The sequence below is a fragment of the Lagenorhynchus albirostris genome, chromosome 10 (assembly GCF_949774975.1).
Source record: "Lagenorhynchus albirostris chromosome 10, mLagAlb1.1, whole genome shotgun sequence".
Taxonomy (NCBI): domain Eukaryota; kingdom Metazoa; phylum Chordata; class Mammalia; order Artiodactyla; family Delphinidae; genus Lagenorhynchus; species Lagenorhynchus albirostris.
Window position 1 is genome coordinate 102,723,450 of NC_083104.1, and position 286,972 is coordinate 103,010,421.

The window sequence follows — 286,972 nt, forward strand, 5'->3', positions numbered from 1 at the left end:
CACGATGACACGCCACATTGCGTGGGACCTGGGAAGTACCCAGGTGGGCCAGCAAGCAGAGGAGGAGAGGGCAGAGGTGGTGGGGCCTTTACCGGGGCCTTTATTTGGGCTCTTGCAGGGAGGAACAGGCAGGACACGGCAGGTGCACTAGGTAAGCTTGGGGCTGGACTGCATAGTTTGGGTCATTTTGGCGGGCTCGGGCTGCGCGGGTGGGCTCTAGCTGCCTGGTGCTGGGGTGGGTTAGGGCCGGTGGGACTTTGATGAAGGGGGGAATTGAGAGTGAGGGCACTGAGCTGCTTGGTTTGTGTGTCAAGGTGCGCTTGCAGCGGAGTCGTTCCCCATCTCTGGGAACCCGCCGGCCCTGGGCCCGCAGTCTCTCCAGGATCAAGGCCCCAGATGCCAAGCATCAAGGACAATGTAGTCAGCGCAATCCGCCTTCCTCCCAAGGGTGCCCTTCTCTCCTGACCTCTAAGCCCACGGGCTGGTTCTGCGCTTCTGAACTCTGTGTAACTCACACCGCCGCGTGCGCGTTTTCCTTTCACGGTGCGCTTGGAGATGCAGCCAAGTTGCTGTGCGTTGCCGTGGTTTGTTCATTTCTGCTGTTGTACGCTGTTCTGCTGTATGATTTCTCCATTCTTCTGCTTGGACCTGACTCAAATCCCGCTGTGATGAACATGCTCGCGCATGTCTCTGGGCGCCCGCCCTCACGAGCATTCATTCTGTTGGGTTTGTCCCAGGCGACAAAATCGCTGATCTAGCCAAGGTACCACACCTGCGAGCTGAGCAGATACGCCCAACATTGCCCACACGGGCCGTGCCATCCTGCATGTCCGAGAATCTCTGTGTGACCTCGGTCAGGGGCCGTTTACACTCTGAAGCCGCAAGAGCGCACAGAGTGGTTACTCTGCCTCGACCTTGCACAGCACGCGGATTGATGGATGATTGGTGTATAAAGTCCCTTCTGTCCGAACCTTATACAGTACATGTATTGACTTAGGAAGCGGTTTCATTTCATATTTGACTCAGGTTACTAACTCCAGGTGAGTACAAATACAAAATGTCAGGAGCAAAAAGAAAATTCAGAACCCGTGTTTCCTTGGTTTACGTGTCTGGGATTTTAATTTTATAGCGCAGCCTCTTTCTCTCGGCTTCCTCACACAGACCTCTTGCTAGAAGCTGATGAGGGGTCTCTAGCTCTTTGAGACATGGTGGAGACGTTAGCCGTTTTATCAAACCACTCAACTTAACTATGACTGGCTTTCAATAAATGTTGGTTTCTTTATTCCAATCAGCTGTGAAGCACTCTACAATCTTAGTTATTAAGATATAGTTTAAAAAAACTATAGAGAGTATTTTTATCTCTCATTACTGGGTCTTCTCTGGCCCTTATAAACAAATTCTCAGAGTCAAAAAGATCTACAAACCCATTTACACTGTATTATCCATACTAATTGAAAAATAGGATTTTTCCCTTGTCCCCTTTTCATGTTGAGATTTGCAAAAAAGCACGGGAGAAGTTTCAAGAATGCAGAATTATTACATACCCTCAAGTACTATGAATTTTGATGACATTCCATATGTAGGCATTTAAAGGGGGGAAGAAAAGACCTCACAGAAACAGCTACTGCTTTTCTTCTTCATCGATAGTCATTCTACTTTAACATTACGTATAGGGGAAAAAGTGGTCAGTTTACATTTTAGTATAATGGGTGAGAGATACTTTATTCGCACGGATGGGCGATCTCATGGTGTGCCTCGGTATGTGCGTTGACCCAGCCTGCTGGGCTCATCACTTGCCAGGGGAGTCTTGGGGCTGGACTCATGGCTTCCTGAGGGACAGAGACATCAAGGATGCTGTTTGGAACTGATTCTGTTTTATCACACCCTAGAGGCCCCTCCTCACACACACACCCTCAGCCCCCAGTAAGCCGGAGTTTGGAGTGTTTGGATAAGATTCCAAAGAGGCTGGTTTGCCCTCTAAGAGCCGGCACCTTGTCATCTCAGTCATTCACACCTTAGTAGGAAATAGCCCATCAGGTCCTTTCCGGAGAGCTGAGTTTGCCTGGAGCTCAGAGAGGTGCTGGGCCCCCAGGAGCGCGCTGCCTGGAGCCGCGCTGGCCCGCCCTGTGCCCCGCCCAGCCGCAGCCCCAAATCCTAGGCGGTGCATCATCCTGGGGCGGGGCCGCCCCGCCCACCCGCGCCGCCCCGCCCCGCCTTCCGGGGACACTCCCTTCTGCCTATAAGGGCCGCGCTCTGCGCTCTGCCCAGACCACGCACCTCGCCCAGACAGCCCAGCAGCGGGTAAGGCCGGCCAGCGATCTGGGCCGGGCGGGAGAGGCTCCGATCCGCGAGCACCCCTCGGGGTCCTGCGTCCGGTGGTCACCCCGCGCCGCCGTGCGCCCCGCGGGATCTCCGCGTCCGGTAGTCACCCCGCCCCGCCGTGCGCCCCGCGGGGTCCCCGCGTCCGGTGGTTACCGACACCTGCCGTGCGCCCCATCCGGGGTCCCCGGCTCCGCGTTCCGGGAGACCAAACCGGGCGGCCTGCGGCAGACAGAGGTCGCTCCCTGGGGCCTGAAGGCAGAAGGCACAGCCGAAGCCGGAGTCCAGAATGTTTCTCTCTCTGTGACGGTTTCCAGGCAGCCCAGGCGGAGCGGCTTCTCCTTTCTGCGGCTGGAGGCAGGGAAGGGAGGCCAGTGCGATCCTAGAGATTATTTATCAGCAGCAACAGTAATAATTCAACTTAGCACTTACACGCTGGGCAGCCAGCACGACTGTTCCTCTTGCTCGATTGTATGTGGGCTGAGAGTCGAGGTCAGGTGGGGAGAGTGCTTGGCTGAGCTGAGCGCAAGGCCAGGTGCTTCACCTGCAGCCCCTCCGTGCCCGCGGGAGTGACAGAGGATACTTGTCACCTTCTCCTTGTCGGGCTGCCCTACCTGACCCCGGGGCCTGTGTTGGCTTCCCACTCTCAGATCCTTCACCAGCTGTGAGACTGGGGACCTCTCTAAACACCAGCAAGTGAATCTCAAAAACGAGGATACTTCTGTCTCTTTTGCGGGAATTTGCTTTAATGAGTAGCAGGTAGCTATGATTTTCTAATAGAAACATTCTTTTTCAGGTAAAAGTGGGCAGTGGATTCATGGCTCAAATGAATCAGAGACTTGAACGGAGGGTGGGAAGTGTGCGCTCCCACGTGTGGTAGGGAAGGGCCCAGATGCACCTGTCTGCACGGCCAGGGCCCTTTAGGACACGGAGTCCTGATCCCGTGTCACTGCTGAAGCCTTGGCCAGTCGCCCCAAGCTCCCACAGTTGTGCACATAGAGTGTTCTTGCCCTCCGCGAGAGAGAGACAGAGAGAGACAGAGAGGGAGAGAGAAAGTACAAGTTCGTTGCAGGGTATTTCAGGGTGGCTGGCGTGAGTTGAGGAGGAGATGGGGAAGTGGCGTTGTCGATTGGCTGGTGTGGCAGGGGGCAGCTCAGGGCTCTGCTCTGTGTTGCAGCCTCACCATGGAGCAGTTGAGCGCGGCAAACACCCGCTTCGCCTTGGACCTGTTCCGCGCCCTGAACAAGAGCGATCCTGCCGGCAACATCTTCATCTCCCCCTTCAGCATTTCATCAGCGCTGGCCATGGTCTTTCTGGGGACCAGAGGCAATACCGCAGCACAGATGTCCAAGGTGAGCAGAAACTAGCTCTCCCAGCTGGTGCCTACCGCACAGACCGTACCAGAAAGTTGTGCCTTTGAGCTCTTGCAGCGCGTTTGTAGAAAACTGTATTTCGGTGTTCAGCATTGTGTGTTATATTATACATTATACTTCATGAAGTCAGACTTTCAGAAAAAGCCCCAGGAAAAATCCACTGGGATGCAGGCTGTCATTCATGACCCAGTCTTTACTGAGCACCTGCGATGTGCCAGGCTCTGCTTTTTGTGGGACTGAGGACGGAGCAGGAAGAAAGCCGACAACCCCCTGCCGTGCGCTGCTTCCGTTCCTTTCCCACAAGGAGTCAGCATGGCTTTCCTGTAAGCCACGCCCTCCCCCGCCCAGGACTGTCCAGTTTCCGCTTTGCCTGTGATGCTCAGCGACTCCCGTAATGTCAGCTGTGTCTTGATACTTTTGAGCATAATGACACCTAGTCGAGAAGTCAAGGGGACACGAGAGCCTGTGAGTCCGTGTTCCTACCCCGGGGCCTGGCACCAGGTGTGCCCTGGTGGGCTGTGACCCCCGTTCCCGTGTGAGCAGTAGGGCCCTGCCGGGAGAGGGGGCGGGGATGCTGAGGGTCCTGCCTGTCCTTGGTGGGTGTGGAGGGCACCTGTGTGCGGGGCGTGCTTTATGCTGAGTGGGGAACTCTGGCTTTCCTTGAAAAGAGGGGTGAAAGTGAAGGACTTTCTAACACACGGGTCACAGATTGCGCTGCACTTAGAGCCAGGGAAGGTGCAGCCCGATTCACGTTTATGGGCCTATTCCAGCTGCAAAGCTTCTATTTCTGTACTTTAGGAAAAACCAACCTTTTTCATCACTGCAGATACAAAAGCGTTTGAAAGTTTTTAAATATCCACTTTAAAAAGAACCCCGGTTCTAGTCATTGTTAGTCGTCCCCTGCAAGGTAAACTGAGCTTGTGTTTTCAGGCTCTCCAGCAACTTTATAAGCTCAGAAAAGAACAGTCTTAATATTTTACCCCCGTTTCCAGTAAAGAGATCCCTCACAGCACCCCCACGCACATTCCACGTCTCAGTGAGTAAGTGGCCTTTGTACACGGTGGCGGTTCTTCCTTGTGCCTTAAAAGCAAGGAACCAGCCCAGGCCTCATAAAACCAGAAGGGGACTCTAGATGTAACTGATGTATGGGAATTAAACTTTGCCCCATGTTAAGTTTAAGGAAATTATTTTTAAGTAAGTGAGTTACTGATGCCAGTACTGCAAGTAAAAGAAATAAAAACCTCTCAATCTGTACCATCTCTGTGTTCTTACATAGCTGATGATTCTTACCTTTACTGTTTATTTCTGAGAACTTTCAGTAAAATTATATTTGTATAGCATATACATATGAACTTAACCACTTCTGATTTTTGGGGAAAAAAGCGACTTGTGTAAATATTTAGCTTGTTAACCACTCCTATTTGTGGAACTCTAATTATACCAAAAAAGGGATGGGAAAACAGTTTCCAATGTCCTTATTATGTTTCACCAAGTGATACATTTTGGATTTTCTATTACTTGTTCTCCAATGAAAAATGGAAAATGAAGATGGCTGGGGATCATCAATAATTAGTAATATTAATTTGATTTGATGGAAGCAAATGCCAAAGAACCAGCTTATAATTTCAAAAGAAATGGTTATAGAAATAATGTGTTCTTTCTTTTAGGCTCTCTATTTCAAAGAGGTTGAGGAGATTCATTCGGGATTTCGGACTTTGAATGCTGATATCAACAAACATGGAGCTCCCTACATTCTGAAACTTGCTAACAGGTTATATGGAGAGAAAAGCTATGATTTCCTCCCTGTAAGTACTTTGCTCTTCATGTTCCAAAACTCACTAGACAATGCAGACTCTTTTCCAGCACAATCAAGTCACAGAAGTCAGCTTTAAGTTTTATAAACATTCAGCAAAATCATCCAGAATGAAAACACGACAGACAGTTTTCCCGGAAATGGATGTGATTTCATTTTCTAGTCTCCACAGTGAAAAGATTGACCCTGGCTGTTTTGCTAAAGCAAGAGTGAATTCCATGATTCACTTTCAAGTACAATCAGTATTTGCTTGTTTATGAAAATGTTAGTCAAGGGGTAGAAAAGAATTGGTAAATTTTGTTTTATTTTATTTGGGCTGTGCCGCGTGGCATGTGGGATCTTAGTTCCCTGACCAGGGATTGAACCCCTGCCCCCTGCAGTGGAAGCACAGAGTCTTAACCACTGGAGCGCCAGGGAAGTTCCCAGGAGTTGGTAAATTTTATACAACACTGAAACTACTGAACTGTACACTTAAAAGTGCTGGAATGCTGTGTGTTTTTGACTATAGTAAAAAAAAGTAGAAGGGTTAGAATTTTTTTTGTTACAATGAAATATGCCTTTTGGGACAATTTCTGTTGCTTTTCAGGAATTTAAAAAACCATTTCTGTATGGAGTAGGAGTTACTCACATTTCCTATTTTTCTCCTTAAACAGGAGTTCTTAGCTTCAACTCAGAAAATGTACGGTGCTGAACTGGCCAGTGTGGATTTTCTGCAGGCCGCCGAAGACGCAAGGAAGACCATAAACGAGTGGGTCAAAGGGCAGACGGAAGGTGAGCGAGGGCAGCCCTGGTCGTACACACTGATGCTTCCTTTCCTCCCCCCGCATGCCCCTTGCAGGTGACTCCCTCTCCCCTTCCCTAGCCCCTCAGCCTGACCCTGGGGTCCACCTTGCACTGCCCAGGGCCAGACAGCTTGCCTTCTTTCCTTTCCTTTCTTCCTTCCTTCCTTCCTTCCCTTCCCTTCCCTTCCCTTCCCTTCCCTCCCCTCCCCTCCCCTCCCCTTCCCTTCCCTTCCTTCCTTTCCTTCTTTCTTTCCTTCCTTCCTGTCTTCCTTCCTTCCTTCCTTCTCTTCTTTCTTTCTTTCCTTCCTTCCTTCCTTCCTTTTTAAATAAATTTATTTATTTTATATATTTATTTCTGGCTGCGTTGGGTCTTCGTTGCTGCACGCAGGCTTTCTCTAGTTGAGGTGAGCGGGGGCTACTCTTCGTTGCGGTGCGTGGGCTTCTCATTGCGGTGGCTTCTCTTGTTGCAGAGAGTTAAACATGATTTAACTGAAGATGTTAAATGTTTTCTACCCATAAGTTCCCCAAACTACATTTTAAAATGAAAACTAACATTGAACGAGACTAAAAGAGATAAAAATCTTGTGAATCAATATTTACAAGCCGCTGTGGCCATAAATACTTTTCGCCAACATGTTGTCTAAGAAACCAGGGTCGGGATGTGGGGCTGGTTTTTCTCAGGCTCTCTTTCTGGTTTGTGTTACTGTCGTAGTCACGGAACGGTTGAGGCACCCACAGGACACCTGTGTTCCTTCCACAGGGACTGTCACGGCCATGCCACATCATGAGTGGGGCCTGTGTTTCAGGGGAGGAACTGTCCTACCTTTTGGATATTTGTTAAAAGCTTTCCTGTGAGAGTCAGGCATCTAACTTGGAAGATTTGAAGAAGGGAGCTATTTATTAGTGACAAAACATTTTGGTTAAGAAATTGTTCTTTTCCTGAAAAAGAATGGCCGGTCACAAAATGAGGCCACTACTTATCCCACGTTCCAGAAAGGAAGAGTTTTCCTGGCTTTAGCCTTTAAACAATTGACTTGTTTAGGAGCATCGGCCCTTTGGGGGCAGATTGTGTCCCCCTGATCTGCCCCTCGAGCTGGTTTATTTAAAGTAAAAGCACCCCAGGGGGCTTGGCTGACTTAGTACCATGTTAAAGGAAATTAAATAGAAGGAAGAATTTGAGTGGCATTTCATTGCTAATCAAAGGTCAGTTCAAATGTGGAATTCTGATAGGTGGATTTTTAAAAAGCTAACTTTGTCTTTTTTAGGGAAAATTCCAGAGCTGTTGGCCTCAGGTGGGGTTGATAGCACGACTAAGCTGGTGCTGGTGAATGCCATCTATTTCAAAGGAAACTGGCAGGAGAAATTCATGATGGAGGCCACAAAAGATGCAGCTTTCAGACTGAATAAGGTGAGGGCAGGTGACCTTCTAGATGACTGTGCGCTCTAAAGCCACGCTGAGAACAATGTTAGTGACCTGTGTTTTAATTGTTCAGAAAGACACAAAACTAGTGAAAATGATGTATCAGAAGAAGAGGTTTCCACTTGGCCACATCAAGGACCTTAAGTGCCGGGTGCTGGAACTGCCCTACGAGGGAAAGGACCTCAGCATGGTCATCCTGCTGCCGGATGACATCCTGGACGAGTCCACGGGGCTGAGGAAGGTGCGCCTCCCACCCCGAGTGATGCGCGGACCCTGTGTGTGTGTGTGTGTGTGTGTCGGGCGTAGGGGCTTGTTCTTTGTTTGCTGAGGTGACCCGGTGTTCCTTCCCAGTTTCCCGTCGCTCCTTTGTAAAGTAGCGCATCCACGTGTTGCAGTGCGAAGCTCCACATTTATTTATTTATGTTTATAGAGACTTTTATTATTGAGGTATAATGACATGTACATTATGTTGGTTTCAGGAGTACAACATAATGACTCTATAACTGCATATGATGTGAAAGGGTTACCATAATAAGTCTAGTTAGCATCCATCACCACACAGTTATAATTTTTTTTCTTGTGATGAGAACTTTATTTCCTGTGCATATAATTTTATTTTATTTATTTTTTTATTGTACGTTTTTTAATATCTTTATTGCAGTATAATTGCTTCACATTGTTGTGTTAGTTGCTGCTGTATAACAAAGTGAATCAGCTATACGTATACATATATCCCCGTATCTCCTCCCTCTTGCGTCTCCCTTCCACCCTCCGTATCCCACCCCTCTACGTGGTCACAAAGCACCGAGCTGATCTCCCTGTGCTATGCAGCTGCTTCCCACTTGCTATCTAGTTTACGTTTGGTAGCATATATGCCACGCTACCAAATGCCAGTCTCTCACTTCATCCCAGCTTACCCTTCCCCCTCCCCGAGTCCTAATGTCCCTTCTCTAGTAGGTCTGCGTCTTTATTCCTGGCCTGCCCCTAGGTTCATCAGTACTGCTTTTTTAGATTCCATACATATGCCTTAGCATACGGTATTTGTGTTTCTGTCTCTGACTTACTTCACTCTGTATGACAGACTCTAGGTCCATGCACCTCATTACAGATAACTCAGTTTCGTTCCTTTTTATGGAAGGCCCACATTTAAATGTTCAGCTACTATCGGTGCACAACGTGGCGGGAATATCTAAGGTACAGACCGAGTGGAACGCTAGCCAGGGGCAGCTCGTGGAGACTCCCTTAGATGAGCTTTGGAGGACCGTGCCATAAATGGGGACTGTTTCATTAAAACAGTTTTTTAAAATTAAAAACCCTCGACCATTATAGTTTCGCCATGTGCTGTAAAATCTGGTCGTTCTCACCCCAGTTCACGTAGGTTGTGCATTAAATGTCCAACTGCTACATGACAGGAAAAGATCCATGTGGCCTGTTAGTCTGAGAGATAAGCCCGCTGCCTAACCTGAACTTTGTCTGCGGTTTCTCTTATTGTAATTTAAAGGCAATGGTGTGTCTTGCCAGGGCCAGGAAGAGGCAAAACTGTGAAGAGTGAGGTTTTGCTTCAGTGTCTCTGGCCTGTTGTGTGCTTTTCCCCTCCCCCACCCCTTACCAAACTTGCTGTTGGATGGCGTTTAATATTAGCCATTTGCAGCTCTAGAGCATAAGTTAAAACCACTGTGTTCCTTCTTTCAATTGTATTTGCATACTTGTCCGTTCCTGATTATCAAAAAGAAAGTCTGGAATGACCAGCACCAGTAGAAAAGTGGAAAGTGCGTCTGTTCCAGTGCAGTAGCAGTGATAATAGTAATGAGCGTAGCTGACCTTACACAGCACTTGTACAGGGTGACTCATTCAGCACTTACCGCGCTCCAAGTATGTGCTACTGTTATCCCATTTTAGATGAGGAACTAGGGCCATTTCTGTGTTTACCAATGGGCTACATCTATCAGAGATAACTTCAGCTGTGTGAGGTTCCCAGATGAACACAGTGATCACTGGGGTTCAGAATAAACAGAATGAAATAATGGAAGAAAGCTTTAAAATACCCTCTTGCATCACGCGACCAATTAGGGCAATTTTAGCCAGGACGGCCCGTGACCCATGGGTGGATGGGCCCTTGGTGGCTGGGAACGCAGCTCTGTTCATTATCACCAATAGCCAGAAAGAAATGAAATGCTCCAAATGGAATCTGTGTTGGTACAAAACATGAAGGAAGCTAGGGAGCCCGTTCATTCAAACAATGCTTCATTAACTTCCTTCTATAACATGATTTCAGCTCTTGTTTTTGCCCATTCCGAATCCAGATTGAGCAACAGCTGACTTTGGAAAAGCTGCGTGAGTGGACCAGACCCGAGAATCTGGATCTCCTTGAGGTCAATGTCCAGCTGCCCAGGTTTAAGCTGGAGGAGAGCTACGAGCTCAGCACTCTGCTGGCCTCCCTGGGTATGCAGGATCTCTTCAGTGGCAAGGCTGACCTGTCCGGCATATCAGGAGCCAGAGGCCTCTCTGTATCGAAGGTGGTCCACAAGTCCTTCGTGGAGGTGAACGAGGAGGGCACAGAGGCGGCGGCTGCCACCGCGGTCACCATCGCCCTCACCGCAGAGTGGAGACAGGAGTATTTCACCGCAGACCACCCGTTCATTTTCTTCATTCGGCACAATCCCTCCGCTAGCATCCTGTTCCTCGGCAGACTTTCCTCCCCGTAGAGACTAGAAATACAAAGTCAGGCGTGGAGCATTTTACCTGCCCTTTCAATGGTGACCATTTTCATAGACCTTTACCAGTATAACTACTATCCAAAAATGAATCTTTAATCTCCTTTGTAAGCTCAGTCCTGTTGGCTGGTTACACCCATTAACTTGGCATGGGTATCTGTTCTTCTTTGTTTTTTTTTTTGCGGTACTCGGGCCTCTCACTGTTGTGGCCTCTCCTGTTGCGGAGCACAGGCTCCGGACGCGCAGGCTCAGCGGCCATGGCTCACGGGCCCAGCCGCTCCCCGGCATGTGGAATCCTCCCGGACCGGGGCACAAACCTGTGTCCCCTGTATCGGCAGGTGGACTCTCAACAACTGCGCCACCAGGGAAGCCCAATCCCTCCTTTTTTAAAGCTTAATTTAACGAACACTTTGAATGTTGACTTTGGCCCAGATGCTGGGGATGTAAAAATGAAAATAAATAAATAAATAAAAGAAACTTGCCCCAGTATGATCTGACATTACGAGTGGGAATGACTCCTTCTTCTAACACTCCTTCCGTAGGGGCTGTGAGAAGCCTCCTTACTCTGTGTCCTGTGGGGATCAAGGTAGGACCCACCTCCCACGGGTCCTTTAGGGAGGATTAACTACCTCTGTGCATCTCTAGCCCTGAGGGCAATGCCTGGGACAGGATAGGGCCCGGTGAGGTCTCCGGAGTCTAAGCCCAGACACCCTGCCTTCCACGAGGGTCCTCACTGCCACCCCAGTCCCACACGAGTGCCTTTTCCTCCCAATCCCACTGTATTCCTCTACACCTGCCGTGGCACAGTTCTCATCATTCTGTCCCGAAAAGCTTTCTTCCTAAAGCCAGGTGCAGGGACTCTCTCACCGTCCCCAACCTGCCCGTTTATTTTATAGACATTTCTCTATTTCATGAACTATTTAATTTGGTTCTTCTGTTCATCCCTAACTTCTTTTTAAAAGGATTACAATTTGCCTCTTGCAGAGACAACGGCCCAAACTCCAACTTGTTAATACTTTCAAACACCCTGTGAAAATGCAGGGATCAGGGTTTCATGGCAGCGGCCAACTTATGTTAATTTGGCTTCCAGGCATAGCAACTATAACACAGTTTGAGAAGGTGGCCCTCAGCTCATGGTGTGTTCCTCTGTGTATTATCCCAGCATGGGTGGTTTAATATTACTTAGACCTATTCTCTTTCTTTTTTTAAAAAAAGACAAAATGTAGAGGTATTGCCTGCCAAGTCAGTTGATTTATTGACAAAACGGGTCCTCAGTAATGCTATATACTTCAAAGGAACGCAGTTCAAGCAGTTTGATAAAAAGTATATTGGGGAACAGCTTTTTAAGTTAGCAAGACAAGGCTATGCCTACCTGTGCAGGAACTGTCTTGAGACATTGGGATCCTGTTACGGGCTGAATGGTGTCCCTTCCAATCCTGTGGGGATCAAGGTAGGTGCGCTGGTATCTAACTGCGATGGCTTCTCTTGTTACGGAGCACGTGCTGTAGGCGCGTGGGCTCAGAAGTTGTGGCCCATGGGGTTAGTTGCTCCGCGGCATGTGGGATCTCCCCAGACCAGGGCTCGAACCTGTGTCTCCTGCGTTGGCAGGCGGATTATTAACCTCTGCACCACCAGGGAAGCACCCTCATTTCTCTTTTAACTATAGTAAATACAGCACCTGGTATACAAAAATTACTTTTTAAGTTTAAATGTTTCCATGCTTATGGACTATCATAAATTTTGTTTATGTTTAGAGACTGAATCTCTAAAATAAAAGAGCTTGTTATCTAGAGTGCACTCCAACATGGAGATAATGTGCTCCTAATAATCCCATTGAACATACTTACAAAACACCACTGTGAGACCTCAACCCCACCAAGCTTCAAGTTGATCAAAAGTATAATAATTCACTTATTTAATTTCTTAAACTGAATCGCAAAACAAGCGAATTCAAAATTACTTTTGAAGAGAGGAAAAAAAAAATCAAGATTTTTGTGGATGTTCCGGGTGTCCAATAATCAGCAATTTGAAGGTGGGGACAAGTCTGAGAGGAGCTCACGTCCACTTTCAGGCTGTATGAGCAGGATGAATAATTCGGTCATGAGGAAACCCCTTAGAGGACCGACAGTCCCCTTATGCTTGTAGGGCGAGCCAGCCAGGAGGACTAGGAGGGAAGCAGTGTTGGTGGCATCCACATATTCCCCTGAGGGGAGGGGGTGAAGAGGTGGTGCCTCTAGGACTTCAGGTTGGAAGAAAGGGGTGCACGCTGTGTGTTCCCAGGGTGACGCTCTCCTTGTGGCCCTAGACTGGTCCGCTGACGAGGGACGGGGTGGGTGTGCTCACTCTCACGTGTGTCTTATTTAGAATCAGATTCACCTTCAACGACTCTGTCCTTATAGCTCCTTCTATCGTTAATTCACCTTGTTTTGAGCATGTGATTTTTGCTTTTTCCAGTTCCTTTTCTAGAAGTCTATTTTGCTCTGGGGAGCACAGCCGGGCGTGCTCAGCTTTTCACATGGTGACCTGGTGTTTCAGACGACCCGGACTCAACGCTGACAGTTCTTCAAGACGAGTCTAGGTCTTCATACTCTTAATAGAACGCTAAATTCATTAGTTTGTACCATCACTGAATGCAACAAGTGCGTGGCAAGCTTGTCTCCCCTCTAACCTGTTTTATCCGACTGCCAACTTCTGAACAAAACAAGAGGACTGTAAAATTCCAGCTACTACTGCACAGCACTCCCAACCCTGGGGGACACTCAGGGGACAGGGTCTGTCCTCATGTCTTCAGGCCACCCTGCCAGGGCTGGCCCAGCCCCTTAAGGACCAGCCTTCGCCCCGATTCCTGCACGCTGTTGTCATGGCTGCATCTGCCACACAGCATTCCGGCCGGGGACCAGCCTCATGTATGTCACAGGAGGTCGTGGAGAGGACGTGACCACTGGTTGACCATCGAGCTGGATCCGGGCAATGGGAGGCTCCTCGCTCCCTCCTGTCCTTGGGATGTACGTCTGCCCACAGTTCCTGCACTAGGAACCTCTTCAAGGACTTCTCAACTTGACTTTGCAACTATAATTACAACAACTTACCAGGCATTTTGAGCTATGTTAATCTGGCAGATGACTTGACATTACTTCTTTTGCTTTATTGTGAAATACAATGCACAGGTCATAAGGTTAATTGAACAGTTAATTATAAAGCATGCACCGTGTGGCCCAAGTCAGGAAAGCAAGTCTGCCGTGTACAGGAAGCTGCCTCTGCTCCATGTGACTCCCCCTGGTCACAGCCCCTTCCTCTTGTCTCCCCACAGGTAACAACTCTTCTAACTTTGCGAAAATTTCCTTGCTTTTCTCTGTGGTTTTACCCTTCTGCTATAATCCTAAGCAGTACAGTTTGCTTCAGGCTGATTTTGAGATTTCTATAAATGAACTAATGTTGAAACGTCGTCTTCTGAATCCGGCTTCTCTTGCTCAACTTATGTTTTGTAGCTTCATCCATGCTGTGAATGCAGCAACAATGTGTCCATTTCTGTTACTATATAGTATTCCATTGGATGGATATATCGTGATTTATGTCCCCATTCTGCTGTCGCTGATTTTGGGGGCTCACCGAGAAAGGTACCTCCAGCATTCCTATAGATGTCAGGATGTAAAATGTGAATGCACTTCTCTAGGAGAAGGTTGCTGGGTCAACATTCTTAAACAACTGAACTTGAATAATGATCACCAAACTATTTTACAAAGTACTTTTCCCAGTTTATAATCCCCCCAGGGGTGAGAGAAGCCCAGTGGGTCTGCGTTCTTGGCAACACTTTGAATTGCAGAATTTTCAAAGTTTTTGGCAATGTGAGTGGGAGAGATCTCATTATGTTTTAAGCTTGTAAGTTTGTATTTAACACCTTTGTATGCATGTATAAGCCATTTCGATTTCCTCTTTTAAAGTGTTTATTCAAATTGTTTGCTTGGGGTTTTTTAATGTGTTTTTAATGTGCTTTGTAAAAGTTATACACAAACACGATAACCGACTGTCCATTGTATGCCTTTCAATTCTCTTTTGGTTGTGTGCCTTGTCTTTTTAACTGTCTTAATGTTGTCTTGGTAATAAAGAGAAATTATTATTTTTAAAGTAGTAGATTTATTAATCACTCCCTTTATAGTAAATGCTTTCTTTTTCTTCTTTAAAAACTTCTTCCCTACCCCAAACTCATGGAAAATTCTCCTACAGTTTCTTCTAAAATTTATTTCATTTTATTTTTCATATTGCTGTCATAGATCTTAAATACCCTTGGCATTGATTTTTTGGTATAGTGTGAGGTAAGGAATATTTTCCTTCCTTTCTTTCTTTCCCTCTTTCTTCCTTCCTTTCTTTTTCTTTCTTTCTTTCTTTCTTTTTTTCTGTCTTTCTTTCTTTCTTTCTTTCTCTCTTTCTTTCTTTCCTCCCTCCATCCCTCCTTCCCTCCCTCCCTCCCTCCTTCCTTCTCTCTCTCTCCTCATCTTTCTTTCTTTAATTTTTTTTCATATATTCAATTGCTGCTACCTTTTTAAAGTATTCTATCATCTCCCCACTGATGCCTTGTCACCTGTCATACATCAAATGTCAGTACCTGCAAAGATCTGTTTCAGCCTGCCTAGCTTCACACACACGCAAGTGCATACACACACACAAACGCACACCCTTTCTTTGGGATAGTTATTGGGATTGGGATTGATTTAAAAAATCAGTCAGAGAAAAAGGACTATCATTACAATATTGAGTTCCACTCAATGAATGTGATATATTCATTCCGTTAGATTTTTAAACATTTCTGTTAATAATGTTAAATTTTTTTTTGTATAGAGGTTTTGCATATATTTTATTAGCTATATTTCCAGGTACTTGATTTTTTTGATGCTATTTTAAGTGGTACTTTTCTTTTAATTTCATTTTCTGTTTGTTGCTAGAAATACTGGTATATAGTCATTATCTTGCTAAACATGAGTAGTGAATCTAAGTACAGAGTTGGATAAAGTGATTAGTGCACTCACACCAATGGTCATATAGAAAACACCGCCCGTAATGGATTTAGGATGTATCTGAACACAAGGGGTATTTACACAAATTGACCATATACTGGGTCATTAAGCAAGTGTCAAAACACTTCTCACCATTGAAGTGATATAGAGATCATGTTCCCTAACCACAATACAATTACCCTTGAGGTCAGTAACAGAAGGACGATTAGTTCTCAAACATCTGTTGGTGCCGGTCTGGCGTTTTCTCCTTGCCATGGATCCTACGAACCTACCTGTGGATCTTTGAAAAATTTATTCGGCACCACCTTTGCCATTGGGCGCCTTGAACCAAGGACTGACGTGTCCCCACATGAGAGAGTAGACAGGACGCTTCTTACCTGGACTGGGGGGTTTGAGTGTGGCTGGGTGTCGGTGAACAGGAAGGGCAGGGGCTCACTAGGTCCTCTGAGTCCCTCGGGCACACCCAGCACAGTTAGGGGAGTGGAGATGCTGGGTGGCAGAGGGCCCCGACCAGCTTCAAGCTGACTAATCCTGGTCGGAGGGTAGGGGTGGGAGGGGAAAGACAGGAAATGATTACCAATGCTCAGTGTGTTTTCTTGCTACTTTGTACTGATTTCTGTTAAAGTATAACATACATGCAGCAAAGCACACAAGTTATGTGTACAAGTCAGTGCATTATCCCCAAATCCATACCCCTGAGTGACCACCCGTCAAGACATGGCAGGTAGGCAGCCTCCCAGAAGCCCTCCTCTGCCCAAGCCACTCCCACTCACAACGCTTGTGTTAAGAATGAACTGGGGATTTGCTCTAATCCGGCCTCCCAAGGCAGCTGACGTGGACGTGAGTGTCATGAAGGAGGTTTATAGGCACAGATTTGCAGGGAGAGGACGCACACGATGACACGCCACATTGCGTGGGACCTGGGAAGCACCCAGGTGGGCCAGCAAGCAGAGGAGGAGAGGGCAGAGGTGGTGGGGCCTTTACCGGGGCCTTTATTTGGGCTCTTGCAGGGAGGAACAGGCAGGACACGGCAGGTGCACTAGGTGAGCTTGGGGCTGGACTGCATAGTTTGGGTCATTTTGGCGGGTTAGGGATGCGCGGGTGGCCTCTAGCTGCCTGGTGCTGGGGTGGGTTAGGGCCGGTGGGACTTTGATGAAGGGGAGAATTGAGAGTGAGGGCAGTGAGCTGCTTGGCTTGTGTGTCAAGGTGTGCTTGCTGGGGAGTCGTTCCCCATCTCTGGAAACCCACCGGCCCTGGGCCTGCAGTCTCTCCAGGATCAAGGCCCCAGATGCCAAGCATCAAGGACAATGTAGTCAGCGCAATCCGCCTTCCTCCCAAGGGTGCCCTTCTCTCCTGACCTCTAAGCCCACGGGCTGGTTCTGCGCTTCTGAACTCTGTGTAACTCACACCGCCGCGTGCGCGTTTTCCTTTCACGGTGCGCTTGGAGATGCAGCCAAGTTGCTGTGCGTTGCCGTGGTTTGTTCATTTCTGCTGTTGTACACTGTTCTGCTGTATGAGTTGTCCATTCTTCTGCTTGGACCTGACTCAAATCCCGCTGTGATGAACATGCTCGCGCATGTCTCTGGGCGCCCGCCCTCACGAGCATTCATTCTGTTGGGTTTGTCCCAGGGGACGAAATCGCTGATCTAGGCAGGGTACCAACACCTTCGAGCTGAGCAGATACGCCCAACATTGCCCACACGGGCCGTGCCATCCTGCATGTCCGAGAATCTCTGTGTGACCTCGGTCAGGGGCCTTTACACTCTTAAGCCGCAAGAGCGCACAGAGTGGTTACTCTGCCTCGACCTTGCACAGCACGCGGATTGATGGATGATTGGTGTATAAAGTCCCTTCTGTCCGAACCTTATACAGTACATGTATTGACTTAGGAAGCGGTTTCATTTCATATTTGACTCAGGTTACTAACTCCAGGTGAGTACAAATACAAAATGTCAGGAGCAAAAAGAAAATTCAGAACCCGTGTTTCCTTGGTTTACGTGTCTGGGATTTTAATTTTATAGCGCAGCCTCTTTCTCTCGGCTTCCTCACACAGACCTCTTGCTAGAAGCTGATGAGGGGTCTCTAGCTCTCTGAAACAGGGTGGAGACGTTAGCCGTTTTATCAAACCACTCAACTTAACTATGACTGGCTTTCAATAAATGTTGGTTTCTTTATTCCAATCAGCTGTGAAGCACTCTACAATCTTAGTTATTAAGATATAGTTTAAAAAAACTATAGAGAGTATTTTTATCTCTCATTACTGGGTCTTCTCTGGCCCTTATAAACAAATTCTCAGAGTCAAAAAGATCTACAAACCCATTTACATTGTATTAGCCATACTAATTGAAAAATAGGAGTTTTCCTTTGTCCCCTTCTCATGTTGAGATTTGCAAAAAAGCACGGGAGAAGTTTCAAGAATGCAGAATTATTACATACCCTCAAGTACTATCAATTTTGATGACATTCCATATGTAGGCATTTAAAGGGGGGAAGAAAAGACCTCACAGAAACAGCTACTGCTTTTCTTCTTCATCGATAGTCATTCTACTTTAACATTACGTATAGGGGAAAAAGTGGTCAGTTTACATTTTAGTATAATGGGTGAGAGATACTTTATTCGCACGGATGGGCGATCTCATGGTGTGCCTCGGTATGTGAGTTGACCCAGCCTGCTGGGCTCATCACTTGCCAGGGGAGTCTTGGGGCTGGACTCATGGCTTCCTGAGGGACAGAGACATCAAGGATGCTGTTTGGAACTGATTCTGTTTTATCTCATCCTAGAGGCCCCTCCCCCTACACACACCCTCAGCCCCCAGTAAGCCGGAGTTTGGAGTGTTTGGATAAGATTCCAAAGAGGCCGCTTTGCCCTCTAAGAGCCGGCACCTTGTCATCTCAGTCATTCACACCTTAGTAGGAAATAGCCCATCAGGTCCTTTCCGGAGAGCTGAGTTTGCCTGGAGCTCAGAGAGGTGCTGGGCCCCCAGGAGCGCGCTGCCTGGAGCCGCGCTGGCCCGCCCTGTGCCCCGCCCAGCCGCAGCCCCAAATCCTAGGCGGTGCATCATCCTGGGGCGGGGCCGCCCCGCCCACCCGCGCCGCCCCGCCCCGCCTTCCGGGGACACTCCCTTCTGCCTATAAGGGCCGCGCTCTGCGCTCTGCCCAGACCACGCACCTCGCCCAGACAGCCCAGCAGCGGGTAAGGCCGGCCAGCGATCTGGGCCGGGCGGGAGAGGCTCCGATCCGCGAGCACCCCTCGGGGTCCCGCGTCCGGTGGTCACCCCGCGCCGCCGTGCGCCCCTCGGGATCTCCGCGTCCGGTTGTGACCCCTCCCCGCCGTGCGCCCCGCGGGATCTCCGCGTCCGGTGGTCACCCCGCGCCGCCGTGCGCCCCTCGGGGTCCCGCGTCCTTGGTCTCCCCGCCCCGCCGTGCGCCCTGCGTGGTCCCCGCGTCCGGTAGTCACCCCGCGCCGCCGTGCGCCCCGCGGGGTCCCGCGTCCGGTGGTCTCCCCGCCCCGCCGTGCGCCTCGCGGGGTCCCTGAGTCCGGTGGTTACCGCCACCTGCCCTGCGCCCCACCCGGGGTCCCCGGCGCTGCGTCCCGGGAGACCAAACCGGGCGGCCTTGGCAGACGGAGGTCGTTCCCTGGGGCCTGAAGGCGGAAGCGGAAGCGGAAGCCGGAGTCCAGAATGTTTCTCTCTCTGTGAGGGTTTCCAGGCAGCCCCGGCAGAGAGGCTTCTCCTTTCTGCGGCTGGAGGCAGGGAAGGGAGGCCAGTGCGATCCTAGAGATTATTTATCAGCAGCAACAGTAATAATTCAACTTAGCACTTACACGCTGGGCAGCCAGCACGACTGTTCCTCTTGCTCGATTGTATGTGGGCTGAGAGTCGAGGTCAGGTGGGGAGAGTGCTTGGCTGAGCTGAGCGCAAGGCCAGGTGCTTCACCTGCAGCCCCTCCGTGCCCGCGGGAGTGACAGAGGATACTTGTCACCTTCTCCTTGTCGGGCTGCCCTACCTGACCCCGGGGCCTGTGTTGGCTTCCCACTCTCAGATCCTTCACCAGCTGTGAGACTGCGGACCTCTCTAAACACCAGCAAGTGAACCTCAAAAACGAGGATACTTCTGTCTCTTTTGCGGGAATTTGCTTTAATGAGTAGCAGGTAGCTATGACTGTCTAATAGAAACATTCTTTTTCAGGTAAAAGTGGGCAGTGGATTCATGGCTCAAATGAATCAGAGACTTGAACGGAGGGTGGGAAGTGTGCGCTCCCACGTGTGGTAGGGAAGGGCCCAGATGCACCTGTCTGCACGGCCAGGGCCCTTTAGGACACGGAGTCCTGATCCCGTGTCACTGCTGAAGCCTTGGCCAGTCGCCCCAAGCTCCCACAGTTGTGCACATGGAGTGTTCTTGCCCTCCGCGAGAGAGAGACAGAGAGAGACAGAGAGGGAGAAAGTACAAGTTCGTTGCAGGGTATTTCAAGGTGGCTGGCGTGAGTTGAGGAGGAGATGGGGAAGTGGCGTTGTCGATTGGCTGGTGTGGCAGGGGGCAGCTCAGGGCTCTGCTCTGTGTTGCAGCCTCACCATGGAGCAGTTGAGCGCGGCAAACACCCGCTTCGCCTTGGACCTGTTCCGCGCCCTGAACAAGAGCGATCCTGCCGGCAACATCTTCATCTCCCCCTTCAGCATTTCATCAGCGCTGGCCATGGTCTTTCTGGGGACCAGAGGCAATACCGCAGCACAGATGTCCAAGGTGAGCAGAAACTAGCTCTCCCAGCTGGTGCCTACCGCGCAGACCGTACCAGAAAGTTGTGCCTTTGAGCTCTTGCAGCGCGTTTGTAGAAAACTGTATTTCGGTGTTCAGCATTGTGCTATATTATACATTATACTTCATGAAGTCAGACTTTCAGAAAAAGCCCCAGGAAAAATCCACTGGGATGCAGGCTGTCATTCATGACCCAGTCTTTACTGAGCACCTGCGATGTGCCAGGCTCTGCTTTTTGTGGGACTGAGGACGGAGCAGGAAGAAAGCCGACAACCCCCTGCCGTGCGCTGCTTCCGTTCCTTTCCAGCAAGGAGTCAGCATGGCTTTCCTGTAAGCCACGCCCTCCCCCGCCCAGGACTGTGCAGTTCTGCTTTGCCTGTGATGCTCGGCGACTCCCGTAATGTCGGCTGTGTCTTGATACTTTTGAGCATAATGACACCTAGTCGAGAAGTCAAGGGGACACGAGAGCCTGTGAGTCCGTGTTCCTACCCCTGGGCCTGGCACCAGGTGTGCCCTGGTGGGCTGTGACCCCCGTTTCCGTGTGAGCAGTAGGGCCCTGCAGGGAGAGGGGGCGGGGATGCTGAGGGTCCTGCCTGTCCTTGGTGGGTGTGGAGGGCACCTGTGTGCGGGGCTCGCTTTATGCTGAGTGGGAAACTCTGGCTTTCCTTGAAAAGAGGGGTGAAAGTGAAGGTCTTTCTAACACACGGATCACAGATTGCGCTGCACTTAGAGCCAGGGAAGGTGCAGCCCGGATTCACGTTTATGGGCCTATTCCAGCTGCAAAGCTTCTATTTCTGTACTTTAGGAAAAACCAACCTTTTTCATCACTGCAGATACAAAAGCGTTTGAAAGTTTTTTAGAATCCACTTTAAAAAGAACCCCGGTACTAGTCATTGTTAGTCGTCCCCTGCAAGGTAATCTGAGCTTGTGTTATGAGGCTTTCCAGGTACTTTATAAGCTCAGTAAAGAACACTCTTAAGTTTTTACCCCCATTTCCAGTAAAGAGATCCGTCACAGCACCCCCACGCACATTTCACATCTCAGTGAGTAAGTGGCCTTTGTACACGGTGGCGGTTCTTCCTTGTGCCTTAAAAGCAAGGAACCAGCCCAGGCCTCATAAAACCATAAAGGGACTCTAGATGTAACTGATGTATGGGAATTAAACTTTGCCCCATGTTAAGTTTAAGGAAATTGTTTTTAAGTAAGTGAGTTACTGATGCCAGTACTGCAAGTAAAAGAAATAAAAACCTCTCAATCTGTACCATCTCTGTGTTCTTACATAGCTGATGCTTCTTATCTTTACTGTTTATTTCTGAGAACTTTCAGTAAAATTATATTTGTATAGAATATACATATGAACTTACCACTTCTGATTTTGGGGAAAAAAGCAGACTTGTGTAAATATTTACCTTGTTAACCACTCCTATTTGTGGAACTCTAATTATACCAAAAAAGTGATAGGAAAACAGTTTCCAATGTCCTTATTATGTTTCACCAAGCGATACATTTTGGATTTTCTATTACTTGTTCTCCAATGAAAAATGGAAAATGAAGATGGCTGGGGATCATCAATAATTAGTAATATTAATTTGATTTGATGGAAGCAATTGCCAAGGAACCAGCTTATAATTTCAAAAGAAATGGTTATAGAAATAATGTATTCTTTCTTTTAGGCTCTCTATTTCAAAGAGGTTGAGATTCATTCGGGATTTCAGAGTTTGAATGCTGATATCAACAAACATGGAGCTCCCTACATTCTGAAACTTGCTAATAGGTTATATGGAGAGAAAAGCTATGATTTCCTCCCTGTAAGTACTTTGCTCTTCATGTTCCAAAACTCACTAGACAATGCAGACTCTTTTCCAGCACAATCAAGTCACAGAAGTCAGCTTTAAGTTTTATAAACATTCAGCAAAATCATCCAGAATGAAAACATGACAGACAGTTTTCCCGGAAATGGATGTGATTTCATTTTCTAGTCTCCACAGTGAAAAGATTGACCCTGGCTGTTTTGCTAAAGCAAGAGTGAATTCCATGATTCACTTTCAAGTACAATCAGTATTTGCTTGTTTATGAAAATGTTAGTCAAGGGGTAGAAAAGAATTGGTAAATTTTGTTTTATTTTATTTGGGCTGTGCCGCGTGGCATGTGGGATCTTAGTTCCCTGACCAGGGGTTGAACCCCTGCCCCCTGCAGTGGAAGCACAGAGTCTTAACCATGGGAGCGCCAGGGAAGTTCCCAGGAGTTGGTAAATTTTATACAACACTGAAACTACTCAACTTTACACTTAAAAGTGCTTAAGGTCGTCAATGGAATGCTGTGTGTTTTTCACTATACTAAAAAATGTAGAAGGGTTAGAATTTTTTTTGTTACAATGAAATATGCCTTTTGGGACAATTTCTGTTGCTTTTAAGGATTTTACAAAACCATTTCTGTATGGAGTAGGAGTTACTCACATTTCCTTTTTTTTTTCCTTAAACAGGAGTTCTTAGCTTCAACTCAGAAAATGTACGGTGCTGAACTGGCCAGTGTGGATTTTCTGCAGGCCGCCGAAGACGCAAGGAAGACCATAAACGAGTGGGTCAAAGGGCAGACGGAAGGTGAGTGAGGGCAGCCCTGATCGTACACACTGATGCTTCCTTTCGTCCACCCGCCTGGACCTTGCAGGTGACTCCCTCTCCCCTTCCCTAGCCCCTCAGCCTGACCCTGGAGTCCACCTTGCACTGCCCAACTGCCCAGGGCCAGACAGGGCCAGGCCTTCCTTTCTTCTTTCTTCCTTCTTTCCTTCCTTCCTTCCTTTCTTTTTTCTTTCTTTCCTTCCTTCCTTCCGTTTTAAATAAATTTATTTTATATATTTATTTTTGGCTGCGTTGGGTCTTCGTTGCTGCACACAGGCTTTCTCTACTTCAGGTGAGTGGGGGCTACTCTTCGTTGAGGTGCGTGGGCTTCTCATTGCGGTGGCTTCTCTTGTTGCAGAGCACGGGCTCTAGGCGGGCGAGCTCAGTAGTTGTGGCGCACGGGCTTAGTTGCTCCGTGGCATGTGTGATCTTTCCGGACCAGGGCTCGAACCCTTAGTCCCCTGCAGTGGCAGGCGGATTCTTAACCACTGCACCACGGGGGGGATGTCCCCAGAGAGCTTTCAAATGTAGGAATTCCTCAAAGTGGAAATGTAAACATGATTTAACTGAAGATGCTAAATGTTTTCTACCCATAAGTTCCCCAAACTACATTTTAAAATGAAAACTAACATTGAACGAAGACTAAAAGAGATGAAAATCTTGTGAATCAATATTTACAAGCTGCTGTGGCCATAAATACTTTTCGCCAGCATCTTGTCTAAGAAACCAGGGTCGGGAGGTGGGGCTGCGTCTCCTCAGGCTCTCTTTCTGGTTTGTGTTACTGTCGTAGTCACGGAACAGTTGAGGCACCCACAGGACACCTGTGTTCCTTCCATCAGGGACTGTCACGGCCATGCCACATCATGAGTGGGGCCTGTGTTTCAGGGGAGGAACTGTCCTACCTTTTGAATATTTGTTAAAAGCTTTCCTGTGAGAGTTAGGCATCTAACTTGGAAGATTTGAAGAAGGGAGCTATTTATTAGTGACAAAACATTTTGGTTAAGAAATTTTTCTTTTCCTGAAAAAGAATGGCCAGTCACAAAATGAGGCCACTACTTATCCCACGTTCCAGAAAAGAAGAGTTTTCCTGGTTTTAGCCTTTGGTTAAAGCCTTTTAGCCTTTACCCTAAAAGCCTGAAGGTTTTTAGCCTTCAAAACAATTGACTTGTTTTGAAGCATCGGCCCTTTGGGGGCAGATTGTGTCCCCCTGATCTGCCCCTCGAGCTGGTTTATTTAAAGTAGAAGCACCCCGGGGGCTTGGCTGACTTAGTACCATGTTAAAGGAAATTAAATAGAAGGAAGAATTTGAGTGGCATTTCATTGCTAATCAAAGGTCAGTTCAAATGTGGAATTCTGATAGGTGGATTTTTAAAAAGCTAACTTTGTCTTTTTAGGGAAAATTCCAGAGCTGTTGGCCTCAGGTGGGGTTGATAGCACGACTAAGCTGGTGCTGGTGAATGCCATCTATTTCAAAGGAAACTGGCAGGAGAAATTCATGTTGGAGGCCACAAAAGATGCAGCTTTCAGACTGAATAAGGTGAGGGCAGGTGACCTTCTAGATGACTGTGCGCTCTAAAGCCACGCTGAGAACAATGTTAGTGACCTGTGTTTTAATTATTCAGAAAGACACAAAACTAGTGAAAATGATGTATCAGAAGAAGAGGTTTCTGCTTGGCTACATCGAGGACCTTAAGTGCCGGGTGCTGGAACTGCCCTACGAGGGAGAGGACCTCAGCATGGTCATCCTGCTGCCGGATGACATCCTGGACGAGTCCACGGGGCTGAGGAAGGTGCGCCTCCCACCCCGAGTGATGCGCGGACCCTGTGTGTGTGTGTGTGTGTGGTGTCGGGCGTAGGGGCTTGTTCTTTGTTTGCTGAGGTGACCCGGTGTTCCTTCCCAGTTTCCCGTCGCTCCTTTGTAAAGTAGCGCATCCACGTGTTGCAGTGCGCGGCTCCACATTTATTTATTTATGTTTATAGAGACTTTTATTATTGAGGTATAATGACATGTACATTATGTTGGTGTCAGGAGTACAACATAATTACTCTATAACTGCATATGATGTGAAAGGGTTACCATAATAAGTCTAGTTAACATCCATCACCACACAGTTATAATTTTTTTTCTTGTGATGAGAACTTTTTTTTTCCTGTGCATATAATTTTATTTTATTTATTTTTTTATTGTACGTGTTTTAATATCATTATTGCAGTATAATTGCTTCATGTTGTGTTAGTTGCTGCTGTATAACAAAGTGAATCAGCTATACGTATACATATATCCCCGTATCTCCTCCCTCTTGCGTCTCCCTTCCACCCTCCGTATCCCACCCCTCTACGTGGTCACAAAGCACCGAGCTGATCTCCCTGTGCTATGCAGCTGCTTCCCGCTAGCTATCTAGTTTACGTTTGGTAGCGTATACGCCACGCTACCAAATGCCAGTCTCTCACTTCATCCCAGCTTACCCTTCCCCCTCCCCGAGTCCTCATGTCCCTTCTCTAGTAGGTCTGCGTCTTTATTCCTGGCCTGCCCCTAGGTTCATCAGTACTGCTTTTTTAGAATCCATACATATGCCTTAGCATACGGTATTTGTGTTTCTCTCTCTGACTTATTTCACTCTGTATGACAGACTCTAGGTCCATGCACCTCATTACAGATAACTCAGTTTCGTTCCTTTTTATGGAAGGCCCACATTTAAATGTTCAGCTACTATCGGTGCACAACGTGGCGGGAACATCTAAGGTACAGACCGAGTGGAACGCTGGCCAGTGGCAGCTCGTGGAGACTCCCTTAGATGAGCTTTGGAGGATCGTGCCATAAATGGGGACTGTTTCATTAAAACAGTTTTTTAAAATTAAAAACCCTCGACCATTATAGTTTCGCCATGTGCTGTAAAATCTGGTCATGCTCACCCCAGTTCACGTAGGTTGTGCATTAAATGTCCAACTGCTACATGACAGGAAAAGATCCACGTGGCCCGTTAGTCTGAGAGATAAGCCCGCTGCCTAACCTGAACTTTGTCTGCGGTTTCTCTTATTGTAATTTAAAGGCAATCGTATCTCTTGCCAGGGCCAGGAAGAGGCAAAACTGTGAAGAGTGAGGTTTTGCTTCAGTGTCTCTGGCCTGTTGTGTGGTTTTCCCCTCCCCCATCCCTGACCAAACTTGCTGTTGGATGGCGTTTAATATTAGCCATTTGCAGCTCTAGAGCATAAGTTAAAACCACTGTGTTCCTTCTTTCAATTGTATTTCCGTACTTGTCCGTTCCTGATTATCAAAAAGAAAGTCTGGAATGACCAGCACCAGTAGAAAAGTGGAATGTGCGTCTGTTCCAGTGCAGTAGCAGTGATAATAGTAATGACAGTAGCTGACCTTACACAGCACTTGTGTAGGGTGACTCATTCAGCACTTACAGCGCTCCAAGTATGTGCTACTGTTATCCCATTTTAGATGAGGAACTAGGGCCATTTCTGTGTTTACCAATGGGCTACATCTATCAGAGATAACTTCAGCTGTGTGAGGTTCCCAGATAAACACAGTGATCACTGGGGTTCAGAATAAACAGAATGAAATAATGAAAGAAAGCTTTAAAATACCCTCTTGCATCACGCGACCAATTAGGGCAATTTTAGCCAGGACGGCCCGTGACCCATGTGGCAGGGGCCTGGTGAGTCCTGGGTGGATGGGCCCTTGGTGGCTGGGAACGCAGCTCTGTTCATTATCACCAATAGTCAGAAAGAAATGAAATGCTCCAAATGGAATCTGTGTTGGTACAAAACATGAAGGAAGCTAGGGAGCCCGTTCATTCAAACAATGCTTCATTAACTTCCTTCTATAAAATGATTTCAGCTCTTGTTTTTGCCCATTCCGAATCCAGATTGAGCAACAGCTGACTTTGGAAAAGCTGCGTGAGTGGACCAGACCCGAGAATCTGGATCTCCTTGAGGTCAATGTCCAGCTGCCCAGGTTTAAGCTGGAGGAGAGCTACGAGCTCAGCACTCTGCTGGCCTCCCTGGGTATGCAGGATCTCTTCAGTGGCAAGGCTGACCTGTCCGGCATATCAGGAGCCGGAGGCCTCTCTGTATCGAAGGTGGTCCACAAGTCCTTCGTTGAGGTGAACGAGGAGGGCACTGAGGCGGCGGCCGCCACCTCGGTCGCCGTCAGCTACTGCATGCTGTTGACAGAGGAGTATTTCACCGCCGACCACCCGTTCATTTTCTTCATTCGGCACAATCCCTCCACTAACATCCTGTTCCTCGGCAGACTTTCCTCCCCATAGAGACTAGAAATACAAGGTCAGGCTTGGAGCATTTTACCTGCCCTTTCAATGGTGACCATTTTCATAGATCTTTACCAGTATAACTACTATCCAAAAATGAATCTTTAATCTCCTTTGTAAGCTCAGTCCTGTTGGCTGGTTACACCCATTAACTTGGCATGGGTATCTGTTCTTCTTTGTTTTTTTTTCTGCGGTACGCGGGCCTCTCGCTGTTGCGGCCTCTCCTGTTGCGGAGCATAGGCTCCGGACGCGCAGGCTCAGCCGCCATGGCTCACGGGCCCAGCCGCTCCGCGGCATGTGGGATCTTCCCGGACCGGGGCACGAACCCACGTCCCCTGCATCGGCAGGCGGACCCCCAACTACTGCGCCACCAGGGAAGCCCTCTTCTTTTTTTATGCTAAAAATATCCAGTGATTTCTTTTGAATGCATCAAGTTAAAAAAGGAAAGAAAAAATCAGATGTGTAGATTCTTGACAACGTAGAAATCTATGAAGTTGCTATACTTTCCTGAGAGCCGGGGGGGAACACGGTCACTCTGTCATCTGTTTTATAGATAGACCTTTGGAAGCCGTAATATAGAGATACCCTGATTGTTGAAGGGAGGCTTAAAAACAGATATTCAATTGAAATACCGCAGAGCGCAGCAATTAAGGGTCCGCGTTATGAAGACAGACTTGCCTTGGCAATGTCTCTGAGCCTGTGTTCTGCAGGATTTGTATCCCATTACAGCCCTCCAGGTTTCAAACTATCAAAGAGCCACCTGGTGATAACCTAACCCCTCCTGTTTTTCTGTTCTCCCTTTTCCTTCCTGATATGAGTTGGTGTGGGATCACAAGGAATCAAGCAGTAGGTGTCTCACCATGAAAGATGCCAAGAAATGACAAAAAGAAAAATGTCGTCGGAGATACTATTAAGCAAAGAGGTGGCGCAGAGATCTCATCGTTAACCGGCTTCTGCCGTGTTTTCTGATAAAGGCTCTTGACGTCCATAGTATGGTACAGGTTTTTATGGTAATGGTACGGCTTTATGCAACGCTGTGGTGGGAGATGGGGTGAGGATGCACTCTGATTAATATAACCCTTTGTTAATGCACTCCTTGGAAGGGGGCGTGAAATGCTGCACCTCTGTGCTCCCATAAAGCTGGTGGGCTGGTTAATAAAGTTTCCTAAGATGCTGCAAACCAGACTGACCTCAGTCGTCTTCTTGTTTCTCCCTGATCTCAGACAAGCCAAGACTGCAAAAGGGGGTTCTTGGCCTGACCAGCGATCACGTCTGTCCTGATAGGGAGTGACTCCACAGCACAAAACAAAATTTCAGCAAATCTCATGTTGGCAAGCATTTCTTCCTTCTTTTTTCCTTAAGATACTTACTAGCACCTGCCATGTCCCAGGTCGTTTTAGCTACAGGGACAACAAGAAAAGCGACAGTCACTGCCTTCTGCTACGCTTTTTTTGTTGTTGTTTGTTTTGTTTGCAGCACGCGGGCCTCTCACCGTTGTGGCCTCTCCCATTGCGGAGCACAGGCTCCGGACGCACAGGCTCAGCGGCCATGGCTCACGGGCCCAGCCGCTCCGCGGCACGTGGGACCTTCCCGGACCGGGGCACGAACCCGTGTCCCCTGCATCGGCAGGCGGACTCTCAACCACTGCGCCACCAGGGAAGCCCTCCTCATCCTAAAATCTACTCAGTGATTTAGACTAAATCGTGTTAATCGAGTTACATGGGCTCCAAGCCCATCTGCTCAATCCTCCTTCTTGTATTTGAGGGAACAGGTCCATGGACTACCAGTCAGTTGTTGAAATCAGAAAAACTAGTAAATTCAAGAGCAGAGACTAAATCCAATTCTTTCTTTCTTTCTTTTTTTTGGCCTCCCTGCATGCGGCACATGGAATCTTGGCTCTCCACCCAGGGATTGAACCTGGGCCCTCAGCCGTGAGAGTGCGGAGGCCAAACCACTGGGCCACCAGGGAAGTCCCCCAGTTCATATTTTACGTGGAAAACGTCTGCTTCTCATAATGGTGAAGTAGGTAACTCAAACCTCTTAAGACCAACTGAAAAAGCAACCAAACAAAATTAGCATCAGCCCATAGGAGGAAGGTTGACATGATCATGACAAATTACTGGGCCAAGATCCAGGAGAAACGGGTGCAGTTGGAAATCACTTTTGCCCCATGTGCATTTCCCAATCCAAAAGAGATAAATGAGGTGTGAAGCAGGGATTCTGGCAATGTTCTAGGCTAGGCAGGCTGAGTTTGGATCTGTCAGGAGCAGGGGCCCCGTTATACTTCCTGTGCTTTCGTTTGACACCCTACAGGTATGAGTGAACCATCTCGGAATGCAGCCCTGCTATAAGTTGTCGGACAGCCTGGAAAATTCCAGCCCCTAGAATTGGATTACATTCATCCTGGTTTGCTAAAACCCAGAGGCATATGGCAGAAGCAAACAAAAATCATCTCTGGGGAAAGATTACCCATAAACCTCAAATTATTTTTTATAATCAGCTTTTCTTATACAACACCCAGCATACAATCAAAGATAACTGAATGGGTGAAGAGCCATGACAATGTATATTAAAACCAGCAAAAAAAGATAAAAAGCAAAAAAACAGTCCCCCCCCCCCAAAAAAAATCCAGATAATAGAAACAGAAGTACTGGGGGCTCCAAATATTAGAATCATCACACACAAATTATAAAACAACACGGTTTTCTATGATCAAGATGACAAAAGACAAGGTTAAACATTTCAGCAGAAAACTGGAAACCTAAAAGAGACACTGCCATCTTTGAATAAAAATGAAATAGAAATTCCAGGGCTCAAATAGACAGTAATGGATGAAGAACTAAATAGATAAGATTTATTAGCAAATTAGATATAGCAAAAGAGAGAAACTGAATTGTCATGGTCAGGAGAAATCATAATTTCTTCCGGAAAGAAAATATAAATAAAATCCAGAAAGACGAAAGGATGGAAAAATACAAAAGGGAAGATAAAAAACTCCAATGAGTCAGTAAGAAGACACCCCACAGGAAAAGAGAAAAAAAGAGACAGCGTGGGGCAGAATAATGGTCAAAGAGCTAACAATCAACATGAGGGTTCCAAACTGATACGACATCAATTCACAGATTCTCCAAGTCCTGCTCGAGCCCCAAGCAGGATACTACAGAGAAACACATCTCTAGATGCATCCAGTGAAAACAGCAGAAATCCAAAGACTAAGAGATGATCAGAAAACATAAAACAACCAAAGGAAAAGGACAAAGTACCATCACAGGAGCAGTGGTTAGAAAGATAACGCATGTATCAACAGAAATGATGAAAGCCAGAAGATCACAGAATGATTCTTTTAATATGTTGGGGAAAATAACACCAGAAAACCCTGCCAACCTAGAATTATTCCACACCCAGTAAAAATATCCCTCAAGATTTTTTCAGACAAACAAAAACTGAGAGTTCACCACCAGCAGACTCAAAAACAATTCTAGAGTATATTCTTTATGGAGAAGGAATGTCAGAGTTATAGGAAAGAATAAAGAGGAAGGAAAAAACTGTAAATATGGTAAATTTAAACAAATATTGACAATATTAAACAACAGTAATAATGTCTATAGACCTTCAAATATATACAGAATTAAAATATAGCATAGCAGTTGGGGAAGAAAATGGATGTAAAAGTCCAAATGTCCTTGCAGAGTCTGGGAAGAGAATAAAAGTATAAGTACAATTACATTAGATTTTGTTAAGTCAAGGATGCATGTTGTGCTGTCTAAGGTCACCACTAGAAGAACAGCAAACGGGTTTATAATTTCCCAAATAAACCAGAGAGGAAAAAAGGAATAACAACAAATACACAATCAATCCAGAAGGAGGAAAGAAAACAGAGAAAGAGATACACAGAACAGGCATGACAAAGAGCAAGATGGTATATTAAACTCCAAATAATTAAAAATGGAAGTTGACTAAATGTTCTAGTTAAAAGACACAGATGGTTAGGCAGGGTTGAAAACATACTAGATGGTGTCTGCAGGACATATATCTATAACATAAAAATAGGATTTGAAAGGAAAAGAATGGAACAGAATATCATGCAAATGCTAACCATAAAAGTAGAGGTAGCTAAAAATACTGGGCAAAGTAGTTTCTCTTATTCCAGAGATAAAGACAGACATTTCATAATGGTAAAAAGATTCAGCTCACTAGGGGAACATAACAATTCTAAATTTGCATGCACCCAACACCACGCCCTCAAAGTGAAACTAGCAAAAATAGAAAGAAATAAATGAGAAATCGGTCTGCAATTTGAGAAGAATGTATGTTGCCACCATTTATACAATAATTTAATGAAGATTCTCGCTGATACAGTAACTCGAGAAAAATAAATAAAATATATAATGATTTGAAAGGAAGAAAATAGTATTTTAGATCTTTTTTTAAACTTATTTATTTACTTATTTATTTTTTGGCCCATGCCTCGTGGTTTATGGGATTCTAGTTCCCCAAACAGGGATCGAACCTGCGCCCTTGGCAGTGAAAGTGCAGGGTCCTAACCACTGGACGGCTAGGGAATTCCCTATTTTAGATTATTATTTTCATAAAAAGTCTAAATTATTAGAATTTAAAAGTGAGTTAAGTACGATGTCGCTGGTTACAAGTGCAATTTAAAGTTGATTTGTATTTCTATGTAACATCAACAGTTAAAAAAAAATTTTTTTAACAGCATTTACAAAAACGTCAAAAAATATTCAAGTGACTGGTAATAAAACCAACAAAAGATGTTCAGGACCTCTACAGTACAGAAAGCTATCAACAGTATTGAGAGAAAATAAAGATTTAAATAAATGGAGAGCTATACCATGGTCATGATTCATTATTTCAAAAGTGTTGACTGATCTACAAAATCAATGCAAGCCCAATAAAAAACCCCAGCTTTTGTTTTGTTTCGCTTTTGGTGAAACATGACAGTTCCTTCTAATATTTATACAGCAATGTAAAGGGCCAAGAATAACAAAGGCAATCTTGAAGAAGAACCAGAAAGGCAGACATACTTAATCGAATCAAGACTTACCTAAAGCTGCATAAATAACATAGGGCGGGTTTTGGTGCAAAGATGGTCAGAAATAGAACAGATCAGAGAGCCCAGAAACAGCTTCACTCAGCATGAGCCCTGCTTTATGATGTGTGCCTCTTGTCCCAGCTCAAAACAGCGTGTGTCCGACTCTATTGGAACTATTAGCAATGCCCTTTTTACTCTCAAAACCGTGGCACAAATCCAGCACCCTGTCCCCCTCCAGGGTCACTGCCAAGAGCCGAGATCTCGGCACAAAACTGTACATCGGTTGGGGATAAGACATACACTGGAGGATGAATCGGTCATTTAAAAAACCACTTGGGACTAAGGAAGGATCTGTTGTACTTCGACCTTGGAGAGGTCGATGGCTCGTAGACATGTACAGGTTACAAAGTATAAAAGCATTTCTTGCAGGGTTCTAATCACATGTACAGAATTGCGACACCAGATCCTTCCTACCTGAATAAATAGTCAGTAGCTGGTGTGACGGGAGCCCAGCCTACAGGGTGTGGACAGAGCGTGTGGAGTGAATGAATCTGTCAAATCACTCTGCCAAAAAGGATAACTTGTAGTGTGAAATCCCACAAGTGTCATGGAACACAGGTGATTTTCTAGCACACAGGAGACAGCATTTAAAAAACCGGCCTGCATAGCAAGAGGAAGTTACTGAAAGAGTTTTTTCCGGAACTTCTGACGACAACCCTTCCTTTATTTTGTAAATCTGTTATAATAAATTCTGGTAGTAAGAACTTTTGCTTCAGCAGATACCTAAGAGTTTCCCGTCAATTAGAAATGTAAATGTTTTATTATTGCACAATATTTTAAAAAGTCAGTTTTCAAAGAATAAATGCATCGCAAATTTTAGCCTTCTGTGAAAATCTGATAATTAGCTGAACTATTTAGGAAACTGGATAAAAATTTTCCCATTTTTAAGTAAACCCAAATGTTTTCTATAAAGGCAAAACAGTAGATACTTAAAATTTTCGACTGCTTTCATATGACCTAAATATATTAAAAGGTAAGGACTTACGTGCCTTTTAAACTTATTAATTTCTTACTATATTTTATGTCCTACACTACTTGCTGTTGTTGCCTGCTGAACTAATTTTCAAAAATTGATGATTTTTTCATCATTGTGGGTTTTTTAAATTAACATACGTTAACTCCAGAAATACTGTTAATCTGGAAGAAGATTCACAGTCTTCCCCTGAACAACAGCATGAGGCACCTCTTCTGATTGTTCAAATGAATTCTCTTTGCTCTGATTTCAAAGTCATTCACTGGTTTAATTTGCGTTCTCTTAGCGTATGCTACGCGCTAAGCTCCGAACCAGGCACTAAGGATGCCACAATGAACCACCCAAACAAGATCCCCGCTCTAGGGTAGCTTATGTCCAGTTCATAACGCTGGTAAACTGACCCCAGTGCTAGCTGCAGTACCGATCTTTTAATGTCACTATAGATTACTTTTGTTTGTTCTAGAATTTTATATAAATGGAATCATAAAATATGTGCTTTCTTGTGTCTGACTCTTTTCACTTAGCATGTTTTTGGGGTTCATCCACTTGGTCCTATGATTCCACAGGACCCACAGGGAAAGCACACCCAACCGTTCGTCAGGTGGAACATGAGAATCCAGTGTGTGCCTCTCCTTGTCCTGGTTGCTGAAGACAGAGGATAAACAAGGCGGCGTGATTCTCTTGGAGGTGGCCATCCACTTAGGAAGACAATTACCACAAGGAAATCGGCGCCACAAAGCATGAGAGCCGAGGACAGAGGCAGAGGCACAGTGTCGTCAGAGGGGGAGGTGATCAGCGACGCCCCGGGGGTGGGGTCAGGTGATCCTGGAACGGGGTGACTGTCCACGCAGTACCATCCATTCTCTTCATTGCTTTTGGATAATGATTGTTTTGTTTAATCATTGCAACCATCTATTTTCCTAACTAGGGATCACCTTTATTTGACTTTAGAAAGCTTATTAAGCTTTTGAAAAATGTCTGTATTTTGATAAATGCCATTTGCTAGGAATTAACCAGCGTAAGTAGGACAGCTCAAAAATGTTTCAGGAGATGAGTTCACCCATGTATTCAGCGCCCAGAACAAGAAGGAGAATTCTCCCAGCCCTCTGGGTGTCACAGCCCTGCCAAGGTACCCTCTCCTCTACTTCCTAAAGACCTAGAGGAGTTCTGTCTGTATACTCTGAGTTTCCTTACTTTTACATTTTGTGGATATACGGACATTGTGTGTGGAGCCTGTGATGAATCTGTTTTGAATGACAACTTGCCTTGTGGAGAAAGCACCACCCTGGAGGGATGAGGCTCTGCAGGCTTTGTGTGCACATGTGATGATAACATATGCCCCCAATAAACAACAAGGTCCTAGCACAGGGAGCTATTCAATATCCTGCGATAAACCATACTGGAGAGGAATATGGAAAAGAATATATGTATGTATAACGGAGCCACTTTGCTGTACAGCAGAAATTAACACATTGTAAACCAACTAGACTTCAATAAAAATTTAAAAATCTATTCATCAAATGAAGTATTTGGCTTTTCTATCCCTAGCTGGCTCTTCTCTGTTAGGTGTTAAGAAAAAGCCTCTCATCTTGAGCAAGGCTGTGACCAGTTACACAGGAAACCGCTGTCTTTCTGAGCGGTTCCACCACAGTTTTGTTATGACAACGAATAAAACTCTTGGTAAGGCCTCTTTGCATGCTGCTTTTTAGAAGAAATAAAAGTAAATCAAAATCAGCATGGACATGGAAAATCCCAGTGAGGGAAAGCCGAACGATGGCTTAATTTATATTGCTAAGAACCACCAACCCAGCGATCAAGGTTTCACGTGGGAAAACCTCAAAGAAGAGGGACGGGGCCTGTCCTCCTCCACCACGTCCCCACGCACCCCCCTGCCCACTGGTACAGTCCTGCCGAGTTCCAGCCTGTGACCTGGGGAGATTCCGCTTTGACGTGATTCCCGCAAGGGCCAAACTGTAAGAGCAAGGTAGTGTCTCACTTTAGAGTCACGGTGCTCATGGGACGGGAACTTCTCCAAACTTGCTATGAGCTTGCTTAATCCCCTAGACGATCTGATGAGTTGGGTATAACCGGTATCCTCATTTTACAGACGACAAGACCGAGAGACAGAGACATCAGGCAAGTCAAGGGTCGCAGAGAGCCAGGGTTCAGGCTGGAGTCTGGCCTGCAGAGCTCTTAGCCCCTGTACTGCACTCGGGATAACGCAGGGCTGGGATGTGCCGACCACGACTCACTGCTTGTCTTGAAGGTCACTGGTCAGGCGGAGGTATTAGTGCTCCTGTGTAGCGACGTTTGAATGTACTGGGCCGGCGGCCGGGGACCAGGAAGGAGCACGGCAGAGTCCTTGCTGTCAAGGAGTCCTTTTACGGAGGAAAACAGGAGCACGAGGTCAGCTGCAGAGGACTCAGAGCACAGAGACCGGGTTCTACTTCGAAGGGCAGACCCAGAGGCAGACCCAGAGAGCAAGAGGAGGTGGGCAATGGTACATCCATCATAGGAGTCACATCCCTCACCTGGAAAAGTGACAAAGGAGGCCCCGTTCCATAAATTTCCCCCAAACCCTAACATCCTGCCGTCTTCATGCCTGGTCACCATCCTGCTCAGGAATGGGTCCCACCGGCCACATGCTGGTGATCAAGTCAGCAAGACTGTGCCAGGCTTGCAAGGCAAGATGCTGGGGACAACTGGGTGCTTCCTGTGACTGCAGTTCACTGTGCTGAGTAAAAATATAATGTGCAGACAGGGCTACGACCGTAAGAAAAACAAAAGCCACAACACGTTCCAGGTAGCAGGGACACTACCCTCCTCAGATGTGCAGACCCCTGGGGCCTGTGTTTACAGCATGGTCCATATTCATGGAATGGAACGAGGGAGCCGTATGCCTTCGTTCTCTGGGACAGTATCTGCTGTCACCCACTCCTGACATCGACGCTTTCTAGCTCAGAGCTTTACGGGCTGTTATCCAAGATTGCTTGTGGGTTATTATTGAAGATGGCTCTGTCGCTCTGACAACCAAGCATGTTGCCTGGCAACCGTTTTCTTGTTGATTTCATATCTCCTCTTATCATGGTTTCTATATCTTCAGCAAATCTATCCCTATTCTGCTCCCTCCTACTCAGAATAAAGTCTCTTTACATTCCTGAATTACCAGGCACAGAAACAATGACAGATTCACCAGGCTTAATCCTAAGAGGCTGAGTGAGCTTCACTGCTATGACTGCGTCTCAACTTTGAGTTTGAAGCATTGCGGGAAAAGTCCCTGCTGACTTTTAAAATGTGACCTGTGAGGCTGGTGGTGGAGCGCACAGCTGTTCTGGGGGAGACGAAGGTGAAGTTCGTGTTGGGGCTCAGGGTCACGCGCTGTAAGGAATTTGGTCAGAGCTGGATTTTCCTGGGGAATAGGAGGAATGTGGTGCTTTGAGTTTTCAACACAAAGCAACAAGGCATGTTTCCTTTTTCTAGTGGTGAAAACGTTGGCAGATTCTTAAGCAGTTGTCATTCAAACTTGGAGGGCGCTGAGCATGTACTGTACCTGAAAGAGGGCCGGTCTGAGCCAGGGAGACATGTGACCATCTGCAGCTGCTCCTGGAGGGTTCCACGTCCTCTGCCCCCACAGATCCTCTCACTAATGCCTGAGATTCTATGGCTGTTACATCCTGTTGCCTTAAAGAATCAGGCGTGCTTTAAAATAAAAATGCTTGCTACAGGAGTAACTGTCTTCAGGCACCACTGATGTCCTAGTGAAGATCAGTCATCACATTTTGTAGGGCTGAGGGTCTGAGAACAAGCTTGATGGGAGAGAGACCACGAGAACACTGGGCTCTGGGGAAAATGACAAAATAATGGGCCCTAGTGGGTCTCTGTCTGCAAGGACTATGAAAGTCTGGGGGCAACATCGTCCTCCTCCGTCGTTTTTTGAGATCTCAATCAAATGCAGCCAGGGTCGTCAGCTGCTCCTCTCCTGCATCTGTCCTCAGTGATGTAAACACACCTCCTCATACACCTGCCTCTCTGTGTCTGTGTATGTTCTCCATCAGGGGTCTTGACCGAGGCAGTCTTGCCCCCAGCCCCAGGGGCATGTGGCAACATCTGGAGACATCTTCTCGGGGGAGCTGCCGGGGCATCTAGCGGGGAGGTGGGAACGGCCTCCAGTGCACAGGACGGCCCCTCGCAGAGAATGATCTGACCCCAAATGTCAACAGTGCCGCACGCGGTTGAGAAACCCTTCTCCACGTGGAAGCAGAGCTGTGCCCTTCCTCGTTCCAGAATGCTGGTTTCTACACCCGTACCTGTGGAAATACCACTCAACCTTCAAGCCCCCTGTCGATACGCCTCTCCCTCACGAGCCTTCTCCTGATACACTGACGTTCTCACCCGCACGCTTAACCTCTGCTGCTTCCTTTAACACTTACCAGATACTTCTCTGAATCATCACTTGTGACCCCGGCTTAAAGCTGCTAGTAGACTGTAAGCTCCTTGAAGGCAAAGACCCATTTCTTTCTTATTTCTGTTCCTTCTTCAGATCCTAATAATACAACTAAAATACAAAACAGACCATGAACGGTACTATAGTACCGAAGATGCTGTATGAGCCCTGCTGGAGTGTGAAGGAGAGAAAGATGGATTCTGATGGTAGGAGACGGCACTGAACCAAGCCTGCCTATTACTAGCAGATTCACTCTCTGACGTAAAGCGCCAACTCTTTCCCAGTTACATGTAGAAGTATTTTAATTACGAGTACATTTGGCCTCTGCCGTTAACTTAGCTTGGAAGTTCTCTCACTGATTTTGATATTCCCAGAACTTACACGTTCAATCTCTTAATGAATAAATGAGTGAATACAACTAGGTAACCAGGTCCAGTGATCACAAGGGGTGTAAGTCGAGACGTGATGCCGCGAGGTCTCTGAAGGGCAGGCTGGTCCCCACTCCTTCCTTCTCCACTCTGGACCTTTCTCCAGCGAACCCGGAACACCTGTAGAAACTCGGACGGAACTAGCTGGTATTGTAGGAATCTGATTCAGTGAATCACACACTTACTGGGCGGAGGCCGGTCTCAGGCTAAACCCTCCATGATCATAACCTACTGTTATTTATTTTAATGCGTTTTTTTGTTTGTTTCAAGCAGCGGTATTATCAGGATGACTGAATTAGGAAATGGTGTTTGTTAGGCGTATTGATGGAGACAGTTATGATAGAACAAACGATCCATCAGAATAACTGACTTTGCTCTGTTCTTTCCCCTCCACAGCTGAGCCTCTGTCACGCAGGCAGAGTGACAGCTGGTGATGCACGATTACTGCAGGAAGTGGATTAAATAACTCAGAAGGGCTTCCCTGGTGGCGCAGTGGTTAAGAATCCTCCTGCCAATGCAGGGGACACGGGTTCGAGCCCTGGTCCGGGAAGATCCCACATGCCACGGAGCAACTAAGCCCGTGCACCACAACTACTGAGCCCGCGAGCCACAACTACTGAAGCCCGCGTGCCTAGAGCCCGTGCTCCGCAACGAGAGGCCACCGCAGTGAGAAGCGCGCGCACTGCAACGAAGAGTAGCCCCTGCTCACTGCAACTAGAGAAAGCGCGCGCACAGCAACAAAGACCCAACGCAGTCAAAAATAAATAAATAAACTTATTTAAAACAAACAAACAAACAAAAACCTCAGAAATTCCTTTCCTGTCCTACGATGCCTGTGAGACAGCACTGATTATCTACAAGTGATCTGATCTTAGGGCTGAAACAGACTGTCGCGCGGCTCTGCGTGTTTATGTGTTTTAACCACACAAGGAAGAGGATCTCCAGCACTAAGTCGTAAGAAGGGACGTCTGGCACAGCTGGCTTCCCAGGTGGAAGGAAAAATCACACCTGGACGGGTCCCAGCAAACAACACTGGCCACTTCTGAAAACAGCCAGGATCAGAAAGAAAAATCTGTACTTTCAGTAGAAAGGGGTATTACACGGGGGTCTTTCGAGAGCTCTAACGAAACACCTTCTATGTGCCAGGCGTTTCAGAGTTGCTGTTCCCACTCCTCTCTGCCTTCTAAGTGGGACCCCTCAGCTCAGCTTCACCGGTGAAGAGGCCAAGGTGCAGAGTGTACACTTAGGCACCTGAGTCCACCCCCAAGCTCCCCTCACTGGCCCTCTGCACCTCTGGGTGAGCGGTGGGGTGTCGGGGCTCGGGGCAGGGCTGGGTGGACAGGCCCTGGGGGAACAGGGACCGATGCCACAGGGGTGCGTCAGCCAGCCCCGGCTGCTGTTGACACATCTCAAAAAATGACAGAGAAAGAGGTTCCCAGCAGATGTTATAGTTCTTGGAGACAAAGACCCTCTTTTCGGCCCCCATTTCAAAATAAACCTGGAGCCTTTTCAATAGGAAACTGGAAACCCAAGTTACCAGTGAAGGACGGGTGTGAGGTCTCGAGAGCCGCCGTGCCCCCTGCCCTCTGCCCCCCGCACCCTGAAGGCCTGCGTCAGGCCCGAGCCTCCATCCTGCCCACATCCCAGCCGCTCGGCTTCCGGCCCTCCTTAGCCCTACTGGCCATCGTCACAACTCTTGCTGCAGGTTGTTGAAACCCAGCTTCACCTGGTTAAGAGGAAAGAAGAGGGGTGTCTACTGGCAGCTTGAAGAGATGGCCAGGGTGTGTCCGGGGACGCAGCTGGACCGGAGGCACCTGCACTGCGGCCCGGAGCGCCCGGCTGCTGCCCTCGGGGTCAGCCACTTCCTCCCCCTGCTTTCCACGACCAGAGGGGCGCCCAGGCCCGCTCTCTCTGGCCCCAGGAGGAGCTGGGCCTGGAGGAGAGGCGCCCACCAGGCCACTGGATGGAGTCTCGCTCCCAGCAACCCTGCCATCACACGCTTGGAGTTGAGGCAGCAGGACGTTCCCACAGGGAGGGGTGGGCGGGTCGAGCACACAGGATTCTAGGTGTCCACCCAGTGTCACGACACCAGAGTGTCCCCGAATAACTTAGAACGTCATTTCTCCATATGCAGTGGGTGCAGAAATCCCGAGAGACCTTGTTACAACCCAGATTCCTGGGCCCAGCCCTTAGAGATGCTGCTTCACTGGGCTGGATTCTCTGCTTCCTGCACTTCTCACGGGCCCCGGGGAGGCTGTGCCGGCCGGGAGGCTCACCCGAGTGGCCCTGACGTAGAAGGCAGAGCTGGGTCTGCAGAATCCCAGATGACGCGCCATCCGCCCAGGGTGAGACGCCGCCTCCGGGCAGGCCTGGCTTGGGAGAAGGGCTGCAGGGAGCTCTGAGCCTCTGTGCCGGACGGTCTCTCCCCGGTTCTGCCTTCGTACGGCTGTGACGGTTACCTGGCAGAGGGGCTGGAGGAGGTTCCGGGTAGCAACCGGCCTCTGGCCTTCCGCGGTTTCAACACGCTCGCAGCGTCTTATCCCAGGAGCGGTGGGGTGTGGGCAGACGGGCGAGGAGAGACTGGCTGTGGCTGCTAAGAGGGCAGATGAAACAACAGCAGAACTCCGTCCAGCCTGTGCCCTCAGGGCTGTCCTCCCTCGAGAAAGAAGCAGCCGGCTCTGCAGGGAGAAAGAGGCTAAGAACCGGAGGACGGCTTACCAGCTGGGGTTCCGTCCATTCCTGCGTGAATGTCCAGCGAGCGAATGAAAAACATCTGTCTTCCAATCGTCAGGCCTCTGAAAACTTGCCGATGATCCCTGACCCTTTCCTATATAAATGGCAAGAAGGGTCCCTCACTTTTAGACAGCACCTATGTCACCTCACCTGATTTTCATAAGAAACTTCCAAAGTAAAAGAGAGCCCAGCGGCCTCTCTTATCCTCACTTTATTTACTTATTTATTTTCGGTACGCGGGCCTCTCACTGCCGTGGCCTCTCCCGTTGCGGAGCACAGGCTCCGGACGCGCAGGCTCAGCGGCCATGGCTCACGGGCCCAGCCGCTCCGCGGCATGTGGGATCCTCCCGGACCGGGGCACGAACCCGCGTGCCCTGCATCGGCAGGCGGACTCCCAACCACTGCGCCACCAGGGAAGCCCCTGTCCTCACTTTAAAGCTGGGAAAATTGAGGCCCAAGGGAGTGAAGTGACCTGCCACCGGCTGGACAATGGCTTTGTCTCAAATCTAGTTTTCCCATCGTGGACGGAGGCTAGAATTGAACGGCTCACCAGCAAAATGTGGAGTTTCCTTTAGGTGGTTTTGTGATGTGAACACAAACCACGCATTCTCAAACTGCGCGTGTTTTTAGAGGTTGTTGTAACCCATCCCCCTTCGAGGAATGAGGAGCCTGAGGCTGGGAGAGACTAAATGATACCCTGAGATTCCAGAAGCCGTCCAGCTCTGTCTCACGATTACGACCTTGAGCATGTTCATTATATCCTTTTTATTTCACTTCATTAGAACATGGAGAGGTAAGGAAGCACTGGCTTTGCAATCAGTTTATTGCTTCAATAAAGATACTGCAAAAGGGACCTGGGTGGTCCTGCTTTTAGTGCAGAAGTAGAAAATTCGTACCATATCCTACACGGTCACTCCCAGCCGTTCCCCAGCTTAGCGAGGCGGCCGGGAGAACGCCCCCGACACGGTGATCCACTCCCCGAACCAGGGAGAGTTCGCACCTGCCCGGCTGAGACAGAACCACATCTCCTAAATGTGTCCGGTACACAAGCGCTTGCTGAAGACCTCCGAGGAGCCAGGCGTCGTGAGGTTACCACCGTCACTCCTACGGCTGCCCGCAGGAGGCTTAGCATCCGAAGCCGAAAGGCCAGAACCTCTGCAGCACCAGCTGCCAGGCGTGATGTCAGCACGGGGGGAGCAGAGTCTGTTCTAACTGGATGGTTCAGTGAAGCCTTCACACTTTTGCTGGCTTGAGGCAAGACTTCAAAAAATAGATAATGGAAGAAAGGTAGGATTCCAACTCAAATACTTTCTGCTCCAGGAAACGGCTGAACAGTTAGAAGGTGGCCGGTTATGTAACTTCCCTCAGTAACGAATTACCAGCCGGGACTCTGCCGTTGCTGAAGCAGAGGCTGCCCGGACCCGGGCGCCCCAGGCGTAACCCCTGGGGAGCAACCAGGCATCTTCCTCCACGCACTTGGACTCAGGCTTTCGATGCCCATGGGCAAGTGTGCGGTTTTCCAAGCCATCGGCCCGAGAAGAGACTTCTTGTTTTCACAATACTGGTTTCCACGGTGTGACATGGAGGAAGTGTGGCAGCGAGGAAGTGGCAGGGCGGGCGGGGGGCCTGAGGGCCGCAGGCTCCTATTCCTCCGTGAGAAGCCAAGTGAACAAACCCGCGCTCTACAGTGGGAGTGAAAAGTTAATCAAAGTCGGCAAGCAGCACAGAAATCGAGTTGCTTGAAAATCTCCGTCTTCCCGAGGGCCCAGCTGGCCACCGTGGCGCCTCCGTGAGCAGCAGAAAGGTGCCGTTTCCTCTGGCGTCAGCCGACCCTCCCCTGCCTGGGGGGGCCTCGCCAGCACAACACACGCGAGTCCATTTCAAGGTGGATGATTTAAACCAGCCCCGCTGGGGAAAGCCAGCAGCCGTGGTTTGAAGGGTCCGACAGAAGGGAGGTGGGCAGGCCCAGGTGACACGGGGACTTGTCCTCCCGAGTCACCGAAGTGGTTGGAACCAGAAAGGAAAGATAAATGAGTGTCCAGGTAGGAGGCAGGCGGGGGGCAAAGGCAACAGTGCAGTTGTACCCACATCTAGGGGAGCCCACTGGCTACTGGAAACTTCCTCCTGGGCACTGATGGCGGTGGCGCGGGGGCTCTCTAGGTGTGGTCTGCACGCACCGGCAGCACCGGCCTCACGGGGAACCTACTAGAAACACATTCTCAGCCCCACAGCAGACAGACTGAACCAGCATTCTGGGCTCTGATGCACACAGGAGTCCGAGAACCAGGGGCAAGGCGGCTGAGCACTCAGGCTGCCTGGGTTTCAACCCGCTCTGTGGCCCCGGGACGGTCACTCAGCCTCTCTGAGTCCCAAGTCCTCTTCTAGATACAACACAGACGAGGCTCAGGTGGTCATTTGGGAAACTGAGATGATAAATGTAAAACCCTTCCAACAGTGCCTGACGTACAGCAGGCAGCACACACATCAGGTGTCCCTGGAAGACTGCAACCCTCCCCATCCCCGGGCTGGCCTCCTGGGCTCAGCCCGGCCCCTCAGGGAAGGAGATGAAAGGAGCTGCAGGCCGGGCGCTGGCCTCGTACCCTGCGCGGTCCAGAGGGAGAGCAGTCAACATCCAGCATGGGGAGCAGCGCTCCCTGAGCTCTGAGCACGAGGGCACGGGCTGTGCGAGCACATCCGGGTGGGTGTGCAACTGGGGTGGGGCCTGACGTGGCCTGAGGGGTCACAGGCCTCCCGAAGGAAGTGACGTTTGAGGTGAGATCAGGAGAACGAGAAACGCTCATAACTCACCCTTCTTGAGCAGATGGTTCTCAGCAGGTCATTCCCGCTGCGATTAGGTAGTATTTTGATCCCCATCCTACAGATGAGGAGAGTGAAAACAAAGATGACGACCCTGACCGAGGTCACCCAGGGGAGAAGTGGCACAGACAGGACTCGCACCCCCGTAGACAGGTCTGAGCCCTGGCTCTTCACCACCTGGGGGCAGGGGCTGAGGGCAGGGAGGGAGGGAGCGAGGTGGGAATGCTGCTGCACGGGTGGCGGGACCCGATGGGTGAGACCAGGTGGGCGGATGCGGTCTTGGGGACTAAAGCATGGACTCCGTCTTTATACTGAGAGTGTGGGGAGTTTAGGTGGGCGGGGGGTGGGGCGGGGAGGGGTTGCTGGTATGTGATCAGACCCCTCCCTGGGTGGGCTTGAGGGCAGGGGGAGGGTCCAGGTAAGGGACGAGGGTGGTGCAGTCCAGGCGCTGGAGAAAGCAGTCCGAGGTCCAGACCACATCTTCCTGGTTCTTAGGAGCCCGACGTCACAGCCCGTGCTCTGCGTCACACAGAACAAGTGGCCCCTCGGGGTTCTGTGTGCAGCCACTGAGAGTCACCCACTGAGGCCAATTCCAGGACGTGACAAACCACATGGCGAGGCGAGAAAAGGCAAGCAGGCTAGGAGACGGGTGATGGTGCTTCCAATTCTCTCACACACGTGGGAGAGGATACCCCAGAGACGTATACTAAAAAGCTAGCAGTGGTTACTGTTGAGAACAAAAATTAAAGTTGACTTTTATTATGTTTTTTCCATGTGCTTTCTTCTGGTTTTGGCTGCATCTCCTCTCGTACATTTTTGGCCACGGTCACATTGCCAAATGTGACGGTACAGATAAACAGTAAGCTTTTTAAAAACCTGGTGATTGGCCCGTGAGGTCAGCTACAAACGCTGAACCAGTCAGCTGAGCGTGGTCACAGGCACCAGGCGGCTGCTGTGCTGAGACCGGCCGTCGCGGTGGAGCCCGCCTCCTGGTGGACACACACGTCGGGCGAGGGCAGGCCCCCCCCCCCCCCCCGCGTCAGACACCGACATAAATGTCTCAGTGACAGTTTATTCACTCATTTTGTCAGTCGACAAAAACACACTGACCACCTTTTATAAATACACACTGACCACCTCACCCGTGTTTATATTCCCAAGCATGGTGGGAATATAAAACCGCATTTAAATACTGTTTATACTAATGATGTTTATAATAAAATCATGTTTAGGAATACAGCTTACGCCTGCTTCTGTTCGAGGCTTTTGTCTCCACCTTGGTCCTATTCCTCGGAAACTAGTACGTTTACCTCCATGCTGTTACTGAGAAGGGCAGATTTTTCTTGGTACATTTCCTGATTACAATTATAGTCCAGAAGCGACTGATTTTCATAAATGGTTTACATCTGACAATTTTCCCGGTCCTGTTATTAGTTTTCTCAAGGTACACAATCAGGCGGAACTTTGTTTCGTCTAAGATGTAGTCGCTACACGTCTGGGCTCAGAGATCTGTCCCTTCTAGGTGTGCCCGCCCCGCCGTCCCTCCAGACCCACGCTCCACCCTTTCCGTCCTGTTTTACCAGGGAGCATCTGGCAGGTTCTGCAACGGGGGCACCAGCGAGTCAGGCGGTAGGGGGCGGGGTCAGGCACTCACCTCCTTCTCCCACCCTCCCCCCACTCCTGCCAGGACGTGCAGCGGAGGCTGAGTCCCCCCTGACCCCACCCCGTCTACGTACGGCCTGCCCACTCTGGTCAGAGGCCAGACCTTGAGTCCTGACGGTTGTGAGCTGCAAACCTTAATTATCCTGATTAGTCACGGCGATGGACTGACCCCATGTCTCACTTCAAGTCCTCCCAAGCCCCCGCCCGCCGTGCAGTAAAGGGGTCGTACGCCGGAGACACAGCAGCACAGTGCCGAGCCCGCGGACAGGACGGCACCTGGCAACGCACTGGGCAGGTCCCAGCGGGGACAAGAACCCACCTCGCTTACGCGGCAGGCGTCTGCAGGGCTCCAACGGCAGTGGTCATCCTCTCCCACTCCAGGAGGATCTCCGAACTGGACCCCAGTAGAGCTGGGGGCCTGGGTCCCACGTCACACGCAGAGACCAAGGGGACACACACACACACACACTGCTCGCTGGGAGACTCCTGCCCACGTGGCACCTAGAACGCAGAGAGCAGACTTTTCCTCACTTGGCGAGAGAACAGAAGAGGTTCTCTGGGGCTCTAACCAGCCCAAGAGGAATAGCCCTGAAGACCCTGGCTTCCAGGGTTTCCAACAAATGGCTCCTTGAGGATCAAAGCCACACCCCGTGCCCCGTCCCCGACCCATGCTCCGAGCTTTCAATCTGCTCTCGAGCTGAACGCGAGCACACCTAATCCAGGGCTGCTGGACATCTGAGGAAAAAGTGCTGCGAAAGAGGCCAAAACGAACAGAAAAAACCGTGGAAGCAAAGAGAACGTGCAGGGAGAAAATTAAAAACAAACTTGATATCCTCACAGAGATAAGTAACCACCAAACACACGCAGGCTACAACAAAAAAAAGACATTACCAAAAAAGTGAGCTCTCGGAAATTTATAGCACGATGATGGCAAAGAGGAAAAATAAAGTTGAGGAACTCAGGGAGAAGAGCAAAAAGACAAACGATGGGAAACGAGGAAAGAAACATATACAACGTCCAAAGAGCAAAGCTCCAGCGGCTATTCCAGAAAAGACGGACCAGAGAGGGTGGAGGTGAGAAGAATCCACAGGTGAGAGCGGGCCTCTGCGTCCCCCCCCATGAGCTGGGGGACCCAGGGCAAGTTAGTCTCCTTACCCCGAAAATGTGAATAAGGGTACTTAGTTTACCGGGTTATTACGAGGATTCAAATGAGCAGTCCCTGCAAAGCGCTAAGAACCAAGCTGGTGCCTATCATGACCGCAGTAAACGAAAGCCACCGCCAGCTCCTCTTTCACACATACAAGCCACACACGACCTGTCACCAGATTTTATTGGCTCGTCCTTCAAGCGCCCTCATCACCAGACCAGCCGCACCATCTCCGCCACCACCGCTTGCGCACCAGCACTGCCCAGGCTTCACAGACGCCGCCTGGCCCTTGGCCGCCCCTCCTCCCTTCCGTCCTCTCTCCGGACCACAGCACAGGTGACCCTCACGACACCTAAGTCCCACCACATCACTCCTTTGCTAGAAACCCTGAGTAGAAGCCAAGTCTCCCACGACCAAGAAGCCCCCACACCGTCATCTCCCGGCGACGCCACTATCTCTGCTCACGTGCTGGACTGGCCTCACCGGACACCGAGCCGGCCAGGCACCTTCCCGCTCAGGGCCTGTGGACTCGCCCCTCCGTCAGCCTGGCAGGCCCTCCTCCGGGCCACACTCCCCCTCTCGTTCTCGCGGAGGTCTGCTTGGCCACCCGAACATCTGGACCACACCCACTCCTGTCTTCGTCCATCCTGGGGCAGCACTTCTTCCTTAGCACTTATCCCGCTGCCATACTGAAATGCTCTTTTCCACGCTGTTTCACGAGCACAGGATTGTCGTCTGTTGTTGTTGTTTGTTCACTTATGTTCCCAACGAGAGCCCAGTGTGAGGCAGGCACTCAGTGTTCACTGAATGAAAAGAAAAGAAACTTTCCCAGGACTCAAAAGACCTGAGCTTCCAGACTGAAAGGCTCCACCTAACGCCCAGGAAAATCATCGCAAACTTTCCGACCCCGGGAACAGAGAGAGACTCGCTCGGCCTGCAGAGGTCAAACTTCTCGACAGCAACGTGGGCAAGAGGGAGGCAACTGGCAAACGCTGCCCACCGAGAACTTGTTCCCAAACCACCAGGCGAGTCTGAAGGTAGAGTAAGAGCACTTCCAGACTCTCAAGGTCTAAAATCATCTTGCCTTCCAGGCATCCACGCTCCTTAAAGCGACTGCAGGATCTGCACCACCGGAGCAGAAGGGAGAGCACAGGATCCCGAGGTCAGATGTGACACACGGATGGAGCAAAGGTGCCCAGGAGGGGTCACAGCGCGGGGGAGACCACCGACAGACGAGTAGATGGTAGTGTCCTTGGGAAAATGGGTGTCAAAGGAGTTGGAGAAGAATCAGTGAAACGGAGCAGGGCCCTACGGTCCTTCCCCCCACGTCCTCAGCCTGCCTTTTGTCTGGAAAAACTTTAGGCAAAGAATAAGCTTAATCAGAGAAGCGAGAAAACGCAGAAACAAAGAAAAGCAGCCAAACAGGACAAGACAATAGTTGAGTCGTTAAGCGCAGTCAAGGCCCTGTAGTTCCTCCTCAGGGGCCACAGATGATATTCTGAGCCACATCCCGTGAGCCATCTTGCAGATACTGAAACCCCACCAGGTGGAAGAAGTGAACTGCATGATGACCAGACTGTAGCCGCGACACAAGCTGCCACAATTCTGAGAACTGGCCTCAAGGAAATGGGAACCAACCGACCTTGGAACTGAAGACTAACTGCACTTCATCAAGATGACGCCGGTCAGAGCACCGCGTGGCCAATATCAAGACGCCTGTCAGAGCTGCCTGTGCTGTTTCTGCGTGTAGCCCCCTCCCTCCACCTATAGAAGCCCTTGCCCCCTGACTGTCAGGGGGGAGTCGGCCTTTGGACACGAGTTCACCCTCCCCCAACCCTGGCTGCCGGCATCGAAAATAAAGCAAACTTTCCTTTCCACCAACCTGGCCTCTTTATTGGCTTCTGCACAGTGGGCTGCTGGACCCCCCTTTTGGTTACATCAGCAGTGGATACAGAGGAAACGAAGCTCTGTATGTGTGTGTGTGTGTGTGTGCGCGATGTGTGTGTGTTGTGTGTGTGTGTGATGTTTGTGTGATGTGTTTGTGTGTTGTGTGTGTGTGTTTGTGTGTGCAATGTGTGTGTGTGATGTGTTTGTGTGTTGTGTGTGTGTGTTTGTGTGTTGTGTGTGTGATGTGTGTGTGTGTGTGTGTGCGCACGTGCGGGGGCATATTCAGCTTTAGCAAACACTGAGGCAAAACCGGATATATCATTTAGAAACACGGGGCTTCAAGCGTCTGGAGAAGTGGGGAGGCCCGGGCCGGGAGGCTGCTGATCCTTTCAGAAGCCATTTACAATCCTTCAAAATGGTTAGAAGTTAATTTTCGAAAGATACACGGACTTCCAAACTTTCCAACGTCACCTATGAAAATGTTTCTTTCATGGCGTTTACCTACCAAACTGTGATGGTGACAGATGCTGGTACCTTGGATCCCAGGTGGAAAAACAGGCAAAAACTGAAGTACTTTGAAATAGTTTTATTGGCTCATAAGACCTTTGCATATAAAAAAAATACCCAAAACACTATGCAGTATTAAATCACAATTACATTTCTTTGCCAATTGAAACTACCCAGAATATACATTTTTTAAAAGAAAAAAACCCTACAGAACTGAATTCTGAAATGACATTATGACTTAAATACTATGACAAAATAGATAATCCCTCCTAACGTTAATTAATTGCACAAAGCTGCCAGACCGTTTCATGAGCATAATGTCGCACAGGGTGCAAACGAACACAATTTCGACGCCACACGTTCGGCTGAAGGAAGCTTCCCCCCTCCAGGAACGCTTACACCTCTGGCATGAAAGGTCGGCCTGTTGTAACGCCCGCCAGGCCACCCACCGGCGATCCAGGGCCTCCCCTCCCTGGCCCAGCCTCCGAGTCAGCACCGCCGCTGCTTAAAGAAATCCACGCCCCTCAGTTCTTCGGGCAGGTAGTCCTGGTCTGCGGGCTCGCTGTACACGGGGGTGTACTTGTAGCCCTGGCCGTAGCCTAGATCCTTCATGAGCCTGGTGGGCGCGTTGCGCAGGTGCAGGGGGACGGGGGGCAGGGGCCCCTGGTGGCTCCGCAGGCAGGCCTTGACGCTGTTGTAGGCGCTGTACACCTCGATCGACTTCGGGGCTCGGGCCAAATAGACGACGCACTGGGCCAGGAGCACCTGGGCGAGAGGGCACCACTGTCACAGAGGCGCCGCCCCGGGTTGGTTCTGAGAAGACCCCGCCCCATCCCCGCCCCAGGCTTTGACTCCCCCGCTTTGCCCACAGTCTGGATCACCCAGGACAGAAAGAAGACATTCCTGCTTGAGGCGAGAGGCTGAACCAGGCCACTGGTTTTCTTTTTTTTTTTTTTTAAACTGAAGGAACATTTTATTACATGAAATTTTTCTTGAAACCCTAATATATAGAGCTAAGCAGAAGCGGCCCTGTTTGTGGGTGAACCTGCGGAGATTTCCTGTTTAGCCCCTCTGACACTTCTGTCCCCAGGAAACCCCGGGCACCTCCTCGGCACTCAGGACTCCCCCAGTTTGAACACATGACCCTGCTGACACCCGAGGTCCCCTCTCTAGAGTCTTAAGCTTCTAAGATGCGAGTGAGAAAGCCAAGCAGCTTCTTCAGTGTCCCAGGCACCCACGGTGAGGGACCACGAAGGGACACAGCGTGAGAGCAAGGGACCGATCTGCAAAGAACGGAGCGGGTTCCCTTACCTCGCACTCGGGCATGCCTATAAAGTGACAGCCTTGGTAGGCGGCGACTGCTTGTGTTAATGCAGACGGGTCGGCCAGACCTGCCACACACACAGAGACAAAGGCACGTGTAAGTCGTAACGCACACCCCCATCCTGACCCATCACTGCCTGCAGACTTTGACCAAAAGAATCCACTCAGCAAAATCTGATCTCACTAGCATACTGGAGACATTTACTGAGTGGGTACTGTGCAGCGTCAAGAATTGTCTCCTCATGGATAAAAACTCTACTGCTAGTAGGAAAAACAGGAGACTACGTACAACCCACATAAGGAGCCGAGGCCGTGAAGACAGCCACAAGGACGGACACATTAAAAGCAGAACATTTACTAAACCAAAGCAAGGTAGAGCTTTCTGGTCGTTTTCTTTCAATAGTGTCCAGAATCTTCCATCTCCTTCTCAGGAGCTGTCTGATGGAACCAGACACCTGACTGCAAAGCAAATTTAAAATGTTTCTTTTATTTCAACACAGGCACCTCAGAGAGACTGTGGGTTTGGTTCCAGACCACTGCAATAAAGTGAATACCGCAATAAAGCAAGTCGCATGAAATTTTTGGTTTCCCAGTGCACATAAAGGTTACGTTCACACGCTACCGTCACCAACGGCATTATGTCTAAAAATACTTTATTGCTAAAAAAATGCTAACCATCATCTGAAGCTTCAGTGAGCCAATCTTTCTGCAGTAGCGGCATCAAAGATGACTTGTCACACATCTCCATAACAAAAATATAACGGAGGTGAAGAAGTGTGAAATACCACAAGAATTACCGAAGTGTGACAAAGACGCCACGGGAGCAGCTGCTGTGGGAAAAAGGGTGCTGCCAGACCCACCTGACGCAGGGATGCCACAAACCTTCACTTCGTAAAAAACGCACTATCTGTGACACGCAGCGAAGTGCAGATGAAACGAGGGGGCCTGTCCTCCTGCGTGGTCCATACCGCAGAGGAAGCAGAAAACGGTGACTCTGGGAGACAAACACCCTGAGCACACCCCCCGCCCCCCGGGAATAAGCGGCTGTGCTCACACTGACTCTCCCCCTCCCCACCTGCCCCACACGGAGCCAAGGGATTCCCAGGCCGAAAGGCAGCAGCACCGCTGGGCCCGGGCCCCCCGTCACTCACCCACGTCCTCGCTGGCAAACCTCACGAGCCGCCGGGCCACGTACAGCGGGTCCTCGCCCCCCTCCAGCATGCGCCCCAGCCAGTAGAGGGAGGCGCTCGGGTCCGAGCCCCGCATGGACTTGTGCAGCGCAGAAATGCAGTTGTAATGCTCCTCTCCTGGACACCAGAGAGCACCGCTCAGCCGTGGCGGGACGTGGGGTCCGCGCCCACACACCATCCGAGCCACGCGCTCTCACTCGGCTGACTTCAAGGAAGCCTGAACTAGCGCGGGGCCCAGGAAGGCCTGAGGAGAGCGAGGTGGGACTGCCGCGCTCAAGCTGCCCGGTGACCGGTGTGGGACGCTGAGCCTGGATGTGGGCGCGAGGCCCGGCAGTGCGGGCCCGGCCCACCGCAGACACGGAGCACGCAGGACAGCTCTCCTCCGCCCGCCTCGCCGACTGTGAGCGAGGAGGCGGCCCCGATTCTCCCCCGCTGCAGAGGTCCTCGGGTCTCACACTTCTACTAGGTCCACGATGAAGGTAACACGGTCGAGGCCACGGGCTCTGGAGCCAGGCGGCCTGGGTTTAAATGCCAAGCGCACCGGCCACGTGACCGTGGGCAAGTCTGACCCCGTCTGTGTCTTGGTCCCTCACCTGCAGAATGGGTGCAACACCAGCTAGCTCACGGGGCTGTATTCATAACGGCCGCCAGGCACAGGGCAAGCGCTGTAGGCACGTGTGTGAGTTGGACGTTCTACGCTAGCTTCTATTTCTGCTTTTACCATACACCACTTTATAGCCTAGAATTCCACACTATCTGTGTAGAACCTCAATCTCAACGCAGGGCAGAGAACCTGTTCTCATTTGGAAATCTCTTCACTCTGACACAGAAATATCGGAGCTAGCTACCAAATCCCATATATGCTAGATGACATGAAAAGAAATAATTAAAATCCTGGGGGTGGCGGTCTTTGTCTCAGCAGAGTTACAAAAAAGGCCAAGAGTACCAGTGAGCAGGTTCCAGGGCGAGGCCGCTATCATCCGTATTTATGGAACAAAGCCTGTGAGAGGATGACTCTCTAGGTTCTGAAGTGTATGTGTGTCTGCCGACCCACTGTGGGTGGGGATGTGACAGCAGGGGCGGCACGGAGGGGAACGCTTCTAGAATGTGCAGGTTCTCAAGGCCTGGCCCAGGCGGGCAGCGAGAGCTGTGGAGAACGGGGGTCCCCGTTGTGCGTGGCTCCCCGTGATGGAACATGACCCCGAGAAACAGGAACCCCCGGCTGGGATGTGTCTGACAGCGCGCGTGCGTGTGTGCGTGCACGTGCGTAGGTATGTGCTGCAGGGGTGAGGCTGGTGACCGTGGGGTGGGCTGGCGTGCAGGCAGCGCCGACACGGGGGAAGGTCCTGTCCTCAGGATCTGTCAGACTTGGATTTGAGGATGAGTTTTAGCACTTGCTTTGTGAACTCAGGCTTTGCCATCTGTAAACTGGGGTAACATTAATAGTTACCTAACTGCCTAAGGTTTTGAAAACTAAAAGACAAACTTCCACGTTAGCTACCGTTACATTAGATGGCAGCTCTCTGGTTTTTACCTGACAGTCTGATGACACATGAGAGCAGTTCCACGGGGTCCCGTCAGAATGAAGTATCACCTTAGTACAACCACAAAGGAGAAAGACCAGAGCCTCCAGAAACAACGGGAGTCCAGCACGTGGGTGCATTTCTACCTCTGGAAATTTTACATTTCATTCACATCGCCAATCCTTGCACCTGGCCAAAGCGAAGCAATGCTCTACACCCAGAATGGCTTACTGTCCAGATTTTCTGAGCATTCATACCACTTCGGGGCACAAAGTGCTGGGGGCTGAGATGCCTGGGCTGCATCGGGACGGAGACGGGAGCGGCCATGACAGGCCTCCAGCATGTCCCGAGTGCCCCCAGTCGGCCGAGGCGCTTCCCAGAGGCCACATGGCCCACTTGGTGGCCTCATCAGGAGGCCATGCCCGGAACCACTCATTGCCAAGCTTCCCCCATGTCCCGCCCCGGACAGCTGAAGGAGCTTCCATCACCAAGAAGCATCTGGAAGCACTGCAGACACGGCACGCAGTGACAGCTCGAGCCATCAGCTTCCTCTCAAAGGTGTAGAAGGCTACTCCGGTTCCTGCCGTGTGACTGCCGAGAATCACACAGACCCAGGTCTACCCTACAGCCTCATCTGCAGGAGACTCTCTTCAGCACCCGCGTCTTTTATAAAAAGGCACAAACGGGCTGTGCTTACGACATTTAATATTGCCAGGTCAGGAATTTAAAAAGAGCCGGGATCATATTTGGTACCTGTAAATACGGTTCTATGAAAACAGATAAATACACACGTCAACTTTAATTTTTTAAAAAGCTATTATGAAATGAAAGCACCAAGTTCTATGTAAACTTAATTTTGTGTGAAGACTCTAAGAATTAAAGATTCTAACTCATTTAGCTAACTCTAACTGAACTGAGCTCCTGAAATTAGAGGCGCACCCAACTTCCCGCAGTTTCATCCCCGCTCTCAGGGCCGCCCTGCTGTGCACCCGAGGAACTGGGAAGCAGGTTTGCGACACGGGGCTCTGGGCGGGAGGTGCCTCTATGACCAACACGGAGCTGCCCGGGGGCCGCACAGCTCGGGCGGTCACTCACCTGCTCGGTCGTACAGGATGTGAGAGCGCTGGAGGCCTTCCTTCACGTCGCTCTCGGTGACCAGCACGCGGCTGGGAGGGTAGCTCTGCCCGCTCTTCTTCCCGAACGCCTTCCTGGCGCTCAGCCTGGCCAGCACCGCCAGCTGCAGCCCGTTCAGTCCGGCCCGCGCGTCCCCGTCACTCAGGCGGGCCAGTGTGTCCACTGCCTTGTCCTCTATGAACACGGAGGGCCTGCAACACCACCGAGAGCGCGTCACACGTGGGGGACACGCTCACCCCACAGCACTCTGTGACCTTTTGTCCCTGCAAGGCCACTAACGAGGCACCCGAGGTTCAAGCCTCTGCCCTGGATCCCAAACCACTGTGTTAAAGCGGGTCCACGGTGTCACGCGGGTTGGCATCAAGACTGAGAACTGCCTCGCCCTGGAGTCGCGAGGTGATTTCACTGGACGCTCTGCCCTCTGCATCCGTGGGTTCCGCATCCACGGATTCAACAGCTTTGGATGGAAAACGTCAGGGGGAGATTCCAGATGGTTCCAAAAGGCACAGCTTGAATCTGCTGCATACCAACAACTATTTACAACAGTCTACGTGTCACTTACATTGCGTTAGGTATCACAAGTCCTCTAGAGATGATCTGAAGTATATGGATGTGCTCAGGCCCTATGCAAACACTACGCCATCTTGCGGAAGGGACCTGAGCATCCGCCACCCTCGGATTTTGGTATCTGCTGGGGCAGGGGCCCTGGAACCGTTCCCCCGCAGATACTGAGTGACAACTACATAGGCCTACACGTGTTCCTTATTTTACAAACGACCCACCAGGTCCCCAGCCCCTCTGGGCACAGCAGGACCCAGAAGCAGGGCTCTGGGATTTAGGCCTGGGGCATATGCTGCCACGGGGGTACTAAGCACACACGGACCTTCGTAAAGGAGGTCTAACCACGACTCCTTTTCGACTCTAACTGAACTACTTTTCCTATTCCCAGTCTAGTCACACAAGATGTGTGACACATCTAGTTACCTAGAGGGGTCTTACTCTTCCCGGCTAGGCGTCAGCTGCGCGTGCGCAAAGCAAAAAGTAACCGTTCAAAGTGACGGCTCACCCGTGTCGCCGGCAACCTTCATCAGCTGCTCCTAGGCAGCCGCTGGGCTGGGCCAAGGCGGGGAGTGGGAGGTGGCCACAAGAGGGGCCCAGCTTGTCTACGAGGTCCATGCAGAGTTCCTGACCACACACCCACCCCCCCTCGCTCTGGTGAACAGCCTGAACGACCCCGGTCTGCACCTCACTCCCTGACGACCCCGAGCCCCTGCCCCCTCACCAAAGCCAAGCCTTCTGGGGAACGCCTCCCACCCCAGGGGTTAGCTGCGCTGTGAGTGACTCTCCCAGGACCCCTCACAGCTGCCTGGGCCCCAGAGCCGTGCGAACCGCCTGCAGGGCCCCCTCTTCCCTTCCTCATCTGACACTCACCACACACACCAAGGCCACCTCACTGGCTCTTTATAAAGCTGACGGCCCGCTCCTGAAGCAGATTTTTTTTTTTTTTTTTTGCAGTACGCGGGCCTCTCACTGCCGTGTCCTCTCCCGTTGCGGAGCACAGGCTCCGGACGCGCAGGCTCAGCGGCCATGGCTCACGGGCCCAGCCGCTCCACGGCATGTGGGATCTTCCCGGACCGGGGCACGAACCCACATCCCCTGCATCGGCAGGCAGACTCTCAACCACTGCGCCACCAGGGAAGCCCTGAAGCAGATTTTTGATGATTTGGAAAAAACTAGACAACCCACACTAAAGAGAATGTGTTGCACAGGCCCACACCAGAGGGGGTGTGGCAGCCCAGGTATGCCTGAGAGGGAGGGCAGTCGGGGCTCGGTGACGGCACATCATCTGTGTGTGTGTATACATGTGTGCATGTGTGTATACATGTGTGCGTGTATATATGTGTGTACCTGTATACACGTATGTGTACGTGTGTGTATATGCATCTGTGTGTGTTTGGGGGGGGCAGGGAGACCCAAACGGCCTGAACATCTCATTTCAGAACTAATAAAAGCAACGCATTCCATCTCCTTGGAAGGCTTCCTAGCAACAAAGAGCCCGCAGGGCCATCTGCAGGAGGAAAGGGATCGAGCCGCAGCCCTGAGCGAGTGTCACCTGGAGTCGGGCCATTTGGTGGTGACATGCCGTCTCTCCACCCCCGCCACCGCCGGGCCGCGAGGACGGAAATCATGTTTCATTCTTTATGAATGTGCACTCCACATCTGCACAACGAATGGACTAACTTCAATCTTCCCACAATCTCAGAGTGAAACATGTATTTTTAAACATGGTGACACATGGAAAGTACAAAAAAACCAAAGCCATAAAAACCCCTTATCCGTACCACCTAGAGAATGACAGCTACCAGGTCATTTGCTGGATCTGCTCTATGGGCCGTCCACCCACGTCTCTGTCAACCTCGCTGGACCTGGGTGGTGTGACCTGCAGCTCCGGACACACCGGGTGGCAGAGAGAGCCTTCTGAACACCTTGTGAATTTCTATCCTATAAATATCCAGTCTCGTTTTTAAAACAAAATTGGGGCCATACCATATAGCGCTTACAATCTTACTAAAAAAATTATTACTTTGAAATACAAGCAAGCTACTCAGAACTCTGAATATTACTTGTTTACCAAATGGGATTATAAAAAATGTAAACACCAGCAACAAAGGGGTAAAGTCCCCTGTTGCTCTGCCACCTTCAGGTCAGGGCTCTGGTGCACGCACCTCCCGCCTGTGTGACTGTCCACCGGATGCACCGAGAGGCATGAAGTGCTTTGGAGCAGAGAACAGGCAGACGGGTGGCCTCACACCCCGGCCCTCCCGCTGCTCCCGCGTTTCCACACCTCCGCACGGGCCTCGCTAACTATGAGAGAAGCCGACTAGCAGACTGTGAGCTAGCCTTTAAAAACAGGGACAAGTTTTACGTGGGTGGAAAAGGAAATCCTTCCTTCGCTGTTTAGACTCTTAACCAAAGTCCACACTGTTCCACTGTCACCCTGTCCATCAGGTCTGGAGTCAGGGGACGGGAGGGCACCCCCCCCCCGGCCGCCAGTGCGCCACAGCCCCTCTTCCACGTGAGCCACACCCCGATTTCAGCCCCGCCCAAAATGAGTCTTTGTAAACACAAATGAATCTGTCAGCACCTGGGCTCCACTAACCAAGGTGCCACTTGGGACAGTCACGCGCCGAGTCTCTGATGGGAACCGGCTGCCAAGAAAGCCGCACAGGACGGCCAGAGGTCCCTACCGCCGCCAGTCCACCCCGACCCCCGCTGACTCCAGCCAGCTTCTGAAGAGGAATAAATGCGCCAGAACACCTTGAGATCTCAGGAGAGGGAACGGAGGAGGGTCACGCGAGAACAGAGGCAGGGACGCGCGCACCGCCTTTGGCAAAACCCCTCAACAAACAGCCACCACCGCACAGATCACGGGGACCGTGCTCCGGCTCGAGAGTTTAAGGCTATTGTAAAACGGAAGCGTACACTTCTACAATGTTTTTCATTTGGAAGTAACTTTCCAAAGTCATAAAAGAATTAAAGGAGGCACAATCTACCTTGGGTAGATTGCCTGAAATTGCACAGCATCCCACAGAGAAATAAGCAGTAGACCATAAACTATATCGTTATAATGTGATTCAAAAAACGGTGCCATAATAAGGGAAAAAATGGTTTAAGTGCACTGGGAAAGATCACATTCCAAAGTAATGAGACCCAGAGAGGAAAGAAGTGACAGCCTCGTCCTCTAGCTGGAGAGCAGCATGGGGTCTGAGCCGGAACCTGGGCGCGAGCGGCAAGGCCAGCGCCATCCTTCCCCCTTTCCTTCCAAGGCCTGCATCTTTGTGCACCTTGTTTTCCTGCGACCTGGAGGATTCTACAGCTGGATGTCTAAGCTGCAGGAGGAGTGAAGTAAGTGAAAAGACGCCTGTTATTTCATGCAGAAGCACATACGTGGCTCAGTTACCCGCTCCCTGAATGACAAAACAATGCTCTGTGACTCTCTAAGGAAAAGGAACACTCCACGGTCAGGGTGACAAGAGCGACGTGTGTCACGTTACAGAGAACTTTCCTAAAATCCAGGTGTGTGGATCTCAGCACAGATTTACTGACTCCACAGCCTCCAGGGCCTGACCCCGGGCACATGCCTTTTCAAACTATATCCCTGGTAAGCGTGATGTGCAGATCTGGTCAAAAGACACAACTGCTAAATTACACATGGAAGCCTTTGGTTCCTAATCCTTTACAAATTAATACAGTCTGCCTGGACACGAAGAAGCACAGAGAAAGGTTAGAATGTTAATACTCACCAGTAGCACTTTCACTCAGTACCAAGGAGGTACTAAGTAACTCCTTGAACTTCAGGTTCCTTCTTCCAACTGGGTTAGAAGCACGCTTTCAAAATCCAGCTCCATCATTCAAGCTGTGTAATCTGGGGCACATGACTCGGCCTTTTTGCGTCTCAGCCTCCTGAGCCAATGACCTATGATGTCTCCCAACTTAACTTCTTGTCAGAACTGCTAACGAGTAGACCCCTGATCGTCTGCACCCTGCCTGCTGCTCTGGTCCTTGTTTCACTTAAACTACGGCATGGCCGTGATGGGGAGGGGATAACCTGACAGTCATCCCGTGAATAAAATAAATAAATGACCCTAGATACACACAAACATGGCACAGAAAGTTGCAGACACATAACGACAGCCAGTACATGCACAAAAAACACACACACAAAAGTCAGGATTGTTTCCCTCTCAATTTCCCTTTATCACTCGGTTCCGCGAGTCTGCAGTGGACGTGCTGCTTGGAGGAAAGCTGGACTGGACGCACAGAGCGGGCAGCAGCCCTGCAGACCCCGGCACACGCCCCGCACGCAGAGGCCCCTCCTGGAGCTCCCACCGTGGGTGGCGGTCCCGCCTCGGCTCTACCCTAAAGCCACGCAACCTGGGTGCTGATGGGGTCCTCGGCCACGTCCAGGGCTCTCACGAGGCACCACATAGCTCCTCCGGCATCCAAGACAGGAGCGAGCGGCGGAGGCCGGACACACGGGGAGGGGCAGCTGAAACCCACGCCCCGAGCCTGAAATTCGGTCTTGTGCTTTAATCGTCACAGAGGAGCAGCCCCAGAGCAGTGGAGGTGAGGGTGCAGGCGCCAGCCCCAGGCAGATGGGCCTCGCCCCCCAGCGCTATGGCTGCTGACGCGGGACCCCGGGGCGGCTGAGGAATGCGCCCTAATACAAAGAAGGTAAAACCTCTGCCCCAGGTAACCCAGCCAGTCATCCACGATACACACCCCGTGCGTCGCACAGCTCTCACAGTACAGAAGGAGATCACCAGGAGAAAAGGGACAGCCTTTAAGGCATCATTTTCAGCTAAAATTTCTTTACTTTCACGGAACTGAGTTTGACTTCTAGAGTGCTCAAACGTCATCCTAAAAAGACTTAAGGAGTTTTATGGTAATATTTATACTAATTCTTAGTGTCTTTAAAAAAAAAAACTGCAAGAACAGGAAATTGGGATCTGAGCATAAACTTCAAAAGATTCATAAGGTAAGTCTATCCTGTGAAGAAAATAATCAATAAGGCTTCTCATGGTCGGTCTTCCAAGCCTTAAAAAAGAAGTGTGCTAGGAAAAGACCCAAATCTGTCAGCACAAAAGCAAACACCCAAGAACTAAAGCAAGGGGCTAAACAGTTAAAGCTGGAAGAACTACAGATGAGCCCGCAATGGGCTCTAATGCGCATGTGAAAAGCCAGGAGCCCTTTGCAGAGACAAAGCCACACCTGTCTGCCTGTCTGTAACCCAGCACTTCCCTCCTCCATTCCCGTCTCTCCTAGGAGGACATTTCTCCACCCCGCCCCTCCAGCCCCAGCCGGGGATTCTCCGGGAGGTGTCACCCCAGGGCCCTGCCGAGCCGGAGTCACTTACTCAGAGCCGCTGTTGCTGCCGTGGCCCAGAGGGTCGGCAGGGCGGCTGGAGTCCAGGACGTGGATCCCCAGGGAGTTGATCGCCCGCATCAAGACAGTCACCACAGCCTCCACCGGAAGCTTCTCGAGAACGATAACCCGGCAGCGGCTCAGAAGAGCAGCGTTGACCTGGAAGGAGGGGTTCTCCGTGGTCGCCCCAATCAGCGTGATGGTTCCACACTCCACGTGAGGAAGGAACGTGTCCTGATCGTGGAGGAAAACAAAAGAAATTGACCCCCGTCGACACCCTGCAGGATCCTGGGTAAGTCGGCTGTTCCTTCCTTTTCCTAATTCTGCGCTCAGGATTAGGTTAGGAACTTAGACTCACCGTGAGTCCTGACGTTTAAACACTTACGAAAATTGGAAGCTTGACCCAAAGTGGTGTTTCTGATATGTATAGCTCAGAAGTATACCAACAATTTCATTTATCAGATAGAGGAAGCATTTTCTGGTCACCAAAAAAAAAAACGCTAAGAAAAAGTGAAGGGACACAGGCAAAGGAGAAGGGCTGAGGGTCTAGGCTTCTGCGGACGGAGAATTACCATCACCCCCAGCCCCGAGCATTTATGCAGTGACCTCACGGGCTTTACACTCAAGTTAGCATTCACAAGGACCATAAGAAAGTAAAAAGAAGTGAACATACCTGCTGGGACTTATTGAACCGATGAATCTCGTCAATAAAAAGGATGGTTTTCCTCTTGAAAAAGCGCTTCTCGTTCTGAGCTTGTTTGATGACGTCGCGCACGTCGGTTGTCTTGGCGCTGGTCGCCGACAACGTTACGAACCTCACGCTGTGTTTCTTGCTGTTGTTAGCTATGATGTGGGCCAGCGTGGTCTGCGACAGAGGGCAGAGCGTGGAAGCTGGTGAGATGGAGGGACGCGCACCTAGGCTGCCGCGGCAGCGTTCACCCGCGGCCTGAACGCTGAGGCGCGCTCGGCAGCAGATACGCTCGGAAACAGCGCAGCGCGCTTCCAAGTGGAAAAGAATGTTACAAAGAAAACAGGAAAGCAGCTGAAAGTTCGCCGATCCTGATCTCCTCTCCTTGGTGTCTAACCCCATCTGATGCCTTCCTGGGGACGCTAAGATCTCTGGAACCCCCGGAAGGAGCAGTCACCTTGAGGCGGCAGAGCCTGGCGACAGCCGTGACCTCTCCCAGCCAAGGACACAGCACCACGGACGGCTGAGGCGCAGACCCACGGGGCTGGCGGGGCCACATCCAAAAGCTCCGCAGGGCCGCTCAGAAGAGGAGAGCCAGCCCTTGAACTGAGAGCCCAGTGATGACCCCCGGCGCTCAGGGCGACCCCCGCCCCGTGGGACTGTCCACTGAGGACAGAGACGGAACAGCAGCACCGCGACGCACCGCGACCCTGTCAGCGCTTCCCGGGAAGCGACGCCCGGCGCCTGGCATTTAGTGGGTGCTTGATAAACACACACACGCTGTTATTAACTTTATTATTACTGTCAGCAGTGAAGTATAGCAGTTAAGGACGGAGGTAAAGAAAAACGGAAGACCGTGTCACGAGGGGCAAATGTGCTCCTGAACGAGTGGGAAGGGGGTGTTCTGTTTTCTGAAGTCGCACAGCACCATCATGCACTGCGGCTGCTCCTCTGCAAGCCCGGCCACAGGCCACATCTGCCTCGCTGTGACCGGCGACCAACCACTACTCTGAACGGTTCGGCCCACTGGCTCTCCTGCCAGGCATGCGCTCTGAGCGCCCCTCCGCAGGGGCGTTTTTCTTGCCATCTGCCTCTACGCCCGCCACCTGATTAGCTGTTCTGACCGTCTTAAGAGCTCTAGGGAATCACTAAGAATGCTACCGCGTGCTGCCATGCTTCCTGGGTCAACTCCGATTGTTCCTGGCTTCAGAAGCTCCAGTGCAAACAAGAAGGCACACCACGAGCAGGACGCACTCTAGGAACTGGAATAAACGGAGATGCGATTAAGCTGTGGGAGACGAAGCTGGAAAGAACAACTGGAGGAAATCCGTAAAAGCCCTTGTGCGCTGAGGGCTCTGGGCCCGCTCACAGCTCTGAGCCCCTTCGTGCCTCGTCCTGGGCTTTGCTTTTCGCTCCCTCGTGCTCCTCTCCTCCCTTTCCCTGAAGACAGGAAAATATGTATTTCAGCACCTCCTCGCTTTCTCTTTTTTCCGTCTAGCTCCTGTCTCTTTAGGGCTCCTTCCCAGTCTCCCCAGCGCTTTTCCAGTGACGTGTTCTCTAGACCCCAACATCCTAAGTGCCCTCCTCTGGGCTTGTGCCCGCCCCTAAGAAAACACTGGCCACCAAGATGCACCGATGTTGCTTCTTTAAAGGATAAGCCATCCTAAGGACAGTTATGGAAACGGCGGATGAAGGCGGCTCGCAGGGGCAAGGAGTTCTCCTGTCAGTCCTGTTAAGCGAGCACAGTCTCAAGTTTTAACGAACACCCGTCTGCTGAAAAAACCAACGGCTACAAGGAGCCGGAAGCAGCACAACAGAAATTCTACAATTCCCGGCTGCTGGCTGCACACCTGACTCCACCCGCCCCCGGAACAGGATGGACCACGGCTCTGGGCGGCCCGCCACGGGAGTCCCCCGATTCCCGCGCACCCCCCGCATTCAGACACCTTCACTCTGTTAACGCCCGGAGAACGCGCCTGCGGCCCGGGGGCGCTGCGGGGCGGGCGGACGCGCTCACCTTGCCGCAGCCCGGTGGCCCCCACAGGATGAGCGAGGGCACCTCGTTGGCCTCGAGCAGCGAGCGCAGCAGCGTCTCGGGCCCCACGGCGCGGCCCTGCCCCACGAAGTCCTGCAGCGCGTCGGGCCGCATCGTGTCGGCCAGCGGCTTCCCCTGCAGCAGCTGCCGCACTTCCTCGGCCGCGGGGACCCGGGCGTGCGGGCGGCCCCCCGGGGCCTCGAAGGTGGCGGCGGCGTCCGCGTCCCAGCGGCCCGCGTCGTCCTCGCCATCTGCGTCGCCCGCCGCCTCCTCCTCCTCCGGCGCCTCCGCCTCGTCCCAGCTCCGCGGGGACGCGCTGCCCGCCGCCGCCGCCGGCCGCTGCCCCGCGCCCTTCCCGCCGGGGCTGCCGGGCCGCGCCACCGGGAAGTCGGGGATGAGCCGCGCGCCGCTGGGCGTGGGCGGCGCGTCGTAGCTCTCTCGGCTCTCGGTCTCGCCGCCGTCGTCCGGCTCCTCGGCCTCGCCCTCGCTGCTCTCGGCCGCCGTCGGCGTGGCCGGCTGCTTGAGCGCGGAGCTCTCGGACGGCCGGCGCCGCTTGGCGCGGGGCGGCGCGGGCTCCGCGTGGCCCGCCGGGTGCAGCAGCAGGCAGCGGTCTAGGTGCGAGTTGATGTGCGCGGCGGGCATGGTCTGCTGGCACACGGGGCACTGCACCCGGTGCAGCTGCGCCAGGAACGGGTCGTCCTCGGGCCCGCTCACCTCCATGGCGGCCGCCGCGCTAGGCCCCGCGCCGCGCGACCCTCGCTCGGGGAGGCGGCAGGACGCGAGCGGGCCGGCGGAGGGCGCCGCTCATGCCTCACGTCCGGGCTGCCCGCGTCGGCCCGCCCTCGGCCGGCAGCCCCGGCGCCTCGCGCGGCGCGCCGGGAAGCAGAGTCCGCGGCCCCTCGCCCGGCAGCCGCTGGCCACGGCCCGCGCGGCCTGACGGGAAACGTAGTCCGCGGCCGCTCGCAACGGTTCGCGCGGCCTGTCGGGAAATGTAGTCCACGGAGGTTCACTTGGCCGCCGGGGGCAACGGCTCGCGCGGCCTTTCGGGAAGTGTAGTCCGTGGACGTTCTCCCGGCTGCAGTGCGTTCCCTTCCGGCCGGCCTCGCGAGAGGCCAGCGGGTTGCGCGTGCGCAGGCCTATCCTCCGTGGACGGGGCGCCGGCGGAGCCGTGGAAACGCGCCGCGGCTGCGCGAGGGGAGTGGCTTTCCGCACGTGGCGGAGGTCAGGGGGCGAAGGGCAGGGGGCGGAGAAATGGGAGAGACGCGGGACGCGCCGGCGGGGAGCAGGGGTGTACGGAGCAAAGGGAACACGAAGGTCCTCCGGGTGGGCGTGTTCGCCTGGGCGGCGGCGGCTGCGGCCGCCAGAGACAAGGAAAGGGAACCATCCGCCCCAGATTGTTGGCCTTTTACCCGGAACGCGCGCTCGCACACGTGGTGTCTCACGGCCGTTTTGTAGTTAAATGTTAGAAATGGCCGGGCATCTCGAGGCGGCGTCAGGCTCCGCCGCGCGCGCCGCCCCCGGGCCGAGCGACGTCGGGTTGAGTCCCGCGAGGGGTCTGGCCTGGGGCGACGGGATGACCGTCTCTGACACGCGTTCCTGCTTTTCTCTAAACTTCTCCTTCAGAAATGTGACACAAACCTGCATTTTTGGTATTTAAAAGAAGAAAATAGAAGGGGAATGAAAACAGAAGTGAGACAGTTTTAGAAAAGAAGGGACTTTCCTAAAAGTTGACAAAACTGGGATGTTTATTTAATCTGCACAAGAACATCTCCTTGGAACTTACCCAAACGCAGACCCCTAAGGGTTAAATGAGCCTCTTCACATGAGATGATTTTACAAAAAGGAATGCCTCACAAAGAACTAGAATTAGGTAAAAGATAGTATGAAAGGAAAGGGCAAAGGAAGTGTTTTTTTTTCAGTTGATACTGGTTGTGAAGCATGTGTCCCAACCTGCTGGCAAGTGTTGAGAGGACTGAAATCTGACTTTCTGATAGTTTTTCCAACTACGTATGTTAGGCTCAAAAGTAGTATTAGTAGGGGCTTCCCTGGTGGCGCAGTGGTTGAGAGTCCGCCTGCCGATGCAGGGCACGCGGGTTCGTGCCCCGGTCCGGGAGGATCCCACATGCCGCGGAGCGGCTGGGCGCGTGAGCCATGGCCGCTGAGCCTGCGCATCCGGAGCCTGTGCTCCGCAACGGGAGAGGCCACAGCAGTGAGAGGCCCGAGTACTGCAAAAAAAAAAAAAAAAAAGCATTAGTAGAAAAGGTAAGTAAGAATGAGTTGTGGAGTCTTTTATTGTTTGGCCATCATACAATTTGAAATGTAGGATCATGAGCTTTTATATAGCCTTTTACTTATCGCCCAGAGCATCCAGCCCCCGAACTTCACAAAAGCAAGTACTTTGCGAAGAGGTTTGCGGGCGGGGAAAGAAATCTTCTCTCCTTGTCTTAGGGTTATTAGCTCGGGCCCTGTGAATGTAACCGACAAAAGACAGATTAAAAAGAAAAACAGACTTAACATTTGCAGCGCCCCTACACACGGAGTAACTGGTGATGGGCGGGCTTACGTAGCAATTTATCAAAAGAACAAAACATTTGTAGAGAAGCCACAAGACAAAGGAAAAGGACCTTGAGTTTCTAGGGCGGCCAATTGTGGGAAGGCAAATATATGGGAAACTGATGGGAGACAAGAACTAGTTAGTAAAGTTGGTTATGCAGATTCCTCCAGTGCCACCTCTGGGCTGATGAGGGTCTAGAGTTTTCTCCTGTGATTGACTTCTGCCCTTTCTGGTAGATTGGGGGCGGGGGGGACACCTTTGCAAACTTATGTCCTGCTCTTAGGAAGTAGGGAGAGAGCAGCGAGCTTTTCTTGTATCAGCTTCATTGCCTTTAGCTCAATATAACCCTTATGCCACACTGGCACTGTTTGGTGCAGCGTATTCTGCTGCCCACGGTTTGGTGCAGCGTATTCTGCTGCCCACGGTTTGGTGCAGCGTATTCTGCTGCCCACGGTTTGGTGCAGCGTATTCTGCTGCCCACGGTTTGGTGCAGCGTATTCTGCTGCCCACGGTTTGGTGCAGCGTATTCTGCTGCCCATCAGGTCCTAGGGCTGTCCTCAAAATGAGTTGTGAAGGAAAGTGTTACTAAGTATGGAAATATACACCAAGTATAGAAATAGATGGACATGTGGTCTCCTCTAACACAAGCAAAATATTTTAAAATAATGACAACAAACTGGGCAACAACTCTGAAGCTTCCTGAGTCTTTTAATAAATGTAAAGCTTAAAACTTATTTTTTTTTTTTAGAAATGATATATGCTTATTATGGAAAATCTGCTCAGAGATTCTCATTGTTAATATTTCAGCACCCTATTCCAGTCTTTTAAAATGTATTTCAAAAAGAAAAATATATCTCAAGACTACACTGGGTATTTACATATAAATGTAAACCTAATATATATTTTCAAAAGTTTTTCCTGTAATGGGAAAATATTCATTGCATAATATGGAGTAAAAGTTAGAAGATACAAAGCTATATAGTATAATCACATTTTTATACAAGTGTTCTGCTCGTATATATAATATATAAAAGAAAAAATAAGAAAAAGGAAACATATGAAGAAAAGACAAAACTCTCCATACACGTATATGTACTTTACTCCCATGGTGTCATACATGAATAAAATCGCACCATTTGGATAGACTGTGAGGTGAAAGTGCACTGGACTTGCCCTAGAATCTGGGCTTGAGTTGGACATGGTGTGACCTTGGGCGAGCTCCTTCCCCTCCCAGACTCAGCTTCCAAATCTAAGAGGGGAACAGTAACGCCTCCCTCTCAATCTGTTGTGAGAATTAAGTGATCTTATGAATGTAAAGGTGTTTAGTACCGTGCCCAGCACAGAGTAAGCCCTCTATTACTCTGTTTTCCTGAACCCCAGCTCATCCTGCCTGAAGTTCAAAGTTTTCTCCACTAGATGGTGATGGTAGAAAAATAAAATGAGTAAACCATACCAGCCTCTAACCAGATTTAAACTTTCTTTTTAAATCAGCATAAATACAAATAAGTGTAAACTCTGTTATAAGGTTGCAGGAAATGAGTTCAATGTAAAGAAGTAAGCCCTCGGCTTAAGTGTCCTCCGCTAATCCCTCACTGCTTTCTTGTCTTCAGCCGGACTTGGCGCTCTCTTTGAGCCGTGTAACCATGTCTGTTCTCTGCCCCAGAATTGCAATGGGGATGACAGATGCCGCGTGTGGCTCAACTCTCAGATCAGCCATCTATTCAGTGGCCGCCGGGAGAGTCTCAGCCTCGTGCAGGCCCGCGTGCTGCCGTGTAATACGCCTCCTAGTGTTATCGAACCTCAGGCGTCATCTTGGCCCTCGTAATCATACCCAAGGTATGTTGGACATTTTGAGTTCAGTTAATCCCACCATGATGCACATCCCTGCCATCTTTAGTCACCATCCTAAAAGTCAGCCCCACGGCCGTCTGTTCCCCTTCCTGCTTTGGGAGTCCTCTTGCCTAGCCTAACCTCATATGCCTTTCTTTTCCTGACTTTGCCTTGTGTCCCCTGCAGTCTATGCCACGTTTCTATTAACTTTAGTAAATTGAATACGTTTTCTTGCTACTGTAATAAGACTGCCGGATTGTTCTATTTTATTACTGGTCTTACTGGTATAAAAGAAGTGCTTTGACTTTTATAATTTATTTCATATTTGGCTTTTTTGGGGGAAACTCTTTTATTAGTTTTAAGTGATTTTCAATTGATACTCTTTGTACAAAAAGAATACATCTGAACTTTGTCATCAGTTCTTGGCACTGAGCTTCAAAAATCCTTGGAATTTCCTGAGTGACTGGAGAGCCAATGAGGCGACTCCTGGTGGGTCCCCGGAGAGCTTCAGGATGGGAACTGCTCACCAGAAACACCAAGCACACAATTAGAGGTTGGAACTTCAGGCCAGCCATCACTGGGGAGGGGAGGGATGTTGGAGATGGCCTTCAGGCACATGGCCGGTGATTTAATCAGTCATGCCTGCGTAGTAGAACCCCAGTAAAACCTCCGGACACCAACGCTGGTGGAGCTTCCTGGTTGGTGAATATGGCAGTGGGGGTGGGACGAGCCCTGTCGCCATGCAGAGGGCATGGAAGCTGCGTCCGGGATCCTCCAGACCTCGTGTTATGTGCATCCTTTGTTAAAAAACTGAAATGTTTTTCAGTGAGTTCTGTGATTTCTTCCAGGGAATTATCAGACCTGAGGCGGGGGGGTTGTGGGACCCCCATCTTTGTAGCCGGTTGGTAGGAGTGCTGGTCCCTGAGCCTTGAGGCTGGAGTCTGAAATGGGTCATTACTGTGAGGACTCTGCCCTGATCCGTGGGCTCTGATGCTAACTCTGGTAGGTGGGCGTCAGAGCGGAATCAAATTGCAGGACACCCAGCTGGCGTTGGAGAGTTGGAATCAGAACAGTGCTTTTCCTCTTTCCAACACATTTATCTATTATTTTGTTTTCTTTCTGAATTTCATTGGCCAGTACTAGTTATTATTACACTGTTGGAGAAAGCAGGTCTCTTTACCTTATAAAGTGAACAGTGAAGTGACAGAGCCAAAGTTCTACTTCAATCCCTGACTTTAAAAAACTTCTAGTAAAATAGAGAAAGGTACCTCCTTAACGTGATGGTTTTTGTTTTGTTTTTCCTCAAACTGGCAGCCACCATCATATTTAATGATGAAAACACTAAAGATATTCGTCGTTTCTTCCCACACTTCTCACCCTGGAGAGCTTTCCAGTCCTTTGCTGCGTCTGCGTTACTACTTACTCCTCAGTTTAGAGAAGTCCTGTTAATTGTCCCTGACCCTCCAGGCTGGTTTGGTCCCTTTGCTCATTTGACACCTTGTCTGTCCCTTATGACAGCTGCCTCATAGTATTATAACTGCCCATTGCATGTCTGTTTCCACTCCTGCCCAGCTTCCATTATAGGACAGTGCAGGCCCCATGCCTGACACGTAGGGAGTGCTGGGCTGGGCTTGAACGGGACCCGTGACTGGCAGGTGTCAAGTGCAGGCTTCACCCTTTCCCCTGAGGTTCACAGCAGGAGCATTCTGTTTCTTCCAGAAAGACCACCTGAATGGGGCTTTTAGTTACGGAAAGATGAGATGAAGACTTTCTGCCGACATGGAGATATTTAGAGAACCCTTCCATAAAGAGAAAGGGCACTTTTTGGGAGGCGAGACTAAGATGGTCTCCTAGGAACAGTGGAGAATTGCCACTGGGAGGAAAGACTGGGTTGCTCTGGGGAGAGATGGATTTTTCATAGAAGGAAGAAGAGAAAGTGGAGGGTGAGCCGTGACATCCGTTTCCTTCTTGTCCATCAAACTGAATTTGAAACCCTACGGGGAGAGGGCTGAAGACCAGAAGATGAGCTGATGTTCTGGGCAGGAATCTAGATCTGGAGGACCCAGCAGCGCTGCGTTGGAGGGGAGGCGACATCCCCTAGTTCTGCCCTCCCCTGCTCAGACCCTGGTGCTCGCACCGAGGCCTCATCATCAGTGCCGGCGCCCAGGCTTCTTCCAGGAGGGTCTTGACCATGGTCTTCGCCTGGCAGGGCAGGGGGACCCTGCAGACACACGTGAGGACTGCAGCCCACAGAACAGCTTGCAGCACATTTCAGCAACTCTTCGAGGAATTTCCAGAAATGAGTCGGGGATACACTGGGAGCTGCTAAGCGACTGGGTAGTAGAATGAGGCAAGGGTAAAGAGGATCTCAGAGATGTTGTTGAAGAAGCGTATTAGAAGTTAACGTGGAGTTCAACAGGTGATCCCGTCCGAACTGAATAAGTGAGAGAGAAAAAGCGAACCTTGGTTTCTACCTTACACCACAGGCAAAAACTAATTCAAGATGGCTCATAGGCCTTGATGTAAAAGCTAAAAGTATGAAGCTTCTACAGGGAAATGTGGAAGAATATCTTCATGGCTTTGGGGTACGTGAAGGTTTCTTAGTGAGGGCGTAAACAGCACTGATCATTAAAAATATACATATGAATATATATATATAAATTGAACTTAATTAAAATTTTTAAAACATCTGCTCTTCAGGAGACATCTGTGAGGATGGAATATTACTCAGCCATAAAAAGAAATGAAACTGAGTTATTTGTAGTGAGGTGGATGGACCTAGAGTCTGTCATACAGAGTGAAGTAAGTCAGAAAGAGAAAGACAAATACCGTATGCTAACACATATATATGGAATCTAAAAAAAAAAATGTCATGAAGAACCTAGGGGTAAGACAGGAATAAAGACACAGACCTACTAGAGAATGGACTTGAGGATATGGGGAGGGGGAAGGGTAAGCTGTGACAAAGCGAGAGAGTGGCATGGACATATATGCGCTACCAAACGTAAAATAGATAGCTAGTGGGAAGCAGCCGCATAGCACAGGGAGATCAGCTCGGTGCTTTGTGACCACCTAGAGGGGTCGGATAGGGAGGGGTGGGAGGGAGGGAGACGCAAGAGGGAAGAGATAATGGGAACATATGTATATGTATAACTGATTCACTTTGTTATAAAGCAGAAACTAACACACCATTGTAAAGCAATTATACTCCAATAAAGATGTTTAAAAAAAAAAAAGACATCTGTGGGAAAATGAAAACACAAGCCATAGTCTGAGAGAAAATATTTGTAATACATATATCCGCACAGGACTCATTTCCGGAGTATATAAAGAATTATTGCAACTCAATAAGAAGAAAAAATACCTCCATTTTTAATCTTTTTTTTAACATCTTTATTGGAGTATAATTGCTTTACAATGGTGTGTTTGTTTCTGCTTTATAACAAAGTGAATCAGCTATACGTATACATATATCCGCATATCCCCTCCCTCTTGTGTCTCCCACCCTCCCTATCCCACCCCTGTAGGTGGTCACAAAGCACCGAGCTGATCTCTCTGTGCTGTGCGGCTGCTTCCCACTAGCTATCTATTTTAAATTTGGTAGTATATATTAGTCCATGCCACTCTCTCACTTCGTCCCAGCTTACCCTTCCCCCTCCCAACACCTCCATTTTTAAATGGGCAAAAGGTATAAAAGAATACTTCACAAAAGAAGATATATGGAAAGAAAAACACATGAAACAGGCACAGTGAAATGCACATTAAAACCACGGTGAGATGCCACTACACTCCCTCTGGAATGACTGAAAATAAAAAGACTGACAACATTACATGTTGGCAAAGACAAGGCACAGTTGGAACTCAAAGCATTGCTTGTGAGAACATAAAATGGGAAAATCATTTTGGAAAATCATTTGGCAGTTTTCTTAAAAAGGGAAACACACCCTTGCCATGTCATCCAGTAATTCTGTTCCCAGAGAATTTACCCGGGAGAGATGAAAACATGTTCAAAGTGTGTCCACAAAACGGGTTGTATGCAAATGGTTAGCGCAGGCTTATTCATAATAATCCCAGACTGCAAACACTGCAAACGCCCATCAACAGCGAATGGAAAAACAAAGTTTGGCTTACTCATATAGTGGAATTCTACTTGGTAAAAAAATTAAACTGCCGACACACAGAGCAATGATAAATCTTAGAAACATTGTGCTGAATAAAGGAAGTCAGACACAAAACAGTGTATGTGTTGTATGATTCCAGTTATGCGAAATTCTAGACCAGGCAAAGCTAATCTGTAGTGTAGAAATTATATCAGTGGGTGAAGGGATGGGGATTATTGGTGGCCAGGGCATGAGGGAGTTTTTGGCTAGTGATAGAAATGTGGTATAAATTGAGGAGATGGTTACACCATTATATGCATTTATCAAAACTCATCAAACTGTACCTTTAAAATGGGTGCAGTTTATTTATGTAAATTATATCTCAATAAGATTGATTTTAAAAACCACAGCAAGATCCTATTTCCTGCCCATAAGAATGACCAAAATTCACGTGACTGTCAATACCAAATGTTAACAAGGGTGCAGAGCAGCTGGAACGCTCACGCATTGCCGGCGCATTGCTGGTGCAAGCCTAAAATGGGCTCTTTGAAAAACTTGTTGATTTCTTATAAAATTAAATATTCACCTGCCCTATGACCCATCAATTGTACTCTTAGGTATTTACCCCAAAGATATGAGACCATATGTATAAAAAGTCTTGTAGAAGAATGTTTATAGAAGCTTTATTTGTAATAGCAAAACAAACAAACAAAAAAACCTGGAAACAATGTAAATCTGCAGGTGATAGATAAACAGATTGTGGTCTGTGAAATGCTACATTAAATTAGAAGAGGATGAACTGGAGATACATGCAAAACCACACATGATTCTCATAAATATTATGTTGAGTGAATGAAACCAGACACAAAGAGCACAGATGGTGAGTCCATTGGAAGGAAGTTCAAGAACAGGCACGTCTAAGGAAACTGGAGTGTTAGAAATCGGTGTTGCTGAGACAAGGGCATTGACTGAAAGGGGGCATAACGGAAATGTTCTGCATCCTGGCTGCGATGTTGGTTAATTAGGGACACACATTTCTCAACACCATCGAACTGTAGATCCGAGCTCTGTGCATTTCACTGTTAGCAAATTTCACCTCAATTAAAAAAAAATTAATTCAAGGGGTTTCCATTTCCAATAATGGCAGCTAGGAACTTCAGATCAACACAAGTAACTGATGAAAACACGTAAAAATGCTGAAGCAAATGGTTTAGAAATCTTAAAAGTATCAGAGACCTGATAAAAATAGGAACTACCTGGCAAAAATCCAAAGGAATCCAAATCCAAACAGGCCAGAGGGACCTGAGCGCAAGAGTTCCTTTTGCCCCGAGGGCTTTTGCTAATTCTGCGCACCGTGGGCCTGGCCTTGGGTGGCCTCTGCAGGCGAGGTGACAGTCATGAGCCCAGGGTCTACCTGAGCCAGGGGTCTGACCTCAAGCGGAGGGGCCTAATAGATGTCCCTTCGTGAAGCTGGTACCCGGGGGGCGGCGCCTCCTGGCAAGGCTACCCAGAAGTAAACCTACCCCAACAACTACTTCCCTGAGCTACCACACTCATTTTTTTTCTGACATTGTTAAATATTCTTCTGCACACGACTTAATGGAAGCATAACGTTCTTTCTTATGGGAGAACCACAGCTATTCAATCAACTTGGACTTAGGCTTTATTTCAACGTTTTAAATGTAGTAAATAATGTCATCGTGTATTACTTCAAAGATAATATTTTACAATTCTATTTCTTAGGGGCAAAAGTCTTAGAAATGCAAATGGGGTCAAAGAGAATGCCAACTTGCCCTCCCTAAAGATGAGGGCATTTACATTCCAACCAGAAATGTAGGAGCGTGCCACCCTGTGCCCTCCCAGGCTTCATTTATGCTGAAAGTGTTTCCCATATACGAGCTGGGACTTACAATGCCCTTTTACCATTTTACCAGCTGCCATGGTCCTTTTGTAGCACGAAACATCAATACTTTTGAATATGTAGCATAAAACCTAAAAACCTATTATGAACCATTACATAATAGCCAAATTTATCTTCTACCTAAAGATACAACTTTTACCTTTAATAAGAAATAACCCAAACCTGAGAGTATGTGGAGTTTTCACCCACCTCCCCTTCAGCCACTATTACCCTCTCTGCTGTAGCATTTCCCCATGGAAAATTTCTCTACTGAACCTTACCCTCTTGGGAAAAGCAGGCCAACATTTGGTCAGAAGAGCATGTCTTGGGCTTTGCACTTCTGTAATTTCATGCCTTGTTCCTGTCATAAGCTTCTTCTAGCTCCTAAAATTCACTTCCAATTTAGAAGGTAGAAAAGCATTCTCAAGAAGGGAAACATAAATATACCCTTCCTCAAATTCCAACTGGAAAAAAAAATGATGATTCATGCTGTAGAATGGAATGTTTTAAATTTGGGCATGAATGCTCTCACTTTTCCCAATTGTTTAGAACAATCTCAACAGAAGCATGAAGTTTACCTTACAGCAGGCATTTTATTTTGTTCTTACATTTTTAGGCTTAATGAATTAATGGGAGGGAGGTACATTTGTGTAATGGGGGAAGGATCAGAGAGAATCCTATGGTGCTGGGTTGGAATTAGGAAACTATAAGAATGAACTCAGGATTTAAAAAAATTATATTTCCAGCTCTGTCCACTGCAAGGACTAGAAGCAATGACACCCCAGCAGCAAAGAGCACTCCCATTGCCCTGGTCTTGGTTTCTAAATACCATTCTTCCCTAAGAGGAGCCAGGGCTTCTCTGAGAAATGGCAGATTCTAGAAACAGGGCAGGAAAATTACATGGTGAGCTTTGAACATCTCATTATGCCAGAAAGCAAGGAAGTGCGCCCCCAAACAATAGTGATATGTCAGAAGTACAGAGGCTCCCACTGACCAAATCTGGGACAGTTTGAGCATCCACATGACTGACACGGGGAATGTGTGTCACGTTTAGAAATGATACTAAACAGGGACGGGGATCCGGATGGGCTGGAGCGCTCTTCTTAATAGAATATAATACCAGTTACTAAATGTAGAAAATCATACAATTAGAGAATTACCACTGAACAATCACTGTGGTAATAACTGATTCATGCAAGAATGGATACTAAAGTCATGGAGTGATAGACTGTTGTGGAACAGGATACCCATAAAAATCTCATAGGTTCCTTATTAATTACAAAAGAAATAAGGGTAACTTTACTGTGGGGAAATCTGGCAGACACCATCTGAATCAGGATACCAAATTATATGAATCGTGACACAAGCTACATCACGTACCACCTACTGAGACATTCCCAGAAAGACGCACCATCACTGATGTGGTTTTCATGATTAGAGGTTTACCTGGTTCCAAATATGAAGAAACAATCAGGCAATTCAAATTGAGGGATATTTTATGAAGAAATTGGTCTGAAGTCTTCAAAAATATCAGTGTCATGAAAGGTTAAAAAAAAAAAAGACTGGGTTATTGCTCCTTGAATAGATAAAAAGAGACTAAAAAGACATCTCAACGAAATGTGCTTGTGTGATTTTTGGTTGGCTCCTGTCTTTGTTCTCAAGGAGACATATGCCAATGTATTTAGGGATAAAGTTTCACAAGGTCTGTAACTTACTCTCAGAAAAGAGAGAGACAGCAAATATTGAAAACATAAACATTTGGTGAGTCCACGTGCAGGGTGTATCGATATTCATTGTACTGTTCATGCAAATTCTCTGCAGGTTTTAAGTTCTAAAAAAATAATTCAGAGAAAAGGAAACATATCTAACAAAAATTATATAGAAGTCGTATGAGCTTTGGAAACGTATTTATGAATTTATGAATAGGATTGCACCGTGTACTTTGTTCCTATTGAATATCACACATGGTTTCTAAGCAGTATATTAACTCAGTGACATGTATTTACATTTTACAAGAAAGTAAAAAAGGCTATAATTAGATGAACAAATTGTGCAACCATTATAGAAGTAATGAACAGAAAACACTGTTTAGTACTTCTGAGGAGACTCATTTTTAAATGGCCCCAGCTATATTTTTATCTAATTGTTTTCAATCCTCCTATTTTATTTTCATTTTTTATTACACAAAATTTAGCTACTTACTCACTGTCACTTGGACATTCTACGGGTCTAATATCAGCTAGGTTGTAAGCAAGTCTGAATGTTCCGTAACGTCACTGTCCTGCCTTGGAGTTTCCTATCTCCAAATAGAAAGTAAGAGGTAGAAATTAGTTTTAAATTTCTGTTCATTTTCTACTAATTACAAAATCATACACTATGTGGTATTCCTACCCAGAGAAGAGAAGAGTGAGAGTCTTAACTCTTTCCCACTCACCGTTTCCTCTTCCTTTTCTCTGGCCCCAGGTGACCCGGCAAGCGTCGGGTATGATTTATGACTGCTTGGATCCAGCCTGGGTCATCTGGAACAGCCGGCCATAAACTGTTCACTGGTGCTTTTCTTTCTTCTTTTAACAAGTTTACCTTTCATTATTCATATTACTGGGTTTTCTGCTTTCTTAATTACTTTATTGAAATGTAATTTACGTATCATAAAATTCACCCATCGTAAGTGTACAATTCAACTACGTGTTTGGAAACTTAATGAGTTGTTCAAAATGTTTTTGAACCTTTCCATCACCCCAATATGATTCTGTTTACAGTTAATGCCTGTTCCTGCTCTCAGCCTCAGGCAACCTAAATCTACTTCCTGTGTCTATAGATGTGCCTTTTCTGGACATTCCATGCAAATGGAACTTTACAGTATACGGTCTTTGTTTCTGGCTTTTTTCTCTTAGCACAATGTTTTTGTTTATCCAGCTTGTAGCAGGGATTAGTGCTTCATTCCTTTTTATCGTTGAGTAGTATTGCATTTGAGTGGATGTATCAATTACCTTTCTCCATTCACTGAATCCATTGCTGGACATTTGGGTGGTTTCCAGTTTGGGGCTGTTGTGAATAATGCAGCTGTGAACATTTGCATGGGAGGCTTTGTGTGTTCAAATGTTTTCATTTCTCTTGGGAAGATACCTGGGAGAAGAATTGTTAGGTCATATGGGGAATAACTTTTTAAGGAACTATTTCCCAAGGCAGCTGCACCATTTTACACTCCCTCCGACCTTTGTGCTGAGAGTTCCCGTGACTCCACACCCTTACCAGCATTTCCCTTCTGCTGCCTTTTTATTATAGCTCTTCTGGCGGGTGTGAAATGTTATTTAATTGTGATTTTAACTTTCATGTCTCTAATGACAGATTTCGGAGCATTTTTTATGTGCATATTAACTTCTTTTATTTATCTTCCTTGGTAAGCTAGTCTTCAAATCTCTTGTCCATTGTAAAATTGGGTTGTCATCATATTGTTGATTTGTAAGAGTTTGCTTCAGGATATGAGTCGTTTATCAAATATCAAAATCGTTTATCAAAATGATTTCACAGTATTTTCTCCAAGTCTGTAGCTTGTCTTTCCATTTTCCTATGGTGTCTTTTGAAGAGCAGATTTTGAATTTTGGTGAAGTGCAGTGTATCAGTTTTTGCTCTCACCAATCATACTCAGTGGTGCTCTTTGAAAGGAAGAAAATTCAGTAGCTATGTGGATAACAGGGATGCCTTTCACCTGCATTTTGGTGTTTGTGAAGATTGCTCACTTGTGTGTGTAGACGTTTAAGAACCCTTGTTCTGAGACATTCCGAATGCTGTGCACACGCAGAAACCATTAGCATTGTCCAGGCTGCTTTGGACGCCGACCAGCACACACAGGCACTGGCAATGCCTGCCTCGCCCGCTCCTATGACAGCACGGTCTCTTGCTGGTCAATGTCCCTTGAAAAGCATCACAATTTCTATGGCTCTGTGGAATGCTGTTTTCCTGAGGTTAGTTTTGTTTTTTTTTTTTTGTTTTTTTTTTGCGGTACACGGGCCTCTCACTGATGTGGCCTCTCCGGTTGCGGAGCACAGGCTCCGGACGCGCAGGCTCAGCGGCCATGGCTCACGGGCCCAGCCGCTCCGCGGTACGTGCGATCCTCCCGGACCGGGGCACGAACCCATATCCCCTGCATCGGCAGGCAGACTCTCAACCACTGCGCCACTGGGGAAGCCCCTGAGGTGAGTATTTTTAAAAAAGGTTTGCAATTCCAGAATATGAGGGCAATCCAGGAAGAGTACCGCTGGGGCTGCTTCTAGCCTCACTGTGAATTTTTCCACGCCTTAGAGCGGGGGTCCCCGTTAGGAACGGGGCCGCACAGCAGGAGGTGAGTGGCGGGCGAGCGAGCGAAGCTTCATCTGCCACTCCCCATGGCTCCCCATCGCTCGCGTTTCTGCCTGAACCCTCCCCCACTATCCGGGTCCCTGGAAAAATTGTCTTCCACGAAACCCATCCCTGGTGCCAAAAAAGGTTGGGGACCGCTGCCTTAGAGCATCTTGAAAGATGTTCCAGTGATTTTATGGGTATGGACAGAGGGTGCTGAGGCTAGGTGGGTAGACCACAGTGGGTATGCATGCACTACCTGTTCTTCTTGGTGGTCAGTATTGTACCAGGCTGCTTGTCCTCTGTGCCGCCAGAAGCTAGAAATAGTGTGACACAGCAGAACTGCACTTCTGTCGTTTAATATTAGAAGACAAGTAGCACGGGTTCTTTTAATTGACTTTTCCTTTAGGACAAATAGACATAATTAAAAACCTTCTCTCTAGTAATCAATTGACAGATGCTTATTGAATACATATTGTGCTTGAAACTTATCTGCGTGTGATGACTTCCAACCTGGACCTCTCCCCTGAAGCCTAGATTTCTATATCACAACCTGTTCAACTCGGACGTCTAATAGACCTGTCAAACACTGAGGGCCTGACTTTTCCCCCCAGAGTTACTCCTCCCATGACCTTCTCCATCCCAGTCAATGTCAACTCTCCTTCACGTGCTCAGGAAAAGAGATGGAAAGTCATCCTTGCCTACCATCTTTCCTTCACTCCCTGTATCCAATCCATCATAAATCCTAGAGTTTCTAAATGGAATATGAAATCCTGGATGAGATTCCAACAGAGAAAAGGGACATTAGGGAAGAACTCATTAAGTCTGAATAAAGTGTGGAGTTGAGTTCATAATAATGTATCAGCATTGATTCATTCATTGTGACAAGTGTACTATACCCATGTAAGAGGTTAAAAATCCGGGAAATTGGGTGCAGAGCATAGGGGGACTCTCTGCTATCCTTTCACTTTTTACCTTTTCTGTAGACCTTAAACTACTCTAATATAAAAAAAATTATTAAGGAAATATGCAAAGGAGCAGTTTCTGCTGACTTCTAGCTGATTAGAGCCTGCGGCTGGTTTGCTGGAGCCGAGGGGACAGAAAGTCTGCTTCCACTGATTGGATGGTCTGGGTAGAGGGTACTGTCAAATTAGCCAAAGGCCATACACATGGTTTTCTTTGGGTGTGGGGATTGGTCACCTAATCAGTACTTTTTCACAGTTTAATTACTCCGAGGAAAATTGATAACCTCAAATAAGTTCAGTCTTTTCATAACAATTGTGTCACATAATTTATCTTTCACAAATACATAATATTGTTTAGGTGTTCTTCCTGAAGAGCAAAGTTCTCTAATCCTAGAAAAATACCTAACGTTTGGCTTTTTAAAGATCTTGCTATAATTCTTTATATGCTACTCAAAATGAAAACGTATTTTTATTTTATATGGAATACATTGATCTGAATTAAAAATAAGGACTTTTTTTTGGAAAAGCAAGAGGGCACTAGAGACTGGTGTTGGGTTAGGGAGTGGAGGGGTTGGCAAAGGCTCTGAAGAGGTGAAAGCTAAAGAATTGCAGGATCGCTTGTATTATTAGTTTGATTTTCTGGGGAATCAAGGCTTTATGCAACTTCAGGAAATCCAGGCATCCGCTGCTGTTGGGATCAGGCAGGTGGTTTGCCGGCACTGGATTCTCTTTCCTTGGCCCGTGATGGAAGGCAGGGGAAGGCAGAGTGCCGCTTGTAGGGAGAGTTTATTATTGTTCTTGTGACTCCCCTTCATGCCTGTGCCTTTGAACTTTCCCTGCAGCTGTAAACAGCTGGAGATGTTGCAAATAATTTTAAGGACTTGCAGAGTGCTTTGGCCATCAGAAGCTCTCTCCCACTGTAGTTGGTTGTGTTCAAAGTGTAAGGTGGGCAAAAAAGGTGGCTGTGCGGTTCCCTCACCTAAACCCTCTGGCTGGAAGCATGCCCCAAATGCCGAGTCTGAAACGGGCAGGAGAGCGGGGCGTCTGATGGCAAAGACAAATGCAGCGTTGTAGTCCTGAGTGTGTTGCCACCCTGACGGGACAAGAAGGTGAAGGTGATATTTCATCCACTGTTACGGTCTGTCCTCTCCTTACCTGACCTCTGAAATGGAGCCGTCAGCTTTGAAAAGCCTGGTGTCTAAAATTAATATTCTTCCCCATCTGACTAAGAAGGCAACAGCTGAGCAACATGAGATCAAGGACCATCTGAGTTTAAACAGGGGCTCAAAGTGGCATTTGAGAGAGAGGATACTTCCTCTCAGAGTGGACACTTGTCTTTTCAGAAGACTTACTCTGACAGTGAGTCAAGACTTTTACTAGGGAATTGCACAGTTGTTTTGAACTCTGCAAACTCCCTTTTATCTGCTGGAACTTATACTCTGCACTTGGAATGGTCTGGACCCCAGCATGTCCTCCTATAAATGGTAATTACTCTTATTTTCTGTCTTTCTACATCACCTTAAACGACAAGTTGTACCAAACTCCGGGTAGAGCTTAACGTTTAATATTTTCTCTGCAAAATTTTTATATCTTGGACCCAAGCTTTTGTTTTAATATGTTAATTTTATGTGGCTTCCTGAGCCAACTTGAATACCATCTACAATTACATATTAGATTTTAGTTGTAGTTTGTCTTAGACGTAGTCATGAAATCCTTATTTTAATAATAACTGTTTTCAGGGCAACTTGTAAGAACACTGATGACGGTCTATGGTGTATTTTACAGAGCTCTGGCTGACCCTGCTTACATTTGAGTGTGTTTAAATGTAAGGTCTTTGTGTGGTTCAGTAGAAGTTTGTAGAGCATTGAATTTTAAATAATTTGTAACTCAAGGTATTATTTTTACTAGCTTAGTTGAGAAAATGAAAGACGACGTTTTGTGGAGCTAATTACAGATGATTTCAAATTGAGAAAAAGCTGGAAGAAGCAATTTCCAGAAAATCTCCAGCAGGGGGCCTCAGGAGGGAACTGGCCACAAGTTCTCATCGGTCTCCCCTGATGATCAGGAGATGCACAGGCACATACATCGCGTGGGTCTTCAGTATCAGAGCAGTAGAACATGTATCACCTACATTCGTAAGGGAGGTATTTCAAGGAAAGCACAAGAGTGTGAAGTCTTTGGTACTTAGCTGCTAATGAGGATGCAAAGAAAGGTATCTGGGAATCTTAATCTGTGTGAGAGGATTATTAGGAAACAAAGTTCTTTTTAAAATAAGCACCAAACATTTTAAGATGTAGGCAGAGAGGGGCTCTGGAAATGGCTCATTTGGTGGAGAGCACTCCTCCGAGGGCACAGAATTCCCGGGGGGAGCACCAGAGAGCCCCTTCCTTACACAGCAAGCCCTTCCCACCAGGGCCAGGAGGAGCAAAACCAGCAAATCCAGTTAAACCCAGAGAAACTTTGTATCCCATACTTGTACCAGCCACTTAACATAAACTTAACATAAACAGTTATTTTAGGTAATGAGGGAAAATTGTAGTTGCCCAGTGAAACTTAAGGTGGCGTCTTACTGTTTGCTTTTGTAGAAAAAAGTGGGGAAAGAAACCTTTTTCCTTTCAGAGTTCCAGCATTTGAAACTCAGTATTGATATTTGCATTTCTCTTCCTAATTTTGGGTCCCTTCTGTTTAAATAGAAGCGACTTCTAAATTCCCAGTGGTCATTTTCCCACAGAGTCAAATGTGTGAGTCGGTGATGAGAACTCTGTTTCTCCTCCTTGCAGTCAAGGGGAAGGCAGACTCAGAAGTCACGACTGCGTCCTGATTTACAAATCGGAGGCGGAGGGGCACGAACACCACACACCAGACAGGAACTTAGTCGGACTCACCACCAAGATGCTGAAAGTGAAGCGGCTGGAAGAAATCAGCACGTGTTACCACAGTGACCAGCTGGAGAAAATGGCCTTTTTTCAGTGCATGGAAGAGGTGGAGAAAGTGAAGTGTATTCTGGAAGAAAGTTCTAGTGAACAGGATTCGAGATCTGGGAAGAGTGAGGTAACTGTGCTAATTTAGTCTCCTGAAAAGTGTCAGTTCTACTTTATCTTTTCTCACATAAAGCAATACCTGTCGCCATTTATACGACCGTTTTCTGACTCTGTTTGGTCACTTGTGTAGAGTTAAGGAAACTTCATGAACAGGCAAATTTCCATTTGTTTCATGGAGGTTTGCATATCGGCGGGTGTCGGAAGTCAAACTTCCATTTGCTTCATGGCGGTTTGCGTATCGGCGGGTGTCGGAAGTCATTCGGAGGCCTTTGAACGTGCACCTCTCCCTTGCAGGCAGCTCCTCAGCCCGGTGGCTGGTCTACAGGTTACGATGGTGAACGTATGGAAACACACATTTCTTAGGAAGGATGGTTTAAAAGGATGGGTTTGGGCATGAAATCCAGAGAAGCACTGCGAGGGCCACAATTGCCCTGCAGAAGTTTCTAATTTCTTCAGGACCCTGAGGTCCTCGCTGTTGACAGTGGCGGTCAGAGTCAGGGACAAGCCCTTGCCGACGGCACACCTCGTGCAGAGCCCCATTCTGGCCACTTGCTCTTTGGGGCAGTTACTAAACCAGCCCAGGGGCTGCCTGTCTGAATAGTGGGGCCGTAGCTGTTGGAACATTGAATGTATGCAAAGCACGCAGCACAGGCTCTGTCACCAGGGTAGGCGCTCAGTAGGTGTCGGCCAGCAGCACCCCGTCCCCTGTCTGAGCTCGCTGGGTCTCCCTCACCATCCACGGAGCACCCTTCCTGCCCGCCTGGCGTGGGCCTCGCTCTAGCACCTGCAGTTGTTTGGAACTTGTTTGTCACCCTTCTCTGGATGCCCTCCTCAACCTCAGGACTTCACCTCACTCCACCTTGCATTCTTGGCTGCTTTCCTGGTCACGGCACCGAATAGGCCCCAAGAATGTTTGCGGAACAAACAGGTCTATTTACGTGAGTCCTGCATTCTGGTTGAGGGCTGGGGGTCATCATTTTCAATAATCAGAGCAAGTGATTCTTAGGTCGGTTTGGGATACGTCCCTCTTTGTCTGGCTACTGTTGTGAAAACCCCTGTCCAGGTAGGAAGGGCATTTCTAACGATGCAGTAGACAATGAACTAAAGCTGTTAGATGTAAGGGGCGGAGGACTCTTTTCATCGTGAATGTGTAAAATGTACTGGATAGAAGAAACGAGTCAGGTGGAAACGTGGGTGTTTTGAGACTCCACGTTCCTGATGAGCTAACATCTTGTTCAGCAAACACCAAGAAGAAACTTCCACGGGCAAAATTTAAGTCAGATATGAGGGCTTCCTCATTAGAGCTGCTTACAATACAAATGAATACAAATGAATGAAATCTTCTGTTCACTGATTTCTGTAGAACAGAGGAGACACAATATTCTTACAGGATGACTGTGAAATAACCAACTACTGGCAATAGTTTCTACGAATTTGATTATGTTTCCAGGACTGTTTTTCTTCAGGTTCCGTGATATAATTTTTGTAAGTAGAGGCCGTATCTTTAAAGAGCGAAATGGTGCTTAGCAGAAACATGAACATTTTTAGGAAGAATTGTTTTTGTGATGAACCGCTCCAGAATATTAGAAATCAAATGACTGGGAGGTTAAATATTTTAGGATATTTTTGAGGGAAGCACTGAGAATGTTGTTCCTCGGAGACCCTAGAAGAACGTCCTTTGTGATTGGTCTGATGTCCCCTGTGTCACCTGGGCCCTGGTGTGGACCCTGCGGTCACTGCTGTGTGGAAGGTGGGGAGGAATGACCGTGTGTCCCATTCAGTTTCTTCTTGGTAAATGGCTCAAGGCCCAGAGATGTCGGCAATCTCCCCGGCTCTCTGTCTCGCCTTGTGGAGGACGGATGGGCACATGGTCGGGAGGTGCGGAGCTCTTCTCTCTGTGTCTGCCAAGGCCCAGGCCCCGGCCCCAGAGGCCCTCGCTCGCCCAGTGGGTGGATGCACGGGCGGCCAGCAGGCCTCGCAGGGGTGGGCAAGGAGGGCCTTCCAGCGGCTCGGATGTCCTCCGGAATGCAGACGGAGCTGGACTGACTCGGCTCAGTCTCCTGCTGGGCCACGGGAGATCTTCCCAACACCACACCCTCCTCCCAGGAACCATAAAAATGCTCGCATCATTTTCCCACCTGGCCCCCTTTCTCTTTACCCCTCCTCTCCTTGAGAAGCTTAGCTCAGCTAACCGTAGTTGAGACCCTCCCTGCAGTGCACTGACAAGAATTTACACTGAATTTCAGACACTCGAGTGACACGCAAACTGTTCTGAAGGCTTGAGGCTCAATTTCTTTCTAGAAGAGTCTTTTCTCTCCTAAGAGGAAAGAATTATCTATGCATCCAACAACTTATGTTTGTTAACATAGTTTGGTGAAGCCCAGATTCTTCTTTTCCTGCTCTTAACCAGGTTTTTCTATTTCACTCATTTTTCTTCCTCTGGGTTTATTTTGAACTCCCTTCTTTTCCTCTGCTTTATTTTTTGTTGAATTGATTAAATTCCACATACTCCACTTTTCTACTATGTTTTGTTCCTTTTGTTTTCCAACTTTCCTTTTGATTCTGTTTTCAGTTGACTTTTCTCATTCTTTTATATTCCAAAGGCTGTTCAAAATCACCTAATAGTGTAGAATTTTAAAGGCTTTTAGCAGATACACTATAATAAACTAGATCTAAAGCCACATAATATGGTGTTGAAATAAAGTAAAACTTAAATAACTAATGTGGCACATATGAGTGATGAGTTTAATAGCTACTGTGTATGTACCATTAGCTTGTAAATGATAACGGCTCTCATAACTATAATTAGTATTACTTTTACACAGTCAAATCCAGGTTTTCCTCTTTTGTTCATTCTCTATTAGCTATATAAATAAGCCCTGTGCTGCATTTCCCTCAGATCTAATTTGCTGTTTTGATACACACACACACACACACACACACACACACACACACACACACACACACACACACACACACACACACACACACACACACACACACACACACACACACACACACACACACACACACACACACACACATTCTCTTTGCTTAATGGAAGGCCAAGGAGCTTCCGTTCTCTGACAACCCGAGGCCAAATCCCGCGGTTCCGTCCGCCTTCCTCGGCCGCCCCCATTTGCTGTATGCATCCCTGCTTTTTGTGCCCGGGGTTATCTGTGCTCATCTCCTGTCCTCTGGTTTCCCCCTCTCTCCTGAGACCCCTAGCCCCCTACCCTCCACCCCCAGGCACGGTCCCGAGGGGAGGGTAGAAGTGAGGACAGTCCCAAGGGGGCGGGATCACAGCCCCTGGAATGTTTAACCGCTCCAAATGCTCCAAAGACCAAACAGAACAAGATAGCCCTCAACAGGATGTGAACAGACTAGAGTGGGTTGGGGCAAAGTGTGACGGCAGTTGGCACATTTGATCGCAGGTGGCCTTTCCTGCCTAACCGCTATGAAATTGGACCCTCAGCGGCAGCCACGGTGACTATAACTTAGGTCTCAGAATAGCGTAGCTGCGGGTGGAGGGGTTGTGATGTTTAGGGCTGCGTGTCCCCACCCCGTCTCTGTGCTCCTCACCGGACCGCGAGGGCAGGAGAAAGCTCCCTGGCGGCGGCCCAGTTTCCGTGGTGCTAATTGTCCTTGAACTGGAGACGAGCACATTCTCGGGGGTGTCACTTGTCGCCAGCCCGTCTCCCTCTGCCGCTGCACCTGTTTCAGATCTGTCACACGGGCCATCCTATTTTCTCCTTTTAAAGAGGCAGATTGCCCGCTGATGGCGTAACTGGAAGAGTCTCCCTTGGGGCCCTGCAGAGCCCTGCGGCTGGGCAACGTCTCCTGCTCAGAGCAGAGTTTTGCTTGGGAACGTGCTCGCGCTGGGTCGGGGAGGGAAGGCGGGGATGGACTTCTCACTTAGAAGAAAAGACGTCTGGATCGTAGGCAGCGTGTGCCTTCTCTCGTCTCCCATCCTCTGGCGTGTGCTCCGGTCCGTGATGACACGGGGAGGTCGCAGACAGGCGCCTGCCCTTGAGGACACGCAGGTAGTAACGTCGTCACTTTTAACTGTGGCGGATCTGTGTTACTGTCCTATTTGAGTGTTTCCAGCCAGGGAGTGGGCTTGCCCTGCAGAGGGGAGGCATGTCCCGTCTCAGTCCTCGCCCAGGACGGCCTCCTTGGGGGTTGGGATGAGGAGAGGCAGGCGGCACACTTCATATATCAACCTCTCCACCAACTTTCGGGGAATCTGGAGACAGCCACCCCTGACGTGCACTATTTTTGTCTGTGAGAGCTAAGAATAATGTCAGCATCTCTTCTTCTCTTACCTGTTATGTGACTTAGGAAAACAAAATAGCACAAAAGCAAAGCATCGTTTCCCCTTACAAAGAAGCCTATGCAAAAGCAGTGTCTGAAGAGTGATCACCTCTTCTGACAAAGCTACCGACCACGGCCTTCCGTGATTTTCCTTTGAACCGTTGCCCCATGATGCCTTTCCTGTGATGCCGTAGCTGTCCTAGGAATGGAATTCTGTCAGGAAAACAGTGGAATTCTGTAAGGATTCAGATTCTGAGGATTTTAGCTCTTCCCAATAGAGGATATTCATATCTGGGAAATCAGTTCTTTCCACATATTTAACCCTTTTATCAATTAGCATAGATGAATTATTTTTAAGACGATATAAGGCAGTTTAGCAAATACTACAGGGAGCGTGTTGGATCCTTGTTCCCACAGGAAGTGGACTGACAACAGCGTCCCCCATCTTTCTCATCACCATCTCCCCCATTCCAGGGACCCCTCCCATGAAACCTTAATACCACAGATGCACTGTATTCATGTTCGTGTATTATAGGTGTATCTGTGCTTTGCACATAAGAAGAGTAAGATTTTTTTCACCCCTCCTAAAGAATTAATTTTTACCTCCTTGGATATTCCCTGTATTGAAAATGCCTTAATTTATGGTTAAAGAATTTCTGCAGGGGAGTTGGGTGATATATCCCTATACCCGTATATAAACGCCTGATTTATATCTTATTCAACAAGAAACCACCATGGGGACTTCCCTGGCGGTCCAGTGGTTAAGCCTCCGCTCTTCCAACGCAGGGGGCCCAGGTTCGATCCCTGGTCAGGGAACTAGGATCCCATGTGCCACGTGGCACGGCCAAAGCCAAAACAAAACCAAACAAAAGCAAACAAGAAACTACGAGCTCTTCGTCCTGGTGGTGTGCAGAGGACCCAGAACTCAAGGAGTCAGGCTTTCGTGGTGGCCCTGCGCCTGTCCGAGCACCTGACACGATATCTGTTGCTGTTGCCCAAGCGTCAATCATTTTTGGCTGTTGAACACACCTCCAATGGGAAACACTGTGCGCTTTCATCACGCACGTGGAAAAGAATGGGTTACTCCCCCGGCTATGAGACGTGGCCTCCAAGTGTTTCCCAGAGGAGAGGCTGACAGATAGCTGGGCTAATTAGGAGTGCTTTGGGTGTGTTTTTTTTTTAAAGTTTTTTTTTTAATTAATTAATTTATTTATTTTTGGCTGGGTTGGGTCTTTGTTGCTGCGCGTGGACTTTCTCTAGTTGCAGCGAGTGGGGGATACTCTTTGTTGTGGTGCGCGGGCTTTTCACTGTGGTGGCTTCTCTTGCTGTGGAGCATGGGCTCTAGGCACACAGGCTTCAGTAGTTGTGGCACGTGGGCTCAGTAGTTGTGGCTTATGGGCTTAGTTGCTCTGTGGCATGTGGGATCTTCCCGGACCAGGGCTCAAACCCGTGTCCCCTGCATGGGCAGGAGCATTCTTAACCACTGCGCCACCAGGGAAGTCCCTGGAATCATGTTTTTGATGTGCTTATTCTAGATTTTCAAATACACAATAACATACACATATATAAATTTTAAAAAGGGTTTGTTAGTTCACAACCGAAAATCACCCCAAACCCCTAGTAAGGAGGTGATGCCACGTCAGCCGCTGGACGCTGGCCTCGGGGCGCTATGTCCAGGTCTTTGTCCTGGGCCACTGGACACTTTGGGCTTTATTTCTCACTTTCTGCCCCAAACATAGAGATGATAACAAAGATGGGGGGGGTGATAAGCAGACAGCAGTGGAGAGAAGAGAGGTCCAAAGTCTCCGCTCTGGACACAGACACATAGAAAACCCCTAACAGGTCAAATTCAGCCAGTGCCCCTCGCGTGCTGGCCCCGGTTCTCCCTGCCATCGCTCCCGAGGTCCCAGCGGAAAGCGGCGCCGAGTCAGGAGCTCAAGTGCAGATGCTGGGATTGTCCTGGGAATCAACTTCGGGCAGTGGGGGTGGGAGCGGGGGCGGGGCCCGGGGGTGTGGAACAAGGGAGCCCCGAAGGCTGCATAGCCCCCTGCCACTCCAAGGACCGTCCGCAGGGTGACAAACCCCCAGCATTTTCAGTTGCGTGCGGGTGAACCGCACCCGTCATTTACAACTTTTGATCAGGGAAAGACGTCTGATTGGCTAGTCCACTGACTGTGTGCAGACGACAGGCTGCCAGCCCAGACCTGCGGCGAGAGCGTGGCTCCTGGCTCCGTGCACCCGGGATTCCAAGGAGCGCAGGCCACTGTGGCGTTTCCATGATGGATGGGATGTTAAAGGAGGTCAGGGGCCTGGGAAGCATAGCTCCCGAGAGACCTTGGAGGCCAGCTGACCCAGGTCCTTCTCTGAGGGAACTCAAAGCCCAGGAGAGGTAAAGGGGGCCTGTCCCAGGGTCGCTGCATCGAGACTGTCCTTTCCCCACATCCAGCCACGTCCAGGTCAGAGGCCGCCTTCTTCCCAGGGGCCTGGGCCACCCTAGGCGAGGTCGCTGTCAAGTTCCTGCTGGCCGTTCCCACGCGGACCCGGCACGGCAGCCACGGGGCAGCCCCTGGATCAGCGGGCAGAGGTCCTGCAGGCCCCTCGCAGGGTGGCTGCCCGTCAGCCGGGCCCTGGCCTCTGGCCTTGGTGCCACCCCTTCCTGACTTCCCTGCTCTCCGGCTGCTGCCCTGGGAACAACACCCCAGGCCTCAAGCTGGGAGCTTGGCTCTGTGTGACAAGGAGCCCGTTAGAAGCTCAGGTCGTGATGGGGTAGACTGATGCCCGGTCCGTGGTCAGGAGTCAGGAAATTCTGAAAAGAGGCAGAGACCAGGCTGGAAGTGAGGGGTGTGTGAGCCCAACCTCTGGTTTGTCTAGTGGACCTTTAGCTTGCAGGGTTTGCATTCCAAATGTGAGCAGTGAACACGGATGTCACCTTTCCTTTCCTTATGTTTGTTACACCGTTTAGGGCTTATCCAGACTAACTTAGGATAAGAGTAAGTGTAGAAATGAGTTATAAAGATAAGATTTTAATTCTTTTTTTTTTTTCTGTGTCCCAAAGAAAGTTCTCTACCTTCTGTACAACGTAGACGCTTTATGATGGTGCATCCCCTTCCAGCCATACGATTCTAAGTTGAGTTGTGCTGTGTTTGGGGTATGGCAGGGCACAGGCGGAGCCCTGGGATGTTGACCGTGGAGATCTGACAGGCAGACTGTAACCCCTGCCAGGTGCTGCTCTACCCTGGGCCTGTCCCAGGCAACCTGTCAGTTCTGGGGCCCACGTCCAGCTTGGGTGTCTTTGAGTCCAATGTATATATGGTTTGCAGGATGTTTCCCCAACCTGAAAGGCGTTTGAGCTCCCTCGGATGCCAGGGGACAGGAGGGGGGGTAGCAGGAAGTGAAGAGTTTACGCGGAGCTTCCCAGTCTCCCAGAATCTGCCGAAGAACCTGGCCCTCCCCTGAATCTCTCAGCCTCTACAGTTCTCTGCAGAGAGCTTTAGAAAGCACCACGGGTGTGGTCTCAGAAGACACTTAGCACGCTGTCCAGCCTGAGCCCTAAGGAGGGTCCCAGCAGCCCCGGGGGTTTTCACAAATGGTCCAGAGAAGGAGAGGCTGGGCCAGCCAAGGGGAACACGTGATGAATCTACGCTGTCCAGCTCTGTCTCTCCCTGGGACCAGCAGTTCTCAGAGTGAGGTCCCTGAACCCACCAGGGGACCCTAAGACTCTTCTAGAGGTCTGCACGGTCAAAACTATTTTCTGTTCTATTCTAATATTTTTGCTTTTTGCACTGCCTTGACATCTGCACTAGTGACAAAAAGGCAGTGGTGGGTAAAGCTGTTGGCACCTCCACACAAAATCAGGCCATGGCACCAGAGTGTACTAGTAACCACAGCACTTTTCACTGCCAGACACTCAAAGCTTTAGTTTTCGTTTTTTAAAGAGCCAGGTTTCCTTAAGAATGTACTTGGTGAAGCAGGAATATAAACGCATTTAATCAGTCTGTAGCGGAGTCTAAGAATTCATGTAAATCTTTGTGCCTAGGTTCTGTATTAATTTACTCAGGGAAGAACCACTGAGCTCCCACTGAATGAAGGATTTCCAGTAATCGTTGCCGAATGCAACCCCGTTTGGAGGGCAGACGCTTGAGCCCCAAGGACCAGGGCAGTTTCCCTTACTGATGGTCACTGATGGTCTCAAAAAGAGGCAGAATCTGATGAAACGAGACCATTTATTTAAAGGGTACACATGGTCTGCAGCTCAACACGCCTACACAGAGATGTTTATGTCAGGGTCTTCCTTTAGACTCCTTGGCGATCTCTACTTATTTCGAAATTTAGAAATGGATAACGACAAGCGTAAGGTCTCATTTCTTCCTAACCTTCCGGAATGAGCATGTTTAATTGATGGGATAATATAGGTAAGTTTCTATATTCTTAAGGCTGTGTTTGCACTTTACCTGCTTAGGATTTATGCTTTAAACTAGGGTCTGTGTATTTACCTATTTTATTTAACAAACATGTAAATGGCCCTCGCTGTGCGCCAGACCCTGTTTCAGGCACTTTACGGATATGAACTCATGTAAACCTTGTGGGCACTGCTTCGATCAGCTCTAAGGATGGTAGGATCACTAGCACTTACGTTGTGTTTGTCATGTTCCCGGCACTGCGCTGAGCACTTTTCATCCCAGTTAATCCTCACAGTGATCCATGAATTTGGTATAATTATCATCTCTGTTTTGCAGATGAGTAAACTGAAGTCAGGAACTTGCCCAAAGTTATGCAACTATATACCACGATCCCTCTTTTTGAATGGATTAGTTAGCCCAGCACACGAAACAGAGAGCTAGGTTTATTTGTAGACCATTTAACTGGAATTTATTTTTCAGAAATTAAACATTAAGTATTTGAAAACCACCTCTGATGAATTTTCTAAGGACAGTTTGTATTATCTTCACATTATCTGAAATACATTTCACCTTTGGTGATTGTTTTGTTTGGTTCTATTCCTTAATGCAGGGGTCCCCCACCCCTGGGCCTTGGCCTGGTGCCAGTCAGTGGCCTGTTAGGAGCCAGGCCGCACAGGAGGAGGTGGGGGGAGGGGCGGGCGAGCGAAGCTCCATCTGTATTTACAGCCGCTCCCCATCCTCGCTTTACCACCTGAGCTCCATCTCCTGTCAGCATTATGGTGAGTTGTATAATTATTTCATTATATATTACAATGCAACAGCAATAGAAGTAAAGTGCACAGTAAATGTAATGCGCTTGAATCATCCCGAAACCATCCCCCCTCCCCCACCCACATCTGTGGAAAAATTATCTTCCACGAAACTGGTCCCTGGTGCCAAAGAGGTTGGCCACTGCCTTAATGCAAACGCAGCCAGACTGGGTAGATAGACAAAAACGGGCTAGTTTCTTTTTCTCAGCCAATTGAGGCTCTTCTCTGGAACCAATGTAACAGTGACCTCCAGTGGGAAGAAGTTACAAAAGTTACTGCAGCCCTGCCATGAGGCCAGAGCAGCTCTGGGTAATCCAGTTGGTTTTTAAAAATTGTTTAAGTAATTAATGATTTAACTGAAGTATAGTTTGGTTTACAATATTAACTTCAGATGTACAACATAGTGATTCAATGTTTTTATAGGTTATACTCCATTTAAAGTTATTACAAAATAGTGGCTATATTTCTCTGTGCTGCACAATATATCCTTGTTGCTTATCTGTTTTATACATAGTAGTTTGTTAATTCCATACCCCTTATTTGCCCCCCCCCCTTCTCCCTCCCCTTTCATAACCACTAGTTTGTTTTCTATGTCTGAGAGTCTGTTTCTGTTTTGCATATCCATTCATTTGTATTATTTTTTTAGATCCCACATATAAGTGATATCATACGGCATTTGTCATTCTCTGACTTATTTCACTAAACATAATACTCTCTAGGTCCATCCATGTTGTTTCAAATGGCATTATTTCATTCTTTTTTAAGGCTGAGTGATACTCCATTGCATATATATACTACATCCTCTTTACCCATTCATCTCTTGAGGGACGCTTGGCTTGCTTCCATATCTTGGCTATTGTAAAAATAATGCAATTATGAACATTGGGGTGCATGTATCTTTTCAAATTAGTGTTTTTGTTTTCTTTGGCTATATACCCAGGAGTGGGATTACAGGATCATATCGTAGCTATATTTTTAGCTTTTTGAGGAATCTCCATACTGTTTCCCACAGTGGCTGCACCAGTTTACATTCTCACCCTTCCAATTGTTGAAACCAATGTCTTGAGGCTGCCATCAGCCTGTTCTCAGCCTGTGATTCCTGGACAGAGGAGAAGCCAGGAAACAAAACATTGGAACTAATGATTTTCTCAAACATATAACAAGGCTGAAAAATTATACACTAAATGCTGTTTGTCAGCATGCCATAAGATACTTAATTTGTTTGTTGTACAATACACGACAGTTTCTATACTCTCTGTACTTTATTAATCATAGTTAAGTCCTGACTATTGAATGGAATTGAGTTTCCACTGAAGATAGTGGATGACAGATCAGGAAGGTGGATAATCCGGGCTCTCTTGTTTAGCTTTTACAGTAGAATTGATACGTGGTATCTTTGCAGGTGCTCGTACTTAATAGTGAGGCGCTGCAAGGTGAGCCGTTTTTGCTGTGCACATGGTTTAGTGTAAGACCACAAGCTTGGATTTCATTTCTGCCTTGTGCTGCCTTTGTGACACCGCGCATATTATTCAGCCTTCCTCACCTACTTCCTCTTCTGGGGTTAACAATACCGACCCCACAGGGTTGTTGTGTAAAGTAGTTAACACAGTGCTTGGCATAGAGAGAGGGCACCACAGACAAAGCAGTAAATGTTTATCGTTAGCAGCAGCTGAGCCTTTGCACAGCACTGGCGTCTCTTCTGCGGCCTGTGACCTCTTTCCTGCTGAGAGCCCCCCCGCACTCCAGGTCCCGAGGGACTTTTCCCCTCTACTGTCTTTCCACCCAGAATTTCCTTTCAGGTTTCCTGGTGACTCTGGGTTGGAAACCTCAGTGATCTTGACCTCACTGTCTTGTACTATTGACCCTTCCTTCCATTGTCACATCCTGTCAAACACCAAATTCTGGACGTGACTTCTTGAAAGGTTTCTTACATCTGGGATGATGGCAGAATGGGTTGGTATTTCTCTCACTGTCATCCAAGGATGTGTACAGATAAGAAGTGTGATCTTCGGAGATCCCAAGGCAGAGAACAGCACTCCATCCAGGCTGCATGAATCCCCTCTCAAGAGGCCCAACTAGTCACAGGACTAGTTGGGAACGTGACTTGGAAAATCACCAAATGCTTAATGGTGGGGTTGTGTTGTTTGAAAAACACAGAAAGATTTAGCAACATGGGCTTAATAGAATGTGAGAGAAAGCAGGACTATTTATTTTACTGAACATGTTTTCCGACATGACATGGGAGCGGGGCAGTGCACAGGTAGTTCAAGCCTGACATAGCTAGAGTTTACAAAGATTTATAAACCCTCAGATTAGAACAATTATGATCACCGGTGTGATAAAAGGGCAGGAGGGATTCCATTGGTGTCCTGTCAGGAACCTTTGTCTCTTGATATTTCAAATGGTGATTGACCAGACCCCACTGAGCCAGCTGTTGCACACCCTGCGGGAAGCTGTGCTCTCCGCCTCCCCACGCTCTGTCCCTTGGCCAAGCTCAGTGGGCCACGCAGAGTTTATTACAGAGCTGTGTATTCTGATGAAATTATCTGGGGATTAGAGGGAAGAGTGGACAGCCACCTGTCATGATGTCTGAAGCGTCAGCTTGTCCACCAGCAGATGATGACTTAAACTGAAGCCCATCAGCCCATTTCCAGTTATTCTATTTTAATATTATGCGTTTGCACGATCAACATCATCTTACGTGGGATTATTAATATTATTCCCAACACATAATACTGGAAATTCTCAATGCACGTTAGCACATTAAAGGCTCTGAGAGGTCCCGCTGATAACAACAACAAAGCCATTTTTAACCAGGCACGTGGGAAGCATTCAATAACCGTTAACTCATATCTGAAATGTTATTAGTATTATTTATCCTAAGAGCTTTCAAAGTTTATTTGACCACTGAAGTCTCTGTTTCCTGACTCATAACCATATCGCAGGGTGCCACCAGGTGCACCTGTGGGAAGGCTGGTTTAGAGAAAACCGATTAATGACTTGGGTATCAGAGACCCAGATTCAAATTCCCTTTGGAGCCCTTACCAGCTGTGTGACCTGAGTCTCCATCCGTGGTTCCCCAAAGTGGTGTAATGATGCCAACCTCGCAGGAGAAGTTGGAGGATGAGATGAGCTAATCCACCTGTTAGCAAGTGGCTTGGTGCCTGGCACAGAGATGTGACCCAAATGTAACTTCTGTTCCCACTTTTTTACCTTTCACCACACCTTTCCTCATTCTCTCTCCTCTCCTGTGCCTTTTGGGATCCTTCTGTCCTTCAAGGTCAGATTCAAATCCCAGCACAGTTGATTCTAATCCGACCTCCCCAGTTTGCACTGACTACATCATCCTTTAAGTACACCGTTTAAGTACCCTGTGCCGTTTGTGTGGGTAGCTTTGATGCCCTTTCTGGTAGTTACTCAGGTTTGGCCTCTGCTCCTAAAAAGCTGGGGCTCCTTCCCCGTGGGGATCGTCCCCTGTATTTCTTTGTATCCTTCACAGCACCTGTATTACGCGTGTCCATTTTCATTTGTGTTCTAGTTATTACCAGCGCAGTTTAGGGACAGTTTCGTATTTTAAGCCTTTGAAGTGAGGATAATTATTAGTATACTTATTTCAACTATTCAAACAAAGTAATGAGTAGGGCGAAGCTCCAAATAGCAGAATATTTGGAATAATATTGGTGCTGGAATTTTCCCCACGAGTTCCAAGAGGATGCGCTTGAATGAAACTTGAATCATTTCTAGACTGGCAGAGTCGACTTTGAGAGGTCGGTGTGATCTGATACACCCGGGCTTTCTTCATTCACCCACGGATCAGAGTGTCCGTAGGAGCAGGACACCTGTAGCTCTGGCTGCCTTCTGCCTCTTTCTCTCAAGTCAAAGTTTGTCTGTCAGCTTTGTTCTCTGAAGTGGCTCTCATCAAACAATTATGGCCAAGAGGCCTTGTGTGGATCCTGAGTTCCATTTTGAGATTATCCAAGAAAGAGTAAGTTAATCTGAACAGTTTTTGTTTGTTTCTTTTATGTATCCTAATCTTTGACAGTTGCTGCTTTACATGTTATGAAGATGGTCATTCACCACAAACTGGACTTCTTTTTACTCAAAGAGTGGTCCATGGCTCGCCAGCATCACCTGGGAGCTGGTTAGAGATGCAGACTATCAGGTCCCACCCAGACCTGCTGGGTAGGAATCTGCATTTGAACAAGGTTCCTGCTCATGTGCGCATTAAAGCGTAAGAAACAGTAGAATGTTTGTTATCTTCTGCAATTGAAAAATGAAGGGTTAATTAAAGTTTAGTGTAAAAACATGCTGAAAGAAAAACATTTACTACCACAGTTGTGAATAATGCTTACGTATTATATATATACATATACACACAAACATATCCAGAATGCCTGTGTATATATGTGTGTGCATGCGTGTGTATATAGTGCATATATTCTTCCAGGAGTCTGTCAGGCTGTTTCTTGGGAACCAGGCAAAATCCTTTCTTGAACATTTTAAGAGCATATTTTCTTTGATAAAATAAATATGTCTAATAATAGTTCTTTCCATTAGATTTCCCAGCAGACAAAATACAAAACTTGTACTGTGGCCAGTTAGATAAGCTGGGGTGAGGGACGTGTGAGGTGCTGAGCATGGCCTGTCTCCCTGTGAAGGTCACTGGGCCTCTCAGATGGGTCTGGACCCCGAGCTCCTCGCCCGTTGGAAAGGTGGGGGCCCGTGATGAGCCACCGTCATGGAAAGTCCTTGGTCTGCCCTTGTCTGCGAAGCAGCAGGTGGTCTAATTGAAAGTGTGCTGAGTAAAGGGGTAATCCGTGAGATTCATCTTGTGACTGAGTCCCTTTTGCGGGCTTTCTAGTGTGTAGACGTGAATGCGTGTGTGCGGAGCGGCTGGATCCATTGCATGTACTTAGGACGGCACTGCTTCCGAAGCTCCCGGCGTCAGGAGGGAAGATCGCTGTGTCTGGGGCTCGTGGGTCCATCTGGGCTGGGCTCCTCACACAGGGCAAGGGGTCTTGACTTTGAGCGAGCTGTGTGACTCTCTGATGTTTGTTTATCCAGGACAGCGTCTCTCAACCTCTCCTGCGGGTGAGCAGCAGTTGGATGCTTGGCAAACTCCGATCCCAGGTCCCTAAAGCCACTGCAGCAGAATCCCCATGAGGGAATCTGTGCTTCTAACGGCCATCCCGGGGATCCTTGGCAGAAGTGTGGTTGGCTGGGCCCCTTCTAGGGACCCCATCTGACTCCTGTCCAGCTCACTCTCCTCTCTCGGAACTTGTTATAACTGGCAACTAAAAAGATGATAATGTGTCTTTGCTGGGGGTTGGTTAGGCCATAAAAAATATATTAAACTTGAAATATTTGATTTCTTTGTGCAATGAGTACTCATCACCCACCTCTTATAACTAAGTTAGTCTTGTGACCACTCGAGTTTCCTCATCTGTGGAATAAGGCTGATCACAACACACGTGTCAGATGGCTCTTGGTTCTGAGGATTGCATGAATGTTGGCTGATATCACCAAGTTTCTTGCCCCTCCAGTGCTCGTTTGGTCTCCGGGGATTATGAATTCACGGGAAACTGTGGCAACGCTAGTTTAGGTATTCATTTCCGTTCCCACCATAACTCTTTTATCTTTGAGTCAGTTGTATCAATAAATGTTTTGTGGGATTAGCTGGGGTAGCAAAAGAGGTTTCACGAGGGTAAAACCAACAGATTAAAAATCATCTTAACAGAGGAAGATGTTACACAAGGTTTGAAGAAGAAATGACAGTCCTGTTGCCATGTGTCCAAGCAGGAAGGGCCCGTTTCTGTGAAGAATTGCAATAAAGTGGACCTTCCTTGAATCGACTTGAGAACCTGAATGAAATCCAACCCAAGAGTTCTTACTAAACGTGTCCACAAATAGATGGAGAGAGCACATGGGGACAGAGGGTCAAGGGAGGGTGTGAGTGAAGGAATGTTTGGGAGGAACATGTTTGGGAGAGAAGGCCAAGCTTTCTGCAGCCCGAGGTCACTTTGAGAAGAAATGAAGCACCAGTGCTGTCCCTTTGGCCATTCTTGCAAAACCCGCTCGATTTCCAGTTTTCGGGCCTTAGCTAGCAGCAGACTCTGCTCCCCTCCCAGAATGCTGGCCCACACCTGCCCTAGGTGCTGGTGGCCTCGGGGTTCCCTCAGCACGGCTGGTACAGAACAGCAGTCCCAGGGTGCTTGGAGCTGGCAGCAAACTCTGTCAAGGCCAGGGCCCGGCTCAGATGGTTGCTCAGAATGTGGGACCCAGCTGGGAACTTCTGTGACCAGAAATGCAAGGACTTGTACCGTTCTGCTCAGGCGAAGTGGAAGAATTTATTAAATGCCTCCCAAGTGCCCAGATACCCCCTAGGATCTACACAGGAGGACAAAGAAATGCCCAGCATGCTTAGCTGTCAGACCTACAGCGATTCCCACGGCTTGCTGAGCGGGTGGCACAGGGAGTTAGTGACGTTGCTCTCCTGAGGGCTGCTGGGCAGATACACCCAGACTGTTTAGGAAACGCTTAGCACTGTGCCCGGTACACAGCAAGTGCTCAGTAAATGGCGATGACACTACTGTTCCTGTCACTCTAGAAGCTCACCATCTAGTTGAGGGTGAAGTGTTGGATTGTATGAATCAGGAAGAAAACAAGATGGGCAGTTCAAGCGTGGCTCTTGGGGACAGTAGTTCTCCAAGAATGGAAATTCGGGCTGACTTCCTGGGACAGTCCTGCAGATGGGCCCGTTTAGGGCTTTCTCTGCTGTCACTTAGGTGAGCAGAGTGGGTCACCCCAGGCTGTCCGGTGGGTGCCTGCTGACCCCTCACTGCTGTAGGAGGGTTATGTCATGGCCAGCTACCTCGACAGTCACCCTGTCTTTGCTGACACTTTTCTTGGCCAGTCCCCTTAAAAGGCTAACCTCAGAGCCGCATTTCCAGGTCCTTTTGGAATGAAAGATAAAATAGGTACACAGAACTGAACTCACAGAGTCTGGCATTTATCCATCTCACTAATATTCCCTGAGCACCCAGTGGGTGTGTGGAGGGGGGGGCGGTGAGGCCCGACACCGTGGTGAGAAGCATGGGGCTCCCCTCTCCCCCGCAGTCTTACAGAGAAGCCAGGCGATGGAAGGGGTGCAGAGGGCTGAGAGCAGGGCAGATGCAGGGGGTTTCCCTAATCTGTGGGGAGTAGGGAAGGCCTCTTAAGCTCACACCTGAAGCGTGGGCAGGAACAGAGCCAGGGCAGCATACAGGAGGAGCCCAAAAAAGGCTCAGAGTGAAGGAGGGAGGAAGGCGGTGGGAGATGGAATAGACGCCCTTGCAGACTGACTGGCCCGAGCCGAGGCGGGGGTACCTCTGGGCTGGCTGCAGAGCCCATACCAAGGGGGCCCGTTTCCACCCCTTGGTCAGGCCCACTTCCTGCTAATAGCCCTGCCATTATTTTATCACCCCCGAAAGCTAATTCTGGTAGTTCTAGGCCTCGTTCCTAGGACTTCTTAGAAATGAGGTTATGCTTGTTGCCATTTCCCTTCCTTCTGAAGTTACTGTTGCTATATTTTTAGCATGTTTTAGGGGAGTAAAAAGAATTACTTACCTCTAGTTTTCCATATAACCACTTCTGATGACTACCCCTTAAACACTCTTTTTCCAGGCGCTCCAGACCGAATTAGCTTTTCTGTGAGAAAAGGTCTTTTGTGGTTTATAAATTTTAATGCAGGCCGCTAACTGCCAGGATATTTCTGGACCACGACCAGGGGTTTAACCAGCCTCCCTTAACGATGAAACGAGTCAGGCCTGCGCGGCACCTGGACACAGTGGCTCTTTCATCATCCACGTTCAAAGTCATGACACCTCCTGGCTTAACCTCAGGATGTCAAGAATTTTCTTTTAAAACCTGTTTCCTGGAAATAGGTCTTTGCTGTGCCAATGGATAATTTTTCACTTCATATTTTTTTAAGGTGCATAAATTCTATTTTTTTCCCCTTGCAAAAAAACCCAAAACAAAACAGGGTATGTGGGGGGCACGGTAAGAGCCTCCTTTGTATGAAATAGTACAGGCCATCCCTGTCCTGGATTTTTAAATATTTCATTAGCAGCTGGGGACTCTTACACTGCCCCATTCATTCCCTGTTCCTCCTCAGACACTGGACTGATTATTTTGATGAAAAGTGCTGAGTAAGAGAATGTGGCCTGAGAATTAGCCTCTCAAGTAGATGCCAGAGCCTTCAACCACGGAGGGACCTGCTTCTGTGGCTGTTTGGAGTTCTCTAGTCGATGGGCAGTCAGGGAAAGCTGGGTGTTTGAGACTTGACCCCTTCCTCTGTGTTCTCAGCCTTTCTCCGCCCACCCTCCCAGGAGGATCTCCAGTCCAGATCCTCCTGGACTAGAGGGTCACGCCAGGCTGGCAAAGTTCTTTGGTACAAAGTTTTCCAAACTGCTCCCCCCAGGGCAGTAGATTTGTGGGGACATCCTTCTATGTGCCCGGTGGCCTGACATCCTGGTCAGCCGACGACGCTTACGGGAGAAGAAGTCCCTTTCGTGGGCTCAGCCCCGAGGCGGAGAGCTCAGCCACAGCTGGCTCTCGGCCCACCTTCCGCCCCCAACCCCGGCAGCTCTGCTCAGCGCGCGAACCGCACACCGCGGGTGTCTCGCTGGCACGACGAGCTTTGTTCTTAGCCTGCTGTCCACGCGTTCCTGTTGAACTGCTGAGAGTTTATTCCTAAGACTCCAAATAAAATAACGCATTGGCGGAAGACTGTGGTGGGTTTCCTGGGAAGGCGTGCTCGAGAGGGGAGGAGAGGAAGCATCTGAAGGTTGCCGACCTCGTCCCCACCTGGACGAGGTAAAGCTGCTTGGCCCGGAGTTCCTGCTGGGAGCAGTTGCTCCAGTGACCCTTCTGGGTTATGTCAATGAAAAATCACAGAGCCCACTGCCCCGGGGTAGGCTTTAATAGGCTCCTTTGTAGTTTGTCAAAAACTGCTTTCCCAGGGGTCTTGGTGCATAAACACTGAAAAATGCCCTGGAGGAGGGAACAAAATGAGGCCTTCAGCGTCTCCCCAGGAGGTTCAGAGTCACTAAAACACATCAGATGAACTGAGCCCACAGTCCAGAAAGTGTCCCAAGAGGCCTGACGAGGGCGTCTGGCCCAGGGCTGCAGGCGGGGGCTCGGGCAGGGCTGCCAAATAAAGTTCAGGACCTCAGTGAAATTTGAATTTCAGAGAAATAATGCATCATTTTTAGCGTAAGTATGTCCATGTAATATTTGGGACATACTTATACTCAGAAGTCACTGGTTGCTTCTCTGAAATTCACATTTCACGGGGCCTCCTGTCTTTTCAGTTGCATTGTAACAGGGCACAGCCTGTGAGCAGGCTGCCCACAAGGTACTTTGCACTGTGGCCGTGAGCTGACCCTGGAATCTGGGAGCCAGGTGTGGGCACAGCTGGTGGGCTGGAAACGGAGGGAGTGGAGGCGCCCGTGCCCACTGCTGGGACACCGGTGTCCTTCCAGTTCTGGGGGCTGTCACAGCCCAGCAGAAGGCAGGGGCAGGGGCGGAGCTCAGGCACCGGAGGCCTGTGGGCACCATGGGTGGTCTCTCGCCTGGGTTGGCGGGGGCAGAGAGTGGCTGACTGGGAGGCGGGGGCCTGACAGATTGATTTGAAGGTCAGGAAGAAGGAGATGTGACTGTCCTGGGTTTCCACGTTGGTGAAGAGAAGCCGGCGGGGTACAGAGGACGTTTGGTCACCGTGATAACCAGAATGGAAGAGAAATGCATTGGAGTGCCCCCCGCTTGGTTCTGGAGTCCCAGCCTAACCTGGTGAGAAAGTCACAGGTAGAAGAAGGGGCCCAGCAGGCTGGGTAAGACGAGAGGTGGCAGGAGGTGAGGATGGAAAGGCAGGCGGGCTCAAGGCCCCAAGGGCCTGATAAAGGGCTTAAATTCCTCAAGGCTGCAATTGCCAAACTTTCTTATGTTTAAGCCCTTTCTTCAAACAATACAGGATGAGTTAAATTAAAGAGATAGAAGTGGCCCCTCCAGAGTGCTGGGGTGCAAACATCCCTTCTGCAGAGAGCAGTAAGGTTTCACTGACTCCCCACGCCCTACGTACGAAGACCGCCTTCCCACGGCCTAGGACCGCTGCCTGGTGTCCGATGCCCCTTGTGGGGACCTTGTTGTTCAAACTGCGGTACCTGGTTACCTTTAGAAACAGAGATCTGGGCTCTGCTACTTACTACCCAAGTGACGTCGGAGTCACCGCAGAACCTTTCTGAGCCTCAGTTTACCTGTGTAGAAGGGAGGGGGGACGTGAGCGCTTAGCGGACTAAACAAGGGCAGCCAGGCCGTGGTGAGTCCTCAGAAAGTGGTTGCTATTAATGATAATAACGATGAGATGTGACCCAATCACTCCAGACCTATGAAGTCAAATATCTAATATGCCTGCTTCAGTGATTCTTAGGATTCTAAAACTTTGGAAACACAGATTTTGTTTTCGGAGAAAGAATGCCTGACCTCTGGGGGTTTCCCGCCCACCGATGCGGGGGGTTGTGCTCTGAGGCTCTGGGGGAGAAGGGGGAGCTCTCCAGCAGCCCCGCCCCCAGACCTTGGGCAGCCCCTTTCCTGGCATGTCCCCCTTCTTAGTTTCCATTTTTACCCCAAAAGCCTTGTAGGGCTTTCCAGTGTCTTGCTTCTTCCTTGGGGCCAGAATCGTAGGGCAACAGAATCCAAACGCCTGTGTTTGAGCTTGTGTTGGATCCATTTCGTTTTAAAGGGCAGCAGCCTTTGACTTTGATTTAGTTAATGGAGCCAGTTCTTCAAGATTCGTGAAGGTTGACCAGAAAGAGCAAATTCTCCAAGCTCTTGGGCTGCCACCCATCTGCCTACATCTATGTTCTCTGAAGCCCCACGGGGACTCTACAAGGACGCCATTTCAGAGGACAATAGCCTGTGACATGTTTACAATTCAGAGTATCATGAAAGTGGTCTCTCCTGCCACAAGGTAAAAATCCAGTTTTAAGATGTGTACATAGAAGTCTGTTTTAGCCTGAATTACCATTTGGTTAATTACATAGTAATTACATGGTAAGGCCTGAGTCTCCTCTGAGCCTCTCCTGCACTTCACTGTGTCTCCTGTAGTCACCTGACAGCCCTGGGCACGGCTTTTGTCTCCTCTGAGTTGGTGTGAACGGCCACAGGGAGAGCACATCAGGATGGAATTTACTTAAGCGGACGCCTGACACTGAGACCTGGTTTCCCACAAACCACTTAAACCATTTCCTGGCAAATGGCTATGGCTTTGTGTGCCCGGACCCCCTTCCTCTTTCTCACCTACTACATCTGCTCTGCTTTTTATTACATCTGTCTGTAACCTGAAACATTTTACTTTTTTTTTGCAATTCTGCAGCTACAGTGTCTCAGTACCAGTTGTGGACTTTCACAAGCAGTGTACATTTCCTAAGTACATTGGAGATGCTGATTTCTTCCTAGCCTTTTCAGAAATGTCCCAGTGCCCTTAACTCCAGGTTAGTGTGTGCAGCTGACAGTGAGAGAAGCCCTACTTGCTCCTGGGTGGACCCTTGAGGCCGGTGTCTTGAAGATAAGACCCAGGAGTTCTAACCTTGGTGGACAAGAAGGACCTTCAAATGCTGAGATCGTGCCCTCCCAGGACAGGCTGGTGCAGTCGTGGGCGCGAAGCTGGAACCACGTGTCAGGATGTTATAAAAGGAGCTTGGATGAGACACGCTTAATGCCACTCCCAACTGTAGGAGGCTTCTATTTTGTTTTAATACTGAATCCTGACGTATGTTGAGTTCTGATGTATATCCCTCAGTACACATGAGGTTAGCAACTGACCACAGAGGTCTAAAGGATGAGTTTCTGTAGTGTGATTTTTTTTTTACTTGCTACCCCCCCACCCCCCCAAAAAGCTATCTTCTTTCCTCCACGATTTCTCAGAAGGCTCTCACTGACCCTTTGCATTTTGGTTCCTCAGCCAGGGTCTCTAAATGCCGTTCTGCTTGAGGTAGGTGTTTGTTTCTCCTCAGCTGGATCAAAGTTGAAGCACTTTTTTCAGAGCCCCTTTGGACGTGAACCCTCTGGGATTCCTGTTGTTTTTCCTTAATATACCCCTGCCCAGAGCAAGCCCCTGCTGGACCTTGAGGAGCAGGGACACCAGGATCCATGGCTTTGGTGGTGATGACTAGGAAGTCGCCACCTTGCCCCTTGTGAGCCTAGCCCATTGGCACAGGTGCTGGGTGAGGAGTAGAAATGCTGTTCTTGGCTGTAGGGCACTGAAGGGGGGCAAGGCCGTCTTCAAAGTGATCCACCAGAGAGCCAGGGTGACGGGTATGGAAACAGACAAAATCACTTTGTGGAGAAGAGCCCAGAAATAGCAAAGCTCCGACGAGTGCTAACAGCCTCATGAAGGGCAGCTGTCTAGCCAGGGATGGCTGGAGCCAGAGGCACCCACAGCCCGACCACTTCCATCTGAGCTCTTATTGAAGATGCGAAAAGCCAAAACCCTAACTTTATGAGGTGCTTTGGCTGGGCCACGACGAAGAGGAAATATGGAAAATTGATTCTAAATGAAAGAGCAAACACAGCCCCTGGGGTGCCAGTGAGGGCAGGAGAGCCTCAGGAGCGCCCAGGCCAAGGGCGGTCCCCCAGCATTTCTGAGCACCTCTGTGCCTCCCAGTGTTTGAGTGTTGGATTGCTTGAGCAAATCTCTTCCAACTTCAAGCTTTACAGTAGGCTCTTTCCAATGCTCTGCAGGGATGGGCCCTACCTGATCAGTCTGATAATTATCAGAGCTCACGTAACTTTTCTGTTTTTAATTAAAGAAGTGAAAATATGAGAGGTTGATGTATCATTGAAAAAAAGGTGAATTATTCAGTATAAAAACAAATTATTAAGGTGATATAATAGGATTTCAATTGTCATGCTAAAAATTGGGACAGCCCACTCATAAGTAAACATTTTTTATATAAAACACATAAAATATTTTTACATAAAAATCTTTAGATTTTTCATATAAATTTTTTGTATTCATTATACATTCACATACTCTAAAGATCCGTAAAGTTCCTCACAGCTTTTCATGAGACATAATATTTCTACTACTGCTGTGCCCATGTCCCCCCCTCACCAGAGGTAAATATTTTCATTTGTTTTAGCTAATTCTTTCAATATCTCCATATATCTAAATAATATGGTATGTTCTTTTTCCTTTTTCATATTTAAGCTTTTCAAATCAAATGGTATTGAGAGAAAGGTAAGGATTGTGTCTCTTTCATCTCTACCTTCACCCCCCCACACACACACCTTTTATGTTTTGCTCCTTTTCCCCATTCTCCCAACATAGTTGTATTATAATTTTTGGTTAAATAAAAATTCAGTGTTTCAATTATTGTGATTTTGAAAATTCTATTCATGACTGAGAACAATGTAGAGCATTATTATGAATTTTCATTTTTTGCTCAGCCCTTCTTTTCCCTGGAGTTATTGGTCGCCTTGATTTTTAAAATTTGCTTAGCTTTTAAAAGTACGTATCATGAATTCAAAACGAAACCATCTTTTTTTTTTTTTTTTTTTTGCGGTACACAGGCCTCTCTCTGTTGTGGCCTCTCCCGTTGCAGAGCACAGGCTCCGGACGCGCAGGCTCAGCGGCCATGGCTCACGGGCCCAGCCGCTCCGCGGCATGTGGGATCTTCCCAGACCGGGGCACGAACCCGTGTCCCCTGCATCGGCAGGCGGACTCTCAACCACTGTGCCACCAGGGAAGCTCCAAGCCATCTATTAATTGTCCAAATCTTTTCTACATACCTTTAGATACATTAGGTATCCTATCAAATTTATCTTCTTGAAGAAATTCCTCCCAGAGACTTCTGACCAATCTGAATTTTATTCTACTCTACAGTGATTGCCCTCTAAGCCTGAAGCAGAGCTGATGTCCTAGCATTTCTACTGGAGAAACCCTGTCTCCTATCCTCTGTTGGATAGGGCATCCCCTGTTGTGTATCCTTTGCTTCTCTTTCTTGTTTTACTCCTTTGTTTAGATGGAATACACCTTCCAGTAGTTTCCTAAGGTGATGTTTTTGAGATCTTACACATCTGAAAATGTCTTGAGTTTACACATGCACTTGGATAATAGTTTATCTGGCTGGGTTCAAAATAGTTTCTTTTCAGAATTTGGTAGGCATTGTACCGTCGTTTTCTAGCTTCCATGTTGCTGTTGAGAAGTCCAAATGAGTTCAGAATCCTGACCCTTTGTAAGTGACAGATATTCTTCTCTCTGGCAGCTTGTGACACCCTCTATTTGTCCCTGATATTGTAAAATTTCACAGTGACAGGCCTTGTATGGGTGTTTTGTCCACTGTGCAGGATGTTTACTGGCTCTCTCACATCCTTCCATCTGGCAAACTGTCTTGGTCAATTTCATGTCCTCTTGTTTTTGTTCTGGAACTCCTAGTATTTGAGTGTTAGATCTCCTCGCCTGGTCTGGAAATTTCTTATCCTTTCACTTCAAGTTTCCTCCTCTGCTCTGCTTTAAGGGAGATTCCTTTATTGTGGAAGCTCCTTTAAGTTCTCTTGTCAACTATCAGAGCAATTCCAGGAACTCTTTCCTATTCTCTGAGTGTTTCTTTTATGCGAATCCTGTTCTTGTAACCGAGACTTAATATGTTTTATGAGGATACTGATGAGTTTTTAAAAGAGTTTTCTTTTCTCTGCATCACCTCTGCTTCCTCCAACTTGCTTTGCTTCATTAGTTTTAGCCTCTGTTTTTCTTATTAGGGCAGAAGTCCCAAAATTTGTCTGCATATTATGATCACATAGGAAATCTTTAAAAATGCCAACATCCAGACCACATGGCAGACCAATTAAATCGTAATCTCAGGGACTAAGATGAAGGGATTCGTAGTTTTTGAAGTTTCCAGTGTTTTGCGGGACAATTCAAGCTGCTTTTCAATGTTCCTCCTCTGTTGTCTTAAGATCCAGCTTTCCTGGCTGTGCCCAGTTGATGACCACTTATCCATCTGCCTCCAGTTTCCAAAATTCTATTACTGCCATGTCTTCTCTTGTTATTTTTTGACCTTGTGCGTGTGTGTGTGTGTGTGTGTGTGTGTGTGTGTTTGCCGTTTCACAGATCCCTTTACTGCTATTTTAATAGGGTCTGAAGAAGGAGCAGAGCATAGAGTAAGATAGGGAGGGAAGGACACTTTGAGGAGGTCAGTTTTAAACCGGAAGGGGCCTTCTATTTCAGTTCTAGTGTATATTGACATATGTACAAATATATCAGCAGAAATTTTTTTTTTTTTTTGCAGTACGCGGGCCTCTCACTGTTGTGGCCTCTCCCGTTGCGGAGCACAGGCTCCGGACACGCAGGCTCAGCGGCCATGGCTCACGGGCCCAGCCGCTCCGCGGCACGTGGGATCCTCCCGGACCGGGGCACGAACCCGTGTCCCCTGCATCGGCAGGCGGACTCTCAACCACTGCGCCACCAGGGAAGCCCCATCAGCAGAAATTTTAACTTCACTTCATTTATTCAGAAGGGGCTACGAGCTCAAAATCAACCCAAGTTTTCTTTAAATATGAGAGCACTGGCGCCACAGTCAGCTATATAGTTAAAACCTCACGTAGTCAAACTTCACTAATTTATAATTCGTGATAATGGACTTGGATGAAATTTGCCTTTCTCCATTTTTTTTAATTAAAAAAATTAGTGTAAATGACACTGCAGATTGGTAAACTGGTTAAGAGAAAAAATATTCAAGGATATTATTAGAACTTATGCAGAAAGACAGAAAGTTCCTCTGATTACAAATGCTGCTACTGATGTGAATCTGATTTGCTATGCCCTGAACTGCACTTTATTAGCTATTAATCTGTATTACTGAATTAACAGAACTGAAATAAAATCCTTGCTTCTCTTTAAGCAAATTTCATAAATTTTTCTTTTTACAGGCTTTTCGTCTACCTGAACTTGGAATTGTGGAGGGTTTACTCTGATGAAAAGAACAGAAAGACAAACTGTGAACTGTAACATGTCATTTACAATTAAAAAACCACTAAACACAGGCAAGGAATTCAAGGGCTATAAAATGCCATGCATTTTCACAGTCAATTAATACCAAATTATTTGGCGCGTTCAATTCTGTAGCTAGATGGGAAGTTACTATATTTAATTGCTTTCAAACTCACAAATTCACCTGTGAGACTGGCCCTCTTTTCGTGCTCTCAGGGGGAAATGGTGCCTCAGCCTTCCAGTCCCCGGAAGTGCCATTGGTTTGTCTCTTTTTATGATGACCCATTGCTCTGTCCTCCCTCCCACCCTCCCTCCCTCTTTCCTTCTTTCCTTCCATCCTTCCTTCCTTCCTTCCTCACTGATAAACATCCAGTGTGCTGGTCTTTATGCCTGAAGCTGACTGGAGTGCTTTCTCCCATGTGTGGGTGGATGTGACTCAAGGATGTAAGCCCAGATTTAGCTGCACATCCTGCCCTTTGAAGAGCGTGTGTGTGTGTAGAGCACCGGCTTTCCCTTAGAAGCCCTGGGACTCTGCTTGCGCCTTGCTGGCCTGTCTACAACAGCAGTCCTAAGTGATGTCAGTGGAGTACAAGAGAATGCAGAGAACTGGCCTTCAAAAGTCACTTTAAGGCTCCAATGAGACTAGCGACATTCAGCCTTATGAATGTAAAATCTGAAAGTTCACAGCCTCCCTAGTAATAGCAGCTCTACCTCTGTTACTTTCTCTTGAGAAAATACATGACTAAAAGCTATCTTTATTCACTGATTCTTTCAAATAGGTTTGACTTTTACTAACCACGCCAGTGTAAACAAACATTTGAACAATGGTAAGAGTTAGTACGTGCCCATGTTTAGTCAGTGTATCACTTAGGAATTGTATGTGACTTCTAGAAACAGAATTCTAACTCTGGTGAATTAAATACCTGAAGGTTTAGACCCTGACAGGCAAGAGGTCCAGGGGTGTTGGTTTAAAGCCAAGGTCTCTGAAATCCTCTGGCCTTTTCTTCATGGTCCCAAGGAGGTTGCTGGAGCTCCTGCCACACACAACATCTGATTTTGCTGCAGCTTGAGGAATGAAGGGCAAAAAGTTTTCCTTTGAAAGCCTTTTGCTCTTTCATGCTTACGTCTCAGTGGTCACCCCCTCTGCAATGGAGGCTGAAGAATGTAGTTTTTCAGCCGAGCACATTATCCAGGGGTGTCTTAGAAGGGAAGATGGGAGAAGGACATTGGATAGGCTGCTGGCAACCTATGACATGGTCAGTCCAGACACGAGGCTGAGAGTGTGTCTGGAACCATGGGCAGCGAGGGGGTTCTCAGTGTGTGGGCTGGAGACCACAGGTCAGACGTCCCTAACACTCTATTCTACGGGGCTGGCATCTCGGTGTGCTGGGTTTAAGCATTTCTCAGAGGAGGCAACTCGTAGCAGTCAAAGGAGCACCGATGTGGAGGCAGAAGAGGTGGACACAGTCCTGAGCTATGGGTCAGGAACTTGGACAAATGGCTTCACCTCTCAGAAGTGCAGCTTTCCCTGTACAAGGAGGAAATAGTAACAGCTGCTTCTGGGAGGGGGATGGAGACGAGGTCTGTGAAAGCTTCTCGGCGTGGAGTCTCCCACACAGAGATGCTTACTCAATGTGGCTTTAAACTGAGGAGCCCAGGGTCACAGGCCAACCTTGGACTTGGGGACAAGCAGGCAGGTGTGAGGTGCTGGACCTTCACTTGGAGTCCCATGTGGTGGATGCTGGGGTGAACGGCCACAAGGTCATCTCCAGTGCCAAACGGCATCTTGTAAACTGCTCGACCCCAGAGGCAGGTGCAAATTGGATTTCGAAAAGTGCAAGTTCCCTCCCCGCTGCCCGTCCGCTCTGGAGGTCTGCGTGCGTGTCTGCTTTGTATTTCAGGATTTTCATTTTTTATACTGGCTCATTTACAGATGTTTGATCAGGTGTGAACGTCTACCAAGAAGACTATAAAAAAGCAATTTAACAAGTGAGTCTGAAATGCCATACCAAGGGTGGGACTTTACACAAATTACGTACTGGACTTTAAAAATGAACAAAGTTTCTCTTTCTTTTTTATTTCCTTGAGAAGCTCCTGGAAGGAAAGTTCAGGAGTTCACTTTGCCTGTTTGGGGCAGCTGTCCAGACGCCCACATCGCCCTGCGTTTCCTCAGACTGTTCTCTTTCCCTGAGATGGCCTTTCCCTCCTATTCACCTGGCAAAAACCTATTTATCTTTTCAGGCCCGGCTCAAGCAGCAACTCTACTTCAAATCCTTGATAACCCAGGACCCAGGCAGGAGGAATCCCTCTTTCCCCTGTGCTGGTGTACTTCCTGTCTGTATCTTCACTGTAATAGCATCGGGCGTTTGTTGAGAGCTTACTGTGTGCCAGGCACTGGTCTAAGTGCTTTATATATGTTCACTTAATGCTCATGAAAACCCTGTAGGGTAAGAACTGTTATTATCCTCATTTTACAGAAGAAAATTGAGGCATGGAAAGATTAAGCGGCTTGCCCAAGATCATACAGCTAGGAAACGGCCAAGTCAGGATGGGAATCCAGTTTCTTAAGCAACTATAACACATACATGATAGTTATTTTAATAATGTACTTATCAGTTTTTCTCACTAGATTATAAGAATTTTCTGTCAGGGGCTCTGTCTTATTCCTCTGAGCATACCCAGTATTCTATCCTGAATGAATGAATGAATATGTATACACACACCATGGGGTAACAAATTTGAACTGTACAGGAAACTCTAAAATGATGAGAAATTACTGTATGCCCCCAATTCAAGTTTCTTCTCACAGTGAGCACTGTTAATCATTTCCTGTGATTTCTTTTAGAAATACCAGCATATATGTATGTGATTTAAAGAATTTCCCCAAACAGGATCACTCTTAAACATTCTGCTCATTGCTTAGTACATACAGGGCTATTTTCAACTTATCAAAAATGAAAAGTGATTCTGATATTTTGATTAACCGTGATACCCTGAAAATTCCGTCGATTTTGTGTCCGTAAAAATTGTTGATCATTTAAAAGTATTGATCATAGCCCCAAATCCAGTTTTTAAAATGTTCTAACCACATAGTAGCAACCTCAACTACTTTGGGGAACAGAGGAAGAAATGAGATAATTATGTCTCCTAGCCAGTGTGCTCTCAGCAGTGCTCACTCAGAATCCTTTCATTTCTGTTATTCGTCTACATTTACAAAGAAGCATTCACTGGAGTGTTTTTCTAAAGGAGCAGAGGAGGGGTGCTGATGGGGGGGCATGGGGGGCTTCGAGCAGAGCACAAAGGCTCTAAAGCCCATGGCGGCCTCGGTCTTGGGAGCCTGGGAGGTGGGTATAACAACCCGTGGACCCCGGGCTAGCACAGAAGAGGGTCCATACATCCTGGACTTCCCAAGGGACTTCAGTGCGCTGAGTTCTTCTACTGTGTGGACATTTCATCTCCTCCTCTGGCAGGGAAAATGCCTTTATTTTCCATATGGTACAAAGATGTACCTCTCTCCGAAGCAGAGCTGAACCTGAGCAGAACATGTTTGTTTGTGATTTCGATCCTACAGGCTGGACACTGGATGCAGGCCTAGTTCACTCTTAGTAGTCAGCAGAAAGCCTTGATTCAGATGCCCTTGAGGGTGTTGCTCTTTCCCCTTGGTCACTACGAGCTCCTGTGCTCAGACCTTGGACGCTGCAGGAAAACCGTCACCCAGTGCTTTTCTCAGCCCACGATTGTCTGGATCAGCCTACTTTCTCCTAAGAAAGTTCTCAAACAGTGAAACATATGAAATTAGCTTCTATTACTTTTTTAAAAATCGCAGTAAAATATACATAACATAAAACATAAAAATATACATAACATAAAAAAAAAAAGGCTCCAGGTCGCAGCCTGTATCAGAATTTCCTTCCTTTCTAAGGCTGAACAATACTTCATTGTATGGATGGACCACATCAACAGTCCCTGCGGCTGCTTCCACATCTTGGCCATTGTGCATAACGCTGCTGTGAACATGGGTGTGCAAATATCTCTTTGGATCCTTGCTTTTAACTCTTTTGGGTGTGTACCCAGAAGAGGGATTGCTGGGTCATGTGGCAGCTCCACGTTAAATTTTTGGAGAAACTGCCACACTGTCTTCCCCAGTGGCTGCGCCATTTTACGTTTCCGCCAGCAGAGCACAGGTTCCAATTTCTCCACATCCGCAGCAACACTTACTTTTGTTTCTTTGATGGGCTCCGTGGTGTGATGGGTGTGGGTTGGTATCTCGCTGTGGTTTTGGCGTATGTTACTTTTCACTCAAGAAAAAGCATTCTTCATTCCGGGTTTGGTGGGAGTGTTTTGAGGAGGAACCATAAAAGCAAAGTTCTCCACCGAATGGTAGCTCAGGGCACATTCATCAACCTACGCCTGGGCCCAAAGACGGGATCCGACCTTTAGAAGGAGCTGGCTGGGAAGCCCTGCATCGCCCGGCCGTGCTGAGCCCCAGAGACGTCCCCAGGGATTCCTGACCATTAAATCGTGCCCTGACTCTGGGGTGGGAACGGCCCTCTAATGTAACACTGCTGACAGCTTTGTGCTGGCCCTTATGTAAATGGCGGAGTGCTCTTCCAAGTGTCAGGGTCAGGCACGGACACTCCTCCTATTTCAGCGTTGGAGGTGGACTTGACCGAGGCAGCGGAGGAATCCGAGCAGACACCGTTTGTGCAGACAGCTGAACAGGTTGTTCCAGGAGACCACGCCAACTTAGTGTCTTTGTTGCTTTTCTTTTTCCAAAAACACGTCCACATTTGTCACCGTACCTTAGCCTCTCAGTAATCTTTGGAACTAGCAGAGATAAGCCCATTTGACAGCGAGAACCATAGTCTCTGAGACGTGAAGTACCTTCTGCAGGGGACGCAGCTGGTTAACAGAAGCGCCACTAGAACCCAGCATCCTGGCTGTGGACCAGTGATGCATTTCACAGAGATGATCCCCGCTGAGAGTTAAGATTTCGTGCATCTGAATAGCCTGCTTTCTTCACGACTTTTTACGGCTCGAAGCAAAGTATTGCGTGGAGCAGCGGCAGAGGCGCAGCTTTGCGTCTGGCCCTTTCTCCATAGATCCTGGTGGTAAAGCCCAGCTCCGTGAAGATGGGCGCACCGCCCCCGCCCCCGGGCCTCCCTAACCTCAGCGGGTACCACCCAGGGCTCCTCACAAGACTTCGAGACTCAGTCTGGTTAACTGTGCTTAGCTTCAGGTTAGAAACCACTGCTGATGACTCTCATGATCGTTAAAATCAGCTTCTCAAAACACGAATGTCATAGGCTAAAGAACTTCCCGGGCCTCTTGCTGTTGCCCTGCTTAGCTCAGGTGAGAGATCATGTGAAGTTCTGTGCCACTGGCGGTGGTCTCTGAGTGACTGGTGTTTTCCTTCTGGAGTTTAAGTGGCCTGAAGTAGACACACAGGTCTGGGCAGCCCTCACCAGGCTATTTGCAAATGTGCAAGCCCACGCATAAACGGTCCGTCTTCTGGAATTTACTAGCTGGAGACCTGAGTGGCCAAGAGCACAGGGGCTTGTGGACACGGCATGTGGATGTCACTGATAGACAAAGGCAACCAGCTGACTCTTATGGCTTCTCTCCACGGAGGTCATTCCTCAGCTCAGGTGGCCTGTGCCGAGTATGAGCCCAGAGCGTGATGAAGCTGTCGCTACGGGGACGGCAGAATCAGTGCCTGAGGGTTTTAGGTTACGGTGAGTATTAGTGGGAACACGGTGACGGTTTCCTTAAATAAACCAGTGAACAGCAGGCCCTTTTCTGCTTGAAAACAAAAGATGAGAAGAAGCTATCTCACGTGCCAACTCTGATATGTATTCTATTGTATATTTACCGGAAAATGTATAACTTTGATTTATTATTTATGTCTTTACAGAAGCACCTTTTGTCAAGGACACCATGACTGGAGGAAAGAGCTTTTGTTATCATGAAAAACAATGATCAGTCTTATGTTGCTCTTTGGAACGAAATCCTCAGAGCCTACTTTAAAATTATAGACCTTAAAAGTTGCCTATTTCTTTTAAACCAAAGATACCCAACGTTAGCATTACTTAAAAATAGTTTTTAACTAGTGGATAATGTTACGTATGAGATGCCCTTCCAAAGCATCTTTGCACTTTACAGCTTCTCAGATGATACCACCCTGTTAAAGCCTGTTCATGAACCATGGGACTGACACCCCACAGAAAAGCTCATGCAGGATAGCCAGAAATCTCCTTCCCGTGTCATACTCAAACAAAGTTTGAAAATAAAAAGTCTTTCCCTCATTTCATTCCATCTCTACTGAGCCACAGGTAAGAGAATTTGATGAGAAAATTTGGAAGTAACTGGTGGCCAAGAGCATGTAGGATATGGACCATCTCGGGGTAAAGATAGGGGCCTCTATCACCAAAAATTTTGTAACTTGCATTCATCAAGGAAATGTCGTGCTAAATTCATCTTATTCCTTTTTCTCCTGGGTTACTAAACTGGCTGATGTGAGAGTGCCATGATTTAGATTAATTTCTGCAATTAAGTTTCTTACCATGTCTTGTGGGAAATTCAGAGGCATGTAAACTGGATAACAGAAGAGCCGGGTGAAGTTGTGGTTAATTAGAGAACCATCCTCAATACATGTTAACTGTGCATTGATATGAACCTGGAGCCATGGTCCTCAGTTGCTTTCTGTTGTGGCACACGTGGAGGACGGCTGTGCCCCTCCTGGACTTGTGTCCATGGTTGTGTGCGGGGTACGTACAGTCCAGCAGACTGGCCACAGGTCCACCCTGTCCCTCCCACTCAAGAAAACACACCTGGAAACTGGTTAGTGCAAGAGACATTATTCTGAGAATAAACTTACCACTCTGATCTGGAAAATGAAAGGCTGGCAGATTTCAGTACCTGGGACGTTATTAGTAGCAAAGTATTTGTGCTACTATGAGCTATTGTAAGACAGTCTGTGCTATGACTTGGCCCCTTGTCCCTTGCGTCATCCTGTTGAACATTTTAAACTCCATCTTTAAAGGACACTGAGAGGTGTGCTTCGAATCTCCTAAGGAACCCCATGGCTTGGGGGCTTCCACCTCCACAGCTGAGAGCAGCCTGCAGGAGTGAGGCATCCTTCGAACCTGGAGGTGGCTTTCGGTGCCAGAAAACCTATAGACGGCAGAAGCTTTAAATCAGTATTTCAAAGTGGTTATTTTTTATTTATTTTTTTTTTTTGCGGTATGCGGGCCTCTCACTGCCGTGGCCTCTCCCGTTGCGGAGCACAGGCTCCGGACGCGCAGGCTCAGCGGCCATGGCTCACGGGCCCAGCCGCTCCGCGGCATGTGGGATCTTCCCGGACCGGGGCACGAACCCGTGTCCCCTGCATCGGCAGGCGGACTCCCAACCACTGCGCCACCAGGGAAGCCCCAAAGTGGTTAATTTTTAAGAATGAAGTTTTGATGCTCCATCTAAAAGGTTCCAAAAAGGTTTTATTTCTGTAAGTCTTGCTCCAAATAGACTTCTCTCATAAACAGAGATGTCAACATGATCAGGTAGTTACTAATTGGGTAAATATTTTAAAGAAATTATTTCTTATTTTAATAAGAAATAATGTATTATTTTATTTCACCTCTGGACGGCTAGTCCCTGGAGGACAGCAATACTGTCTTGCTTACTTCCCTGCTGTTGACCCTGGCTGTCTCCTGCACACACCACTGAAGTCTGGTGAATTAAACCCTAGTTCATAAACCTCACAGGGGAGTCTCGTCTGTGACAGAACTCACTTTCCACTTAAGACAAATTTTGCAAATTAGAGGGCAACCAACCCCAGGGCAACTGTCCCCAAGCCTTGACTGTATCTTACTCAACATGAGTTGCCCCAGAAAATATACAGGGCGCCACTTAAAATGGAATTTCAGGTAAACAATGAATGATTTTTTTAGTATGGGACATACTTATATTAAACAATTATTTGTTGTTCATCTGAATTTGAAGTTAACTGGGCATCCTATGTTTTAATTTGCTAGGTCTGACAAGTCTAAGCCTTTAGAAAATGTGAAGTGAGGGTCCCACTCCAGAGACTTGGATGCAGTTGGCCTGGAATGGGACACCAGGGCTAGTATTTTTCAGAGGCTCTCCAGGTGATTCTATGGTGCAGCTGGGGTTGCAAGTCACTGCCCTGTAATGTGCATTTCGACCTTGAACCTGTTCTCAGGGCCTTCAGTTGTAAGCGTCCGCCTCCTTTCCAAGGTATCCTGGCCCTTAGCTTCCCACAGGCTGACCTCAGGGATCAGTGGACCCACAGGCTTGGGGTGAAGCAGGAAATGCTAGGCAGCCTTGACCTCTCTGCCCTTCCTTAGACAGAGGAGCTTTATTCTAGGAAATTCTCCCTATTAGAATTCTTGGGAAATGAAGTGTCTCTGCCCAGCCACTGGGCTCCTTTCTGTACATCAGGCCATTGCGTGAAGCTGCTCCTGACCTCTACATGGTTCTCAGATGTGTAGCTCCCCCCGTGGGCACCCTGAGTTCTCATGTGAGCCTCCTATGCCTGAGTCCCCAGACTAGAGCACCCCATCTCCCAAGGAGACCCCAGATATTAGGACCAGGCTTTGCTGGTCCCCATTTCAAGTTTCGTTGTGTGTGTCAGAGCCGAGTCTAGATCTTGACCTTGTTGGGCTCCCCCCTAGAGACTGTTGCTGCACCCTGGGACCCAAGCTTAGCATCAGGGCCCTATTCACCATGAGCAGACCTTTCAGGATTTGTTTTCCCATTTGGAATTCCCATTTGGTTTTCTGTGCTCACTTGTTGGAGTCCTGGTACTAGTCGCATGCCTGAACGGTGGAGCTTGCCATGGCCTTGGGTCTAAGGTTGGTGAGCCTCCTCCGAGGGCTGTACCCGGTGGGAGGATGGGGGACTTTAGTGCAAGGCGCAGGCCTGGCCCTGGCTTCTTTTCAGCCGGACCCTGTGGCTCCCTGGCAGATCTACACTTAAGACCGTCACAGCACTGTTGACAGAGCCTGGAATCACTGAAGGCAAGCCAATGCAGGTGTAAGATGTTGGGTTTTATTTTAGATTTGTACCGTTTGAAAGCCTTATAGCATGGCAAAATGTTGAGATCTAGCAATCATTGGGATTATGGAATTAAAGACAGAATTCTGAGATCATTTGTACAGAGTTTAGCTGAAAGTGTCGGTGAGTTCTCCAAGGAGAATAAAACAGGGCTCAGTGCTCATAGATGTCAAATACACCAGTGGACGGAGAAGCCTGGTAGATGAAGGCCAAAGCAGGAAGAAATGCCAAACACCTCTCAGTTCCTGGTCACGTGTGAGTCACGAGGACCACTAAAGGGATGAGGTGAAAACATATCGTCTAAGAGAAAGGGCATCATCTGAACCCTGAGAGGCACATGGCTTACACAGGGAGGGTTTAGATTTTAACTTTTAGATATTTTTACAAGTGCCCTACCAGAGGTGCTCATTTAGAAAGAAACCAGATAATGTTTTCAAGGATGTGAGCTGTGTAGGGAAAATACCGCAGTCAGAAGGCAAACCCAGTCTTAATAAAGACTTCTGCACTGAGGGAGCCGGGTGGGGAGGAGACCAGAACTTTTCACTGGAGTTGGAGTACAAAGTAAGAAGCCAAAATATTAAGTGGAAGGAACATATAGTCCTGAATATAAACAAGACACAGCCTGTGAGAAGCTGAGAGCTGGTATAATCCCTGAGCATCTTAGTACCTAATTAACTCCTGGGCTACCTGAGGCTAATGAAACTGATGGCTTAGGTCACAGCACATCTGAGAGTGGACAACTCCTTCTGTGCTGTCACTGGAGGGAAAGGGAAGGTGAGACGTGATTTATTTTCCTTTTTTCACAGCCAAAAGTCATGGTGACAAAGGCTACGTTGTATGGCAAATCAGTGACGTTAAACTTTGATTAAGAAAAGATCAACTCTTTGGTAACCTCTGAAAAAGTGGTTTGAAAAACTATTGAAAGAGAAGGTAACAAAATGTGATGCTTGAAGGCAAATTTAAAAAACAGAGTTTTCATCAAAGAATATCACTCGTAAGAACACATTTCTATTATCTCCAAGCACAAGTATGTTTATAGATTCAGTCAACTTTCCCAAGTTTTGTTTTTAGTTTGGAGCTGGTGTTCTTTGATTAGTACTTGAATTTAGTAAGGAAACTTATTTTAACATTATTAATTATTAAAATAAAACATTGTTTAGAGGAAGTATATTTACATATAGGGTTAGGATAATTCTATCAAAATTCTTATTTTTACATTTTAATAAAGATATTAGATCATCTAGGGGGAAAAGGTTATGTACACTTTGAAGATGTGAATTTGGTTAAATCAGTGTTGATGGGACCAAGATTTAATAAAAATATAGATGATTATGAAATGCATATAAATGGTATGCTATTTCATTAAAAATTATATATCCGTATTATAAAATAAACTAGTCTTAGTTATTTAATCACTTGAAAAAACCCCTAGATTTTAGGATTTTGAGTTGAGGAAGTTTTTGCAGCTGGAGTCCTCGTTTTATAGAATGTGGATTTTTATAGGAGTTGTAATCCTCATCTGGTTAATTTTCTTTAAAATTAAAAAGAAAAAACCCCTGCATTTGACTTTGACATTAATTGTCATAACTTTTAGTAGAGAAAAAATTTTGAGGTGATACTAAGACTAGAAGTCATAAAAAGTACTTAATATTTTTTATAACATCTACCTGGAAACTGAACTTATTTATTTTTAAATAATGCTACTTCTTTATTGAATAGGAAAATTTGGTGCCAATACGAGTAATTTTGTGGGAGTGAATAGAAAATGAACAGCAAAGTAATAGCATGTAAAGGAATTTTCATGTTCAGATTTGACCGATGTTGCTGTAGTAAGTTATGTATTTGTGTAAATGTACTCCACCAATAATGAGGTCAGTTTGGAAAATATATTGCTTATAACTGAATTAAATCAAAATGAAAAATTTTACAGTGATTGTTAAATGCCAAATTGAACTGGTCTCGTTAAATGTGAAATTCAAGTATATTTAGACTATTGCCTAAATTTTAATACATAAAAATAATGAGATGTGACCAGAATAGATGGAAAAAGTTACTTCTATTTTTTTTTCTTTTCTCTTAGCAGCTTCTCATTTCACAGTTTAGATGTATTTTCTGGAATTTGATGAGATAGCCTAGCCTGTGGGCATGAAGCATGCCGTGCCTCTCAGTGAACAGAGGAAAAGAACAAACGGGTATCGGCCCCTGTGGTTTTATATGAGCATTTTGCTCATGACTTTTACCTAAGGGGGTTACCTTTGTGTGTCAGTCAGTTTCACAAAGAAGAAAGAGTTCATTAAGCACGTTGAGGGGGGCACAGCTGAATGGAGGGAATGTAGATGGAGTACGGTTTTATACGAGGTTCCTAACTGAAAACAGACTGCAATCCTACTCTTGGAATACCCATGACTGCACTTTGCAGCTGTGATTGTGCAGTGCTGCGGCCGAGGCCAGCTGTCACCTCATCGGAGCCATTCAGTTATTTACTGCTATTCTGGGCGTAGTCTAGCAAACGGTCTCCAGGAAGGTGGGCGAGCAAGTGTGCGCTGTTTTTGTTTCCTACGGCAGGACACGACACAGGGTTTTGCTCTCCTGAAACCCACAGAGAATTCCATGCGGGGCCCCAGCAAGCCGAGGAAGGCAGACCAGCCCCTCCTGGTCCTCAGGCCCTGTACGCTGCAAGCCTAGAGACTCTCTTGAGATGCCTCCTGCAGGTGCTGATCGAGCTTCCTCAATCCTGTCCATTATTGTGTCTTATTTGAGAAGAAGTTTTTCCTCCAAACAAAAATAGGCACTTGAAGTTTACTTGACCTAACTATGTCCTTCTCACTCTGGCAAACCAATACCATAACACAGGTTAATGCTTATGCTTATACCAATTCCTAACATAAATTCATCTATAGTTGCCTATTCTAAAAGTCACAGAAAACTGCTGTGTAATAACAAATGGGATATTGAGAACTGTGTGTACATTTGGAATATGTACTGTGGTGGGTGGATGTTTAGTGAGAGAAAACGAGGACAGAGTCCGTACTCCATGGAGCCCTGTTAACACTTTTAAGGATGAAGGTGTTGTAGGAAGAACCATCAGTATTATCCAGAGCCACCCCTTTTAGCAGAAACGTTTCAAATATTATTAAAATCTCCTATATTTGGGTGGAATTGGGAAGAATCTCATTTTTCTCATTTTCAGTTGAGCTGCTCGGGCTACATGCCCTTCAGAGTCTCTTCAAATGCTAAATAGATTTTATGATTTAGTAAGTTTTCTATTTCTTTGTCTTATTTTGAACTGTTAAAATACTGGGTTCTTTTGTGGTAAATTGTGTGGTTGGGAATACAGAACAGTTATGTATCTCACCCGCCTGACTGTGCAGCAAACTACTTCCATTATCTTAATTTCTTTTTAAAATCTAATTTAAACCTGTGATGTTTCGTCTAAGCTGATTTTTCCTATTTCTCCTGGTTCTGCCTTCAGCCATTGTGGAAAGTAAAGAGCTGATTTCCATAATGAAAAATGCTACCTTTTCGCTTGTATTGGTTTTGTTCATTGACGCAGCAATCTCTCACCTTGGCAAACAAGCGAATGTTATTCTTATTTGAATCAGTGATCGAAGCTCCCTGTTTAAACAAGGAGGACAGGCTCACTGCCAAGGCTGCCCGAGAATGCAGATTTGCAAAGGAGCTGACGATGTGCGCGTCTTACAAGCCCATCCCCGCATCACTGCCTCTGAGCGATGCTGGGGAAGAAACAGGACTAACCCACCACACTCCCTTCCCCTTGGAGAGGAGGAAACGGGCCTCTGTTGGTAAAGTTCCCAAGAGACCGCCCCCTCCTCGTGTTGACAGGGCCTAATGCAGTGGGGAGAAGCCAACGCCGTTGAAGCAACGCCCCGCCAGCTGAGAAATGGAAAATTAATATCACGCAGCCAAACAGACAAGCACACTGCTTTCCACGATCTGCCCTGAAGACATTTCTGCGCAGGCATCTGGTTACTACTAAACCATCATCGCAACAGGAGATAGATTCCAAGGGTGAAGGTACTTGACAAAGCCCCCAAGAAGCGTCTTCATGCCAGCAGACAAAGGTTCGGAGCGTGCGCTCTAACTCTACCGAGTTGCCGTCTAGGTCCCGTGGCATCGTGGACTTTGAGAGCGGAGGGAGCATTAGAATAACGTACAGGCTGGCTCCTTAATCCCAGGACAGACACAGTGGAGGACGGCAGTGGCAAAGGCAAAGGCATTCATTTAGCACCTATTTTAGTGTTGGGCTACGTGATGTACAAAGAGATTTAATCAGACTTTTCAAAGGAAATAGCTGCTGCTCACTAGGCAAAATTGCTTCATAATCCTACTGAAGTAAAATGTAGCAGTGCTGACACCCTAACCTCTTCTCGTTTCCGTCGTTGGAAGTGTTCATTAAGTGTCTCTGAAGCATGTTAAGGAAGTTATGGGCAATACAGAGGTATGAATAATAGATCTGAAATATATACGTAAAGCAAATGATTTTTATGAGGTATGAGACGTTTGTTGGGAAAGTGGTAAAATGATACATAACTGGTGACACAGCGGTGTGAGCAGAGCACGGGCGCTCTGTCAGAGGTGCAGGCCCGCAAAGCCCACTGCGTGAGCGTGGGGACTTCTAGGTGGCCCGGGAGCCTGGGAGCTGGACGTCTAGCCTCATACTGAGGAGGATGTACTAAAGGATATAATAACTAGCTCATCCCTCAAGATAACGTTTTATACAGGTGACTGAGGTGCTCAGCACATACTGTCTGGCATCAGCATCCCCCCACTTACTAATCGATCGATCGATCAGTTAATCAATTGATCCAGCACAGAGTTAGATGCTAAGGATACCGAGGTGTCTAGGCAGGGTCGCCATGATAAATGCATGATAGATGCACAGCCAACACACATGGAAGAAAGACTGATTCCTCTCTCAGTAAAAGGCTAAGGGAAGGAGTGTTTCAAGGCAGAATTCACAACAGGAAACCTTCTTGGGTACAGTGTTGAATAATGAGTAGGAATTCCGTATGGTTCCTCAAAGTATGGCCCCTGGACCATTTACATCAGAATCACTTACAGAGTTCATGAAGAGTGTTCTCGGGCTCCAGTCCAGAGCTACTAGTTAAGGCTGTCCGGCGCAGGAGCTTAGTGAACTGCAGAACCACTGGCCCAAGGCCTAAGGCAGCAAAGGAGGTGCTGGTAGAAACACCCACGTCCTCTTCACTCATCACACATGGCTCTCCCCTTGACTGTCAAGGCACACTTTCCAATTTCCCACTAATGATAACTCGTAGGGGTAGCAAAAATAAAATTATGAGCCTTTATTCAAATAGTGAAAACTGTGTAGCCAGGAGTCTGCCCTTGTGTCCAGGGGCACTCATATGTTATCCCTGTTCCCTGTGCAGGACTGAGTTGAATAACTGGAAGTTCAGTCACTCGCCCATCCGAACAGGGACACAGAGGTCCCCACCCCGCCAGGTACGGACTCCCGAGTTGTTGGGACTTAGGAAGGTCCAGAGGCTGGCAGGGCGGCTGGGTCAGGAGCTGGGGGTGACCCCTGGAGGTCGCAAGACACCCACTATTTACCAACCAGTATTGAAGCATTTCCCTATTTTAATGACTGGTATAAGTGCTCGCTGAATAGTTTCCCGTACGTCCACGATAAGACAAAAGACAGTGAGGTAAAAACACCAAGGGTTCGATAAGGTATTTATGTTCTCCGTAAACTGAGGGTTTAAGGCTACCTTAGGAGTAAAAGCACAGACAACTAGACCGTATCAGAGGCCATGTACTGTCTGTGGGCTTCTAAATTTTTGTTTCATAAGAACTGGGCTAAATAAGATAACTTTTGTTCCTTTTAAAGTTGACAGTCAGCTTGCTATAACCAAGTTAGAGCACTTGTGTTAATAATCCTAACTGTTCTTTGCAGCTTGGAGCTGAGCAGAACATATCCCTAATTCTCTAGAGTTTCCACTGTGACAGTTTTCATTGTCCCTGTCTTAGCTGGGGTCGCTGTAACAAAATGCTGTGGCCTGGACGGCCTGGACAACAGATGTTTGTCTGTCACAGTTCTGGAAGCTGAAGGCCTGAGGTTGGGGGCCAGCACGGTCGGGCTCCGATGAGGGCCCTCTCTCGGGCAGCAGACAGCCGCCTTCTCCGTGTCCCCACGTGGCAGAGGGACAGAGGAAGACCCTGATACCTTCCTCCTCTTATAAAAACACTAATCTCATTGTCCGACCCCGCCCTCAGGACCTCATCTAAGCCTGATCACTTCCAAAGGTCCCGCCTCCTAATACATTCATCCTGGGAGTTAGGGCTTCGGTATATGAATTTTGTAGGGATGCAAAGGTTCAGTCCGTAGCAGGACCTTTACACCTCAATGCTGCTTTTTTCTGTGGCCAGAGCTCCCACCATCAGTGGAGACCCCAGAGGTGAGTGGCCGGTTCTCGGCACGTGGTATCAAGGCTGGCATTCTCTTCTGAGTCCCTGTGAGGACCCCTGGGTCGGTGTCAAGATTCTGGACATTCTGCAGAAGTCACTAGTGTTCAACACGGTGCTGGATTCCCCCGCCTACGCCCCTCAAGGCCACTGGTTTCCAGACCAGCTGAGCTGTGTCCTGGCTCCGCCCCCTTTCCCTCCCGCCCCCCTCTGAGCTTCCCCAAGCGTGACATTCGCTCATCGTGGATGGAGGCAAGATTCAAATCAATACAAGAGGCCGTGATGAATATTTTGTGAAAAGTTTCTTTACACCAAGTCCTTATGTGTGTTACCTAGGCCAGCGCTTCTCAAACGTTAGCGTTCACGGGAGCCTTGCGGGATTGGTGAAAGCACAGATTCTGATCCAGTGGGTGTGGTGGGGCTGACCGTCTGCATTTCTAACAAGCTCCCAGGTGGTGGTGCTGGCCCGGACCTACTTTGAGTAGAAGGGACCAGGCAACTAAATGTTTGGGGATAGTCATAACAGATGGGTTTATACTTACAGTTTGTATTACATTCCACATTCAGAGACTTTTTGAGAGCTTTGCGGCTTCTCACTGTTTTTCAGAGATAGCCTTTGAAAGCCACTTCGCTTTGTAGTGTGCTTTCAAAATCTGCTGCCCTGGGGAAGCTGTGGAAAGGCGAAGCGCGAGGTTAAATATTTCGTTCAGTGAATCTAAGTTCAGACCTCCGAACTTCCCTTACCGCCAAGGGACCACACAGCCCCTCCCTTGGGGAACACAGGGCCCCCCGGGGGGTGCCCGCCTCCAAGAAGGCCCGTGGGGGGCGTGGGCTGAGCCGCCCACCGCTTACTCGGAGCAGGAGACAGGGGACGGGGTGATAAAAGCGAACCTAAAATAAAAATTAACAAGCAGCCTGAGAATACCATGTGAAGTGAATCCTTACAAAACTGTCTGCAGCGCGGAGAAGTCAGGGAGTTTTATTAGGTGATGATAAAACGAAGTAAACTTCATGTGAAAACATTCCAAGGTCGGGTCTTGTGTGGTATAAGAGAGGAATTTTACTAAGTAAGGCTCATTTAAATCAAATGAACATCAAGGAGCTCTAATCCCATTTATACCTGCGTTTGAAACTGGTTACACACACACACACACACACACACACACACACACACACACACACACACACACACACACACACACACACACACACACACACACACACACACACACACACACACACACACACACACACACACACACACACACACACACACACACACACACACACACCCCGCCGTTCCTCAGTGACTTTGCCGCCCGGTCTGAAGTGCAGGCTCTGTTCTGGGAACAGAATCCCAAGAAGGCAGAGGCCTGCGCTGATTCGGGCTGTTCAGACACGCTTCTGCGTGCAGTGTGTCTATAGTTCTGCGCCCTGGAAGGTAGTGTTCTTCCACTTCAGCCCGAGTCTCCCCTCTTTTGCTCACCTCCATTTTGGTGGAGGAATTAAATCACTTGCCATGACTACATTTTGACCTGCAGGCCGGGCGGAGGGTCCAGGCGGAGGGTCCCGGGCGGAGGGTCCCAGGCGGAAGATCCGGGCGGAGGGTCCCAGGCGGAGGATCCGGGCGGAGGATCCAGGCAGAGGACCCCGGGCGGAGAGTCCTGGTCGGAGGGTCCCGGGTGGAGGGTCCCGGGCGGAGGGTCTCGAGGGGTGCTTGGCAGCGCGGGCTTTTTCTTGGCTCCCCCCACCCCGATCCCCCCGAGGTCAGCCTGGGGGGGGCTGTGGTCTTCGGGGCTGTGCCCCAGACCCATTTCCACACGTGCCCCTGGGAGGCAGTGGTCTGCTGGTTAATCGTGCACCTTGGGGAGGGTCAGACTCTTGAAGGTGGGTGGAAGGCGGCAGGGGTAAAGGGAAACACGAGCAACATGGCCTCCCCGGGGTATTGCTGGCCTCCACACTCTGGTGGGGCCGCCCGGGCGGGGAGGGACCAAAGCGCCTCCAAAGCCAGGGGGGCAGGGCCGGCGCCGGCGAGCCGCGGCCCCCAAACCCGGCAGAGCCTGACGGTCCGTGCGGGCCTCAGAGCCTCCGCGTCCGGGCTCCACCCAGGCAGGGTCGTGAGATTCCCTGGTGCGCCCCGGGCGCTGATGGCTGCCGGACGTTCCGCCACCTCGGGTGGCCGAGAAGCACCAGGTCAGAGCGCGGGAGAGTCTGGGCAGGTGGGAAGCGGGGTGGCGCGGGGCCGCCAGGCCGGCAGCTTGTGGGAGAAGAGCAGGTACGCGTCGGAGGGCTGAGCGGGGAGACGGCGGTGGCTAGGAAGTCAGAAAATACGGATCTGGTATGAGATGTCTCAGGTGAGCTCATCCATCAGCAGTGAGACGAGGGAAAGTCAAATCCTTATGACCCAAGTACCCGATGTGACTGGATCTTTAGGAGAAGACTTTTAATTTGTTCCAGGTTCATTCTAACCAGTTCTTTTGAATCGACAAAGCCAGGCTGGAGAGGAGGGTGGAGGAGGCCTATATAGTCAGTAGTCTGTGGCTCTGGTCCACAGCCTGGCCCCCCAGGCGGCAGGGCAGACCAAGGGCCGGCCTCTCGCGTAACCCTGGGTCTGCACAGCCCTGCTCAGCACCCCCGTGTGGCCACGGGGCCTTGGCCGCAGCAGGGGTTGTGGAGCTAAGAAAACTCAAAAGTGTGTTTAGCTTAAGTAAAACCTGTGGTCAGTGAGGAGTAGCCTGACAGCACCTCTGAGCAGTGCGGGCCCCCATCCGTCTTCTCTGGCTGGAGGGGCTGTTCCCTGTGCAGTGTGCCGCCTTTTTGTGGAACTGTCCGTGCATCTTATAATCAAATGAAAGCAGGATTGCCCGCGTCTCTTCCCTTGACAGAGCCTCCGATTAGACTTTCCTGAACCAATGCCTTTGATTCCGGGCTCTTTCTTGACATACACCCGTGAGGAGTCCTATTTCCTTGGTTTCTGGATGAAGCCTGTCCCTGGAATTGTGGACACACCAAGAGGCTTTAGTCTTCTGTCCGATTATCCCCGATGTTTTCCGCAGCCTGGGGAGGGTCCACTCGCTGGGCTCTGAGGTCAGGGTCAGCACTTGCCTTCCTGCCAACGTCAGGTCCTGTCCTACCAGACCCTGCACATCACAAAGGGGGTTGTATCAGCCAGGGACTTTCGGGGCCTTCTCCTTAATGCCCAGGGAATCTGAGTGTGCCCTGAGGATGAAGAGAAATAGATTGCTCTCACAAGTGATCTCTACAATCATCTGTGCTCAGGCGAGGAAACACAGTTTTAATATTTCTTCTGAAAATTCCTCTCTTTGTCTGCTTTTAGCCTCTGTTTTTCTCTCTCCCCCACGAGGATTCTAATCAGAGTTTAACAAGGTCATTACAGTTGTTGTAATTTTGCTTTTGTATTTCTAAGGCATAATGTTAAAATTACCAAACATGTTCATCTTGGCACCTCCATAAGCAGTAATATACCCTCAGCTCAGGATTTATGCAGTTAGTTTAGTTGTGGCCCATTGTGATGTTAAGAAAACAGTTTTCTGAAGCAACTGTAGTCCCCAAATGCAGGGCTGTGGGTGTCACTTAACATCAGCTAAGTGATGCGAAGGATGTGAGAGTTAGTGGCAGGGTGCACGTCAGGTTGTGCCTGGGTGGCCCGGCTTTTCAGTGATGCAGCCTGACACACGGATGTTCTCGCCATGAGACCACCATTCCGGAAAGCACTTCTTCCTTCGTGCACACGGGCTCACCAGGCACTTCTAGAACACTGACCCTTCGTGTGGTGCTGGGGAAGAAGAGGTGTAGGGAAAGGTCCATACCCCCGGGGCGGGGACAGTACCATAACCCAGGAAAGGCTCGTCCAGGGAAGGCAGCAACCTTCTCTGTCTCAGTCTTTGTTATTTCAAAGTTAAAGCCATTTCAGGCCTGCTTTCTAAAATAGATTTTTATTGAATGGGAATGAAAGAGGGATTGGGCAAAGTTGTTCAATCGAATTAATTTCGCTTTTGGTTATCCCACCACTCAGGAAAAGTAGGGTTTTAGTGTTGGGCTGGTGAGGCTGGTGGTACACGGCACACACCTGTGCACCCGTGTTGCTTCCGCTAAGGGTCTCGATTCCACGGCAATAAGCGGAACCACAACAGAGACAGGAGTATGAAGGGCATGCAGTCGGTTTACTCTGTCACAAAGGTCATTTGAAGACCGAATCCTGACCTCTTAAAAGCAGTACTTTGTAGAAGGTGGAGAAGGGTTTGCAAGAATTGAGCTGATAGCTCTCATTAGGTACTTGCCCTTGAACCTGCTAATTAGAATGATTCTCCTCTAAAGCACATATTTCAGAAAAGCAGAATGTGAGAAACAGTGTTACCTAGAGGGATGGTCTCCGAAGTAGTTTGATTGTTCACTGCTATCGGCAAAATATTTTAAAGCATGTGGCAATATTTTACTCTATTTATAAATGATATAAATGGATAAGCAATACATGTATACATAGTTTTATAAACATTTCATATATTACAGACATAAATTATATGTGCTCAATATTACTAATACATATTTTAAAACGTAAGTAAAATATACATTTGAAAAGAATGGAGAAAGAATAGAAATTAGTTCTAACATTTCCTCCATGCCCCTCAAAGACTAGCTGGACAAGCTTGGGAACACAGGTCCACTCAGGACACCAGCCCAGGAAATGGGACAGAGTAGAGAGAGCAAAACTGTGTTTTGAATACTTGGGTGTTCGGGCCAAATCCCCTTTCTTTCCCGAGTCATTCTACATCCACTGATATTATAAAAGGAATGGGGAAATGGTTACAAAAGGAATCCATGGGGCTTTCCTGGTGGCGCAGTGGTTGAGAGTCCGCCTGCCGATGCAGGGGACACAGGTTCGTGCCCTGGTCCGGGAAGATCCCACATGCCGCAGAGCGGCTGGGCCCGTGAGCCATGGCCGCTGAGCCTGCGCATCCGGAGCCTGTGCTCTGCAATGGGAGAGGCCACAACAGTGAGAGGCCCGCATACCGCAAAAAAAAAAAAAAAGGAATCCATGTGCAAATATATGAGTAATGATTAAGTGAACAAATTAGTGAGTGACTGTGAGTGAAATGGGGCCCTCGAGCTCGTCTGGTCCGTCAGCATGAATTCAGCAAAGGACACAGTGTCTGGCCTGACTTTTTTATTCCTTAGCAGACTGTGATCATAATCCTTCCAGCACTGACCAGTCCTCTTTAATCAGTACAGAATACGTTTGTTTTTGGAAAACAAACAAGATGTGCTTACACACCTGTACTTCCTATTTTAGCAACTTCTACATATAACTTGGAAACATTAAGAACGAACTTCATACTGAAGTCGCTGCCCAGAAACAGAAGAGGAGAAATACGTCTTCTGTTTTCGGGAACTCTTCAGTTCAAAGTTCCTCTAGATGTCAGTATGACCTAGGGAAATGAAAACATAATAGCCTGTGGCAATGAATAAAGACCTTCTTATGTTATCTAAATGGTGAATCATATCTGATATATAATTAAAGGAAAAAATGGTCTGGTTTGGAAGCTTGTTTCTTACCTTCCTCAGAATTGATAGTTCTCCTGTTGGTCAAATCAGAACACTGCACCCAGAGAGCGTCAGCACATCCTGTGGGCACCCACCACTGACACTGAGACGTCCCTGGAGGCAAACGCCTGGAGGCTTACAGCCAAATTCTCAATTTTACATATTTTGATAGATTGAAATTAACTGACACACCAGTTTTCTTGTTTGTTTTTTTGGGTTTTTTTTGGCGGTACGCAAAAAATTGGGAAAAGTGGGAAATTGACGAGAAAAAATGTTTAAGAAGGGCTTCGCTGGTGGCGCAGTGGTTGAGAGTCTGCCTGCCGATGCAGGGGACGCGGGTTCGTGCCCCGGTCTGGGAGGATCCCGCGTGCCACAGAGCGGCTAGGCCCGTGAGCCGTGGCCGCTGAGCCTGCGCGTCCGGAGCCTGTGCTCCGCAACGGGAGAGGTCACAACAGTGAGAGGCCTGTGTACCGCAAAAGAAAAAAAAAGAAAGAAAGAAAGAAAAAAAATGTTTAAGAAAATGTTGCAAGCTATACTGGAGTGGGAGTATGTGCTGATTGCTGTGCAAGTATAGAGCAGGGAAACTAAAGGACATTTTCCTGCCCTTTCACTTAAAAGAGAAAGTTCCAAACTCCTGGGCTCTAATCTCTAGTTTTGGTTTTCTGCAGAGTTACTAAACATGCCTCTGTGTTTGAAGGTCCTTATCTGAAAAATGGAAAGGCTCTGAACCTATGGGACTGCCCTTTGGATTGTTTAAAAGCACATTTATAATTTGTCTTGGTATCTATGACCTGCACTTACATGGTGTTTCATGCTTGCAAGTCACCCTCAGGCAAATTTTACTCTCTTTCCAAAGAAAAAAAGACTGATTCTTTGGACATCCATACAATTTCATTAACTTATAACGTATAACTTCAGAACTTATGATAATTTGGGTGGATTTATGTGGTATTTGAAAAGGGTTTGCTTAGCTAATTCAGAGAAACCAGGACTGTGAAAAGAATGTTTATCTCCTTAGAAAGGGGCCATCTGTTCTAAGCAATGTAGAAGCCCCTTTTATAAAAGCTTACTTTACTCTCCTACTTTCTGGTTTACAAAACCCACTGACATATAGCCTCTCATTTTTATTTGATTTATATGTGAACTATGTTAAGACAATGCAAACAGACGTCAAGGGTGACAATCGCGTTACAATATCCTTTATCTATCCATGAAGATGGGCCTTCTTCTACAAACAATGCCAGAGTTTTACAAAATTTCTTTGAAAATAGTGAGGTCATTTGCTTTCAAATACTCTAGTCTGTACAGGGCTTCATTAATTCAGACTGTTCTGCCCTCTAAACTACTATTTATTTTGGTATTTTTTTCTGTGTTTGAATTGTGTAATATAATGGTTCTCAATATGGGGTGAGTTTGCCCACTGGAGACATTTAGCAATTTCTGGAGGCATTTTTTTGGCTATTACACCTGGGTGGGGGAGAGTACTGTGGGCTTCGGGTGGGCAGAGGCCAGAGATGTTGCTAAACATCCTATAATCCTTGTGACATTCCCCGTAACAAGGAATTCTCCAGCCCCAAGTGTCAGAAGTGCTGAGGTCGAGAGAGCCTGGTGTGATGTGTAACCCACATTACTCATTACTCAATCGTGTGCCCACAGGCTAAGGAGCAGGTGTGCTCACACCCTGGCCTGAAGGAAGCAGCACCAGACAAAGGCAAAAGGACGGCACCTCCCACAGGTAACCTTTCTATAAGACTAGATATTTGTGGGTCAAGCTCTGTTATACAAGTCGCGAGGTTGTTCTTGTTCAGAGGAAGTTACATGTTCGTGATGCCCTGTGTCGGGTGAAGTGCTGTTTGAATACCTTTGTTTGATTGGCTTTGGGTCCACTAGTTACAAACTAGAAATTCTTTGGAGGCCCAGCTGTCAGTCCACTGGTCACGTTTTCTCCTACTTTGCTTCCCCAAAGCTTTTATCTGCCAATGAAGAGAAGCCTGTATAGCGATGCCATTCTGTGAAGCCAAAATTACACCGATCACATGTGTCCTCCGTTAAAACACTGTGTCCTATGGTGGCTTTTAGAGAGATCTTCCCCGAAGAACAATCTGAGAAAGAAACGTTTAATAAAGCTCAACACGAAATAGGCTTAGAAGACCCTTGCCTCTAGTTCAGAGAAGTTTCGCCGCATTTCATACAGAAAGACCACAGGATGAAATAGAAGATTTTGCCGTAAGAAATTCCACAGAGCCAAGAGAAAGTGAAGACGGGAGAGACATTTCATGCCCAGAGAGACTGAGCTGACAAGAAAATAATAGCTCTGGGGATGATAAGCAAGGCTCTGCAGATAAAAATGAATGGCCAGTGTTCAAAGAAGAGAAAAATGGGCTTCGTTCTAAGGAAAAGCCTGGTGACCGAGAAGCTAAGGAAAAAGGAGAATCCGAAATTCCAGATGAAACGGGGCTGGACAAGAGTTCAAATAAAGAGCAGTGTGTTTATAGAACTAACAGTGGTCAATCCTATGAAAGGTAGGGTTTAAAGCATTTGCTTCCACAGCTGACGTTTTCTGCAGATCTATGTGCCGTTGCAATTTGAGTCCATATCGAAGGATAACTGAAGTGACTCTGCTGTAAAGCAGGGGTTTAGAAGCCACTTTCCCAGCTGTGTGGAGTTTTCTTGGCCACGTTTTCTTGCCGTTATTTTTTCTTCTTGCCTGTGACATTTTCAGGCATTTTATGGTTTTCTAAGTCTTCTACCAAATGATAGATGGATATAATGATTAGTAGTAATCACATCCAGTACTTTTAAAATATCAAGTAAAAGTTTCCTATTTTTAGCAGTATAGAGCACATCCTTCCTAAGATCGATAACTGAGCAATGATCAGATTGATCAGATGTATAAATTGGCTGCTTCCCAAATATTGTGAGGATTGAGTACACAGTAGGTCATTGAATGATTCTTTCTCAACCGTGAAGTTTCACATATAAATTCAGGCAATTATGTAGCCAACTCAAACGAATTACTCTACGTTATGATGAGCCACAGAATGTCTGGAACAAAGACCATCCCAGTTCAAACATCTGTGGTATTTTTTAGGGATTTAAGACATAATTCTTATTTCTTTTTTTTCTTTTTTTGGCCGCCCCGCGCAGCTTGTGGAATTTTAGTTCCCTGACCAGGGATTGAACCCAGGCCCTCAGCAGTGAGAGCTCGGAGTCCTAACAACTGGAGCGCCAGGGAATTCCCCTTATTTCATTCTTAACTAATGTATTTTGGAAACTAATTGTAGAGAAGTCTAAGTTTCCAAGAATTAAATGTAACACTAATGTTTACTAAGAAAGTCCATCACTGCAGAGATGTTTTTAGTAAGGTCTGGAGCTGTTGGGAAACTTGTTAGGTCAGTTCTTTCACCAGTAAAGGCTGACTCTCTGCTGTTACCACTCAGAGACCACTGCTCCTTTCATTTTGCTTTAACGTGGTCACTTCTATCGTCTTTAAGGAAAGGAAGTGAAAAATGGAGATCAGACTAGTTAGGCAGTCATAAAATGACTGCCTTTGTAAAGGGTCAGTGGACTAACTTGGGGTCATGAGGTTGTTAGGACAGTCCCCGGGATGCTGGTCATCTCCGCCTGTAACCGTGCTGCTTGGGATGACGGGGATGATCCTGCTTCATCTCACCCCGAACACTGACATCGCCAACTCTCCATCGCGAAGCTTACCTCCCTTCAACAAAGCATCATCTTGAGGATGCTTTAGTGCTCAGAAACTTGGCCATCTGGAAGTTTTCTCCCGGAAACTTTGAGAGCTGTGGCTGGATTTTATATTCCAGGTAAAATAATGGCAGCAGAAAAGCCATTTTCACATCACGAACCACAGGAAAGTCAGCGACAGGACCTGTTTTGCAGAACTCTCATCCAACAGAGCCCTTGGGCAGCAGTAAGCGGAGAGGGGCAGAGGTGAGCTTGGTCCAGGAGGAGAACAAGAAGAGCAGAATAGATGCGGCAGGTGCAGGTGACAGATGCACATGGAGGACACAGGAAGCCAGAGGTGCCGGGGGGACCAACAAGACAAAGTCCTGGGGTTCCCTGGAGCAAAGACCCCCAGGCAGCAAGATCTGGTGGCCCCCCTGGGTAGGAAACGGCTTTTCTTCCAGCCCTTTAAAGCTCCTTAACCTTTCCAGCAAACATTTCCGACTACATTTCACTTAGCCTAACAGCCTGGAGGAGACATCATGCCACATTGATGGCATTTGTGTTCATAACTCAATCACTTTTGGGTTTTTTTTGGTCTGAAGAGACGAATGCCACCAAGAGAATTCTTTCATACCTTCTTCACTTTTCAGCATATTTATGGTGTGAAGGGAGAACGTCCCCATCAAATCAACTGCCCAGAGATTTATATTATCTGAATCTTAAAAAATATGAACACTTGGCAAAGTACCTAGCTCAAGATAAGTGCTCAAGAATTACATTTTGAATAAATGTAAATTTTTGAAAGCGAAGTTATTATCTACTCACTTCCCTTCGTACCCTTTGTATGCACGTAAGAAGCTGCACGCAGTAGATGTTTAAGTAATGAATAAATGGGGAAATGAATAGGTTCACGGCAAGTAACCGTGGAAAAGTAAAAAGGATACCGGAAGAATATTAGTGAGTAACGATGTATTTTAGAGCTGAGGTGGACTGGAGGTTAGATGCTTAGGCTGGAAGGTAGAAGGCGGGAGAAATTTGAGAGCTGTACAATATATACTTCGCCAGTTTTACTGGGTGTTGGATTTCAGCCAGGAAAAATGCACCTTTGCGCCTTAAATGTGTCTTGAATACTGGCTAAAATATTTTGGAAAGTCATATATAGTAATATCAAACCTTTCAATGACATGAAGAAATTTTTCATCTTTTTCTTCTGCCTTAAAGAAAATAATGGGCTTTATCAGTGGTGCTTTTAAAAAAATGGGTCAGTTTCTGGGGTTTATGTTCAGATATCTCCAGTTTGAAAGTACTACCTGTTTGGACTGTACGGGGCTTGGAGATTTGCAGTTGTTTGACGTTTCTGAAAGCTGCCCTGAGGGAGATAGGTGCCACGGTGCAGAGGCCCTGACACCCTTTCTCAAAGGTGTTGTGCGTCACCTTCATGAACCGTGTATCCTAACACGAAATGAAAACTTACATTCCCTGGATCATTAGAAATCAAACAGGTGGCCCACTGTGTTTTCTTATTAAATGAGCACATTTGCACTCAGGCCCAGGCTTGGCCCTCGGGCCGCTTCTCACGCGGCCCTTCTCTCACCTCCAGACGAGGCCTGGGCACCACCTGCGCCGTTTGATCACCGCATCGTGACAGCCAAGCAGGCCGCGGTCAACAGCTTCTACACCGTGAGCAGAACTGAAATCCTAGGAGGGTGAGTAATGCTCACAGCTTCAACACTCTCGCGACAAAAGAGGAAAGAAGAGCGCTTTCAAAGAGACAGGTCCTTTTCTGTTGTTTTAATTCTTATAAGTGTTTTTATTTTTATTATTTTATTTTTATTATTTTATTATTTTAGCTTTCGTACTGCTTCTTCATGCTTTTAAATTTTTATTTTATATTGGAGTATAGTTAATTGATAACGTTGTGTTAGTTTCAGGCGTACAGCATAGTGATTCAGTTATATGTATACATGTATCTATTTTTCAGATTCTTTTCCATTATAGGTTATTACAGAATATTGAGTAGAGTCCCCTGTGCTATACAGTGGGTCCTTGTTGTTTATCTATTTTATATATAGTAATGTGTACATGTTAATCCCAAACTCCTAATTTATCCTGCCACCTGCCCCGCCTTTCCCCTTTGGTAACCATAAGTTTGTTTTCTTTATCTGTGGGTCTGTTTCTGTTTTGTAAATAAGTTCGTTTGTATCATTTTTTTAGATTCCACATAGAAATGATATCATATGATAATTTGTCTTTGTCTGACTTACTGCACTTAGTACGACAATCTCTAGGTCCACCCATGTTGCCGCAAATGACATTATTTCTTTCTTTTTTATGGCTGAGTAGTATTCTATTGTATATATGTACCGCATCTTCCTCATTCATCTGTTGATAGACATTTAGGTTGCTTCCATGTCTTGGCTACTGTAAATAGTGCTGCTATGAACAAAGAGATGGATCTTGAGAATTTCATAAGTGTTTGCCCGTCTCAACCAGAGAACCGGAAGCATCATAAGCGAACATTTTAAGAGATGAGAGATGTTAACCATTTCTGAAAATCATCACTGATGCCGGAGAGGTTGATGTGGTGACTACCCTCCACATTTAACATCTGCTTCACTTCCTGTGCTGTCGTGTCTGGAGTGAGTCCTCAGAAGGTTTAGAAGCTTGAAAACCGAGGAACAGAATGTAGAAATGAGCGAACACTGTATTTCTCATGGCACGTGTTTGTCATTGTTGGTTTCCGTTTATGCTGTTACCGTATGAATTACTATTATTACTGTATTTCAGTCGGTTACTTGCCTCCCAGAAGGACTTATTGGCAGGACATCCACACCTCCCTGAAGTAGGAAGAGTCAAGTCTATCGGGGGCGGGTCGGTCACTGGGGGAAGTTCCTTCTTCTTCTACCTCAGTCACAATAATCCCCCTGCGAGATCTTGGAACTTAAGGCTTAAATTATTCAGTTGACTCCCATCAGCATATCTATGTAAAATAGGAAGAGGAAAGCAGAACATTTATACAAATATTTAGAAATTTACTTACCAACACAGGGAAAACACGCATGGCTACTACAGAGCGCGTTCCCGCCTATGGTCCTGGGGGTCCCCTCCCCCCTCTTCCAATCCCATTTACCGTTTGCCCTTTGTCACGCGGATACACATGAACTTCCTCCTCCTCCGCTGGCCAGCTGATCCATTGTGGCGAAGGCCCCTCCAGCCTGTGAGGATGGGCTGAGGGGGAAAGGGGTGCTTGGGTGGCAAGCCAGCGACTGTTTCTCTAAAGGAGAGAAGTTATTTGCAGAAGCGGCACCAGGGTTTGCGCGTGCTTCTGATCGAGGTTTGTCCGTGACTCTTAGAGTTTCCTTCCTGCCCCTTTGGGCAGCGTTGACTCTTCTTTGTCATCCTGCAGGCAGGACCAGCTGCTCATCACCCCCTGTTCTAGGCTCAGTAAGTAAGTTAGAGGAACACAGTCAGATGTGTATGTTTGCCCCAAAACACGAAGAGGTCATCAACAGGTGGCCCTCCTTCTCAGTAGTAGGAGAGTCAACATGCAGCAAATTATCCTGCACTTTGGGCAGAGCTATTGCACCATGGCAAGGATCCCTGGACCCTGCATGCGGTGTCAGGCCCCTGAATTTTCCTGGGGTTCATCTCCCCCGTGGCCTGTAGGGGGATTAGAGTCCCTGCTCACCCCGTTCAGTTAGCATGACGTTATCAGCCTGGTGGACCAGCAGGGACCCTGTGAGGTCACCTCATCACTCAAAGCTTTGCAGAATAAACCAGGCCAGAGAGACAGACGGGGTGGCCCTAAAGCAAAACAGCGACGAGGCACCACTGCTGGTCCAGGCCGTTCTGGGGGCCGTTGCTAATTAAGAAACAAGCCTTTTCGTAATGAACAGCCACATCGGAAGCGCCTGGGGCTGTAGGTTCATGAGCTCCAGGAAAGAGACCACGCCTGGGCCGGTGGGCGGGATGGAAGTCGTGCTCGCCTGTGCTCACGGACCCACCTGCTTCTGCTCAGAGAGAGTGGCTGAGTCGGGGGGATGTGGTGCCCTCGCCTCCACTCCCACCCCTTCACGGTTGCAGCAGCCCTCCCCTCTGCTGTGGGCTTCTGGCCACGACGTTGGGGAGCTCTCCTTCCACTCCTGCATGCGGCCAGCGCGACACAGGCAGGCACGTGGGTTCCAGTTATTTCACTAAATCAGGCATCACAGCAAGCAGGTCAAATCTGAAGATTGTTCCTGAGTGTGCCCTTTGGTATGTGAGGATATTTGAAAGAAGCTGTCTTAAGAAGTATATTTAGGACTTCCCTGCTGATGCGGTGGTTAAGAATCCACCTGCCAATGCAGGGGACACGGGTTCGAGCCCTGGTCCGGGAAGACCCACATGCTGCGGAGCAACGAAGCCCGTGTGCCACAACTACTGAGCCTGCGCTCTAGAGCCCACGAGCCACAACTACTGAAGCCCACGCGCCTAGAGCCCGTGCTCCGCAACGAGAGAAGCCACCGCAGTGAGGAGCCTACTCGCCACAACTAGAGAAAGCCCGCACGCAGCAACAAGGACCCAATAGATCCAAAATTAAATAAAATAAAAATAAATAAATTTATTAAAAAAAGAAGGATATTTAAATTTATATCCAAGCTAAACTGTCAAAAAATCTCACAGGTGATTATGTAATATGTATTTTGATTAAATGTGTCTATATGCAATTTTGTTATTACTTCTTATTTATATGCAGTTTCCAAAAGTAATCTGATATGCCTGACCTACAGCCTGTATCATTCATATGCTTAGGAAGCCTAGCTTGTTACATTCATATGTATTCAGAAAGATTCTATTGTTTCTGTGACGGAAGTTCTCAAATTTTAGGGTTCATATGAACCACCCAAGGGGCGTCATGAAAGTGCAGCTTCTGGGGCCTCCCCCGGCCTTCCTGTATCAGTAGGGCTGGGGGTACGGCTGGGACATTGCCCCCCCAGGGAATTCTGATGCCAGTGGCCTGTATCAGAACTTGACGTGTTCTAGGAGATATTTTTTTTAATTAATTAATTAATTAATTTTTCTCTGCGTTGGGTCTTCGTTGCTGTGCGCAGGCTTTCTCTAGTTGCAGTGAGCGGGGCTCCTCATTGCGGTGGCTTCACTTGTTGCGGAGCATGAGCTCTAGGTGCGCGGGCTTCAGTAGTTGTGGCGCACGGGCTTATTGCTCCACGGCATGTGGGATCCTCCCGGACCAGAGCTCGAACCCGTCTCCGCTGCATTAGCAAGTGGATTTTTTTTTTTGCGGTACGCGGGCCTCTCACTGCTGTGGCCTCTCCCGTTGCGGAGCACAGGCTCCGGATGTGCAGGCTCAGCGGCCATGGCTCACGGGCCCAGCCGCTCCGCGGCATGTGGGATCTTCCAGGACTGGGGCACGAACCCGTGTCCCCTGCATCGGCAGGCGGACTCTCAACCACTGCGCCACCAGGGAAGCCCCTGTTCTAGGAGATATTGGCTACAGCATGTGCATAACAGGCTTGCTCATTCAAAGTCAAAAAGAGGGGTGCCGGGCAGCTGTATTGTCCACTGGGCAGTGACTGGAGCAGGGCCCTGGTGGGAACAGACCCTCATGCTGGGCCTCGTCCTCTTCTCTGGCAGGGGGCGCTTTGGCCAGGTTCACAAGTGTGAGGAGAAAGCCACAGGTCTGAAGCTGGCGGCCAAGATCATCAAGACCAGAGGCATGAAGGACAAGGTGAGGGCTGTGCGATGTGGACCCCACCTGGCCGTTGTCCTCACGGCGCTAAACCAGCCCTTCCCTCTCCCAGGATGAAGTGAAGAACGAGATCAACGTCATGAACCAGCTGGACCACGTGAACCTCATTCAGCTCTACGATGCCTTTGAGTCTAAGAACGACATCGTCCTGGTCATGGAGTAGTATGTCCCCCGCCGCTGCCCCAAACCTACCCACACAGCCAGGGCCCCTTTATATGCGGCTGCGGCTCTGTCCTGCCTCGGAGCTGCTGGACCATGCTGGGGCGCCCTGATTCTGACTTGCATGTGTCAGAATCTCATCCACTTCGGGAAGGAAATTACTCGGGAATTGACGCCTCCATGTGAGATTTTGTTGATAAGTAGCAGGACGACAACAGAGGTTTAGCTTTATTTCCAGGCTGTGCTGTCAAAATCCCGGCTTAACTCTTGTTCTGGGTAACCTGGAGGAAAGTGATTCTTGAACTGCATCTCACCTTTGACCTAATTGCTAATACAAAGTTCATGTCAAACTCTTACAAGTAGGGCTAAGAAGCTTCTGTTTCAAATTACTTTTATAAAAACGTAGTAAGTGTTTAGTTAGACAGTGAGTCATTCTGACACTGAATCGGTGTTTGTGATGCACATCATTTCCCCACCCCAGCCCCCATTTGGGGTTTTGTTTATCACTGTGCGATGGGGATTTTGGATAATAAAATATCCAGCATCAGCCACATAGAAGCATTTTATCGGTGAAATTAGTCTAACCTTCCCGTGGTATTTGGAATCCCTCTCCCTGCCTTCTTAGCATCCTCTTCATCCTCCGTATGGTTAGGAAACAGCAGAGATGGACCCATCCCAGAGCTGTAGCCACTGGATGGGAGGGCTTTGAGACTTTCCATCTGTGAAAGTGGTGGTGGCTCAAATAAGGGCCTTCAACGTAAGAGGCATCTCACTGAGAAGGTAGAGACATAGCTGCCCACACACCTGTTGGAAGAGTCAGAGAGGCTCAGACACGAGAAACACATGCTCATCAAGAGGTCGTGACTCAGGACGCCCCCCTCTTTCCCTGCAGTGTGGATGGAGGGGAGCTCTTCGACCGCATCGTTGATGACAACTACAATCTGACCGAGCTTGATACCATCCTGTTCATCAGGCAGATATGTGAGGGGGTAAGGCACATGCATCAGATGTACATCCTCCACTTAGACCTGAAGGTAGGGTGTGTTTTGCATCATCTGAAATGTAAACCCTTCCCAAACCCTCCCCTCAGTGAGTGGACTTGGATCAGGGGGCCCTGTTGGGTACTGTACACCAGCTCGGGGGATGGATCCTGTCACTAGGTACATATTCAGGAATTTGAAACTCTGGATTCTTAGCCTCATCTCCCCATTCTCAACTTCTCTCACCTCCTAATATGTGCATGTCTCCATCTGTAGGGAACGGCTATTCAGATTCTTGTAACTTGCCTTTGTTAAAGGAATTCACATGGGAGATGGTTTCCGCCACCACCACCCTCATCATCGCCACCACCATCATCACCACCACCATTGCCACCATCACCATCATCATGACCATCACCACCACCATCACCAACATCACCACCATCACTACCACCAGCACCATCATGACCACCAGCACCACCACCATCACCATCATTACCACCACCACCACCACGATCATCACCACCACCATCACCATCATCACCACCAATACCACTACCACCACCATCATGACCATCACCACCACCATCATCACCACCACCATCACTACCATCACCATCATGACCATCACCACCACCATCACCATCATCACCAACATCATAACCATCACCACCATCACCACCATCACCACCACCACCACCATCACCATCATCACCATCATCACCACCATCACCACCACCACCACCATCATGACCATCACCATCATCACCACCACCACCATCACCACCACCATCATGACCATCACCACCACCACCATCATCACTACCATCACCATCATCATGACCATCACCACCACCATCACCATCATCAGCACCATCACCACCACCACCACCATCATGACCATCACCATCATCACCACCACCACCATCACCACCATCATCACCATCATCACCACCACCACCACCATCATGACCATCACCATCATCACCATCACCACCATCACCATCACCACCACCATCACCATCATCACCACCATCACCATCACCATCATCACCACCAACACCACCATCACCACCATCACCATCATCACCACCACCACCACCACCATCATGACCACCACCATCATGACCATCACCACCACCACCATCACCACCATCATCACCATCACCACCACCATCACAGCATCCGTGTTGCATCCTCTCATTATTAGGATGAGTGGCTGGGAGAATTTTAGCTAACTCAGAATTTCCTGGTTGTAACCAAACTTTCCAGCTCTCCAAGAATCCCCAGCACTCTCCTAAAACCTTTTAGGAAAGTGAGGACTTTAGGGATTGTTTTTCTACAGGCATACTAGAGCACAGAGGAGAAACCTATGGCAGAATGGGATACAGGGCCAGAGGGAGGTGCTAAAAGGGCGAGGGGCAGAAGGGGGTGGGGGGGGCTGGGCAGCACCCTGGGAGCAGTGGAAAGCCTGTGCCAACAGCGGGGAGCCAAGCCTTCTTTCTCCTCTTATTTAATGAGCCTTTCCTTTCGCTCTCTCTCCCATTATGAAGTCCCTAGAATTGGACGGTGCATAGTTACAACCAGGGAAGGACCAATAACTCCGACCAGCTCTAATTTCGTAAAGTGCATCTTCTTGTGTGGCTCAGTCATTTTCTCATTTCCCTGTTTGCACAGCGTGACAGGGAGATAAAATATATATTCTGTATAACATACCATCTACTGCAAGTCATCAGGGATTGCAGAGCTAAATAAATGTAACTTCCTTAAATAGGTTTCCATGGGCCGCTGCTCCTCTAACTTGGCTTCCCTTACTCTCTTGATTTATGTCTTTTGCCTCTCCCATTCACAGGCCAGAAGGAAGTGATATATAAAATGACACAGCCAGAGGTTAAAAATCATTAGCAAAGCCTGTGGCTATGAGCTGGTTTGATAATGCATGTTTTCACGGAGCATTTTCATTGAGGGTAGATATTCTTACACACATCCCTAAAGGGCTTTGACTGGCAACTGAAATGAGGACCTGACCTGTCATAAGTCAAACAACTCCATATGTGGCTTCATATTGTTGATTGAGGACTTGCAACGGGCAATTTTAGCTGTGGCTTGTATGTAAAGATCATAATAAAAGCGACAGCTGGATGAGTCATTAAGGGTCAGGCATCCCTTCCAGAAAGCTCCTTGGAAGGAAAGGGGCCCAAAATATTGAATGCTTGTCACTATGTAGGGGAGATTATAGGTGACTTAAGAATGATCTCCTTTATATATTTTTTGTGTTTTGCAAAACTTATTCAATGAATATGCTTTAATTTCATAATTAGAAAAAAAATGTAACTTTTGAAAGTGCCCTCAGAGCTGTTTCTTTACATTCTGCAAATATTTTACGTCACGGTGCTCCTTGGCAATCGGACAGCTTTATACATGATCGATCAGTTATTTAAGCATGAGGCCAAATCTTCTCGTATAGCACCCACTTTTCCATAAGTCGCCTTTTCTTATAGACTTCTGTTTTAGAGATATTTTAGAAAAAAGGCTTCCAAAGACATTATGCCCGACCAAATGGACTATTGATTATTGGCAAGGTGACACTAGGTCATTTCATGAAGTGTTTCTGAGTTTCTGATCTCATTCTAACCTCTTCTCTACCTAGATGGGCAGGGGAGGGGCAGCCATGATCCCACCTAAAGGATGGGACATGAATCCTGGGGATTTGGCAACTTGGCCAATCTCCCCCTTCCCCCCAGCACTTAGGGAAGAGTTGGGGTTAATTAGAGCTTGAAAGTTTCAGGCAATTCTTTGAAATTTTTATTTCTCTTTTATGGATGACCTGGACTTTAAAACGAATCCCTTACTTTTCCCAGACCTCGGTTTTTCTATCTTAACAAAGGTAGGTACACTTGTAAGACATTCTGTAAACATTGAGCTGTAGTGCTACCTACCTTTCTCCTCGTCACCCTGAGACTGTCCGGTTGGCGGGGCAAAGTCTTTCCAGACTCAGACTCCAAGGGAACACTTAGTCAAGGGTTTTAGACACTGAGACCAAACTCAGCACAACTCTGGAATTGCTGAGAATGGAGAGTGAACGGGGGTGAGGGAGCCCCTCCTTTCACATATGACTTTCCCACAGACTGAGCGCGAAGGGAACGTCCGGAGGTTAGAGCCGTTCTTGTTACAGTGCATGTTCAGTGTGGCTGGTGGAATGAATCAGGCCATTTCTCCTGGAACTCATAAATCCTCAGGAAAAATATTCCTCCAAGAAGGGGAAATTCATACTTCATAATTTTAGGGGGCAGATGTCAAGGCTGAGACGGCCCCCACCAGTCCGTTTGGAAAGGCCTGAGGCAGGAGGCCTCGGCCTGAACTCAGGCGTGATCGTCGGCGGCAGAGCTGGGGGAGGGACGGGCAGGGCCAGGCGAGCGAGGCAGGGGACCTGCAGCCTTGTCCACCACATAATTAAAGGAGAAAATACCCACGCAGACAAGCCAGCCCCAGAGGGAAAGGCCCGATCTGCTTTTCCCGAGCATCGTTGTATTTTTAGTTGTGGTTCAGGGACAATTTGAGTGAAGGATGGTTGTTTTCATTGCTAATGTGTCTCTTTCTCCTGGCAGCCTGAGAACATCCTGTGTGTGAATCGGGATACTAAACAAATAAAAATTATTGACTTTGGATTGGCCAGAAGGTATGTCAGTTTGGACATAGGTATATGAACTGAGTTAGGGAGCACGGTGGTGCTCGTTCTTTGCAAAGAAAAATCTGACGTACCCCTTGGTTTCATATCCCCATTTAGAATTAACCAAAGTTACGTTTCAGCTTTACCTTGCTGGCTTCGGAATTTGAACGTTTAGGAGTTTGCACAGTGCACGCAAGAAAAATATGGAATATTAAAACCTAATACAGTGCAGTTATTAAACTTGAAGACATTAATTCAGGATTTGTAAGAGTTTGTCTTAGTCTTTTATATTTGTTCCATGGGTAAAGAGAATATTTACTTAAAAAAATTAATAGTGTGACCAAGATTGCAAAGGGTTCTGGCTCAGACCAGCCTCTTAAGGGAGCAGAGACTCTGCATGGACCTCAGCGCATTAGTGAAAATATTAAATGGTCGTAAATTACCGCATCTTCTTTATTCATTAAAACAGGCTCGTTCAAGCCATCAACGTGTCACAGTCTGTATCACTGCTCCTTTTGTTGTGTTCCATAATTTGTGCTCGAAATTATTCCAAGTGGCTTTTCTCACAATTATTTCAGATTATTAAGGCTTTCTAGTGGGGAGCTTCTTTACAAGTTGTGGACACTGTCTCTTCAGTATGGGATTTCCTTTATCGTCTCTTTACTTTAAATTTGCTGTGTGGCTGCAGGTGTTTTGCTCGTAGGCCACATCCTCTCCACTTCCGTGCTTTTCGACTTTTGACTGACCCTCTCCATTCCTCTGCACTGTCTCCTAAATTTCAGATACAAACCCAGAGAGAAGCTGAAGGTGAACTTTGGAACGCCAGAATTCCTTGCCCCTGAAGTTGTGAACTATGATTTTGTTTCCTTTTCCACGGACATGTGGAGCGTGGGAGTCATCACTTACATGCTGTAAGTGGACCCCCGGCCCCTCTGACGCTTGTTCTCAATCGCCCCGCATATTCTATTTGCTATTTTGAATAAAAACCCTAATTTAGGTCTTTCGAAAATAAATAACTCTGTTCCATAGTCAGATACTTCCTAGGTTCTGTTGACTCCCGTGGGTGAAAGGAATAAACTCTTTCCCTGTACATCCCCTGAAAAAGTAAAAGGATGTCTTCTTCATTAATCACCCTAACCCTAGGACAACACCTAGTGCCCCCAAAGAAACTAGAAGAACACAACCGCCCCCAAACTTGTGTCCTGATCCCTGAAATGACTCAGTAGCTTTACTCTCCGGAAGTGACGTTCCTGGCGGTTGCCGTCTGCGGATGTGACAGCACTTTGCTAGCTGTAAAGTGCTTTAAAAAGGCAGTTTTACTCTTCTCTGAGATTCATATCTGAGGGTAGCTGCCGCCTTCATTGTGACCTTGTTTAAGTTAGGAGTTGGGTGGGAGACATAGCGTTTTCTCGATTGCAAAGACATATTATAAAATGATGCTTAATTCTTGGTGATTTGCCTCCTTTCAGTTTTAAAGGACAGAAACAAGAAGGCAACTTATCTGTACAGGGTTTGAAGGTGTTTAAAGACTACTCAACCCGGACTCCGTGTCTTACAGACTCAGCGGTTTGTCCCCCTTCCTGGGAGATAACGACGCTGAGACCCTGAACAACATCCTGGCCTGCAGGTGGGATCTGGAGGATGAAGAATTTCAGGACATCTCGGAGGAGGCCCGGGGGTTCATCTCCAAGCTTCTGATCAAGGAGAAGAGGTGATCACATCCACTCTGTGCTCAGGAAGAAGTAGGGGTAACAGAGAGGCATGCTCCACCGGGGTTGTGAGAACTCATGTCAGAGAACTACCACCCCCTCGGTGACACCTGTGTTGCACCTGCAGAGTCGTAGTTAGAATGAATTTGATGCCCTTGACCCAGTTTCCTGAGATCTGGGACTGCCGTGGTCACGAGGCTTGAATGGGGCTGCAAAAACCCATCCTTCTGCCTTTTCCAACAAGGCAGTTAGGGTCTCTTGCTGGGCCTCTGTGCACTCACCCTCCAAATGAAGGGTTCGGGACAAGTTATTCCCATGATCCCTTTCACATCTACGAGGCATATGTGGCTCCATGCAGGTGAACACTTGACGATCATTTCATTTGAGAGTCTGCTATGGACCAGACTGTGCCAACCGCTTTACAGACATTATCTCTTTAACCCCACACAGCCCCGTGGGTGGAAATTATCAATAATATTCTATGCGTGAGACTCCAAGATCGTACGGCTAGTTAAGTGGCAGAACCGACGACCAACACAAGGCCGTGCACTTAACTGTTATGTATTACATGGACTTTTATTTTTCTGCCCTGCTAAAATCACATAATTCAAACTTCAGTGGATGAAGAGTAGTGATACTGAAATATAGGGGCTTGCATTTTAGAACCATGGGGGTGATGGGGGTCAGGGAACGGCAGGGGTAACGGGTCTGGTGCAGAGCCTGACATACTCCTTCATGCAGCACTTCACCGACTATCTCCAAGCTGCCAGGAAATATGTCTGGGGCTTTGAGAACAGATGCATAAAGCCCAGTCCCTGCCTTTAATTAAGTCACGAGCTAATAGAAGACACGGGTATATTTTAAAAGAGACAGTGAAATGTGGTTAACATTTATTAAAGATGGAGTATATTGACACGGGCCAGAACTGAGCCTGAAAGGTGAGGAGGGCTTAGCCCGGCTGGAGTGTCAATCGGAGAGCTCTTTAGAGCCAAGAAAGATAAGGAAAGACAGCATCACTGTCTGTATATTGTACCAGCATCGCTGATGATGTAACCGGCATCGCCGTCTGTACATTGCTGAATGCCAGCAGAGAACAGATGCAAAATGTCATCTCCGTCAAATCTTTGGAGGCTGAGAAGTCCACACTTACTGAGAACCTATGTTACACACGTGCTCTTATGCGTCAGCTGGTTAATCCTCCAGCTGATCCTGTGGCATGTGGATGCTGTCACAGTTACTTTACAGATGAGGGAGCTGAGGCTCAGAGCAGGGAAGCAGCCGCCCAGCTGGCTCAGGGGCTCCAGCGCCCTTGCTCTGCCCACCCTCAGTCTGAGGGCTTCGTTCTTTACCTAAAGAGCAACAATCGCATGTTTGGGCAGAAAAACAACTGGCTGAGCCTTCAAGTCAGTGCATGAATGAAACCAAGGCCAATGGCAACCATTACTATCATAGAATAAATTTCTGGGCTACAGAAGTAAACTTGAAATTGTATTAAATATTTAATTATTAGTACAATGTTATAGTTAACTCTTTAATAGTCAGCTCTTGAAAGTTTGACACTGGAGTGCAGGGATAATTTTTTAGCACTGTCAGCTGTTGGAATGCTTCTGAGGTCCAACATGGAAAATTTATGGTAGTCAACAGACTAACTCTTCCAACTGAAGTTGATGGAGGTCCAGAGTTGTTTTTTTTAATTATATCTATTCATTTAGGGTCCTACTGGTGATGTTGTCACCAAGTTATCCTTCATTGACTAAAGTAAAGGCTTCTCTCCTCTTCTTCTTTTTAATTGAAGTGTAGTTAATTTATAATGCTGTGTTAGTTTCAAGTATACAGCAAAGTGATTCAGTTATACATATATATTCTTTTTCAGATTCTTTTCCATTACATCCTCTTCTTATACTTAAATATTTGGTGTCTAATGAAGCAATTTTATTGAAGCAATTCTATAGACTGAACTTCATGACGGCTTGAAACTACTTTCTTGATACTGTTTCAGAAGCAGACTTCAGATTATTGCACTCACTCATAATTTTTAAGTTTGAAAGGTTATTTTGTTTAATGTGATAAACATTAGTACACAAGACAGGTTTACAAAGCTTAAAATTATGATATATAATCTTTATGATTCTTCCTCATATATTTTTTAATTGTATAAACCTTTGTTGGCTCAAGACTTTCTAATATACTCTCTCTCAATACTTACATTGACGTTCCATCTACTTCTCCATTTATTTGACTCTCAAAACTTAATTCAAACACTAGCAATACATATTATTCAAAAGTTTTGACACATACATTGCTTTTGCAATCATCAAGAATCATAGTAGAATTTTGTCTTATATTAATAAATATATGTTGATTCTTCAACTGACTGATAGAAGTTCAATTTATGAAGCTCAGACATTCCATCAAGAATGGTTACTTCTATCTGAAGATAAATGTTCAGTTATGAACAAGAATTCTGAATTATCTGCCTTGCTTTGTCCTGGACATTCGGCCATCTGGTCTCCCAGAGGCAGTGGTCAGAGCCGAGGTCTCTTTTGCCGTGTTTGGAGCCTGGAACCAGGCCAGCCCTAGACTATCATGTGAGAGAGAGATACATTTCTATCTCGTTCAGAGCCTTGGGTGGAAGGGGAGGATCCAAACGCAGGGGATAGAATAACCCCCTGCGTTTCCCTTTAGTTGGAGGATAAGCGCGAGTGAAGCCCTCAAGCACCCTTGGCTGTCGGATCACACGCTCCACTCCAGGCTCAGCGCGCAGGTAACCGTGGCTCCCGGCTTTCCCTCTTTTCCAGTCGGCTTCAGTCTGCTGACGAGCAGATGCTAGAGGCACCTTAGCCTTGAGTGAAGTTCTTTCTAATTAATTTCTCTTGGGCTTCAAATCTCGTGCTAAAGTGTTAAATTGCTTAAAATGTGTTTATTGAGCAATTTCTGTTTTCAATGACTGCTAATTACATTGTTTAGTAGAGCATTATTTTCAGCAGAACTATTTGTTACATTTATTATTTAATTACTGTATCCATTGCACAGTGAATTGTATCACGGTAACTGTGCCCACGCCCGCACATAGCCTAGGGTCTATAAACACGTAAAGCTTTGGAGAACACGTGTTAATGTACATTCAAGGTAAATACTCTCCTTCAAACACAGCTCAGAATTCCAGCTTCTGTGCTTACCTGGTTTAGTCTGCTTCGGATGGCAAAACCCTGCGATATTCAGCTTGGTCAAGAGATGAGTACAAGTGCGTGTGAAGGAGACGCTTACCAAGGACTAAATGAAGGGGCCCGGGGTGCACGTCCAGAGTAACTGAGCGCTGCCCTGTGGGCAGTTCCTGAATGGAGTCCCCATTGGCTCTCTTTGCCTTAATTACTGTTTACACCCCAACTTCCTCGTCTGCCTCTTCAGCACAGATTCCTTTCCTAAGCTTCAGATCCGAACAGCCACCTGTGCGCTGGGTATTTCCACGCGGATGTTCTCAGCTCTAAACGGAACTCACCCCGCCCCGCCCCGCCCCGCCCTCACCTCATTCTCAACCATCCTCCCAGAGCGGCACCTCCCCCGAATGGCCTCAACTGGACCCCAGAGCATCTCTTTGCTTCCTTCCTCTCCCTCAATCCCCTCATCTCATCTGTAGTTTATCTCCAAGTTTCTATACGTGATTTCCCCCAATTATTTCTGGAATCTGTACAATCCTCTCCGTCTGAGTGGTTATCTTGCCCGGGACGCCTGTCACCTGAATTACTGTCACAGCCCCCTTCAGACCATCTCCATCCAGATTCTGTGGAATACACCAATAACACAGAAGCAGATGTGTAACGTTTAAGTAACTTTGCTGAATACTCAGGGTGGTCAACGGGGCAAGAACACAGGCCGTCAGGCCTCTCTGGGGACGCGGGCCTGGCGTGAGTAGCAGCTGGGACGGCTGCTGTCGTGTCCTGGTGCCGGATGTGCCTGATACACTCTCCTTTCCTCCACCTTTGCTCCTGCACCCCCTGGGGCTTCGGAATGGAGCTTTTCCACTGACCAGAACCCTGGGATGACTGTGCTCCCAGTACTCACTTTTTCCACATCCAGTTTTTATTGAAATTAACTTCACTTCTAAATTCAGCATGGGTAGTAAGTTTTCTTTGTGTCTGAATATACCTCTCCTTGATAATTGGTACTGATGTCAAGTAAAAATAGGCTTATTCCCTAGCAGGTGCCTCACCCAGACTGCGTAACCTGCTTATTAGGGTTACCAACCTATTCTGGGCCAATTTTCCACTGATGTATTTTTATCCAAGCTTATTGGTGTCCAAATACACTTTGACGTGGTCGACAATATGGAAACCACAGCAGATAATTAATGACATTATACAGTTTAAAAGTGTTTAAAAATATTTTTTAAACCATATAATGACAACAACAACAAAAATCCCCTTTCTGTTACTCTATCCAACTGCCGGTGCCTAAGGTGAACAGACATTTCAAGAACAGTGAGGACTTTTGAAAAATTCCATTGTATAAATCCAGTTAGTTTCCATGAAAGTTATAATTATACAGCGCTGTGCCAGGCACCGTTCTAACTGCTTTATGAAAATTAGCTCATTTGGTCCCCAGGCCAAGCCTCTGAATCGGGCGCTGTTATCATCCCCGTTATGTGGATGAGGCCGCCGAGGACAGGGCTAGGGGCTTATCCAGCATCCCATGCAGACAGCAGGCTCGGGAGTCGGACGAGGGTCCCCACTCTGCCATCCTGCTGTGACGATGCCGGAACCATCCTTGTAGGACATCGTTGCTGTTCCTGAAGGCCAACACCCAAGCTCAATATAGTTTATTCTTCAGTGAAATATTGAGACTAATTTTTCCCAGAAGACTCATTTCTGGAATAATCTTGGTTCTATGTTCTATAGAATCAGAATTCAACTCTATGTTGAAAATGTAACGCTTACCCAAACTATTTAAATCTAAATTCTATTTTTAAAAGTTTTCTTAATAAACTTTTATCCCTTTTAAGTATTTCGTGCTTAAAAGCACTTCCTGTTTCGGAACTGCTGCGCGTGACTGTGGTCAGTGAATTTAGGAAGGATTTTCCTTCTTAGACGCTGAGGCCCTGGAGTTCTCTGCCTTCTCTGTTACGCTTACAAGACTGAGGTTCCCACCTTTGCTCTGTGTCACCATCCACACGTAACCCATCTTCCATCAGAAACAGCTCTCACCTGGGACGGAGCAGAGCCTCACTGCAAACCTGTGAGAACTTAGCAAGCACCTCCTGTATTCCATGCTTTGTGGCCAGAGGAAGGAAACTGAACAAAGGCGACGTGATTCTTTCCTCCCAGAGCTAATGACCTTCCACCTTTCCCTTCCGCGCCCCCGTGCACCTGCCTCAGCTCTCGTCCTTCTTCCCATTCAGTGAGCTAATAAGATAACGTTGGAGCTGATACTCAACCTCCGCCCACTCTCTTCTCTAATTCACCAAATCATCATTTCATTAATTACAGCTCTGATTATACGATTCCCTGATCAGGAACTCTTCCAGTCTTTCCCCTCGTGCACCATGAACACACACACCCAGCAGTTCGGGCCCCAGTGAATCCCGAGGCCGGGCTCCCAGCCCTATCCCCACGGCTCCTTCCGGATCAGCCCGAATCCCAGCCAGTGTCTGAGGCCCACTGTCACTGCCACCTCCTCGAGGACGGCCTTCTCAAGCCCCAAACTGGGGACGCTCTCTCCGTCCTCTCGAGACTCTGCCCTGGCACTTAAACCTTGTCAGCTGGATTTGAGAACATCCGGGAAAAGCAGTGTCTGTGTCTGACTGTCTGTGTCTGACTCATCCTTTGGTCAGTCTGTCTTGACTTCTGTGCTTTGTCGAAGTGAGCATTTGTCGACATGAGTTTTGACAAAACACACACGTGTAAAAGTCAAGTGTCGTGAGGTACAAAGCTCTTTGTCTGTGACTCTGAGAGGAAGGGTGGTGATGACGGAGCTTTAGGGGACAGTGGGGACGCCCTCGAGCTGGACTCTGGGGCCGGTTGGTGCGTCTGAAAGAGGCCGTCAGCCGTTCAGCCTCCAGGGATGTCTCTGCAAGGGCAGGACATACCCGGTGACAAGTCACTGCCTCTTCAGGTGTTGTCAGATCTCAAGTCAGGAGCTGATGAAAGGGTCTAATCCTTCTCGAAACTCACTTCTTGGTTTCCCTAGAAGAGGAAGAATTGCTGCTCTGACGCCCAGGACCTGGTGGCCAAATAGTCCCCGGAGGCGCCCTCTTGAAAGGTTGGTCTCGGGCCTTTTCCTGAAGAGGCGTTTGAGCCTAGGGAGGGGAGGGGAGGGGAGGGCCTTCTGACTGTGTGGGAAGTGGGGCAGCGTTTCCTCTGGGGAGACCCTGAAACCGGGCAGCTGTGTTTGCACCCCGTCTGCCATTTTCTAGTGCAGAAACCTCTGGTTCCAGATTTGTGGTCCAGAAATAGTCTCACTTCCTATGCTTGTTGAGTGGCTCCAATGAGATCATCCAAGAAAAGCCCGGAGACCAGGGCCTGGCACACAGTAGGTGCTCAGGAAGTAACTCCTGCACAGAAACGGTCCTTGGGAGTCTTTGCAACAGCCGTGTGAGATCAGGGGACATAATGCCTTCTTTGTAGAGATGGGAAAACCTAGGATTAACCCCCCAAGACCACGCTCCTAGTCAGTGGTAGAGCGAGATCCTACCCCAAAGCTCACGCTTCTTTTCCCCCCTGAGCTGCCTCCGGGTCTGGACCCACTCTGGGACCCCAAGGCCCTACCTCTTCATGCAAAGCCTCTGCCCTGCTTAGAATTTTGTCGGAATTATTCAGAGAGAGAGTTTTACATGTGAATATCTTCTGTTACATCAACAAATGGCCTGATTTATGGCCTAAAGGAGAGGCCTAGGGAAGTGTACTTATTACAGAGGACTTAGAAATCCCAGCGTTTGCATCCGGTGCAGGAGACATTCACCCCCAGCCAGCCAGCTCCCTCGTCTCGTCAGCAGGTCCACGGCCGGCTGTGCAGCTTGGCGTCAGCATCTCTGCTGGACTCGCGCCTGTGAGGCTGCGTTCTCGCTGCCCACTCACCTTAACCTCCTATTCTGATTCATATCTACTCTGGTCCTGAGGCTTTTTTTGTCTGTTTGACTGTATGTATTCTTGTAAGCTGCCTCGAATCTGTGGTAGAATAAGATCGGGTAGAGCAGAAATCATTCCCTAAATCATCATAAAAGTCACGAGCCAGCATGAGGCAAGCGTTCAGCCTTCGGTATGAGGGCCACTTACTGAGGATTCTGTCGCTTATTTAGACACTGATGAGCAGTCAGGAGGGAAGCTTTTGCCTTCTACGTACAGAGACCATTCTTGTCTGTCCAGAATAGCAAGGCCTCAGGGGTTGGGCACAGGAGGAAGTCGTTTTGTGTCTGGTGACAGTGTGGACAAGGGCGCCCCGGGGCCTGGGATGAGCTACAGCCCGGCCTCGCTGCGAGCCGGGAGCCCTGGTGTCCGCACACAGCTGGGCCTGGTCGGTCCTTCTCTCTCCCCCCCGTCCCTCCCAGAGGCAGCTTTGTCCCCAGCGACCACAAACCCCAAGGGTTGACCACAAACCAGCTTCCCACCATAAGCACTGGGGTGACTCTGGAGGCCTGGAGAGAAGGAATTCAGTGGGGGACAGAGAGGCAGGCCTGTTGCCAGGGTCTGGGGGGGAAGGGTGAGGGGAAAAGGCGGTGGGAGATGGCTGAGTCCTTCCAAGGAGGTTGGCTCTTAAGCCCAGGGCGATGGAGGGTGGCAGCAGCCGGGCAGTGCCACAGGCATGCGGAGGACAAAGACAGAAGCGTTGATCTGGTCCCCCTGGCACAGAGAGACGGCATCCTTGTGGGAGATGCTCGGGGAGACCTCGCGAGACTTGGCCGGGTCCGCCTCGCGCCAGCCACTCGGGCTGACTGCCTTCCTTTCCCAGGTCCCCCCATCCCTCCAGGGGCCACACAAACCCACCCGTTACCACTGCATGTCCCTGCGATGTGGGTGCTTCCTGGTTTACTTTCCCACTGTTTTTTCTTTTTCAAATGAAAATGTAAGCTTCAGATACTTACTCTGGGAGCAGACTCCTTTGAGAAGAGTGTCATGTGAGAAAAGTAGATCATTCTTCACAACCTTTCCCGCCAGGCTAAGATACGGCTTTTGGCAACATACAATATGAGGAAAACCAATTTTGAGATAATATTGATTTTAAAAATCTGGTGGCTGAAAATGATTCCTGCGGAAAAAGAAGGCTCCCAGGCCTTATGATAAGGCCTAATCCGCAATGTAAATTGAGGCCTAAGAATCTCCTGCAGTTGGTTCGAGGTTTTTGGATGGGTTGAGGAAACGCTCTAAAAATCAACCAGGTGGCGTTTTCGTTTCTCGTTTCCGTGGCTCTGTGCCAGGCCGTGAGACATGCACTGGGGACACGCCCTCAGATCTATAGGAATGATGTATCGATAGATGCGGCCCTGGGTCACATGTGGTCGTAAAGCACATGGGAAGTTTCCCACGCGCAGCCCAGCCTGACTTCGAAGCGAATCAAGCTGGCAGCAGCTTTGGCGCTAGCTGTGCTTCAGGTGAAACAAAGAGGTCTTGTCCTTCGCCACGGCAAATAGTATTAAAATAGCTTTGCGTAAACTAAATCAACAACAACGGAAAAAACCACCCAGCTCTGGTAAGCAGTGGGATCCTCCAAGGGGTTTCTTTTTATTCCCTCACAGACACACACACATGATAAAAAGTCATCTGTGGTTTTCCTAAGGGGCACAACCAACTAATTACAATTTTAAAAGCCCTGCTGAATGAACAAGACTCATATTTTGTTTGCTTTGCAGGAAAACTGCTGCGGTTGCTGCTGCTTTGAGAAGATTTTTGGAAAAATCAGCAGTTCTGATGCCTTGACCCCTAAGGAGACTGGTGGCTCTGGGGGAGGGGAAGCCGCCACACAGAACTCTGAGTACCTCTGCCAGCTCGCGGGGCCGGGGACACCCAGAGCTGCGGCCCAGGGGGCAGGCAAGCCCGCTCCCTGCAGCAGTGCACACCCCAGAAGACATTTCCCTGCCACCCTGAGCTTTAGAACTTTCGATCTCAGTCAATGCACGGGGTGCATTATTTCTGCAATTTCTCAGATCCCTAGAGCAAAATCATACTGGAGATTTCGTTGAGATTTTAAAACATGTTGGATGCAGAGGTTAACTATCATATATAGAATGAATAAACAACAAGGTCCTACTGTAGAGCACAGGGAACTATAAACCATAACATAACAGAAAAGAATAAGAAAAAGAAACCATAACAGAAAAGAATAAACCATAACAGAAAAACCATAACAGAAAAGATATAACAGAAAAGAATAAGAAAAACCATAACAGAAAAGAAAAAGAAAGTATATATATGTAAAAAAAACACAACCATGTTGGATACATTTAGAGGGAGAATTGCCTTTCAAAGCGGTGAGTACGACGCCAGAAAACATTCTAAGTCTGGTGCACCACCCTTGACCACTTAGTTTCTCAGACTCTATTACCTGGATTTGGCCTGAATCCAGCTGATAAGTCATTTGCTTTCTGGAACATAAGCTTTCTTTGAATTCTGAGGCAAGAAGCATCAGACAGTCTACCTTCATTTATTCTGAAATCCCCTCCAAGAGCAGCAGTGTCTTCTAAGCAGCAGATCTACTTCCAAACGAGGCACGTGTGTTGTCGCCACGCACCCGCTCTCTTCCGAGGGAATCTTCATCCACATGGAGCACACTGGCTTTGGGAGATGGTGTATGGTTAGTCTTTACAATCAGGACCTTTGGAATAACGTTAACAGTCCCGAGAGCTTCCCTCAACGTGGCTGAAACAAGAAGAGATGGGTCTGGTGGGTCCTGAGGGGGACGGTGCTGTGTTTCCTGTCAAAGTGACCCAGGTAAATGCTAGCCCGTGTGAGGACCAGTGACCTCACCCACGCGGCGTCTCTGTGGCTCAGCTCCGTGCAGGGAGCCTTGGACACTGAAGGCCAGGGGCACCTCCGCTCACTTTGGGGATGTGACACTGATTTCCAGTTGGAAGCGTCTTCTTGTTCCCGAGCTCGTGTGCCATTTTGTCACAGACATTTAACAGGGGACGTGAGCCCTGCTGCAGGATTGGGCGTTGTTTCTTTACAAAGCAGAAGCGAAGCAGAGGGATTACACGCCCAGCACCACGCCCACCACCAGCACCTTAAGCCTCCCTCACATTTTCCACTTCCAAGTACCTGTTGTGTTGTGATCAGCTATAATAATGTCTTTATTTTTAGCTTACATCGTTCTAGCCTGCAGTTGTCTCAACAGCGACAAAACAAAATAAGGGCAGCTCGGGGCTGCCTGGGCCAGGGCGGACCTGACGTGCGTTGGCTTTTCCCAGCATCCCACCGGTGAATCCTCATGGCCTGCCCACGGATAGCGACGCGTGCAACGTCCTTTTTCTTGTGTTTCAGTTACGGGGGAAGCAGAGGCAGAAGACGAGGTGTCATTAGTTCAGGCCACAAGCCAACTTACTGGTCGTGCTGGCTGTGGAAGGTCCTCCTTTGCGGCCTCTGCTCTTGCATTACGATGCACTCTTTCCTCCTTGGGCCTATGCATTTATCCAAGGTTGGCTTCTCCTGTTCCTGTTCTGTGACCATGTTTCCAATGTTTAATTTAGTTTCCTTCAAATACACACACACACACACACCCCGCACACACGCACGCACACACATGCACACACACGCACGCGCGCACACACACACACACACCCCGCACACACACACACGCGCACACCCACGCACACAGCCCTGTGACTGAAGTGTTATGTTACCGCGCTATCTTTAGCTGCTGGTACTCATCGAGTCTGGAAAAATACAAGCCGGTGCAGGCTTAATACTCAGCCCGCAGAGAGCTGGCATCCACTCAAATGCTGAACAGGACACGGGGTCTCGTGTGTTCCCCTCCGGCCCGAGCAGGGGGCCTTTGCAGGGCGTGCAGATCGCATCCACCCCGGCCCTGCTGCACGCACATGAGGGGGACGGCTTCGGCCAAATGAAGCAGTGATTTCTTTGCCGGATTCATCCACTGATGACCCCACGGTCAGTGGGTGTGATTTTTTTTTAGGGGTTTAGAAAGGAGACTCTCCTTAGAATTTGTAACTATGTTTCCACCTCGGATGGGGAGGTGGTCCCATGCCAGCGGGGGCCTTTTGTATGGGAGCGCGGGAGAGTCTGCACTGCAGAGCTGATTATTACAGTCTGCAGTTACGGTGAAAGGGGAGAGTTTCGGTCTCCTGCTCGGCCGGCCCCCTCCCTCCACGCCTTGCAGTACGTGGCCGCTCTGATGGGAAATGGGCTTTGCACATCGGAAGAATCAAACCAGATGCGAGCGTGGACCAGAGGAGTGGAGTCTGGCTGGACTGGGGTTATTGTGATCAACTTTTCCAAGAAGTCACGAGGACTGGAGGCTGTATTGCTTCTCCACCCTCTTAATGGACGTGACAACCTTGCTCCCTCCCCTTAGGCCGCCGCCGTTCCTCCAGTAAATGCAGGAAATTAAGCACCAGTGGGGCACTTCCTGCTGCCTGGAGAGAAATAAACTTCACAAGCTATTAAGGAAAAAGCACGTCACATTCGTAATTCGTAAGATACCAACAGTTACCCAGAATCTGTTGCTGTTTAAAAATCAGGGAGAAAAGAGCTCATGCCCAATTTGTGACATAAAACCCTCTGGAATGGATTCTCACCTGAATTAACTTGGGGAAACTATTTCTGGGTTGAAGTTGGGTAAGTCACGCCTGTTGAGTACCGTAGGTTTGCTTGTAGTCGCTTTCTTTCCCCAAAAATGTAAATTGGCCTGGGGCACTGTCACGCGGAGGCAGACGCTGATGTGATGTGGTCTGAAGACGTGTGAACACCAAGGTTTTCACCGTTTTTATGGAAATCAGTGCAGCAAAATTCTTTTCTTGTTTTAGAATCAAAATATGGATTTTGTATTAGGGAAATGAGCGAGGCTCTCATTTAATTCCTCTTTTGTTCTTCTGCTCCCACTACCCTGACGCTCCACCCCCCCCCGCTCTGGGTTGGGGTAGGGGGGCAATCTCAGACATGAGCTTCTTCAGTATGAAATGTAGGCCAGTCGAGGGGACCTCATCTGGAAACTGATTTGTGAACTGGTAATGAGGGCAGGGCGGGGACCTCAGCGGCCGAGGTCGGGGGCTCAGCTCAGCTCTGTCCCCTGGCGATTCCATAGTGGGTTCAGGGCGCTCCTCCATGTCTGCACCCTTCTCAGCAGCCAGGATGCCACCCGCTTTGCTTTTGCTCCATCATTTTATTTTTTTACTTCTTTCTCTTTTTCTTAAGCTAGAATCAGAGTCCATCTTCTTATCCATCACCGTTGCTCCTCTAGAGCCTCTTTGAGATGAAAAGTATGTTTCCAAAAGTCAAGTTGCTTTTTCTGTCCTAAAGGAAACGTGATGCGGCTCTTACAGGATGTGGCTTCCTGGATTGGGTGCCTTCCGTGCGTTGCGTGAAATCTACAGCTTCCCGCCTTAGAAGGTCTGTGTATTTCTCCCAGCTTCTGACGCAGTCCGGGGTGCTTTCCCTAAGTGGTCTTTGTATGGGCAGTTTCACCTTCCGTGAAGGCTTCTCAGTCACCCCCTACTGCCCACTCGAAGGAGCAGAAGACGTCCTACCCCCGCCTGTGCCTGTGTTGCGTCCTGTGTGTTCTGTAGTTGTTCCGGCGGATAGATGCCAGCGAGCCCTTTGGATGAGGTTTTTCAGTGGCGATAAGAAATAAAGACGGAGCCAGAATGTGGTGGTTGCATATATTGTGTGTATTTTCTATTTCTGAACGTAGTTTCATTCAGCTGTACTCCTTTGCCTTATAAAGATGTGTAACAGTCATATATATGTATTCCATTGAAGAATAAACTTGGACCTGTCTATCCTTTGGTAAATGAGCTAATTTATGCAATGACGTGGACATTGCAAATGGCATCCGAACGCTCTCCTTCGGACGAGGCTGACGTATTACGTCCCGCGATATCAAGAACCCAAGCTACGCTTGCAGGGGCCCCAGGACCGTCCGCAGGAACCCTGGGGAAAGCCGCCCCCCTTTTGAAAACATAGTGTATACGACGAACCAACACAAGGCTCCGGGCTTTTCCAGAAGAGTGGGTGACGAATTATAGGGCGGTTAGCAGCAGCTCACTCTCTAAAGTGACTGCGGGCAGGTTCTTCAGACCCAGAAAGATGTCTGCCTCAGAAGACCTACACTGAAAGACTCAGGACGAAACGGCCCCCCAGTGGGGGACCACCAGGTCACCTTCTGGGCCAGGGATTGAGCTAGTCACCAATGGCCCCTGAGCTGACCCATCACGCCTGTGTATTGAAACCTCTATTAAAAACCCGAAATGAAGGGGTCTGGAGGGTGACGCACCCCAGCTCCATGGGGATAGAAGCTCCCGCGCTTTGGACGCTCCTAGACCTCGCCCTGTGCACCTCTACGTCAGCCTGTTCATCTGTGTCCTTTACTATATCCTTCCTAATAGACTGCGAATAGTAAGGAAGTTATTCCCTGGGTTCTGTTAACCAGTTATAAATTCAAATTACTGAAGCTTAGGGAGTCTTGGGAAGCCTTGATGTGTGGCCAAGTTGGACAGAAGTGTGTCTGGGTTGGGGGGGGGTCTGTGGGCCTGGGAGCCGGGGGTCTGCACTGACGCCAAGCAGTGAAGTGTCAGGGCTGTTCCTGTGAGGAACCTGCACGTTTGCTGTCAGAAATGCTCCGAGCAGAGAAGCACTTCTCCTTCAGCCTCTGGTATCGGCACAAGGCAGGTCCCGGAGTCCAGCTCCACCTTTGCCAAGAATAGTCTCAGGGCTGGGGCCTGGGGCTCGGCGACAAGAACTGGTCACTGCCCTCCGGGCCCTGTCCTCGCCTTCTCCCGGGGTAAGGGGGCGGGGTGGTGTCCCTCACCTTCTCCCCAAGGGGGACACTAAACCCACATCATCACTTCGCCGACCCCTCCCTGCTCTGAAAGGCGGCCACCACCCACCGTGGGATCCGGGCCCATCAGGGGAGCGAGGGGCTTCTGAAGCCCCCCCTTCAGTAACTTACTTCTGCTGCCCCTAACACAGGGTTTCCCGAGAGCTTGTGATCTGTGTCCCCGGACACCGCCGTGGGTACAAATAGGTTTTTGGGAAAGATACTCACCTGTGCTTAGGTGGCTCGTGGCCTCCCCTGCAGAGCTCAGTCCCCTCACAGCTCACGCAGCTGTTACTAGAGAATTCTAAAGTACCCGTACACAAGCTTAGGAGCCAGCGCGCCAGGGAGAGGCGTCCACCCGCAGCTCTGGTCCCCCGACACCTGCTGCCCTGCCGAGGGCGCTGCTTCCTGGCAGCCCTCCAGGTACGTGATGTGGTGTTTCCGGAGCCCCCGTCACTCTAAGGTTGTGTGCAGAGCCAGGCAGCCGGGGGGAACCGTGGAGAACGCTCACCACCTGTCCGCCTCAGTCTCTGTGCTCAGACCTGAGCACACCAGGCCACCACACCTGTTAGGCTCTCGGGAGCTGCTACCAGCAACCAGCAGGTAGAGCTGAGTGAGCCTCCCCCAGAACCTGGCTGCTGGGTGGTGTTTGGTCCAGTGACAGCAAGGTTCAGGCTGAATTCTGCCTTTCCTACAAAAGATGGCCGCAGAATAGCCAGAGTTATATAAACTGCTGTGTGCGCCCAGTGAAGCTCCAGCTCGCGGGCCTTGCAGGTGTCGTGACAGTGCCTTGTATGGGAGGGTCACTCAAGACAGATGTGAGGGCTTCCCTGGTGGCGCAGTGGTTGGGAGTCCGCCTGCCGATGCAGGGGACGCGGGTTCATGCCCCGGTCCATGCCCCGGTCCGGGGAGATCCCACATGCCGCGGAGCGGCTGGGCCCGTGAGCCATGGCCGCTGAGCCTGCGCGTCCGGAGCCTGTGCTCCGCAGCGGGAGAGGCCGCAGCAGTGAGAGGCCCGCGTACCACAAAAAAAAAAGACAGATGTGAAAAAATTCTAATCGCAAGATCCAAGTTGCTGTTTAGTGACATCAGATGACAGCATCCTTGATAAAGGTGTGACATCAGCCTCAACACAGCTCTGACGCCTGGGGGCCTCTCCCAAGCGTACAGGCTCCTGAGCTTGTTGGATTCTTATCATAAAAGGATTATGACACTATTATTATTCTTCTAATATTCTATTCTATTCTTGTTCTTCATTTAAGAGTGGAAGTGTCTGTACAACATTTCTAGCCAATCCATACTCTAAACACTACTTATTTCACCAATCAGAAAAAAATCATTTTCTAGTATCCATTATGTCAATTTCAAACTCCTCTGGTGTTGAATGGATATGAGGATAGAAGAAGAGATTGTACAAATCAGGCTTCTTATGTTGACTTTAAATGCTACCTACTAAGTCCTGGAGTGTAAATTCTTGATTAGGGTAACATCCTTCAAATGTTAACGAACTTCTCTGTCACAGTCTTTTCCAATAAATCACAGACAAAATCATACAGGTTGGCTATAGCATTTCACACGATTCTTCCTTAAAAAAGCTCTCCAGCCTCTGAGTTTGGCCCATCACTGAGCTGGTTGAGGAGCGTACAGCCCCCTTCCTCTCCCTTCTTTCTCATGAAGATCTGTCCTGCTCCAAAATGCACATCTCATGAAGCCCCCTGGATCCCTGTGTGTTACCTTTGGTGACATCCCTGCCACACAGAATCAGCTAACGCTTAGGGATGATTACAGGGCCATCAACCACAAGCGCTTTCTGTCCCTCTTAACGGTCTAACGATGCATGTCCCTAACGTAGATGTGAAGCCCAAGGAAGAATCCTGCTGCTCTAGGAGACTCGAGGGCCACACTCATCACAACCAGAGGGATGGCCCCTCTGAGCCCACATTCCTCTTAAAACTAAGATCCTGCAATTTTCTGTGGAGACTTGGGCTTGTGATGAGCACCTGCCCCTCTCAGGTCACCTCCTGCTTCTTCCCTCTCCATCCCTCACCTGGGGGCACCTGCCAATGCACACCCCGTACTTCATAGCCCTCCCGGATTTCACAGTTAGTCTCCTGGACTCAAGTCTCTTTCTCCTCCAATCCTCCATGTTGTTAATTTTATTTCAAAAACACAAATCTAATTATTTATATCACTTTAAAGTTTAGAACTTTAGTCTCAAAAAAAAAATTAAACTCCTTAATGTCAGCTTTGAGACCCTCACATGCTAGTGGGATCGGCCTTACTTTTCAGCATCATTTGCTGTATTCCCCCACTCCCACCCTAAAGACACAGGAATTATTTCCTAGGCGTCCAGCAGGGTCATAATGCGGTGTCTCTGACCAGGTTAGGGCTTTGCATGTGTGTCCTTTGGGACACCATGGTTGCTAAAATTTTGAAAGTAACGCCTTTAGACCCTTCAGGCACCAGTAAAGGGTTCACACTATTTGTGCGCTGTTTCTCTATCACAGACAACTCGTGCTAGAAAAGACCGCGACGGGAGGAGGATCTGTTTCCCAGACGGCTGGATCGCAGAGCTGGCAAATTGATGCTGGTTTTCGGCAGAGGCCACAGCTCCCGGCCAGGTGAGCCTCTCCACGGCGCGGCTCCTGTGATGCTGGCTTCTCAGAGCAAGGAATCAAGGAGAGAGAAAGATGGAAATCTCGATCTCCTTTATGACCTACGCCCTCGTGTCCACAGTGCCCTATTCCACGTGGCGAGGGATGACACAAGGTGAGAATCTTGAGGTGAGAATCATGAGGGGTCATTCTGAAGGCTAGTGACCATTGTCTGCCCTGTGGCCCCTCAGTGACTCACATCCCTCCCACATATGCAAAGCACCTCACCCACTCCAAAGGCCCCTCAAGGTCTCATCCTGTTATGACAGCAGCTCAGAGTCAGGCATCTCACCATCTACATCGAGTCGGGCTGTGGATGAGTCTTCCTTAGTGGAGCTCCTTAGTGAAGCTCCTTGATCCAAAGTCATGTGAACGAAAGAGAAAAGCCACCCCTCCCCCACCACATACACACCTAACCCGCAATGGTGGACAGGCATAGGACAGCCACTAAAATTCCTATTCAAAATGAGGGCAAAGGGACAACGTGAGAGAGTGACTGGTCCGTAGCAGTTGTGAAATTCCGCGGGCGAGTGTTGGGAGCTCCTTGTTCAGGACTCAGCCTCACCCCTCCCAGGAATGACTCGCCGTTGACTCTTGGCTCCGCCCTCCGGGATCTCAGCTTCACTCTCTGAGTCCTCCTTCCTCGCCCGCGAAAGCTAGTCTGTGTGCAGCTGGGTAGCTTTCTCGGCCTTCTTCCTGCTGAGAAGTTGGAGGATACAAAGGTCTCTTTCCTCGTCGTGTTCTCTCTGCCCATTTCAGTCCAAGCGGGCAGTGCACCTGGCAATAGAAATCTCTTAAAAACTTTACAGGTCACCTGTGTATTTTATTGGGGTTTGACTCCATTAGAAAAAGGCCACACCCACAGACCTCTGCCTCATACAGGGCAGCACAACCCTCCAACTTCCCAGAAGCCCTATCGTTCGGCTGAATGCTTCTCTGATGGATAGTGGATATTTCTTGGATATTCTGAGGTCTTAGCAAAGGTTCTAAATTCTTGGCTTCGTGGGCGGCCCACGTTTTCTTCAGAGTGCCCTGGATCTGATCTTGACTTGGAAGCCATTCCTTACCCGTAGCATCGTTCGTTGTCTGGAGGGACTGAGTTTTAAAATTGCTTTTTATTTAAAAGTCCTTCCTGTAGTGTAGCTGTCTCTTCTCACATTTTATTACAAGCAGCAATTACAAGAAGAAACCAAGAAGTACTTTCAACAGCCCCTGGAAGTCTCCTTAGCTAGACCACACAGCTCATTTGGTAAGTTTTCCACCTCCCCCATTAAAAAAAAATTTTTTTTAAGTCTTTATTGAATTTGTTACAATATTGCTTCTGCTTTATTTTTATGTTTTTGTTTTTCTTTTTAAGGCCATGAGGCACGTGGGATCCTAGCTCCCTGACCAGGGATCGGACCCACACCCCCTGCATTGGAAGACGAAGTCTCAACCTCTGGACCGCCAGGGAAGTCCCCTCCACCTCCCCCATTACTGCAGGTAACAGTGTTGCTAAACTCTCTGCCTCTCTATAGCAAAGATCATTTTCTTCCAGTTTCAAATAACATTTTCTTTGCTTTCGTTCAAGCCCTCACTCTCAGCCTCTTCCAAGGGCATCAGGACTTCATGAAACACTCTTCAAGGCTCTTCACGCTTCCAAGGTCACTCTCCCCAGAGTCTTTCCAGGTTCTTCCCATGGCCTGTTTCCAAAGCCTCTCCCATCTTTTGGGTTTTCGTTGTGGTGATGCTCTACATGCTGACAGCACCGGGACAGTACACCTGCTTATGATTCGGAAGCTCTGTACATCCTCATCTCTCTGTCTGAAATGTTCTCCACTAGTCTCTCTACCTGATAAGAACCCAAATCCCACAATGTCTCCCAATCCAGGGCAAAGCCCTTATGTCCTTGTCACACCCTCTATATGTTTCTCGTAGCAGTTGTCACATTACTTTCTAGCTTCTGCTTTTGGGGTCTGGTTTCCCTCCTCCTGTACGTTCCTTGAGTGTAGGATGTGAGGTCTTCTTTGGGGCATAATTATCCTTTTCTCTCCAAGTTTCAAGAGAGCTAATTTTTGAGTACATGAATCCTTATTTTGCTGGATTTGGAATGAGAACGTTTCAACACTATTAGCCATACTTATTGACTAAATTTTCAAAAGTATTAGAATCATAGTTTTCTTTCAGTTTAGACCCTTTTTTTTTTCCTTCTACAGCTCATTAAGTGATTGATGGCAAAAGTACAGAATATTGTGAATAAGTAAGATTTTATTTTCCATGTGTACTCATAATTTAAAAAATGTTTCCTCTCTACATATGCTTAAAAATATGTCAACTTGAGAGAAAACAACCTAACAAGGATATTCATAATTCTTGCTAATTAATGTCTGAACGTCTTTTCCCCTCAATTACTTCACACACCTGTTCACTGTAAATTTCCTTAGCAATTTTCATACCATATTAATGTTGTCCAGAACTTGGACCCATACCTGAGGTTTTTCTGAATTTTAATTGTTTTCAAATTAATTTTAATATTCTGAGTAATTTCAAACTTACCCACATGTTTATAAAATTGAACTTTATATTTCAAAACATTATGAAGTTTTCCCAAGGTTTCAAAAGACAATGTATGGTCTGCTTTTATAAATGCTTTTAAAATCATCTTTAAAAACCTCTTTCACTGAAAATCTACCTATTTGTCTCAAATCTTACCGTTCCATAATTCACTTAGCAGTTTTTCTTGTGTGCAGTAGCTCACAGCTCTCCAAGGTGATCTGTGGTTTTCACTACTCTCTCAAGCCCACCTTCTGCTCACTCCTAGCGCGTCAGATGCCACAGTTTTGGTCGGTTTTCCTGCAACAACTTGCACTTCGCCTCCGTCTCACTCAGGAGTTCTTTTGGTCCCAGATGTGCTCGCTTACACATCCGGCTAACATCCAGCTGCTTCTTAAAACATAAACTGTTTGGTTAGGGTACTTTGCCACATGAGGACATTACTAATAACACAAAAGGGAACAAACTGGATAATGATGGTCCCTGTTGTGACAATCTACTGGGACTTGTAACTTCAAAATAATGCTCTTTAAAGTAGAGGGTAAGCGAGGCTTTGTCCATATCAGCAAAGTAAGGGCTCCATTTTGTCACAGTAAAACAGTGTTTACTGTTTAGCCTTTAAACAGGAGTTTTATTGCATAGTAACTTAATAGCCACTTTTATTAGTTATTGATAATTACTATGTGGTAACATTACAGAGGCAGCTGGGGACAAAAAAATTAGGCTTAGATGGGTGTATGAGGGAATGGACTTTCTGACCTTAAAAACAGTCTTTTCTGAATGTTCACGTATGCACGTACACACACATCCCTAGACTTATGAACAGACTATCTATTGTCAAGACAATGGAAAGAAATTAAGAGTAAATAAAAACTCATTTAATCAATATATACTTGACCTAAAAGATCAAACTCCTAGGCCAATTCTATTCACCATTTCCAGTTTTCCTTTATTGCAACAGAGGCAATATAATGATAATCACCTGGAAACAATGGAATACATAAAGTAATTAATGAGATACTGAGGGTACTGACTTTAGAAATATACCTAAAACGTATACATTTGAATGACTGTTGTACTCAAAATAGTCATCCTCTGTAGCTGTTCATTTATTCCAATCATGTTTTCTTTACTTCACACATGTTAGAATTCCTGTTCAGGAACTGCTCACTGTTCTGTTTTATAACATGTACACTTTAAGTTTTGACACGTGTATGTACCTGTGAAACTATCTTCACAGTCCAGATAATGAGCACAGCCGTCGCCCCCAAAATCTCTTTGTGCTTCTTGGTGAGACTTCCTCCTGTCCCTTGAAGCTCACTCCTACCTTCCGATACAAACAGTGGTCTGTTTTCTAACTGATCAGATACTTATCAGTTTGCATTTCCTAGAATTTCGTGTAAACAGACTCATAGAGTATGTACTTATTTTTTGTCTGGCTCTTCTCATGCAGCCCACTGATTCTGAGATCCATCCCTGTTATATCAGTAGATCCATCCATGTTATATCAATAGTTCCTTTACTTACATTGCTCAGTATGAACCCATTTTATGCATCCATCTGTTGGTGGTCATTTGGGTTTTGTCCAGATTTGGGCCATCGCAAGTAAGGCTGCTATGAACACTCACATACAAGTCTTTGTATGGACAGATGTGTTTTTGTTTGTTTGTTTTCTTTAAATACCTGAGAGTGGAATGGCTGAATCATACGGTAGATGAACACTTTAACTTCTTAAGGAAGTGCCAAGCTGTTTTCCGCGTTAGCTGCGCCATCTGACGTCCTCACCTGTTCTTCCACATCTTTGTCAGCACTTGGTGTAGTCAGCACTTTTCATTTTAGCCCTTCTAAGAAATGGGTAGCGGTATCTCATTGTGCTTTTAGTTTCAATTTCCTAATGGCCATTTAATCGAGTATCTTTTTGTGAATTTAAGTTCCATCTGTATATCTTCTTTGGTGAAGTAACTGATCAGATTTCCCCCCCTTTTACTGGTTGTTTGTTTTCTTATTATTGAGTTTTGAGAGTTATCAATATATTTTGGAGGCAGGTCTTTTATTAGATACACAATCTGCAAATATTTTATCCCTGTCCATCCTGGCTTATCTTTTTATTCTCTTGACGATGTCTTTCAAATGGCAGAAGTTTTTTTTTTTTAACACCTTTATAGGAGTATAATTGCTTTACAATGGTGTGTTAGTTTCTGCTTTATAACAAAGTGAAACAGCTGTAGTGTACATATATCCCCATACTCCCTCCCTCTTGAAACTCCCTCCCACCCTGCCTATCCCACCACTCTAGGTGGTCACAAAGCACCGAGCTGATCTCCCTGTGCTATGCGGCTGCTTCCCACTAGCTATATATTTTACATTTGGTAGTGTATATATGTCCATGCCACTCTCTCACTTTGTCCCAGCTTACCCTTCCCCCTCCCCGTGTCCTCAAGTCCATTCTCTACATCTGCATCTTTATTCCTGTCCTGGCCCTAGGTTCTTCAGAACCTTTTTTTTTTTTTTAGATTCCATATATATGTTAGCATACGGTATTTGTTTTTCTCTTTCTGACTTACTTCACTCTGTATGACAGACTCTAGGTCCATCCACCTCACTACAAATAGCTCAATTTCGTTTCTTTTTATGGCTGAGTAATATTCCATTGTATATATGTGCCACATCTTCTTTATCCATTCATCTGACGATGGACACTTAGGTTGCTTCCATGTCCTGACTATTGTAAATAGAGCTGCAATGAACATTGTGGTAAATGAATCTTTTTGAATTATGGTTTTCTCAGGGTATATGCCCAGTAGTGGGATTGCTGGGTCATATGGTAGTTCTATTTGTAGTTTTTTAAGGAAACTCCATACTGTTCTCCATAGTGGCTGTATCAATTTACATTCCCACAAACAGTGTAGGAGGGTTCCCTTTTCTCCACACCCTCTCTAGCATTTATTGTTTGTAGATTTTTTGATGATGGCCGTTCTGACTGGTGTGAGGTGATACCTCATTGTAGTTTTGATTTGCTTTTCTCTAATGATTAGTGATGTTGAGCATCCTTTCATGTGTTTGTTGGCAATCTGTATGTCTTCTTTGGAGAAACGTCTATGTAGGTCTTCTGCCCATTTTTGGATTGGGTTGTTTGTTTTTCTGATATTGAGCTGCATGAGCTGCTTGTAAATTTTGGAGATTAATCCTTTGTCAGTTGCTTCATTTGCAAATAATTTCTCTCATTCTGAGGGTTGTCTTTTCGTCTTGTTTATGGTTTCCTTTGCTGTGCAAAAGCTTTTAAGTTTCCTTAGGTTCCATTTGTTTATTTTTGGTTTTATTTCCATTTCTCTAGGAGGTGGGTCAAAAAGGATCTTGCTGTGATTTATGTCATAGAGTGTTCTTCCTGTGTTTTCCTCTAAGAGTTTCATAGAGTCTGGCCTTACATTTAGGTCTTTAATCCTCAAATGGCAGAAGTTTTAAATTTTGAAGTTCAATTCATCAACTTATTTTTTTATGTATCATGCTTTTGATGCCATATCTAAGATACCTTTGTTTAACCAAAGTCACAAAAATTTTCTCTTCTGTTTTCCTCTGGAACTTTTATTATTTTAAAGTTTTCATTTAGATTCATAGTACTTTTTGGGTTAATTTTGCATGTGCTACAAGGTGTGGATAAATGTTTGTTTATTTGCTTGCTTATGGATATTGTTTAGGTACTATTTCTTAAAAAAAATTCTTTTTGCATTGCACTGACTTTTTCTAAAATCAGTTGAACATACTTGTGTAGTGTGGACTCTATTTAGTTTCATTGATCTATTTGTCTATCTTGATGCTAAGACCACACTGTCTCGATTACTAGAGTTTTATAATGTCTAAAAATTATATATTATTTGTCCTCTAACATTTTTATTATTCAAATTGTTTTGGCTATTCTATATTTTTTACATTTCCATATGAATTTTTGAATGAGTTTGTTAATTTCTTCAAAGAAAGTCTGCTTGAAGTTTGACTGGGATTTCATTGAACCTATAAATTAATGTGAGGAGAACTGACGTCTTAAAAATACTGAGTCTTATGACACATAAACACAGTATATTCATATATTTAATTAGACCTTCTTTAATTACTCTCATCAGTGTTTTATTGTTTTCAGTATTCCGGTCTCTTACTCTTTCTGTCAGATTTTATCACTAAGTATTTCATGTTCCTTGATACTATGGTAAATGTATTTTTAAAGTTTTAGTTTCTGATTGTTTATTGGCTATTATAAAAATAAAGTTGAGTTTTTCAGATTGATCTTATATCCTTTGACTTTACTGAGCTCAATAATATTCATAGATTTTTGTGTATTCCACAGAATTTTCTGAATATATGTTTATGTCATCTGCAAATAAAGACAATTTTACTTTTTTCCTTTCTTATCTGGATGGCTTTTATTTCTTTTCTTATCTTATTGCACTGGCAATAAGTACAATATTGAAAGGCATGGTGAGAGCGGACAAACTTGTCTTGCTCCTGATCTTAGGGAACAAAGCATTCAACCCTTCAACACTAAGTATAATGTTAGCTCTCCAGTCTTCATAGATGGCTTTTATCAGGTTGAGGAACTTTCCTCCTATTCCTAGTTTTCTGAGAGTTTTCATCAGAAATGGACATTGGGTTTTCTTTTAAAAATACTTTAAAAGGGCTTCCCTGGTAGCGCAGTGGTTAAGAATCCGCCTGCCAATGCAGGGGACACAGGTTCGAGCCCTGGTCTGGGAAGATCCCACGTGCCACGGAGCAACTAAGCCCATGCGCCACAACTACTGAGCCTGCGCTCTAGAGCCTGTGAGTCACAACTACTGAGCCTGCGTGCCACAACTACTGAAGCCCGTGTGCCTAGGGCCCATGCTCTGCAACAAGAGAAGCCACCGCAATGAGGAGCCCATGCACCGCAATGAAGAGTAGCCCCCGCTCGCCGCAACTAGAGAAAGCCCATGCGCAGAAACGAGGATCCAACGCAGCCAAAAGTAAATAAACACAATAAATAAATTTAAACAAAATAAGTAAATTTATTTTAAAAATACTTTAAAATGTATTTATATCATCATATGGCTTTTCTTTTCTATATTACTAAATTTTTGGTTTATTAATGTGTGAATTACAGTGATTGATTTGCAAATATTAAACCAACCATGCATTCCTCGGATAAACCCAACTTGGTCATAATTTATTATACTTTTATATATTCCTGGAATCAGTTTGGTAAAACCTTATTGAGAATGTTTGCATCTATCTTCATAAGAAATATTCTGTAGTTTTATTGTAACGTCTTTTGGTTTCATGGGAATGCTGGTCTTACAGAATAAACTTGATAGTATTTCCTTCTCCCAATTTTCTGCAAGAATTTATGAGGAATTGATGTTATTTCTTCCTTAAATATTTGGTAGAATTCACCAGTGAAGCTATCTTACCTGGAGTTTATTTATGGGAAGATTTATAACTTCACATTTCATTCAATTTCTGTAATAAATATAGAAATAGTCAGAGTATTTATTTCTTCTTGAGTTGATGTTGGTAGTTAGTGCCTTTCAAAGAACTTGTTTATTTTCTAAGTTTATTGGCATAATGTTGGTTATATTTCCGTATAATCCTTTTAATATGTTTAGAATCTGTGATGATTCCACCTCTTTCATTCCCGATTTGTATCTTGTCTCTTCTTTCCTGATCAATCTGACTTGAAGTTTATCAATTTTATTGATCTTCTCAAAGAACCAGCTTTTTTCCCCCATCAGTCTTCTCTACTAATCTTCTCTTTTCTATTTAATTGATTTCTGTTCTTATCTTTATTATTTCTTTTCTTTCCTTTACTTTGGGTTCAGTTTTCTCTTTTTAAAAAGAATTTCTTGATGAGGAAGCTTAGCCCATTGATTTGAATTATTTCTTCTTTTGTGCTATAGGCCCTTAGTGTGAATAATTTCCCTAAGTACTGCTTTATTTGTAACCCCAAGGAAGTCTGTGATACAAGTGGGAGGCCATCAAGGTTGCATCATGAAATAAAATACCCAGCTGTCTCCTAATGGCACTGCATATGGGATCTACTCAGTGGGGGTCTTGGCAGGCAAAACTGGATTAACCCCTTCATGGCTGTACACCCTCGGATACAACCATGGAATATCAGTGTTACTGAGTTTTATGCTCTCATGTACCATTTAAAAATGACTTTCTAATGTGCTGCCCAAAGAAGGAGCCTCGTCCCAAGGAGGCATGCAGGTGCCACTACAGGTGGGCACTCGCCACCCGCCTCTGCAAGGATTAAGTCACAACCTGCTGGGACCACTGACCGTCAATACACCCTGAAAGGAGTTCGGGGTGGAGATCAGGAATGAGGCGCCCCGTGCTCTGGGAAAAACTGGCAGAACAGGCCTTCAGGCAGTTAGATATTTTCAGGAGAAGCTTTTATGACCCCGTTCTTGCATCTCCTCGTATCTAGAAAAGCACTAAAATCCTTCATGGTGACGTCTGCTCCTCGTGACCAGCAGAAATCTTCATGAGACGAGCAGAAAACTTCTGCAAAAAATGTGTGTTTGGTTGCATGTACTCCCCTTCACCAAAATCACATCTATACTGACCTTCCCCCCCACCTCTTGGGAGCAGCTCCCAGAGCTCTCTGAGATGCTGCCTCCTGGGCTGTAGTCCTCATTTTTGCCCCAAATAAAACTTAGCTCACAACTCTCACGTTGTGCATTTTTTTCAGTCAACATAAATGTTGGTGCTTATGTGCATGAAAAGCCTTCTGGTGCACCATGTCCATAGTTATCACCATTAATTAAGCAGATAATCTGTGAGTGATCCTGTGCTACGAGACTTACCCTCACTCTCTAGCTTCCTCTCTGTAGGGATCTGGGCTGTAACGCCACTCTCCACACCAGGGAGCTGATTCTTCTACAGCGAGGTAACTGTGAGGTCACTTGCTTTGAATGTTGACAGGTCGGGGTTTACCCTAAGGTCCTTCTACATCCGAAAAGCCACTGTGAGACATGCTCCCCCTCTACTGTCTCCACTGTCAGTTTACAGGCTGCGCGCTGGTCTGGTAAGGCTGGCCCCAGATCACGGGGCAGGGAAGTAACAAGGCCAAAGAGCCCATTCAAGAGACTCTGAAATTCTCTCCATTGTGAGAAATGCATCTTCTCCCGAGGGTTTACCGAGGAGAAGCTCCTTTGACACACGTGATGGCCCAATGGCACCAAGGGCACCATAAAGAAACTCTCTTTATGCCCATGTTCACTGGTATTGTTTTCTATTCTGCGTGAAGTTACGCGCACACACACACACGCACGCACACACACACACACACACACACACACACATAGGTGGGGTATGCGCTGCCTTGTAGCACCTGCCCTGAAGGGCCACAACTCTAAATTGCGGACGTGGATGTTCCTGGGGGCTCACCTGATACCCCGGCCTTCTCAGCCAGGTCAGTGTTTACCAGGTAATCGTTCACTGGAAACGTGCCTCTCAGCTTGACTCGTCTGGTGCACTTATCTGTCATCTCCGGGTTAGGATTTGTCTGTCGTTCAAAAGGAAGATGCTCTGTCACGTTCTCACTCTCCCTCGTACTACACAGCTTTGTTCCCATCGGTCAGCCATTCTGGAACTGTTTACACTAGTGCAGGTTGTTTTTGTTAAGTGTCAAGTATGCTCTGGGGATAGACTGGCCTCGCAGTTACCCGAAGTGTGCAGCCAGGTCCTGGAAAGTCGTGATGCAGGGAAACACCATTGTTAACAAAACGTGTTTGTTACTAAGAGCTTATCTGGACTCCGCCTCTCGCCTCTGATTCCCCCTCTGTGAGCTGCTCGGGGGCTTTGGCTCTCCTCCTTCGAGAGGACAAGGGTTTTGTTCCAGGATGTGAGCTTCTTGGAGAATCAGAGACATTTCCTCAGAGCCCCAGGGTGGAGTGGCCTCCGCAGAGCAGGCCGGGTGCATTCAGCTGATACTTCAAAAATGGCAGAAACTGGCTGGTCATTCCCCGTCTCCAAAGAAAAGTTCAAAAAGCCCAGATGATCCGTCTGGCCTTTGGCAAAAGCGTCTGGCCGCCCGGAGCTCTTATTACTCACGTGCACACTCCATCTACCGGCCCCAGGAGTGAGGCTGGGGTATCAGGTTCTCCCCAGTGCACCTTGTGTTCCATTTAGATGTGGGGCCTTCACTGCAGGTGCAGGGCCCAGGGCAGGAAGTGTGACCCCAGCTTCCTTGGGAGGAACTGGACACCAATAAAGTGAAACAGTTAAACCTTCTCCTCGTGCTTGTCTGTGCGATGGTTTGGCCTAAGTCTTAGGATGAGAGGCGCGTGACAACAATCTCACACCTCTGATTCTTCCAGAGTCAGGGAGACCCACACCGTGACAGGGACACAGGACCAGAGGGCCAGTGGCGACTTGGGAAGCCTTCCTGCCTTGGCGCAGTACGGAGGGGCACCCGAAGTGCCCCACGGGATGAACCCGCTGCCCCTGTGGCGTTGCAGAGGGTGGGGGCTTGGGTTCTCTTTGGCCAGAAAGACTGTTGCTGTCGGTGCCCTTCTTTGAACTCTGACCTGTAGCTGGTGCCTGGGCTCAGGGCAGCTGCAGGGGCGGGTCCCAGCCCTCACCTGGCTCTCCAGGTGCAGGACCTCTTCCTGAGCCACAGAAAGTGACCTCGTCCACAGCCCTGGAGGAAAACCCCAGGGGACCCTCACTGGGAGCTGGATCAGAGAGAAAGGCCCGAAGCCCGCCAGGGAGGCGGGGGCCGAGGTTCATCCTCCCCCAGCCTCAGAGCCCCCAGGGGAGCGCAGGCCGTTCCCAATAACACGGCCTCCACAGACCCCACTGCCTCTGGGTCCTCCTCTCTCCTCCCCTCACTCCTCCGTGGGACGGCTTTCCCCGTAAACCACTGCGTCCAAAGTCACGTCTCAGGCTCTGCTTTCAAAATCGCTCAAACTAAACAGACCCTCCACACGTCCTGAGGCAAAACGACCACTGCCCAGGTCACTTCCACCACTCGACCAAGTGCAAGAGAAGGTCAATAGACTTGAATCAACCATCCACCTGCCACTTGAATGAACAGACGGCCTTGTGTTTATTTTTGACGCAACGGGAGCACGAAGGCTCCTTCCTGCGATGGTTTCCCCGCTGCACGTTCCCGCACTGGATTTGCGACCGGCCCCTTTGCTCAGCCCGCACCACCCCTCCCTGCAGGGCCCCGCCACCCCACGGAGGGCCCCCTGAGACAGCAAGGGGACCTGAGAGCTGCTCTGCCACCAGCCTCTGTCCCAAAGGAAAACAGTTATCACCCAAGAAAGCCCAGGGACTGAGCCCTAAACTCGCCACCTGTCCCGTGAGTGTGCGATGCGGGCTGCGAGTGGGAAACAGCAGGTACCCTGCCTAGGCCGCCCCCAGGATAACGTCGCCATGACAGTACTGGAAAGGATGTCGGTGGGGGATTTAATTTTTTCTAGCCTTACTGAGGCACTATTTACACATAATAAAATTCAGGTATTTGAAATGCACACACTGTGCACCTCACACACACTGCAGAGCACGGTGTGATGAATTCTGCTAGCTTCCTCCACAGCCATTGCCACGATCACCCTAAACACGTCCCTGACCTCTGCAGGCCATCCCCTCTCCTGACCCTAACCCTGCCCGCCATTGACTACCTTTATGTCATTACAGTCTCGCCTTTTCTGGACTTTCATATGGATGGGATCAAGCACGATGCCGTTTTCTGTGAAGGAAGTCGGTTTCCTTCTCTTGTCAGTGTTTCATTCTGCGTTGCTTGTGCTAATCTTTTGTCCCTTCCTGTCACTGAGCAGGATGGCCCATCCCATGGGTACTCCAGACTCTGTTCGTTCATTTAGCAGCCAAAGGGCGTTCGAGGTGTTTCCAGTTCTGAGTGTCTCCTCGTGGACTCATGATTTCTTTCCCTTGGGTAAATACCCAAGCGTGGGATGCCGGGCCATAGGTGCGCACAAGTTTACCGTCCGGCCACGCGGTTTTCCGAAGGGGCTGTACCATTGTGTGTCCCCCCGTAGGAGACGAATCCCAGCTGCTCCCGTTCCTCGGGATTGTGGGTCCAGCCAGCCTCGCTTACTTGAGGAGACTGGTGCTCTCTGAGTGCGGCTCAAGTCTGCGTCTCTCTGACGAGTAACGATGTTGAGCACCTTTTCAGGTGTTGGTTGTCCAGACATGACTGCCGGTGAGCAACGTCCTAAAATATTCTTAGGGGGAGCATCGACCTAGGTAGATGTTACCACCGCTAATTGACCCCTGAAGATCTGACGCCCTAGCCGCTAAATCACCGAGTCGAGCCACTCCTGGCAGAGCTGGGGCGAGCCTTCCGAGAAAGTGGGTGCTCCCCCAGGCCACGTGCTCCCAAGAGCTTGGAACACCTGCTCTGAAAGATACGTTAGCAGCCTGAAATTTTGACAGGCTGGTGGCACCTTTTGACATTAGTGTTTTGTCGTGTTTTGACATTACTCGTCGGTTATTCAACATTGCCCCATATTTTGTTCTTTTAAGCTGATGAGCCTCTAACCATCTCTACCAGACTTAATAACTGGCTTAACTAGCAAGGACTGGAAGTTCCTGTGCGGTCAAGTCTCTCCCTCCACCAACTCAGCCCACTTGGAGTCTGCAGGAAGGAAGCCTTGCCTGTGTCCCCTGTGTGCGGGGAGCAGGCAGCAGACACCCCACGTCACTCGATTCTCCCTCCCCGTTCCTTTCTGCCCTGGTAGGGTTGGTCTTTGAAGTTAAGGCTCAGAGCCCTCCGCGAGGTGCTGAGAAAGGGGCCTCGTGACACTGGACTTACGGTGAGTGCCGGGGGCGTTGGGAGACGTGTGGGTTTCACCCTCAGGAATAAAAAGCCCTGAGGCACTCTAGCTTCCTGGGAAACACAGCCAGAAGCCAGAGCCTGGAGACTGTTTCCAAACACCCTAGAAAAGGCAATTAGGAGTGTTGGAGCCATGGTTCCAGAATTTTCTACACTTTTATCTCCTGTGCTTTTGCTATTTCTATGACCTCGTCTATTTCTCTGTAGTTTTTAAAAACGAGATTCTCTAAAATCAAAAGAACTTGTAGATTTATTTTTTAGAAGTGTGGAAGGGCCCTGGGAAATAGCGACTCTCAGGGAAAGAGGAGGAGGTTTTTGAAAGGCAAAAAGAAAGCTAACTTCAGGCTGGAAAGGAAGATGAAGATTCATACTCTGGTGATCAGTGCGTGTGTATGTGAGAGTGTGTGCGTGTGTCTGGGTACCTGTGTGCACACATGTATACACGTGTGTGCATTGCGTGGGCGCGTGTGCATGTGCGTGCTGGGGTCCCGGCGGGGAGGGATCAAGGTCGAGAGCTCCAGGGCATCACTCTGGTTCTCTGTGGTCGTTTACTCTGTGTAGAGAATTAGTGAAAAGTCACACCTGGAGAGCATTTTTAGTGAGGCTGGAGGAGGAAAGTCTTTGGGTGAAAAGGGGGTTCACAAGACTCCACTCTCAGCTTTGGTTTCGCACGTGTGTTGATGTGTTTGTTTTGTGCTTTGCTTTACTTTCAGATTGCCTAAAAAGCCACGCTTCTCTCCGAGGCCACCTGAACCAAAGAATCTTCGACACGTCCTCTCTTGGGAAGCGTCCTGCTGCTGCAGTTCCCCCCCGCAGCTCTCAGGTGTCGTGCGCACTCCCTCTGCGTGCGGTGGTCTGCAGCCCGGCCTGCACCTGCCAGTGGGCTGGGGACCCTTCACACCTGCTGCCCGGCCCTACCCTGGCCACTGCCATCCCTCCCTCTGGGTAGCCTGGGCCCTGAGCTCGTCAAGACCTCCCCGGTGGTCCTCACGTGTATCAAGGTCAGGGACCACTCACTGCGGAAGGAACGGGGGAAAAAGCAGAAGCTGCAGGACCGTGACACCCGGGGAATGAGTCTAACTGTAGGAAAGACGGCAACTTGGGTTTTTACCGAGTAACGTGACTCCGTTTATTTCTCAGGTGTGTTTCACTGAGTCCACTCTTACGGTCTTCACTTGGGGAAGCTCTAACCGCATACGGAATTCCATTCCGTCCCTAAGAGAACAGTCCCCATGACTGTGGGATGCGTGGTTCCCCCAGTGCCGCCACTTACCGCCCTTTGAAATGGGTCCATAACCGAGGTTTGTTTATATTTGCAACACTTTGCAGAGTTAACGTAGACTTTTCAGTAGGAAACTGAGGGAGTAAAGATGAGTGCTGAGAAGTGGAAAAAGAGATGATCCCTTCCGATTATTTTTATCTTGTTTTAAATATTCAAACACCGAAACAGGCAGATAGATTAAGCTTTCATGGGGAGCTGTGCATATCTCCTAACCACAGCAGTAGTCTGGGGTTATAATTCTCCGTCCGTACAATAAAATCAATCAAGTGCAAATAAAAGGCCAGTGATAAAAATGGCCACTTGAGAAGAGCTGGGCCGCGATCACCATCTCACACACAAATGGTGCCTGAGGAGGTCAGCGCTGGCCGTAAACAGGCTCTTTGGGATGACTTTCCATCCCACTCACTCCCAGACCCCGTTGGGGCCACAGCAGCTTCCCAGGGGTCACTTCTGTCTATCAGGGTCTTGTTCCCTTATGATCTGGGGTCCCTCCTCATTCCCAGGTTCCCTTGGGACCCACATCAGCACAGGCCCCCGACCAGGTGGCCACCGGGCCCTGGACCTCAAGGCTGAAACGTTTAGGGTGCCGGGGCCTTGTGAGGCGGCGGGAGGTCCCTAGGTGCCCCCCAGGCACTGGGTCACATGGGCTCCAGGGTCCCCAAGTCCTGGAGGTCCTCCCTCCACCAGCTCCCAAGGTCCTTTTGGGGGAGGAGGGCCGGAGAAGTTGGGGGTGGAGGGGCAGAGGGGAGAGGGACTATCACAAGTCCGTGGTGAGTGAAGCCCACGAACCACTTTCTCTTCTGAGACACCGTGAAAAGAAATCACCTTCTGTAAAACTCCCAGGCAGGGGCTGTGAGCGCCTCACTGATCAGAGGGTGGCAGCTCTGCCACCTGAAACCCATCCAGAGCCTGCATCTAAGAAACCGAAGCCGGTGTATCGGAGCCGTCGCGCGCTGCTGGTGGGAATGCAAAACGTGTAGCTGTTACGGAAAACACTACAGTTATCTCCTAATCAATTAAGCATAGAGTTACTGTATGATCCAGCAATTTCATTCTTCTGAATATACACCCAAAAGAATTAAAAGCAAGGACTCAGAAATGTGCCACGTTCCCAGCAGCCAAAAGGTGGAAGCACCCCATCTGTTACTGCATGATGGACGAACAGAATGTGGTCCATCCACACAATGGAATATTATTTGGCCTTAAAAAGGAAGGAAATTCTGACACAGGCGCTACCTTGAAAACATGCTCAGTGAAATTAGCCAGTCACAAAAGGACAGATACTAGATGATCCCACTTGTACGAGGTCCCTGGAGTAGTCGAGTTCATAGAGACAGACAGCAGGAGGGTGGTTTCCAGGGGCTGGCGGGACGGGGAGGGGAGTCAGCGTTTAATGGGGGCGGAGTCTCAGTTTTGCAAGAAGAAAAGAGCTCGGGTGGTGGATGGTGGTGATGGCCTTAGCGCCACTGACCTGTACACTTTGAGTGGTTAAGATGGTAGATTTTCCTTTGGTGCATTTTCCCACAATTAAAAGAAGAAGGAAGCAGCACTGAGACCGGGGAAAGAAGAGCCCTCGAGGGGGAGGCGGTTTCCCACCTCGCAGCAGGGCTGGCGCCCGCCTGCAGCCACAGTAGCCTCTCTTCCTCCGCGCATGGAGGCCTCCGGTCAGTATCTCCTGGATCTGAGGACGGAAAGCACCCAGTTCACACACTTTGGGCCTTTGTATATTTCTCTGTGTTTGTTTGGGTTTTACTTTTTCTAACTGTGATACTTCTAGCTCCGTTGGAAAACATCACCTCTTTCTGACCAGTATTTCTATTCATCGGGTGTGTAAGCACCATAACGTAAATGCACGGGGCCACCTGCCTGCTTCCCTGAGGTTGATACATCCGTTTCTTTTAAGGCAGGCTTGAGCCATAATGTTTAGAGCACTTCTCCTTTGGGAGCACATACCTGCATATCAGTCGCGTTTTTCCTCCCTGACTGAAGTTACTTTCACGAAGCTGTTCCCCGGACAGAAGCTCAAAGTGCTTCATAAAAATCCCTCGCACTAACCTTTCTCACACAATAATGGGGCGGAGCGGGAAACGGGATTCTTCCAGTTATGCAGAAAGAGTCGAGAGTGGAAAATACCAGGAGGAGTGTGCCTTCTTGGACTACGACACTCCACCCCGATTTCCAGATACGCTTCAGCTTCTTCCTCAGTCTAGACTGGAGATGTTTACAGCGAGCGGTTGAAACTTTAATGAAATGCTCTGTTAGAGGGCAGACTTCTTCAAGCTTGGCTTGCACATCCAGTGTCACGCATGCCGTTCTCAGGGGCGTGCGGATGGGAGCAGAAGCCAGGTTTCTGGCTCAGAAAGAACCTAAACTCAGAGGTTAGATGTGAAGTTCCCAGTCTGAATAATTAAACTTAAAACCCGGTGTTTTTACGTAATGCAAAGGAAGCACAGACTTTCATTCCTTTTAGAGTTTCACAGGCATTTTTGGTCACTCTTATTAACAGAGATAGCAATGTCTTAAATACTTTGTTTATGAAAAGCAGCATTATAAAATGCCCTAAAAAGTCTAGGCTTCTTTAGTGAGCTCTGAACTACTCAGAAATTCGGTTCGCTATTGGGGGACCAAAAAAAATTCAGAGTCTTAAAAAATGGGAGTTTTCGCCTATGCTTCTTCCCAGCCTGAACGCTTCCTGGGGAATTCTGATTGCTCCGCTTTGGTTCCTACGGGGTTTTCGTGGTAACACTGGTCCGCGTGCACCCTCGGGCGCTAGCTCAGCTTGGCCGCCAGGGGGCAGTGTGGTCATTCGCTAGCGACCCGCGGCTCCCGCGCCGGCGGGGATGCCAAGGCACGTCCAGCCTCCGGCGCTTAGCCTGCGCTCCGTTATTACTTTCTGATTTACAAAGCGCCATTCCTCCGCAGATTCCCCGCCCCCAGCTGCTTCAGAGAAAGCCCGCGGAAGCTTTACCCAGCGAGGGGAGCAACCCCGGCACCGTGTCAGGTGGTCTGATGGACGCACGCAGGTGGACATCTGGAAAGAAATCTGCTGACACAAGGGCCCTGGCGGCCAAGGCAGAGGCCAGGGTGGGGAGGGGTCAGCAGCAGGGCCACCCGTGTCCCAGCCAGCAGGGAAAGCAGCTCTAGCCAGTGGGGTGCAGGCATGAATCTGTTCCCACAGAAGATAGAGGCAGGACCAACTCTGGACGTGAGCCGTCCGAACATTCCAGCGGGACCTGCTGGGCCCGGCTCAGCCCTGTTCTCAGGACAGGCCTGGGACCGGCTCGGGAAGGCCCTGCTCGGCTCCGGGGAGTCTCGCGCTCCTCGTGGTTTAGGGAACTGATGCAAAGGGGGCCCTGAGCAGGGGCAGGGGGTGCCCGGGGCAGCGCTCTGAGCAGCGCGGAGGTTGCGGATGGAGCCTTTTGAACGGCAGCTGAAAAATTCTAAATCCGGCTCCGGGACATTGGAAAGGCGGCGAGCCCGAGGGCAGCGCGTGGATGGGATAAAAACAAAAATAAAACCACAGACTGGAGCAAGCGCCCACCTCCAGCCCAGCGGTGCCTGCGCCCACGTGCTCTACGTCCCCCGCCCGGCCCATCAGACGTGCTGCATCTACCGATTTTATTCTAAGCCGTTCTCCCAGCAAATCTAGTCGAGCGGCGTTGTCTTCACCGCTTCACAGAGGAGGAAGCCGAAGGCCAGATGGTGAAGGTTACATGGCAACGAGGTACATCTGAGAGCTGGAACGAAGGCCCTGCGCTCTCAGACACCAGGCCCCTCAGCTGCACTTTGCTACTTCCTGAGAAAACTGGAGCCCTAGGCATGCATGTCTACATAGGGCATCAGAAGGGTGTCGCCTTTATCCCACAGGCCTTCCCACCAGCGGAGAGGAGAAGGCATCCAGAGCTTGGCGGCCCGTCTGCCTTCCTTCCATTGCTCCAGTCTGGAGCGGGGCTGGCCCAGGGCTGCTGTGAAGACCAGGCCCAGAGGGTCTCCTGCAGCCCATCCTTCACCGGTGCCTAGGGGGGAGGGAGGAGACCCTGCTGGACGCACCTGGGAACCTGTCCGACAAGCCATGGAGGGAGGCCCAGGCAGCGTCACCGAGGCCACGGCCTGTGCACCTTTGGTTAAGGGAAGGGGGCAAACTGTGCCCAGGAAAATCACTTCTCTCGGTGTGAGTGCCGTGGGCTGAGCACCTTTAGAATACCTTAGCCTTTTAGCCTACTGCTTGCTACCTTTAAAAACAAGGCCATTGTTCTGCTTTAGGTAGGAAATCCCTCTCTGCTACAAAATTGCAAGCCCTGGGAAAGCCCCAAGAGTGGCAATGTCACAGTAAAGCATCTGAGTGTTCGTAGCAGTGATGAAATGGTCAGTGGAGGCGTAAAACAGGGAGGGAAAGCTTGGGGCCCCGGGAGGAGGGAGATGGGAAGACAGGGAGGCTGGAGCCCCGGGGCAGCCAAAGGAGGCGCGGAGGAGAGCGTGGAAGGATTTGCCGATGACATTACTGATGGGCCGAGTGTGGATTCCCGGCCCTCACGAGGAATCTAAACGGAAGATGGGAAAGACAGAGGAGCTGGCAGGGGGATTCACCTCCGGCCAACCTACCAACTTCTGGAAAGAGATGGACGGCAGCAAGCAGGAGACAGAACAAATACAAAGGGCGCCCGCGGTGAGGCGCACGGTACCCCCGCCCCGTGTCTTCCCCCAGCAAGGAGCCCCACGGAGGAGAGCCCGGACGCCAGCTTACAGTGGAGATGGGCTTGAGCCACTGCCCCTCTGGGTGAGGGCTTCGGGGTGGGACGGCCAGGGCAGGGGGGGCGGCGCATGGACGGGGGCTGCACGGTGGCTGTGGCTTCAGACACCTTCTCTGGGCTGAACGTCAGTTTGGCTGTGAGAGCCGCAGTCTGGTGGGAGATACGACGTCACCCTTCGGCTTCCACAGCTGAGTCTTCCCCCTCCCCTTCTCCCGCGAGCCCCCTACCCCAAGCCAGGGTCTTGGAGGCCCTGGGGGGCGAGGGAGAACATGGACCTTCTCCGACTTCGCCGGGGGCGGCCATTGGCCCGTAAAGTAAATGCCTGCTGCTCCCCGGCGGGTTGTTCGGGAGTGTTAAAATGTTTAAAGGTCTTCACTACTCTCCGAGCCCTGTTCTAGCTGTCTTGTGTGCCGGAAGTTATGCAGTTGAAGCTTCAGAGAACCTAGGAGGTAAATACTATTATCTCCATTCTGAGATGTGGAAATGAGGCCCTCAGAGAGGATGGGACTCTCTCAGGGTCACAGGTGGCGGCGGCAGAGCCGGGATTTGAAGTCAGGTCTCTGACTCAGAACTTGGGGTACTTCCTCCTTATTTCCATTGTTTTTTCTTATTTTTCTTATGAAAATGACTTTATTGCTTTTGTAAAATGAAGTATGAAAAATCACCTGAAATGCCGTCATGCAGGGATAACCAGGAGCATTGTAATCAATATCTTTCAGGACGTCTCTCTTCTGCATTAATTTCAAGACGAACTTGTCAGTACCCAGGGTTTTCCTGCTTGAAAACTGGTCATAACACATCTGATCGAGCTGAAGCGGGTGGCTGTTCGGTCTTCAGGTTTGCCCGGCAGAGCGGGCCTGGGATCTCCATGACGGGAATTGCCTCCCTGGCTGCAGGGTGTCCTTACCCGGCCCCGTGTCTGCTCCCCGCCTCGGGCAGGGCTGCTGCTGACATCTGCTCTTCCCAACCTGGTCTCCCATCAGCTTCCAAGATGTTACAGCTTCTGCCCCTGGCGGGCAGGATTCTGCAGACATGGTCGTGGAGATGCCAACCACATCCATCCTCTTTCTTTCTTGATCTGTGGGCAACAGACCTTCGGGGGGGGATTTCTGTCCAGCCATTCAACTACGATAAGAGCTCAGGACTAGCCAGGCCCTCCGTGAAGTGCTTTCAGTACTCGTGACAAATGCCATGAGGCCACACGATTGCTCACCTTCCGCTGGAGGAAACGGAATCGCTCAGGAGGTAACACAAGCACACGCAGCCGAGAAGGGCCGGGCCTGGGACCCAACAGCCAACTTCAAGGCTGTGCCCCGCGTCACCTCGCTGCTTCCCTAAAAGCCATGTCTCCGTCACACGGGAGGTGCTTTGCGTGAGAGAAGTCTACAGAAGAGGACAGCTTGGGGCCAAGAGGGATCAGACTCCACAGAGACACTCATGTGCACACACACCTTGCACCAGCACAGGGCTGACCCCCGCTTCGTGAAGAGTGCATGAATAAGCAGACCTGTGCCGGTCCAGCCACGTGTCGGATGCAACACCAGCTGTGAACGCGGCTTTGTTTCCGTTATTGTGCAGAAGGTGTTCTAAGTACAATATGCTTTCTGAGTTAGACGAGAGAGGTCCACTGCTGGCTACAAAATGGTGTTTGTGAAATCCAAGTGGCAGAGACCATACATGGATTTTAATGCATGTCTGCTAATGGCTGAATAATCCTAAGGAGAACGGACTGAGCCGTCCGGAGAAGTTCGATGGCAGGTCTGTGAATGCTGACGCTCCAGGGGGCCAGAGGAGTAAAGGATGAGAACAGCTGCTGCAGGGCCTGTATTAGTCAGGAAACGCGGGCCACTCTGCAGGAACAAAGAAGCCCCCGGGTCTCGTAACGCAACAGACGTTGACCTCTGTTATCAAAGGGCAGGCCGGCCACCTCGCAGGGCGGCTCTCCTCTCAAAGGTGAGCAGGAGTCCAGACCATTCCCCTGCGGCTCTGCCACGGCTGCCACGGCTGCCACGGCTGTCATGGCTGCCACGGCTGCTACGGCGAGCAAGAGAGGACCGGGGGCAGGCGGGATGCTTTTAAGACCATATTCTGATGCCAAAACCAGAGGTCTGGGACCACCTTAAGAAGCACAAGATGTAACCTTCACGTTTTTCATGGTGCCTTCATCCTTTCTCCAATATGTGAACATATTTGAAGTCCATGATGGGAAGGGCTTGTCTTTGGATTTGGGACCGACCTGAATCCAAGGTGATCTCACCCCAAACCCCCCACTCAGTTACATCTGCACAGACTCTCTTTTCAAATAACATCACCTTCTCAGGTTCCTTGTGGATGGATTTTGAGAGGGACCAGAATTCAGCCCATGACAACGACCATCTACAAAGAGCAAACGCTGACATGTTGTCCTTCAGGCCTCAGACATTCTTTATGAAACAGCCGTATATTACTCAGGACACCGAGGTCCTTCTTTGGGCCTCTTCTTGGCCCCATTTCTTCTCCTCATCCATCCCCTCCTTCCTCAGAGGCCACAGCTCTGATTCACTTGATGTGTTTCCTTCCAGTCCAAGCGTTTGTAGTTGTATTACACGTCTACTTTCCATAATAAAAGCATAGTATTGTTTTATTTTTTTTTTTAGTTTACATAAGCAGCATCCCGTTGTGTACGTCGTTTAGGACCATTTTGTATATTCAACATTTTGTTTTCAAAAGCTGATCAAGACGTAAACTTACTTGTTCATTTTAGTGGATATTTTGTATTCCTTTATATGAATATATTGGCTCCTAATGTTGGAAATCTAAACTGTCGTCAAATTTTTTTCTTACAAACCAGTTAGTGATATGACAGTCAGGGTTCTCCAGGGAAACAGAGCCGATAGCGTGTGTGTGTGTGTGTGTGTGTGTGTGTGTGTGTAAGTAATTATCTATCCATGTCTCTATATATGTAGGTACAGAGCCCCCTCTCTCTCCGTATAGATATATATGAAATGGTTGTAATATACACGATGACAACAGTTCTCAGAGCGCTCAGATCAGCTCAGCCTTGCCACCTCAACTTCTAAACAGGATCATTTACATTTTCTAAGATCTCGTCCCCTCAAAACCAATGGTTCTCTAGCTTCAGAAATCCACTCCCAGGAACTCCTCCCACCCACAAACACTTGTAGTCACCGGGTTCCTCTCTGTCCCCTCCCTACAGCATCCGTCTCTTCTGTTAGCCTCAGGAACTCTCAGCTATGGCTTTCCACACCTCACCTCATGTTTACATGAGGACTGAAGAGTCCTCTTCAGGACTGGGTGGGAGGGCAGCAGGGGCACCTGTTCTTTGGAGGCTGTTCGACAGCCTCCCTGGCCTCTACCCTCTCGATACCCCTCCCCAGCTGTGAAAATATCAGTTGCTTCCAAACCTTGCCAAATGTCCCATGGGGGCAAAATCACCCCCAGTTGAGAACCACTGACTTAATTAAAACAGCAAAATGAAGTACCCGTAGCAGATGGTCTCAGAGAAAATCCTCACCCACCCAGTCTGCCCAGCAGATACTGAGCAGAAAGGAGGGAGGTACTTGCAGACACGGTCTCCTCATGTGTTTCACCCTCTCCAAGGTGGCTCCAATGTCTAGGTTCTGAGTTTATTTCTCTGCCGGCTACATTTAGGAGGAATAATCTCGTGAGCAAAGATGATAACGGTCAAGACAAATTGAGAGCAAATAGAGAAAGAATCTGTCTTTTATTTCTATGGCAGGAAATGATGGGAGCCTGAAAGGGAGTTTTGCTTAAATTTTTGTCTCCTTAATTGAATTTTCTCCGTTGCTTTCCCAGTGGGGACCAGGCCTCCAGATGGTTCTGCTGCCTTTTGCCTTTTGATGTCAAGGGAGCTTCAGGCAACCAAGAGTCACAAGGATAAGGGTCTTCCCTTATTTACAGGTCAGATGCACGTCAATCACTACAATCCAAGACACAGTGAAGAATCTGAAAGAAGCAGCAATGTTTTCCAAAGCTCGGAAATGCACGTCGTGGGGCCCGGTCACAGGCTATTTTGACCCCTTTACTCACGGGAAAGCTTTCTCGGAGGCTGGGCTCTTGGTTCAGCACATTTCAGCACATCTGATTGCTGGCTTTCCCTGCAGGAGATTCAGATAGAGTGGGTGTCACACGAAGGTATCTCGAGAGCAGAGATGAATGGTTGTTGCACCCTGATGGGAGAAGACAGAGAGCGACAGAAACAGGAGCGAGAGAAGCCATATCCCGACCCCAAGACATTAGGGGCCTGAGGTTCCCTAACATACGGGGTAAACTGCACAAACACGTCATGGGTCCCCATCGTGAGTCATGTTACAACACACACAGCGCTGAGCTTTATAAGGGTGACGCCGAGTCGTCAGAGCAAGGTTCGTTTATGTTAAAAATGATCAGTTGCTACGGACGGTGGTGATGGCTGCACGACAGTGTGGATGTATTTAACACCACTGAACTGTACACTTAACAGTGATTAGAATCGTAAGCTTTATGTTGTGTATATGTTACTGTAATTTACAAAAATCAGGTATTATGATGGCTGAGAGGTCTGTAATATATTTTGGAAAAAAGTGTAACCAAAATGGATACGATTCAAATAAAACTGTGCTGCTTAAAAGGATGAGCAAGAACTGTCTTCACGATCCACTTGTGAATAGTGTCTCCTTTACCAAAGAAGCCTGCTGTTTACGATGTCACTGGAACTCGTTCAAAAATAACAAGCAGTCACACCCTCATAGAAAGAATCGGACGTCGTGATCTGGGGACTGACTTTTATTTTTAACTCTGACAATGAAATATGACTACAAACCTTGTGGTTTGATAATGAAACTTAAAAAAAAAAACAACCCACGTTGGACGGCTGGGCTCCTTCTGTGGCCGGAGCCCAGCCTGGCTCCTCTGATGAGTGTTAGCTCAGGGCTCCCAGCACCGAGCAGCAGGGTTGATGGATGGATACATTCACTGTCTGCCTTGATAACGGCAGGCAGGCTCCTGGTGGCCGGCACTGAACACAGCAACCCTTGCAGGCCCCTGAGAGCAACTGCTTCCATTCAGAGACTCGAGCACTCAGAGTTAATTGTAGCCTTAATGGCTGTGGCCTTATAGACTCGCTCACACTAACCCACACTGTTTGTCAAGTTGCCAAGACCAGCCAGGTACTTTCTAAGGAGCTTTGTCATGTCAGACGAGGAGGGTGGATTGGACACTGCCTGCTTCCTGTTGCCTGGGCCTTAGCAGTATATTTTGCTTGACATTTCTGCTTTTCCACATTAAGATGGGAGGAATCCTGAAAGGACACAGATTATTGACCAAGATGTTTTGGGGAACTTAGTTGATTTGTACTGACCACTGGTTCTCCTCGTAACTGTCTTAAAGGCAAAGGAGCTTCAAACCTTTTTGGAGAAAATGAGATGGGGAGTTGGGATTGGAATTTGGGCTTTTTTTTTTTTTTTTTTTTGCATAGTGAGAAGCTTAATGTTCTGTAAATGACTCTTAAACAGGTATTATCTGATGAGGGCAAGTAGATTCATTCAAAACTTCATTTCCATCACAAGCAAATCTCAAAGTCTGGTTCTCAATTAGGACCAGGAGTTACAAGCACACCTGCAGGCATCCTCTACTCCACGGATAAATCGCATTAGAACAAAAGTTAGAAACTATCAGCCGTCCGTCCACGTGGGAGCTTTGGGGGGGCCAACCGGGATGGAATTCTCTGAGGAAAGAAAGGCTCTTTCTGAATCATTTCCTCGGGAGGGAAATAACCACACCAATTTTAGCCTCAAACTTTCTAAGTTATTTCTCCAAATCTTTGGAGGCTTTTCAAACCAGTTCTGAAGGTTTTTATAAAGTCGAAATGGCTCTGAAATCTCCTGTCCGAGTGCAGAGACCCTGGCTGAATGGATGGGGTGTGATGCGGTTTTCTGAGAGCTTGTTTGGATTTCAGGAAGTGAACGAGATAAGCTGAATGGCCTCTTCCTGCTCTGACTCTTAAAAAAAAAAAAAAAAAAAAAGTCTCGCCCAAAAATGCTTGAAAGAAACCACTGACATTTCCTAACTTCAAAAGAACAGAAATCTAACGGGGGAGGAAAGAAAATCACAATTGGAGGCCCAGGATGTAGGAAAGACATATCAAGTGGTAATGCCAACTGAGGCGAATTTAGAATAAACACACAACGCTTAAGGTTGTAATTTTATTTGCATTTTGTTTTGTTTTGTATGAACTTCCCTACTGAAAGGATGACAGAGAAGCGCACCTGTACAGTCTGAAATGTTTCCCTTTTCCCTCTCCTCTTTGCTTCTTTGCTTTGCGTTTCACCATCGGGAAAAGAGACAATCTTGGTGGTGAGGGGTGTGCTGTTCTCGAGATTATTTCAGATAAGTTCTGTGTTGGTGAAATAGGTGGTTTAGAGCTGAAATCCGTTTTTGCTGTTTTTGTATCAAACAAAAAGGCAGCCACATTCACTGCATTACATACTTCAACATGGGCAGAATTTCCAGGCAGAGTGCACCACGGCCGCTCCCTGAGCAGCTCCGGGAGTGAGTTTTCACTCTGAGGAAATGTGGATACACCACACTCACCTTGTCGGAGGCACCTAAGGTTGTAGCCCCCTGTGGACCTCCACCCCAGCCCTGAGCCTTTCGGCAAGACCGGGGGAGCAGCGCCCAGCCTCTCTTTTGAGGGCAGGAAAGAAGAGTCGGCCTCTGCCAGGCCTTGGACGAGACCCAGGGCAACCCAGGTCCCTCATCCAACAAGCCCCGCCATGGCCGCACGAGGTGTCAGGTGATCCTGCACTGCGCCCTGCTGTGGAAACACGCCATCGGGACACCAGCTGAAGTCTCGCCTCTGGGGGAAGCTCCTAGCCTCTGGATCTCATTTTACAGGTGCATCAAAGGTGCTACGGTGGCCCCTGTACCTCCCGCATCACTCTAAGAGCACGGAGGAAGCATGGTGGGCGGGAGAGGGGGGACACATCCCCACCTGTGGGACTGGGTCACGCGGAGACACCTGTGCTGCACAAGGTGGGGTCCGGGGTGCGTGGGGCTTCTGGGGTCTTCGCTCTCTTCCAAGGCAGGGCCAGTGGGATTGGGATCCCAAGAATCCCAGAATGACCATTTCTGGGGAAATAACAATAAAGCCCAACTGTCCCTTTAACTTTATCCCACCCAGGCTAGCAAAATGCAGACCATAAACAGCCCATTTCTCAAAAGGAAGCCTAAGAACACTAAGAACACCGGGGACGAGCCCACAGTCTGGGGACGAGCCCACAGTCTGGGGACGAGCCCGCAGCCCGGGGACGAGCCCACAGCCCGGGGACGAGCCCGCAGCCCGGGGACGGGCCCGCAGCCCGGGGACGGGCCCACAGCCTGGGGACGAGCCCGCAGTCTGACCTGGCTCATTGACAGCACTCTTGCCCCTTTGACGCCTCCCCCGTGTGCCACCCTCAGCTCCGCGAAATCCACCTCCAGGGCCAGCGGACACGGTGGGAAGGGCGGCGGCTGGCTGCCCTGGAAGAGGCCTAAACTCTCGAGAGCTTGTTTCCTCATCAGAGAAATTGAGAGACGAATCCTCCCCGCACGGCAGGTGTGAAGGTCGGTGTAAAGGGCCTACGTGAAGATGCTGGGGCACAGGGATCGGGCCCCAAAACACACTCCAGTCTGTCTCTCCCTTTTCCATAGAACAGTTGCTTCTGAGGAACTGCTCACAGCTCTAGTGGAGGGGATGTCGATCCTGTTCTCCCAGTGTCAAGATTCATAAAATTTAGGAAGAGATGTAAAACTTCCAGCCGTTGCTTTTAGAGACACTTGAAAACTCAAGGAGGCTCCGCTCTAAGAGCTAAGGGCTGTTTCCAGGAGATCAACAATAAAAACCATCTATGTTCCTTTTTCAAAGTGGCGTGTTCGTAACAGGAGAATCAACATAAGAAAGTAGTAAGTGCTTCACTCCTGGGAGCCCATGGGCTTCCTCGATCTGTTCAGGAACATTCCCTGCTCGCCTTTTATCTCCTGAGCAGGAAACAGCACTTGCTGGCTTCTCACCACCTGGACAGGAGCCAGGCGGCTCTCGGGAGCGGACATGCCCGGAAGAGCCTTCAGGCTGCTCTCGCCCCCGGCCCCGACCACTGTGTTTCTCCTCCGTCATCTCCCCACACAGTTGCTGTCAGACTTGGAGCGCTTCCCCCTCAGAAACCAACACTGGCCAAGTCACTCCCTGGCATCTGAGAAGCCTGGAGACCCTCTTCCATCAGAGGGATGTCAGAAGTGGCATCCAAAGGAATGACGTCTTTCCTTCCCGGTCCCTGCGATGAGCTCTGGGGCCCCTTGGAGATGCTGGTCCCGGTGAATCACAGGCCGCCCAGTGGCCTCAGGCTCGGGCTGCCTCCTGGGGCTGCTCCCCACACAGAGCCCTGCTTAAAGGAGGGGACCAGCGTCTGCAGCCCCTCCATCCCCACGTCACAGTGCCCCACGGCTGGGGAGGGGGCTGGAAAGGGACAGGGCTCTGTCTTTCCCGTCACGAACTAATTCTCTCACCCCTGGAAGTACTTTTCTGCTGAAATTCAGAACGAAGTTATTTTGAAGCCACGCCAGGAAAAGCTCTGGAAACAGTGATGGGAGCTTGTGCTGGAAGCGGAGGACACATGCTCCACGCTGACTCTCCCAGCCTTATTTATTTGCACGATCTGGACTAATTTCTCAGCTGTAATCTACACCACCCACCACCTATGAACTTCCCAGAAATGTCCGGCAGGGGAGAGGCTGGACGAGCAGGAATGCCCGAGAGGCTGCCAGGCTCCCCGTCCAATCTGTCATGGCCGACTTAATAATTCACTTAGACGATCTCCTCAAAGCAAGCGAAAATATTGGCAGCAAATGGTCAAAGCAAATGTCCCAATTTTATTACAAGACGGAGTCTGTTACGCGATCAGATTGCAGAGTGAGTTAAAGTGTGAAGATGTTTAGGGGCCACTGATACCGCTCCAGCCTGTATATTTTGATGTTTTGTTCATCCTGGATTTTTTTGCATTAATTTTGATCTTTAAAAAATATTGCATTAGGAAACTTAAAGGCATATCACTAAGTGAAGAAGCCAATCTGAAAAGGCTGCACACTGTATGATTCCAACTCCATGACATCCTGGAAAAGGCAAAACTAGGGGCACAGTGAAAAGACCAGTGGTTTCCCAGGGCTGGGGGGAGGGGGGGAGGCATGTGCAGGTGACGCCACGAGGAGCTGGGGGGCAGTGGAACTACTCTGTACGACACCCTGATGATGAATACATGCCATTATGCATGTGTCCAAAGCAATGGAATGTATGCCACCAGGGGTGAACCCCGATGTAAACAGCACACTCTGGTGGTGATGATGTGTCAGTGCAGGGTCATCGATCATAACAACTGTGCCACGATTGGGGGTGTTGATGACGCGGGGAGCTGTGCATGTGGCAGGCGGCGCAGGGGAGAGGTGGGAAATTTCTGCACCTTCCTCTCAGTTTTGCTGTGAACCTAACACTGCTCTAAGAAATCAACTTTAATAAAAAGTATTGCATTAAGATTTATTTATCTGGGAAGTTGCTGTATGAAGGAGGCAGAGTTTCAGTTTCGAAAGATGAAAAGAGTTCTGGGGAGGGAGGGTGGTGCGGGGCACAGCAGTGTGAATGTGCTTGACGCCCCTGAACCTAGACATGGTTAAAAGGTCAATTTCATGTCATGGGCGTTTGGTCACAATTTGAAATGCTATTTATCTTAATGACTGAGCTTTTTGCCATCCCCCCACCCCCCACCTGTCCTGAATTCTGTGCGTTTCTCATCTCACCGTCGTTCTGGACCTGCTCTCCACCTCTGAGAATCCGAGGGCTGCAGGTGTTGTGGTGTAGGACGCAGAGGGGGCTGTACACGTCTTCCACTGTGGAATAAAGAATTATCGCAGACTGAGTGGTTGAAAGCTACAATTTGTTATCTCAATATTATTAATGTTTCTGTAGATCAGAAGTCCAGCACTGCCTGGCTGGGTTCTTGTCTGTCTGGAGGTTCTGTAGAAAAACATCTGTTTCCAAGCCCATGCTCACTGCCGGCAGAATTCAGTGCCCTGTGGTTGTGGGACTGAGGTCCCCCTTTCCCTGCTGGTGTCAGTGGAGACCCGTTCTCCGTCACAGCGGTCACCTGCATTCCTTGCCATGTGGCCCGTTCCTCTCCAAGTCAGCAACACTGTGTCAAATCCCTCTCCTGCTCTGAATCTCTGAGCCCAACATCAGAGTGAAAGACCTCGTGTGATGAGGTCAAGCCCACTGGATCACCTCCCCATCTTAAGGTCAGTTGACTTGGGACCTCACTTACAACTGTAAAGCCCTTCACAGCAGTGCCCAGGTTAGTCTTTAACTGAACAACGGGGAGGTGTGTGTGCACCACGGGTGGAAATCTTGGCGCCCTCTTAGAATTCTGCCCATGACAGCCGTCTTCTAAGTGCGCTGGGCTTTGAGATGAACGGCTTTTGGTTCTTCAAGTCATGTGCTGGCTTCAGCCTCATGGACAGCGTGCATTTCACCCTTCATTAACCACGGAGAGCCCTGAAACTAGGATAGCCAGCCCTCCAGGAACAAGAATGAGAGAAGTGATTCTTTCTTTGTTCCAGGTCAGTTTGAACCTGGGCCAAGACCACCCGCATAGGTGATAATTGTGACAATTTTTGTGGAGATCAGATTACTGGCTGACCCCATCCCCTCCTGTCATACTAGGCCCCCAAACCTTCATCAGATGGAAATGATTTTCAGAACTTGAGTAACTGTGCTCTAGAGGCAAAGCCCTTACTAGCTAGTTACAAACACCCTTTGGCATCCACTCCCTCATGTTCTCAGAGCACGCAGTGGATCTTAGTGACAGGCGTGATTATTCCTGGGTGATACAGGTCATGGGCGCATATCTTTCTAAGGGAAGTGGTACAAAGAGAGGGAAAACCACGTAGATGACCAAATTTGCAACATGGGTTGGGAGCATTCACTAAAGTTTATTTTCGTTCTCTCCAAGGAGAAAGGCTATGTTAATAGTGCAACTGTGGTAGAATATTCTGCCTACTTAAGGCCATAAAATACTCTAAACAGCTGAAAATCATTTCTAGGTAGTTCATGCAGGAATTATAAACTTTCGCTTGTTAAATAGAGCTCCCGTACCCCCTAGCTCTGCAGGTACTGAGAAGATAACGCGTCCTGCCTATAACCCCTGACACGCTCACTTGGATAAAATTGGCTGCTGTCATCCAGCCAAAGGATGAGAAAAGCTTTCCCTTCCAAAAGCACGGCCTCGGGTGGGATTTGCCGTCCTTCCCCTCCTCTCCTCACTCCCAGAGACCCGCGCCGCCCTATGAGTGCACGTCGCAAAGGTGGGACCCCTGCAGGTGCCCGTCCCGCTGACGCTGTGAGCCACACGGCTCTGCTGAGTGGCACCTGGTCCCACGTTGCCCGGTCAGCCCAGGTGAGCTCACTCCTGCTGTCCTCCTGCCGGGGGACCGTTCCAGCTGCCCAGCCCCTGGAGTCCCAGCCCTTTCTCTGTGGTTCTCTATGCACTCCTGGCCTTATAACCCCAGGAAGAAGAGGGTCTTTTTGGCCTGGGCTTTACTTCAACCTGTCTTATGTCAAAATATTTCCCAGAATTCCTCCAGCCGCTATCCATGGAATCTGGGTCTCCTGCCACCGCTTTCTTCCTCCTTCGCCTGTCTCTTCTCTCCCTTTTCCTTCCCCCCCTTCCCTCAACCCCCTCCTCCCCCCTCCTCCCGCCTCCTCCCCCAGGGAATCCCTCAACTCATCTGTCAATCCTGAAATGAGCCCCATTTTGATTAGCACACTCTGCTTCTCCCCCAGCCCCGTGATTTCGTTATTTTTCCAGTCAACCGATTTTGCTCAGCCCCAGTTCCCCTTTCGGCTTTGCCTTCCTCCTATGACACTGACATCTGTCCAAGTCTCTTCAGACTCGCTGGACGCAGGTGCCAGGCCAGAAAGAAAAATGCTCTAGGAGCGCCCCTGCCTTTTGTGCACCCACATGTAAGTCACTAGAGGAGAGAAGATTTAGGACGCAGGCAAATGTGCTAGCAGGAGGGCAAGGCTAGAAGAGAGATTCCCTGGGGCTGGGGCACAGCGGGCAGGAGGCATCGGAGAGGCAGCAGGACCACAGGCCTCTGAGACCCCGGCTCCACCCAGGACTCCTGGGGCACCGTCGTGGTCCTACTGCCTCTCCGATGGCTTCTCCCCACCCACTCACCCATCCTGAAGGCCCCGGGAGGGACCCACCCATCGCTCCCAGTGGCTTTTATGGGATGGACGTTTGCTGCACTATTTAAGAGCTTAGCAAGAAATACAGTTAGCCCGTGTCTAATGACGCTGTTGCTTGAAAGTAATAATATTGCATTTTTTATGACTATAACTGAGAACTTTCATGAACTTAAACCACCCCTCCTGTTAATTATTTGCAAACAACGCCATTGTGCTCCAGTCTTCTAGCAACATGTTATACTTTCCATGGGTTTTGGCAAATCTGCCATGTCACACGACCACCATTACAGTATCATACAGAAAAATGTCACTGCCCTAAGAACCCCCTGTGCTCTACGAGTTATCCCTCCTTCCTTCACCCTCCAACCCCGACGATCACTGATCTTTTCACTGTGGTCTTTGTACGTGGCTCTGCCTTTTCCAGAAGGTCCTATCATTGGGCTCATACAGCAGGCAGCCTTTTCAGATTGGCTTCTTTCTCTTAGCTACATGCATTTAAGGGGCAGTATTTTCAGGCGGCAGCAGACGACCAAACCACTTGAGGTATCAGGAAAATTAGCATGTGAGTCACTTAGGTGACCAAATGGAATTTATGCACACGATTCCATTAACTGAAGCAAATTAACTGCAACCTGTAAGAAGAGGATTATCTCCCTGGCCTCCCAGTAGCATGGGTTATAAGATGACATACAAGGCACAGTGCGTTTATCTGGAGACAGTTCAAGCCAGCAGCTTGTTCCGAAGTAGAAAAGTTCGATTGAATGACCGTCACCAGCTCTGAACATGTCAATTGCTTCCCATATGCCAGGTACCCTGCTTAGTGTCTCCCCTGCATTTTCTCAATGTTCACAACAACCACTGCTTCAAAGAGGGAAAAATGGAGGGTTAGAGCCCTTGCATGTCAGAGGTCACACATGCAGCAGGTGTCCAGGTTGGGACTGAACCCAGGCTGGTCCACCTCCAGAGCCCCTGCGCTCCACCACTGCGCCTCTTACTGAATACGTACAGAAAATATTGCTTCGTGCGCCCATGAGGAGAGCTGAGCAATTCCCCGAGCCTGGGTAGACGGTCGGTATGTAGCTATTCTGGAAACCCTCTGCTCTCTTGTCCTGGAGCTCTAACGCGAGTTTCCACCCCTTGATGGGCCAGTGTGCTCCAGGGCTCCCTATCTGGGGCGTTTCTGCTGCAGGAATACACAGCGATGTGTAAGAGCCAGAAAGAACAAAGCATGAGAAAGTCCCCACACAGCCCACTTCCTCAGGATGTGTTTCCATTCAGAAATGCAGACTCCCTGAACGCTCGTGCCGCCGGGAGTCAAGCACAGCGTGGTGCTCGGAAAAGCCAGGCTGAAAAGAGTTAGCCGCGTCCTTCGGAAGCACTGCTTGTTCAGCTAAGACGGGTTTTTTCACCACTTCCTGCCTCAAGCTAAATTCAGAGACTTATGTACTCGTTTACCCATCAAATAAGCCTTGAGCTCCTGTACGTGTCAGACCGTGAAGGACGTACAAGTAAACAAGATTACCGTACGGAGGGCACACGGGCCATAGTGGTCAGTAAGGGCCCGACAGTGGCACAGAAGAGGGTCCAGGAGATGCCGCGCAGGAGGTCATCCTTGAGATGAAGTTCCGCACGGGCTGCAGGGACGCCTTACCACCGAGGGGCGGGGCAGGCATCTTAATGCAGCGGGTGGGGCACGTGCAAGGGCACGGGGGCTGAACCAGGCGGCCGCTTCTGCGCACGCTGCACTGTCAGGCGTGTCTGGAGCCCGTGATCTCGGGGAAGAACAGGGGGTTGGGACTGGAGAGGTAGTGGCCAGGGAGCAGGGTCCTGGGCAAGGTGGCTCGTGTGTTGAGACTGAGGCAGAGGCATGGAGCTTTCAGAGGGCCAGAGGGACACCCTGCATTTTTAGAGAGACTGTTTCAGGAGGAGGGCTGGAGCGGGGCCGGGCGGGGGTGTAAGCAATTAGGCACCGGGGGCGGTGACGACCCCTCCTGGGTCTGCAGGCGGCAGCGTGGAGGAGGGGTGGGGGTCATATGTATGTAAGATGTGAACTGAGGAAGCGCAGTATTTGCGGGTTTAAATCTTTACTTACATCCAGACTTCGTTCCAAAGTTAATAAGAAGGATCTTGTTCTTCACTCCTCACCCTCGATGTCATCATTTCACTATTAAATGGCATGTGGTTTCACTACCACGTTTTCTTGGCTACACACACACACACACACACACACACACACACACACACACACAGAGTGCTATTTTCCCTACAGATGCAGGAAGTCCAGTAGTTTTGAGACAGAAAGATTTAACTTTTAAAACAAAGAATTTCCCCCCTGAGTCAGAACCCAGGAAGGTTGGATGTGAGTCACTGGTCCCAGGCCCGCCCTGGCTCTGCCGCTCGCTGGGGGGCGGCCTTGGCCCACCACCGGCCTCTCTGGGTCCCACCTACCCCATCCAGCAAACAATGAAGTTAGGGCGGACGACCAAAACAATCTTTTCCAGTTCCTGAACCGAACGGCAATTTAAGCAAACTTACTGACCTACATACTAAAACCCATGAGAATCAGTTGCTTTCCTGATTTGTGGAGACAACTTTCTATATTACAGCCTTTTACCTAACTCAGCTGGGGTCTATCAGAGCAAAGCCAGCTCCGCTGCCCAGGGCGGGTCCCAGCTTCCAAATGGAAAGCACGGTCTTGTTAAATCTCCCAAGTCCTCCACGAAGGCCAGACCCATGGAAGCTGTACACTGATTTCTTTTCTCTTTTCTGTCTTTCTTTTTAATCGGATGTATTGTGCTTTTAGAGAGGAATCTAAGTGTTTCACAGAGAGCTCAGTTTCCCCAAATCTTAGCATGGTCTGACAAGGTTCAGCACCACTGGCCTTCCCAACGGCCTCTGTAAACCATTTCATCTCTTATTCCTAAGCTTTCTCAGCTGGAGATGGGGTCATAAGTTAACCTCATTAAATCAGGGACTATCTGTAGGCAGAAGAATGGCCCCCAAAGACGTCCGTGTCCTAATTCCCCCAGCCTTTGAAGATTTTTACCTTACATGGCAAAGGGGACTTCGCAGGCATACTTCAGATAAGGTCCTTGAGATGGGATCATCTGGGTGAGCCCAGTGCCATCACAAGGGAAAAAACAAGATGTGATGGGAGCGGAGGTCGGAACAGTGGACATGAGAAGGACTCAACTGTCATTGCTGGCATTGAAGATGGAGCAAGGGCCAGAGAAAGAAGGAGTCTTCAGATGCTGGACGATACGGCGATGGATTCCCCAGAGCCTCCAGAGGTGTCATCCTCCTGACACCTTGATCCTAGTGAATGAGGCCCATCTGGGACTTCTGACCCGCAGAGCTGTAACATAACAAACTCACGCTACCACGTTTATGGTAATTTGTCATGGCAGCAACTGGAAACTAATACACCAGCACCCTCAGTGTGAGGCTAGTGCCTGACACATAATACAGCTCAATGTTATCAAAGGAAAATGTGACCCCAAATAAAAGTAACGTCCAACGTCTATGTAGCACATAGCAGGAACGCTCATACATTGCAATGTCATTCCATTCTAACCCATCCCCTTGTGATAGGTACTATCATCCTCATTTAAAGATGAGAGGATAAAGATAAAAGAAGTCAGCTGACTAGCCCACATTCACACAGCATCTGTTTGGTGGAATCTCTGGGAAAGGAAGCACAAGGAGGTGATAGTTTTGGAGAAAATGGAAGGAACCCAAAAAGCTTTGACTTGGGTGAGGAAAGGCAGATGCCACGTTTTAAAAAGTAATTTAACAGTCAAGTACGACATTTATTTTTAAATCTCAGACTTAAAACTAAAACTTCTATCTCCAAGCTTTTTTTTTTTTTTGGAGTGTAATTGCTTACAACGTTGTGTTAGTTTCTGCTGTACAACGAAGTGAATCAGCTACATGTACACCTATATCCCCTCCCTCTTGGACCTCCCTCCCGCCCCCCATCCCACCCATCTAGGTTGTCACAGGGCACCGAGCTGAGCTCCCTGTGCTGTATAGCAGGTTCCCACTAGCTATCTGTTTTACACATGATAGTGCATTTATGTCAAACCTAATCTCCCAATTCATCCCACCCTCCCCTTCCCACCCTGTGTCCACATGTCCGTTCTCTACGTCTGCATCTCTATTCCTGCCCTGGAAATACGCTCGTCTGTACTATTTTTCTAGAGTCCACATATATGCGTTCATATATGATATTTGTTTTTTTCTTTCTGACTTACTTCACTCTAGAGATGTGGCTGTTTCTTTAAAGCATGTCCAGTAACTGTATTTGCTTTGTGCAAAGCATCGTATGAGGTTTGGAAGCAAGAAATCATGGTTAGGAGCTATGGTGTGTAGAGAACATGTAAACCATACCGCCGTTATTCTAATATTTGTAATGTCACTGTTTTCTCTCAATCCTTGGAAGTGTTCTGATCGTATTAGGATTTAGATATAGGCAGATCTCCTGGGGCCATGGCAGAAGGGTGGGCAGTAAAATGTGGCGAACTTCCAGGATTGAAAACATCTTTCTCAAGAACGATTCCAGCAGCTCAAGCTGGGACTTTTGGAATCATCCTACCTGCTCTTCCCCAAAACGTAATGAACTTTTCATAGATGTTTCCAACCCACAGAGTTATAAGGTGAGTGAGGTCTGAGGCTCTCATGTGTAACGTGGTGACTACAGTTGCTAACACCATATGGTATAGCTGACACTTGCTAAGAGAGCAGAACTTAAGTGTGCTCACCAAAAAAAAAAAAAAAAAAAAAAAGCTAATATGTGACATGAGGTGACGGGTGTGTTAATGAATTCCTCCCTAGATGGGGGAATCCTTTCATAATGTATATTTCCATAAATCATTGCATTGTATACTGTAAATATCTTACAATTTTATTTGTCAATTGCACTTCAATAAAACTGAAAAAGAAAAGGACTATTTTGCCTCCCAGATGAGGAATATTCTTCTTTTCGCTTCATTCCCTGTGGAGCCTGATGACACAGATTCCCTTTTAGGTCAAGTGCAGGTGTTTCATGCTTCCCCACACTCTCAGTGGGTGTAGCATCACCCTCAGCTCCACTGTCTTTCCCAACCCAACCCCTCCGCCACTCTGTGCCTCAAAGACTTTGCTCTGTCCAGGGACCCCTCACCCACAGTCTGGGATCTCACCACATTCTCCTTCTCAGTTTGATGGAGAATCTGTTTATTCTTCCTGCAAAAATACTAGTGTAGAAAAATCTACACTTGACCCCGTTGTTCCTTCCAATGACGTCTCACATCTCCAGTTCTCACTTTTTTAAAAATAAAACTTTTCTAAAATAATCTATTCCTGTGTCATGTCAAGAAAAGCGTCCTTGATGAACTGTCCTATAGCACGCCTGACATGCTTTGGTTTATAATTACTCCGTACTTGCTTTTCTCTCTCCTCTTGTATGAGTTTGGGGGTGCCTCTTGCCTGCTCAGATGACTATTGGAGCTTCTTGAGGACAGGAATTAGAGGGTCTCTGTTGTTGCCCCACATTCTAATGCGATGTGCAAATAAACAAGCCAAACACGAGGTTGACGATACACGCGGGGGGCACGCAGCCTGCTCCGTTCGCACCTGTGCAGCCCGCCCGCAGCACAGTGGGTGCGCCTGGCCCCTACGTGGTCAAAAAGTGAGTTCCTAGCAATGGTCCCTCGTTACCATGTGCGCACAGACGGAATCTGTGGGGTGCAGTTGTGTGGTGAGCTTTGGGTTTTAAGCTGATCTGCTCACAATGCCAAAACAATCATTCTATTTAATAAAAAGATTCAGCTAAGTAAATAAAGTGGCACTGAATTTAATCAATATCCATGAGCCTATACTGATATAAACAAATGATTGAATAAATAAATGGGTATACAAGAGACAAATCTATGTAGAAAATTCCATATAATTTATGGATACATTCTGTCCTCAAGGAAGCTGAGTAGAGCCCCTAAGTGTGTGATGCGCACAGTGGTTTCCGTCCAATGAGGACCGTGTGGAAAGCTGGTGGAACAGAGTGACTCTGAAGCAGAGAAGCCTGGCAGACACGACCCCGGCCAGGGGTCAATATCGACAGTGACAAGTCATCCTGACAGTGTGTGCCCTTGATATGAAGTGATGAGAATGGCATTTTGCCTGTGGTCTTCCTCCCCAGAACCATAATCCGAGCTAATCAGGAGGAAGAAAACCCAGACAATTCCCGACAGAGAGCCATTCTACAAAATTCCTGCCCAGCCCTCCTCAAAGCCATCCAAGTCATCCAAAGCCAGGTCTGAGAAACCGTCACAGCCCAGAGGAGCCTGAGTTATCACACGATAACTCAGGGTGATGAGGGGCCCTGGATGGGATCCTGGGACAGAAAGAGGACATCAGGTAAACAGTAAGAAAGTCTGAATAAAGTATAAAGTTTAGTTAATAACAATGTTATCATATTGCCTCATTAATTGTAACAAATGTACCGAACTGGTGTAAGGTTAAACATAGGGGAAAATGGATGTGGGACATACAGGAACACTCTGTACTATCTTTATAATTTTTTAATAAATCTAAAACATCCTTTTAAAAAGTACTTTCTTTTAAAAAAAATTCAGTTGAGCATCTAATGTCAAAAGCTGATTTTGTTTGACTTTATTCAGTTGATCAGACATTTCAATGCCTTGGTTGCCTTGAGAGCACAACTTTTTCGATTTCAGAGCTAATAGCAAATATAAATATGACCCAGTCCCAGTCTGCAAGAAGCCACAGTCTAACTCTAGAAGCGGAGAAGGAGCCCAGGAGTCAGTGGCGCCCGCACTGCACTTGTGGGGCTGATCTGTTGTCACTGCTAGTTGTGGACAGACGGTGGCTGAAAGCCCTCCAGACCAGATCTCCTAATAGCTCCAGCAGCTTCAATGGGCTCAGGCAGACTCTCTTGCTCATAAATGAATTCACTTTCTTTCTTTTAAAAAAAAAAAAAAGTGTGGTAAGAAGGCAAGATGGAAAAAGAGCCACTGTATCTGTAGCTGAGTCTCAGTTCGGGGCGGGCGCTCAGGGACAGCGGCACAGAGGGCCGGAGACCCGCATCCCCTCGGCCTCTGCTGGTTTAGTTCTTTCATTTTCACGCTGTTTGCCTAAGTGTGGTTGACTCCATTGAAACGAATTCCCCATATATCTTGTGAAATTCTGTATGATTTTAGAAATTACACCAGAGCCATGGTATAAGAAAACCTACTTTATATTTCTTCTTACTTTTGGCCAAAAAATTTTCAATCTACTTTTTAATTTCTTTGAACAGATATTACATTCACACGGTTCAAAATTCAACAATTACAGAGGGTGTGCGTTCGTTTCCTGGGCTGCTGTAACAAGGCACCTCCAACTGGGTGGCTTAGAACAACAGAGAGTTATTGTCTCATGGCCTGGAGGCGGGAGCTGAAGTCAAGGTGATGAAGGGGTTATTCCTCCTCAGGTCTGGGAGGAGGCTCTGCTCCAGGCCTCCCTCCTGGCTTCTGGGGGTTTGCTGGCAATCTCTGGGGTTCCTTGGCTTGTAGACACGTCCTCCCAATGTCTACCTTCATTTTCTCTTGACTGTCTCCCTGTGTGTGTGTGTGTGTGTGTGTGTGTGTTTGTGTGTGTGTCTTTTTCCTTCTAATAAGGACAACAGTCACATTGGATTAGAGCCACCCAATCCAGTATGATTTCGTTTTAGCTTGATTACATCTTCAGTGGAAGACCCTATTTCCAAAAAAGGTCCCATTCATAGGATAAAAGTTCAACATATCTTTGGGGGACACAGTTTAACCAATAATAGCGTATATGATGAAAATTCTTCCAACCTAGTTCTCCGGTACACCTAATCCTTCTGTAGGCACATAAATATTTCTTATATATCCTTCCAGAGCTATTTTATATTATTTCAAACAAACACAAACCCAGTAGGTGCCGACACTGGTTATCTCTGCCTTTACTCCTTGTCGCTATCATCTACATTTATCTCCTATTATTAGCAAGTCATAATGTATTACAGGCATTACTTCTTTTCCACTTAATAATATGTAGTGGGGATTGTTTAATAGAGATTCCTCATTTTTACAGCTGTATAATATTCCCTCACAGGGTTATAACAAAATTATTTAACCAGACCCTTATTGATGAAATTTGGGTTGTTTCTAACCTTCTGCTATTGCAGCCAGTGCCAATGAACAACCTTGTGTATATTTTATTTCTCCCCTGGATGAATATTTTTATAGAATAAATTCTTAGAAAAATAACTTTGGGTCAAAGAGCATTTGCATTTATAATTTTAATATCTGTTGCCAGATTCCCCACAGAAGCTGAGAACAGCATGTGTTCCCATCAGCTTTTCGTAAGCGACCTTTTCCCTCCTTTTGCAACCATACCATGTTACCCACTTTGTTTAAACAAACAAACTGGGGGTTGGATAATGAAATCTCAGTTCAGCTTAATTTGCATTTTACTCACTGCGAGGGAGGTTGAGCATCTTCTCATACATTTAAATGTCTGTGATCTTGTCTGTAAAGTGTCCTTTTCCCCATTTTCTACTGGATCTTGGTCTTTTTCTCGTGGATTTGTGGGAGCTATTTAGGTGTTAGTTATAGCCCCTTTTTGTGTATGAATTGCAACTATTTTTCCCATTCGTTGTCTTATGAAGGCTACTTTAACATGAAACTTGAATTTTTTGTCAATTGATTGTCTTGGATCCATGTAAGTACTTTATTTCTTAAGTTAGAAGTAGTTGGAAAAAAAAAGATATAAAGTCTCACATAAACCCAACATTATACAAAAAAAAAAAAAAAAAGTAGTTGGTTGTTTGCACTGTTTTGTCTCCTGGAATGGACCTGGGGGGACAACAGTATATTAAGATATAAATGTAAATATGATTTCTAGTTTTTTGGTAACAAAAAAGTAGGTTTTTTTTTTCCATTTTGTAGAAGCTGTATAGAGCACCCATAATCGTATCTATCAACTATAAAAATAGAATAACAGTGATAAATCTCAATATTTGCCCTGCACAAACCTATTTTTATTACTCTAACAAGATCTAAAGCTTACTAAATAGCCTTGGTAAAAACAACAAATTATACACACCTCATGAATATAGTTTTCAGAGACTATTTTGGTCCAAAGGGCAAAAAAATGACCTTTTTATATTTATCATCTTTTAATTTTAGTAAGATTTAATAAAATTATACTAACATATATGTGTACACACACAAATACACATATATATTGCCCTTTCTGAGATTAAAGAAGCACCTGGCAGCTGGCTGTTCATTTCGAGGGACGTTTCAAGGTCATCGCCGTCCGCACTGTTCTCTGATGTTAATAGGGGTCAGCCCGAGCCTTCACCCAGAGCTTCGCGAACATATCATTCGAGGATCTCAGCCAGAGCCGAAGGGCTCGAGTGGCCGGAAAGGGAAAGTCATGGAGGGGCTGTTTGGCCACGTTGGACGTCTCACCTGCCCGCCCACCTTCTCCCTGGAATTCAGGGCTTCCGAGGAGCCCACGTGACCTTCGCTCGGAGCCTCGGTGGGTCGGCCTCCCGGCCCCTCAGGGAAGAGGCTGCAGAGTTAACATTTTGAAAGCGATTTTCTGCCGCTAAAAAAACGTGTGGTTTATCACAGCCTTAAGAAACATCGAGTGATGGGGATTATCCCCTTTCTCCTTTCCTGTGTGCCTTCAATTAGCCGAATGAAAGCAAACCCAGGGCTTTAGAACCAAAAATAGCTGGAGAAAAGTGACGCAGATTCCACCAAGATGAAAGAGTGGAGCCCAGAAGCCTAATTAAAAGCAACTGAGAAACCAGCATTCGATACAGAGTTTACTCACCTGAACAAATAAACGGAGAGCTGCAGCAGGGCTCTAGGGGAGGGCTGTGGGAAAGGGGCCGCGGGGTCCCCGGCGGGTCACAGGAAGGCCCTGCCCGCGAGGACACAGGGCCTCACTCTTCTCCCCTCCCCGAGTCAGGGGGAGGTCAGCCAGCGAGGGGACCGGGGAGGGCTCGCGGGCCCGGGGCAAGGACCACCTTCATCCTTCCCCAAACTAGCCTTTCTTTACCATCTTGAAACGTGCGTAATTAGCTAAGCATCCTTGCTCCTAGATCTTCCAGCCTCTTTTTCTTCTCGCATCTCCTTCCCTCCCTGCTACTCCCCACGACACCTTCCTGAAATTCAGAGCGTTTCTGTTTCTGTGCATTCAGCATATGGATTGTTTTTGATGGCAGGGAGCTTTCAAGGACTTACTGAAAGAATTAGCCCTCCTTCACCAAGAGGAAAATTCTCTCGGTTTTGAGATAAATCAAGGCCCAAGGTCAGTCAAGAAATAAATGATCCCCGCCTTCGTACACTGCGTACTTTTAACCTACAAATCAGTTCTGCGAGAAGAACACTGGCAAATCAAAACAGCTCTGGTGAGCCCTCTCGAGGCCACTGCCATCTTGTCCAAGATTTCATTTGGAGGCCAGAGAAAGAGCGGAGCCTACTTTTCTTGGCCCTTTTCCGCTGGGGGAGGATGTCCTGCATTCTTCCCTTTCCAAGCTGGATATTCATTACCTTGGGGGGCGGGGGCGGAAAGATGTATTTGGTGTTTCCTAACAAATGCAGTGGCTTTGTTACTGCAAATAACTGAAATGACAGTTTCTGGAACAGTCTGTGGATGAGGCAGAGCCCAGATGCTCACTCCTCTGGGGGTCCCGGCCAGCGTTTCTTCATGTCACGCTGTGTTGGAGAGGACCCACGACTCCGTGAGAACATCGACGCGGAGGCATCAGCTACCGTTTCACAGCCCCGAACGGACGGCACAGCGGATGTCCCAGGAAGAGCACTCGACAGCGACGTCCCTGCTGCCGCCCCTCGAATACTTGGGGACACCACTCAGCCTTGGCTGGCCATTTGAAAGAGTCGTCTATTAAGTACTGAAGATACGGCCCTTATCGCCAAGGGGTCGCCCCCCTCAGGGTGCGTGTTTATATAAACACAGGAGCGTCCCTCACTGTTCCCGGGCCGTGCTTTCTGCCTTGTTTTCCTCTCTGCCCCTGTCTTTCCTGCCCGTTTCCCTGCCTGGGGCTCAGGGTCAGCACGGAAAGGCCGTCATCCTCCATCCAGTACAACATCGAGGCGACCTGCTTTGTCGAATGACATTTCGCTTTTGTTGTTTATTCTGGGGATCTCAGGGGCGGAGATGTAATCAACCCTATTTCTCAGGCCAGGCTGTACAAGGCTCCTCTCTTGCTTTGGATTTTCCCTTTATCCCTGACTTCCCAGCTAGCCCCCCACGCCTGCCCGCCAGGCCCGTACAGGGTGTTTTATACAGATCCCTAAATAAGCATGCGTCTCTTTATACACTATATTGAGTCGCTTCATATGTATGTGCTTCAACTTCCATACACGGCGCTGCGTATACACTGCATTCTTTTTACTACTTTCCCCCAACGGCACTAGGCTTTCAGTCTCTCCATGTTGCTATACGTTCATCTCATTCCTTCCGGTCGCTTACAGGATGCCACAGAGGTCACACTGGTCTCCACCACCATTCATCTGTGTGCACGCAGATAGAGAAGGTGAAGAAAACAGAACTGTCCCAATAGGACAGGCACATAACGTAGCAGATAACACAAGGGCAATTGTGGTCCTTGAATAAGTTTCTGACCGTGAAAGGAGGGCTAAGGAGCTTTGGTCCCCTGGGCACGTGCCCACACGTCTCCCTGGGCTCTTCTTTGCAGCCCAAGCCACAGTCACGTTGACGCGTTGATGCGTGATGATGGGTAAGGCATCTGGAGCTCCTGGTCCACAGGGCTAGGCCTCCTCGTTCCGCGCTACGTCCCCAGTACCCGGCCCAGCGCCTGGGGAACGAGAAAAGCGTGCTGAGTATTTGGTGGGTGAGTGTAGGCATAAATGGGCAAATTGATAATAACAGCTGTATCACTGCTGGAAGGGGTGGGAAGGCAGACAGACTTCGGCCCCCTTCTCGGCTGCACTTTTTGCACAGTGGAGTAAACCTCTCAGTCTATCGTGTCTTCTGGCTAACGGGACAGCAGAGTTGTCAGGGCGATTATACGCAACAAGGACGTAGTAACCTGGAGGCTTTTTGCGCTTAGTAGGATCTCAATCAAAGGAGCTACGATTCAATCCAACACTGCGAGGGCTAATTTATGCTAGGGGGATGGCAGCCTTTATGAGCAGGAGGGGTTATAGGCAATGGGAGGGTGTTGCAGGGATTAGAACGGCCCCCTCCTTGCCCTTGTGCATTTAATGCAAACAGTAGCTAAAAGCAGGGCGTAAAAATGCCCTTAATACTTGGCCACAAAGAGAATCCGGCTCAGGACACTGCCTTGCAAAATTAGTCCCTGGGCCCCATCTCTTCATGCAGCACCAGCCACTTCAGATAGACTGGGAAAAGCAAAACAGACGTTTAAAGAGAACCATAGGGTTTCCCTGGTGGTGCAGCGGTTGAGAGTCCGCCTGCTGATGCAGGGGACGCAGGTTCGTGCCCCGGTCCGGGAAGATCCCACATGCCACGGAGTGGCTGGGCCCGTGAGCCATGGCCGCTGAGCCTGCACGTCCGGAGCCTGTGCTCCACAACGGGAGAGGCCACAACAGAGAGAGGCCCGCGTACCGCAAAAAAAAAAAAAAAGAACCGTAAGTACCCGCCCCGGGAACAGGAATCCAGAGGAAGTGTGTGTTCAGGTTTGCCAGGTACCAAATTGTTCAAACCCCAAATGTCTCCCTTTTGGTTGTTGGTGGGCTGTTTATATTACAGAAGTTACATGAAACTTGGAAGAAGTAAGAAAAAGAGATGGAATTAAGTGGAAAAACAGAATGTGAGGTCCAGGAGTTTTGACTGGAACAGAGGTCAGCAAACCATGGCCCGGGGGCCAAGTCCAGTCATATCCTGTCAATAAAGTTTTATTTGAACACAGCTACGCCCATGTGTCTGGGGATTGTCGGTGGCTACTTTCAAACGGCAGAGTTGAGCGGTTGTGACAGAGGCCATCTGACCCCACAGAGCCTGGAAAAATCACACCCTGGCTCTTTAAGAAAATGTCTGCCTGGCCCAGAAGGAGGGGCACCAAATAGCTGAACATCCGCGTTTATGTGATTTACCGCCAGCTCGGTGGTCAGGTGCAAGAGTCAGAGAGGAAATAAAGGGCAGGGGACGCAAAATCTACCCCCCACCTCTGTGATCTTCCCAAGTCTGGAGGATAAGGTTTTTTCAATCTTTTAATAACAGTCCACGGGCTCAGACCAGGTAACTGAATCCTGACAAATATTGATTCCCAAAGGCTCTGCTGAGACCCTCGAGGTCCTCAAAGCCTGACTTTCCACCTCCCGGTGAAAACAGACAAACAAAAAGGAACTGACTTTTAAAGAACTGGAGGGGCCTCTGTGTACCCCCAAATCACCTCTTGCCGTTACTGGTCTCTGCACACAACCTGCGGGCCGGACCTGTACTCTATGAAGGGAAATTTACGCAGAGAAGCCGGAGAAACCCGACCCTGCCACACAGAGCCCCTTCTCAGCCTCCAGACCTCTCCGATACCTTCTGGAAACTGTCAGCAGACACAGTCCAGAGGCCGTGACACTGGGAAACGCTTCCACGAGTGCCTGCCCCTCCCAAGCCTGGTTTGCAGGCTGTCACATCGACCGTCGCCACAGAAAGACCTTTTACCCTGGTCCTGGGAGAAAGCAAGGAGCAGAAACATCAGTAAAGGTGCCAAGAAAGAAGCCAGACCTGAACAGCAGGGAACTGAACACAGGAGACCTGGGTTGGGTCTGTTCCCCCCTTTCTGAGAATGAAAGCTTGGGTAACAACCTTTCTCAGATTTACACTCCTGAACTTGAAAAGAGGGTGATGCAAACGCTAAGCAGGTCGCGGGGTGGCGTGCAGGATGGCTCTCAGTCTTCCTGGCTCTGCTCCCCACGGGCTACAGTGTTTTATTGGACCCCCAGAGCGGGGCCTTTGTTTTCAGATCTGAGCACTCCTCCTGGTATGGTACCCCTTTACTGGATGCCCTCTTTAGCTCTCCAGACCCCCTTCCTCCAGGAACTGGCAATGCATGCAGTGTCGCCCCCATAATCATCCCTCCCGGTGACCCTCGGCTGGGTCCCTCTCTCCTAGGTGGGGAGGAGTCACTGGCCGCCTAACTCCACGGGACCTCAACGGGCAAGTACTGCCATGATCACTTCTAGACTTGCTTCCGTAGGATGGATTTCAGGAAGAGGAAGTGGTAGCCAGAGAATTTGCCTTTCACGTACTGACTCTCACGAGCTCTTCATGTACAAAGGATGCTGGTACCTTATCTGGAGTGTACGTGACAGATATTGTCCTGCTTTGCGAAGTGACGTTTAACTTTGCTTATGGGGTTTACGGGATTTGTGGAATTTATTGTATGTAGTCAGATCTGTTGATGATTTATTTTATAATCTCTGCCTTTGGTGTTTATTCCTTTTTTAATTTTATTGAAGTCTAGTTGATTTACAGTGTTGTGTTAATTTCTGCTGTACAGCAAAGGGACTCAGTTATACATATACGTATACTTTTTCATATTCTTTTCCATGATGGTTTATCACAGGAAATTGATACAGTTCCCTGTGCTCTACAGTAGGACCTTGTTGTTTATCCATCCTATATATGCTGGTTTTCATCTGCTCATCCCAAACTCCCAATCCCCCACCCCCCAACCTTGGCAACCACAAGTCTGTTCTCTATGTCTGTGAGTCTGGTGGTGTTTTTAGAAAGGGTTTTCCATGAAAATTATATAATTATCTAAATTTCTTTTATTGCTCGTAAGGCTTACTCGAATTTTTTCCAGCTAGGTCAGTAGTTTTCCCAGTACATTTGATAATCTACCCTTTCACTATGCATATGAAATACTATATTTCTCGTGTACTAAATAATTATATACATTTTGCAAAATGGGAAAACTGACGTCTGCCCCTGTGGTCGTGGAGGGCAGGTGGGCTTGACTGAAGGGTGGGCGAAGGAGGAGGTAAGATGTCGCGCAGGCCCCGCCCAGCGGGGGCCGTGGCTACCTGCGAAGGTCTGGCGTCTCGGGAAAACCTGTCTGTGTCACGGCGCAGTCGGGTGGAGTCTGAATTCTCCGCAGTGTGTGTGGCCGAGTGGTGGGCGCTGACCTGAGGTCACCTCATCCTGAATAAACGTGGTGCCTGTGTTTCCAGAAGATCTAGCTCAGAGTCCCCTGAAAGAGTCATCCTCATCATACTCACGCAATCCAAAATGACAGATTAACATTTTTTTTCATTATTCAGGCAAAGAACAGAAAGCTGAAATGACTTTCTCAGACCTGGAGTGCGGGGGATGGAACTGAGGCCTCCGTGCTGTCAGTGCAGAATTAAACCCGTTTCTGAACCCGACATATAACTGGCCCTGTGGTGGACTTTTTGATCCCCTCTAATTCCCTAATGTGTTTCTCAGAATATCTTGGATTTTGGTTTATTTTCTTAAGCCAGTGAAGGACCTTCTTATGTTTCCATTCACTTTATTTTAACAACATTTTTTTTCTTTTAATGATTTTTTTTTTTCTGGAGCCATTTCTCTGCGAAGGAAGTGTGTGGTGTGGCATTTGGAGGAATCCATGTGTCTGTGGCCCATTTTCTCTGACTTGGAGATGGTTTCAAATAAGACCCGCTGCTGGCCAGTGGTCAGGTGAGCAGTTCACGGTGTGGTGAGAAGTCGGAGTGAGGGCCATGGCTCTCAAATCCCTGAAGTCTCTGTCCCTTCAAACCCTGCCCCCGGAAGCCCGCACACACGGCCCCCCGGCCCAGAGGGTCTGAGTCCCTTGTAAGTTTGCATAGGGACCAGCCTGCATTTCTCCAACATAACACTTCTCACAGCTGCAATAAAATAATTCACTGTAATTGACACATTAATTGTCTCCATGGCTAGAAGCTCGAGTCGTGAGAACAGGCTGGGCAGGGCCTGCTTCGGGGCAGACCGTCCACGCCCGGTGTGGTTTCATGCTCTGCAGCTGCTGCCTTGAAATTCTTACTTTTTGAACAAGCGACCTAGGTCTTTGCCTTTGATGTCACCGAAGCCCAGCCCCTGATCGACGGCAAACACGCGATAACTGTTCAACATTGTCACTGAGTAAATCCATGAAGAGCCGCCCCTCCTGAGCCTGGCGGGCCGCGTGTCCTGGGGGAACTTTCCAGAAGAAGGTGGCAGCACAGCTGCAGCCCTGCAGGCGACAACAGCTGCCCTCCTTCTAGATTCTCAGGCTCTCAGGGAGCGTCTCCTCTGGCCTCGGTGCTGACCTAACGGCTCCATCCTCAGCGCCAGCCCTGGGCCTGCCTGCTGTGCCTCAGAGTCCGCTTCTGCCTCACAAGGGTCCCGAGCGGAGTTGACCCTCTGAACAAGGGTCCCGAGCGGAGCTGACCCTCTGAGCAAACCTCAGCACAGACCTCCTTCACCAGCTGGCCACGGGGGGCCACCTGCCCCACGGCCCACCTGGGCCCTCTGGACTCACTCAGGCCTGACCCCTGAAGGGCCACGGCCACTGTACATGTGACGATGGCTTGCTGGGCTCACCCCTGACGGCTTGGTGGAGCTGATGGAACTCAGCCCGTGCTGGGCACTTCTGGCTTCGTGGTCACTGGGTGACACAGTTTCGGCACTCTGGCCCCGCTGGGGTCTAGGAGCTCACCAGTGTGTATCCGTTTTCTGCCGGCATGTCACTCTCCACTTCCGCTGGCATGGCCCTGACTCAGGACGCCCAGCACTCAACCAAGTAGCCACCCTCAGATATTTGGGCACCCCATTTCCCCAGCGCTCGGTGGCCACAGGTCCCTTAGGTCTTCATTGGTGACAGGGCCCTCCTTTTTTTTTTTTTAACATCTTTATTGGAGTATAATTGCTTTACAATGGTGTGTCAGTTTCTGCTTCATAACAAAGTGAATCAGCTATATGTATACATATGCCCCATATCTCTTCCCTCTTGCATCTCCCTCCGTCCCACCCTCCCTATCCCACCCCGCTGGATAAAAAAGACGGGCCCTTCTTTAGGCAATGGACTACGGGGACGCTCAGGTCTCCCAAGTTTATCAGACACTTGATATACTGAGCCTTCCTTCTACGCCTGTGACATCCAGTCACCACCAGCAGCCTGTCCCAGACACCATCAGCGCTGCACCACGACTGCCAGTGGCTGGGGGCAGGCAGCACTGGGCCCACCGAGCACGTGGTCAGGCAGGCACCTGCTGGGACCAAAGCTGCGGATTAACCTCCCCGGGAAGCGGACTCTGAGGTGAAGATTCGCATGAAGTGCTCTCAGGAGTGACAGCTGAAGGGAGAGAAGGCAGGATGGGGCCAAGGGAGATGGTCCCAGCCCGCCCCACAGGGAGCCCCACGTCTTATGCAGTGGGCCCAAGTTGGGGTCAGGGGCCAAGCCTCCACACTGCACATCACCCAGTTATTTGGATGCAGGCCGTCCCCAGGAAAAGGGCAGGAAACGGTGAGGCAGCCGGCTTCGGCCAAGAGCAGTTCCTGGAAGGGGGCTGGGAGCTGAGCTGTCAGCCAGGGGAGCCAACAGTCGGCATCTGGTTAGAGCAGCACGGCATCTACCACTGCAGCTTGTGTCAATTTTCACAAATGCAGAGGAACCAAGTATTTATAGAATATGCTTATATTAACATATTGCTCTCACCTTATAGTAAATATAATTAGCTATACCTATAGTTAATATAATTAACATTAATTAGTAATAGACTAGTAATTATAGCTAATATAATATCCTTCTATTAATACACACTATTCTTGGATTATTGTGATAAATATATCATGATACGGTATAGCACATTGGTTTTTATTAATATGCATTTAATGATTAAGAACCAGACATCTCCGGGGACTTCCCTGGCGGTCTAGTGGTGAAGATTCCACGCTTCCACTACAGGAAGCACGGGCTGGATCCCTGGTCAGGGAACTAAGATCCCACACACGGTGTGGCCCGGCCAGAAAAAAGAAAGAAAGAAGAACCAGATGCCTCCAAGATCTTAGGACCAAGGACATACTTGAATTGGAGGTAGAGTGATTGCAGCTGCATTGAACCTTGGCCGAGTGAGAAGGACATCAGAAATGATCCCCAGTTTCCATGAAGTTGGGGACTGGCTTCTGGCAGGAGAACGTCTGGTTCTCTTCCCTCAGGCTAGGCCTGGGCCAAGCGAGATCTCACTTTTGCACATTTTCAGACGCCCTTTTTGGCTCCGACCTTGGCAGCACAGGGCTGAACTGTGGCAATAAATGTCTGGAAAGTTACCAAGCACATATCCTGAGACCCAGGGAAAGGCAGCCCTTCCTGGTCACAGCAACGACCGGAGACCAGTTACGACCCAGTCGTTTCTCAGCGTGGGGGGCAGTGAGGCAGAACATCTGAAGGGCAGCGCGATTCGCCTCTCCAAGGCGCTGCCTGTGTGTGGAGGGGACTAGAGTCTTGCTTTGAGTTGGTCTAATTTTGGTGTTTTTGCAGATTTGCCATCTCAGTTACGTGTTGCTAAGATGAATCGTAAGGCTGGGCTCCGTTCCCTTGCTCTCTGGCTGAAAGATGGACAGAGGGCCCCAAAGCTAGCCCCAAAGTAATGTCAGATAAAGAGCAGATAATAGGCCTTCTGATAACCAGACCTGGCTCCTTAGTTTCTGGGCTTTGTTCTCCAGGACAAGGGAAAGACTGTTTTATTTTAGTCCCACAGACGTCCCTACGTCTCAAGCCCGTCTAACGTAAGTAGAGCGTTTGAAACGGTCAACACTGGGGCACATTCTCAGATCATTTAAAGCACCAGCGACGGCACACGTCCCCCCGGTGTGGTTACAGCACATTTCTCCCTCCGATGTCTGTCTCTGCCCAGTGCATGAGGCAGTGGCCCCAGCCACGGCCGAGTTCTCATGGTAGTGACAGCAAACGCGACTTTGAAATGTGACATCTGTAAAGGCAGGCCTACCCTGGGACAACCGTTTCTATTTCTTCCTTATTTCTTTGGTTAACGGACTCAGTTTACCTGGGAATTTGCACAAATGGCACAGGCCAGGATGCAAACACGCCCACCTCCATCTCCCCCCAACCCCGATCTATGTAGTACTGAAAACAAAACAGAGCTTAGCTAAGAAAGACTGTTACGATATTGAGTGACTGATTATTCCAGAGTTCCTGATTTTGTTTTGTTTTGTTTTGCGGTTGTTTCCCTTTCAGTGGAAGGCCCTCTCCCTTGAAGGCTCCTTTTCTTCTGCTGGTCTGGTTAAAGCCCAAACAGCACTGGTCTTTACACCCCAAATGTGCCTTTGTATTTCTTACCCCCCTGTGGTGCTAAGGATGTTGCCTGATGACAAGGGCTCCCGCGTGCTGACTCCCAGGTGGGAGAGTAGGAGGGAGGGGCCATGATTAGTGCAGACACTGCTAAGAATGGGGTAATTTTTCAGCCATGCCCAGATTCTATACAAAGGTGCATTTTAGAGATAGGAAAACAAATGAATAAACCTGAAGAGATAAGATCAGTGCCCTGGGGCTGGATTGAAGCAACAATGGGACAACCGGTAGGAAGTCTGCCTCTGGGGAGTCCCAGGCCTGGAAATCAGGGAGGGATCCAGGGCTGGGGCCTGTCTCTTCATTCTGTTTTGAGGCAGGATGTGATAAAGGCCTCTTTCATTATTTTGGTTCACTTTGCCTGTCCTCAATTGCTTTCTATTGGATTCTCCTTCAATTTTACCTTGAGTTCAGTTTTGTTTGATGGAGAAATAGCGCTAGAATTAAAACTCTGACATGGAAAAGAGTTGTCTTTGTTTTGTTCCTGGATCAGATAAAACCATTACACGGCCATCACCAGGGGCTATGGTTTGGGACCCTTTCTGCCTCTTTCCTTTCTTCACCTTCTCCTCACACGCTGCCTGAAATCCTGAATCCAGAAGTTGTCATGTCCTCATCAGTTGTTCTTTGCCTATTTTATAAATTCCCCAAAGTCAGAGCATGTTATCCTAGCCTTCCTTTGGGTGACATTGGATAAAATAACTGTGCTCGTTGGAAGCTCCCTCACTGCCTCTCCTGGTTGGCAGCCTGGCCTCTTTACTCGAGGCCCATGTTTCATCACTACAGATGATGGGGGCCCCAGGCCTCCACCTACCCTGCACACAGACAGACAGGAATTTTGTCCGTCCACCATCTACTCAGCCCCCGGCACGACTCCAACAACGTCGTGTGTGTGTGTGTGTGTGTGTGTGTGTGTGTGCACGCGTGTGTGCGTGTGTATGCGCACCACGGGGCAGAACATAATACAAAGATAGCGTTGTCTTTGCCCTTCGAGAACTTACAAGTTAGTAGGGGTCGACAAGATGGCCGCATGAAAACAAACGAGCAAACGGGAAAGTGGAAATGAGAGAGTAGGAAGAAGGACAGCAGTGACAACAAGAATTGTTGACTGATTATTAATTAATTGTCAGACATTGTACTAAGCACACTGAGGGCAATATCCTATTTAATCCTCCCCTCACCCTCGTAAGTTAGGTACTGTTATCAGTCGCATTTTACAGAAAGGACGGCAAAGGCTCTGAAATGTTACGCAACTCAGCCGGCATTGCGTGGCTCCCACTTACAGGTGTCGCGTGGCTCTGGGGCCCGAGCTGGGAGCCGATGCTCCGTTGTCCTTGCTGTGGGCGCAGTAGAACCCCAAGGCAGGGACGGGTCAGGAAGCCCCACAGGTAGAGGCTGCATGGCTGAGCTGGGCTCTGACAGTTACTGTGAGTTCAGAAGGCAAAGGAAGGACGTCTCATAGGGCAGGTGGGAGGAGGGGTGAGGGCCTTAGGAACAGGGACAGCAAATCCAGGAAAGGTTGGGTCAGGGGCCTGGGCCCAGGGGGAGGTGCGGGACGTGGGCTCCATGGGGGCTGGGTGGGCTCCGAGCCCGAGGCCTGGGGCAGGTGTCCTGGCTGGGCCGGAGCCTGTGGGATGAAGCAGTGGGAAATCCCCCGGTTTACTCCGACGTTTGGTTTAGTTCTCCTTTTGGAGATTCCTTTTCTTTCGTGGTCACTTTAGTTATGTTCACTTTTGTGAGCAATGACTTTGAAATCCTGACTCAGAGCAGGAGACGGCCGGAGACGGCGGTGAAGAAGGGAAGACCAGAGGTTTCCCCCGAGGCCCCGCTCTGGTGTCTGAAGGGTGGCTCTACTGCCAGAACGGGAAGAGGAGCCAGGGTGAGGGAGGATGACCTCAGTTTTGGACACTTTGGATCCGAGTTGGCATCAGGAAAGTCCAGCAGAGTCGTCCAGCCGGCCGCGGGGGTACGAGGTCAAGGCTGAGGAGACGGACGTGTTATTTTCTTTCTCCTCATTTCCAAGAAGTTCCACGCTCTCACTCCCACACCTTGCTTTGGTTTTATTTTCCTTTCAAAAATGGCTACCAGATTTTCCCAGAACCATCCAGGTCCTTCCAGAATCCCAGCCCCCTTCTAGCTCTGCCTTCTAGCTCTGCCACCTTCTAGCTCTGTCTCCTCCGCGAGCCGGTAACACTGTCCTCCGGGGAAAACGCCGCTGGGCCCTGCCAAAACGTCTCTCCTTGGCGGCCAAAGATGGCGGCACCGTTGGCACGGAGGGAACCTGACTCAGCCAGGCCTGTAGGGATGCACCGTCCCTCCCGTGGCTGCCAAAATCGCAGCAGACATAGACGGTGACGGTTTCCGCCCACAGATAACCTTGCGTGTGGCTGACAGCTGACCGGGCCGTGGGTCCCGCCAGGCCCGCTGAACTCACTCTGAAAGCATGGCCTCTGTGCGCTGGCCCGAGCCTGGGCATGTCCCCGAGGCTGTGGGAGCCGTGGTCACACCGTCGCAGACACCCCGTCCCCTCAGCAAGCCCGCCGAGGCCTGGAGGACTCAGTGAAAGGCCTCAGCCCCTGCTCAGAGCGCTCTTCTGAGCAGGGGCTACAGGAGCTCGCGGTTTACGGGGCGACCTGGAGGTGGAGATGAGGGAGACTCCCCGCGAACCAGGCTGGAAGGGGCCACTGGGGGCCCCGAGGTGGCCGCCCGGCCTGTGGGTTGGTCCAGATACAGGGGCAACGGGCACCCGGGCTGAGGCACCCCAGAGGCTGGCTCCCCCCGTCTTCTTGTTTCAGAGGTAAAACTCCGAAGCCCAGGTAGGTCTGGTACCGTGTTCAAGTGGGAGGACAAGTGAGGATTTTGGCCCAAGTCTCTGGAAGCCCCTGGCAAATTCTTTTCCAAAGATTCAGGAAGTGAGGTGGATGCTCTCAGATGCTGGGGTTGCTTCCTGAGAATGGAGCCCCGGTGCTGGGGGGCTCAGAGGAGGCTCAGACCCCTCCTGGCCAGGTGTTTGTGGACCCTGAGCAGGCCCCATTTCTCTAAACTGTTGAGGGGCAGGATGTCAGGCTCCAGGCAGCGGCTGCGGCTCCCCCGAAAAGAAGTTTCTCATCCACAGGCTGCTCCCCGGGTACTTTCTTCTCATCTACGATGTCAGAGGACCCAAATCTACAGGGTAAAAAAAGAGAGCAGTTCAAATGTCAGCAGATGTCTCATCAGAGACCATGGAGGCCAGAAAGAAGTGGCACAACACGTTTGCAGTGATTAATTAAAAACTGTTAGCCCAGAATTGTACATCAAGTGAAAATATCCTTCAAGTATTAAGGGGAAATTAAGATATTCACAGATGAAGGAAAATGAAGATAATTTTCCAGCACCAGAATTACTCTAAAAGAATAGCTAAAGGAGGTTCTCTAAAAAGTAAGAAAATAGAAGAGGACTCTTGAAACATCAGGAAGGAAGAAAGAGCAAGAGGGAGAGTGAAATATGGATAAATACATTTTCCTTCTCCTCTTGAATTTTCTAAATTATGTTTGATGATTGATGTGATTTTTAAGTTGCCACTAAGATCAAGAACAAGGCAAGAATGTCTTCTCTCTCAACTCTCAGAAAACACAGAACACAGTGCTGGAACTTCTAGCGAGAGCAATATGGCAAGAAGATGAAAAGAAAGGCACACAGATCAAAGGAGAAAAAATAAAACTGTCTTTATTCATATATAATACGAGGCTCTATGTAGCAAATCCCAAGGAACCTTCAAAAACTCCTAACCTAATAATACTAATAAGCTAATAAACTAATAAGAAAGTTCAGCGAGGTCACAGTGTATAAGACCAACATACAAAAATCAGCTATATTTCTCTATACTAGCAATGAACCTGTGGGCACCAAAATTAAAGATAAAATTCCATTTTTAATTGCTAAAAATAAGTTCTTCAGTGTAAATATAACAAAAACATGTGTAGGACTTGTATGCTGAAAACTACAAAATGATAACTAAAGAAATCAAAAAAGAGCTAATAATTGGAGAGACATACTATGTTCATGAAGTAGAAGATCCAACAAAATAAAGAAGTCAGTTCTCCTCAAATTGATGTACAAATTGTAGTAGACTGAAGGAAGTCCTCAAAGATCTAGTTCTTCATTCCTGGACCTGTGAATGTTACCTAATATACAAAAGGGAATTTTGCAAATGTGATTTAACTGAGGATATTGAGATTGGGAGATTATCCTGGATTATTCTGTGGGCCTTAAATGTCATCACAAGTGTCCTTATAAGACATAACCAGAGTGATACTCGACACAGGCGAGGAAGTAGGATATATGATGATAGAAACAAGAAGTGGGATGATGTGCTCTGAGGAGGGAGGAGGGCATCACAGCCACTAGAAGCTGAAACAGGCAAGGAGCAAATGCTCCCTCTATAGCTGCCAAAAGAAACCAGCCCTGTCAACACCTTGACTTCAGCCTCACGACACTGATTTCAGACTCTGTCCACCAGAACTTTTAGAGATTAAATTCATGTTGCTTTTGCTTTAAGCCACTAAGTTTATGGTGACTTGTTACAGCAGCAAGAGAAAACTAATACACAGGTTTAATGAAATTCCTACCAAAATCCCAGCAAGATTTCTTTTAGATATAGATGAGCTTATTCTAAGTTTATATGAAAAGGCAAAGAAAATAGAATAGGTAAAAACAATTTTAAAAAGAAAAATAAAGTGGAAGAAATTAATCTACTTGATTTCAAGATTCCATATAAGCTACAGTAATCAAGACTGTGTGATATTAGGGGATTGACAGGCATGTAAATCAATGTAACTGAAAAGAGAACATAGAAATTGATCTGCATAATTGATCCAAACAGATATACCCAGCTGATTTCTGACAAAGGTGCAAAGGCAATTCAGTGGAAGGACGGCCTTACAGGAAATAGTGCTGGAGCAAGGGGACGACCGTAGGCAAAACAAAGTGAACCTTGACCTAACCCTCACACCTTATACAAAGTCAACTCAAAATAGATCATGGACTTAAATGTAAAATTATAAAACTTCTCGAAAAAGACATAGGAGAAAATCTTGAGGAACTAGGGCTAGGCAGAGTTCTTAGGCTTGTTGCCAAAAGCACGATCCATAAAGGAAAAGAATGCTAAACTGGACTTCATCAGAACCAAGAACGTTTACTATGTGAAAAGAACGAAAAGACAAGCTACAGCCCGGGAGAAAACATTTGAACACCACCTGTCTGACAAAGAACTCATACCTATAAAAGACTCTCAAAACTCAACAGTAACCAAAATACACGATCCAATTAGAAAGCGGACAAAGGTCGTAAATGGCGCTCCTGGGCATTTATCCCGGAGAAATGAAAACTTATATCTATACACACAAAAAACCTGTACCTGAAACGTTCACATCGTTTTATTTATAATAACCCCCAAACTGAAAACAACCTCCGTGTCCTTGAATGGGTAAATGGTTAAATAAATTGTGGTGCGTCCATACCATGAAACACTACTTAGCAATTAAAAAAAAAACCAACGCAACTATTAATACGTGCAATAGCCTGAATGAATCTCCAGAAAATTATAGTGAGTAAGAAAAGTCTAATCTCAAAATGTTAATACTATATGATTGTATTTATATAAAATTCTGGCAATGACAGAGATATAGAAATGGAGAACAGATTAGCGGTTGCCAGGTGGCAAGAAGGGTGGGGGAAGAGAAGTGGGTGTGGCTATAAAAGGGCAATACAAAGGATCCTTGTGGTGACAGAGATGTTCTATATCTGACACTATTGATATCAACATGCTGATTGTGATAAAACTTCCAGAAAAAAAGTAGGAGAAAATCTATGTGACATGAAACTGGTGAGTTTTCAGATACAAAACTAAAGTGTGGTCTGTGAAGGAAAGAAATTGATAAGTTTGACTTTATTAAAATTTAAATCTTCTTCTCTGTAAGAGGCACTCTTGAGAATAGAAAGACAAACCACTGCCAGGGAGAAGATATATGCAAAACATACATCTGATAAAGGACTTGTATCCAAAATATACAAAGAACTGTTAAAACTCAACAATATAAAACGAGCAACTCAATTTAAAATGGGCAAAAGATCTGAACAGACACTTTACCAAAGATGATACGAAGACGGCAAATAAGCATATGACTATATGCTCAACACCATTTGTCATTAGGGAAATACAAATTAAAACAACAATGAGGGACTTCCCTGTGTGTCCAGTGGTTGAAAATCTGTCTTGCAATGCAGGGGACACGGGTTTGATCCCTGGTCAGGGAACTAAGATCCCACGTGCTGCAACTAGAGAGAAGCCCACACACTGCAACAAAGAGCCCATGCACTGCAACTAAGACCTGACACAGCCAAAAAAAATATGTATAAAAGAAGAAATACTATTAAAACAAAACAAAAAAACGAGATACCACTTTGTACTATAGGAGTGACTAAAATCTAAAAATTAACCATAGTAACTGCTGGTGAGGATGCAGAGCAAAAGAAATTCTCGTTCATTGCTGGGAGGAATGGAAAATGGCACAGGTACTTCGGAAGACAGTCTGGCAGGCTCTTACAGCAGTCTTACCATATGATCCAGTAGTTCTACTCCTAGGTATTTATCCAATTGATTTGAAAACTTATGCCCACACTGAAACCTGAACATGAATGATTACAGGAGTTTTATTCACAAGTGCCCCAAACTGGAGAGAACCAAGATGTCCTTCAGCAGTTTAACGGATATAAAAATGCCTACGGAAAGAACCAAGATGTCCTTCAGCAGTTTAACGGATATAAAAATGCCTACGGAGTATCCATACAATGAAATACTCTTCAGTGATAAAAACGAATGAGCTCTCAAGCCAAAAAAAGACATGGAAGAACCATACATGCATATTTCTAAGCAAAAGAAGCCAGTCATAAGAGGCAATGTACTGTATGATTCCATTATATGACGTTCTGGAAAAGATAAACTATAGAGATAATAAGCAGACTAGTGGTTTGGGGTGGGGGGAGGTTGAATAAGTGAGACAGGGAATTTTTTAGAGTAGAGAAAATATTCTGGTAGATAATGACTATGCCTTTGTCCAAAGTTAAAGAATTTTACAGCAGAAAGAGTGAACCCTAATGTATTAAAATTTAAAAAACATTTAATAGGTTAGGGCCTAGGATGGAATGCAGACTTTGACAAGAGCATCTAACTGTATTATGAAGTTTTGAAACACCTCACAGAGGGAGATGGGGGGAGGGTTCTGACCTAAGCAACTTTGAAAGTGAATGGATTACTCAAGACTAAAGGCAGAAGGACCTGCAGTTAGCACCGTCCTCTAGTTGAGGAAGTTGTTTCCAATGAAGTTACAGGTGAACAATTCTGAAACCTCCATATATGTGTCCAGAATTGAACAAATAAGAAAGTGGATGACAGGTGGTAGCAGCCAGGTTTCTTACTACTGGAGCGGGAAGTTATAGACAAGCAAGGGGAAGAGGCTAGAACGACCTATGCCGTGATAGATTAGAGCTGGATACATCAGTATGAACCCACGTTTTGCTTAACATAAATACAGATGGATATATGTATACAGAAATATTTAAAGAGACGTATAAATACACAGGTTAGTACACACATGTATTTCCATGCTCTGTTAGCTGAGAGGGCTGGGAAGCAATGACACCCCAGAAGAAATGAGCACACTTAGTATCCAGGCCTTGGTTTCTAAGATCTTCATTGGAAGATCTTCTTCAACAAAATGAACCAGTGCTCCTTGGAGAAACGGCTGATTCTAGGACTGGGGCAGGAAACACAAAAGATGATCCTGGAGCATCTTTTAGGGCCAAAGTGCCCCAAAATAAAATCCCCAGTGATGGGAATATGTCAAAGGGACATAGGAGCCAAGTGAAAGGACTCCCAATGGCCAAATCTGGAACAATCTGAGCAAAAAAATAAACGAGGTAGTGCTGGATTAGAACCTAAAGTGCAAGATAAATATGCACGAGTCCATACTGATGTAGATACGTGGTTGAATACATACATAAATGGAGGAGAAGAGATTAATCTCTCACGCAGAGGAATTCCGAATAATAGACGCTCTGCTCTCAAGGAGGTGAGCGCAGCCCCTCACGCCCTAAGCAGGCTGTGCGTGGCGACTGCCTTCCAAAGAGTGCTGGTTGAAAGGGGAAGAAATAGAGCAACTTTGCAGGAGAGAAACCTGCAAAGCACTACAAGTCAACATCACAGTGACAGGTCATGTTGATGATATGTACCCTGGACACGGTATATAAGAACAGCACTTCCCTTCCATGGTCAGTGCTCCTCGGAACAGTCAAGGTCATCCAAAACACAAGGAAAGTTGAGACACTGTCACCGTCAAGAAGGGGTTTCAGAGACATTATGACTCAATGTAATGTGTTATCTGGATGAGATCCTGGAACAGAAAAGGGGCATTAGGTAAAAGTTCAGGAAATCCAACTAAACTATGGGCTTCAATGAATAATAATGTATCAATGTTGGTTTATAGAGGAAACTGGAGGTCGACTTATGGGAACTCTCTGGACTTATGGGGAGACCCGTGAAAACATCCAAACAAAAAGAAAAGAAAAAAAAGGGAGGTGAGGATTTAGTCCACTCTCCCTTACCCACAAGGCCTAAGGACAGAGCAGGGCCGGCTCCCCTGTAGCTGCGGCAGGACGCGCCCTGGAGAAGGGATTCAGTAACTGCAGGTTTTAAGTGTCTGCCCGCCCTGTGTGAAACTAACACTCATTCAGCCAACTCTCCCTCAGAACTTTTCTGTCCATCTACATCTATTCCATAATAAAAATTTATTTAAAAATTAAAAGAAAAAAGTTAATAAGCTATCCTTTCTGAAAAGGCTAATACGTATTTATACTAAAGTTGAGCCAATAAGGTAGCTTTTAATGATAGATGTTTATAAAGTTAATCCTAAAGACATATCTTTTTATACACGTTAACAAATTACCTATCTATATATCTATCTTTTTTTTTTTAACTTGTAATTTGAACCTGACCCCAAGTTCAGGCACTATGGATACAAAAGTGAGTAAGAAATTATCCCTGCTCTCAAGAAATGCAGATTTCCTTCACCTTGTGCTTGAATTTCTACAGCTCTGGTTGTCCAGGTAGGGTGAAAATGATGCATGCTCTCCTTTGCAAGGCCAGAGTCACACAGTATTCTGAGCCTGACGTTTTGTGGACTTTTTGTTTTGCTTTTAAAATATTGGTTAGAATTCCAAAATTTTTCAACCTGTGTGGCAAGAGAGCAGAAACCTCAGTGATGTCATGGCATCACATATGTCTTGGCCTTCAGCTCTCTGATAGACATCCTGAATCACATCAGGCTGTAGGCAGTTTTCCATGGTTTCTAAAGAGACTTTTATTAACCTAGTGTGATGTTTACATTTCTATCAGTGTTCTGTTTTTTCTATGTCATTGTGACTCTCCAGATTCAGTGTAGCAAGCCAGGCCCATGCCTAGCACATTTGCACATCATGTAGTAGAAAGGTTTTAAAACCCTCTCCTGTGTCAGAACTCCTTAGGGGCCAGGGGAAAGGCTTAAATTTACTGGTCACTGGAGTCAGAATTTGTTTGAACAGTGCCTCTAGTTTTTCAGGAAGGGAAGGGAAGGGAAGGAGGGAAGGGAAGGGAAGGGAAGGGAAGGGAAAGGAAGGGATGGAGGGAGGAAGGGAAGGGAAGGAGGGAAGGGAAGGGAAGGGAAGGGAAGGGAAGGGAAGGGAAGGGATGGAGGGAAGGGAAGGGAAGGGAAGGGATGGAGGGAAGGGAAGGGAAGGGAAGGGATGGAGGGAAGGGAAGGGAAGGGAAGGGATGGAGGGAAGGGAAGGGAAGGGAAGGAAAGGGAAAGGATGGAGGGAAGGGAAGGGAAGGGAAAGGAAGGGATGGAGGGAGGAAGGGAATGGAAGGGAAAGGAAGGGATGGAGGGAAGGGAAGGGAGGGGAAGAGAAGGGAAGGAGGGAAGGGAGGGGAAGGGAAGGAGGGAAGGAACCAGCATGGCTCTTAGAGTCCGTGTGGCATCTCTCCCAACTCTGCCTTCAGTGATGTCATGTGGTAGCTGGAAATCGACCAGGTGGGAGCTTTCCACCATGGAAACTGGCAAATTCTGCTAACCTGGGTCTCCACCCCCACCCTCTCCCCGCACTGCCCCCCAGCCCCCGAGAGCCAGCTATTAGACACTTGCAGCACCCTGCTGCTGAGGGACCACAGCCAGCTCTCCTTGAGGAAAAGATTTCTGAACTTCACATGGTAATGGTCTCCATATCCTTAGGAGAATGGACCTTCTAAGGGGAAATAAGACTGTCATTGACTTGCTTAAGGCACTTTGCTTTGCTCTTAGGATAGACACCTTAACGTGACCTTTAAGGCCCTGAAGGGTTTGGCCCCATCTGTCTCTCTCATTGGGTCTCATCTAGGGTGGGGTGCTTTTCCCAGGAACCTTGGCCTCCTTTCCATTCCTTGAAAGCGCCACGCTCCCCTCTGTGGTGGGGTCTGTGCACACCCTAACCCTTACATGTAGTTGTGCCGGGACGGTCCCAGTTTAGCACTGACAACCCCGCATCCTGGGAACTCATCAAGCCGCAGGTAAACACTCTGCTCCTGTGGAAAGGTTCTTCCTTCCGTTCATCTCGTTACTCCTGGTCAGAGCAGAGAGGCTTCCCCGACTCCCTTGCCTAACCCATGCCCTCACCCAGACAAGGCTAACCCCCCCGTTTCGCTTTGCCAGCCCCAGTTCACGGTACAGCACTTACTGTGGAATTAATTGTAAACTCATTCCTGTGACTCTTTGATTCATATCTGTCTCCCCCACGACACAGCGATTTGCTTAGTGTTACAGCCCTAACTCGTGGCCCAGAGCTCAGCATCCAATAGGTACCGACATATTTATTGAATAAATCAATGAATAAAGGAACTCCCCACCCAACGATCTTTCCACGGTGTGACAACACCCCTGTGGATTGGAACACAGAACAGCTTAAAGGTGGGAGAGGGGAGAACAGAACCAATGGCTCTCATTGGATAAAAAAGCAGAGGAACAGAGCTTTCAAATGGTTTTTAAAGGTATGCAAGAGAGCTGGGAATGCGTCAAAACCAAATTTCTGTCCTCTTTACAATTTGTGCCGGTAGCAAGCCCTGAACCTGGCAGGTACGGCCCGTGTAGTTCAAGGCGTCAACATCTGACCCTTGCATCTGGACACACACATATGCTTTCGTTTGGGGTAAGGCTACACTCCTATTTGAGGCTTATTTTGTAATGTTTGATCCACCGCAATATAATTGAAATGGAAAAGCATCTCGTTTTAGAACCGCAAGCCCATACTGAAGCACATCCTTTACACAGAAGGCCTGTGTGAGCAAGGGCCCCAGCTGGTTGCAACTGCGCTCCCAGCACCGCTCGAAGCCCCAGACACACGTCCACCCCCGGAGGTCCCGGCAAGGACTCTGGGAGGTGTAACCCCACGCACACGATCATTCACTGACAACCGTGATTAATTAGCGTTGAAGCGGGAGCAGTAAACGCTCTCTGTTTGAGGCTTGTTTCTTCATTCATTTTCCATGTCCCCCAGTTAGGCAATGCTCATGGGTGGGAAGTGCTTTTGCTTTAAGGAATCAGTTAAAAATCAAACGGCTCATTTTGCACACTGTGAGGAAAAGCGGTCCTCCCCACCCTAAAATTGCCTCACCCATCCCATCACCGCCCGCCTGCTGGAATCACAAGACATGGTGCCAACTGGCAAGCATGGGGGTGCGTTTTTAACTCACGGGGGAGTGGAGCGAGGAAAACATTTTTGTAAGGCTGTTTAAAAGTTATTTGCAAGGGAAACAATTAAAAAAATGTGTGGCCGTTCTCTTGATGTTGAAGAAATGCTATATCCAGCATCCAACTCCAGTGGGCCAATTCTCTCCTGCAGGATTTATGGGACCAATACTGCCCAGCAGACAGAAATCTACATGGAAACATGTTTCACGATAACAGAACTGTAATAAGAATAATACCCCAAATGCCCAGACAGTTTTATAGCGCTCTGGTCATGGAATTCCACTTTCTCTTTGGAGCCCTCGGGATGATAAATATGTCTGTGTACATCACCGCCAGAAGCTGCCTGGTGACCAGCTGTCAGGATGGCCCAGGCTGGGCCTTCAATCTTCTAAAATTAGCTGGGAATACCATGTCTCCACAGGCACATGTGTCACATCTCGAGATGGATACTTAGGTTTCTACTCAGAAATCCCTACGTCTTGTTCAGTGAATCTGCAGTTCACGAAGAGTCCCCCCATCTATACCCACCGACAGGCCACAGGGTGAGTTCAGTCTTAAACACTGTCGTGGGAAGGTTTCATTCTGATGCTTCTTTGGGGTGGAGACCCTTTATAAACTCAGAGGCGGGGGGTCTAGATGGACATCAATGTTCTGACGTGTTGCTGTCTCTGACTTCTCTTCTTCATGTTCTTCTATTTCAGGAGCCAGCACGGGGCTTTCTGTGCGCACAAATCAGTGCCAGAAGGATCTTGTCACAAGAGGCTCTCTGCGGTTCACAGCGGGGGCTGAGGAAGCACACGTCAAGCTCTGTCTTCACTCTGAGCTGATTCACACGTGGGCCGTAGCTGCTTCAGGACTGGTGTATCTGCACCACTCTCCACATAAGGCCTCCAGGACAACCAGCCAATCGCAGCACCATTCCTCTTGAGACTAAATACAACCTCAGAATCTTTCTCAACCCAGTGCCCCAGAAAGCAACCACCAATCCATTAAATGAGCTCAGCGTTGAAACTACGTGCCACTCCGTGGTCTATATATTTAGACTCTTAAACAAAACAGAACAAATTACTTCCTAAGACAACTGGCTCTTGGGGGGAAGAACTTTGTGTGATCCATTGTTTAAAAATAACCCATTATTCACTTCTGATGCATTCCCACCATGTCTGTGTTCCCGCTGTACTTTACTGGAGCTGTTAGTGTTACTTATGCCGTCGTATGAAAGAGTGTCTGCATTTTCTTCCAGGCGAGTCCCTTGAATTCGAGGGTACCAGGCTCCCTCCGTTACTCCCGACGTATGATGGGAATATTACTGATGCTGAATAGATGCTCAGTGAGTTGAAATGAAAGCATTTAGATGATTTACCCAACCACAGCCCTGTGTTTCTGGAAGGGAAGGAAGCTAAACGCTTTTGGGATTCCAGGAAGCACTTATGTCAGGGGACGAAACCAGGGATGGCAAAGTGCAAGGGTAGGGGCTAGGGCTTGCAAGCACTCTAACTGCAATCAGAACCAAGAACCAGTGCCTCAAAATGCAGCTGCTAATTCAAGGTTTATCCAAACCCAGGGAATGCTTTGGTCAGCAAAACTGGACCCAAAAACATCTCCTGAGAACAAGCCGTCTCATAAGATTTCCGTTACCTGCTGCTTCCAGGCGGACTGAAAATACCTCCGGGCCGCCTTTCCAGCGGTGGTTTTGGCACTTTTTCTTCCAGACGGAGCCCACAAGGGCAGGAGTGCACAGAACTCAAATGTCCTGGGAGGAGAGTTGATTAAATGTTTTCAAACCTCAAAAAAGGAAAAAAAAAGAAAAAATCAGTTCAGGTAGAGTTCAAGTTTGGGGGTCAAGCTTCAGGGACCCCTGGGACTCTTTTGTAGGGAGGCCATTAACTTACTTCTTGAAATGGTACCCTGGAGGGCTTACCGGGGCAGCAGTCAGCGCGCAGCACCGCCCTCCTTTGTTTTGTGTGGTCCGCCCGTCACAAAGTGACCCAGAATCACGCTGCCCTCCTTCTGCTGCAGGAAGACGCGAGCCAAGTCACAGAGAGGGTCGCCTTCATCCCGAGGCAGAGGCCGACTTTCTCTTCCACTCCCCTCTGCTTTCCTCTTGAAATCAGAGCTTCAGATGGCTGACCCTGGCACAGATCTGCTTTTCCTGGGGAGATAGGATCGTTTCAAGCTGCTTTTCCACATGAAAACCTTTAGAGGCCCTTGATGACACTACCACCGCCCGCCCAACGCTGACAGATGAAGCTGGAAGAAACAATCCAGTGTGTGTTTGAAAACCAAGACGTTCCAAGGTTTCTACCTCGTTTTGAGCCCTTTCCAGCTGCTGTCCAGTGCGGCCGGCTCCTGCCATGGATGCGATTTTCCTGAATAGGAAATCAGGCTTCATTTCCCCTCGAGTGCCAGGATAATGCAAGGAGAGGCGGCTGGGGACATGCGGAGCGCCGCGCCACCAGGGCCCCTCCCTCCGGCCCCCGCCCCTTCTCTTTGCTTTTCGCTTCTCTTCTGCGTTTTACTCTCTGCAAAGGGGCTACGGATTTTGATTACTTCTTCCAAAAGAAGGCTAACAACTTTACCGCCTAAGATGATGACATGATAACAACTGAAAAAGACTAGGAGGACGACACCCAAGCCAGTGCCCGGGTCCTGATGGGGAGGACGTCTTCCAGGCAGAGCCGGGGGAGAGGGGGCCTGACAGAGATGCTCTGAGGCCTCTTCACACCCCGGCGTCTTGCTCACTCACGATCCATTCACCAGAGGCTCCTGGAATTACGTGCACTTTGTGAGAAATACAGAGAGGAGTGTAGGTTCCTCCCCCGCCCCGTCCAGTAGAACCCCTGTCCCGAATAAAGGAAAATAATAATAGTAAAGAGCTTGTGTCCCTGTCAGAAAATATATCTGCATCTTGCTTTACAAGGACTAACTTAACCAAACAGGAAAGCAGATGTCAAATCTTACAAACAGAGGTCTGGTTTCTTGTCCCAGGAGCTCTGCGTGAGCTCAGAAAGGGAGAGAGGGCTCTGTCCTTAAGCTGGGGTGAACAGATGGATAGCTTAGGAAGGCACGTCTCATTCAGTTCTACATTTTGAATATATGTGTGTGTGTATATACACACACACACACACACACATACATAAACCATATATACATGAAACACACACACATATGCATGTGTATGTGTGTATCATTTTTTTCTACCTGAATTCCTTAAAATATAATTCTAGAAAGAAGGAGAAAGGGCTATATAGCAGATGACTTTAAAAATGTTCTATCTGAGTAAACTCCTTGCTGTAACACCGTGTGGTGAGGCAGCGGCGGAATGGAACTCAGGCGTCCACTAATTCCCACCCCCCTCTCACATTCTGGCCACGGTAGAGCTTTGCCTGCTGTGTCAGGTTAATTTAGCCTTTGCGGCTGCAAATTAAAGCTTCATTCTGAAAAGAGGGAGCTAGTGGATGAGGTGGCGAGAAGGAATAGGAGTTTTAGCGACATCGGCATCGACTTGGCCACGTCCATGGCTGCCACGCCAGGAAGGCGCCCACGTCCGTGGCTCTTTCCGTGGCTGGTGCGTGCAGTGCAGCTGCCGTGCTCCAGGCAGGACCTGTCGTGTTGTCATGTGAAGGCGACAGGATTGTACTCGGAGCAGCCCAGGACCTGTTGAACAGGAGCCCCACAGAGACAGAAGACAAAGCCCCAGAACACCCAAGAAGTGGCCAAGGAGATTATCCGCGATGTGAGGCCGCTTTTATCGTTGACGTCCCAGAGCACCTAGGAATCGCTGAGGTGAAAGGGGGGCATTTTTCACAGAGAGGAGCCAATGGAGGTGTAAGCATATCCCCAAACTCCCCACAGAGCCCATTAAATGGCTGTGCGGCCACCGGGCCCTCCGGTGGCCTCCTATCTCCTGGGTCAGTTCGGAGAGCAGCATCTTTTAAAGGAAAACTACCACCTTTGAGAACAGGGTTGGCAAGCTTTTCTGTATAGAATGAGACGGTAAATATTTTCAGCTTCGCAGTCGTCACAGCTACTTGAATCTGTGCACAGCTACTTGAATCTGTGCTTGAGAAAGCAGCCGTGGACAACACGTGGCTAGTGGCGCGTATGTGCATGTGTGTGCACGTGTGTGTGTGCGTGGGGGGGGGGACGAGTAAAACGTTCTAGGTGGAAATAGGCTGTGGGCTGGCTTTGGCCCACCAGCCGGAGTTTGTCGGCCCCTGTGTTAGAGGATCCAACTTCTCTTCGTTCCTTTCACTCGTGGTGTTTAATCAGAAGTCGCTGTGATGACAAAGAGCAGCTCCCGAGGATGCCTGGGCAGCCCCTGGACGGAGGGACGTCCCTCCGTGTAGGAAAATTCTCGGCAGGTGTGCCCGTTCCACCAGGCAGCCCACCAAGACGCTCCGACGCCTCCCACCCAGCTTGACGGCTGAGGGCTGCCTGACCTCTGAGACGAGGGGCAAAGTCTAAATGTTTCTCCTCTGAAGCCCTGCTACCTGATGCAGCAGCCTCAAGGCACAGTTTAATCTTACCGGCCCCCCCTTTAGATACAAAGCCGCCTTCTCCCCCAATACTGTTCAGCTGGGCTAGAGGACCCCGTTATGTATCCAGAACTACCCAGTCCGAGACGGCTCCAGGGACCCAGTCCTGCCCTACCAGGACCCAGAGCCATGGTCCCCGCCAGGCGCAGAAGTGCTGGGAGGTCAGCGAGAGGTCACCACGCTGCTCTCTCTGGTTCAAGCGCGCACACACTGTCTGATTGTGCTGGCCGGACTCGTTAGACTCACACGGGCTCATTCAGCCAAACAGGTGAAACTGATTTATGCCAGGCTCCCAGGGCTGGGGGCTGCACCGCAGAACGGCTTTGTGTGGGAAGACTGGGATCCTTCTGGTTTGAAATTTGTGAGAAATTCAATTTAAGCGCACACCCTTTTCACCTCTGAGGCAAGCCTGAGGCCACCTGAATCAAAACCAGATGGACTGTCAGGCCTAAAGACAACAAAGAGTGGTGGGATATCCTGCCTGCAGAGGACCCCGGAGCAAGGCTGAAACACAGCCGGCTTGTTTCTAGACCTCGGCCGGGATGCTCCCCAGATCTGGAGCGCGGCCCCGGCCCTTTGTCTGCCCACAACACCCAGGGCATTGCCTCGTCGTAGCCCGGTTACTTGAGCTGGTTTAAGTGCGACCCTGAGCTCCCCGGGCCTCAGCCCCTTCCTTTGCACTGCACCCCTAGCAGGGCTGATTTGTTTTGGCCAGGCTGGCAGGTGCCCTCCCAGCGCTGAGATCTGAGCTCCCACAGGGGTGTCAGCGGTGACCTGAAGTCTTGGGTGGCCGCCTTCACGCTCTCGCTTTCCCCGTCAGCTGATACATGTACCACCCACGTGCTGGAAGTTTCCGGCGAGCTCCAAGATTCCTGTAGGCGGGGGCGCTGACCTCCTCCGCCCCCGGCTCCCACCAGCCGGCGGGCCCTGCAGAGGAGCCAGGGCCCTCTCGGAAAGCCGGGCCCTGCCTCTTCATAAACAGTGAGGGAGTGAGCATTTACACATGTGGCTGTGAAACACGAGCCTCCAACTGACAACTGAAATCGGCCGTAAACAAATGCTGCCTGAGTCCAGAAGCTTCTTCTAAACCGCCTTTGAAAAGAGGCGAGGGAGCAGCGGGTTATTTTCCAGAGACTGGGTCTGTCTAGGGGCTCCAGTCACGCGGGCGTCCCCAGAGTGGACCTTTCCCTCGTCCCCGCCTTCTGAATCCCTGTGCATCGTACCGGAGGCCAGCTGATCCCTGAGTGGCCTCTGCAGCCGTCAGGCAGCGTCTCCACTGCCACCAGGGTGCCCAGGGCTGTGCTGGCCTTGGTGTCCAGCTCTCTCTCCAGGCACGAGACATCCAATTAGATTATGGAAGAAGGCCCCCCTGCCCCCAGGGGACTTACGTCTATTCCCATCATGCTGCCCAAGCGGACGCTGGTCCCAGCTGTGAAGACAGCACAAAGCCCTGGGGGCTGCGAGGGAGTCCAGGCCTCCCTTGGCCCAGACATCCTACCTGGGCCTGCCCACCTGCATCCGGGGGGGCGTCTGGGGGGGCGTCCAGAGCACTTGACCAGCCCCCCAGGCCAGGTTTGGGGTGGTGCCTCATCCGAGCGGGAGGTGGACGACACTGGAGTCTTGTGGAATCTTTCCCTTGCACACGTTTAAAATCGTTTCAGGAATTAGGCTACAGCATCCTCACTACATCCCCGACCGGTGGGAGGGGGGCACGTGGTAAATCCTGTTGAGTTGCTTACGCAAGAGAAATCCAGGCACAGCTAGTATCGCAGACGGCAGAGCTCCCGAGCACTGAGAGCGTGGACGCCGGGGGCAGACACACGTGCACACGCACACGCATGCACGCTGGCCGCCTTGACAGCCTGCGGGGTCAGTCAGGAAGAGAGGAGGTGCCTGGTGCACAGACCGAGGGCTTCTCCCTGTTCCTCCCTCCTCCTCCCATTACACCTCGAACCCGGGGCTGTGGGGGCCCGTTGAGGGTGGAACAAGTGCCCTGAGAGGCCACCTTTGCGCAAGAGCGGCTGGATTTAAAATCAAAGCAAAGGGGGGAGCGGGGCAGTGCTGGCCGGGCGGCCGGGCTGGTCCCTGAGGGAGCGTGGGTGATGTCCGCAGCTTCCGACGGGCCCAGAGGCTGCCTCAGCAGCCTGCGGGGTCCCCGAGGCCTCCGCGGGTTCTGGGGAGAAAACGGACGAGAGGCAACAGCGCTGGTGCCACCAGGCCCGACGGTGCAGCGGGAGCCTGTGTGGCCTGGTCAGCACAGAAGGCCACGACCCGGGAAGTAGGGAGGCTGGTCACCCCGAAGGGCCCCCGAGCTCAAAGGTGAGCGTCTCACCACTGGAGTCGGCCCGCCTGGGTTCTTGTGACTTGTCCTCTTTGGTCTTGGGGTACAGAAAGGGTGAAAATATGGGGGAAGGGAATCGCAGGTAAGACATAGCCAGTGGTTCTTAACCTCAGCCGCTCCTCTCAACACTTGGGGAAAACACTGAGGAATGCGGGGTCCAGACCGCATCGGAATCCCTCCTCCTGGGGCCCAGGCATCAGGCGATTTTTAAGGCGTCCACCCCACAATGATCCCATTGTGTCACCGGGTGGAGGCCCGCTGGATGGACGGCTCAGGGGTTGGTGGGTCCTGATGGCCGTTTGCAGGCAGGAAGGGACAGGTCGAATCTCAGCACCGGGATGAAGGGGAGGCTTGATTCCAGGGAGTCTCAGAGCTTATTCAGAAAATCTGACAGGGGAACCAGAGCAGACCTACTGAGTGTGTGTGTGTGTGTGTGTGTGTGTGTGTGTGTGTGTGTGTGTGTGTGTAAATATTCTCCAAACATTATGTAATACATATATACACATGCATACGCACATGTGTGTGTATATATGTTGTTTGGGGGATATTTAGTTCTTTTATTGTATACATATGGATGTGCACATGATAGTGTATAATTTATTTTTATTGTGTATAGACACACACACACATATATGTTTGGGGGACATTTAGTTCTCTTTATTGACTAAAATTCGAATGTTCCCCTGTTTAAAATTGGGGAGCCGTCCCCCCTGAGCTACCAGCGATCCTACAGCAAGCCGCAAGGACAAAATGGTCACTCAGAGATGCTATTTTTTCCTTTTGAAAGAAAAGAAAGGGAGGGAGAGAGGAAGAATCCCCTTCTGGAAATTTAAACCAAGACATATCTGGAAAGCTACAATGTGAAAACGCAGCTCCAGCGTTGGGGGCGTGCCTTTGAAGCCACCCGTCCAGAAAGCCTTTAGGAAACCAGCTTGGAGTCACGCTCTCAGCCCAGCAGGATTCGGGGCCATCAGGATCCACCAGGGCCGAGCAGGGACAGGCCCCTGGCTGCCCCTCGAGGCTGAAGTGATGGGGGTGGGGAGGCGGGCCTGTCCCTGACTTGATGGCTGGGGAACCAGCTGTGTCCTGCCATTATTTGGGGCTTACACATCAGGTGTTGCTGGGAGGGGTAACATCTGTCAGAAAGGTTCTCTGTTCTTTTTTTTTTAATCTATACTTTGCAAGATCACAGTTGCCAAAACTCACTCTGCGGCGGCTGAGTCAGAGAAGAACCGGCAATTTGCAGACCTCATCTGCGTTCTCATCACGAAGCATTTACGTCGCACTTTATATCTGCAGCGTATTCCACGTTGTATTAATTTTCTCCAAGGATTACTACTTTAAAAGATTTCACTGGGTAAAACTGCAGAGGTGATTTAACAAAACAGCCTCATATAAACTGTCCACCTTCTGAACAACAACCCATAAAACACGTCTGCTTCTTCGTCACAGATGATGAAACTGAGGTGCAGGAAAATTAACGGTTTCAGGGGTGTCCCTGCAGCTGACTTTCTGAGGTGGACTTTGGGAACTTGGGCCCCTGGGTTTGTATTCTCTGGCTTCTGTTTTATCCATAGGACCACTCCTCCTCAATTTCCCAGGTCCAGCCAGGGTCTTTTTTCTCTTGCAACCTACTTATTTCACACTCTTATCAATGCAGAGCACAGCTGCATTTTCTGAACTATATTGATTTTTGAAATTTCACTGATGAGAAGGAAAATTCTCATTTTGATAGCACTCCAGGCTCTGAACATGCAGTGTGTAATAAATTGTACAGATTCTCTAATTTTTAAACCTTTTTTGCTATTGTCTTTTTCAGTGAAATTATTATTTCCCCTAATGTGGGTATCAACCACCTCAAATCCTTTCTGAAAATAGGAAGGGCGTGTGTGTGTGTGTGTGCAGTGTTCAGACTAATTCACTTGTGTTCCTAATTTCTCTACAAGCGGTGGGGAGAGAGTCATCTTCGTGTTCTGCAAGATGAAACTGAAACCAAGATTGATTAATCAGTTACCACGTCCACAAAGGGTCTTGGGGAATCTGAGTAGCCGTTAGGGGTCGGGGTGTTGGGGAAGGTGGCATCTAGTCGCTAGTGAACCAGGCAGGTGACCGTGGACGACTTAGTGAACCTAAAGCTTCATTATTCTCACCAGCAAAAGTGAAGCAGCGTGTAGCATGCCCAGGGTTCTGTTATTATGAATCTCATAAGGAATCCTGGCTGAAAAATGTTCTGTAAACTGCAAATAACGACATACTTCTGTATGTAATTATACATTACTGTACATGGACACCTGTGTGTGTATTATATCATATACATACATCCATACATAAGTAACGCATTATTACTAAAATCGATTGAAGTAATTTCATTTCAAAAGGGCGATGCGTTTTCTAAACTGGGTAGAAGCCAGCTTTTGCTCTATATCCCTTGACACAGGATAAGTGACTTTTACAATAATTTTATAACGAGATTCTCATTTAATTAAGAACTATTTATAAAAACAAACCTAAAATACCTCCAGCAAAAGGTCATTGTAAGGGAAAGGCACACTTTATTAACTTGAATGGACTTCAGATTAACACTAGTCCTTCAAAGATGTGAGGGATGAGATCACATTGCTGGAAAATATGTTACTTTTTCTTTCAAGGAATAATATACTTTTCTCCCCCTTTTCCCTTAGCTAAAGGAGTAAATATTGGAGAACTTCTCTCTCCTTTAGAAGCCAGGATATTTAAGAAACTCTTCAAGAGAAACTCAGCAATCTGATGGGCCTGAGTGCAGGTCCCCAGGTCCCCGTAAGGCCCGGCCTGGCGGGCGTGTGCCCCTCAAATGTGGCCTGAAATGGTCCCAACCACTGCTTTTCTCCAGCCTCACCCGAAGTCATGAGTGAGCTGCTGTCCTTTTGAAAGCCGTTTCTACTCTCTAGGAAACTACCCCAAGAAAATAATCAGAAATGCAGACGAGACTTGCAGGGACAGTTACTCCGGTGTTGTTTAGAACAGCAACACTAGGGAGCTCTTAAATATATCTTGTTTATGCTCATGTGCCATCATTGATGTGATATTTGCCAAGAATGTTTGTGCTGGAAAATATTTCATGCTATGATGTTAGATCAAAGGGGTGCAACATAAAATCAGTAATGCAATGATTCTGATTTTATAAATGTGTTTGGCATGGAAAAAAGATTAAAAGAAATTATATCCAAATAATAACCATGGCCATCTCCCAGTGATGGGTATGAGGAAATTCAATCTCCTCTTAGACTTTGCTGTATTTTATACATTTTCTACAATAATCATATATTACAATTTTTTAAGTTTATTTATGTTTATCAAGAAAGTCTTTTCCAAGGATGCGAGTTCTGTTCTGAGTAATAAATTTGTGTAGAATAACAATTTACTTTTTCAGCTTCTGGTTACCTCTGTATTGCCCTTCTTTCGAGAAGATGATCTGGTCCCGGTTGTAACTTCGGCCAGACTTCACCTGCGTCTGTGAGCACCCAGCGGCCTGACATCCGGCTATAGCCAGTGGACTCCACTTCTCAAGGTGGGCAAGTGAAGGGATCTAAAAAGATAAATTCACTTGCTCACCGGTTCAACAGATACTCACGGACTTGCTGCTCTGCCAGGCAGATTTTTAGGCATTTTATCTTCAGGGAGTCAGTGTGAGGGGCCTGGAAGGAGACATCTAGGGCCACAGTTTGAAGCTCCTTTGCTTTTGGAGGCTGTGTCCAGCTAAATGTTTCTAAGATGTGTTAGTTCTTCTCTGGACAGATTAGCAAAACTCTCTGAAAGATGACTTTGAGTTATTAAAATTTAAAAGTATTTAATAAGCACGTTCTGTGTGTCAAACACTAGGCTAAGAGCCTTGGATAAGGAAGAGAAGTGGATGAGAGCCCCACCTTCCCGCAACAGGCCTGGACTGCCCGACGGGACCGACGTGCACCCATTTTTTAAATTTATTTTTTAATTGAGGTATAGTTGATTTACAATGTTGTGTTAATTTCTGCTGTACAGCAAAGTGACTCAGTTATACACATATATACATTCTTTTTTTATATTTTTTTCCATTATGTTTTATCCCAGGGTATTGAATAGAGTTCCCTGTGCTATACAGTAGGACCTTGTTGTTTATCCATTCTGTATGTAATAGTTGGCATCTACCAGCCCCAAACTCCCCGTCCATCCCCGCTCCCCGCACCTGGCGACCGTATGACCCAGCAGTCCCACCCCTGGTTATATGACCGCGCATCTTTACTGTGTGCTGTGTACACGTGCTGAGGCAGAGTCATTGCTTCCCTCCCTGGATGCTTCAAATTTTGCGATTATGAATTTCCACTCTATCAGTTACTTGATATTCACGTACCCACTATCCAATTCCTTCGGTAAATTTTAAATGCACCATGACAAATAAAAACACTGGCTCCCCCTTCTAGCTGTAAGTCCTGCGAGGTCTACATGAACAGCAGACCTTCCTAACCTAGTCTTCCTGCTGCTGTAAATAGAGCTGCATTCGTTTAGTGCATATTATTATTGTGAATGTAGATTAGTAATTCCTAGATGACGTAGGCATTAAGGTATTTGTCTCAAATATGCAAAAATACCCACAATTTCCCCTAACACTCCCTCTTCTTGATACTCCCTGAGGCCCTGTCACTGATTCTGGGCTCTAGAATCCATGCCCTTTATAATATTAGGGGTGGTGACCATCAATAACAAAACCCTCTCCCCAACTTACTGCAAGGGACAAAAGCCTCTAGAATATTAGTATTCAGTAAGCTGGCAAGCTAACAACAAAATCTATGGGCTGAATACTTATAAATACTGCATTTATCCACAAAATCTAAAAATTAAGAATTTCTATGTATACTAAACACTTATCATAACAGAGCTTCTCAAGCTGTAACGTGCACACAAGTCCCCTGGGATGTGGTCAAAATGCAGATCCTGAATCAGCAGGTCTGGGCCGGGACCTGGGAGTCTGCATTTTAACAAGACCCCGGGTGATGGTGGCGCTGCCGGTCCATGGACCACACTTTGAGTAGCAAGGATCTTTACATGGGTCTCATGGAGAGGAATATGAGAACTGGAGGGAAATTCTGAGCTATCAGAAAGAAAGAACCTTCTTTTACCACAAGATAATAGGCTTCAGGAAATGCCGTGAGGTTGAGGGCCTTGGGACATTGTCCCTGGAAGGCCCTGTGTGGTAGGGTCACTGCACATCCAGGGCCTCGGGTGGAGCTTCAGGGAAGGGAGGGCTCCGCCGCCCCCCCACCCCCGCCACCCGCAGGTGGGCACGGAAGCAGCCTGTCTTCAGACACAGGCCGAGTAAGACCGCACGTGTGGAAATGCTTCGCAAAGTATAATATGTGTCAGGAGATATTATCACACAGCTCACGGGGTCGTGAGGCACAGTCTTAGTGGGTGTGGAAAATAAAGAAACTCAACTCCTGTTGCAGAAAGCACTGGGTGGCACTGAAGATCTTTCCTGAAAGTTTCTTGAGGGGAAGGCTTGGACCTCGGGGAGGGGACGTGTGCTCGTGCTGACTCTCCCTCTTTGTGTCACCTCATTTCGCCCTTTGCTCGGCCTCTGCCTGCATCGTCCCCCCCACCCATGCCCCCCAATCTTGTCCCAGCAGGAGGGGAGTTTGCCAAAGGGGCTGGAATGACCTGTTTAACTCCCACTCACTCAGACTCTCTCTACTGCGTCCCCCCAACCTCACCCAGAGGCTCTCACTTGCTACCATCTTGAAGCACATGGAGTTGCAAATTTGCTCATCTCATCTTGAGCCTCAAAAAGTTAAAACAGGCTGCCTTCCTCCAATCTGTTTTACATTTTCCATCCATCTGTCTCTCTATCACCTGCCCTTCTATCCACCCATCATCCATCTATGTATCTATGTACACACGTATGCGTATGTGTGTATCATCTCCATTTACATCTTTCATGAAGTTGTAATTTCTCAGTCCTGTTGCTGCATGAGGTTCGTGATGTTATTCTATTTTATATGTACATGTGCTTTTGTTTGTATTGTGGTCTGATCTTGGACGGTTGGCAGTAATTTGCTTCTTCACTTGTTGGCGTTTGCTGACCCGGCCGTGCTCTTGTTGACCTACTATCAGTTCAAACAGTGTTTGCTCAGGAGGGGGAACTGTTTGGTTTTCTTATTTGTTTAAGTCTCTGATGGGAACTAATCGAAGGATGGACTGACTTTGCTCTTGACAGCTCCCTGGTCACATACATTCCAGCTTGATCTGATGTGGTGTATTTGGGGGAACTGGGGAGAAGTAATTGGCCTTCCAAGTCCAGGTTGCAATCAGCACACTCTCAATTAGAATCAGAAATGATGGGAAATTCCTGACCAAATATTTTCAGCAGTTGACCCTAAGAGGTGCACACTTCTGGGTGCTGCTCCTCGTTTAGCATTTATTCAACAGCTATTACTGACCACCCGCTCTGAGCAAGGATCTTGGTTACAGCGGAGACCTAGACACGGTATTGACCCTGAAGGTGCTCACAGACTGTGTGTATGCATGTGCTGGCCACGTGTGCATCTAAGTGGACACATCTGTCCCAGTGTATGCATGTGTCTGGGTGTAATCATCTAAGAGTGTGTGTGTGTGTGTGTGTGCATGTGTATGAACAGGGAGAGTAGGTACGGGGAGGACAGATAAAAAGAATTCTTCAAAATCAGTCTGTCAAGGAACAGTAGAGGTAAGTAGAGGTAAGCACAGTAGAGGAAAGTCTCGGACCACTGAGGGCTGAGACTGTTTTGGCCCGAATGTAGCTTGGAGTGCGGGGCATGGGGCTCGTAAGAATTCAGGTTGGGGAGGTGAGCAGAGACCAAATCACACCCCCACGTCCAAGTGTGAGACAGAAACAACACACCATATTTCCCCCGCTCACCCTCTGCTAGAATCAGAATCCCTGGAATATTCCTCTGTACTTTGTCCACTGGTAAAACCTGAAAATCCTTGACCCTGGTCTCCACCCTATTTCTTCATGCCCCAGAGAGTCATCGTGCCATACATAAACAGACCTGACTGCAGCTGGTGTAGGAGAGAAGGGGGAAAGCTTGGCCTCTCTCTCTCCTGAAGCCACAGCTCTCTGTGAAGATGGAGCGTTCCTACCTCTTACTTAGAAAACATTCACGCACAGGGAGGTGCATTGACAAGCATTTTAATAAACACCCCGCCTGGACTTCCCTGGTGGCGCAGTGGTTAGGAATCTACCTGCCAGTGCAGGGGACACGGGTTCGAACCCTGGTCCAGGAAGATACCACATGCTGCGGAGCTAAGCCCATGCACCACAGCTACTGAGCCTGCGCTCTAGAACCCACATGCCACAACTACTGAGCCCGTGTGCCACAACTACTGAAGCCCGCGTGCCTAGAGCCCATGCTCTGCAACAAGAGAAACCACCGCAAGGAGAAGCCCGCGCACCACAACGAAGAGTAGCCCCCGCTCGCCACAACTAGAGAAAGCCCGCGCACCACAACGCAGACCGAAAGCAGCCAAAAAAAAAAAAAGATGACTCTTTAAAAATGAAAAAAACCTCCCCACCCCTCTCTCCTGTGTTAAGGCAGGAGCATGAAGGCCTGCTTCCTGCAGCCAATGGTTTAGATTCCAGACTCAGGCGAGTTGATGTGAAAGGTCTGATGGGCCTGCCTGGATGGATATCCAAATAAGCAGTTTCTTACAAACGTGGAACCCAGTGATGGCGAGACCCACAAGGTGATGAAAGAAGCCCAAGATAGCATCAGAAATGACCTAATAGAGGGGGAGCTGGGGCAGAGGTGATTGGCATCCCAGCTTTTGCTAAATTTAACGTGACCAGCCAAGTAAGAGAAGTCATTATTGAGAAAACTGGAAGTCCAGCCAAGAGTTTGGGTGATGGAAAATTAACTATAGTTGAGACATAAAATTTTACAATGTACGGATTGTAGAATGATTGGATGTCCTTCGTATTTTAAGAATGCAGCTCAATGGACCATCTCTTAGCATTATCCTGAAAGCTTACACTTTTGATTAAAACCTTCAAATCTATCTTAGAGATCCAGGAAAGAGTGTGCATACCTTAAACCCAAACATTCTACCACCTGTACAACTGGCATTCCCACGTTTCCTTCTATCTTTAATTTCATTAAAGGGGTTGTGGCCAAGCTAGAATTCTTGTATGCCAATTTTGTGTAGAAAATTCAAAGAAGTTAGAGATTTTAAAAGATTATTTAAGAGTTTACACATAGGGTTATTTTCAGGGAATACAAGATCAGACCCAAACTTAGCTACTGTGTTTGGGAAAACAACTGATGCAATGCCTTGGGTACTGCCTACCTGGAGGGGCTGGAGGCTGACTTGGGACAGACCCCAGCACAGCCCAGGGGGACAGTCCTGTGACCCATCACGTGCTCACTGGGAGGAGCATGGAGACCAAGGAGGGGGGAGGTGAGCTTCAGGCAGGCAGACGTGAGTCCTGGCCATTCTCCTCTCCAGATGTCGCTCTGTTCCTTTCCACCTTGTCTGTTTCACTTACATCCACTTTCCAAACTCAGCCAGACTCTCAAGTGCTCATGTAATTGCACTGGGCTGGATGATGAGAGAGCCCTGAGGTTTGGAATTACTCACGCCAAGACCTGTCACACCAGAGAGCACTGTGTACCATGAACAAGAAGCCCAGAGGGATACAAAAGTAATAAAATAAGTGTGGTTATGTGGTGTGTAGCAAATACAAATTTCCATGATATGCTAAATAATAAAAATGTTTCTCAAGAAATATCTACCCTAATGGAAAGGAATCACATGGCCTTAAATCAGCTGAGTTCAATTCATTCGGCATTTATTGAGATCCACTTATATCTGAGGCACTGTGAAAACCAATGGGAATGAAAAGTTGAACCACATATGATCACACTGGCGACGATTCTGTCCAGCTGCCCCCTTGCCCCACAACTTGTTCAATAAATCTGAGGAAAGAGCAAACATCGACTGACTACCTGCTCTGAGCCAGGCACTGTGCTAGCCTCTGAGGCTATCAAGTTGGTTAAACACACAGTTCTTATCCTTAGGAACTCGTAGGCCGGTGGCCATTGCCTTTTCTCTGCTGCTTTTGTAAAGAACAGAAATTCTTACCACCTGAAGTCATCATCAGTATAGCAATAAAACTCTGAAAGATGCTAAAACTTGGCCCAGATCGAGAGGAGAAAACCATGCAGAAAAGATGGAGTTTCTAGCAAAGAGACACAAAGAGACAAGAAAAAGCTCTCAGTCCCTTCCTTAGCATTGAACTCTTAAGTCACGACATATATACTCTGGTTCAGCACACTTTCACCTTCTGTGGCTGTTTTATTCCCATGTATTTGAAATAGGGCTGTAAGATGTAGCAAGCAAAAATACAGGAAATGCAGTTAATTTTCAGATAAGATTGAATTTCTTTATGTGAAGTTCAAAATTAACTGCGTGTCCTGGATTGTGTGGGTAAACTCACTAGAAATTAGCTCTGTACTTACAGAGATTTGTGCACCCAGCTCTGGCGGGGAGCGCCCATTGTGGGGCACGAGCAAGCTCTCTGCTTGAAGTGCTCTCTGGATACCTGAACTAACTTAGCTTCTCTGTTCAAAGCTCGTTTTGTTTTTATCAATCTTTGACTTAAGCCAACATCTTTGCCTGTTTCTTTGAAGAATTTTATTAGCTTTATAGAGTTTTTGCCTGCTTAGGTGTCTCTCATTCCTTACAAGTTTTTTTTTTTTTAGATGTTGGCGGTAGGAGTTTATTAATTTATTCATTTAGTTTTGCTGTGTTGGGTCTTCGTTTCTGTGCAAGGGGCAAAGTCATCAAAGTCTAAAATTTAAAAAAAAATAGAATTAAGGAGTGTGCTTGTGTGTGTGTGCGTGTGCGTGTGTGTGTGAAACAATTCAGAGAATGAATTAAATCTGAGAATGGCTAACACTCACTGAAAACGTTCTCCGAGGCGGCCGGCCCAGCACATCACCTGCATCCTGTCGCCCCACCGGTACTGCAGCCCCAGAAGGGAGTCCTTGTCTCCGTGACAAACGAGGAAGCTGAGTAATAACTTAGCCATTTAAAAAATCCATTAAAGGGGCTTCCCTGGTGGCACAGTGGTTGAGAGTCCGCCTGCCGATGCAGGGGACATGGGTTCGTGCCCCGGTCCGGGAGGATCCCACATGCCGCGGAGCGGCTGGGCCCGTGAGCCATGGCCGCTGAGCCTGCGTGTCCGGAGCCTGTGCTCCGCAACGGGAGAGGCCACAGCAGTGAGAGGCCCGCGTACCGCAAAAAAAAAAATAAATTCATGAAAAAATTAACAGAAACTATACCCAAGGAGGACTGCCCTAAGTCTTCGGTTGCTGTGGAAACCAGCAGTGTTCCCGCCCGGGCATCCGAAGCCGCGGTTTCTCCCTGGGTGTCCTGGGTGTTCCAAGGGCAAGACTCAGGAGTCCAGAGAATTTGGAATCAAGAGCTAAGCCGCACCAACACACAACAGCCATCGTCACAGCACGGGGCGTGGGGGTCAGGACCAGCCTCCCCGAGCTCAGGGGACACAGGCCCCAAGGGCCTCGGCTTTGCCTCAGCCCCAGCTGGGCTGCTCTCCTCAGGGGCCAGCAGCCACTGTCCTCAGGGCGCCCCCTAAAGGGCTGGGGATCCTCGCACAGGAAATGACCATCCTCCCCACACCCTGAGTCAGCAATAGAGGAATCAGGAGTGCAGAAAGGTGGGCAGTTCAGTTGGTTTCTAGCCTAATTCCTTCTCCAGGAGAGTACTTTAAACACCATCCCAGGAATTCCCTGGCCGTCCAGTGGTTAGGACTCCGTGCTCTCACTCCTGAGGGCCCAGGTTCAATCCCTGGTCGGGGAACTAAGATCCCATAAGCCACAGCACGGCCAAAAGCAAAACAAAAACACCACCCTCCGCAACCTCTAACATTAGTTTCTACAAGCCTCAGACGTGGTAAGCTAGTTTGGGGAGAAAAAAACATAAAGCAGGAAAAGCATAAGAATAATACACATTTAATTCCGATATTTAGAATGCATTTGGGGGACCTAAGTTTTGAAGTGAAATAACAAACAGACTAACCTGAAATGTTTTCCTACATTTCAGAAGAGACTGGTGAGTCTGACCGCTGCCTGCAGACCTTGTGCTGTAGCCGAACCAGAGGGCACGTCAGGAACCTCGGGGTCCAAACTGGAAGACACAGGAAAAATCTCAATTCATGTCAACTCTTGTGGTAATCACTACTTTTTCTTTTAAAAACCCTAAATTTTAAAAAATATTTGATGATTTTTCAGTAAGGCCAGAATATAAGACATTTAATGTCATTTGTCTCCACAAGTATTTCTATGACAAGTGAAGCAATCAATAATAGCTTAAATTAATGATCCTACGATCCCACTTCTTGGGCTTATATCCAGAGGAAACCATAATTCGAAAAGATACATGCACCTCGCGATGTTCACTGCATCACTAGTTACAATAGCCAAGATGGAAACAACCTAAGTGTCCGTCGACAGATGAATGGATAAAGAAGATGTGGCACATATATACAATACTACTACTCAGCCGTAACAAAGAATGAAATAGTGCCCTTTGCAGCGACATGGATGGACCTAGAGATGATCATACTGAGTGAAGTAAGTTAGACAGAGAAAGACAAATATCATATGATATCACTTATATGTGGAATCTAAAAAAATGATACAAATGAACTAATTTACAAGACAGAAACAGACCCACAGACATACAGAACAAACTTACGGTTACCAAAGGGGAAAGGTGGGGGAGGGATAAATTAGGAGGTTAGGATTAGCAGATACAAACTACTGTATATAAAACAGATACACAACAAGGACCTACTGTACAGCACAGGGAACTCTATTCAATATTCTGTAATAACCTGTAAGGGAAAAAACATCTAAAAGAGAATAGACATATAAGTAATGTATAACTGAACCACTTTGCTGTGCACCTGAAACTAACACAACATTGTAAATCAATTATATTTCAGTGACATTAGCATATTATATATATGCATATATAGTTACAGTAAGTTATATATATGTGTGTATATATATTTTATATGTGCTCCAAAATGCAGCAGTGATGGGGATTATGGTGTTGATATGGGCTATTGTGAATGATCTTCCATTTCATCTATGTGCTACTGTTATAGTTAGAAAAAACACAGTTTTAAAATGAGGTCTTTTTATAAAGACAAAAAATAGCGTAGTTGATTAAGCGCTAACCCTGTCAGGCATTGTCCTGAGAATTCTGCGTGTCCTAGTGCATGTCCTCTCCGAGCCAGCTCTATGGAACAAGCATTACTGCTATACACTGTACCAGTTACTACGTGATTATAAATATCAACGACGCAGAGATCAGGAGCCTTGGAAACATCGTGCTGAATGAAAGACCTCAGTCAGGAAGGACCACCTATTGCATGACTCCACTTACATGAAATATAAACCTTCAGAATAGGCAAGTCTGTAGGGACAGAAAGTAGATTAGTGGTGGCCAGGGACTGTGGTTGCCAGTCGTTGGCTGGGTGTAGCCTGGGGAACACAGCCGTGGCATGACGGCCATGGTGGCTCCACAGGGACCGTGGCTTGAGGCTGTCAGCCGTACTCCGCACAGCAGCTTTGCTGGAAGGAGCCCTAAGGGATCCACCACCATGGCTGCCACACGGAGGCCTGCCCGGCGGGGGACCGGTTCTTCCATGGTACCTGTGGGCGGTACCTGAGAGGAGATTTACAAAAGGGAGGTAGTGGGGTGAATGACACCCCACCATGGCAAGCACTTATTGGGCCAAGATTGAAACCTGTCATCCTTTCTCCTGGACCCGTCCTAAGTTCCTCTCGCTCTCGGCTGTCCCGTTGGCTGTGGGCCGTGGTGCCCTGCAGATGGAACTAGCACGGCCTGCCTCCAGGACCCCAGAGAAGACATCCGGACTCCTCTATGGGGGTTTAACACAAATCCACACGGCATCCAGCCCCATGGGCACCGCTGACACTGCAGGGTCTGCCATATTGTATGGCCCCAGGGGCAGGGCTGAGGCAGCAGGACCCACCGCAGAGCTGTGCCCTGCTCTATCCTCCATGTCATCCAACACACAGGCCTGAGCACCTGCCAGGCATGTAAAGTGGCCTGCAGAGGTCAAAGAGGCAGTCTGGGCAACGTGTGCTAGGGGTACGAGACACAGCACTTTATGTGTTACTCTGGAGGGGACATCTGGTCACCCCCTGGACCCCTAAAAACTTAACTCTATGGCAGCACCCTGAATTTTTGTATGGCTTGTCCCCCACCTTCTGACGCATACGTATCTCACCAAAGCCTCCAACAGGCTCGCCACTGCTCGCCTGACTTGTCCAGTCAGCAGGATGCCATCAATTTAATGAATTCATGTGATGCTTTGCTGGATGGCCAGTGGTCCGTATTTCCTTGGACTGACACAGAGGGCAGGAAAGCTAACAGAGTCCTGGGACAGAATTATAAACAAATGTTCTTGTCTGTTCTACACGAATACAAACTGGTTGTGTTCCTTTTTTCTGATGGGAATGGAAGAGAGCGCATCCACGGAACAATAACCACGTCTGGCCTCCAGCTCCAAGTGCGCAACTGGAGCTCCTACCTGGTTGACCTCGGGTCGTCTACACGGATGCAGAAAAGGTAGGAAACTCGTGCAAGTTCACACAGAAAATTGTGCGGCCAGAAAGGGACATGGAATCCTACACTAAAACATTCTTCTCACCAGTATGTGAAATGTTGCAAGATTAGCAATGCTTTGGTAGGAGAAGCAGGCACAGATAGAGGCCTGTAGGTGGAAATGCTTTCACCGCCCCTCTTCCATCCTTGGTCTGGGACCTTTCTTTGCATCCTATGGAGGGGATTTCTCCATCAGGACTTCCTACTCGACAGCTACTGACCCGTTTCCTCTTTGCCTTTTTAATGGGAACACCCACCATGTGTATGTCCGGTCACAAAGTTGCCTTGACAAGCACCATATGAAAATACCAGAAAGTCAAGGGGCAGTATGGTTGCATAGAACATGCTTTGTTTAAAAGTATGTTTTTAACATTTAAAACAATCTATTCCTAAAGGTTACTCTTAACACGGGCTACTTGGTCCAACTCCATTCTTTGTGATAGTGCTAAGGCAATAAAGCCAGGATCCTGAGCTGTCATTTTGTGTCAATCACAACTTTCAAAAGAAGAAAGGGGACAAACTTAGACCAGGTGACTTCTGGGGTCAGGACCCTGAAGCGGTTTGGAGTCAGGGAGCCTCGACATTTGCAGAAAGGGTCCATAGCCTCTATCTCCCGACAGCCTTGACTAAACAGAGGCCACGAGAGACGCCAGAACCGCCTTAAATTCTCACCCTCCTTTTTCTATCGCGTGTCACAGACAACTTCCTGTCACCCAAATGCATCCTTCTTTCCTTCTGCCAAGAGGAAAATTGTTAGGTGCCGTCATATTCAATAGATGGTTATTCAGTCGCACTTGAAAATGTTCATTTACTGTAACAGGCTCATTATTCTAGGAATGTAATTGGAACCCAGGCTGTTATGACCTCAGGAAATAGAATATAACAAAACTATGCAGAATATTAACATTGCCCCCCGAACAGGGCAGCCCTCTCCTCAGGGAAGGTGGAGAACCCATCACCCCACCTTTCTCTCCTCTCACAAACTCAGCGACGGTTTGATCTCTGGGAACATTAGGAGACTTCGAGTCAAGAATCCTTAAGGGACCCATGGAGAAACTGAAGCCTATCAGCTTAAGAAAATAGAACTTTTACTGTCCTAGAGCATTTCCTCTAGTGACCCTACAAATCTGGAATAGCCAAGAACTAAGCAAGAAAGATCTTTTGTGTGCTGAGGTGTGTAGGGCATCAGGCAGCATGGAAGTTGGGTGGACTTATCTACAACCAGGTGTTCTGATAAGAACTGAAAGCATATTGAAAGGTGAAGGAAAATTAAAAGGGGGCATGAAAATCAAAGCCCCTATTAATAGCCTATGTAAAATGAGGGGGTTAGACAAGAGGACAAGCTCTGACATTGTATTTCATGTCTATTATGCTTTTTAAAATTATTAACAAAATGGAGTTCAGTATAAATATAATGCCCTGTACACCATCCAAATAGCCGATGCAGGAATCTGGTTTGCTATTAATGATTTAGACTGGAATCTGTTCAACAAATGAGATTAAAATAATTAGGAGTGTAATTAGCGATGTTATCCCCTTCAGTGGGAGCAACGCTTAGGCTAATCTGAGACCTTATTCCTAAGCCTCGGCATAGCTGTGTTCCAGAGACCCCCACTTGAGTTTGGTCTCCCTTTTTGGAGTAAAGTTTTATGGCCTCATGTGACTTTATAAAAAGGCCATCATTATATGCGCGCGCGCACACACACACACACACACATGAGCCATGTTTGAAATTTCTAATTTCAGCCTCTGAACAAAGAAACTATTTTGTAGTATAATAAGACATATTTACTAGTATTAAAGTAGCAGGCTTATTGTAAGTTTTACAACATTAAAAATGTGATGGGATTTTTAACCCCAAAATAATTTATAGCGCTTAACATTTCTCAGTTGACTTAAAAACACAGAGCCCAGACCAACAATCCAACAGATAAATGGGCAAAGGATAGGAACAGAGAATAATTATATCTTAAAAATATGAAATAGGAAAAATAGGAAAAGATACTCACTGCGCTTAGTATAAGAAAAATGCAAATTAAAACTATACCAACATGTCATTTTTCATCAATCACCTTGGCAAAACTCCAAAAGTTGTTAGTACTTTTCACTGGTGAGGCTTCGGGGAAACAGGCCCCCTCATACCTCGCGGTGGTACTGTAGATTCCTTCTGGTCCAGCAATGCTCTATTTGGCAATAGCCATCAGAATTATCATGCATATTACCCTCTAATCCATTATTTCCCTTCTGTAACTTTACCCTACAGGTAGACTTGCACACGTGCAAAGTGACATATAAAGAAGGCTTTCCATTGCAGCATTGTTTATAATAACAAAAGACTGGAAACACCCCAAATTTCCATTATTTTAAAACTATTTAAATTATGGAACATGCAGTTATTTGAAAAAATGAGGAGTCTTTCTATATAGTGATATGGAAAAAATCTCCAGATCTATAATTTTGTGGAAAAAGCAAAGGTGAAAAACCTGAGAGTATCGTATATTCCGTTTGAGGAACAATGAAAGGAGAGATAAAAAAAATATATAGTTGTGTTTGCTAGTATTTATATTTAAAAACTCTGGAAAGATGCACAAGAAACAAACAAAAGTTTTATGGGAGTGAGATGGATAGCAGATAGAGGTAGAAGGAGGGCTTTCTACTACATATCTTTCGTTTATTTTTCTTCCAGCTTTATTGAGATATAATTGATATATAACATTATGTAAATGTAAGGTGTGCAACGTGGTGATATAAAGTATGTATATATTGTGAAATGATTACCACAATAAGGTTAGTAAACACATCCATCACCTCACATAGTTACAATTTTTTTGTTGTATGTGTGGTGAAAACTTTTAAAATGTACGCTCTTAGCAACTTTCAAATATGCAGTACAGTGTTGTTAATCATAGTCACCATGCTGTACACTACTCTCCTAGGACTTATTCATTTTACTACCTCTGGAAGCCACCAAACTGTTCTCTGTTTACATGAGTTTTGTGTTTTAAGATTCCACATGTAAATGAGATCAGACAGTATTCGTCTTTCTCTGAGTGGGAATAATACAAAGTGCCCTTAGGCTTCCTCCATGTGGTCACAAGTGTGGTGTGTACATATGTACCACATTTCTTTGTCCTTTCAGCCATCAGTGGGCGCTTAGATGGTTTCCATGCCTTGACTACTGTGAATAACACTTCATTGAACATGGGCTTGCAGCGATCTCCTCAAGATAGTGATTTCGTTTCCTTCAGATACATACCCAGGAGTGGCATTGCTGGATCATATAGTAGTTTTATTTCTAGTTTTTTGAGGAAACTCTGTACTGTTTTCCATAGGGGCTACACCAAGTTACATTCCACCAACAGTGCACAAGGGTTCCCTTTTCTCCACACCCTTGCCAATTCTTCTTGTTTCTTGTCTTTTTGTTAACAGTCACCGTAAAGAGGTGTGAGGTGATATCTCTTTGTAGTTTTAATTTGCATTTCCCTGACAATTAGTGATGTTGAGCATCTTTCCATGTACGTGTTAGCCATCTGTGTATCTTCTTTGAAAAAAATGTCTATTCAGGTCCTTTCCCCATTTTTAAATTGGATTACTTGGTTTTTTGCTATTGAGTTGTATGAGTCCCTTATATATTTTGGATATTAACTCCTTATCATATATGTGATTTGCGAATATTTTCTCCCATTCTGTATGTTTGTTGCCTTTTCATGTTGTTGATGGTTTCTTTTTCTTTTCTTTGCGGTACTCGGGCCTCTCACCGCTGTGGCCTCTCCCACTGCGGAGCACAGGCTCCGGACACGCAGGCTTAGCGGCCATGGCTCACGGGCCCAGCCGCTCCACGGCATGTGGGATCTTCCCAGACCGAGGCATGAACCCGTGTCCCCTGCATCGGCAGGCGGACTCTCAACCACTGCGCCACCAGGGAAGCCTGATGGTTTCTTTTTTTAAAAAAATTTTATTGGAATATAGTTGATTTACAAATGCTGTGTTAGCTTCAGATGTACAGCAAAGTGATTCGGTTATACATGTTTCTTTTTTGTATGAAGTTTTTTGGTTTGATGTAGTCCACTTGTTTATTTTTGCTTTTGCTGCTGTATCTTTTCACCTACTAGAAAAATCAGCATGTATTTCATGGTGACTGATTTTTAAAATGTTCCTTAAAAAATACTTTGCTTCTTATTTAGACCTAGAGTTAACCATGATAAAGTTAGCCAAGATATCATGAGAGTCCCAGTTAGATACCTTTATTACATAAAGGTTTAATGACATGTTTAGATTATTATTTTACTATTATTGCAACAGCCTCCTAGTGGGCTTCCCCCGCACCTGCCACCAGTCCATCTTCAAGCCAGCAACCGGAACCATCCTGCTGAGAGCATGACTGAGATCGTGTCAGTCTTCTGCTCAAAACTCTCTAAAGGCATCCTGTCTTGCTCTTCATAAAAGCCCTTTAATGGTGTATGTGCTCCAGTGAAAGCAGCCCCCAGCACCTCCTGTGCCAGGTGTCACTGTGGCTTCTTAGCTACAAATGCATCCTTCTTTGCCTGCCTTCTGATGCTGGAGCAGGTCCTGGGATATTCTCCTGGTGCAAGGCCCAGCTTTGTCTGGGCAGAGGGCACTGCAGGGGGGAGGTGATGGTGTTTGATTTTTCTCTTATAGCTCAGCTGCCAGAGATCCAAAGATGCCCACTCAGATTACCCAGATTACCCAGGGGATCATGTCATACCATCTCCAATGAGTCTGAATATGTTGGGATGGGAGAGGACCATCCAGCTTCACCTTCCTCAGGTGCTCTGACTCAGCCCTCAGTAGCTCTCCCTACATCTGCTATTTCCATTTCCTTTAGGGTTCTCGCTATCTCTTAGTAGGTAATCCTTCTTTTACTAGTTAATAATTTTTGTATTAAATTTCCCTATTCAAAAAATGAGTATGATAAAAATGGGTTACCTGTCTACATACTAACAGAGAACATTTTGAAAAGGAAACCAAGGAAACAATCCCTTTCACAGCATCGTCAAAAAGAATAAAATACTCAGTAATAAACTTAACCAAGGAGGTGAAAGATTTGTACACTGGAAGCTGAAAATGTTGCTGAAAGAAATTAGAGAAAAATAAATGGAAAGCATTCCATGTTCACGGATTGGAAGATTTAAAATACTGAAACTAGACTTCAGACTTAAATTGGTAAAATGCCCCCATTACAGTGTCCCCAAAGCAATCTACAGAGTCAGTGCAATCCCTATCAGAATGCCAATGGCATTTTTTGCAGAAACAGGAAAAAAAAATCCTAAAATTCATATGGAATGTTAAGGGACCCCAAATAGCCAACACAATCTTAAAAAAGAACAAAGTTGGAAGCATCATAGTTCCTGATTTCATAACATATTACAAAGCTACAGTGATCAAAAGAGTATGGTACTGGCATAAAGACAGACAAATACTGTATGATTCCTCTATGAAGGATCCAACTAACCAAATTCATAGAGATGGAAAGTAGAAGGGTGGTTGCCAGAGGCTGGGGGGAGGGGGACTGGGGAGTTGTTCAAGGGGTATTGAGTCAGTTTTACAAGATGAAAAAGTTGTAGAGATCTGTTACACAGCAACGTGAATACACTAAACAGTACTGAGTAGTACACTTTAAAAAATGTTAAATGTAAGAACGGTTAAAAGAAAAGGTAAAAAATAATATGATTAAACTTTGATGTCAATGTATGATTAGGACATCTGATTTTCTGGGAAATGGAATGAGATTCTAAACAAAATACTACAAAATTTCTCAATCATAAACATCTTGCAGCGTTAAAAAAAAACAAAACTATACTTTTGTCCTTGCCTAGACCCAGACTAACCCTGATCTCACCTGTCATTTATTCTGACTTCCTTTCTGCTCCTCAAATTAGCAGACATATTCCGACCTCAGAATGCTTACAATTGCTGTTCCCTTGGCCTGAATTGCTCCTTCAAGTCTTTGCTAAGATATCACTTTCCCAGTGAGGACTTTCCTTGATGCTCTAATATAAAAACCCTGTTCCTTGTAATTACCCTCTTTCCCAGCTTCATTCTTAGTCTAGTGCCAATTACAGTCTGACAGCCATATATTTTATGTAGTTTTTTACTGCCAACGATATAAGCTTCATGATATAAGTTTCAAGAGGACAGGAATTCATTCCTTCATTCATTTATAGAATCCTGTTTACTATTGGTTCCCCCAAACCTACAAATGTATCAAGCACATATTAGGAGCTCAATAATACTTGCTGAAATGGTAAATTAATTCATGAATGAAACAATAACCTTTCGACGCCACGACAGAGCACGAGTGGTTCGGAATCCAGGTCATCTGATTCCGGAACCTGCACTTTTATTCTCTCTGCCCTGCTGCTTCCTTATCACAGGAGGCCGTTAGTGGGTTAGGCTGTCTCTTCTAGTTGACAAGAACATTACCAATAGTATTTAGGTGAAATATTTAACAAGATTTGGAATGATCTCTCCTTCCCCACTCAGCTTGGGCCTTGGCAGCCGTCAGAAGAGAGATTTCGATGTTTTGTGGCCATTCACTCTATGTTCCCATCTGTTAGTTCTTCGTCACAACCCCAACGAAAAGAAGCGGTGGGCTTTGCCCTTTCCATGGGTGATCTCTGCTGGCAGATGCTAACTCAGTGATCTGATCTAGAATGTTGCTGGGGATTGATTTCAAGCTTACAGGTTCATAATCTCCAAAGCTCAGCCGTTACACTTAAACAAGGAATCTAACAGGACCTTGACCCGCTCCCTTCCTCTGGCACCACTGCAATGATTCTCCATGAGTTAACATAACAAAATGACTCTGAAATCAGTACACTTCCAAGTTTGTTTTTTTTAAAATAATCTGTACGTTCATCCATTCTAATTAAAAACTTGCTAAAATATCTGAAATAACAATTCCAATATGTGATATCCCATAATAGAATATTAAAACATCTATAATCTTCAATTACTTATGGTTTAAAAAATTCTATTTTCCTTATAGGTGCATTTGTAACCAAGTAATCATAAACTCCAAGATACTAATTTTGCTCAGAATCTATGGCAACCTGGCCTGATCTAGGGCAACCCATTCGTGCTCTGGCTCTAATATTTACATGCCTTGATGAGTGCTCACATCTTTTAGAAAACGGAAGGCGAAAATAAGAGTACAAGCAGACAGTGGCACCTGGCCCTTCCTGGCCACTGTGCAGGTAAGTATTCTGAGGCCCCGTGTTGATACATCCCTGCCATATAAGAAAATTCAACCACTGGGTCCCAAGCCAAAGATGTGCTAGTCTAAGTCATACCGACTGTTATGACAAATCACTCCTTCTTTCCAAATTTCCCCCGTTTGTGCTTTCAAAGGCTGGCCTTGTGCCTCTGCATAACATGTCAGGGCCAAGATGCTGCTCTGAGCTCATCTGATCTGGAGAGATAGGCTGACCTGTCAGACGTGGATTTTGTTGCCTTTGCAAAATTCATGTATGGGAAAGAGTGGAACGTGGTGAAAGTAGAAACAGAAAATTAAATAAGTGAAAAACTCTTAAGGTGAAAAGTTGAATGTGTGTAGTCACACACACACACACACACACACAAACAGAAAACCTAAACAACATATGAGGTAATTGCTATATATCACACTCTATATCCTAAAATCAGAGAATAACTCTTTTTTCCAAATGACCTATTAATAGTCACAAAAATTGACTCTAGTCAGCCAGAAAGAAGACCTCCATACATATGTTAAATTAAAACTAACATTTTCTGATCATAATGCAATAAAATGAGAAATTAATAATACAAGTAGAAACTAGAAGACAAACCTACCATCTAGAAATATTTTTAAAATTTTAAATTCTTCTGTCACTGAAAAATCAAGATCAAAATAGCAGAATATTTAGAAAACAACATATATCAAAACCCATGAGGCGCAATTAAAGGCATGTTCGGAGGGAAAGAGTCGCTTTAGATACTGATGTTGCTAAAAAGGAAATATGGAAGATGAGCGAAGTAAGCATACAGTTTAAGAACTTGGAAGGAAAACAACAGAATGAACTTAAGGAAAACAGAAAGAAGGAATTTCTACAACTAAAAGCAGAAATGAAAAAAATAAAAAATAGGAAAACAGTAATACCAATCCATAGATACAAGCACTGATTTTAGTAAAACTCACATCAAAAACCACTGGAAGTTCCTACTGTATAGCACAGGGAAATACAGTCAATGTCCTAGGATAAACCATAATGGAAAAGAATATAAAAAAGAATAAATATATGTGTAGAAATGAGTCACTTTGCTGTACAGCAGTAATTAACACAACATTGTAAATCAACTATACTAACCCTAAATCAACTATATTTCAATTTTTTAAAAGCTATTGGAATGATGAGGGGAGAAATACCAATATGAAAAACACCAGAGGGCTCATACGTGGTGGTGAAAACATGAACAAGTAGACACAAATTATCATTAGTATCCCCAACTCCAGTCTCTGAGCTCCCGCAGGGTCCAGTTTCTCCCCTCCTTCCCGCCATGGGTGCCTCAGGCCCTCATCCTGGCCCTTGAAGGCTCTGTCCCGGAAGCAGGGTCCCAGCTTTCCTTTCTCCCTACAGCCCCACTCCCACTGCTCAGATGAGCCAAGCTCCCACCAGGGCCTGAGGCCAGCACGTCACAGCAGAGCGCGACACAGCAAACCCAGCTCCTCATGCCCCCTCTGAGGAGAGGTGACTGAGGCTCCATCACTGTGATGTGGGGGCAAAGTCAAAGAAACGTCTACGGTTGTGACCCAAAGAGGAAGTTTTGGGCAGGAGAATTTCTGAAGTTATGGCTCTGACTTGGGGCCCCCAACTACCAGTTCCCAGGGTCCTGCAGTCAGACCTCATAGAGGGCTTGGCCAGCCAGGTCCACATAGGAGGCAGACGGTTCTCCTGGAAAACTCTTAATGGAAAGATCGTTACAGAGGTTTGCGCAGGTTCGGGGGTCAGTCAGGTACTCCAGTAGCAACAGGGAAAACGATTACCCCCCACCAAAAGGTAAGGCAAGCGGTGCTCCCCGCGGGGAACATGGGCACTGCCGACCCAGGACAGGTGGGTGAGCGTCCAACCTCTTTCTGCCCCACCCTCTGATATCCCACAGGTGTTGTCCACTGGTCAAACCCAACTGGATGCCAGCGTCCCTGGGCACAGAGCAGGCTGAGAAGGACCGAGAATAAATCTGGGCTCTGTGATCAATACAGAACAGCCCACAATCCACACCTGAGGCTCACCTGACCCCCATGGATGGCATCTTTTTCCTTCAGAGACGACCCCACTGACAGTGGATGGTCCAGACTGCACGCCGACGTCTTGTTCATGAAGACTGATGGGATTTTCTCTCTTCCCAGATGTGAACTAAAGTCCCCAAGAAGCTAAAATGTGTTCTGGAGAACTGACACATTATCTATCGTGTCAAAAAATCACCTGAAACATCTCCAGAAGTAATTAAAGTTTAAAAAACGAAAACAAAAACCAGGAAGGCATTTTCTATAGGGGTAATTATTTGGACACCTCTGGAAATCAGTGTTTGTATGATGTGCTCACAAAAGCCGAAATGCACCCTGGGATAAACCCCACCATCTGTAACACAGGCTCATTGCATTCCCTTCCGACGTCACAGGCACACAGACAAAAGGAGTGGTGTTTGTGAAGGTGTCTGTCCAGCTGTAAAGAGCTAGGCAAATATAAGTTTATAGTATTATATTTATATAGTACAATCTGTTATTATTATATTATAATGTTATATAATATAATACGAATTAATAAACATGCATTATATTTATGATATACATTCAGAAGAAATTCTTTAGTTTACTCTTTTATTAAACAAGTATTTATTAAGTATCATGGGCCAAGCTTCTAGAATATACAAACAAACATGAAAAGTCCAGCCCTCAGAATTTACACTCTAGAAAGTGCAGGGTTCAACAAACTACAGTGGGTGGGTCCAATCGCCTGCTGTCTATCTACACCCTGTGAGCTAAAAGTTGTTTTTACAGTTTTAAATGGTTTTTAAAAATAATATTTCATGTCAAAATTAGATAAAATACAAACTTTAATGTCCATGAATAAAGTTTTATTGGAACATGGCCACACCAGTTGTTTACATATGGTTACGGCCGCTTGACGCCATCACCGCAGAGTTAAGCAGTTGAGACAGAGACCGTGTAGCCCACCAGGTCTAAAGTAGTTATTCTCTGGCCTTTACAGAACAATGTTGCTGAGCCCTGATCTAGCAGAAGACAGATCTGTAAACAAGTAACTGCAGCAAGTTCAGCGTAAGGGTGCAGTCAGGGCAGAGCACAGGACAGGATCACATCCGCCGTAGGAGGCGTGGGTGGCGCTGGGGAGCCAGAGGCTTTAGGAGGAGGCGGGCTTGGCCATTCCGGAGCAAGCTGTACCACCCACGCGATATTGATAAACTACCCATCAGCAGGACTTCCTCCAGGGACCGTTTTCGTAATGCTGACGGTGAGTTTATCCAGACCCCACCAAATGTCTGTCCTTTTCCCCAGGCGACTGATGCCACGCCCATGCTAGATTAATAGATGGCTGAGTGTTTTGGAGACAATCTCTCTGGCCAAGGCATCACTTACTCGCTCAGGAATTGGAGCTGTGCCAACCTATAGCCTGATTGCCACTGGGTTTCCATCAGCTACCAACTAGCCACAGAGAGAAATGGGAAATTTGTGGTTGGACAGGATTCAAAAATGAAAAATAACAGAAAGAGTTGGGTTGAAAGCAAGGGCCCACGAGCGGAGGGACACTCCATGAGAAACCACAGCACCAGCAGAAGGATGGAGACAAGAAAAGAAAATGATCAAAGGCACCGAGAACAAGAGGCCCAGGGAGCATGCATGCTGCAAAGGTTCTGGGGAGTGCGGAAATCAACACAGCAGAGCGCGGGGCCTCGTGAGGTGGTGGGATAGGAAATCCATCTCCTCTCCCCAGTTCCAATAATGAAATGAGACGCTGCTCTCTGAAAGGAGCAAGAATGCCATGCCCCGGGCTTATCTGAAATGGACTGATAGTTCCGACAAGCAAGTTATTTGACGTTGAGTGTAAGACACGGGTTGAGCATCCCTCCTCCTTCCCTCCCCCACGCACTGGCCGTGGTCCCTGGCTCTCTCCGCACCATGGTCACTGGTGCTGTGTAGAGGGGCACATCCCCTGCTGGCATCTGGGGAGGATTCCCAGTGGAGAACCAAAGGAAAGGGAAGACGTGCGCAGGGAGGATTTGCAGTCCTGGGAGGGGTGAATGGCAGCACCGGGTCTCCCGAAGATTCTAGGAAGCCTCCCGTCTCCCCTCGAGCCCTGCACGGCCAGCCTTTGCTGTCTGCTTCCCCGCAGTGCGCTAAGCCCCCAGCATCAAGCCCACCAGCAGTAAAGCAGCCCAGCCACGGTCCCCACACCAGCCCCTTTAATAGCAAAGAGCTAAAGAGACCTCTGCACAGATCTCACTTCACTTCTGTTTCCTGGAAGGTGTGTTCCCGCTCATCCTAGCACTTTCCTCGGGATCCTAGAGCCGCCTTGCTCAGGTGTGATCCTCGCCGAGGAGGAGACGGCTGCCTGGTGGCGGAGATAACTCTTCTGTATTTTACAGATTTAAAATGCTTGCGTCTTACAGAGCCTCACGATAATGCTGTGGGCGGATCATTTTCTTCCCACTTTGCAGGTGGGATCACTGAGCCACAGAGAAGCAAACTACCTTGTCCAAGATGCTTTCGCTGAAACGTGCCGGAGCCAGGGCAGGACCCGGGTCTTCAGAGGCCAGCTCCTCCGTGTTCCACTGGCTGAAGCTGCCTGGATATACACTGTGTTTACATCACTGACGGACCCAACGCCTTCCAAAAGAGTTAGTATTTGCTTTAGCCCACCACAAAAGAACGAGATTCTTCCTAAGGAGTAAGGACCGGAGAGAACGTAAATAAATTAAACATAATGCTGCTCACTTTGAAAGCGTGTGTGCATGTGTGTCTGCATATCGGAGTTGGATGTGGGATGTATGTGGAGTTCTCTGTGGGGCGTGGATGTGTGTTTTAGGTGCCTGTGTGTGTGTAAGTACACAAGTGCAGAAAGCATCTTGCCGGGAAAATGGGGGAGGTGGGAGGAAAACACAGGCTATACCAACCACAGAACTCAATGCTGCTGCCCTGGACTTCAGAGCAGGCGGGTCGGGGGAACTTTCCAGAGAAGGAGAACCTTGAGTCTCGAGGCTGGGCGCCCTCAGAGTGGTGCCCAGCTCCGCTTCTCCATCCACGGCAGGAAGGTCAATCCCTCACCTCATGCCAGTTCTCCACGTGTGTTCACTTCGATCATGAGGACTTTTTGAGAAGACGCTGACGAAGCGGGTGTTTATGAATGCGGGCCTGAGATGAGGGCAGCGCAGGTTATGGCGGCGAGTTATTTATAATCTCCCTGTGACAGTCCTAATCCTACGGGCTTCCTTGCATTACTCTTCAGAGAATTTTTATTCGTGAAAAACAGCAAATTGTTCATCTCTGAAACACTAGATAGTTCTGTGTCTCTGAGAGTATTTTGAAAATTATAAATGATAAGGAAACTCTGGGCCAGATTTTTTATGTGACTCTCCAAGAATTATGTAGGATGGGAATCTGACCCTTGGAGAGTTAACGATGTTTCTGGAGACGGGGAAGACTTCACGCACCAGAACGAAAGTGCCTTAAATCATATCGGTGGTGCAATTACCTCTCAGCAAAGATCCTCAGAGTTGAAGTTCAAGCTGTGGACCAGAAGGATGGTTGGGGAAACAGGGTCCCCCTTGTTAAAATAAAGCAATTAGTTTAATATAGACTATCAGGCAGGGAGAGCAGGGGAGGGGAATTCCCCTTGTCAAACGCTGAACATTCAGAGAATCACTTAGAGCAAAAGTAATAAGGAGCTCTTCATGAAAAAGTTGGCCCTATACCATGTCTAAATGCAAACATGTGTGTTCTTTCTTTTTTTAATTCATTTAAACTTCTGTTAACTGGGAATATTTTTATGTTCATTCTGTCGTTCCCTTTCTCACTTGAACAAAAATGTGTCAGGGGACAAGAATGGCGCCCAGGGTTGCAAGCGTGTTTAGACACCATAAAATACTTAACAGCTCTTTCCGGTACGGTTAAACCCCACCGAACGGCTAAACAAACTTTAACTTACAATTCACGGGCTGAAGCACTCAAAGGGCCATAAGATTTTGCTGCTGCTAATTTATATCTCTTAGAGACATGAAATAAAAAATAAGTCATTTAGAAGTTCCCAAACCCACATTCCTTCTTGTGAAATAAAGATTTTTATTTCCAGGGGTTTACGTTCTCTTTGCCACAGAGAAGAGCAGCATTGCTCTGATAGCTTTAAAGTTCTTTGCTCCCTATAGAGATTTTAAAAAATAAGCCTTGGAAATAGGTGATTTGGACCCAATCAGGATCCAGAGTTTGCTCGGTTCTGATAAAATGAGTGAAATAAATTAGCTTTTGCAATGATACACCTGGGTGATTGTCAAAAATATTATCCTGAGTTTCTTACTCAAAGAATATCTGCTGTGGGACTCCATTAATCCGAAGTCCCCGAACAGGCTAAGTCATCGATGTTGATAAAGTCCAAACAGCAGCTGTCTGATTGTGAAGGGGGAATAAGGGAACTTTTCTGTTTTATATCTTGATGGGGGCTTTGGTGGATGGAGAGCTATATGATAAGACACCCGTAGGAAATTGTTAACAGTAGGATCTAGGTCATGGATATGCAGGTATTCCCATAAAACCCTTCCAGCTTTTTCATAGTAACGACTTGGAGAAAGGTGAAAGGAGGTACTACCCGCATCAGGCCAGGGACACTGGCTAAGCTGCAGCTTCTCAGACCAGCTCACACAGAGGGTCACCTGCACATAGGTAATCCCGACTCTTTAATTTAAACCCTTCTCAGGTCTGCTTACATGTCAGAACTGCGATGTTTATTCACTATGGGTTTGCTATTTGCTATGGATTATCTTAAACAGTATTAAAGTCCTCACAAAGCTGCTCGAGAGTCATACAGTCCCTTCCTCTAATACGGAAGCTACAGAATTTGCGCAGCAAAGGGTAGATACGAGAGCCACTTCTGGGCTATGAGATGTAAGCAGACGTCTTAGGACAGTGTCCCAGAAAGCTTTTTAAAAAGGAAAAACACAGTAGGTCTGTCCATTTCAGTCTTTTGCTCTTTTTCCTTCATTCATCTCCTTTCTTCCTGCCTGGAATACAGTGCCTGGAGGTGCAGCAGCCATCTTGCCACCATGAGGATGAAGACACACACACACACACACTGAGGATGGCAGAGCAGGAAGGTAGATGGAGCCTGGGCATTAGCCCTGTTTCGGCCACACTAAGATTTCTTGTTACCTGACACGAATAAATTCCTTATTTTGTAAACATCTTCAGGTTTTCTACTACATTCAGTCAAACACATGCCTAACTAATATTTAGGTATCTTAGATCAACTCTCAAAATGATTTTAACTTACATTGACTTCAGCAAGGAATGTAGCATGTTGAACACTTTGACTAGGAAGGAGGAAGGGTGAAACGCCATGCAACCAGCACGGACAGAGACACGGATGGAGAAGGTCATGAGGACCTGGGGAGCAGGGGTGGGGGGCGTTAAAGCCAATCAGTACGTCTTCCTTTTCCTCCTCCACCCTTGTTAACATTTTTGTACTGAATCTGGTAAAAAAAAAAATGTACAAAGTGCAGGCTTGAAATGAAGAGGGGCTACCCCAGAGAGCACGATGCAGCAGCCTGGGAGACGTCATGGAAGGAACAGGGGAAACAGTTGCTATCAGACAGCCCTGGAGTTGCACAGATTGATTGCGTGTCTTATTGCATCTGAGGACCCCAGGAAACACCTTATCCCACTTCTGCCACCCTCTCTGCATTCCCATCAGAGGCTCCACCTCACAGCCAAAGCCACAGGGTCTTCCAAATGCCAGGGGCCTGGGGGCAGCGTCCATGAAGGGCCAGCCCAGGACATCTTGGCGATGGTGGCTGGGAGCCAGGCTGAGGGCTGGGAGCCACCAGGATACAGTCAACCAGGATGACTGAGTCATTCTACAGATGCTGCAGCTACTGGCCAACCCAGGTTCCCAGACCAGGTTCAAATAGAATAATTTGAGCAGAGTGAATTGGCACTACATGAAAACATAAAGAAGATACAGATCTGTACCTTTCTTATGTTTCCAGAAATGGCTGGCTTCCTGCCCACGGCAAATGTAAAACTTTAATCTGCTAAACTTTGAGAAAGGATGATTTGACTTAGCGTTGGTATGTAGAACGCTGTAGATAACATCTCTCAACATCTTCTAGTTTGGCATCACCACGTCATTTTGATATTATTTAAGCCTCTATCTTCGACTGAGGCAGCAACCCTGGGCTGGAAATGCAGGCAGCTGACTCTGGAAACACAAGCAGAAAACTGTCAGGCCACCCCGTTCCTGCTCTCCACATGTTGAATTTCACTGGACACTCGCTTATTACAAAACTTGAAAAATATTGTAAACATCTTTCAAAGCCAAACCTCGCCCCAGTTCAACAACTAACGCGACGTGAGTGGCCTGTGAGTTTATAAACCTGGAAGTCACATTCAATCACTAGCAGAGAAGGGAGTTTACTTTCGTGGCCAAATGTGTTTTCTGCTTATGACAGGATTTTTTAAATTGCTAGTGAAAGTCGCTATGGCACAGATGGAAAATTACCAGGCAAACGCTGACCATTTCACTTTGTGGTGATGGCTTTGCTCTCTTTTGTTTTTGAAAATAGCGGCACTTTTCAAAAAACAGAAAAGTGTGTTTTCTAGTGTTAAAGTCCTTGCCCTGCCTTGGTTACACAAAAGGTTGAAAACAAGCCATTTACTTCAAAGAGTGAACTGATTCAAAGCAGGCACAAGCGCGTGTGATGATACGTATGTCCCTGGTTTACTCCAGCTATTACTGGAGGCCCTGACTCTTGTGGTCTGAGGGCATCGCAGTGGGACACTGGGATGTCTCCACATCCAACACACCAGACTTGTGTGGAGAAACTCAGCGCGGCAGGAAGCAAACATCTGGGCACTTGGGTCTCTGATGCAGGTCCCTTTTAGCACTAACGCCCAGCAGCCTGCAGACAGGGCTTCGGTTACATATGTCCCCCACATAAACTGGACACCCTGCCACCCATCCCTGGCAAGGTGTTGAATGCAAAGAAATACTGTCTGACATCCAAGGGTTTAATTAGAAAAGCAATTAATATATTCTACCAGGGTCTCTATAAAATCCCAAAGGGAATTCTATGAACTAAAAACAAATAAGCAAACAAAAGCACATAAAGGACCCCAGAAAGTCTTCTTTCCAAATGTTCTTTTTCTTTTCATTTCTCCGTTACACGTCGACTTCTCCTAAAACCTCTCTCCTTCTCCTCTCCACTCTTGTCAAAAAGACCCCTTCAAGTCAGTCTCAGCTGAAGCTCACCTTTCTCCCTGCCCACCTACCCCTTTCCCTCCAGGAACTTTCTGGAAATCCATCAACTCTTCCTGGATCCTCTGCCTTTGCCACGCTCTCACTGCTGTAACCCAACAGAGGCTCGGGAGTGCAGGAGGTGAAGACGAACTCCCCTCGGTGGCTAGGAGTTGGGGGCAGGGTATTGGTAGAGACAGCGATTCCACAGTTCAGGAGAATACAGAAACACTCAAAATGCCTCTTTAGCCAAACTCCAACTTCTTTTCTAGGTAATCAGAACCAACAGTAAGTCCCAAGATAGAGAGATTCGAGTCCATTCCTTCATCCGGCCTCTTCTGGTGACTCGGCACAACAGGGGCTATGGCTGCGGAAAAGTCAATGGGAAAAGTCCCCACCGCCTCTAGAGCTAACACGGAGCTTTGCGCAAAGTCCCCACCGCCTCTAGAGCTAGCACGGAGCTTTGCGCAAAGTCCCCACCGCCTCTAGATCTAACACGGAGCTTTGCGCAAAGTCCCCACCGCCTCTGGATCTAACACGGAGCTTTGCACAACTGCCCTCACAGCCAGGGGCAAGCAAGAGCCGCCACCACCAGGGCCTGGGCACAACGGTCTTCAGGACCATCCACATGTCTTAAGTCCGCCCCTTCGTTAAACTGCCTCAGCTGAACTCCAATAGCATATTCATAGCTCTATAGATAACTCAGAAAAGCAAGGAATTTCCCTGGAGGTTTTCTACAGCCTGCAGAAAACCCGCAATGGGCTGTGTAGGGTCTACTCTGCGTGTGTGAGTGTGTGTGTGTGTCTGCACACGTATTTGCCAGTGGAGTACAGGGGACCCACCCGATAGGGTGTCCCAGCAAACACCCTGGGCGGCCACTTGTTTCCTCTACGCCTCCATTTACTCCGAAGCCTGGAACAGTGCAGACGCACAATGAGAAAAAAGACACCGAATTAGAAATATACTCAGATCATCATATTTTCAGTTTCTTACAGCAGAGACAAGTCACTGCTCCGCGGGTGGGAAGCAAGGGTACGCAGAGGTGGGTGCCAGGTACCAGACCACTCCTCGTGGGGATCCGCATGGGCGAACTGCCCTTAGCCGACCCCCGAGCTCCGCCTCATTATGTGCTTTTGGGCAGCCAGCAGATCTCTGCTCTCCTAATCTTTCTGTCATTAGTGATTGGCCTTCCTTCTGGCAGCTTTTTGGCTTGAAACCGAACACTTTTGACAAGTTCTACAGAGACGAGAATTTAGCCAAGGGGCTCTTTTGTCAATTAAGACCTTTCATCCCACAATCGCCATCAGGGGCTCATGGGCTCCCAGTGCTGTCTGGGTTTCAAGAATGAAGAGGAAAAATGTTAGGCCTTCTGAAGTCATTCCCTCCACTCAGGAAAGGCAAATTCTTACCATCACGCATTTAAACACCTGCCCAGAAAGGAGACGTACATGCTCGGAGGGCCTCTCCCCATTTTCTCCACCAGTGGTCGTCCGCTGACTTGGAATCACCCAGACAGCCAAAACAAATACATCAGACCCGAGACATCACTGTGGCGTCCAAATTGTCCAAATTGACCGTCTCACCAAGCTGCTAATTCGGAACGATTCTAATTCACAAGAAAATTGTCAAAACTTCTGCTTCAGCTGTTGAAAGCTGGCCTCAAGTTTCTTGATATTGCATTATGTGGAAAATGCACAGACATGTTTCTTATTATTCATAAGCATAATATACTTATGAATACATGGTGATGAGAATGTGACTTAAGTCCAACAGAAGCTGAAATAGTTCTCTGGGCTTCTTGCAGACAAATTCACAACTAATTGTTCAGTTTAAGACACCAGGCTTGGGGCTTCCCTGGCGGCGCAGTGGTTGAGAATCCGCCTGCCAACGCAGGGGACACAGGTTTTGAGCCCTGGTGCGGGAAGATCCCACATGCCGAGGAGCAACTAAGCCCGTGCGCCACAACTACTGAGCCTGCGCTCTAGAGCCCGCGTGCCACAACTACTGAAGCCCGCGCGCCTAGAGCCCGTGCTCTGCAGCAAGAGAAGCCACTGCAGTGAGAAGCCTGTGCACCGTAATGAAGAGTAGCCCCCGCTCGCCGCAACTAGAGAAAGCCCGCGTGCAGCAATGAAGACCCAACGCAGCCAAAAATAAATAAATAACTAAATAAATTTATTTAAAAAAAAAAAGACAGCAGGCTTTGTTCTGATGGCCGTTAAAAAAAAATTACTTGTTTTACTCGGGTCATATTTCCCTTTTTGAGATGATTTAAGAACGTTAATAAACTGTAATCTGAAAATTCCCAGGACGTTCTTCCTGTTCTTCTGGGAAAAAGACACAGAGATGAACCCAAGACTGAGACTGAATTATGTTCCAAAAAGCCAAAGGCCAAGAGGTCCGGTCGTCCCTCAGAGCAAAGAGCGGCTGATTTACAATATCACCGAAACCCCCACAGAGGTGCGATCACTTCGTTTCCTCTGCCTTTGTAAATTTTGTGTAATTTAAGAATGTTAATGCAGATAGGGTATGGAGCGCCAGCAAATGCTCCCATATCAAGGAGCTTTACCCCATATACTCAAGCTTCCGCTTGCTCAACGCCTCCGGATGGAGATTAACTTTCACCTATAGCAAGTTGGGAAAACTAAAGGCTTGCTGACCTATTGGTTCAACTTACTAAATTTCTTCACAAACCTTCAGTTGTGTAACGTGAAACGCTTTGGTGGAAATCAACAGAAATCATGAAGGACCATGAGATAGATGGACGTGCAGCTGAGCTGAATCACCCTGGATCCCAAGATATTCCAAAGTTCTCCTCAGACCTGGTATCCTCCAACCTTGTGGGAGTGTTTCATCTCAGAGAGGTCCCAAGTAAGACCTACTTGTGCAGAGATGGCCACCCAAAAATAGGATCATAGGAGAAGTAAGAAAGGAGACAAATCACTAGAAAATTAGGAAATTCACATACACAGAATGCACTCTGTCTTTTCCTTAAAATGAAGAAAAGGGGCAAAGTAAGAGGTCTGGTGAGATGTTTTCAAAGTTAATCTCTGCAGAATCAAGTCTTATTAATGGTGTTCCAGATTCACTGGCCAGAGGCTTTTTAGCATAACCTTTAAGGTTTGTGCTTCTTGGGATATTCTCGGCACAGCCATTTCCCTACTCCTTATCTGGTTACAGCACAGAGGGAGCAGCAGTGATGGGGTTCCGCCCGGGCCGGAGCCACCAGGCCTCTCGGACACGTGGCGGCCACACAAAGCCATTAGCCATCTCCTGCTCGGTTGGGATTCACTTACTTATTCTCTCCAAATCAAAAGGGTGAAACCAGAAACTGTCCCTGCCTGTGCTGGGGGCGGAGACACTCATTTAATGATCATGTGAGTACCTGTTACTTTACAGTGTGTAATAAAAGCTTCGAAAGGGAGCTCTGAGGTCTTCCTACAGGGGGCTTGACCCACTGGGGACGTGGGGAAGGGACTCCTGGAAGAAGCAGGGCCGGGCTGCACTACCGGGGAGCCACTGGGCGTTCCTTGGGCAAAGCTAGAAGGAAATGACGCCCAGGCAGAGAGAGCAATACAGAACCGGGCCGTGGCAGTGGGCGGGGCCGGGCTGGGCTTGCCGGGGTGGGTGTGAGGGGCTGCTGTGGGGCTGGGGCACAGGGCGCAAGGGAAAGGGGCCTGGGTGAGGCAAGCTGGCCCAGCCACGCCAGGATCCTGGGCACCACACGAGGAGCGCCCTCCCCTAAGGCAGAGGAAGCAGGTGATGTGGTTTTCGTCTCATCTGGAACTAGACTGTTCTATCTGCAGGGCGGGGACTCAACCCAAATGGGCAACAGAGGACGGAGGCAGAATGGGCTATCGCAGTGGCCCAAGGGAAGGACTCCGGGGCCTGGACCGGGAGGTGGGGCTGGGGATGGAGATGCAGTGGGTGTTGGGGGAAGAGAGGGAAGAGCTGGGGGTGTCTCGGAGGTGCTCACGTGCACCCTGGGTGGCTGGTTCACCAACCGCCATTTGTCGGGATAGGGAGCTGAGCAAGCAACTAGGCTTTCAAGGGAGAAACCTGACTTTGGTTTGGACACGTCAGAATTGAGCTGCTCTGGGATATCTCAGAGGAAATGTCAAGCGGGCAGTGGGATGCACGGACCTGGGTCTCAGAGGGAGGTCCAGGCCAGAGGCAGACATGATGAGTTATACAACAGGTTAAAGGTTAAACGTGGGCATAGCTGGCATTACTAATCTATTTGCAAACACAATCCTGGGACCGGAATTTAAAGTAATAAAGACATCTGGACGCTTCTAACTGTTATCCATCACTCCTAACACGCTCTCCCCTGCTCCCCCGCCCCTCCAGCCTTGACACTTCATTACACCCCCTCCAGGCCCTTCATCTGACACGGGGACTCTTCCAGGAAATCTATTTGACTCTGGGTTTCACATACTAGAATCACTGTCTTGGTTCCCAGCTGGGACAGTTGGAGATCTTGTTCAGCAGAAGTTCCAGGATGGTGACCCCTTCCACAGCCTATCGCTAAGTTCCCCCAAGAACCTGAGCTGCACTCCATCCAGAGAATTTCTCCTACACCCCTTAGAGGACTGGACACCCACTGAACAAAGAAATACAGCATCCATTGGACAGCATGAAACCGAGTCACGTTCTTTTTCCAATAAAATGACAGTTTTCTAAGCTCTTGCCTAACTCTTCCAACTTTCTTAACCATTCTCCCCATCCCTGGTAGTCAGTAGCTTAAATCTGTGTTATGTGTTATATATTTAAGATCGAAAAAATTATTCAGACCATCTGAGACTGACACAGACTTTATTCTGGAAAGTCTGGCATTTAAAAATCTGAGTACACCAAGTAATAACTTAGATTTTTTTTTTTTTTTTTTTATGGTACACGGGCCTCTCACTGTTGTGGCCTCTCCCGTTGCGGAGCACAGGCTCCGGATGCACAGGCTCAGCGGCCATGGCTCACGGGCCCAGCCGCTCCGCGGCTTGTGGGATCTTCCCGGACCGGGGCACGAACCCGTGTCCCCTGACTCGTCAGGCGGACTCTCAACCACTGCGCCACCAGGGAAGCCCAGATATTTTTTAATTTAAAAAACTTTTAAAGATTTTTAGACAAACAAAACTATAATTTACCTACTGATGGTTACGCTTTTTTAGCCATCTGAATTTAAAATACATCACCCAGATCTACTCAAAAGCAGTGGTTGTTACAGAAAGAAAACTGTCAAAAGACATGGTGGCTCTGTGCAAATTCTTCCTCTTTCTTCGTTTATGACCGTACGGAAGCCACTCAGTGTCTCTGGACCTCAGTGCCTCCCTCTGTTAAACAGGAGTATTAGCACCTGACTTCAAAGATGGCTTTAAAAAACTACGTATCTATGTAAAACTCTTAGATTTACATATTAAATCTACCATTTTATTATTATATGAATGTAAAATATTATTGCTAAAACTTTCCAGAAAACGTTTCCTGTAAACTTCCCTAATGTCTATTTCTCCTTGAAGTGATCTATGTAAAATCCTTTTACAATCAGCACTCTGTGATTTATGCATTAACTTGGCCGGGCCACGGAGCGCCTAAATATTTGGTCAAACATTTTTCTAGGTGTGCCTGTGAGGGTGTTTTGGGATGAGATTCACATTGAATCAGCAGACGGACACAGCAGACGGCTCTCCCCGTGCGGGTGGGCCTCATGCAATTAGGTGAAGGCCCAAACAGAACGAAAAGTCTGAATGAGAGATATTCCACTCTCTCTGCCTGGAGCATTGGCCTTTTCCTGTCTTCAGCCTTGAACCAGAATTTACGACGTCAGCTCTCCTTGTTCTCAGACCTTCTGACTTGGACCTTGGGTCCACCATCAGCTCCCCTGGGTCTCCCCTCCACCCCTGTCAACTCAGATCTTGGCTGGTCAGCCTCCATAACTGTGTGAGCCAATTCCTTACAGTAAGTCCCTCTGTCATAGGTATAGATAGATGATAGATGGATATAGATAGATGATAGATGGATATAGATAGATAGATAGACAGATGAAAGATAGAGATGACAGATAGGTAATAGATGATAGATAAACAGATAGATGATAGGTAGATAGTTATTGGGTTGGCCAAAAAGTTCGTTCGGAGTGTTCGGTAACCACAAACGATCTTTTTGGCTAACCTGATAGATAGACAGACAGATAGATGATAGATAGATACATAGATAGATAGATGACAGACAGGTAATAGATATATGATGGACAGCTAGCTGGTTAGGTAGATATCCATCCTCTTGCTCCGATGCCCCGGAGAGCCCTGACTAGTATACACCCCTTCTCCTAGATGGGCGCAGCCAGAGGGCCTGAACTGTCTTGGCAACAGCGCGAGGTTTGAAGGCCGTGATCTGTGGAGTCAAGGAGGTGGGACTGGACACTCAAGCCGCGCATCTGTGAACGAGCTACCTCAGCTCTCGGAACCTGACCTCTCCAGGCCTTACCGAGAGGCCGAGGTGGCCGGCACACAGCAGCCCTGCCACGAATGCGGCGCCCCTTCCTCTCTGCTTCTTTCTTCCCAGACTCGCTTCCCACCAGGCCAGCGTCCACCCCGTGGGGACAGCTGTTTCCCAACGCTGGTGGCCGTGGGCACGCTGTGTGTCAGCATTCTGACCGCGAGCCGCAATGTCTGCACGTGGCCCTCGCGCCTCCCCGGGGGAGTTCACTGACCCTGCAGGCTCCCGAGGCAATTCTAGATTGTAAAAACAGGAAACGTTAGAGTTATGTTTCAGAAAATAATTTCTAAATGTCTTTAAGTCCCCAGAAATAATCCACCCTCCCTGCACGCCCCCCTCCTCCCTTGAGAAGCCAGGGGGCCCGCAGAAGCTGGGCTGTCGTCCGAGCCCCCGGTACCAGGCCCAGGCAGCTCAGCCACGGAGCCAAGCCCACTGGCACGGTCCCCCCCGCCGTGTCGCGGCCACGGCCCCATCACTTGTCCCCTCTCTCCTCTCTGGGAGGCTCCATCCTCTCTCCTGCAGGCCTCTCCCAGACAGCGGAACAAGACGCCTCCGCCACGAAGGGCCCTCTCGACGGCGCTGCTTGGTGAATCCCAGCTTGTCGTGGCTCTGGCCGAAAGTGAATACCTAAGACCCAGCGGGAAGATGGGTTAGTTTTGGAAAGGCGCTGCTGTTTACTCTGGAGAAAACTCACCACACTAGGAGTGACAAATACTTTTCCCTTTGCTCACAGATAATTTTGGGGGGGGCACTTTGGCAATAGCCGCATCTGTAGATGACTTTTTTAAGCACCAGCCTTGGGCCATAAGTGAGAACTTGTGAGTACATTCCTGCTCTCCTGAGGGGGTGGAGGAAAGGAAAGGAAGCTGTTGGCGACACTGGGGACATTGAGTCGTCCACCACGTCGTTACTGCAGGAAGTGCCGAGTCCCAGCGAACAAGATGGTGCGGGCCCTCCCGATGTGGGTGCGTGGCCTGAGCGCCTGTCCTCTGCCGCCCAGGCCCCACCCAGCTGCCTGGAGGGCTGACCTTCCCATGAGACACAGCTCCAAATGTTTCCCCCGGGGGACTGTCCATGGGTTTCCATGTGTCGCTATGATGTCATCGCAACCTTGTACCAGCCTTTCAGTAACAGTGAAAGGTACTTCGAGGAGACAGAGCTTCAGTTTGGGAAAAGACGAAAAGCTCTGGAGGCGGATGCTGGTGACGGTGGCACAACAGTGTGAAGTCATTTAATGCCCCTGCGTTGCACGCAGAAAATGGTGAAAGCAGTAAATTTTTGTTATATGTATGTCACCATGGAAGGAAGGAAAGAAAGAAAGAGAAAGAGAGAGAGAGAAAGAAAGAAAGAAAGAAAGAAAGAAAGAAAGAAAGAAAGAAAGAAAGAAAAAAGAAAAGAAAGAGAGTGAGGGAGGGAGGAAGGAAGAAGAAAGGAAGAAAGCAGGAAAGAAGGAAAAAGAAAGAAGAAACATACATTTTCAGGGCTGTCAGATTATGGTTCGACTCTATGCCTTTAGTGTTGAACTCAGAACATTTTAGTGTCAGAAAACAATTCTAATTAACAGCCTCTCAGACCCCACTGACAAATCTCTGCCACATCTCACTGGGCTCTGTTCTGACGTGATGGAAAGTGCTTTCTCCACCACATCTGCATCCATAAAGTCAATCTGCCTGTGGATGTGTGGAACCTTATCTTGTTCCTGCTTGTGAAAACACCCACACAACTACAGCGGACACTGGAAATAAGAACAAGACCCGGCCACACAGATGAGAGAAGCAAGGGGCTGCCTGCTCACACGAAGGCCTGGGGCCAGCGTGTTTTCCCAGAGGTCTAAGTAACTCGGCTAAACGTTAAGTGCTCTGCTCGGTTGCTGGGCGCCCAGTGCTCTCAGGTGCTTCAGTGCTTGTGCGTCATTCAAACTTACTATTTGCTGATTTCTATTAAATGTAAGGCCACCAAATTCTTTCCTAATGACAGAGTCATTCAAAGTCGCTAGTTTGAAAGCCATACAGCTAACTTTCCACCAGGGAGGTTTTATAGAGAAACCAGACCTGGGCGGTGCCTTCTTAAAGGGCCCCCTCAGTCACCCCAACAGAAGTTGTGTTGGGGCCACTGGGAAAGAAAACGACACCCGTGAGAGTCTACACTTCTCACCTTCTCAGCTCCAGGGCCCTTAACAGCTGCCCGGCACTGGCTGTCTCGCTTCTGAATTGTGGCAGCTTGAGACTGTCAATCACCACAGACGACAGCGGTCATATATTATATTTATAACTACCTTCATCTCCCAGTGCTGGGCAGTCACAGGGGAATTATGTCAACCCCTTTTCCTGCAATGTGGCTTGAGACATCCCTGAAGAAATCATTGTTTCTAACGGAATAGGACCAGGCAGGAGATGAGTGCAGGTATCATTTTTACCTACGGCCTGGGCCACACTTCTACAGGGGATTCTGTTTAGACACTCCCATCTGAACTGCACAAGTAATAAGAGCAGAGCAAATTATCCCTATTTGTGGGATGAAGCAACTGCGGATCCCCCGAAGGACGAGGATGACAACCCAAACTGCCCCCTCTTAACTCGATGTCTGTCCGGATACAGGCGTTGACAGGTGCCCTGGAGACTTCATTGGCCTCAAATTTCTCAGGGACCTTTGGAGTCTTCCTGGGCACCCGGTATTCATCCTCTTACACAAGAACCACCTGACATCTGCCTGCTACTAGTGCGTCCAGTGATGGGGGAGCAGCAGAAGGAAGAGGCTTTGCTCCTGGATCCAGACACAGAACCCAGTGCCACTCGCCCTCTGAGTGGGAAACTAAAGGGGACGTTGAGACACACTAGCGACCGGTCCCAATGAGCGCCTGCCACGCGCCCAGCACTGTCGCGACGCGCCCCACCTGCGCTCACTCCTTCCAGCTCGAGACCATCCTCTGATGGATGTTATCAGATGGACACTCTTGGAAACAGAAACCAGGAGCCCCTGGGAGGCCAGGGGCTCACACAGCTCCAGTGTGCAGAGCCCGACTTTGGACAGAGACGGCCTGTCTGAAGAACGCATCTTAACCGCGTCTGCACCCAGGGCACCAGCCAGCCAGCTGCTCCCCGCGCCTCCAGGATCCCCCTCGTGTAGCTGTCAGAGCGCCCCCTACTCATCCTGCCCACCCTGTCCTCGTTCTGTGTTCCTCAAGGAGACGGGATAAGTGTCGCACATGCACGCACAAGCACACACACGCATACATGCGCGCGCACACACACACACCCCAGAGCTTCCTGCACCCAGGAGGATGAGAAAAGAGTGCTTTGTGTTCCAATGTGTGTGTGTCCTTGTGTGTCCGCATGCGTGTGGGTGTCTCTGAGAGCTAAAAGTGTAAAGACCCGTATCTGCACCATTTTGTGGATTATTCCACTTCCAGGGACGTCTGGGCTCTGATTGGTCACAGCAGAGCTGGAGACAAGCAGAGCTGAGGGGACCCTCGGGCGCTCATGACTCATCAACCTGGCGTCCACGCCTGTTCCTTCCTGGCCTGGCGAACTCCAACTCACCCTCTGGGTCCCAAGCCACCCGCCCCTCCCTCTAAGTGAGTGTCCAGACTCCTGAGGGCAGCAGGACGGCAGACTGTTCACAATAACGAGCGGGGAGGAAGGGCCTCAGAAAGTCCAGATAAGCAGGTAGTTGGTCTAATGTGAGCAGTCCCTCCACAGAGGAGGCCAGAGCACTCCGTCCTCACGCCTCGGGTCCGGCAGCCTCCAGCATCACCAACACGAGGTGGGACGAATACATGGGGGGATGTGCTGGGGCTGCCAGGCGCTGTCACAGTCTGCAGTGGCTGCTACAGGGACATCGAGACCCTGGGTTTCTTCGTCCTTTGTGTCAACTTTTGCCCAGAAGAGTGAAGGGCGGAGATTGTGTAATTTAGGGGTCAGCTGGGCCCACCGGGTCCTCTAGGAGTCGGACAGAATTGGCTACGCCTCCGGCCCACATCCTGTGGGAAGGCCCGGCCTCCGCAGGATTCCTGTAAATGCCCTGGGGCTAACATTCCCTTGGTCACCTCAGGTTCCAACTTCCTGTCCCGCTGGCCTTGAGATGTCACTCCCCGCTCACCTCCAGTGACCACCCTCTGTCACCACACCTGGCAGCAGCCCCTTCCCCTGACTCACCAGTCCCCACTCCCACACGCGGGGGCCTTTAGGAGGACGGGGCCAGGGCGCCCACAGCCTAGCAGGTTATTCCAGGCGAGAGGCTGGGCCCCCCTCTGTACCTGCCCCGGACGACTCAGCGCCCGTCCCCCTCTCGTCGCCCCGCGGTCCCTCATCCAGCCTCTTGCTCTTGTCCTTGTTGTTACTTCCACCCTCACGTCCCCAATCTTTTCTAAGACCGTGAAGTGTCTCCGGGTCCTTGTCGGCCAGGCCCTCATCTCCAGAAACAAACTCGCCCCTTTAGCTGCACTCTTGAGGAGGAATTCTGCAGACAGTTCTTCAAGTTACCATTTCCCCCAGACTTCCCAGCAGGAGTGATAATGACGCTGGTACCCAGAGGGCGGAGGATGAGTAAGCAGGGGGCGCAGGGGGCGCAGGGGGCGCAGGGGGCGCAGGCACCCCAGGCTGAGCCCCGACAAGCAGCCCAGATGGTGGATGGTGAGGCCACCTTTCCACGGGTTCACGGAGCACCACAAGCACTTGGCGTGTGATGATCACGGGCGAGTCCGGGGCCTAAACCCTCAGGCATTCAGCCACCCCGCACTGCTCCCCACCCTGAGGAAGCCATGCAGGGAGCGTGGTCTGCAGCCCTGAGATCTGCGAGGCACCAGTGAGACCAGCATCCTCACCTGATCCTCGGGGAGGAAGGGCTGGGAAGATGCAGGGCCCTCGGAGCCAAGGTTTCTTCCCTGTGCACTGGCCTCCTCCATGCCGTCCAGGGAGATCTCAGGATGCTAGCCTCGACGTGCTCACTTGTGTCTCCTTTCTATCCCCACCCCACGTGCAATCAGCCCACGTTCGACCGGCCTCTCAACAGACTGGACACTGTTGGTGGCCAAACCCACATCCCAGGCCCCCCTTTAACTCCTGCATTTGTTCAGGCATCTTCTCCTCTGGCAGTGACTTTCCCTCCTGCCCAGGCAGACCCTGAATCATCTTACCCAATCACAACTGGCCCATTTTTCCAGCGAGGGAAGCCAACAGAGGGGGCACCTCTGAGTTGTCCCCTTCTCCTCAGTGGTACCTGTGTGTGGACAGGGGCCTGGACCGTGCAGCCATCCTGCAGTGGCCAGAGAGCGTCAGGACGGGCAGGGGGAAGAGCCGGGGTCCCCACGTCCCTGCTGCTCTGAGCTGATGTCCTCTCGGGCTGCTCAGTGTGAGCTGGGCCTTAGGTTCTTTCGGACTGAGAGCAACCCCACTACTTCACCCAGAGCACGAAACAAAACGTGTACCCGACGACATCAGAGCTCTCCCGGGAGCAGCGCGCACCTGGGGACTGTGACGGTAATTGCGGGGAGTACTCTGAGCGTTTGCAGGGTGGGGCTGGGGTGTTCGACGCCCTGTGATGCGTGGGGCTCTCCGAGGCGATCTCACATCCCCAGAGGCTGTCCAGTGTTCTGTTGCACAGCTGTGATACATCCTCCGTCCGTCTGCCTACGAACTTCAGGTATTTTGCACAGGCTAAGTATGCAGCTATCACGAAAATCTGGGGACCTTTCGTTGTTTGCAACTGTTATAAGACTCTTGCAGTATTTTTGAAAAGCATCTCACAGGTCACAAAGCTGTTCGCTGTGTTTGAAGCTCCTGCTTGTTCGCCTTTACACAGCGTCGGTCCTGACAATCCACTACGTAAACCACATGGTCAGACCTGCTCACTAGGCGTCTGATGCAGAACTGCATTAGCAACTGACCTTTGTACACCTCACTAGGCGTTCTGATGCAGAACTGCATTAGCAACTGACTTTGTACTGATTTTAAAAACACATTTGTAGGTGGGTTACGTTATCTATGAATTTTCTTCCAGTAAAGAATAATTTACCTTTAAAAGGAGAGGATGGGGGGCTTCCCTGGTGGCGCAGTGGTTGAGAGTCTGCCTGCCAATGCAGGGGACACGGGTTCGAGCCCTGGTCTGGGAGGATCCCACATGCCGCGGAGCAACTAAGCCCATGAGCCACAACTACTGAGCCCACATGCTGCAACTACTGAAGCCTGCACGCCTAGAGCCCGTGCTCCGCAATAAGAGAAGCCATTACAATGAGAAGCCCGTGCACCGCAACGAAGAGTAGCCCCCGTTCACCGCAACTAGAGAAAGCCCGCACGCAGCAACGAAGACCCAACGCAGCCAAAAATAAATAAATAAAATAAATTTTTTTAAAAAAAGGAGATGATGGGGGTGGTGGCTTCATAGGTAGATGAAACTGATATACAAAACTCGTCAAACTGTGCACCTAAAACATGGACTGTCTGTGCACTTCTATCCTGCCCCAGATAGGGCTGGAGAATGGAGGAAGCAACTCGATTAGATAATCTGTGAGGTCTTTTCCAGTCCTAAAATCTCACAGAATCACTTTACTCTTGTGTGGAGACTCCTGGGGCACAAACCAGAAGCCGGCAAGCCCCTTCCCAGGGTTTGCAACCCCTCAGCGTGCTCCTTGCTGACGAACCCTCGTGAGGAGACACGGCAGCTTCGCCTCATCAGAATGTATCTGATGCCACCAGACTGGCCTCTTACTTTGCCAAAGGTGATTTTGGGGAAATCTGAACGCGCAAATCACTTTCAGGTCCTCCCCCTCCCCACCCCCAAGTCTGATCCCAAATACTGCATAAACTCCGCCACTCTTCTGTCTGACTGGCGCTCAGAGCCGTCGCTGACCCGGAACCAGAAAAGTGCTGAGCTGGGGGCACTTAATATACACTTTTCTTCCCAACCCTGCAGCTGGCGCCCGGATATCAGCAGCTTGGAATCAGCCGTGGAGGGAGCATTGACGCCACTGCTCCAGACACGGGCTCTGCACTCCTGGACGGCAGGTCCTAGACATTCACCAGCCCGGCCCTGCCCAGAGTGAGAGCAGACACCCTCTTCACAAGACGTGCCCAGACTTGGCGTGTTGAGGCATCCAGGGGAGCAGATTCTTGTTCTTAAAACCACACCTACTGTAGCTTTGTTGGAAATATTAGAATCTGCTCCTCTGTTATCAGAAAACAGAACATATACTAGGATCTTGACCTTTGCTAGGAGTAGGTGAAAGGTCTCTGGATGGTTGGTGAAAAAGTGGGTGGCAGGGAAGTAAAGATGCTACCGTGTGCAAGTGTGTGTGTGCGTGTGTGTATACATTGCGTTGTGTGCATGTGTATGAGAGCATTGCGTGCGTGTACATGTGTGCATGCGTGTGCATGCGTGTATACATGTGCGTGTGCCTGTGCGCACACGTGTATGAGCATCGAGTATGTACATGTGCGCACACGTGTGTGCATGCGTGTATACACGCACACAAGCATGTGCACATGCGTATATGTGCGTGCATGCGCGTGTGCATGTGTTCACGTGTGTATACATGCGTGTGCCTGTACATGTGAGTGCATGTGCACACGTGTGTGAGAGCGTTGAGTATGTGCGTGTGTGCATGCGTGTATACGTGTGCATGCGTGTGCGTGTGCGTGCGTGTGCGCCTGCGTGCGCATGAGAACTGGCTTGCAGTCAAAGCTAACAAGCCTTGGCTCCCGCTAGCAGACCTGACATGAACGGCGCGTCTGCTGGAGCTGATTAGCGCCCTCGCTGAGCTGGGCTGGGGGCCGCCTCTCCGATGGCACTGGGGAGTGAAGGCAGAAACAGCCAAGGAGCCCTGAGCCAAGCACACTGTCATCAGCGCGCAGCACCGGAACTTCGTGCCCACAGGCCCGTTCAGTTGGCACTTGGGAGTGTCCAGTGCTCGGTGGGAAGCAGATGAAAAGAGTCAGAGCCGAGCGGAGCTCACACACAGCCTCAGACTGCAGCCCTGGAGATGAAGCCCACCCTCTGTAATGAGACGGGGGCCTCTTCCCCACCGGGGGCACAGATCACACTCACACAGACACTACGCACGCTTTACCTCCCCCAGTCCCAGGAGATGGCACGAGGACCTGGCAGACATCTGGGCTGTGGCCCAGGCCCGCGGACATCTGCCCTGGCGGCCCCCCAGGCGCCCCGCACTCTTCTCTCCCCTCACTGCCCCCAGGTACACGTGTCTCCTGCCAAGCCCAAGACGACTCCTGCTCTCTCCAAAGTCCCCATCAAGGCCGCTCCCAGAAAAGGATCTAATGTCTTCCTCTCACCTCGGCCCGGTCACGTCCACTCAGAGGAGATGTCCCTCTCATTTCCACGGTGCCACAGGGACACTGACTCTGGTGCGCGTCACCTCCTGGGAGCGTCCGAGGTACTGGACCTCAGCCTGGCTGAGCTTTGCTTCTTCTGCCTAGCAGTGGAGTTGACACACAGTGAGGAACTTTCTGGTTACTTTGTGGGTGCAATCCTTTGGCTCCAGACAAAACGAAGCACTCATCTGAGTCCGATCTCAGTAAATTATGAGTTTGCTGTCTTTCTTCTGAGTGGTCAGGGTGAGCAGCAAGGGGGGCAGGGATGGCTATTGGGGGGTGTTTGACTAGAAAGATATCAGGGGTATAAAAAGAGAAAACCAAAGAGGATTTGGACTATCGCTGCTCAGAAAAATTCATGGCTGATTGGAAATCAGAAAGAGCCGATACTTTACATGTCATGCCTGAGGGGGGCATTGGACAGAGACTCAGAGAGACAGTGAGTGGACCTGTGTTTGCCGTTTGCCCAGAACAGTGACGGAGGGTGACAACCAGATGGTTCTGAGCGGCAGGATCTCTTTGCCAGGTGACAAGGCTGGGGCATCTCCACAAGCCCCACTCCCATACCTGTCCGCTCAGGCACCCTGTAGGGACACCTCTTCACCCACACAGCCCTTGAGATGGAAGTTGTTTTATCCTGATTGTAAGAAAAATTTGCAGGAGCACATAATCTTATTTGCCCTGGATCTTAGAGGTTAATACCATGTCATGACAGAAAAATCATAACCCCCGAACGGCCATTTATTAGGCAAAAATAAAATCTCAATAAATTCCAAAAGTAGAAATCACACAGGTAAGGTTTTCTCTCATATAATAATACAATTAAATTTTTTAAAGGTAAAATCTTCATGACTAGTGGGTAAATATAAAATGAGCACATCAGGGTTTCCCTGGTGGCGCAGTGGTTAAGAATCCGCCTGCCAGTGCAGGGGACACGGATTCGAGCCCTGGTCCGGGAAGATCCCACATGCCACGGAGCAACTAAGCCCGTGCGCCACAACTACTGAGCCTGCGCTCTAGAGCCCACGAGCCACAGCTACTGAGCCCGAAAGCCACAACTACTGAGCCCACGAGACACAACTACTGAGCCCCATGAGCCACAACTACTGAGCCCGCGCGCCTGGAGCCCGTGCTCTGCAACAAGAGAAGCCATCGCAATGAGAAGCCTGCGCACCACAATGAAGAGTAGCCCCCGATTGCCACAACTAGAGAAAGCCTGCACACAGCAACAAAGACACAATGCAGCCAAAAAAAAGAATAAATAAAATAATTTTTTTAAATATTAAAAAAAATAAAATGAGCACATCAGAGATTTTACTTATATTATTAACCAATGAGGAAACCAGTAAGATGTTCATTACTACACGTTCAAAATACGGTCTCACACACACACACACACACACACACACACACACACACACACAGGTAATCAGAAATGTTGAAATGAACTTATAGATAGATCAAAATTGGTCAGTATCCACAGGGCAATAATTAATTGAATCTCCACCAGACACAATATATTTACATTTCTATGGTCAAGAATCATTTGCATTACGATGTAACTTCTTCAATTTACAGGTTCTAAAACAGCTCAAAAACAATGAAACTCAGGGCTGCCCTGGTGGCGCAGTGGTTGAGAATCTGCCTGCTAATGCAGGGGACAAGGGTTCGAGTCCTGGTCTGGTTGGATCCCACATGCTGCGGAGCAACTAGGCCCGTGAGCCACAACTACTGAGCCTGCGCGTCTGGAGACTGTGCTCCACAACAAGAGAGGCCACAATAGTGAGAGGCCCACACACCGCGATGAAGAGTGGCCCCTGCTTGCCACAACTAGAGAAAGCCCTCGCACAGAAACGAAGACTCAACACAGCCAAAATAAATAAATTAATTAATAAACTCCTACCCACAACATCTTCTTTAAAAAAAAACAAAAAACAGTGAAACTCAGAGATGACCCAGAACGGTATGCTACAGAGGACACCCAGTAATCGCTTCCCATTTCAAACCTCCCCCAATTTTCGTGTGTGTGTGTGTGTGTGTGTGTGTGTGTGTGTGTGTGTGTGTGTAATTTTTAATTGGATTTATGGGCTACTTATTGTTAGAATAAGAAACAAGTCAGCAATAATTATTTTTACTAATTTTTGTTTTATACATGTAAATATAAAGATGCCCCGTTGACGTAAATAAGTAAATAGTAAGTAAAGGATCTGTCGAGGCGACGTCACTCAGTTCTTTGAACTTCTGAGTTACATGCCAAAAATCACATAATGCTCGATCATCACAATTATTTTTAATGATCCACCAGCTGATAAAGTTTTCCTTTAACTGTATTGAAAGCAAAGAATTAGAATTAACCTGACTTGTTACCATCATTACAGTCATTACTCTCTCAACACAGATATTTTGAACTCTTCCTTTTTTGCCCCAAGGACGTGTACATCCTGGAGCAATGCACCAGGACATCTGAGTTAGAGTTTGCCCTTGTAGAGTGGGCAAGGGCGGTGGGGAGGCTGCAGGTGACAGAGGACTGCATCACTCACGGTGCTACCTTCCTCTTGACACTTCTTTTTTTTTTTTTTAATTTATTTTTGGCTGCATTGGGTCTTCGTTGCCGTGCGTGGGTTTTCTCTAGTTGCGGGGGGGGGGCTACTCTTCGTTGCGGTGCTCGGGCTTCTCATTGCGGTGGCTTCTCTTGTTGCGGAGCATGGGCTCTAGGCACGCGGGCTTCAGTAGTTGTGGCATGAGGGCTCAGTAGTTGTGGCTCGCGGGGTCTAGAGCACAGGCTCAGTAGTTGTGGCGCACTGGCTTAGTTGCTCCGCAGCATGTGGGATCTTCCTGGACCAGGGCTCGAACCCGTGTCCCCTGCACTGGCAGGCGGATTCTTAACCACTGCACCACCAGGGAAGCCCCATCTCTTGACACTTCTTGATGTCTGGCACAGAATATAATTTTTTTTTCAGCAACAACAACAAAATCATGAATGAATGAATAGACGTTGAAGGCAGATTTACTGTAAAACTAACAAAGCTGGAGCTTCAGGGCCCGTCACTGTATGAGCTCCTTCTGGGGGCCTGAGTGGATGCCTCAGGAGACTGTCCGCACGAGCATGAGAGGCCCTCACAACGTGCTTGTGTGCTCATACGCAATAAAATTTGCAAAACTAAGATACTTTGACAATAATGAGCTAACGTCTTCTTCCATTTGTATTTCCTGTCAACCACACTTTCCCTCTAGAGGGTGAGTTGGAGTGGCTGCAGGGCACCTGGGCTCCAGTGAAGGGTTAGTGGGGTTGGGGAGATAATGGGATAGATTTCTGTGACTTCCAGGCACTCTCCTGTACCAAGTTACTGTCAATCATCCTGATGGAGGATGGCTTCTGGGAACGTCTCTACTGCACACTGTGTCTACCAGTCCAGCACCAAGACTTGGAGATGCAGGGCCAGAGATAAGAGTAAGTCCTACGGCACCAGCTGTGGGTATTGGAGGAGAAACAAATCTCTATATCCATAGATTCAGAAGCTAGTCTGCAGGAAATTTCTCCAGTCATCACTATGAAAATTGTAGGCGCAGGGTCTTCAATACCTATCAAAACAAAAATTCATTCTTCTTTCTTTTTGGACGGGAGTGGACAAAAAGGAAACACGTGTTTTACTGCATTTAGAAGATGAAGCATTTTAATAAAACAAATGAGAAAGTACAGAGCCTTGATTGGATGTATATGAATGTATCTCTATGAATGTGCTCGGCTGTATATCTTCCTTTGGCAAGTTTAAACTTATCGAAGAATTAAGAGAAAAATTCATATTAAATTCAATAGAAGGCAAACGAAAGTGAAAAGATGAAAAGAATTATGAAAAGAATCCATAAGAAACATTCTGATAGAGAGTACTAAATTTTAACCCAAAGAATGTTCAGATCACTTCAGAAACAGTAATTCATCAATAGGAAGAGATAAATTCTGAGTAGAAATCATGAGTAGGGTTGAATTACAGGAAAATCAAATCAATGAAGATGCCAGAATCGTCGGAACACATTGGGAAAAGATTTCAATGCCTTCTTGATCTGAGGCAAATAATTGCATCAGTGAAGAGAGCATAAAACTCACAAGTTGTCCTAACTAGCCTTTGATGAAACTTGTCAACGCACATGATCAATTCAAAGAGTACTGATGATTAGTCACTGTGAAAGAGAATCTGAAATCTACACTTCATGAAAAGCTTTCCCAAATTTTGACAACAATCCTAAACTTTAGGTATTATGACCAAAAATGAGTTGAAAAGTAAAATTTTGTAAACCCTCAATAATAAAAATTAAAGTTTAATCAACTATGCTAGAAGAGAGTGTGAATTCTCTTTCTCTTCTCTCTATAGAAAACAGTGCAGTGTACTGCAAAACTGCTATTTAGGAAGAGGTGATCAGAGAGGGTGCAGCCAAAACAGGTACGAGAAAAGTGCTTCAGAGGCCTGTTGGGAAGTTTACAAATAACATTATTTTCCTAAATTTTGTGAAGTTTAAGGTATGTTTCAGATTTTTTACGTTTATGATTTATTTGGAAAGTTCTTAATCATATCCCTTCCAAAATTTTGCTAGTGTGTTTTCTCTCTCTCTCTCTCTCTCTCTCTCTCTCTCTCTCTCCCGCTGATGTTAAACTTTAATACTGTATCTTCTGTCCCCTGTCAGCTCTTTTGTATTTTTCCATCCTTTGTCTACTGTGCTTTATTCTGAGCACCTTCTTTGGACCTAACTTCCAGCTTCCTGAATGCCTCCTCATTTGTGACTAATTTGCTGTTAAATCCACCCATAAGTTCTGGATTATGGTCACTGAATTTTTCAGCTTTGGAATTTGCTTTTCTTTTGGGTTGGCATAGTCCTTTTTCTGCCCAAATTCTTAGGTTGTCTTTTATCCCCTTGAACGTAACAAGAATAGTTATATTGAGACGTGTATTTCTACTACATTTTCTAACTAATTTCTACTAGTTAGAGGCTGGCTTTGCAGCTCTCAGCCCAACACCATCCAAGAGTAGGAAATGGTTCCCCTGAAGGAAACCGGGGAGAGAGGTATTTGGACAGAGCTTTCTTGTGCTGTGCACTTTCTTTCCCCAAACCCAGAAGTTTGCAGTTGTTATTTTTGCATTGAAGTAGATCTTTTAATTATGAAATTTAAACTGTTTGAGGACTGGAAGTGACCAGAGGAGGGTTTTTTCCCTAATGTAGTGTGATTAGAAAAATCACAGGATTTATCCCAGATTTTATCCAGAGAAAAGAGAAGCCAGCACAGCTGGTTTCCAGGGACTGTCATGAAAAAGACTAAAATGATTGTATGGTTGCCATTAAGTTCCAGTCTTTTAACTTGGTGCTTTAATGATTCTAGATACAGAAATATTATGTAAACTATACAGTGCTTTATAAATTGTAACTGCAATTACATTTGAAGATATAAAGGTCGTCAGATCAATGGACTCCTTAGATTTCATAGATAATAAAATTTAGAAACATTCTGAGAAAGCGATACTGCCAAATCTGTATTTTGCCAAGTTAAAATCAATTTTTAAAATCCCATCGTCTAAAATCACTAACATTTCATAAGAGGAAGAAAAATTTTATACCAAAAAAGTATGAAAATATAATAATGATGTATTATCAGAATAAAACAGCAGACCTGAAGTTTAATGAATTTAACTTTGTGAATATTTGCATCATAATTGTTTTCCCCACAGGTAGGTAAGTCCTGAGTTTAGGAGCTGTGAACTGATGCTTATGAAGGCATTGCTCTGGTTGTGGTGTTTCAGAAACCAGAAAAAAACGTGACACTCATTTCAGGATTTCAAACCTACTTAAATTGATGTGACCCACAAACTGAGGCACAGATCTAGTCAAACTCTGATTTTCTCACGTCATAAATCAAAACATGAAATTCCAACATGGCTCTCCTAAGGGCCCCCTTCCCAGAATCGTCCATGAACCCAAGGATTGAGGGTCCAAGGTGGAGACAACGCAGCTAGAGAGAAACCGGCCGATCATCCGGGACAGGGCGATGCTGCCCCTGGGCCGGCAGGGCCTGGGCGGGGCGGGGCAGGGGTGGGGCCGCCAGTCCATGGGGTCTTCAAGGGAGGACAGGTCCCTTCCTGTACTGCTTGCCACCAAAACACCTAAGTACTTGAGCCCCAAAGGTGCAGCTTTTAAGGATACGCTCTTTCAGTAGAGAGGTGTATATGTGTGTGTGTGTGTGTGTGTGTTTGTGTGTGTGTGTAAGCATATAAAACTGAATCACTGTGCTGTATGCCTGAAACTAACACATCGTAAATCAACTATACTTCAACTTTTTAAAAAAAGGTATGCACTTTCATGTCACACAAAGAGGCACTTTCCAGAACACCAGCCCACCTGGCCCAGTTCTCGGCCCAGCAGCTCACGGGTGCAGATCTGTCTCCCCTCCTCCATGGGGGCCACAGCAGAAGGGCGAGCAGATTTTCCTTTAAAACCCTCCAAACAGACGTGCACTGCGTTCCCTCCCCAGACTTCGGCTCTCTGTGTTGAAGACCCTCTGAGGGCTCTGGGTCCCCTCACCCCCCGTCGCACAGAGGGCCACCTCCATCCTCTGCCGAGGCCTCTGCTGTCGTCGGGTGGCATCTCTCTGGCTACGGAGAGAACACAGAGTCAGTCTATACGAGCCTCCACGGACGCAGAGGGGCAGGGATGCCAGACCACCTGCACCTCCGAGGCGAGGATGCAGCAAAGCAGTGATGCTGATGCAGTGACGGAGCTCGCCACCCTGCCTCCCGTCTGCTCGGGACCAACTGGAAGAGTCCCTGGCCTCACGGCCCCGAGGGGCAGGCTGCTGCCTCGGATTCGCCAACAGCCTGTACCAACTCTGCGCCCGTGAGAAACAGCTGCAAAGTGATGTAAAGGAGGGAAAACGAGGAACGGTGCCCCAGGTAGAGGAAAGCCCCCAAACGCGGCCAGCCAGGACCACACGTGGGTTGCTTCTGTGTGACCTTCCTTTTACAAAATTAATTTTTCCTTGTTAAGACAAGTTCACTCAATGCTCACTTGGGAAGATGCCTGGAGGTGTTTCCTCCCGCGGAGATAACTGCTTGGGTGAAATCTCTAACTGTCGCCGTCCACCGGGCCTGAGCAGGCCTTCCTACCGCATCCTCAGCGACAGGCTCCCGGCTGGCCTGCTCCCGCCTCCTATGCCAGCCCTGTCCCCGTGGTCACTCTCGGTCGTCCCGACTCCCGCCTGGACCAAGGTCAAGCTGAGCTCCAGACACAGCAGAGATGAGGGTGGTCTCCGCAGGCAGTGTCCGTGGAATGTCATCTCGGTTAGATTCTTTTAAAATTGCCCAAAGACTCCCTTACCCTGGAGGATTTTTAAATGAACATGTGGTCCAATATGGGAACCTCCAGGAACAGCTGATGAGGAAACCAAGCTGGGACCCTTGGCAAACATCTCCTTAAGTCCAGCATCAGACACAGAAACAGGACTTGATGGTCGACCTCGGGTGACGCAGGCTCACGACCCCTGCTCCCCTGGCCGAGGCCAGTAGCAGGGACCCTGTCTGACACTGGACCAGTTGGATGTCACCCAGCGCGTGACCATCCTCTCCACGCTCTATTCTGTCTCTCAAACTCGACAATCTGCTCTTCGATTTACCTCCGGCTCGGGGAGGTGTCTGCGTTCAGGCTGTGCTTCCCCTGCTCATGCTTCTCCCGTTGGGCACCAGACAGACTTGCCGATTTTGAGGGGCCCCAAGGTCTCAAATGATGGAAACTGCTGCTCCTGACCTGCAGCGGGGCCCGTGGAGACATGCTGCCCCCACGTGCACTGTCCTGCTGTGAACAGGGAGGAAGCACTTCCTTGGAGGAGGGGGCCAGCTCAGCCCTCGGCCCGGCCGCCCCCGACCCACCCCATGGTCACCGCCGACTCAACCCCAGCAGACCTGCTCCCAGATTTCCTTCGAAGTTTGTCCAGAAGGTTGTGAGAAAAATCTCCGCCTCAGCATTTTCCTCCCGGCTCAGGAGGGAGAAGGAGACGGATGGAGGGTACTGGCCCCCTGGCCGCACCGGCCCCGGCGGGCGCCCCGCTGGCTGGCAGACGATGATGGACGGCGCCCTTCCCGCGTGTGCGTGTGCGGGGGGCGCGTTGGCCTGACTCCGTCCAGTGAGCAAAGCGGGAGCACTGCCAAGACAAACAGCTGAGGTATGAGTGCTAACAGACGCGATCACCGTGGTGTGACACGGCCAACAGCCGCGATCACCGTGGTGTGACGTGGCCCGGGAAAGCAGACACCAAGGATGCTGCTCGGAATAGCTCGCATGTCGAACATTCTTTCCCAGAGGAGGGACGGACGGCGCACAGAGCCGCGGGGGGCAGGCACGCGCGTCCCGGGGACCCCGGAGGGGGACCCCCTTCTGATGCGTCACATGGGGGTGTCGAGGGGGCAGCGCCCGGCCCTCGCGGGGGCAACGTTCCCCTGCCTCCCCGCTCTGCCCGAAAACAGCCTGGTTATGAATAGGTCATATCAAAAGAGCCCTTGTAGTTTATAATCATTTTCATCTGGTTTAGGGAAAAGCAGCCATAAAATGTCTGTTGGGCGACGGCTCGGGCCAGCCGGGCGGGTTTACAGAGCTGGTGCTCGGGCCATGGGAGCAGCTGACAGGCAGGCCGAGCGTGCTTTACGGCCTCTAATGCCGGTGCTGACACGGAGGATTGGGGCACGATTTATTCTCGGCTCAGGCCATCACCCAGCCCTGAAAACCAGTCATTACAAGCCAGATGACAACTGGAATGCAGTAATCACTTGAAAGAATATTTATTTGGTCTTTAAGGTTTTGGATGAATCTGGTTTTCAGAAAGCGAGGGCCCCCTAGGAAGTCAGACCATGCCATTATTACCTACGACCCATTATGCAGTTGCTGGCCAATTATGTAATCCTATATGGCAAACACAACCCGAAAGTGGGGCAGGCCCCAAGACGCAGGGCTGGTTATTACAGGCCTCAGCGCCATAGCTCCACTGCGGTTACAACACACCTCAATGTCACTAATGGACCCAGAGAATCCAGCACTTGTAAAGTCTGGCTGGTCCCATCAAGTCCGCAGCCCACGGTGACAGTGAATTTGATGGAGTGGTGACGTACATGAAAGCACTTTCCTTCGGACTCATTCTACGGAATTCCAGGGATAAACAAAGTAGCACAAATAGAGCTGGACATTTTTATTAAGCCCAGTGTCAGCCTGAAGCTTTTGATTAAGCTTCTATAAACACGTCTTCTTTTTACACTAAAGTCATCCCAAATGTTAACATTTCTGCTCTCAAGCAAGTCAGGGCTTGGAATTAACGACGTTCACTCGTGACTCTCTTGGGTGGTGTGTTCTCACATCCCCCAGATAAGTAAAAGGACCTTGACACAAATGACTGATACGCCACCGTTTCTGTAACATACAGCCCAACACTTCCTGTATCATCTTCAATTCATCCCATCCCACTTAACTATCTTGTTTTTCTTTCCTTTCGAGAACTCCAAGCAAGCATTTTTCTCTGGTAATTCTTCTCCTCAGGAAAATCCATCACTTTCCAAGGAGACCAGAAACAAGAAGGCTGGTCTGATTCCCAGCCTGCTCGCCCTCGTGTAGGTGCCCTCCTGCACCTCACCCGTCACGCAGCCTGACTCGCCCGCCAAGGGTCCGCGAGCCTGACGCCCCAGTGGGTGGTGCCCATGGTGTGGAAATCCTCTGAGGTATTCGCTCCCGTGGGCACGTTTCTAAGTGTCCGTCACACTCCAACAGTGTAATGCACGGTTCACACAAACAGAAGCCGTGACCCACCACATGCTCTTCCCGCCTCTTCCACGTGATATGAGGGAAAAGCCCATAGGCGACAAGTCCTCCAACGTGGCTGTGATGCTGGAGCTTCGGGGTGGACCGTGCTGTGACTGAGGGAAGGCGGAGGGCAGGGTTCGGGCAGGACACGGGCACTGGACCCCAGTCTCCTCGCTTGTGCGCTGTGTCCCGCGCTGCCCCGTCTCCCCCCGCAGCCGCAGATCACTCAGCTTCCACATCGCAGGTCTTGGACCGTGTTACATTTGTGCAGGACAGACTTCAGGACAAGAGGTTTCGGAAGAACAAAGCAAAACAAAAAAGCACCCCATCACTGTGTTCCTCTTCCAGGATAATCTACAGGAGGAACTCATTCCGTTTCTTAACTTACTGTAAGCCTCCTTTCCTGGCCATGTCAGTAATCAAAGCTTTTCTAAGATGACGTTTCAAGCTAATGAATTAGGCAACGGCAAGCCCACTTTGTTCTCCCGCCAGGCCGCTGGCTTCCAGAGCCGGCTCTCGGGCGATGGGCAGCCCCGGCCCCTGCCCGCCCAGGGTCCTCCGTGTGGCCCCCACACCCTGTCTGCAGCCTTCTCCACGCTGTGCTGGGCTGGGGGGACGGGCCGGTACGACGTGCAGTGGAGAGCGAGTGTTTTCTCCTGCAGCACCTCCTGAGCGTCGCTGCGGGCCGGCTGCCCCTGGAACCAAGGGCGCAGCTCTGCTTGAGGTGGCGGTCCCCGCAGGACGCTCCAACCTCCAGCCGCCTGGCCCTTGACACTGAGGGCAGTGTGACAGCCCTGCACCTGATGCTGCGTGTCCTTTCCACGTACCCTGACTTCAACTTTGTAAACAGTCCCCTCGTTAAATCCTCCTTAAAACAGTGTAACTTGAAGCCACCACGTGTTTGCTGCAGAGACCCTGACTTCTGAAGGGAAGCTGTGGTCAAGCGAGAGTGGAGCCGCCCTGTGTAGGAGGTTGTCCGGAGCTGTTTGTGGTACAGAAAGGATCGACCGGAGCAGCCCTGTCTCCGGGCAGCCCGTCAGGGTCTGCACACCTGAGTGGTCTCCCCGGGAAGCTCTGTCGGGGCCCTGGTGGTCGGCCTCACCGTTTCTGGTGGTCCAGCCTCTGTGGTTGATGGCCACGGGCCCGGCTGGAGGACGGGGACAGGGGGCTGGCCCGCGAGTCCCTACGACTATTGTTGAACACGACCACTCACGCGTGAGCTGCCCGGTGGATTTTCACCAAGGGGCCACGCCTATAACCACAGCCCCCAGATCCAGAGGCAGACGTCACCAGCACCCTTGGGACTCCTTCCTGCTCCTGTCACCCCTCTGACGGTAGCTGGTACGCTTCCTTTTAGCACCGTCGTTCCGTTTCTCCTGTTTCTGAACTTCATGTAAACAGACTCGCACGGCAGGAACTCTGTGTACCTTTGTCTCTGCTTTGCTTGTGTTTGCGAGACTCACCTGTGTGGTTGCCTACGTTCATCCTTGTTGCTGGACGGTTTCCCAGTTCATGAACACATCACGATGTGTGTACCCCTTCTTATTCTGGGAGGACATCTGGGTTGTTTCCACTTTGGGGCCTGTTAGAAATCGCGCCGCTGTGAACACGACACACGCGGCGCCTGGTGGACACGTTGCCTGCCTTTGTGTTCAGAGACTGGGGGCTTCCAACGCACGTCCCCTCCTAACTAGCACTGTTTGGGGCAGACAGAAAATGAGGTCTGGGACGAGAAAGGGAAACCAGCACACACGAAGGCTGTGCCCAAGATCCCGCCCAGGGAACGTGAGCTCCATCGAGGACACGAGGCGGGGGTCACCCAGACCTTATGGCGTCCTGCTCCGCCGCCCCGCCCCCGTGCGGAGCTTCGCGTGCTGGCTGGTGGGGCGGGGCGGGGGTGGGGGTCCCGTGTCACGTGACCCA

At 48.1% G+C, this 286,972-nt stretch overlaps 4 protein-coding genes and 1 long non-coding RNA gene across 13 annotated transcripts; 3 read left to right on the plus strand and 2 right to left on the minus strand.

The window, feature by feature from the left end:
- The first annotated feature begins 2,217 nt into the window (after positions 1-2,217).
- LOC132527777 (leukocyte elastase inhibitor-like) lies at positions 2,218-10,898 on the plus strand. 2 transcript variants are annotated; one of them, XM_060163814.1, is made up of 8 exons: positions 2,251-2,301; positions 2,970-3,078; positions 3,497-3,671; positions 5,360-5,497; positions 6,159-6,276; positions 7,553-7,695; positions 7,781-7,948; positions 10,011-10,898. In XM_060163814.1, the coding sequence occupies exons 2-8, from the start codon at positions 3,068-3,070 to the stop codon at positions 10,410-10,412; spliced, it is 1,155 nt and encodes a 384-aa protein (XP_060019797.1). In that variant the 5' UTR covers positions 2,251-2,301; positions 2,970-3,067; the 3' UTR covers positions 10,413-10,898. The 2 variants fall into 2 exon arrangements, with proteins under 2 accessions (XP_060019798.1, XP_060019797.1); XM_060163815.1 differs by lacking the exon at positions 2,970-3,078 and having other exon boundaries at positions 2,218-2,301.
- Positions 10,899-18,542: 7,644 nt separating this feature from the next.
- On the plus strand, positions 18,543-28,259 carry LOC132527778 (leukocyte elastase inhibitor-like). 3 transcript variants are annotated; one of them, XM_060163818.1, is made up of 8 exons: positions 18,552-18,626; positions 19,475-19,583; positions 19,998-20,172; positions 21,858-21,992; positions 22,667-22,784; positions 24,197-24,339; positions 24,425-24,592; positions 26,678-28,259. In XM_060163818.1, the coding sequence occupies exons 2-8, from the start codon at positions 19,573-19,575 to the stop codon at positions 27,077-27,079; spliced, it is 1,152 nt and encodes a 383-aa protein (XP_060019801.1). In that variant the 5' UTR covers positions 18,552-18,626; positions 19,475-19,572; the 3' UTR covers positions 27,080-28,259. The 3 variants fall into 3 exon arrangements, with proteins under 3 accessions (XP_060019802.1, XP_060019801.1, XP_060019800.1); XM_060163819.1 differs by lacking the exon at positions 19,475-19,583 and having other exon boundaries at positions 18,543-18,626; XM_060163817.1 differs by lacking the exons at positions 18,552-18,626; positions 19,475-19,583 and having other exon boundaries at positions 19,702-20,172.
- A 20,592-nt stretch (positions 28,260-48,851) lies between these two features.
- WRNIP1 (WRN helicase interacting protein 1) lies at positions 48,852-63,474 on the minus strand. Of its 4 annotated transcripts, XR_009543088.1 has the most exons (8): positions 62,588-63,474; positions 60,556-60,747; positions 59,875-60,116; positions 53,919-54,148; positions 51,262-51,417; positions 50,786-51,104; positions 50,099-50,178; positions 49,494-49,552 (listed from the first exon to the last, which is right to left on the minus strand). XR_009543088.1 is itself a non-coding variant. In XM_060163820.1 (7 exons), exons 1-7 carry the CDS (start codon positions 63,323-63,325, stop codon positions 49,277-49,279), a joined length of 1,914 nt encoding a protein of 637 aa, XP_060019803.1. In that variant the 5' UTR covers positions 63,326-63,464; the 3' UTR covers positions 48,852-49,276. The 4 variants fall into 4 exon arrangements, 3 of the variants coding, with proteins under 3 accessions (XP_060019803.1, XP_060019805.1, XP_060019804.1); XM_060163820.1 differs by lacking the exon at positions 50,786-51,104 and having other exon boundaries at positions 48,852-49,552; positions 62,588-63,464; XM_060163821.1 differs by lacking the exon at positions 49,494-49,552 and having other exon boundaries at positions 50,101-50,178; positions 50,993-51,104.
- A 15,432-nt stretch (positions 63,475-78,906) lies between these two features.
- Positions 78,907-156,849, plus strand: MYLK4 (myosin light chain kinase family member 4). Of its 3 annotated transcripts, XM_060163824.1 has the most exons (13): positions 80,127-80,381; positions 81,073-81,343; positions 129,615-129,693; positions 133,246-133,351; positions 137,277-137,370; positions 137,444-137,553; positions 138,443-138,584; positions 142,139-142,209; positions 142,983-143,111; positions 143,759-143,911; positions 146,595-146,673; positions 150,093-150,164; positions 152,749-156,849. In XM_060163824.1, the coding sequence occupies exons 1-12, from the start codon at positions 80,350-80,352 to the stop codon at positions 150,138-150,140; spliced, it is 1,314 nt and encodes a 437-aa protein (XP_060019807.1). In that variant the 5' UTR covers positions 80,127-80,349; the 3' UTR covers positions 150,141-150,164; positions 152,749-156,849. The 3 variants fall into 3 exon arrangements, with proteins under 3 accessions (XP_060019806.1, XP_060019807.1, XP_060019808.1); XM_060163823.1 differs by lacking the exons at positions 80,127-80,381; positions 150,093-150,164; positions 152,749-156,849 and adding an exon at positions 78,907-79,776 and having other exon boundaries at positions 146,595-146,897; XM_060163825.1 differs by lacking the exons at positions 80,127-80,381; positions 81,073-81,343; positions 150,093-150,164; positions 152,749-156,849 and adding an exon at positions 85,152-85,376 and having other exon boundaries at positions 146,595-146,968.
- Positions 156,850-211,505: 54,656 nt separating this feature from the next.
- On the minus strand, positions 211,506-225,634 carry LOC132528265 (uncharacterized). Its single transcript, XR_009543151.1, has 3 exons — positions 225,248-225,634; positions 224,965-225,111; positions 211,506-214,699 (listed from the first exon to the last, which is right to left on the minus strand). It is a non-coding gene; the product is annotated as an uncharacterized LOC132528265 (long non-coding RNA).
- Between the last annotated feature and the right edge of the window lie 61,338 nt (positions 225,635-286,972).

Excerpts from the sequence above, each read along its gene's own strand:
- LOC132527777 (XM_060163814.1), top strand. Across the intron at positions 3,672-5,359 it reads CCGCAGCACAGATGTCCAAG|GCTCTCTATTTCAAAGAGGT; the intron begins GTGAGCAGAAAC and ends TCTTTCTTTTAG. Across the intron at positions 7,949-10,010 it reads AGTCCACGGGGCTGAGGAAG|ATTGAGCAACAGCTGACTTT; the intron begins GTGCGCCTCCCA and ends TTCCGAATCCAG.
- LOC132527778 (XM_060163817.1), top strand. The coding sequence starts at position 19,717 with ATGCACCTGTCTGCACGGCCAGGGCCCTTTAGGACACGGAGTCCTGAT. Across the intron at positions 20,173-21,857 it reads CCGCAGCACAGATGTCCAAG|GCTCTCTATTTCAAAGAGGT; the intron begins GTGAGCAGAAAC and ends TCTTTCTTTTAG. Across the intron at positions 24,340-24,424 it reads CAGCTTTCAGACTGAATAAG|AAAGACACAAAACTAGTGAA; the intron begins GTGAGGGCAGGT and ends TTAATTATTCAG.
- WRNIP1 (XM_060163820.1), bottom strand. The coding sequence starts at position 63,325 with ATGGAGGTGAGCGGGCCCGAGGACGACCCGTTCCTGGCGCAGCTGCAC. Across the intron at positions 60,117-60,555 it reads GGTTCAATAAGTCCCAGCAG|GACACGTTCCTTCCTCACGT; the intron begins GTATGTTCACTT and ends CTCCACGATCAG. Across the intron at positions 49,553-50,098 it reads TAGGCATGCCCGAGTGCGAG|GTGCTCCTGGCCCAGTGCGT; the intron begins GTAAGGGAACCC and ends CCTCTCGCCCAG.
- MYLK4 (XM_060163823.1), top strand. Across the intron at positions 81,344-129,614 it reads CGAGATCTGGGAAGAGTGAG|GCTAAGGAGCAGGTGTGCTC; the intron begins GTAACTGTGCTA and ends GTGTGCCCACAG. Across the intron at positions 137,371-137,443 it reads CCAGAGGCATGAAGGACAAG|GATGAAGTGAAGAACGAGAT; the intron begins GTGAGGGCTGTG and ends TCCCTCTCCCAG.